The sequence below is a fragment of the Sturnira hondurensis genome, unplaced genomic scaffold (assembly GCF_014824575.4).
Source record: "Sturnira hondurensis isolate 20B ecotype Veracruz unplaced genomic scaffold, ASM1482457v3 Scaffold0006413, whole genome shotgun sequence".
NCBI classification, from domain to species: Eukaryota; Metazoa; Chordata; class Mammalia; order Chiroptera; family Phyllostomidae; genus Sturnira; species Sturnira hondurensis.
In genome coordinates, this window is record NW_028079044.1 from 6,097,958 (window position 1) to 6,386,315 (window position 288,358).

Consider the following 288,358-nt stretch of genomic DNA (forward strand, 5'->3'; position numbering starts at 1 on the left):
GGAAAAAAATGTTCCAAGTAAGCCTTTCCCCCTTGTCTATGTTTTCTAAACACTCTGTAATGTAGTATGTTTGCTTTTTTAAAACAAGATTTTATTTATTTATTTTTAGAGAGGGAAAGGGAAGGAGAGGGAGAGAAATATCAGTGCACGGCCACCTCTCCTGCACCTCCTACTGGAGCCTAGTTCACAATCCAGGCATGCGCTCTGACTGGGAATTTAACCAATGATCCTTTGGTTTACAGTCCAGCGCTCAACCCACTGAGCCATACCAGCTAGGACAGTAATGTAGTATGTTTGCTTTGGGGTTTTTTAAAAAATATTTTATTTATTTATTTTTAGAGAGAGGGGAAGGGAAGAAGAGTGGGAGAGAAACATCAATGTGTGGTTGCCTCTCATGTGTCTCCTACCGGGTCCTGGCCTGCAACCCAGGCATGTGCCTGACTGGGATTGGAACCAGTGACTCTTTGCTTCACAGGCCCGCGCTCAATCCACTGAGCCACACCAGCCAGGGCTTGCTTTTGATTTTGACTTCAATTTAGGTGACTGTTGGTATTAAGTAGCCTGTTGTTGGTTCTATAATCAGACATCAAAGAATTAGATGGGAAACATAGTTTAATAGTTTTAAGAGGCGGGTTAAGCTGAGAAGTTTTATAATTGAGCCATCCAAGGCCAATTCTGAGTGAAATTGTAAAGTCCGTTCTAATTTAGTTCTCTTTTGCAGTTTCCTCCTAGGCCATTATGCTGGTGTTTTCTGAAGAGGCTTCCTTCTCCAAGCCTTCAATTTGCAGCCCAGAAATGACCTAAATTTATTCACAATAGATTTGAATGTCTCAAAGAATATCTACGTTTATGTGGGATTCGAGGCTTAATCTAAATTCATAAATGAAACCCTAATATGAAAATTCAGGCCTCATTTAAAGCAAAGTTTTGAAGGATAGTGGAAAACACCCCACCAAGAGGTAGGCAAATCACTGCTGAAAAAGTTGAGTCCCGGTTGCCACAGCTAATTATTCATAGATGAAGGGCAACAAAAGTTAACTTTCAGAAAAGGTAAAATGTAAAATTATAATTTAAAAATTGTAGTTGATAAGTCTTAAAAGGATGGGGATTTTGGCACCATCCCTTCTCCCGTGCTGGTTATCCAGCTAAGGGGTTGTCCCGTGTCCTGCCCCCCCCCCCCCCCCCCCGCCCCCCGTGAAACCCGAAACCGGTCCTACACCGAGGACAAGCAAAAACCCGAAGAGGCAGGCCACTGCATATCGGCAGGTAACAGGTTTAGTAGGCAAGGGAACTTAGGCGGCTTGTCGTGGGTGGTTGCAAGACGAAATCTCCATTCTTATTCTTGGGTTTATACTGAGGCCTTAACATGGTTCAGTCACCTATACTGTCCAGGGGGTCTTATTACTTTCTCAAGGTCGCCCCCTTCAGGTGGCTTCCAGTACTGAAGCAGTGGATGGGCTGGAGTTCGGAGGGCGGGGAAATGGATGAGGAGCCTCTGATTGCTCCCATTCAGCTCTGGCTCTGTGGGAGGTCGGGTCCTCTCCGTGACCAACTTCAACACTCCTTAAACTGAACGTCGTTACTAGGTCACATTCGACTTAAATGGCAGCTATGTTGGGTATAGGAACCAGAAGCGGGGTTAGGGAAGGCTACGAGAATGAAGGCCCCTCCCTCCTGTGGGACACCAGGTAAGCAACCCTGCAGGTACTACAAGGTGTTTTCGGGGACCTGCAGGGAGAGGAGCACCAAGACGGAGCCGCCCACCTCGGGACCAGGACCGCCCGGCCTCGGGGTTCCGGCGGCGGCCTTAGTCCCTCCCGGCACTTCCGTCTCAACCTCTAGGGATGCCAGGCACTTCCTCCCACAGTCCCTTCCCACGGCCACGGTAGCCGTATGGCCGGCGTGGGGTTGCGTGCGGCTCTCGAGCAGCGGCTGGACGCCCTGGGCATCCGCACGGAGGTCCTAGAGCACCCAGAGGTGAAGGCGCTCGAGCGGGGACGGCGGGGCAGGGGCGGGAGGCGGTCGGTGGTGGTGGGCGCCGCCGCAAAAAACGTCGGTTCTAGGGCGTTTCCAGGGCTGCTGTTCGGAACAATTTGACAGGAACATCAAAAGCCTCTCGATTTGGGATTACGATATTATTCGGAGAAAACTTGTGCGCCTTAAACGGGTGTGGGTTGTTGGTCAGTGTGTCCACTTTACGTGTAGCTAAAATAAATTACCAAGCAGTAGACCGTCTCTGCAAGGGCTACGGAGTATCAGGCTGCATACACACAGCAGGGCACCAAGTTTAGGGAGTTTATTTTTTTTACTGAGAGGAAAAGGAAGAAAATCAGCGAAGTGAGAGAGGGACGTAGATTGGCAGCCTTTCACACGCCCTCAACCAGGGACCTGGCCTATAACCCAGAAATGTGCGGTGGCAGGGACCCANCTCGATTTGGGATTACGATGTTATTCGGAGAAAACTTGTGCGCCTTAAACGGGTGTGGGTTGTTGGTCAGTGTGTCCACTTTACGTGTAGCTAAAATAAATTACCAAGCAGTAGACCGTCTCTGCAAGGGCTACGGAGTATCAGGCTGCATGCACACAGCAGGGCACCAAGTTTAGGGAGTTTATTTTTTTTACTGAGAGGAAAAGGAAGAAAATCAGCGAAGTGAGAGAGGGACGTAGATTGGCTGCGTTTCACACGCCCTCAACCAGGGACCTGGCCTATAACCCAGAAATGTGCGGTGGCAGGGACCCAACAGCGGCCTTTTGGTTTGGGAGACGGTCCCCAAACCAGTTAGGGTGGAATCGGTATTTTAAACCTGATTTAGTGTATACTAAGATGTGCAAATGTTTCATGAGACCAATAGTAACTTGAGAGTTGCAGGGACATAGTTTTTACCTAAGACTTAAAATAACTAATGGTAATAGCTAAATATAGTAATCGTCAAAGGGTAGAGAAGTCCATTAGAAGTCTTACTTACCTTTACAAATTTAACGTCAAAATTATAGTTTTCTGTGATCTTCCCTCTACATATCCCCCTTCTTTACCTGTCTATATTGCCAGCTTTCTGATGTTTAGTGTAGGGTCTCCTAGAGCTCTCATTAGTTATATATTTGTAGATTGGAGGTTGTCACCTGACCTGGATGTAATTATAACACTAAGGAGTCTGAGCTTTTTAATAAACTTTCAGTACCAAAAGTTTGAAGAAAAAACAAAAAGCATTTTAACAGGAGGGCCTGGCCAGCACACTGGAATAGAGAACTGACCTAAGAGAAACTACTCGAGGTCTTGGTGTTGAGTGTTTCCTAACCGTGCTGTTTCCACCCAACCAGCAAAATACATACAACTGTATAAGTTTGCAGTGTGTGTACAAACAATATTATTTTAAATTTCTCGTGTGATATTTTACAGGTGTTTACTGTTGAAGAAATGATGCCTCATATCCAGCATCTGAAAGGAGCACACAGTAAGAACTTATTTCTTAAAGACAAAAAGAAAAAAGGCTATTGGCTGGTGACAGTTCTTCATGACAGACAAATTAATTTAAATGATCTTGCCAAGCAGTTAGGTGTTGGGAGTGGAAATCTGCGGTTTGCTGATGAAACGGCCATGCTAGAAAAACTGAAAGTTGGCCAAGGCTGTGCCACACCCTTGGCACTATTTTGTGATCACGGAGATGTGAAATTTGTTCTGGATTCTGCCTTTTTGGAAGGCGGACATGAAAAGGTGTACTTTCATCCAATGACCAATGCTGCAACCATGGGATTGAGCCCTGAAGACTTTCTTACATTTGTGAAGAAGACAGGGCATGATCCCATAATACTAACTTTTGATAAAAACAACTGATTGGGCTAATGTTTAGAATACATTTCTGAAAGCTATGTTTCTTATTTGTAATTTGTGAAAATTATTAAAAGTAAGAATATTTAGCACCTTGGTTTGGTGGCTACTGAAGTCATTTTAGGAGGGATATTTTATCTTAAAGCTGTTTTTTTTAAAAGATTTTATTTTTAGAGAAAGGGGAAGGGAAGGAGAAAGACAGGGAGAGAAACATCAATGTATGGTTGCCTCTCACAGGCCCCCTCCTGGGGACCAGGCCTGGAACCCAGGCATGTGCCCTAGACTGAGCACCAAACCAGCAACTCCTTGGTTCGCAGGCCCATGCTCAATCCACTGAGCCACACCAGCCAGGGCTTAAAGCTGTTTTTAAAAAGATCTATTGAGGTAGTGTTAGCTCAGATAACCCTGGCCCCATCCTCCACTCCCTATAACTCATTTCAGAAATGCCTTCAAAAATTAAGAGCAACATCAAAACTAAGATTCGTTAACTAAGATTACTTATTCTACATCTTCATTAGAGTGTTTATTGTACTTGAAAAAAGCAAGGGGCAGAAAAGCATATATAAAATTATGCATATGATAGTGTACATAGAGGGAAAATTGAAAGGAATATAAGAATATATTAAATTATTGAAAATGGTTATATATGGGGAATGAGGATTAAGAAATTTAAAACTCCGCTGCAAGATAATTAAAATAAACATGGGCAAGGGCTAAGAATTTTCATCACTGGATGTTTTTAGTCACTCAGTGATTAAGAATTTCACCCAGTGATTAAATTCTTTTTTAAAAAAGATTTTATTTATCTTTAGAGGGGAAGGTAAGGAGAGAGGGAGAGAAATATCAATGTATGGTTGCCTCTCGTGTGTCCTCTGCTGGGAACTGGCCTGCAACCCAGGCATGTGCCCTGACTGGGAATTGAACCGTGATTGTGTGGTTCGCAGGTCTGCGCTCAATCCACTGAGCTACACCAGCCAGGGCCCCAGTGATTAAATTCTTAATCACTGGGTGATTTTTGGTGAAAAAATAAAAGTATATCTTTAGAAAATTTTAACCTAAAATAACAACAAAGGGATGGGAAATATTGCAATAATTATACTGCTAAAATTATTTTAAAACTCAATAGCAGAATATACACAAGCCATCAGACGGATTTGTTTAGTCTTTGTTCAAAGTTTGGAAATGTGAACATTAAGTTTCTTCTCTCAGATACATTGAATTTTACTTATCCCCTTTTCATTATGGCATATGAAAAGTGTAAGATCCCAGGATTATGTATTGTCAGTTGTCACATAAAGGTGGTTCAGAAATGGAGTGAGTAAAATTGACGGTTTTTTCACCTCACTTAAATTCAAACAAAACCCTTTCTTAGTTGAGGGTATGATGTAGGCAGACTACAAAACTAGTCTATAGGTCCTGTCATGAAAAGGTTGCTTTAAGGTTGCTTTACATATAAAATGAAGGTTTAATGAATAGAATCAAAGACACTGAGGACCTCAGATAAGTGGTGTACCTTCCTTTCCCCACCTTATGATAGAAAAAAGAAAAGACTGATCTGCAAGGACACAGGTCTGGTTGTCAACTGCAACATTTTGCCTCCAAGGGCTAAGTGAAAATGAGATGGTGATTTGTACAATCTATTAATGCACTGGGCTGGCCAAAAAAGTCTGTTTAGTTTTTTCCAGTAAAATAAAAGACACATTTTTCATTTTCACCAGTAACTTTATTGATTTGGGTATTTTGAGTATGTTGGCTATCTCCCGCATGGTAGAAGGATGAAGTTCTCAAAGTCTTGATTTGATCATTAGCTACCCGTGGAACATCATCAGTGAGAAGTCTTCAACACAAAACTTTGCAAATCACTTTTGACATGTTCTATCAGTTGTGCACCCTTTTGCATTTCAGTTGCTGTTTTACCTTTCTTGAAATAATAAAGTACAATATACTGAAAATGCTGCATATTTTTTCCATCCTCAATATTAAAATGGCTATACAAAAAACCAATTTTGGTAAGTTTTTTTTAAATGCACACTGATATGACAGCTGTCACAATACAACATAACAAAACTGTTCTGAATAAAGATAAAAGACAACAAAGCACTACTAGAACCATCTTACGGGAAAAAACCAAACAGACTTTTTGGCCAACTGATAGATACTCTTCTCATTTTCCCAAAACCTCTAATAACTATGCTAAAATGATTAGGATAGAATCATCTAAACAAGGTTATGGGTTATGTCTGAAAATAGGTTTTCCAAGACAAAGACAAAAGAAAGAACAATACCTGCCTAAATTATATTTTACAATTTTTAAATTATTACTAACTACTTATAAAAATCACCTGTTTTATTTCTTTATATCAGTTTGATAAGCGAATGTCAAACCAACCTAATTTTAAAAAGTAAACTTAAACACTAAAATGATAAATGATGAATGCTTTTAGAAAGATAAACAATGGTGTATCTTTTGTTATAAACTGGATTTCTGTGGCTGATATTAGGTATTGCCAAGTAATAAACATTTTGCTATTCAAATCCCTCAGTAGCAATACTTTTAAAGGAAATGTTACAACTTTTATATTATTTGATTTGGTATTTAATAACAGTTATAAGTACAATGGCAAACATTGAAAGAGAACCCTTAGGAGAAAAGAAAAAGACAATTTATAATCAGGTTTTGTTAAGAGTATTATAAGTGCAACTTTATCCATAAGCATTCCTTTTAAGGCATTTTCATTGTCCAAATATTTCAACAAGTACATCACGGTTTATATTATAAAATGGGCTCCTTCTGTATTATTAATTCAAGGCTTAAAGAAAAAAACACATCTTAGGACTAAGGGTAGCAGAAAAGAAAAACAAAAAATTCACCACTTTTCTCTTAAGTAACTTAAAATACAAGCCATTTAGCATACATTATTACTCACTGAAATTCCAGATTTGGTACAATATCTTTCACTTCCTGACATAAACTGTTAAGACAGTGCAGGCTGCAATATTTCATTTGTGAGGTGGCTGCAATTCTGTAACATGCACAGTGACTTTTCAATAAGCTCTTACCATGCCTTGCATGAAAGGTGCTACAATACAAACCTGTTTCGTGAACTCTTTGGTAACCACCAGCTCAGAAACTTGGACCAAACATTTCCACTGAAGCTCTTACCCTGTATTTTCAATTCTTCAGTTTTTTTTTGGGGGGGTGGGGGGGAGGGAGTGGATAGGTGGGGCAGGGATTAGGTATAGATTTAGAATAGATAATTAAAGCATGTCAGGCCCCAGTCAGAAAGACCCTGGTTTGTTTCTAGTTGTCCATACCATTTTGCTTGGCAGTAGTTTAAGGAAAAAGAGTGACTTCCTCTAAGTTTGCTTCCAGTGGTATCTTTCGGAGGAAGTGAAATACTCATGTGGTTATTTTCTAGTACTTTCTTGAAATGTTATGAAAAGGGGGATGAATATAATGGAGAATATTCCTACTTTTGCAGTCTCAAGTGTTCCCTTGGTTGCTGCTTTAACTGGCTCTCAGGGGCAGCCTACTCACACTGGGTACTTTATAGGCTGTTAGCATTTTCTCCTTGAAGAAACAATAGGCTGCTTATGTCAGAGGTTCTGGACAGGTCAACCTGTGATATCATTCACCCTCACTGGGCCACCTCCTACTCATTAATTTCAACTTTCAGTAATTGTCCTGGGATGTGTACTAGTTGTGCAAATTAGAAGCTAGTTAGTATGAATCTAAGTTACCCACTTACTGTATTTCAGCTAAAACATAATTTCTATATTTCCATTTATCCACCTAAAAATGAATTTACATTTTTTCCATGCAAGTGTCTCCAGACTGCCATGATGCCCATTATTGATTTGATACTTGAATCTAGGGAGTCATGATGGAGAGAGATTTTTCAAAGTCTAGAGAATAGGTTTTAAATATGTCTGTCATGTAACATTTGTATTTTAGTAAGAATCCTTTGTATTTACATTACATAGCACCTTTCATTCAAGAGTTTAAAAGTGATTTAACTTTATAGCATTATTTGGCGGCAAAACCTAAGGTAATGGTGGTATTTAAGTTAGCAAGTCCAAGTTTGCTAATTTCCTTTTAATCTAGTCAACAATACATCTGTCTTTTCATTAATGGTCTTTCCGAAAGTAGACTTTGAACACAATATTGATACTGACCTACCAAAATAAAAAGATAAATAAATGATAAAGAGAGGAGGAGGGGGTGGGGAAGAGAGAGGAAAGGAGAGGGAGAATACATTTCTCATGGCAGCTGGGTTGGTGATGAAACACACAGTTCATAAGCCCACACCGGAATATGGAATTACTCCAAAAAGTTTTTAGAGCTGGTAATGAACCTAAGAAGCACACTGTTAAAATAAAAAACACAGCGTCTTTCTCATTTTACACCTTTAAGATCCTGGTATTTATGTTAAATAATGAATTTGCCTTAACCAGTATCAATGAATATTTTTGATTTCATAAGAAAATAAAACTGATATAAAATTGAAACTACAAAAAGTGATGTTTCCCTGGGTTAAATTAACTAAATCTACTTTTTTTGTGCTTCTTTCAAATGTTCAAGGTAACAAATGTATACAAATATTTCAAAAGTACCAATAATAGTTAACAACTTTAATGTAATATTATAAAGAAAACAAAAATCTTATTAATAAGTGATAGCCTTAATAATAAATGAGTTCCTGGCAGATCATAGTGTTATTTACATTACTTTTGCCATAAGAAAACTTCTTAAGCAACAGTCAGCTCTCAAGTTAAAAAAACACACATACATAACCCAATACTAAAGAAGGGAAATGAATTAAAATACGACGGCTTTATCTTAGGAATGCCATTTGCTGGAAAATCACCTTACTAAAAAAAGTTTCAGAAAAACACTCAACTTGGATCCACATGTGAATGTTTAGTGTTGCTTATTAGGGAATATGGATAGATTAATATTACTGTAATTTTAATAACTCCTATCATTATGGATTTTTCAGATTTAACTTATAAACCAAATTTCTTTTTCAGTGAATCAAAATAATTGGCTTAAAAAAAAAGAATACCAACACATGCAGTCTGCTAACCAAATAAGGCTCTGGCATGCCAAAACAATGTTCTCAATCTTAATATATAGTACATTCCACAACATACTACAGCATTTAATTTAGATTTACACAACTAAATATAAATGACTAGATTTCAGCTAATATTAGAAGCATTAAGCAAACATGGATAAATTCATAAACAAATGATGAAAGAAGTAGGTTGTTCTTGGAGTACTTCTCGAAACCTCAAACACTTGATCCTTAGCGAGAGAACATCCTTACTCAGCAGACCTTACAAGTACCATGTACAGTACGTCCTAAACCTTCTACAAGTTTTGGCAGTTGACTCCCGTGGTGCTCCTTGATTCAAGGAAGGAATGAAGGTTTGTACTTCTTCCCTGCTCTAGTCACGCAGGACTGTATAAAGTCTCCTTAAAGATTTTAAAAAATGATTTCTAGAGTTGGGTGGCTTGTTACTTCAGAAATAAAGGCTTCATACTGAGAAAATGAAGGACACTTTTCTCTCTGTATTTAGTTGAAAGGTAGAAAGAAGAAAGAAAATATAAGAAAAGCTTGAAGATGAGAGATATAAAATACAGAGCAGCCACGACAAGAACAGCATGCACCAGATATTTCTAAAGAATGAGAATGACAGAAAGTCAGAGACATGTTTTCTTCACGTGGCACTTAGTGTATCCTCAATTACCAAGAACACTATGACAAAGCTGTAGTCCTACCACAAAAAAGAAAAGCCTTCAAACTAAAAAAAGAAATTCCTAGAAGATTACTCACTACTAAAATTAGATTTAAATTGAGGGGAAAATTAATTCTGAAAATTTGCTTCCTGACAAAAAAAATTACAGCAATCAAATAATCTTGCTTTACAAGTAGGACAGAAGTCATGAATGAAGCAAGCAATATTTACATCTGTTAATGCAATATGCACTTGTTCTTATACTTAATGCGGTTAGTTTGTATAAATGAGACTAATCTCATTTACATTTGGAGTAAGAAACTCACCACTTGGCCCACATGTCATGTAGTGGGTAATAGAATTAGGAGCTTTGTTGCTCCCTAGACCTGCTTTTTGAATTTCTGTTTTCTTGTACTTTGTCCACATCTGCAGGAAAAAAGCATTTCATGTTATTTAATCAAAGGTTAAACATGATACAATTTACGAAGATAAGAAACTAAGTAGGGCAAAGCGAAGGAATCTAACTCTGGGGAAAATGTGTTAATCTGATAGACATCTCATTACTCAAAGACTGATTTTTGTATTTTTAAAAGCTATAAATAATATGCTGTTTTATATCAGATAGGTTTACTTATGTTTATTTATTAAATGGTCACATAGTTATAAAGTAAAAAGTAATCTTGCATGCAGTGGCAGAAACATCTACAATGAAAATAACTATTATTTACTAAGAAATCCTAGGCTTGAGGCTTATTTTGCAGGCAAATAATATACCTACTTACATTGTTACAGCTAAAATTGCTTTGGTCGAAAGGGACCCAGTGCTTAATATTGTCTGTTTACAATGTCACACAAATAATATGGGTATAATTTCTAGAATTCTAGGCCAGTAATATAAACTGTAGAGTTTTATCTAAAATTAGGGTATTGAATGTCATATAGTTTTTCAAATAATCCTTTGTGAAGCCAATGGCTATTTAGGGAAATGTCTTAGGACAAAAACATGCAACTACTCAATTGAGTCAGAGTTGCTTTATTTTTGTTAAAAATTTTCTTTATTGGGGGCATTTTATAAGATTTCACTTATAGAAATTATGGCTATATAGTTTTTTTGAGAGATTTTCATGACTCCATAGCTTGTGACAGTTTCTGGATGAAGTTATTCTTAGATAATCATTAAGACACATGGACACGTTATGTATCTGTCACACATGCACAGTGGGTATGTTCTTTTCGAAAATATGCTGTACATATGTAACTCTAGCCATTTGGGTTGGAATACTCCTTTACTGTAAGCATAATTTTGTAAAAAATCAGTTTTTCATATAGCACATGATTTTTCAATGCTTTATATTGAAAAATTTAGCATTTTAAATTTAAGGTATATGTCCAGATTTAATATTTAAAGATTTGAAATGGTTGAGAACTAAAACTTGACTCTGTGTCAAAAAGAAATAATTATTACATTTGCATTATACATGGTCTCCATCTAATCTATTATACCTATATTTACCATTACGTTTTATTACTAGGTTATGAAAAAAAAGGGAACACCAAAAACATTTGAAATGTTAGGACTATGAATCAAATGACAATAAAATAGATTTATATATTCATGCAGAAATATATTAGGTGGTACTAAAAAATATAAAAATTTTCTGGTTACCTGCTCTAGCACTACTTTTAGTAAGAGCTGCCTATGAGAAAAGTATGATCAAAGATATAAAGGGGCCTACTTCCTGAAATGATCTCATGTAAGTACAAGAGGCTTAATTTATAAAGGATACAAATTTCATTCAGCAAAGATTCTCTACAGACTGTTTTCTTTGGTCCAATTAACAACAATTAATATAAAACACATAGTAAATAATAATTTCCTTCCTCTTTAGAAAGTTACATTTCAAAGCATTCCTTTCAAATGCCAGGCTATCATCAAAATATTTAGGCTGAATCAAAACAGCAAAATATTCCAGAGACAGAGCAAAGATATACTCATCCAGAGATAAGTGAATCAGAATTATAAATTTTTATTTTTTATTTTTATTTTACTCTTGGAGATTCAAGTTTAGCTGATTCTGCTTTAACAGGGCAAGATAATTTTAAAGTTTATGACACCGGAGTCAAAGTTAGCAAATATTTCCTCTATCTTAGATGGTTATTTTTTAGCTAAGAGTCATATTTATTCTTAGTTCTAAAATTTGTTCTACTAAAAAAAAAATATCTATTTGTTTAAATGGTTACAAATCCTAATATTTTAACACAATATGCTCATTTTAGAAAATTCTATATTAAGGACAAACATATAATTTAATAATCACTTATAGAATTATAGAAGTAACAATCTTCACCACTTTGTAAACTTCCTACCCTTTTTGATCAGAAGTAAAAATGCAAATTTCCAACACATTGTGTATGACTGGTTTATTTCTCTTTGACCATATATAAAAAAAGAACTGGAAAAACTATGTTAACTGATTCCAATTTAAAAAAGTAATCTTGAAAGAAGATGAAGAAAAGTGCAGAAAAGAAGAATATATACAAATGCTCCTGGTCACTGTATAAGTCACATTTAAACTTGATGGGGTTTTTAAGAATGACACTAACATTGTGAGTATTAATAATGTTTTAAATCTGAACAATTCTAAAAATATAGGCAGTAGTTAATATTTGCTATGTAAAATACTGGGTTATTAACTGTTTCTTTGAAAATAAAACAGGATAGAAGGCAATAATTAAGTGGCAAAAGAAAATGACATCTTTTACATATTTTCCTATACATGTGCAATATGTACTGCACATTCTAGAAATAAAATGAATGAGAGAAAGGGAGGGAAAGGAAGAAAAAGGGGTGAAGGGAAAAAATGAGCATTCTTTTCTGGAAGCAACAAAAGTAAATATGAGTCAGAAACGCTTTCTTGGTAATTAGAGCATGCAACTAACGTGCTTCTAAAAGTAACAGTCTTTTATCAGGCGACAAGAAATGTGAAAGAGGAGCATGTATTGTTAAGGTTTTTAAAGTCATGCAGAAACTGTACAATGCAATTAATATTTCATGCAGACTTTGGTGTGGTTACACATTCACATTCATATACAAGCCATCATATACAGCCAAATACTATGCCACAATGGGAAAATAAAAATATGAATCTAGCCAAACACTTTTCAACAGCAGCTCTTCAAGACAGATTAGAGAGGCAGAGTGCCTATCAAATGACACCAGTATTATACTGTACAGTTCTGATCATACACAACCATATTCATACCAAACAGTTTGATTATCCTCAGAAACCAACAATGCAGCTTCTGTGTCATCAGGACAGAGGCATGCAGGAGTGATAAGAATATTGCTATCTACAGAAGACTGCGTGTTACTGTTACTAGGGTTCTGATGATCAGAAAACTGTTTGTTATCTTTCTGTGTAACTTTATCCAAAGAGGCAGAAGCCTGGTCATTTACTCTGGTGACTGGCCTGGGAGGTAACCCACTTATGTTACTAACTAACTCTGTGTTCAGGGATAAAAATGGCTGAACTGGATGAGCCACAGTAAATGATTCTAGGCTATCTTTAGCTGATATTCTAAATGTATCATTAGATATATTAATAGTGGTAAAAGATTGGTTTAGAAAATGTGACTTTTCTGACGAGTTTCTAGCCTGGACTAGAGGCTCAGGCACTTCTGTAACTAAACCAATTTGTGAATGAGAACCTACAGAATGTGTTGGGCTGTGAAGTGTATGGGAGGACCACTGGTGTAAAGGGTACTCACTAGATGCGGCAGTGATGTTGCTATCAGCAGTAGCTGGTGATGAATCAACTGACATAGGTAGTCTACTGTCCTTGGTCAAAAAATCATGGATGCTTGTCCTTCGGGTAGTTCCTTCGGCAGTAGAGATCACACTGCTTGCACGAGGTAAAGTGGCATAAGGATTACTATCTTTTGATTGTCGTGACAAAGAAGATTCTTTTACTAATTTTATCTTTCCTTGAGTACTCGGTGTAGGTTTTCCTGAAGAGCTAATAAAGTAGGTATCTTCACTCCTTTGAGGAACAGGTCTCACACATTGTTCGGGCTTAGCTGTCCGTCTATCACAGAAATCTCCTGGGGTTTTTCCACTTACTGACCTGGCCAGACCACAGCTAATTGGTTTGCTTTTTCCCAAAAAGTCAGAAGAGACAGACAAACTTTTCATTACTTCATCTAAAAGATTCTCCTGACTTGAGGACTTTATCTGTTAAAAAACAAAGCAGAATAATAAATAGCAGCCATGCTTTTACTTTCCTGGTATATTAGATTGTATAATATAAAGTCGCTAGTATTTCTAAACACTCCTTTACTAAAATAAAAGTTCTAAAGTTCAGTCATAGATATTTAACTTGTAATGCCCATGTAAGTTAAGGTCACCTTTAAAACTAACCTGTATTGAGGTAAGCTTGTTGCTTTCTTCCAAAAACTGTTGTAGAGTAACCACTTCACTTCCAGGGGAACCAGTTTTGACCTTGCGATGTGCTCGACCGTCTAACATTTCAGGCCTTTTGTGCTGGAGCACTGGGCTTGATCTGGTTTGTCTTTTCAAGTACTGGATTGGACTGCTACCACTGCTGGACCAAGCCTCATGATCATGAAGTAGGCTGAATTCTCCACTGCTGTGGCTTTGTGGCCTGCTTTGGATATGAACTGCACCTGCTTTTGGAGTAGATGGTGTGTTAAGAGTTCAATTATAGAAATTAGATGAAAACTTTGTAAGTAGTAAGATTTGTTGACTGGGTTCTTATGAAGCTTTACTTAGAAACCCTTAGTATACTATGCTTATGTTGATCAGTCTAACAATTCCCTGATTATTTTGTCTACCACAGACTTCCTTATTAGTCTACCATTACCTGCTTCCTTATTTAGTCAATTTGGCAAATATAAGCACCATGAAAGCAAAAACTTGCTTTTACCACCATACCCAGAGCCTAAATACATAAAGCAAGCACTTAATGCATTTGATCAGTAAATGAATGAATAAATAAATGAATATTACATTCTTACAAATTCAGGTTAACCATTGAATAACAAGAGATTAGGGATGCTGACCCCTCAGCCCCCCACATATGTTCAAGAATTAACTGTAATTGTAAAACACCTCACAATTTAGAACAAAACATGATTATATGAATATTAAATTATTTCAAAATGCTAAAATCAAAAACTATTCTAAATCCTAAAACTCTAATGCTTTGCCTTTCTATGAACTACTCCTCACTTACAGGTTTCTCTGTTTATCCTTTAATGAATAACCTTAAATTTAAAAAATTTAAATAACAGGCATATAAGGAGAGTGAAATGGAGACATGATGTAATTACTCAGAAATTTCCAAGAATCACAGGGGAAAAGGGGAAGGACTCACATGAACAAGTATAAAGGACACATGGACAATAACTAAGGTGGGGGGCGGAGATGGGAGGGAGGTGGGGAGTACTGGGGGGGCAGGGCTGGGAATACAAGAAAGAAAACTGTACTTGAACAAGAGTTAAAAATTAAAAAAAAAATTTCCAGTAAAATGTAAAATCAAATATATAGTATTTTATTCTTTATTTAATGCCTGACTCATCTGATTGTTCCTGCTTTCCACTGTTGGTATGGTAGCTACTCAGTTGATGTTGAACAACTACAAAGAATGCAAATTAACTAGTTCTGTAAAAATGCTACCTAAAGGTTATGCTATTTGTTAAGGGTACTAATTCGTTTTGATCAAAAGCAAACTGTGCGTAGGCAGAGTGATAAGATAGAAAATGCAACTTTCCATGGTTTCCCAATCACAGACAGTAAAGTAGGTCTTGAAAGAATCTGGCTCAAGTTATGTAACCATTTTATAATAAAATTTTCTTAATTTTTCAAATACTTCCTCACATTTTCAGACTCTTATTTTCCTCCTGGATATACAAATGTAATTATAAAAATTTAAAAAAAACCTCCCTCCTTGAAATCATATTTTTGAGATCGTAGTAACAAAGTCATAGTATTAATGATAAAACTAAATGTAAACAAAAAGATTTTACAATACAAAAAGCAAAAGAACAAATCCACTCACTATCATTTGACAATTCTGGACTGTAGAGAATAGTATTTTAATAAACTTTTATAATCTACTAAATAATTACAGAATCTGAGTAGGCAGTATTCCTTTAAGGAAAAAGGTATTAGTCCAGGCTTCCAAACATTACATAAAAACCTTACCCTGGAATGCACATTTAAATTCAGGGGAAAATTTTGAAATAATTCTTAGATGAGTTATATGCATCCACTTGGGTCTTGCAACATATGTATAAACACACAACTGCCTTATCAAATTAGAAAATATTTCCCCTTATTTCATGGATAAATTAAGTATTTCTAAAACACTTTGTGTAATGACTTCAATGCACATGTATCATAAAAAAAATTAAGCACACCATTTTAACGACAAAGACAAAACAATAAAATAGACCTACAGATATTTTAAAGTATAAAGATTATAATAAAAGTATTTTATGTGAAAGATGAAAAATGGAAACCAAAATAACTGCTCCTGTTTTTACATTTATATACATTGAAATACATATGTATTACAATGTTAAAAGTATAAGATATTCCAAGGAACTATATTCCAAACATAGATGATTTGGATTTCATACTCTACCCCAGGAACTTAACCAATCTCCCTTTTAAATATGGAAATGGATGGAGCACATTAATAAATTTACCTACAGCATACCTTTGACTTCATGAAGTGAAGCATTATTATTGCTATTGCTAGTGGATGTTCTGCCACTATCAAGGCTGGCTGGTCTTGAGGCTAAATGAAAAAATCAGGAGACAGTGTGATAAAACTTCCAGCTGCTGACACTGAACTTTTACATTCTGACCACAGAATGCTTTGAGGAAGTAATTGTGCACACTTTTACATGCTGAGCATGCCCACAGACAGCTGAATCATATAGATTAGAGAGTAAAGACATTTACACACAGTTCAGTAAGACACTTTAGAAGAGGATGCTTCTGAAACAACAGTTGAAATTCAAAGAAAAAAAGATAAAGTACATATTTAGATTTGAATATGATTTCTAGATAGATACCAGGACTGTTTCAGAGAGTGGGTGACATGACAAAAAAAGTGCTAGTGATTAGGTCACTTACAACAGATCGGACAAGGAACCCCGCACATTGCAGAGATGCCACAAACTGGAGAAATATGGGCGTCTGCAGTTAATGTCTTATAGCTCTATCCTTAACAAGGGAAACAACTGCACAGTTAACATGGCCCTCTCCTAGTTCTTAAAATCCTACTACAAATGGCATTCCTTTAACATGTTATCCATTTATTGTTATTAAGTTATTTTGGTAAGGTATGATTTTCCAGATTGCAATTTAAAAACCTGAAATGCTTAACACTAGAGAAAATGTGGTTTCTTAGAGTTTATCCTTTACCAAAGTAAATATGTTTTAAACCAATGGTAAAAATAACTCATAACTTTAAACTTATACCAAAATGGCATCAAATTACCATTAAGTGTTGTATTGGCATATTTTATAAGTAACCTTGACTAAAATACATACTATTTACCTGAAGCAGTAATTTAGAAGAGAGTATCATCAGGTTTTAAGAAATGGCAGAGGTCTGACATGCAGGCTAAATAAAACATGCTTGCGGGCAACGGACACTCATAGATTTAATGCGACATTCTACATGTATTACATACTCTCTAAATAAAGTTCATATCTTACCATGAACTCTTGATCCCGTACTAGAATCATCACTAATACCTTGTGGACTTATATCTTCAAAGGATGTAGTATCTACATGAAATAGCAAAATGGATATAAAAATATTTTTTAACAAAAGAAACCCATAAAATTTTATTTACACAGAATATGGAAATTCTTTTTCAATCATATAATAATACATCTTGATTTAACATATTTCATAGACTCAGTCAAAAACTGGAACTAGGATAAAGAAACAGAATAGCTCTGATGAGAATTTACTTGCTTAGGGAAATACCAGAAGCAATGAAACAGTCTTCGTGACCCTGCAAAGCAAAGCAAGAGCCTGGGTTGTTCCACATGGTTTTCTCTGTTTGAAGTTGTAGTGTTTTCAGGTTTTTTGTTTTTTATGTTAAAAAGCTTTCCTCTTCCTTTTCTTGTTATTTCTTTAGCTGTTTATTATGAAAGGCCTAAGAAAGATTTTAATTATTTGTATGTTTTAAATTTTTGAAATGATTTGAAAACTTCCTCAAATCAAAACCAGATTGTTTTAATAATTATTTCAGGTTGCTGCTGTCAAAAAAAGTACACATGGGAAAGTGAAATTAAAATTCCTGTTGCCAATAGTTACACAACAGTGCAAATAGCAGACAGCCTATACCTTTATTATTAACCAACTGCTTGGATCTGAAGCCTGTAGAAGAGTTGACAGTTGAAAAGTTGATAGCCGTAGTAGAGAAGGCCATAGCTCCCAATTCTTTTCTCCTTTTACCCGTTGAAATATCATCAGGAACCTCCAAATTCTCAGTACTACCTGTCCACTGTCCTCCTGCTAGGACCATGGACTGCACCAGGTCATTCATGGCTGGGATGCAAATGAAAGCAAATGAATCAGCATGGTTAATGTTTTTGCTCTTATTTCTCTTTTGTATCATAAATGTTTCCCCCCCTATGGATTAATGCAAGTGAAAATAAAAAACTATAAACACGTCATTTGAATTATGACATGCATTCAGCTGAGTGAAATGATGAGGCCAAAGGCTGATAAATTTCAGTAAATATTTTTATCCCATCTCCACCCCCTTTAAAGATAGGAAAAGGAATTTTACACTGTACAACTGCCATGCTTTTGTGCAGTGATGTGTACTATAATTAGAAGCCTTCATAATATGGTTTCATGGTGACAAAAAATGGAATGAATAAACGTTAAGATGGAGAGCAGATCTTATAGAGCATCATTATTGAAAATGATAGAGTCCTTGGTCAGAGCAGGTTACTGAAGAAATTATTCATTTTATGAATCAAGTAAGTGTACCATTCAATAAAAACCTGAAAGAGATGACAGTCAAGTGACCAACATTTAATGTGATTATATAATTACCCATTCCACTTAAAAAAGGGAAAACCAGAGCATTATTATATAAAGAATGACAAACATGTTTAAGGGTTACAGGCCATTTTATTTATTTGTTTGTTTGTTTATTTATTCATTCATTCTAGTTCATTAAGAAAATAAATTCCTAATGCTAAATGTTTTGTTATATTTTCTTCAAGTAAATTTCTTTGGGAAAAAGTCTCTATGGCATGAAAAATAACTTTTTTCCTGCCAACTTTTAGAAAGCACTGGAAAATTACAAGTGTATTATTACATGTATGACTAAACATGCATGTATATGTATGGATCAGTGAACATACATATAATGCAAATTCAGTGCCAGTTTTGAAAAAAAGAATTCTTCCAGCTCCTTGTATTAGAGGAAGACTGTACTTTGTAAAATAAGAAAATTGGCACAGTCCAGAGAAAGGTTAGTGACAAATTAGTAATGGAAGCCAATACAGTCAATTGAAAGAAGCTGTACTGTCATAAAGTCTTACACATGGAACGGCGGTAGCAGGCCTTCATTTTGTCTTTATCCTTCGGTCTGTTCCTCAAAAAGGGCAGTCTTTTCAGTGCAACCACTTTAATGTCAGAGCATGAGGAAAAACAGAAACAGAAAAATGAAAGAAAAAAGGGAGAAGAACAGATGGGAGTTAAATGTTGAAATTAAGGACAGAAATGAATGTTTGAGTTTCAGCTTATGTATGCTATCCTAAAACTAATATTCTTGGGCTGCTGAGTGACAATGAAATATGAAATAAGCACTCTGATACTTTAAAATACTTGGGAAAGCACCAGACAATGATGAGGAACATATACTTTGAAAGCCTAGATTAGCTAAAGTCCTATAAATACAAGAACTGGTTAGAATTATTTAGGGAACAATTTTCCTGGTTAAGTTATAAATGAAACCTTTATATCAGGGCTATTGGTGGGCCACAGAGTATATGTGATGAAAATGTAAAAGGCTTTTCAGTCCTTTATGTTCTTTATATTATTAGGTTTTATGGAAAGAATAATTTACGCAAGTACACATTCTATTAAGAGTACTTTTAGTATACATAAACAAAAACTAGAATGCCCAAGGGATGTTTAAAATAATCTAAAAACTTCCATTAATAAAGAAATAGGCAATTACTTCTTGCTTTAAACTAAATTCTGGTGCATTATTTAGTAGCACCATGAAAAATTATATTCTTTTTGAACAAAATCTTTCAAAAGATGAAATGAACAATAACATTAAATTTCATAATACAAACAATTGTTTGGAGAAAGAGAAAATAAAGTCCTTTGACAGTAGTAATAAGTGCTAGCTGTAAGTCCTAGTAAGGCTAAAATATAAGAAGGCACCCGAAAACAAGCAAAAATGTCAAAAATTATGTATATATTACATTTTTAGATATTTTGAAGGTGAGGTTATTCAAAAGTCAAAGAGCACTATGCAAAAAATTTTGGGGAATAAAAATGAGGGCAATAACTCCAGTAGGAGTCATTAGCACAAAAACAAGTAAGTTCACTAGAATCACTAACTTTCTTAAACTCTACTTTAGTAAGATTTGAATTTAAAAAAATGTTATACCTTTTTGGAAGTGCAATTTAGAAGCTAGGGAAACAACTTGCAAACATAAAAACATGACTTAAAAACATATTGTAACAGCCTAAATAACTATGCTCTTTCTCAGGGTTTGCTGTTATCTTGTAAATAATCAAAGCTCTTTGATGAACTGACAAGAATCATTAATTAAGAGAATGCAATGTGCATATAGCTATTTAATGTATTCATTTGATTGCTATCAGGAATAGTCATGATTAAGCTTTTAATTTGACCTATTTCTTTTCTAGCTTTATAAAACAGCTATTTTAAATGGTTAAAAAGAAATGAACTGAAAGTGATGTAAAAATGGACACTTCGCTAAAACAAAGCCGAGTGGTTGCAGCATGCACATACTATCTTATGTACTTTCTTTGTGTTCCAAAGACGGCTTTACTGACAGCCAGGCGCTCTTCCAAAAGGGACAGGATAAAAGGAGTTTCAATTTGCCAGTGGTAGAATGTGACCCTTCTTATGGCAATTAGTTTTTAGGTACGCAATGTTCTTTTCCCAAACCATACTGAAATTAAGGGAACACTGCCACTGCTGGGTTTTGTATTTCAAACTTTCAAAAACTGAGTATTTGTAGGAAAGGAGAATATTATTTCCTTCTGATTCTTATTTTGGAGGTTTCAGTAGATGGGTGGGGTGAAAGTAGGTTTACAGTTGTTAGAATAGAAAATAATACAATAATTGATAAATAACAATATAAGAATAAACTTTCACGTACTCACAACTTACACTTACTTTTACCCCACTCTGTATTTAAAACAAACAAGATAGCCTCAGAAACAACTGTTATGCCCTTCTTTGTGATGTTCTCATATCTAAATTGAAATTTCTTCCTTTAATTAAAAAATTTAAGTATACCTATTACCATCTTTTATTTAATAAAATTTGAGGTATTCTCAAACTTACGAAAAACTTGATGAGCTTCCTACAACAATACTCAGAGGTTTCCTGTAGATTTATTTGGCTGACAAGACTGGTAACAAAAGACCCAGGTGAACAATAATCTTATGTGGGGATACAGAATTAAACAACTTTCTTGAGCCTACTACATATTAATACTACATATAATTTTTTTGAGTGCTTTGACAGTTGCCCATATAAAGAGTCTACTCCTAGGGGAAGTAGAGTAGCTGTTTTTGCCTGCTTTTTACTTCAAAAGAATAGTAGTGAAATTTTTATATATACAAATGTATTTTTAAAATTTAGTGACTGTGGTGATAGAGTGAGTGCACTCAAAGTATACCATTTACCTATTTTATAAGAACAGTAGTAGTCAACTTCCTGGACTTATGCAAAGGGTCTAACATTGGATTCTTTTCTTTCTCTTAAAATACACTTCTTTAGGCTTTTAGTTTGCTCTTGCTGTTTAGCTAAATACACTAGTAATGAAATTAAGAAATTGTGAATTATGTTGGATACATTATATGTGATACTTCTATATTTGTAAAATATTGAAACATTTTAATTGGCATAGCTTAATATTAAAATATTAAAAGTAAAATACTAAATCAAAGTTTATACACAAATTTATCTCATCTATTTTAATCAATCCTTTATCAAACACTCCTTTACTCAATAATTTTCATAACCTTCAATTATTTCTAAATCTTTTAACAGCATTCTCTTCAAATTCATACCTGTTTCTTTGCTTTCCCCAATGTAACTTTGTTCCACTTTGATACCAAAGTATGAATAAAATCTCTTTATAAGATGACTTATTATTCTAATTATAAAAATGAGCTCTTGTAAATACTTTTCACTTGGTTCTCATAATCACCCTGTTAAGTACGACACAAAGGTAAAACACTTACCCACAATTAACAGAACTAGCACGTGGCAGAGGTATTCTGGCTCTTATTTCAATGTTCTTTCTACACTATTTTACCTCTAATCAAATGACGGTATCTCTGTTTATGAGATATATTTAAATACACAATATAGAAAATCATGTGGTTATGCATTATTATAGTGTGCAATACATTTTAGAACTGTATGGAGTTAAAAAGAAATGCATTACTTAGACTGTTCTCTCAATGGACTGTTGAAGTTATATTAAAAAAGCCTTTGGCAAGAATTCTAAATCAATATTAGACATCACAAATATTTAAAGAGTTTAAGCACTCACTGCTGCTTTTCTTGGTCCCCAAAGTTTGGCCATCTTCTAGAGAATTTGAACCTACTGAAGAACTATCTTGACTGTCTTGATGGGGGAGTTGAAGAAACCCTTCACTGGAGTCCGAGCGGGTAGGTGTTAATGTTAGAGATTTCTGACGTTCCCGATTAATATCCTTCTTAGACTTTATCAATTTTCTCATTTTTAGAGTAATCCAGTTGCCTCTCCTGATAGAATAATTTAAAAAGTTCTTCTCAGTCTAACATTCAACTTATAAATCCTTCACAAAATTAGAAGTTTAAAATATAACTTTCTTTTTCCAGAATAAAAATGAGTTAACATTTGGTTAATGATACCTTCTGGGAGGAGATGGCTCATAAAATTTGTATTGATCCATAATTTTCTCTTCTAATTTCTCCTTTTGCCGTCTTAATTCATTTAATTTATCACTATAAAATAAAAATTAAAATTTAGGACATGCATCATATTTTGTACAGTTATAAATGTCATTCTGCAACTATGCTCTAACTTCCCCCCCAAACATGAACAAATACAGAAACCACAGTTGACAACTAAGAATTTATTAGGCAGTAACAATAGATTTTTTTCCAAGTTTCTCCTTTTCTTTAAAGTTACAACCTAATTAAATTAAAAAAAGTAGGATTTAAAGTTTCCATTCTTTAATAGGATGTTTGAAAAAATTTTCTGTGTTACAATCTCACTGTGACAAAGGAATTCTCTTAACATCTTTTTATAGCTATTAAACAATATTACATCAATACCGACTTTCCCCCTATTTTCAGAATGAAGGTTAGTTTATTATGTTATATAGGCAAAAAATTCAAATAGATAGTTTGCTTATAATTACAAATATAATAAATAATCTTACAACTGCATCTTCATGCAAACTAATTTTTTTCCTTTGTGGCAGAATTATTTAGGCTTAATTTACTTGCAGAGAATTATTTCTTGCCTTCAGAATGTATGAATATACTACTTTCACCACATCTCATTTTTATGTTTTTGGTTGTATATATAATATAGAGAAAAAGCACAGATCACAGACTACAATAAAAGTAAAATGAACTATATAAAATCTGTGATGCCAAAGAATACTACAAACATTTAGTAATCATTTACAATGAGGAAGGCGTGAGGTGATATAAAGATGAATAATAAGTAGTTCAGCTCTGCTTGTAATAGAGAGAAATGTTATGTACATAAATGACTATTATAATCCAAGGCAGCAGTGGTGCAGAATAAAAGTACTGTGGAAATAAAATAGGAATTTATAAAAGGAAAAATATTTCTATCTTAAATGATCAAAGAAAAGTCTCATGAAAAAGAACAAGGCGATATTAGATAGACTGAAAAGGAATGACAAGAATGCTAAATTTAGCAGTTTATAGCTGAGGGGAAGTAGTGAGGGAGTTTGGGGTTACAATTTTGCTCAGTAGCAAACCAGAATTATTGAAGGTTTCATTAAAAAACAACATTATAAAATCTTTGTTTTAGGTACTTTAATTCAATGATAGAGTATGATGTATCAAAAAGGATGAAGGTAAAGGAAGCATTCATGGACAGTCTAGTGGCTAATGGATAGTCTAGTTGGAGATATGGTTGAATTAGGGTAGTGGGAACTGGAAGAAACTGATTTGAGAGAGTACATGGAAGATGCTTTGTGAACAGAAGTTGCCAACAAGTTAAACCACAGCACAAATAGCCTAAACCTCCCAATTCTTTTCTCCTTTTCCCTGTTGAAATATCATCAGGAACCTCCAAATTCTCAGTACTACCTGTTCTTTGTCACCCCTGCTAGGACCATAGGGCACAGGCATTCATGCAAAAATGTCTCACATGCAAGATGGATATTTTAATTTAAATTTAATAAGTTAGGATAGACACTAATATTTTTAAGTCAATATATAGATACAATTACTGAAACCCTGGAAATGGATTAGTCACCAAGGCTCAGAATATTAAGAGGATAAAGCTTTGGATAATACCCCTGCTTAAGAGATAGGAAATTCAAACACCAAGAGTTTTATATATACTCACTGCTTAAGCTAAAATACATCCTATGGCATAGAGTAAAGGTGTATACATACTCCTGAAAGAATTGAAGGTGTAATGCAAAGTGACCAGCGAAAAATGCGAAATTTCTTGGAAGTTTTGTATTTACCTTAAAAGTTCATGCAAGCTCTACTTTTGCTTCATGATATATCTGTGTATTAATACACACATAATTTTCCCTGCCCTAAATTTTATAATAAAACTAATACTTCAAAAAATGTATCATGTATCCTGGGGTTTCATATATGTCCTGGCTCACCATCATGTACATCATGATATTACTTCACTTAGTGCTTAGGATAACTCTAGAAGTAGGCATTGTACCTCTGTTCTAAAACCAGTGATCAAAGAAATGAAGTAAATATAGTCACATAACTAGTGACAGGAAGAATTCAGATTTGAATTTTAGAGCTGTCTGATTTGAATATCTGTGCTTTCTATTTTACTATGGTGCTTCCCATTTAGTGACAAGGGGAAGAGAAGAATTTAGCAAAAGTGGGTCATGGTGTAATACAAAGACTATACACTTGAGCTGCCCAGGCCCAAATCCACATTTTATCAGATTCTTCCACTCAGTGGAGGCACAACTTACCAATATTAAGCCCTGTCAATTCTATTTCTCACATTTCTCTTGTATCAGATCCCAAATACCACCACTTGTGAATTATTTTTCATTAGATTATTGTACAGCTTTCATAAAACTTACTTCTTGTCTCTATTCTCAGAATCTCCAATCCATAGTCAAAAATGCCACCCATTTTTTAAATGCACATATGATCATATTATTTCCTTTTTCAAATTTTTCAGCTATTCCTTTGTATGGCATAAAAAAACCTTTGTGAAGTGACTCCTGAGTGTTTACCCACTTCTCTGCTGCTGCTCCTTCCTCAATTTTTCTCCAGCAAGAAAAACTATTTTTTAGATCCCATACCACACCATTGTATACTTTCATCACACTGCTGTATTTTGTATTTGCTGCTGTATTGGCCTTGTATGCCTCCTCAGGTGAACTCCTATTGAACCCTAAAGTCTCAGCTCTGGCAACCGACTTTGCAAAGTCTCCACCTTGCCTCTCTCAGACTAAGTATGCTATATTTCTATGGCCTCCTACACATACCTCCATAATGACAACTATTTGTATTTCTCACTTTATATTACTAGTTCCTTAAGAGCAGCACTCATGTTTTCCTGTTAGTATTTCTGATTATTAGCACAGAGCCTGGAACATAAGAATTCAAAAACTGTATGTTAAAATAATAATAATGTTAAAAATGAGCATTGAGCTTTCTCTGCCACCAGAAATTGCACTTACAAAACCATGAATAATATTTCAGAGCGCAAAATTATTTGGTACCTACATATACTGTCTTTGTTCAACATGAAAAAGATCCTTGCTTTCCATGTTCTGTTCCAACAGTGTTCTGTTCTGTAGCATTAATGTCTGAATTTGATCTAGTAGATGTCGATTTTCTTCTTCTAAATTTCCTTTAAGTTGGCTTAGCAGCTGTTTAAACATAAACATTTATTTTTTTAAATATCAGCATTTGCATTTAACATAAATCACCCAAAACATCTGAAAAATAAAGTATTTCACAGACCTATGTCTCCCACTAACTGAAAAATTAGATGGCCACATTTTGTTTGAATGTGATTAGTAACAATGACAGTTTAAGAACTGGGTTATGTGCTGTACATATATATTTTCATAATTCTCACAAATACTTGGTTTAACATAAATAAGTTACTAGTTCCAAAAGCTTTCTTTGAAGTTGTTTAACTTATAGTCTGAAAGCTAGATTCAAACCTCTGGCCTTCTGTTTAAGTAATTATGAAACATTGGACAAATCAGTTAATTTTCTGAGCTTCAATGACCTCATGTACAAAATGAGGATAATAATTTACACCCTGCAAGATTTTTTAAAAGGTTAAATAATATATGTAAAACATCTGGTGTCATGCCTATGGCATACAACAGATATTTAGTAAATTCATTCTTCCTCCAAGCACTGTTTTCCAGGGACCTTAAAGGTCTGTATATACTTTCTGTGGCATGAACAAAGGAGTCAGGTGATCTTGTCAATGATTGGTATTGCCAGCTCATATCCCTGGTTGCTGGGCTGTTGGCAGCACTGGGCTGCTGCTTCTCGGTAGTAAAGAGGAAGTAGAAGGAAATATGCTTTAGTTAGGCCAGAGGATCCAACAGAAGTCACCAAGTCCAAAATGGTGATTTTCAAAATTTAGCATCATTTGTAAAGTATATTTTTAAAAATGTAGATTTCTGGGTGCTAGCATTCAAATTCAGCAGATCTGGAATATAGAATAGAGATCTGTATTTTTTTAAAATGCCAACACTAATCCTTCCTCCTAAAAAATAAGATAAAAATCCCAAGTATTTAAAAAATTATCAAAAGATATAGAAAACCTATTTATGAGTATCCATAAACAGCCATCTAGATCTAACAACTATCAATATTGTGGTTTATTTATATATTATTACACTGAAATATAATGTGCAGATTCATTGCAAAGTTGAATCTAGTTATCCTCCTCCCTATACTTATATCCTCTTGCAATGTGACTTCTCACTCTTCCCATCAAGAAGTGCAATCTATTTTCTCTCTTCTAGAATTTGGATGCCTTTGGCCAAGAGGAGATGGAAGTGATGGTGTGAGAGCTCCAAGCCCAGGACTCAAGAGGTTTTATGTGCCTCCATCTAGTCTCTGGAAACCCTATTGGAGGTTGAGAGACCATGTAAATAGTGAAGAGTTATAGTAGTTGTGGCCATCCTAGACCAGCCAGCCCTCAAAGTACATGTCAGCTCCCTGTAGATGCAGGAGCAAGCCCCACTAAGATCAAGTGATGTGGCTTTCATAGCAATACATGATCAGTGCATCTGTGCAACTGACTCACGGAATGAGGAGCAAAAATAAATGTTTACTGTCCATTATGGCTGTTATACAGAATTATCATGTCAACAGACATTGATAAGACATTTATACAAAAAAAGAACACATTTTAGCTGTATACACAGCTCAATGAATTATTGTGAGGTGAACATGTGTGTGAAAACAGCACCCAGATCAAAAAGCAGCACATTAATTGTATTCCAGAAACACTCATTGTGTTCTCCTCCAGTCACTATCGTTTCTCACAAAGATATTTATTTTCTTACTCCCTCCAAATTATCTGACTCAGCCCATAGCCAAAAGTCTACATTTGACTCAAGTTGGGACAATCAGCCAGGGTCAAGTAGGTAGGTTAGGAACCCATCCTTGTCTCTCTTAAGCAGCCTTCCAGACTAGTAGTGACATTTGGGGCATTATCAAGACCCACTATGACTGACTATTTCAACTAAGACCGACTATCTCACTCCTTAGATCTCATAGTTAATTTCTGGTGAGTTTGCTGATCTCTTACTTTGTCCCAACCAATGTTTTAACCTCAGACTACCTGAGAGTTGGCCTTTGACAACTCATCTGGGCATAGGGCTTTTCTGTGCTCCACTCAAACCATGCCAGGCCCCTCTAAGTAGCAAAGGTACTACTTTTCATGGCTTGCCTTGCACTCTGGCAGAAGTACAGGTATTGAAACTCGAGAATAGGGAGGGGAATGAGAATAGGAGAAGTCACAATGCCTCAGACAACCACAGTTCCTATCTAAAGTTCAGTTTTTAAGAAAGGTTCTCAATTTGTTGTATGCTTTTGCTTGAGTTCCAGAGTCCTAAAATGATTATGTTTGACAGTTTTATTGGATTTTACTATTTCTTGGGGAGTTGATTTGTCATGTTCCTCACTGTACCATTTTATAAATTTATTATCCCAATTATATTTTACTTATGACTTTTAATCATAGGCAGAATGAATGTTCTATAATTTCTAAGTTTTGTTGAGTATTTAAATGTACAGTGTGTGGCAAAAGTTGGTTTACAGTCCTGAGTATGCAAAACAGTGTTATTAATTGTATTATTTTCCGTATGAACTGTAAACCTACTTTTCTCTACCCTGTACATGCTTTCAAAGATAATTTTTCTTTCTATTGGTTTATAATTTCAGCCAAAGAGCTTTCAGGTATTACTTTTCTTAATACTCTATCACTAATTTTTGTAAAGGTTTGCCTAAGTGCTGGTTCCCTAAAAGTTCCATTAAGTTCAGTGGTTAAGCTACATTCAAACTCCATAAAATAGCAAGCATAAAATTTAATCGTTATCTAAGACGTTCAGTATCCCTTTTATAATTAAAAACATTTAGCACTTTATCAAATCACTGTAGGAAGAAGCATGAAATTATGTTAAGAATAGAACTGTATATGTAGACATATGTCATTTCCATTCAAAACCCTCCAAATAACTCCCAATTTTACTACTCAGAATAAAAGTCAAAGTTTTTTTACAAGGCAACATATCTGGCTCATGCACATCTCTGATCTCACTCCCACCACTCTCCCCTTTGCTCAAGCCATTCCAGCCAGATGAGCCTCCTTGAGTGTTCCTCAAATACACCAGGATTCCCCTGGTCTTAGAGTCACTGTCTTGACTGTTCGTTCCCCTGATATCCACATACTAATAACTGAATCTCCTTCTTGAAAATTCAATGATGCCTAGTTAAAGTTTCAATCTATACTCCCTCTTGCACCCTGGCAGTCTTTGTCCCCCTCTACCTTATTCCATTTTCACTTGTACATAACATCACTTTGTAAAATACAATATGTTGCAGGCTAATTTTCAAAATGGTTATAGCAGTATTTCCAGCCAATGTGCTTTTCCAGAATCTTGCCATTCTTCATCAAGAGGCTGAGTCTATTTCTCTTCCCCCTTCAACCTGGACAGGACTTTCACTGCCTCAATAAATAGAATGCAGGGAAAATGACACTACATGACTTCTGAGGCTGATCATTAAAACAGAGATAGATGGCTTTTGTCTGGTTCTCATCATGCTGTGAGAAAGCCCAAACCAGCCCATGGGAAGAGACCACATGGAGAGGAAACTGATACCTCTAGCTGATAACCAGCATCAACCACCAACATGTACTCAGTCTTTCAACCTTCCAGTTGAGGGCCCAGCTGCAAGTATAGCAGAGTAAAACTGGCTCTCCAAAACTGTCCAAATTCCGACCCACAGAATGTGTGAGCATAATAAATGGTAGTTTTATACCACTAAGTTTTGGGGTAGTTTACTACACAGCCATATGTAACAAAACATGAAACACTATATATTGATATTTCACTTACTTACTATGTTTATTGACTGTTTTCTTCCAACCAGAATATAAACTCCACAAGGGGAGAAAGTTTTACCTATTTGGTTTACTAATACATGCCAGGTGGCCAGTAACATTTTTTTCATTAAACAAGGACATGAATTTACAATTTTCAAAGTATCTGAACATATAAATTTGAATAGTAAAAAAATTTTGTAATTAATAATAAAGAAAGTTTTTCTGTGTGTTTTCAATTATCCCTGACCAATTCTTTTAGAAATACCCCACTAACTATATATACTGCTAATGTTATTGTAATGTCACTGTTTAGTTTTTAGGTGTGTCTGGATGCCTAAAGGAAGGAAGACAGTGATTAAACTTGTGAAAGCTCACCTCACACTGGTTATTTAGCTTGGTGGATGTAATGTCCAACTGTTGGTATTGTTCCTTTAGCTTTGAAAATTCAGCTTCTAATCTTGTTTGCTCTAGTTTGGAATTATTTAGAAGACTTTTCAAGTTTTTATGGTCAGTTTGTAAAACTTCGGTCTCTTTTAAAAGCTGATTATACGTATGATTCAACCTATAATTTGAAATCATGATAAAAATAGAATTAGATTCTCTTAATAGCTTTCATTTATACAATGTGAAAATGCTGTATATTACATTCAGACATACTTAGAGAATATAAAGAATTCTTTTTTAAGATATTTTATTGATTATACCATTACACTTATTCATTCCCCACCACCTGCACACTCCCCCCCACCATTCTCCCCCGCTTAGTTTATAACCACGTGTCTCAAGTTCTTTAGATTCTATATTTCCCCCACTATTCTCGCCCTCCCCCTATCTATTTTCTACCTACCATCTATGCTATTTTCTGTGCCTTCTCCCCTCTTCTCCCCCTCCCACCCCCCTGTTGCTAACCCTCCATGTGTTCTTCATTTCTATGGTTCCACTCCTGATCTAGCTGTCCTCTTGGTTTGCTTTTGTTTTAGGTGTGGTTGTTCATAACTGTGAGTTTGCTGTCCTTTCACTGTTCATATTTTTCATCTTCTTTTTCTTATACAAGTCCCTTTAACATTTCATATAATAAGGGCTTGGTGATGATGAACTCCTTGAACTTGACCTTATCTGAGAAGCACTTTATCTGTCCTTCCATTCTAAATGAAAGCTTTGCTGGATAGAGCAATCTTGGCTGTAGGTCTTTGGAGTTCATGACCTGAAATACTTCTTTCCAGCCCCTTCTTGCCTGTAAGGTCTCTTTTGAGAAATCAGCTGACAGTCTAATGGGTACTCCTTTGTAGGTGACTATCCCCTTATCTCTTGCTGCTTCTAGGATTCTCTCCTTCATTTTAGTCTTGGCTAATGTAATTATGATGTGCCTTGGTGTGTTCCTTCTTGGGTCCAACTTCTTTGGGACTCTCTGAGCTTCCTGGATTTCCTGGAAGTCTATTTCCTTTGCCAGACTGGGGAAGTTCTCCTTTATTATTTGTTCAAATAAGTTTTCCACTCGTGGCTGTTTCTTTTCCCCTTCTGGGACCCCTATAATCCAGATGTTGGAATGTTTAAAGATGTCCTGGAGGTTCCTAAGCCTCTCCTCATTTTTTTGAATTTTCATTTCTTCATTCCTTTCTGGTTGGATGTTTCGTTCTCCCTTCTGGTCCACCCCATTGATTTGAGTCCCAGTTTCCTTTCTATCACTATTGGTTTCCTGTGCATCTCCCTTCATTTCAATTAATTTAGCCTTCATATGTTCCTGTAATTTGTGACTATAATCAACTAGTTCTGTGAGCATCCTGATAAACAGTGTCTTGAACTGCGCATCTGAGAGGCTGGCAATCTCTTGGTCGCGTAGAGTTATCGGCTCTGGGACTTTGAGTTCTTCTTGAGCCATCTTTTGGGCTGTTCGTGCCTATTACATACCAGGATCAGAGCCTTAGGTGTTCACCAGAGCAGGGCAACTCAGTCGCTGGGTTGTGATGCTGTATGTGGGGGCAGGGTCCAAGAGGAGCAATGGTGTCCTGTCTGTAGCCTCCCATCGCTGCCGCCACAGGTGCCACAGCTGCCACCGTCACTGGGGCCCTCGTGTTTTGTCCCACTGCACACGAATGTGCCACCGCCGTCAGCCCTCCACCACTGGGTTCGCCGCTGGGGCCTGCGCGGTCCATCTCACTGTGCACGAATGTGCGACTGCGGTCAGTCTGCCCCACACCCTGACTGTGTCCAGGGTATCTGCCCGCCTAGGTCGAGGGATCCTTCTTGCTCGAGCCTGCTCTGCTGCAGGCTCTGCCCCTCTTACCATCCTGGTTGAACGGTTTGTTGTTGTCGGACTTCCGTATAATTGAATTTTCTGTTCTTTGGCTGTGTCTTTGTTCTCCAGACCTTTGTTGTATTCAAACTTGGCTGTGGGAGAAGGCACAGTGTTTCCACCTATGCCTCCATCTTGGCGGAAGTCTCGAATATAAAGAATTCTTTTGCCAGTTACTACACTGATCAAGAATCAAGTTTCTATTCTGTAAAAACTATTTTTTTAAACAAATAAATGTTTTTTTCCCTTGAAATGAAATCTTCCAGCATTTAAATACCTTGAAAATACAAAGACATGCAAAATTTTGTCATATAAAATTTGAAGTATTAAGAAAATTTTAGATTAAATTACAAAAGAGAAAATGACCAATCTACTTTTAATTTCATAGCAAATTCAAAGATTCTAAAATTTAATGTGAAAATTCAAGAAAGATCAATCAGATAAAAAGAATTAACCAATTCAGGATGGGACATGATAGTCCATCAGTCTATTGCCACATAACTGAGATGTTCAGGCTTAAGCCAAAATTTTAGTTATTGAGATTTCTGCAGTTGTAGCAAATTACTCATGTTTAGATAGTCCCCAATTATTAATGATACATTTTTGATTTTTTTGTAAAAGTCAAACTAGAACCATTTCTTTTTCTTTTCACTATTTTACCTATAAAACAACATCCACTGATCTCTAGAAGCAGTGATCAGCAAACTTTTTCTGTAAAGGATCACAGAGTAAACAAAATATCTTAGACCTGTGAGCCACATGACGTCTATAATAAGCCTGTCTTTTTGTTTTTCCCACAACCGTTTAAAACAACAATTTTCAACTGATGTGCAGCAAAAAAATTTTAAAGCATGCAATACTTGACTATTTTGTCAGGAGCACTGACCTCTTTTCTCTCAGACTGTCAAATAAAAAAATGACAACAGTGAATAAAACAACAGCTGTCTGGTAGGAATCAATCAAAATTATACCTATTTTTTTGGTCAGATCAGCAAAAATATATATATTTTTAGTGTACTGCAGAATTTCAGTAATTAGTTTATGTGTGCCATGAGATGAAGAATGTTGAAAATCACTGGTTTAAAATGTAAAAATTGTTCTTAGTTTGAGGACTACACTGAAACAGTGTGCATGCTGGATTTGGACTGCTGAACTGGCTACAGTTACAACTTTTATTGCATGTCATTAAGATCAGGAATCCACAAAAGAAGGAGGTAACCAAACAAAACAAATTTTTTCTCAGGATGGTACTTTTTCAGAACATCTAATAATTTAATTCAACTCATTCTCCAAAGAAACTGACTCAGCTTGTAAGAATAACAAATAATAAAATAATACACTTAAAAAAATCAAGACTTGGTAAAAAATAAATAAAATGGCAAGACCAGAAACATAAAACAAGTACATGCTCCATAAACAAGTTGAATTAATGAATGAATGCATGCCAGGAGTACTAACACCTAGTCAAATCTCATTGTGACATATGATAGCTACATATCATATCAACACCTACGGAAAATAAGGACTTTCCTACTGAGGCTTTATGGAGGGCTGGATATAAAGAGATATAATATACAATGTTCTTAATCTCATCTCTATGGGAAATGCTGAAGTGAGCTCTTTAAGAGAGATTTTTACACTGTCCTTCAAAGCTAAGAACATCAACACCAAAATGCAATTCAGTGGACACAATTCTAAAGAGGCCAAGACAAACTAGTCCATGGAAGAAACTTTCTTGGTTTGGCATTAAATAAGATTACAATTTAGGTTATTCAGAGGAATGGATAACTAGTATTCTACACACAAGTCTCAATAAGTATCTTTTTCTGGTGAAACACCACTTCCAGGTTCTATTTAAAACCTTCTCTTTCTTTAGAACACAGACATAAGTGAGTAAAACTGGGCAAGAACAGATTTGAGAGACAAATGGACAGGACCCACTCGTCTCTTCCAAGCCTGTAGAATCTACTGGTTCAGGCTTATCATGCTCAATATGTTCCTATCATTTTGGATGAACTCCTTCTCTGGTGGTTCCACAGTAATGTGTAAAATTAGACTCCTGGAAGGCCTACTTAAATTCACAAACTGTCCCAGTTTGGTATGAATTCCAACAAAGGAAAAAGATTAGGTTCAACATAGGACTTTCACAGTACCTGGGTTCCCCATTGTTACATATGTAATAAAAATGACCTTGTCTTTGTATTCCATAACTTGCCACAATTTGGTCTTCTACTGTATATATGGTACAAAGACATCCTCCTTGATTCTAGCTTGTTTAAATTCAAATACCACAGTAGAGAATCTCTAATTGTAACAGCTACTAAATTAAAAACTACTGAGCATGAAAACAAAACTGTCTCTAAAAGTTTAGGAATATTCTCTTGTTGTTGTTTTGTTAAGGAAAAGGAAGAGCTGTTTAATTCTAAAAATGCATGGTATTAAATTCATTAAAGGACAAATTACACACGACCCCATTTGAATTTTGTGTGCTGCCTTTCAGTGCTTCAGCTATGGTAGTTTAAGTGCAATGTACATGTTTAGGCTATTTAAATTTTTCATAGGTTTCTAAAATAACTTTTGAAATGTACCCTTATGAAGCAAGCTGGTTACCAGTGGTAAGTTTTGATTTTCCCAAGGCTTTAAAGTTAAAAAATAATTGCCCCATGGCAATATGAGATCATTAATACCAAAGCCAGTTAAAATAAAAGTATGAATAAATCAGCTAGAAAATTATAGTAGTAGCAACTTCAAAAGAAAGGAATTGGGATCCCAAACTAGCAAAAAGAAAGATATAAAGAATCAGGTTTTATTACATTCTGTTTCAATAAAGTATGCAAATAATGTCAAGGTACAGAAATTTAACTACATAATGTGGCTTAAAAACTTAATTAGTTGAATAAATCAAGAGAGAAACAATGAGAGAGAAGAGGAGATCCAGGTTTTTGCCTGAGTCATTCTATAATTAGCTGCATGATTTTGTTGGGTAATTTACTTATTACTGGGGTTTTCTTTTAAAATTCTAAGTTGTGGATGGTATTACAAAGGGGTAGCATACACTTTGGATGTAATTAATAATACTACAAAACTAAAATATTTAAATATTTATTACCTATCATTTTCACCACAAAGTTTCTTGTATTCTGCAGCTACAGTCTCATGGTTTTTGTTTTCAAGCAGCATTTTTTCCTGTTCTACTTTCAGTGTTTTTTCCAAATCTTCCAATTGTCCTTTCTGCTTTAGTAACTGATTATAACTGGAAAAAAAAGGTATTTGGTTTACAATATTTCCTTAGAGAGAAAAAATATTTTAGAATTAAAAAGAGTTTTTATTATGTATATCACAAAACATATAAATTTATACAAATTTCCTATATAATTGCTTAGACCTGTTTAACACAATGTTTATTAAACTACCCACAGAAAACTGAAAATATAATTACCGGTCTTCAAGGTCTTTATGTTCCACCTCAAGATTTTTGTGGGCAGACTTTAGACTTCCATGTTTAGCAATCAGAGATTCATACTCTGAAGCCTGCCGCTCATGAAGAAGTTCCAGTTTCTCATGATCTTTAATCAGAGAATCATAGAGACATTTCAGGTCTTCTCGTTCTTTGATTACAGATTCATTTTCATTTTCTAAGGAAGACTGCTGGATTAGGAGCTGTGCATTCTGATTCATAAGAGATGTACTTTGGGAATTAAGTGTGGAGTTTTCAACCTATAAGAAGGCATATTTTTATCAGACAAAAATAGCTTATGTTGTCTTTTATTTTTTTAAATAAAGATTACATTAATTCCAGGAAGCTCTAAATAAAACAAAAAAGATCTAAAGGTCTGTCCAGAAAAAGTCCAACCACTGTCAATATATTGAGAATGATTTGCACAACATTGATGTAACCTGGAAGCCAAGGAAAGTGGACTGGAACATGCATGAACAATGGCAACTTCACTGCACTAGTCAGTGGGGCACATAGATGCGTGCTATTGAGTATGTGTATTGTGTGGCCATCACATCCAAAATGACTGAGTGAGCAGAGAAACAAATCTGCATTAGATTTTGCATTAAGTTTGAACATTCCTCTGTGGAAACTATTCAAATGGTTCAGAATGATGCCACAGCTATGGGCAACTGTGAATGGCACCTTCATTGTGACAACAAACCCACTTATGCATCACATCTTGTGCAGAGTTTTTTGGTCAAATATCAAATCTCCCAAATGACTCAGCTCCTCTACAGCCCAAATTTGGGGCCTGGTGACTTCTGGCTTTACCCAAAACTAAAATCACTTTTAAAAGGGAAGAGATTTCAGACTATTGGTGAGATTCAGAAAAACATGATGGGGTAGTTGACAGTGACTGGGAGAACTGTTTGAGGTCCCAAGGTGCCTATTTTGAGGAGGACCCAAGGTGTCATTGTCCCACATCTAATGTTTCTTGTATCTTCTTAATAAATGTCTCTATTTGGCATAATACATGGTTGTATACTTTCTGGACAGAACCTGTATGCACAATTATACTGAGAAAATTTGGACTTTAGTATCCTAAACAACAAACCTATAGTTTAATTTTGATTTTTGGTAGGTGTTACTACACACACACACACACACGATATATGAGATCTACATTACACATATGTTTTAAATAAATTATTTTGAATGAAAGTGGTTAGCAATAATTTGTATTTTATTAATAAAAAGCATAGAATTTAAAATGCTAATTTACTGTTTTCTAGAAGTGAGAGTTGACAGAACTAAAAAATTATTACTTGTGGAAAAAGAACTGGATATTTTCTTGAATTTAAATTAAATTAGCATTTTCTTTACCATTTATAAAGGAGTTACAGAAAAAATGACTTTTACACTCAGAGACAGAACTCGTTTTCTTCTGTTAAGAGGTTTCAGAGTTGCACGTCTCCCACCTGATCACTCTATTTGAAAAACACTGGCAGTCTACGACCATATCACCCTGAACGCACCCGATCTCGTCTGAAAAAACAGTGGCAGTGTTAAGTGCAAGATGGATCCTTTGAACTAAGGACAGTTCTGAAGATAAAAATTCTCCTATTGTATTCTTTTCCAGTAACTTACTGATAACAAAGCATTAAAAATGAAACGCGGAATGGTATGCTGCAACCATATTCTAAGGGTTTGTACCTGACTAATTACAATCAACTTGTTTATGGTGAGAGGCCATAAAATACACATAGATAAAATTATGCTTATTGTATTTATATTTGTTAACTAAATTTATTAATTAACATTTAGGGGCTCTGATATTTTGAAAATGATGATGTCTGAAAGTTTGGTGTAGCACTAGATAGAAATTTATCTTCAATTAATTGTTATATTAACTTACTATGAAGAAAATGTTACCACATCTAGTCATCGTTATTTTAATAGTGTAATTTAGGACTGGCTGCATATTACCCCCCATAATTACATTACAACCTGAAGCTTGGCGTTCTGTGTTTGAAGAGTAGTGTTCTGCTCCTGTAATGACACTGTCTGCCTCTGAAGCGCAAGAATCTGAGCCTGCAAGTTATTGTTCTGTGTCTCAAGTTGCTTCAGTTGAGTTTTCAGTGCTTGCTTCTCTGCTTGCAGTGTAGCATTCTTAATAAACAAAACATACATATTAAAAATAAAATAATATCAAACTATTTAACAGATACATGTATTTTATACATGTAATTTTATACATGTATTTATTACCATTTTAATAGGAAAACAATCCAAACAATATTAAAAGAAAAAACATTTCCCCCTCCCACATTGTAAACATATTTCAGAAAAAGAAAGCAATAATCATTAAACCTTAATAGACTACTGTGTCTACCTGCTTAAAGAATGTCTAAAAAATGAAATCTCCATTATAAATATATTGAGTAACACAAGAAACTAGAATGTGATTGTCAGTTGTATGATTTTTATGCTGCTTGAGAGTGACTAGCATGTCCAGAATGTGTGGTGGGGCTGTTTCTAGTCAATGGAGTGCTCCTTTTCTAATTGCCCAAAGGTGTGTGTATGTGTGTGGTCACAAGGATAGCAGCAAGACTAAGTATTTTGTAAACACAAATATTTGGAAGAGAAGTAGAAACAATCTTAACTACCTGTTTAAAAATTTTAGTGCATAATAGACCTAATAGATGTTACATATTTTCTTCAGAAATTTTATTCATGGTATAAAACAGTCACTAGAACTCTACTTCATCTATAGGACTTCTAGCACAAATCCAAACAAAACATACCATTTTCAATTTTTCCAGTATGTATGGCCATATTTCAGTTTTATAGTTAAACAGATGAATTACTGCATAAATCAAAGATCTTCACACTTAATGTTCTAGATATTACAAATGTTTGTCATGAATTTTCAGGATTATTTCTAAATAATATTTCATTAAAAAATTAGTGTCAAAAATATAAACAAAGAACCCTCTAGAAAACCAAAATATAATACTTTAGTATAAAAAATCGTCAGAATTTATATATAATTGCAATATGCATAAAAATTTACAAATGAATCCCAACAAATCACTTTTATCCTATCTACATTAAGGAGCAAAAATAACATTCACTTTATAGGGTCTCATGTTATATATACTACTCGTCACTGTATAAAAGACAAGTCATGATTTAACCCACATATTATAAAATAAAAATCAAAACCAAGGAAGTAAAATGCTTCAAGATCGCTTTTTGTACTGGATTTCTTCTTTTGTTCGTTTGTTGAAATAAAGAGGATAAAATATGTATACGGAAAACTTAATATAGAATACACCAAAGAGGTAAGTCATTTTTCAGTTACATATGTTAAATACTATTGTAGTTCAGCTCTTTAGAAATCAAAATATACATTCTCCAATGATCCTAGGAATAAGAAAAATTCCTACAGTGTGTAACAAATGGAAGAGATAGCTGAGAGTAGAAAGGATATCTCAAAGCAGGAAAAATTTACAATGAGAAAGTATGTGGTTAGCAAACACACTGGCAAAAACACAAAAACTTACCTAATATAGGGTTAGCTATCTTTATAATCCCCTTACATAAAATGACTAAAATATGACAACTGAGTAACTTTTACCCCAATGGAAATTTTTAAAGGAAGTCAGTGGGAAAGAGATTTTGCTTATAGGACTTAATATGCCAGCCAAATTGTCTGACATGTAATTATTAATCTAAATGATAGAAGTATATGTATATATATGTATATATTATTGAATAATTAAAAATATGTATTCATACATGGCCTATAAATATATGAAAAATATAAAATAGACTGCTATAATTAAGCATGCAAATTAAAATATTTTCTCCTATCATTTTAACAACAAATTAAAAGGCTGGTAAAATCCAAAGTTATTCTCGAAAAATAGGTACTCTATTAGTAGGACTGAAAATTATTGATTTTGAAAGACTAATACAGTATCAATTAAAATTATGCAAATACGCACTCTAATATGTATATATCCCCCTTTGCACTAGCAATTTCACTGTCAGGAATTTACCATTCTATGAATATGTTTATACATAAATTTTCATTGCAGCAAAATCTAGGGGACAAGCCCCTAAATGTCCGTTGATGTGGAATTTATTTAAATTAACCATGCTAATATATCCACACTATGGAATATGTAGTCATTAAAATGAGACAGATCTACATATGCTAAAATAGATCTCTAAGACAACATAACTGAAAAATTCAAGTAAAAATAGTGTATATGATTCCACAGGTGTGTATTTGTAAAAGACATATACTTTTGCCCTGGCTGCGTGGCTCAGTTGGTTGGAGCATCATTCTGTGCACCAAAAGGTTGTGGGTTCAATCCCTGGTGAGCACACATACCTAGATTGTGGGTTTGATGCCCAGTCAGGGTGCATAAGGGAAGCAAATGATCAATGTTTCTCTCTCACATTGATGTTTCTCTGTCTCTCTCTCTGTCCCTTCCTCTCTCTCTAAAAATCAATAAGCATATCTTCAGGTATGGATTTTTTTTAAAAAGAAAGAAAATATACTTCTTTTTAAAACTTTTTTAGAAATTAATTTGAGAGAGAGAGAGGAAGGGAGAAACAGACAAAGAGCGAGAAACATCAATTTGTTGTTCCACCTATCCACACACTCACTGCTTGCTCCCTGCATGTGCCCAGACTGGCAATTGAACCTGCAACCCTCACGCAAGGGGATGACGCTCCAATTAACAGAACCATCTGGCCTGGGCAAGAAATATACTTCTATACATAGATAAACCACAAACATTTTTATGGGTAAGATGGTCATAGTAATTATTATTGGATAAGAAACTAGAAATCAATGGTATAAGAGATTAATTTTGGGGGGGTGGGCTGGGATGGGAATAAAGGACAGAAAACTGTACTTGAACAACAATTAAAATAAATTTAAAAAATAATAAAAAAAGGAAAAAGGGATTAATTTTTGGCCTAAAGTTTTAAATTAATGTTATATTGAAAAAAAATAACCACAACTATTTTACTTGTTGGGATGCGACTTTCTAAAGCTTATTCATCTTTCAGGATGTTTGTTGAATTCATTTAATTATTGTTTACTGGACTCATTCAGCAAATATTTAAGTGCTTGCTATTTACCAGGCATTATTCTACATACTGAAGGCACAGAGGTGAAAAACAAAGACAAACTACCTGCTTTCAAGGAGCTTTTTTAAAGTAGATAAACAACAAATACATAAATAAATAATGTAATTTCATAAGTAAAAAGTGCTATGAAGAAACTAACTAAGGCAGTGGTGTGACAGTGATCAATTTAGGCTTGGAGATAGCTTCTTTCCTGAGGAAAAGTGGTCAGGGAAGACATCTTGCAGGAGATATGTGACATGAGACCTGAATTCTGAGAGAAGCCAGCCAATATTTCCAGCAGGGGAAGCAAACAGAAAGGCCTGAGGTAGGAACAAAAAGAAAAATGCCAATATGACTAGCACTAATTTACTTTAGTTATGTGCCAGGCATTGTTTTTTGTGTTTTCCAGATATTAACAGATAATATTGTCCCCAGATTAATAAACAGAGTGAGCAGATGGGTGGTATGGTACTAGGCCAGGTATGGCAATGTCAGGAAGGATCTTACAGTACACAGCAAAGAATTTGGATTTTATTTTATTCAAATGGGAAGCTATTGAAGATCTTAAGTATGAAATGACATGGTTTGTGTTATGTTTTAAAAAATAACTTTGACTACTGCATTGAGAAAGCATTAGATTGGGCCAGGAGTGGACGAGGGAAGGCCAATTAGGAGGATTATTTTAATAGTCCAGGTGAGAGATGATGGCACCTTGCACTAGAAAGGTAACAGCAAAGATGGAGAGAAGTCAATGGATTTGGGTTATATTTTGAAGATGGAGGTAACAAAGCTTGCTGAAGGACTTATATGAGGAGGATGGAGAAAAATAAATTAGAATTCTTATCTTTACATTACAAAATGAATCAATCAAGAAAGTATTAAATGAACAAAGCTACAAACACAGATTAGATACATTTTCTGAGTTATATATTATTTCTAAAAATCCTTATTCCTATTAAACATTTAAAAATACTTACATTTCTTTCTACTTCAATTAATCGGTCTTTTACTTTTAGAAGCTCTCTGGTTGTTTCTTGACTTTCTCGCTCCCATTTGCTATCTTCACCAGAAGTTGAAGGAGGGCTCTGTAGCATCCTTTCCTCATCTTGTCTCTGTTTAAGGGCTTCATAATTCTTTTTCACCTAAAATTTTATTTAAGATATTTTAATGAGAGAAAAATGACCCCAAGTTCTATTTTTCACAATTAATTTGACTCTGCATTAGTCTGGTGAGTGTGAGACACATTTTATTTAAAAATATGATGTACAGATAATGTATTATAAAATTGTACACCTTAAGCCTATGTAATTTTATTTATAACCAATGTAACCCCAATAAATTCAATATTAATTTTAAAGAGGGAAAAATACAAATAACATATACAATTATCACTGTTAGCATAACCACAACTTATGCTTTGTAAAATACAATTCTTTTCCTCTTAGAAAATGTTCAATATACTCTGCTCATGCAGCACACTCCTACAATATATTCTGTAATTTCTTCTATTGTTTATGATAAAAATGTTGCTGAAGACTAAGACACTTGCTAAATACTAACAACTGTTCTACAGCTATATCTATAGCTGATTTAAAGATTTCAGAGATGCCCATGTAAAGAACAAATACAGATTTGACATGTAATAATTCCTCTTAAAAAGAGATCTAAATTATGCCCTGGTTGGTGTGGCTCAGTGGATTGGGTGCTGGCCTAGGAACTGAGGGGTCACCAGTTCGAGACCCAGTCAGTGCACATCCTAGGTTGCAGGCCAGGTCCCTAGTTGGGGGTGTGCAATCGATCAATGTATCTCTCACACATTGATGTTTCTCTCTCTCTTGCTCCCTTGCTTCTCCACTCTCTAAAAGTGAATAAATAAAATCTTTTTAAAAAATCTAAATTAAAATTGAGGAAGGATCTATGTATGTCTGCCCTTTTATGAAGGATATGTTGCCCAGAATGAGCTGTGTTAAATAAATTAATGACTTGTTTATTCAAATCTTGATCTATCACTTATAATTAATGTAATTTATTTGATAAAGAATCAACAATCCTAGGATATATCTTATCCAAGATCTTCTGGTGTGACTACAACCAAATCCTACTTTAAGAGAGCTAACTCAAAATGAACAATTTGGTCAACTTACATTACCAAAATTGCTTCTTAATTTAATAGCTCTCTTCAATTTGATAGAATTATTCTTTTTTTTAAAAAATATTTTATTTATTTATCTTTCAAAGGGGAGGGGAAGGAGAGAGGGAGAGAAACATCAGTGTATGGTTGCCGTTCGTGCGTCCCCTGCTGGGAGTTGGCCTGCAGGGAACTGGCCTGCAACCCAGGCATGTGCCCTGACTGGGAATCGAACCGCGATCATCTAGTTCGCAGGTCCGCGCTCAATCCACTGAGCTGCACCAGCCAGGGCCGATAGAATTATTCTTATACTTATCCTGAATCACTTGTTTATCCTAGGAGACATTTTCATAAATTTCTAAATTAACCCAAACTTTATATCAAGGCAAGGATAAACACTTCAAATAATTCAACTTTTAATGAACACTTTAAGAAAGGTTATGACTCAACAATAAAATCTGTTACTATTGAGTTAGAAAATAATGATGTGAGACTAAAGGAAAAAGAGCCAAGAGAGAATGTAATTTAAAGCTTGGCAAGTGATCTAATAGATGTTTTGGGATCCTAATTTTTCCAGCCCCCCTCTGTTATTTTTAATACCTTAATAACAGAGATGAGTGGCATGATTTCCAGTCTCCTATTTTACATTAATTTCCCACAGGGTAATTTTTTCCTCCTAGACTTAGAAAGGTTATAGACATATGCCATTATTAAGAAGAACTGAGAATCTCAAAGCTTTTCATTGTTAGACCATGGTTCTTACAACTAAATTTCAAACAAGGTTCCTTTATGTGCATTAGTAAGAATCTCTAATTTATGTTCACACAGAAAACAAAACATCAATTTCCATCAAGGTTTCTTAGAGGCAGCATATAGGTAGATAGGTCTTGCATTTTTATCTAATCCATTAATCTCTTTTATGCAAGGTTTTACATCTTTTATATTTAATATGATTATTGATATGATTTGATTTAAAGCTGCCATCTTGCTATTTGTTTTGCATTTGTCTAATCTGTACTTTGTTCTACCTTTTTAATTTTTCTGCCTTCTTTTGGATTTTTTTATAATACTATTTTATCTCTTTTGCTGCCATGTTAGCCATACCTCTTTGTCATGCTAGTTTAGTAAAGTTACTTTAGGCCTTATATACTATTCACATTTAACTTTCATAGTCTATCTTCAAGTGGTATACGTCTTCATATACTGCACTTAGTTAGAATAGTGTAATTCCAACTGAATGTATGTTTATGGCAGGAAGCCAGTCCTGCCACAGAACTTATGCCAAAATGGCTGGAAATAAAAGATAATGATGGAATTTTAAATCTCCACCCTTTAGGCTAGGAATAAATGTATACCAACTCATATGCAAACCCACTTATTTTCTATCTGAATGGCTTCACTAGTTGACTTTACTTGTAACCTAGTTATACTGCTTAATATGGTAAAAGAAATTCAAGAAATAAAACAGATTAATCAAATCTGGCACCAAATTTTCCTTAGTTTTTGGATAACCCTTTATGGATTTTTTATCCTTTGGATAATCTCTAACAATACTTGTTCCATGGTAATGTCTGAGACAAATACCAGCAATGATGATAAGGGCAAATGAGGAACAAAATCTTTTTTCCTTTCTGTATCAGAAATTGATCTGGTAAACTTTCTCTATAAACCTGTTAAAATTGGAACGTTCTATGTTACCAGGCAGGTTTGCTTATGGGAAATATGACCTCTCATTGGTAAACTGTATTTGGACTGGGAGAACTAGAAATATCTAATAGAAAACCGTATCTTTGAACTTCTCTTGAGTGCAGTAACTCTTAAAATTGGTAATAACTATTGTGGAGATCTTAAATCTAACCCTTTGAAGATGCTGCAAAAGATGATGACTGCTGTGGAGCATAAGGTCTTAAAGCCATGGAAGCTCCCACACACATCCAACATGAATCTCACTTGCACCTGAATTGTCATCTGGTGGGAAGAAGATTCTCAGACAACCATGTGAAGAAGGACACCTGATAGTGCCTTGCTATCTACTTGTAATCTCCTACAGTGTTCTGAATCAAATGGTTCTCAATGTGGCCTACAGAAATCTTGTAAGGATGAATATTTAGTTGACTATAAAACCAGTCCTGGAAGCACTACAGAGATGTTAAAGGGAGAATAAACCAGAATATAATTCCCCCAATCTAGTATATTAACCCAATGAAATCGGCAAGTTCCTTCATTTTCAATTTATTCATGTAGGAAAAATGGACAGTTGCCCCTGCCTTGTTTAATTCACTGAATAATTCTAAACATCACAAGAAAACAGATCCTGGAAAAACCCTAAAAATGTATGAGATCGGGTGCTTTCTTGTAATACATATGATTTCCCTCGACTTGGTACTCTCATATCTGTATCTTTGTCTATCAAACTTTTACCTGGATTCTCAATAGGAAAAAAGTATCAGAGTGAAGTGTTAGTACTGAAGAGAAAGCTTTTACCCATGAAATACCCGTGCCTTTTCCCTACCCTACTCTCACCATTCTGGTGTGTCTGTAACTGTATGGGGGCATACACACATAAAATAGGACTGAATAGCTTACAGTGCATAGAAAAAAATACAGTATGTCATAAACTACATGATAAATATCTATTTAAGAACACATTCAAATTTAATGAAAAACAAAATACTAATAGAATAATGTTAGTTTTATTTTCTACTTTACAATTTTCTCTACAAATATTTAACAGTTAAAATTCTTTCTAAGGAAATCACTTACTGTCTTAAGTTCTTGGCGCAATTGCTGGTTATAATTTGTGGATTCTTCTAATCGAGCTTCTAAAGCAGCAATTTTTTCCTCTTTTATTTCAAGAGACTTCTTTAGAGTGGATTCTAATTTTGATTCCAAAAGCTTGTATCTACTATGCAAGTACAAAAATAATAAAAGTTTATTATTGGTGGTCAGAAAACTATTTTTAAAGATAATTTATGACCACAGACACTTGTGCCATAAGTAGATCTTACAATATAGTTTCTTTTTGAAGTGGCAAATTAAATTAATCTCCTCTTAATGCCCCACTGTCCCCCCTTTAAACTATTCCTGGTAATAAAAAACAAAAATCACTGAGTACACAGAGCTCCAGATTATAGTTTACATATTCAAAAGCAAAAATTAATATTTGAAAGAGGCATTTTATACTGTTTAGTTTTATAAGTCTCAAAATATTCCTTTTAGATTTATAAGACTAAGCTCTATAAAAGGTAAAGTATTTATTACATTATCAAACATTTCTCAATTTACATAAGAATATATTAATACTTAAGACTCGAAATTCACTGAAGATTTTGTATTCAGGGTATAAAGTACACGCAGAATATTATAAAAAGTGAATGATACACTAAAGACACAGGACACTGGTGACAGAGTGAGAAGAGGCAGACAGATGTGAATGTCAATATTTCAGTTATCTTTCTGAATGGCGTGTTCACAAATAATTACATTATTCTTAAGTTCTTTTTACAGTATGGGAGTACATCATAAACTACGAATTATGATTAATATATGTCTTACACCCAAGAACCTTGATAACTAAACCAAATTAAAACCTAAAGTATATAATAAAAATTTTATCATATTCTGTTGTGCACTGTAATTAATTTATATATTTTCTGCTCAACCAGGTTTTAAGTTCATTGAGAACAGAAAACAGATTTCACTCACTCAGTGTCAACTTGAGTTAACAAACATTTTCAAAGCATTTAATGAGCCTGTCTTTGAATGTTGAATTTGTGATGCCTGAGTTGCTTCTGGACTGTCCAGTAAGCAGAGAATAATAGTGGATATCAGGTGAAATAATGTGAATGTTCAGCAATAGAATGAACTGATAAAAGGTCTGAGAACCTAACCCTAGGAAACCATATTGAAAGAAAAGACACAAGAGTTGTTAAAACAGAAAGACAAAAGTGATTGCATAGCACTGTTCACAACTCTATCACTGAATTTGCTCTGCTACATTTTTATTTATCTATTTATACATTCATTCCACAACTAAACTATTCCTTTATGGCAAGAATATCTTAATAACTGTGTCTTCAAAGGAGGGTAGAGGAAATGACATCAACTGGAATGATGAAAAGATTAGACTAACAAAAGAATTAATGACAACATCAGAGATAAAAAGTAAAGACAAGTGCAGATATACACAAATTCTGAGATGGAGGAGAGGAATGTTAAAGTAATTTATGTCTGTGAGCTTCTATTTTCTCTCTTGCTTAGAATATTACAATACCTTCCTAATTGGTCTCTGTGCCTCCAAATTGCCTCTATTCTAATCTATCTTTCATGTCACTCTTAAGAATTGCCCAACACACTTCTGTGCTTTATTCTCCAGTTTCCACTTTGCAAATTTCTGTCATTCTTCAAGGTTTAGACTAAGCATTATCATTTCTTTGATGCCTGATAACCACCAGAAAATAAAGAGCTCAATTAACATTAACTGTATGAATCAAGGTTTGACAAGAGGTACCAAACAGTATGAAGGGTCTGTCTAAAGCTGGGTTCATAAGTTTGTAACACAAGGTCAGTTAGGGCAACTACACAGTTCACCCTACTTTCTGGGGGAGGGGAGTCAACTTCTTAATGTCTTACAAATGGCAGGTAATAAATCTATCTGAATATAGAAGTGATGCATATTCAGTATGTATATTAAGAGACAGTCAACTAAGTTGATCCTTGACTGTTTAATTCAAATTTTTTCTCATGAAATATCTGTAAAATTAATTTAATTATGGTTGCTTGACTTGATTACTACAATAAATGCCTTGAATAGCTTCTATTATCATAGAACCTTTAAAAATATCAATCTGTTCTATTAACTTTAAATTTCTCAAGACTACATAAACAAATCCCATATAGTCAGCATTAATTTTTTCCTATATAATTTGATTAGAATAAAAATATTTACTTTAAGTAATTATAGATGATAAATATAAATTACTAATTACAAAAAATCAAATGAATTAAAAGCTAGCTTACATAAAACAATATTCATAACAATACACACTTCTAGCTGGAATCATGCAGCTGATTAGATGCTAAATAGTAGACTACTGGAAAATCTGACCAACTGTTTGATAGACTGTAATTACATGGAACAGAAATTTTCTTTCAAACTTCATTGATCATTCTCAAAATTAAATGGTATATGTTAATCTTTCATGTTGTTTGTCAAGCCTTAGTTTTCTACCTTATTTTTTACACCTGAATTGCTTCTCAATACATTTTTCTTTGTTTCATAGTTTTCTTCCATTTCTCTTTAAGTCCACATTTTGGCACACAAAATAAATGAAAGAACTGAGGAATTTAAGCACATGATTCAAATAAAATAATAACTTGCTTAAACTGAATGCATATTTCACCTGAGAGGGGCTTGTTTTTTGTTAATGTCTCATTGTACTTTCACAGGCAATTAGAACCTTGGATATTCTGCTACCTAGGTGGCATCCTGTTTTCCTATTATGAAACTGTATTTATATAACATTTTAGCATTTTTTTCTTAGATCAATATTAGGTTGTCTTATCCTATTTTTTATCCTATAAAACTTTCTCTAAGGGAAGAAAGGAACCAGAAATAGTGAAATAAAATACATAAATGCACTCTGTAGCTAGTACAGGAAAGAAACGAATGTTTGAACACACAAATAATAATTTAAACTGCTTGCCAAATAGACTTAATACTCACCTGTCATCAGTACTTTGCTCATCGTGTAAGAGTCGCTCTTTATTTAACCCTATCTTCTCAAGCTCATGGGTTAATTTTTCGAGATCATTATTCATTTGTTGAGTCTTTAGTTTTTCACTCACCAAATCCTTATTTTAAAAGAAATGCAAAATTCACATAAGTGTCAAGAACATAAACATCAAAGAAATTCAACCAAGATTCTAACTACCACCATGCAGGAATGTATATGATTCAAAGCAGTAAAGACCTAAATGTGGTTGAACTTTTCCTTCATCATTAATTAGTTAAGCAATAATAATATAATGTAGTTCAAACAGAATAGTTTTGTCTTTTTTTTTTTTTGGCTAATACTTCTTTTTAACTTTTTAGTGTTTAAAACTAAAAAGAGAAAAAAAAACTAAAAAGAGAAATCATGTACTCTCTACTTGTAAATCCGTATTTTACATTTCAGATTGTGGGGAAAAAAATACAAATCCTTTAAGTTCTGAATAATGAGTTAAAAATCTAGTGTATGTTTCTTCCTAAACACCACCACCCTTCTCTCACAAGCATCCTTCTTCCCAAGGAAGAGGATATGGAGCTTTAGAACTAGGGGGCATTCTGGGAAGTGCACACACAGGAAACTTGTGGTTCATGACTGTGAGACTGTAGAACAACAGAAAGAAAAAACAAAATGAATTGCTTATAATGATCCATCCCAATGCCTCTTTAGCAGAAATGCAGACTTCCCAACGTAACTTCCTACCAGAATGCTAACTAAAATACTTTAAAACTGAACTTAAAAGGGTTATCATATAAAGTATACCACAGGGACAGCAAAAAAGAACCAAGCATGGTATCTTCTGATCTGGATCAACCATGTTTTAAAGACCTCTTGCCAATCTATTCCTATAAATTTCAGAATTTTTCTTAACACACAGACCCAAGCAACTACCAATTGTTCAGTGTTGACCTATAAGTTCAACCTGATTTGAATTCTTCTCTAGCTTAGAGATCAAAATTCATGGAGCTTTGGCATCTGAAAAATCTGGATTTGAATCTAGCAATCCAACTTTGCGATTTGTTAACTGTGTCATCCTGAGTAAATTACTTAATATCTCTGAACCTCAGTTTTTTAATCTAATAGAAATAATATCTATAAAAATTGGTCATAAAAGTTATATGAATATATACAACTACACCTTATGAGGTCCTTAGCCCAGTATCTGACACACAGTCAGAAGTCAATAAATAGTGGCTATCATGCTTCCCTTTATACTTAACATTCAGTTGGGTCTTGATCAAATATTTCAATATAATGTCAAAGTAAAATTATGCTGTATTAAGTCAGATACTCCATGGAATCTTTATTACTACAATTTCTTTAAAAACACAATTTATATGTACTTATTAGTTTAACAAAATCAGGAAATTTGAAAATTGTCTCTACTTCTAATTCTAAATTTCTATTTTATAGCCATTAGCAGAAGATACAAATTACTGATAGGTTCCAATAAAACTTAAGAGAAGTCTTGAATTAAAAATATAAATATCTGCCTTAAATTTAGATAAACATACTTACCTCACGTAATGTAACCAAAGTTTTTATATCAATAGTTGCTCTTTTTACAAGCTCCTTATTTTCTTTCTCTAATTCTTTCAGACGAATGCAGGATTCTTTATAAATACCAATCTCTTTGCATAGAGTTTTGTTTTCTTTTTCCAAATTTCCAATTTTCACATTATTCTCTTCTAATGTAGTATCTTTTATTTCTGCTTGTTGTCGGAGTCTCTTATTTTCCTTTTCCAGTTGTTTCTTATCCTTTTCCAGTTGAGAAGTCTCTTGCTCTAATGATTTATTTTCTTTTTCTAGCTGTTCTAGTCTTTTGCTAGATATTTTTAACTCTTCTAGGTTTTTTTGCAATGTTTGATTTTCCATCTCTAAGTCTTGTAGTTCACTTTCTAATTGCTGAATTTTTTTATTGCTGTTCTCCAGAGCCTTCTGTAGCCTTTGATTTTCTGTATCTAAACCCTGGTAGCTAACTTCTAAGCGTTCTGTTTTCTTGAAAGAAGCTTTCATAAGCTCTAAACCCTTCTTAAGCTGCTCTTTTTCACTTTCTAGTTCTTTATTTTCTAGCTGTAGCTGAGCCATTTTCATGCTTGCACACTTTAAAGATTCCACATTCCTTCGGAGTTCTAAGTTTTCCTCATCAAGTTGGGAATTCTCTTTCTCTAGGGATTCTAATTGAAAAGTAAGGTTTTTAAAGCTATCCAATCTCTTTTTAAATTTTCTATTTTCTCTTTCTAGCTCTGAATTTTCTTGTTCTAAGGCCTCAATTTTTTCACAGGTAATTTTTAAATTGGTTATTTTTTTCTGTAACAATTCATTTTCTTTTTCAAGATGATGCAACTCATTTTCAAGTTCTTCTGCTCGATCTCCTTTTTCTTTATAATGTTCCAACTCTTTTCTAATTTGTCTTTTTTCAAATTCAATCTTGCTTAGCTTGCTACTTGTTTCTTTGATAGATTCATGGAGAATTTTATTTTCTTTTTCAATGTCTTTCACCCTTGCTTCAGCACTTATCTGGGAGCGCTGCCTTAAGGAAGACACAGTTTGATTCAGATGTTCATTTTCCTGTTCCAATATTTTAATCTAATTTTTAAAAAGACAGGAAAGAATAAAAACTTAATTAAGCAAGAATTAAATATTTTAAATTATATAGTTATTCCTTTCCAAAAGCTAGTAGGGAAATCAGAACATAAAAGGGTGCTAAGTATGTCTATCTGACTTTTAATTCTGACAAACATTTACTGAGAACACTCTGTACATGCACTGCCAGCCAGGTCTTTAAGTTCTTGTCTTTAGGGAGTTCATAATATAAAGGAATGGTTAAGAGAAATGTGTTTAATATCATTAAAAACAATCTTCATATTATTTAATTGCACATTTGAAATTCAAACATGAATATAGGTGAAACATATGTACACACACATGTCCTTGAGGATATAAGTTTTTACTTTCAAAAATAAATTTTGCAATGCCTATCCATAGAAGGTCTTCAGTAAATATTTGCTGTATTGTACATGTGTATATCTATGGGTGTGTATGTGTGTATATTGAGTCTCCAAAAGAATTCTATTTGGAAACATCAAAATAAAACCCCCGTGGTATTTTGAAAATGAATCCATCCGATTCATGGCATAGCCTAATATAATAGTTCTAAAATTTAGCATGTTAAATAACCCCCTAAGAACCTGGTAAAAGTACATATTCATGCTCAGCTCTAGAATTTTTCTCCTATAATTCTACAGAAATCTCTATTTTTGTAAGTGGCCTGAGGACTAGACCTAGATAATATAAAACAAATCCTTTTATATTTAAAAAATAAATAGAAATTAAAAAATAGCAAGTCAACCTATCCAGTTTTTTCCGCAAGCATAAAATGAGAATGACAACTACTTGAAAATAAATTTGAATGGCTCAAGATGGCTGCTGCCACCACTTCTCCCTCTCTTAGTAGAGTGAGAGTACAGCTGCATTCTCCCCAACCCCACTCCCATTCCCTCCAACTCCACTCCCATTCCCTCCAACTCCACTCCCATTCTCTCTAACCCCATTCCCATTCTCTCTAACCCCACTCCCATTCTCTCCAACTCCACTCCCGTTCTCTCTAACCCCACTCCCATTCTCTCCAACCCCACTCCCATTCTCTCCAACCCCACTCCCATTCTCCCCAACTCCACTCCCATTCTCCCCAACCCCACTCCCATTCTCTCCAACCCACTCCCATTCTCTCCAACTCCACTCCCATTCTCTAACCCCACCCCCATTCTCTCCAACCCCACTCCCATTCTAACCCCACTCCCATTCTCTAACCCCACTCCCATTCTCTCCAACTCCACTCCCATTCTCTCCAACTCCACTCCCATTTCTCTCCAACTCCACTCTGCAGCCATTTTCTACAGGCACTTGAAAGCACATGTACTCAAAATTTTATATGAGATAATTATTAATCATACTGGCAACTTAAAAAACTCTAATCTTTCCCTTTAACTTTCCTAAAATACACAGCATAGAAAGGAGGTAAAATCTCACTTTTAAACCTAAAATAATTCTAAAATATGTCCTTTTAATACTACATGAGTATTTCATTTGCATAAACTAAATTTTGTTAATAAAAATTTAAATACAATACTTAGTAAGAAATTTATGAACCTGTCTCTCTGAATTTTCTCTAAGTGTTTCAATTGTTTTTTCAAGCTGAGACTTCTCCTTCATTAGATCCTTGCTTAAATTTTGACAATTCTGAAGACTTTGCTTTTCTTGAATAATTTCATTTTCAAGAATTTCAACCTGTACAAAATTAAATCACAAAACAATATATCATTCAGTATTTTAAAGCAGTTGGAAACATGTCAGAACAAAAGATAATCACTGAATTAAAGATAAAATACACTTTTAATACCTAAATAATGAATTTAAGAATTTGGTAGAGAAATTCAAGTAATATTCCACGATCATTTTATCAATTATATGAAATAAGCAAACATTTTTCTTATCCTCAACATCCTTGAAGGCAAATTTCTACTTATAAAGACAAGGACAAATCCAAGTGAATATATGATAATTATGTGCTATATGAAGACTGTACTAGTTTTATTGAAAGGCTCTCCTGAGTTGAGTGAATCTGTAAAGTAAAATCTTACAGTCAAGGAATCATGGTGTGTAAGAAGGGAGAAGAGAATATAAAAAGCAGGGAAGATGAAAAGAAGGTGGTATAAATTTAAGGAGGAAACAAAGAGACTTGATTTAAAATTTTAAAGAAGAGAATAATACCGGAGAAAAACAGTCTGAACGAAACTCCAACAAATATTTATATTCTGAGTTTAAATTTATTTTCACTTATTTCATTATATCTTAAAGATATAATAGACTTCCGGCCAAGATGGAGGCGTAGGTGGGAACACTGTGCCTCCTCGCACAACCAAGTTTAAAGACAACAAAGTTTTAATAACAAAAACGCAGGAAATTAAACTATATGGAAGTCCAACAACAACGACCCATTCAGCCAGACTGGTAAGAGGGGCGGAGTAAGTGGCTGGTGGAGCAGGGTGGAGCAGGGTGGCACAAGAAAAGTGGCCAGACCGACCCAGGCTCGCAGGTGGCAGTTGGCAGATCCCCAGTGTGGGGTGGCAATGGGCGGACCCAGTGAGGGTGCAAGGCAGCTGGCTGACCATGGTCACATATTTGCATGCAGATAAACCAGGCAAAGGAGTGAGCAGTGAGACAAACTGCACAGGCTATGACCCCAGGGATGGGAATTAAAGCCTAAAAGCACCAACTGAAAAGACTTTTGGGGTGGAGGTGCCGGGAGAAGGTCCCAGGCTCACAGAGAGTTTGTTGGAGAGACCCACAGGGTCCTGGAAGATGCACAGGCCCACACACCTAGGAGCCGGCACCAAGGGGGCCCAGTCTACTTGCAGGAAGCCGAAGAGGGGACCAAAACCCAAGAGAGAGAGTGGAACAAATGTCATTACCCCTCTCTGACCCTACCCCCATATACAGCATGACAACCTAGCGACTGGGTCACCCTACCCTGGTGAACACCTAGGCTCCTCCTCTCATATATAACAGGCGCAAAAAGACCAAAACATTATGGCTCAAGAAGAACAGCCTAAAGCCCCAGAGCCAATACTTCTAAGCGTCCAAGAGATAGCCAACCTATCAGATGCACGGTTCAAAACACTGGTGATCAGGATGCTCACAGAACTGGTTGATTTTAGTCACAAATTAGAGGAACATATGAAGGCTAAACTAATTGAAATGATGGGAAATACACAGGAAACCAATAGTGATGGAAAGGGGATGGATCAAATCAAGGGAGTAGACCAGAAGGAAGACAAAAATGACCAAACAGGAAAGAATGAAGAAACAAGAATTCAAATAAATGAGGAGAGGCTTGGGAACCTCCAGGACATCTTTTTTTTTAAAGATTTTATTTATTTATTTATCTTTAGAGGGGAAGGAGAGGGAGAGAAACATCAATGTATGGTTGCCTTTTGTGTGTCCCCTGCTGGGAGTTGGCCTGCAGGGAACTGGCCTGCAACCCAGGCACGTGCCCTGACTGGGAATCGAACTGCGACCTCCAGGATATCTTTAAACGTTCCAATATCTGAAATACAGGGATACCAGAAGGGGAAGAGGAACAGCCACATGTGGAAAACTTATTTGAACAAATAATAAAGGAGAACTTCCTCAATCTGGCAAAGGCAATAGACTTCCAGGAAACCCAAGAAGGTCAGAGAGTCCCAAAGAAGTTGGACCCAAGAAGGAACACACCAAGGCACATCATAATTACATTAGCCAAGATTAAAATGAAGGAGAGAATTCTAGAAGCAGCAAGGGATAAGGAGACAGTCACCTACAAAGGAGTTCCCATCAGACTGTCAGCGGATTTCTCAAAAGAGACCTTACAGGCAAGAAGGGGCTGGAAAGAAGTATTCCAAATCGTGAAATCCAAAGACCTACATCCAAGATTGCTCCATCTAGCAAAGCTTTCATTTATAATGGAAGGGCAGATGAAGTGCTTCTCAGATAAGGTCAAATTCAAGGAGTTCATCATCACTAAGCCCTTACTATATGAAATGTTAAAGGGACTTATCTAAGAAAAAGAAGATTAAAAATATGAACAGTGAAAGGACAGCAAACTCACAGTTATGAACAACCACACCTAAAACAAAAGCAAACTAAGAGGACAGCTAGATCAGGAGCGAAACCACAGAAATAGAGATCACATGGAGGGTTAGCAACAGGGGAGTAGGAGGAGAAGAGGGGGGAGAAAGTACAGAGAATTAGTAGCACAGATGGTAGGTAGAAAATAGACAGGGGGAGGGCAAGAATAGTATGGGAAATACAGAATCTAAAGAACTTATGACACATGGACATAAACTAAAAGGGGAGAATGTGGGGGAGGGGGTGTACAAGGTGGCGGGGAATGAAGGGGGAAAATGGGACAACTGTAATGGCATAATCAATAATATGTTATACCATTTGATTTCCCCATTATAGAACATATTCAAACCAAGTAGTTAACAAAATAAAGGCAAAATTTAGCTATATAAAATATTCCACTTCAAGTTTAAATATTACATAAATCTTTATATCAGTAGTAAAGAACTCTATATTTTAACATCAGTGGAAGATAACCACACATAGAAAATAATCTTCCAATAATATCTTAAAAGCACCAAGTCACAAGCCCTGGTTGGTGTAGCTCAGTGGATTGAGCATGGGCCTGTGAACCAAAGGATTGCGGTTCGACTCCCAGTCAGGGCACATGCCTGGGTTGCAGGCCAGTTCCCAGAAGGGACCAGTTCCCAGTGGGAGATGCATGAGAAGCAACCATACATTGATATTTCTCTCCCTCTCTCCTTCCTTTCTAAAGATAAATAAATAAAATCTAAATAAATTAATAAAATCTTAAAAAAAAAAGCACCAAGTCACAAATCTTATCCAGTAACTCAATTCAACATTAATTTACATGTTTGGGAACCTTTTGGTTATTAATAATTAATTAATTTGGTTCTCCCATTATATAAATTAAATGTATATCCATATATAAATTAAATTTATATCCATATAAATTAAAATATATGGATAACATTTAATTAAATTCATTTGTTGTTTTACATTGGTGGAATTTAAGTGAAATATTATAAAAGACATCTTTTAGTCAATGAATTTATCAAAAATTGCTAGAATCACTAAGAATTTACTAACTTAGACTTCAAAAATAAACTTCAAAATTTAATTATACTTTACAGATTTAATTATAATGACAAACAAAAAAAGCTGTTCCAAGTTCTAAATTGGTGAGTCTTAACTTTAACACTATACTGTCGAATCCTTCAAAATTATTTGGTTAATGGACTAAATAAATGTTCTAAAAGAGTAAAAATCTTGCCAGAATATCATGGAGTCTATTCACATTACTTAAGGCAGTTCTCAAAGCATGGTTCCAAAACAGCAGAATGAGCATCACCAAGAAACGTCTTAGAAATGAGAATTCTTACCCTTCACTCCAAACCTACCAAGATTCATATATCTCAGTGATCTGTCATAAGTGACTCTGATGTATACTATAGTTCAAAAATCACTGGTCTAAAGGTTAGGGAGATAAGTCTAGAAATCCCGAATCTACCAAAGGAAAATCACATGGCTAGGAGCCCAGAACATTTTTTCATCACAAAAAACAAGGAAGCTCCCAAGGAGTGCTAAGATTGTGTCTTAAGGATTCAGGAGGCAGCTTCACTGGGACACTAGAAAAATGTGGTAGATAGACACTTTAAATATTCTTAACGACACTAAAATGAACAACAAACTCACTCAATTATCTCAGGGGGATATGAGAAAACCAGTTTCTTATTAGGAAACTGGTAAATAATGGGATAGGATCAAACATTCATCATGCGTTTCCTGTAACAGCTGTTCCTAGACTAACCAATGGTGTTTTCTTTAAACCAGTTCTGTTTAAAGTTTTAAAAATTTAAGTTTTTCTTTACAAAAATACCATAGCTACCAATTAAGAAGGGATGATATAATTTAAAAAATCAGGAATTTTACAATCTGATTAATTAAAGCACCAAGAAAATGATTTTCCATTACAACTAACATCACAAAGAGGTACAACCAAACATGTGCCTCTTGATTGCAATATATACATACTTATGAATGTGCTTACTGTTGGGTTGGCCAAAAAGTCTGTTTAATTTTTTTCATAATATAAAAGACACATTTTTCATTTTCACCTATAACTTTATTGATTTGGATAGTTTGAGTGTGTTGGCTATGTCCCATGTAGTTAGCTTCTAGTGGGTAGAGGCCAGGGGTGCTGCTAATCACCTTCCAAGGCATAAGATAGCCCCACAGCAAAGAATTATTTGGTCAAAATGTCAATGGTACCAAGAAGCCTAGCAAACCACTTTTGACATGTCCGATCAGTCACAGCAACTTCTCCATAAACTGCACAAATGTTTTTATGTGTTTCAGTTGGAATTTGAAATAATAGCATACTATGCTGTAAATGTGTATATTCTTCCATCTTTAATATTAAAATGGCTGCACAAAAATTCAACAATTTTGATTTTTTAATGCATGTTGATATGACAGCTGTCACAATACATTATAACAAAACTGTTTGAAATGAAGTAAAAGAAACTAAGCACTACTAGAAAAAACTAAACCAACTCTTTGGCCAATCCCATAAAAACTATGGTTAAATCTACAGTAAACAGGTAATATAAAGAACAAGAAGAATGCAGTCAGAAAAACCTATGTTGTGCGGAAACTCAGACAAATAACCTGGTTTCTTCAATAGAAAAATTGCTAGGAAAAAAAAGTAAATGTATAGACTAAAAAAGACTTAAGCTCCCGTCAACTGACTCATGTATTGATCTCATTTGGATTCAGATTAGAACAAAATGTAAATAAAAAACATAACAGAATTGAAGAAATTAAAATGCTGATAAAAATTATTAATTTTTAAAGTGTGATATCATTGTTCTTGCCTTTAAAAAATTCTTTAAGTTTTAGAGATGTATACTGAGATATTTGTTGGTGAAATGATACCATATCTAGAAATTACTTCAAAATCATCTGGTGGTTGTAGACAGAGTAGCAGACTGGATTTAAGTTAATAATTGTTGAAGCTGAATAATGAGTATAGGTATTCCTTTACTTTACATTTATGTATGTTAAAATTTCCATACTAAGTTAAAGTAATAACTGAGGGCACATTAAAAATTGGGAAATAAGTGTTTTAGTATAGTACTACTTACCTATATGTTTACAAACATTTTAACACTAAATATTAATTTTTATTTACCTTTTTACTTAGTCTTTGATTTTCTTTTTCAATTTTCAGTATTTTGGAAGTGTTACCTTCTGCAGAATCCATAGTACTCCGAAGCTCTTCTATGGTTTTTGTCAAACTCTGGTTTTCCATCTCCAACTTCAATAACCTACTTGATGTCAACTCACTCACCTCATGGCCCAATGATTTTTGTGGTGCTATAATAATTGAAAAATATGTCATCAGTGAAACTATGTTTACTCTTTATTTTATAATACCGAGTGCACATGCAGTATATCACCTGGTCCTTAAACATATAAAAAAATTTATAAAGTCATACAAGACAGACACAATGGAAAAAACACACAGATAAGACATAGGTAAATCTTGAATTTTTAATGCATCCATAAGCATTCCAGTGAGGGAAAAAGTCACAAAATTTAGACTGAAGAGGCTGGAGTTCCACGAGAAATTAACTACTTGACAATACGAAGCCACTTTAACATCAAAAAGTCTTAGGTTACCTATACAAAATATAATTATGGTCCTGTGGATCTCACAGTAATGTGTGGCTCAAATAACAAGTATAAAGCATATCCTATGACACAGTTTTAAAAATTAACGGAAGATAGCTTGAGGGGAAAAATTCTAATCTGATCCTGAGAAAGACAAGACAATATACACAGGGCACCTTGAAAGAGTCTTTCTTTAAAGAGTCCCTGCTAAACTCTGGGTAAAGAGTAGCATCTACTCCATTTTGTCAAGGAAAAGCATCTAAGTAAATGGCAACATCACGTTTTAAAATAAGAAAACTCAGTTTCTAGTTCTATGAATGATGCTCTCTAGAAAGCTAAAAATACTTATTTTTAATAACCTTATAGCAGACTCACTGAATATTTTGATGATATAAAAATATTAGGATTTGGCCTGGCTGGTATAGCTAAGTGGACTGAGCATGGGCCTGTGAAGCAAAGGGTCACAGGTTTGATTCCCAGTCAGGGCACATGCCTAGGTTGTAGATCAGGTCCCCAGTGGGGGGCGCACAGGAGGCAACCACACGTTGATGTTTCTCACTCTCTTTCTCCTTCCCTTCCCCTCTCTCTAAAAATAAAATAAACAAAATCTTTAAAAATTTTTATGATTTACAAATGAACTATAATGCTTAAAATTTATTTTAAAATCCTAGATTTTAGGATGGGAAATGAATAGAACTATGGGAGGGTATTTCTAAGTCTGCCTATTTTAAAAAAATTTTTTTCATCTTCACCTGAAAATGTTTTCATTGAATTTTAGAGAGGAAGGGAGAGAGAGGAAAGGCAGGGAAAGGGACAGGGAGAGTGGAGAGAGACAGACATATCAACTGGTTTTCTCTTGTACGTATCCCGATCTACAACCTAAGTATGCGTCCTGACCAGGATTGGAACCTGCAACCTTTTGGTGCACAGAGGACACTCCAACTAACTGAACAACCCAGCCAGGGCTAGGTCTGTCTCCTTTTGTGTATGTTTGAAATTATCCACCATAAAAAAAGCAAAGAAATACACATACACAAACGGAAAACTCCATACAGCCTCATAAGCATACATTGTTTACAAAATTAGGTATGGTAAAATATTAACCAGATTTTATGTAAAGAAAGCCTCAATTCTTATTTCCAGCTTTTAAATAACTGCAATAAAATACCCAGAAATATAAGCATAAATACAATTTCATTTATTCATCAATTCATTTAAATAAACCAAAGTTGGGAATACCTTCAGAAAGTTCACTAGTTCGGGATATTTGTTCCAATTCCCAGCCAAGATGTAATGATTCATCCATACTTTGCTTTTGTGCCAATTCTAAAGTCATATTTTCTTCCATTAATTCTTCAATTTTTTTTCTATCCATATCTCGTTCCTTTTTTGTTGGAAGTAGGGAGAGAAAAGAAAGCTAAGAAACGGTATAATTTAGAGCTAATATTTTATTACTTATAATTTTTATTTATCAGAAGCTGAGTAATATGAGGATAAATTTTGAGTTGCTTAACATTTTCCTAGTTTTAAGGAAATAATCAGGTATTATAACTACTGCTGGTCATCATAATGACCAGGTGTCTGATCTTCTTTTAAAGTGAGGTTTGAGAATACTGAAAACTGTTCTTCATAGTCAATATACAGGTTTAGCAATGTAACAAAAGATTCTGATCCAATGCTAAATAGTTTTACTTCAGTCTTTTAAAGGTATGTTTACATAATACTTCTAGAGTTTTTTAAAAAATAGAAGACAAAAATTAATAACACCCTTCTGTAACAAAAGCAGAAATTTCTACTATTCCCATGTTCATACAAAATTAGAAGCACTCACTTTAGCTAATCCCTTCTTTTGTTAAAGCATCTAGGACACTAACCATGCTTTGTCATTACAGGGAAGTTACATGTAATTCATCTACTCTACAATACTTACCATTTCCATATCATGCAGTTTAGCCTTCAGTTGTAAATTCTCTTTTTCTAATTCATGTAGTTTATCAGAACGAGCTCGAGTTCCTTCTAATTGGTCTTCTAACATGGTTTTTGTTTCTAATAAAACTTGATTGTCTTCTTTTAATTCCTATAAATATTTCAAATAGGCTTTCTAATCACAAACAGGTTATTATCTATTAATTTTTAAAGCTCTGAAACATACAATTCTTGATTGTAAAATAAGACATTAATGTCTTTATCAACAGTTCTATGCAAGAGTAAAGCTACTAAGTAATAAAAATACAATTGGTGTTTTCTTGGCTTTACTCTCCTCCCTCCAAATTTAAGCTAGTAAGCAAACAAAATACTCAATAATTATATTAGAATGAGTGATACCATTACAATTTCACATGAATTGCCAGGGTACATTTAAATCCCTTAATCACAAGGATAAAAAACTAAGTACAGAGTAGACCTGCAGACAGTTAAGACACAAATCTCCACAGAATCCGGGCTTAATTTATTTGCTGAAATAGATTTGAAGTTTCTTTACACTTAAACTATAACTTGAATGAGAAGGGCTTGGGATTTTTGAGGAAAATTCCAAGACTTGAACTAATACTCACATAAATCATAATCATCTTGAGAACATGGTTAAAATCCCTACATCCGTTTAGAAGACAAATTTATCTTGTTAAGTTATATGCCTGTTTATGAACTAATGTCAACAGAAAGTATATTGAAACAATGGCATCTTATAAGAATCCCTTAACAGTGCCATGCATACGCTCATTTAAAAATTGGCAAAGAACTAACATGCATCTTATATTTGTGGTATATTTGGTCTATTTTGATAACTTTCAGGCTCAAATGTTTTCTTTTCTCTTATAATGTTCTCACTTCTTAATTTTTGGATACTCCTTTCTTCTTATCGCCATAAACATGACCAAAATCTCTACTGTTTGCAGACAATGAAGAAATTAACTAGGAAAACGGAAAAAGGATGAACTTGCAAGCGTTATCAAAAGTCTGCTGTCAAACTCAACTTCATGCAACATTGTATGGTAATGATTAAGTAGTGAAAACTGTTCCTTCTCTTTTGCTTATATAAGATGTTTATATGATTTGTTGAGAGACAGAGAGAGGAGAAAAAGCACACACACAGCAGTTGTGGTTACACAAGCACCTTCACTGATCCTAATTTGGCATTCTGAGTTGAGAATCAATCAGCAATATGTTTGCTTTTACTTCTAGGATCAAGTTTGAAATTAAGAGCAAGAAATACTTTATTTTGACTATGAGGGAAGGACTTCAGAGGTTGGCTCTACCTATAATGCTAAATAAATAAATGAAAGAAAAGCTCTGAAGGGTTAAATAAAATTAATACTATCCAAATATCCCTTTTAAAAATTCTAGGCAATATGCTGATCTATCATAAAATAAACAGGTTAAGTACTTATAGCTTGCTAAACATTTCAAGAGCTCCATTCATTTATTATATACATTTTCACTGCATTTTAAAAATCATAACACTTTTAAAGAAATATTGTGAATGGTTTATATTATGGAACATACCTCAACTCTTGCCTTATAAAATTCAATGTCATGTAGCCTCTCTTTATATCTACAGACTTCACTTTCAAGCTTATCAACTCTGATTGCCTTCTCTCGAAGTGCATCTAATTCATCTCGGTACATTCTTGCAGAACGAGCATCGGATAGCAAATTCATGTTCTAAAAATAAAGAAATATTAATATTTTAAGTATTATTTTCAATTCTCAGATCAATAATCCTTGGTTGCACAACTTGATGAATCTACTTTAAACTTTAAAATACAGGACAGTAAAAACATAAAATAGGCAAAATTGATCATTAGTTCCTTTAGAGAAATAATGGTTCTATTCAAATATGCTATAACTTACTAAAATCCTGATTTTTAAAAGACTTCCAAGTAAAATGATTAGTGCATATAATTATTGCATATCTTAATGTCATTTGAGGCAAACATTAAAATTCAACCTTTTAAAGCTTTCTCATAATCCTCAATTCTTTAGAACCAGTAGTTATCAAAGTGTGATCCAGGGACATCTGTGCTTTCTTGAAACCCTTTCAGGGGGGTTCATGTGGCCAAACCTATTTTCATAACAATTCTAAGGCAGTATTGACCTTTTCCACTCGCATTCTTTCATAAGGGCACAGGAGAATTTTCCAAGGGCTACATGGCATGTGGTATCTTAATGGAATGAATACAGAAATAGGTACAAGAATGTAGTAAACTTTAACTAAGCCAGGTATTAGAGATTTGAGGACTCCTGGTCAAGACGGTAGTATAGGCAGACACAGGTCACCTCTTTGTACAACCACATCAAAATTACAACTAAAATGTAGAACAATCACTCAGAACTGCCAGAAATCATGTTGAATGGAAGCCCAAAAACTATGGAATTAAAGAAATCACACAAAGGGCACACCTCAAGTACCTAGCTTGGGAGAAAGGGAGAAAGGGTCCCATGCCACTGGACCCTACAGGACACCTACTACATTAGGCCATGCTACCTATAGTCATAGCAGCTCTACCTAATACACAGAAACAAACACAAGGAGGGTGCCAAAATAAGCAGGCAAACAAACATGGCCCAAATGAAGGAACAGGTCAAAACTCCAGAAAAAGAGCCAAACACAATGAAAACAAGCAATTTATCAGAGTTCAAAACACTGGTTATAAGGATGCTCAAGTAGCTTAGTGAGGACCTTCAACAGCATAAAAAAGATCTAGTCAGAAACAAAGGATATGCTAATTGAAATGAAGAACAATTCACATACAGGGAAACAACAGTAGAGTGGATGAAGCCAAGAATGAAATTACTGATTTGGAGTATAAGGAAGCAAAAACAACCAATCACAACAAGAAGAAGAAAAAAAATCAGGAAAAAAATAAAGAGGATAGTGTAAGCAGCCTCTGGGACAACTTCAAACACACCAACATTGGCATCATAGGGGTAGAGAAGAAGAGAAAGAGCCATTAATGCAAAATCTATTTGAAAAAAATAGTGAAAGAAAACTTTCCTAAGTTGGTGAAGGAAATAGACATGTAGTCCAGGAAGCACAGATAGTTCTAAAGAAGATGGATGCAAAGAGGCCCACTTTAAGACACATCATAATTAAAATGCCAAAGGTTAAAGATAAAGAGAGAATTTTAAAAGCAGCAAGAGAAAAGCAGATAATGACCTACAAAGGAGTTTCCTTAGGACTGTCAGCTGATTTTCTCAAAGGAAACTTTCCAGGCTAGAAGGGACTGGCAAGAAATGTTCAAAGTCATGATAAGCAAAGACCTATAGCCAAGATTGCTCTACCCAGCAAAACTATCATTTAGAATCAAACGGAAGATAAAAGACTTCCCAGACAAGAGAACAGTAAAAGAGTTCATCATCAGCAAACCATTACTAAATGAAATGTTAAAGGAACTTATCTAAGAAAAGATCAAAACTATGAACAATAAAATGGCAGAAATACATATCTATCAACAACTGAATCTAAGAACAAACTAAGCAAACAAGAAGAACAGAGATAGAATCATGGGTATAGAGTGTACTTTGATGGCTGCCAGATGGGAAGGGGGTGCATGGGGAATGGGTGAAGGGCTGAGGGGACTAAGAAATACAAATAGATAGTTATAGAATAGCCACTGGGATGTAAAGTATAGTATAGGAAATGGAGTAGCCAAAGAACTTATACAAAAGACCCATGGACATGAACAATGGTGTGGGGATTACCTGAGGTAGTGGGGGTTGCTGGGTAGAGAAGAAAAGGGGGAAAAATCAGGACAACTATAATAACATAATCTTTAAAAATATATATATTTTAAAAAGAGATATGTAAAAATTTAAAAGAGTTCCACTTGAATATTTGTTTTGTTTTGTAAAATAATGGTTATTTAGTTAAAATATGAATATTGTGTTAATATAAAATGGGTTGAGTATTATTTTCAAATGAATTAATAAATATTTTTAAATTCTTAGTTTTAATTCCTAATGTAGTAAATAACAGTTTATTGAATCCTTATTAAATTTTAAGAGTGGAAGAGAGTCTTGAGACCAAACAGACTGAGAACCACCGTTTCAGAGAAAACACAGATACAAAAAACACTGTTACCAAGGACTGGGAGGGCAGCCACCGCTTATCTAGAAATAAAGATTATAAGGTCCAGTTTCCTACAACTAGAAAGGCCCATGTTTATCACACCACAAGTACAGTATTCCCTGAAGTTAAAATGCAGGGTAAGGGAAATGCGGGAAGAAAATTGTCCAGCTTTACCCCAATTCATACCATTCACTATCTCCAAATGAAAACAAACCATTATGGAGTGACTTCAAAAAGGAAATTCTTAAATATATCTTGGTTCAAGATGGAAAAAAACACACAAAACTTCAGCAAAAAATGATAATTTTTTTAAATAAGTTTTTATCTTATTTAATAGGAAAAAATAAAAAATTAAAGAGCATTCTGTAACATACAGGCTTTAAAAAGCACCACTGGAGAGTGGAGACCTAGGGAAATACACATAAAACAGCCACAATTTTACAGTAGAGCTGTGTAGCTTCCAAGCCCAAAGAAGCCAAATACGTAAAAAAGAGAAACTTAGAACTACCCTAGTCTTACAAGTCTCCTTTGAATTTTAGCAAAGTTTCAACCGCACTGACACAGGGGGAAAGAAGGTCCAAAGACAGTGGTTTCAAGGTTTGGCTCTGATATTTTTGGAGAAACATTGAAGAAGTAATCATATTACTTGAAGCCTTAGTAACTTCATAAAGCATTAAGGTAAAGGTTACATATGTTAAGGGGTAAAACTAATTTCTTATTACTTAGTGGTCCTATTTAATAAAAGTTCCAAGAACAAACCTCTTGCTGCAGCCTTTTTAGTTCTGTTTCCATTTGCTCGAGTTCTTGTTTACAGTCCAGCAACTGTTCAGTCTTTTCCTCCCTTAAATGCAAAAAACATTTATTAAATAAGCTTACTGCTTAAAACACTATGGTCATATCTCCATTAATACAAATGTACTATCATTACTAAATATCTAGTTGAACACAGTATCAGCCATGCCTCAAATCCAGGGGAAAGAAATAAGACATGGATTTTAGGAATTTATATGATTAGGTATCACCAAATTACCTCTGAAGTTTTCCAAAGCTAAACCTTAATGTCCTCATAGTTCATAAAGCAATTTCTCTACATCTTTCTTGACACCCCCCTTTTCTACTCTCCTCTCTCTGTATATCAAAGACAAATAAACTGGATGAGTTTTATGCAAGGCAATGCCATCTGGGTCTGAGACTTATAATAAAGGACTCCAAACTATTTTCAGCATTTTAAATGACCCAAATACATGGCCACACAAATACTTAAAATCTTTACAATTGAACTGCTTTCTTTCCTGAAGCCTATAAACATCCTCAAATTTCTCCTAATTTTTTTCTTTATACTGCTTTCTTCTAACCCCCATTTTCTACCTCCCCATCAGAGCCAAGCTCCTTAATGCTAAGTCTCCACTCACTACTACTACTTTTCAATCTTGTTATTTAGTAATAAAAGATAAAATGCTCATTGTAGAAAACAGCATGCTGTTGACATCTCTCACACCCATACATTTTTTGAAAACCATAATTTTTAATGGAATAATATTTCCTTTGACAGAAGAACCATAATTAGCTTAAATGAATTCTATTTTTATAGTAATACATTATGCTCTAGTAAATTAACTCATTATACATAAAACTGTGTATTTCAAGACAGATTTCTAAAAGTATATTTATTATAGGCTTAAAGGCACTTGCTACAACACTATTATTAAACTCCCCTCCAGAACAGTCATTATCAACTTATAAGGCAACAAGAAAAAATAGAAGTGCTCATATACAAATCAATTTAACTAGTGAAAAATGCTTACACTGTTCTAAATTATAAACAAATTCTATTCTTTTATTGTGGTATCATATGTATAGTATAAAACATAGATTTTAATCATTTTAAGTGTATAATTTAGTGCATTAACCACATTTAAAATGTTGTTAAATTATCACCACTATTCCCAAACTCTTTCAGCATCCAAACAGAAACTCCATGCCCACTTAAACAATAACTCTCCAATTTTCCCATACCCCACAACCTCTACCCTGTAATCTACTTTGTTTTTCTGAATTTGTCTATTAAAGATGCTTCATGTGAGTGTCATCATATAATATTTTGTAAAGTCCTTCTGTAAATGTTTTCTCACTTAGCAAATCATTTTCAGGGCTCATCTATATTGTAGCAGCTATCAAAATTTCATTCCTGTTTTTTATTTAAAAAAAATTTTAACGTATTTGATTAGGCTTTTATACTTTTTCCGTTTTCCCTCTTTATTCCCCTCCACACTGCACACCCATTCCCACCCACATTCCCTGCCTTCAGTTCATGTCCATGGGTCATACATGTAAGTTCTTTGGCTTCTACATTTCCTATACTATTCTGAACCCCCCCCCCACGTCTATTTCTATCTACCATTTATGCTACTTATTTTCTGTACCTTTCCCCCTTCTCTCCCCCTGCCATTCCCCTGTTGATAACCCTCCATGTGATCTCCATTTCTGTGGTTCTGTTCCTGTTCTAGTTGTTTGCTTTTGCTTGTTATAGGTATGGTTGTTAATAACTGTGAGTTTGCTGTCATTTTACTGTTCATATTTTTTGTCTTCTTTTTCTTATGAACTCATTGAACTTGACCTTATCTAAGAAGCAGTTTATCTGCCCTTCCATTCTAAATAAAAGTTTTGCTGGACAGAGCAATCTTGGATGGAGGTCCTTGCTTTTCATGACTTGGAATACTTCTTTCCAGCCCCTTCTTGCCTGCAAGGTCTCTTGAGAAATCAGCTGACAGTCTTATGGGAACTCCTTTGTAGGTAACTCTCTCCTTTTCTCTTGCTGCTTTTAAGACTCTCTCCTTCATTTTTCTCTTGGCTAATGTAATTATGATGTGCCTTGGTGTGTTCCTTCTTGGTTCCAGCTTCTTTAGGACTCTCTGAGCTTCCTGGACTTCCCAGAAGTCTATTTCCTTTGCCAGATTGGGGAAGTCCTCCTTTATTATTTGTTCAAATGTTTTCAATTTGTTGCTTTTCGTCTTCCCCTTCTAGTACCCCTATAATTAGGATGCTGGAATGTTTAAAGATGTCCTAAGCCTCTCCTCATTTTTTTGAATTCTTGTTTCTTCATTCTTTTCTAGTTGAATGTTTCTTCCTTCTGGTCCACACTGTTGATTAGAGTCCCAGTTTCCTTCCCATCACTATTGGTTCCCTGTACATTTTCCTTTATTTCACTTAGCATAGAGTTCCTTTTTTCATCTAATTTGCGACCAAATTCAACTGTTTCTGTGAGCATCCAGATTACCAGTGTTTTGAACTGTGCATCTGATTGATAGGTTGGCTATCTCTTCATTGCTTAGTTGTGTTTTTTCTGGAGCTTTGATCTGTTCTTTCATTTCGGCCATTTTTTTTTTTTTGTCTCCATGTGCCTGCTATGTATAAGGGGTGGACTGTTAGGTGCTCACCAGGGCGGGGTAACCCATGTGGCTGGGTTGTAATGCTATATGTGGGGAAGGGGCCCAAAGGAGAACAATGGCGCTTGCTTTGCTCTCTGGTGGCTTTCAGTCACTTCCACCACTACCTACAAGCAAATTGGGCCCTTCTGGTGCTGATTTCTGGGTGGGTGGGTTTGTATATGTTCTAGGACCCCGTGGGTCTCTCCAATGAACTCTCCTTTGAGGCTGGGAATTTCTCCTGCCGCCTCAACCCCCCTACCAGTGTTTTCAGTCAGTGGTTTGAGGCTTCATTTCCCCAAGTTGGGACCCTGGGTTGGGAGGTCTGTCTTGCTCCCCAGTTGTTCCTCCCAGTTTATCCTCATGCAAATGTGGGATTGCCTGCTCTACCAGCCACCACCTCGCCAGGTCTGCCAGCTGCTGCTTTGCTCGCCCTGGTCCTCCACCACTGCTTTGCTGCAAGTCCTCTCTGCCTGGCTGCCTGTCTCTGCCCCTCCTACTGGTCTGGATTATCTGTCTATCTGTCCCACCAAAAAAGACTTAAAACAAATGTTATAGAAGAAATCTGGAACACATTTTCAAGGTCAATAAGGATATCATTATTTTTACAAATTTAATATGTATTATATTTTTTTCCATTACCATCAGTCCCCTTATAAGGACAACAAAGATACTAGATGAGGAGTTCCAGCCAAGGTGAAGACATACACAGACAGAAACACTTTGCTTCCTTGTGTAACCAAAAGAATAACAAAAATTTAAAAACAAACAAAAAACAGAACTACCAGAAAAACATTCGCATGGAAGTCCAACAATCAAGGAGTTAATGAAACATTCATCCAGACAGCAGGAGGGGCAGAGATAGGCAGCCATGGTGGAGAGCACACACAGCAAGGTGGTAGCTTGTGGACCTGGTGGTCCCACATTTATGTGCTGATAAACTGGGAGGAACAACTGTGGAGCAAGACAGACTGTGCAACCCAAGGATCCCGCATGGGGAAATAAAGCCTCAAAAACCTCTGGCTGTAAAACTGGGGATCACAGGGGCAAGTAAAACTCCTAGCCTCACAGGAGAGTTCATTGGAGAGACCCATAGGGTCCTAAAAGGTACAGGAACCACCCACCTGCAAATAAGCACCTAAAGGGCACAATCCACTTGGGGGAAGTGAAGAAGTGACAGAAAGTGGGACGACAGCACAGTAAGTCGCAATGTCCCCTCACTGACACCTCCCCTATAGACAGCACAACAACACAGCAATGAGGGTTTCCCCGCTCTAGTTAATACCTAAGGCTCTACCCTTTGTCACATAAGAGGTGAGCCAAGAAAAAGAAATATGGCCCAAAGAAAAGAACAGTTCAAAACTTCAGAAAAAGAACTAAGAGGCAAGGAGATAGACAACCTGTCTTATGCAGAGTTCAAAGCACTGGTAAGCATGGCGCTCAGAATTGATTAAGCTTGGTCGCAAAATGAAGGAAGAAATGAAGTCTACACAAGGTAAAATAAAGAAAAATAAACAGGGGACCAACAGCGAAGGGAAGGAAACTGGGACCCAAATCAACGATTTGGAACAAAAGAAAGAAATAAGCAACCAGAACAAAATGAAGCAACAAGAATTCAAAAAAATGAGAAGAGGCTTAGGAACCTCTGGGACAACTTTAAGTGGTCCTGAATCACAGGGAAGCCAGAAGAGGAAGAGCAAGCAATTGGCCTTATTTGAACAAATAATGAAGGAAAACTTGCCCAGCCCTGCAAAGGAAATAGACTTTCAGGAAGTCCAGGAAGCTCAGAGAGTGCCAAAGAAGTTAGACCCAAGGAGAAGCACACCAAGACACCATAATCAATTCACCCAAGATTAAAGATGAGGAGGGAATATTAAAAGCAGGAAAAGGAAAGGAGACAGTTACCTACAAAGAAGTCCCCATAAGATTATCAGCTGACTTCTCAAAAGAAACCTTGCAGGCAAGAAGGGGCTGGAAAGAAGTACTCAAAGTCATGAAAAGCAAGGACCTGTATCCAAGATTACTCTATCCAGCAAAGCTGTCATTTACAATTAAAGGGCAGAAAAAGTCCTTCCCAGATAAGGTCAAGTTAAAGGAGTTCACCATCACCAAGCTCTTATTATATGAAATGCTGAAAGGACTGATCTAAGAAACAGAAGATCGAAAACTAAAAAACAGTAAAAAGAACAAACCCACAACTATCAACAACTGAACCTAAAAAACAAAAACAAAAAATAAGCAAACTAGAACAGGAACAGAATCAGAGAAATGGAGATGACCTGGACGATTATCAGTGGAGAGGGGGAGAATGGGGGGAAAAGGTACAGGGAATAAGAAGCATAATATGTAGGCACCACATAGACAGGGGGAGGTTAAGAAAAGTATAGGAAATGGAGAAGCCAAATAACTTATATGTATAAACCATGGACATGAACTGGGGGTGGGGAATGGGTGGGGAGGGGCACAGTGCAGGGAGGAGGGGGATAAAGGAGAGAAAAAAAAATGGAGACAACTGTAATGGTATAATCCATAAAATATACTTTAAAAATAAATAAAATTTTGTTTTTAAAAATAATTTTAAGTTTTATAAATTTTCCATAAAGGTCTCAAACAATTTTTAAAGATTGTTCCCACATACAGTGTTTTATTGTGCTAGCTAGACATGTAGCGCAGCAAGAAGTATAATTAGTCACAAAAAAAGATATTATATGATATCTCATATAATGCTAATTATTGGGGAATACCTGCTATAGCTAACATATTTATTTACTAGTTAAAAATATTGTTACATTTTCCGATCAGTATATAAAAGACCAAATTTATTAATCTCTTTCAGGTTGTTTGGAATTTTAATACACTCCATGGCCAAGTAAATTTTATTTAAAAATCATATTCTAATATAGTGCAAAATGTTAAATAAATTCACAGCCAGTAATACACTTCTAATTGCATGCTTTATCTAAAGACTGGAGAAGACTGTGCTAAATTATATGGAACAAACTAGTGTTCACTGTTTAAGCTATCCATTAACTGCCAGTCAAACTAATAATAGCAATCGCTTCCCTAATTTTCCTGGTGCAGCTGCTTATAGAATATCCTGGGCGTGTTCACTTCAATAGACACATAATAATGTAGACATCCACAATGAAAGCTATTATTTTTTTCTCAAAATTTCCCCATAGACTGTATATTTTTTTCTATCTCGCATATTCAACCACTTTTTTAAACCAACTGCTTTAATCAGTAAATAAACTTAATTGCTATATTGTGCCTTTAAATTTAATATATATACTCTAAAGCCAAAATTCCAGGAAAACCAAAAAGAGAAAAATGTCCAAAAATTTAAAAAATCCTTTGTTCTTTTTAAAGTCCAAAATTAAACACCTCCAGCAGAAATTGGTCACATCTTTACACATGATTTACCAAGGAATGCCTGTGCGACATTTATATTGACTTTTCTGTAATGTTCTTTGAAAGTTAAATAAAATTTGCCACACTAACAAATCTAAATATTTACCAATGCTTCATGACTCAGGCATTTCAATTAGTCAATGAGGGATACACACAAAAAAGTAATTTTTGTAAATCTGTATGTCAACAACGCAGTATTTTATAACATTAATTTTAAGAGTAAACTTACTGATCTGTATCAGTGGTTGCCAATATTCTGTGTTTCAATAATATAAAAATAAAAAAAAATAAATCCTTATTTGCCAAGGAAGAACATTATTTAAAAAAAAAAGGACATTTCAATGCTAAACAAATAGGAAGAACATAAATCTAGAATAAAGGTCATTCTTTAAATTGGTGGGATTTAATTAGCATTAGGAAAACCTAATGCTGGTCTCCTTATTTTTATCCTTTTGATAAAAACTTTGACATAGACCAGCAACTGAGAACTACTAGCTATATGCCATAAGCCTAAAAATAATGTTTATATCATCTTTGCGACCATGTAAGTTCAAAGAACCTTGAAAATCAGCAACTTACAATTCCTGCCTAAGCCTTCTTATTTTGGCCTTAGCATCTGCCAGTTCCACTGACAGATGTTGTCGACTTTCTGTTCGCTTCATGCCTGGAGAACCACAGGGTGACTGGGCAGATGAAGAGGAATGGGGAAGAAAATGAAGACCATCCCGTTCTTCAGAGAGTTCTATGATAGTCTGAGGAAATGTGGAAATAAACACACAATCACTTTCAGTATTTTACATATCAAAGAACTAAATACATCAACACTAGGTCTAAGTACTATACTGTAATACCAAAAACAATTCATTGGTCAGAAAAACCTTAACTTTGTCATATTTAGCTGTCATTTTTTTAAAAAGATTTTATTTGCTCTGGCAGGTGTGGCTCAGTAGATTGAGCACTGGACTGCAAAGCAAAGGGTTGCCAGTTCGATTCCCAGTCAGGGCACATGACTGGATTTTGGGCCAGGTCCCCAGTAGCGGGTGAGCGAGAGGAAACCACACATTAATGTTTCACTCCCCCCTCCCTTCCCTTCTCTCTAAAAATAAATAAATAAATATTTTAAAAAATATAAGTTTTTTAAAAAATATTTTATTTATACATTTCTAGAGAGAGGAGAAGGGAGGGAGGAAGAGAGGGAGAAAAGCATCAACATGTGGTTGCCTCTCATGCGCCAACAACTGGAGACAACAACAGGGTCACTAGTGATCCTGTGGCACTCAATTCACTGAGCCACACCAGCCAGGGCTAGCTGTCACTTTTTTAAAAATTTCATTCAACAGGTTGTGGATAAGCTATTTACTAGGTAAGAGTGGAAGACAATAGTTTTTTCTGTTCTTAGTTTAACAGAAGAAATCAATTGTAGTAAGACAACTAGACCACATGGCAACTGTTGGAAAGCCATGAAAGACTTGTTGACATAGGAAAGAAATTAACCCAAGAATGGTATCTTCAACTGTGCTGTCCAATATGGTAGCCAGCAGCACACATGGCTATTTAGGTACAAATTTTAAAAGTTGAAAGTACAGTTCCTTAGTCACACTAGCAACATTTCAAGTGCATAACAGCTATATGTAGCTAGTGGTTACTATACTGGACAGAGCAGAAATATTACTTGTCATCACTGCAGAATTGGACAATGCTCTAGATTTGTAAACTGAGACCACCAAGGGACCTAACGAACCTCAGATGTTCAGTTCGATCTCTCAATTCTGCAGGCAGGGTGACTGAGGCACAACAGTCGATTAGTCCATGATCACACAATTAGGTAGCAGCAAAGCTAAGACTCCAGGCCAGTCTACAGATCCCATATCCTACACTCCCTTACAACAGCAGTTCCAATTTGCTTCCCATCTCAACACTTCTATCACTTTCTCTAGAAGCTCTCTAGGAGATACAAATCTCTTCCTATTTACCCTAAGTCTGAACTTTAAGGACCTTCTAACCTACATGCATCTCATTTAATCATATTCCTCCACTCCCCATTTTCTTTTTATTGAAAAATTCTCTTATTTTACCAATTGCTTAGCCTTTTTTCAAACTTCTTAGGCAAACAGAAATTGCCTTCTATAGTAATTTCCATGGTACTCCCATCCCAGACAGAATAGGTAGGATTACCGCCTCGGGACCACAAAATCACCATCCTCATTTTGTTTCTCATTACCAAGTCTTACACCACCCTCACTAAATCATTTTCTTATTCTTTTATTTTTTTAAGTCATCCACTGGAATTCATTTCCTTACCCTTGGGATATATATATCTCAGCTCCTGAATGAAAGTCTACCCAACTATTGCTCTCACAGATTCTAGTGTATCTATTGATAAACCACAGAATGTGACTTCCCAACTCCTTTTATCTCTACTCTCCACATACACTCCCCAGTTGATACATAAGTTTCTCCAGTGAAGGAACCATTCTTTTGTGCCATGCCTCCTTAACCAACATTACTCCCATGTCACCATACCTGTGCCTGAACCTTTAATCACCCACTCCCCCTTTCTGCCCAGTCAACAGATTTTTCCCTGCTACTATAGAGTTCCTAATCAGCATGGAACTACAATTAGGCTCTTAAATGCCACCCTTACTTTTCTATTTAACACTACCATGCTATTTTTTGCTATGGCTCACTCTTTGGGGGAACAAAGGGGTAACTAATATTTACAGAACTTCTAGGTATAGGATTTTCCAATAAGATCTCATCCAATACTATAATCTGCAATAGAAGTATTATGTGTCTATTTTAGTAAATAACCAAAGTCACATATCTAATGATGGGTATAAAAGGGATTCAAATTCAAATTTGACTCTAACACTATGTTATTTTCTTTACCTACCATCAGTGTTTTCCATTCCTACTCCAAGGTAATAAGGAACTCAAGAGAAAAACAAACAAAAAATACAGAACCCAATTACAGATTGATTTCAATTAAGCTCTTTCCAATGACCACTGGGGGAAAGAAGGGGAAGGGTCATCGAGGAATGTGTATAAAGACCCACTGACAAAACCAAAGGAGGGAAGGATTGAGGGTGGGAGGTGGGGGAGATTGGGGCAGGAGAAAGTGGTGGTGGGAAAATTTAAACAACTGTACTTGAACAACAATAAAAAATAATGGATTGTATTAAAAAATCTTGCTGATTTCCTGACAAATTTCCCCATAAGGGCTATTATAAATATATTCCCTCTTCTTTATTTAAGGCTCCAACTGCAAACAGCTATCATCACTTCCAACGAATGATCTCTTCTCCAACTTGTCAAAAAAAACAAAGCCATGTGAGATTAACTCCTCCATTTTTATGTATCTCTTGCACCCAACACACATTCCTATTTCTGTAACATTTTCAATTGGCTTTTTCCCCTTTGTTCCTTAATGACATACATACACATTTCTTCTACATAGGCAAAAAAAAAAATCACATTTCTCTCTTGCTACCCTTCTATTTCTTTTGCAGTGCTACTTTTTGAAAGGTGGTTTATATGTTCATAGACACTACCTTCATCCTATCCACTCGCCTAGTACATCCAGCCCAACTTCCCTGTCACTGTGCAGTGTCACTGATCTCCACAGTAGCCCAGGCTGAATCTTTATGTGGTCAGCTTTTACTGGTTACTCTTTTTTCTGTCTCTATTATCTGTAATTCTGCCATCCAACATCTCCTGACTCTAACAACAGTACCTGTACATACTATTTAATAAATATTTGTTTCATGCACAAATAAATTACATTTAATTACATTTTATCTTTCATTTGCAATGTAGTTTTTTTTCAGTAAACCAAATACAATCTTTCTTATACCTCCTTGGTAACTCTGATGTTATTCAGCATAGTATTGAACACAAAAAGAGCTACTCAAAAATATTATAACTGAGTGACTGACAAAATGGAGAACTCAACAGAAGTACTGAAGACACATACTACACTTGAACTACTATATGGTGAAATGGAGATACTGAGAGACGCCAGATGCCAATGAACATTGCACAAAAAAACTATAGGCTGAAAGCTATTTTTTAAAAAAGGAAAGAAAGAAAGCTGTTACTAAGAATTAAGGGCATCCAGAGGTATTTTCTATTAAAGACTATGTAAAATACTTTGACTTTTCTTTGATGGTGGTAGTTTCTTGACTGAAGGCTTTTGGACATTTTCCCAAGAATCTAACAAGAAAAGTCGTTAAAATATAGCTTTAATTAAATAAGCCCCTCTGATCCTTTCAATCCTAGACATTCCATTAGCAGTTGCAAGCAATATCTTCCTTCTTTAAATTTAAATTCCTTTTATACTAGCAGGGGCATCCAACCTGCGGCTCACAGGCTGCATGAAGCTCAGAGTGGCTATGAATGTGGCCCAACACAAAATCGCAAATTTACTTAAAACATTATGAGATTTTTTTTTTGTGATTACATATTACAATGTATTTAATGTGTGGCCCAAGACAACTCTTCTTCTTCCAGTGTGGCCCAGAGATGCCAAAAGGTTGGATACCACTGTTACAGTATTTAATATACGTCTTTTTGGTTACTTACTTATGACTCTCAACATTTTATTACAGGTAATTATTCTATTAAAATAACTTCCCTATTAAAATGTAACAACTTTTGATTCTTTTTCGAAAGTTTGTCAGTTTATTGTTCCCAAGACTAGCACAAAAAAACAGGTATTTATAATATATACTGAAAACATAAAAATATACATCAATGCTAAGAAAAAAAATTCAGGTGATTTAATAATTTTACCTCTAGAACTTATTACTAAGGAAAAGAATCAGAGATGTACTTGTCATGATCAGAGATTTAGGCAAAGCTATAATAACAGGAACACAATCACTGGACTTCTCTGATCCTGAGTATGTTCCACTATAAAATGGGATTATTGTATAGACTTAATAATGAGTACATGATAAATCTGTAACACAGAATAAAGAGGTCTTAAATTCATTAAAATGTCCTAATTTGGTTTTTAGTAAAAGGACAGGACTGAAGAGATCATTGTTCAAGAGCATTAAAAATAAAGAGGTGAAGAGTAATTAAAGACAGGGCGACCAGATTATACCTTCTAGATTGAAATGAAACAACTATGATGAAAGCTCAATCAAAACAGAGAAAATATGCCTGGACTAGTGTGGCTTGGTGGGTTGGGTATCATCCTGTAGGGAAAAAGGTCGCCAGTTCGATTCCTGGTCAGGGCACAATGCCTGAGTTGCAGGCCAGGTTCCCGGACACATGAGAGGCAACTGATCAGTGTTTTTCTCACACATCTATGTTTCTCTTCCTCTTTTTCTCTTTCCCTTCCCCCCCTTTCTGAAAATAAAAAAAATCTTAAAAAAAAAACCCAGAAAAATGCTATAGGGAAAATCTAAATTAAGAACTTGTCACAATCCAATTAAATAATACAGATTTTTATATTTTCTTACTATATTTACATTTGTTTAATATTTTTTCAATTTTTTAAAATTATCTTTTCTAATTAGTCCACTGGCAACCCAAATTGAAATTTTTCTCCCAAAAGAACTGGGATTAAACCAGTTAGCAACTTGTTTCCTGAATACCACAGAAAGGAAAATAAGGCCATTTGTTTTTCCTTGTTAGAAAAACAAATTTGACTAAAATTTTGTTTTTAATCAGGCAGGGTTTAAAGAGGTTTTTCAAGTAATCACTCTATATAATGCTTATTATTCCATTTAATTTTAACACAGAGAATGTACTGACAAGTATTCTGGTTATATTACTCCAAAATAATGTACTCCTTCACCCCATAATAATCAGTTCATGTGAGATTAATTTATCAGTCACATGAAACCAAAGTATAGATTTTTATAAGTAATTCCTTAGAGGTTGGAGGACACCTTATCAAAATACCTTTAGTAAGTTGAAACACAAAAGGAATGTTCTAGAAATGAATAAAAGAGTGAAAAGACACTAATATAAAAAGATACAGCATATGGTTCAAAAATCAGATTGAAAATAAAATAAAATTCAGGATAACTTCCCTATATACTAGGAATTTTTTCCTAGTATATCTCACTGTTAGCTTTTAAAAATTTGAATTGCTGCTCTAAAATATTTTTCTTTCTTATATTTTCTTCTCTTTTAATGAGTGACAAAAACCTGCAAACTTGCATCTGAATTGAATATACACAAAGAGACATGAATGTTTTGTTCAGAAAAATACATCCTTAGTAATCTCTTCTATGTAGTCCTTTATTTGTCCCAAGAGTAATCAAATTCTCTATAAAACAGCTCAAAACTATCTCCATGTAAATGGAACAAATTATCAAAGCTATACATACATTCTCCTGAATGGCAGAGTACTTTGGTCTGCTATTAAGAAAATATTACTCACTACCACATGCACTGATGTCTAGACTCCTCTAAAAATTACAAGCTGCTTTCAGAGAGTGCAGGGGAAAAATCTGGAGCGATTGTACTGTTCTTAAAAAGCAAAGTACTCTCTTAAAAGAGCTTATAATAATTCCGCTTTTTAAAGTCACACCTCATTATTAATAATGACTACAAAAACTTGAGCACTTTTGTTGGACATTTTATTCAGAACACCTGTTATTCTCCTTTTATTGACACTTATTTTTCCAACCTCATGTGGCAATAAAACTAAAAAATTATATTTAAGCAAATTCTTATGCTTTAAGTCAATGATTTTTCCACTTACATCAATATTTTCAGTTTCACACTTTTGTACTGTTGCCAAGCTATGGGAATGACTTAAAAAAACACAGGAACAAAATCAGAATAGTAATTTAAAAGGACAGGAGAAAAAAACTGCACTCTGTTTACTAGTTTACTATTTAAATTGGTCTAATCTGGGGCTCTTATATGTCCTGTTTGGTTCTTAACTTTGTACAAAAAAAAGACATTCAGTACCTTACTAAACAAAGTATCAGTTCTGAAGTATCTATGAATGCTACTTTTCTTTATTGAAAAACACACTTTCATAAGTATTGAAAGAAACTTACAAACCTCTGAATGTTCATCTCTCTCATCTATAAGTCTTTTTAGATGCAACGCCATATTTTTTAATAGTGGTTCTATTTCCTCCTGAGACATATCAGTCACTTCCATCCATTGAAGATCAAACACATTTTCCTGATTATGGGTTACCTTTTGAAAAACAACAAAAATAAATCATTTAAAAAATGGCTAATACTTAGAAATCTATTTCACTTTAGAATGATACTAGCATAAATACTATGTTCCATAGAACAGAATATAAAAAGCAAATATGATGTCTAAAAACACTTAAAATTAATGATGAAAAGGCTACTACAAAATTATTTTTTAAACACAGTCTTGAAATAAATTTATATTTATTTTCTAGTCAACTAAAAAATAAGATATTTAACTCAAGGCATTCCTAAAGAAAGGTAATATTGATATGTCTGACAACTGCTTTAACAAAATCAATTTAAATTTTCATTAGATAATACTAAATGTACTATACTTGAATTCAAAAGTAAAAGTTTTTAATTGTGTAGGATATATGTTATTGTACTTTCATACTTAAAAATCTAATTCATTATAGATTCTGAAGACGATATCATCACAGAACCTTAGAAGGACTCCCAATATAAAGAGTTTTTAAAGAATGAAAGTTATATAACTGGCACACTTAGTTCCTACCACCTTCCATTTCTCATTATAATTCTGTTATTTTGCTTTAACTTTCACAGTAAATAACAAAAATAACATTTTCAAGAATGGTGGCAAATTTAGTAACTAGCAACACTTAGGATTTATTAAAAATAAAATAAAAACCATAAAGCTAGTATAAATAAATATATATAAGGGCAAACCATCAATAAAACTGTATCTTATATAGTACTAATATGCACACTGTTGACAATAATATTACTGACAAGGAAGCTGGGCTGTATGAATGTTAACTAAGAGAAAACATGATATATGGAACAAAAAGTCATTTATATACATAATATTTTAAACACTATCAATTTTCACTATTCGAAACTCTCTACCTTAGTTCTCTTTTTAACCAACATATAAAATTTAACATGCTCTAGTTCTAAAAAGTCTTGTAAAGTACACAAAACTAAAAGAACATGTCTAGATAGATGCAGAGACAGCAGCTTTTAAAAGCAATCTTAACAAATACATTATGTAACTTCAATTATTTGACACTGCACAATATCTACTAGATTTAAGTTTTTATATAGATGTTACAAATCACTAATGTTTTAATAATTCAAGTAATATATTCAATAAAAATTATTCTGTGTTCATTCATTCAAAGGGAAATCAATGAATAACAAAATACTAGTTAACATCTTACCTCATTTTAGTTTTGAATTACATGCAATGACCCACTTTCTGCTGCTTCCTACTATGTCACTCATTCTATGCTGTCCAACAAAGACATACACTATACTTCATCCCTCAAATAACACCTTTTGCCTATGTCCCTCTGCATAAAGGCAACAACAGTACATTTGTGGTTAGCACTATGCCACATATAAAATGAATCATTTAAGAAACTATCTCTAAAAAGAAGACAAAAATTTGTATAAAAGCAGGGTTCATCTTATTTGACCTTGATTTGTTCTTGTTTATCCTATGTCTTTGAGAAATATATAAATTACCACAAGCTTCATAAAAATTATATACAGGTATTACCTCTTGAATATGTGCGGCAACTGCAGCTTTTGTATCAAAATCTAAACCTTGAATTCTTTCAATAAATTCTTCTTTTTTCTGACACTAAAAGAAATAAACAAAATGCTCATTTATACTTTATAGGGGATAGTACTTGATATGTTGTAAACAACTAAGAACTCATCAGGGTTAAAAGCTGGGCTATGTTTTGAACACTACAATGAGGGTTTTGTTTTGTTTTGCATTTAAATGGTCTTTCTAGTATACTTACTTAATAAAAAGATAACAATCTAGAAATATTTATTTAAAAACCAAGGCATTAAAAATCCACACTATTTTTATGCTTCTAAGTTCTAAAGTGGGAAACCATTACACCACCCGTCTGAGGTCAGTACAATATTATTAGGCTAACTTTACAAACACAGAAGTAAAGAATCAAGAACTTGTTTCAGGGAGGATAAGTGACTTGCCAAAAAACACAGTGAGTCAGTGGCAGAATTCGGAATACAGCCAAAATGCTCAGTCTTTGGCTATCATCAAACAACACAGCCTTTCTTCTCAGGAAAAAAAATTTTAAGCAATTTTTACTTCAAACTTAAATTCATTCTCACATCTTCATCCTATCAATCTAATAAAAGAAACCTACTTTTGTGTCCCAGTTCAACATTTATAAGGTAATACAATAAATATTTGTTTTGCTTATAACAAAGTTACCGGGGGTAAAATTTAAGGATATATAATACACATGTATCACGTGGACGAAAGGCAGCGTTTGTGCAACTTTTTAAAGGCTTTATATAAATTAAAAATATTAAAATGCAAACTCAATCTTTTTCTTCCCAGACAGTACTGAGTAACAGTTTGACAAGCACCTTAATCTCTGCCTCCCTCTATATCTCTTACACTGCAATCCAACTGCTAGCATAACTATTCTTGCAGCTACCAAATGAGAAGTGCATACAAAATAACCAGCACTGCCCGGTCTAGTTCAGTGGTATCTTCTGGGCCAGCTCCTGAACACTAGTGAAGATAATACACTCACAAAGAGAAAAACTGGCCCTTTGATCATTAAGAAATTTAGCAAGGTTCTGACTTATACTCTACATATTTATTACATTCAGTCATAGCATCGTGTTTCTATTGCCATACAATTTAACTTAAGCACATTCCCATCAATGTTGAAAGTTCTATATTGTGTAAAAACAAAATTATTAGGATGATATAATAATACTTAAAATTAAATTACCAGGAATTTATGATTCCCAGCTGAACTAGGAAAGGAAATCAAAATTTAGGAGATAAAACAAAAATTTATTTAAAAACAAGAATTTTTCTCTATAAGTGATATTTGACAAGCCTAGTAAGTATAATTAAGAAAGGCTTTGTGACAGTACATTTGGAGGATATATAAAATAACTTTTTAGGTATGGCAGCCTCAATTTTTAAATTTAATTCTTCCAAAAATGTTAAGTTATGTGTGGTTTCTGAGTTAATGAGCATATAAAATGGTGGATTATAATGACTATTACCCAGTGAAGGGACAGTCCCCCAATTCAACTGCCATGATCTGCCTGCCTTCGTTTAAAACAGAAACTCCTTTTCTAAGCCCTAGAGCCTCTGTTTATTTGCCTCGCCTTTAACACAGTCTCAGCACAAATCAATGAGAATTCTTCCTTTAACCTTAAGTTACTCACAATTCCTGGTAAATGTCATCTTTATTCAAACTCTAAAAGTTTAAGAAAGGAGAAGGGAAAGTGTCATCAAGGAACATGTATAAAGGATCCGTGGACAAAGCCAAAGTGGAGAAGGATTGAGGGTGGGGGCTGGGGAATGGGGAAAGTGGTGGCAGGAAAAGTGATGGGTGCAGATCCGTGGTGAATACTGGGGAGAGGGTGGTGCAAGGGGATTAAATGGCAATGGAAAAAATTTTAAAAAGAAAAAGAAAGAATTCTGAAAATGTTTTAGAAATAGGTTAGGCTTTCTTAAAGAACATAAAATGAATGTCACAGGATTCTAAAGGATAGAAAAGAGAAAGACTCTCAAGATGGAAAAAGAATAAATAAAAGAAGATTCAAACTTTGAAGTTAAATAATCAGATCAAATGTTTTATATTAGTGTTGTCTAACACAGTAAACACTAGTTATATACAGCTAAGTACTGAAATGTAGCTAGTCCAAATGGCTACTAAGTACTGAAGTGTAGAAGTTCAATTTTAATTTTATTTAATTGTAAATTAATTTAAATTTTAATAGACACACATGGCCAGGGGCTACTGTAGACAGCCCAGCTTTAGAGCATTAGAAAGTCTGGTGTTAAAAAACAGATATAGATAGTTTTAATTCCAGTTAACGAAGACTCTTGTGAAGACTAAAAATATCAACAAATTGTTTTTTCACTTAAAAATTAAGCTGTCTTTGAACTTTATATAAAGTTATGAAAGTATGGGCACTAAAGTTCCTTCTAACTCTTACTATAATAATTGATTTCAGCAGATTACCATGATATCCAAAAATATGATATGGAAGCTGGGATACAAGAAGAGAATTTTTTTTAAAAGCTATTTGGGTGGGAAGTTAGAGGGAGGAGTATTGCATTAACCCTAAAGTTGTGTATCTTCCACCACAGAGTTTACACTTAATCATTATTCCTAAAATTCTTCATATTTTCACTTGGTACTCTTGGTGCTTTCTCTTCTTAAAGAAAGAAGACAAACTTATGTGGAAAAATTATACTAAATTAGAGGAAAGGGCTTCCTGAACAATCAATAAATGATAAAATAACAAAACAATCAACACATTATAGTATTTTCAATAAGAATAAAAACACTAATGACTGAACAGATCACAGTGTAGATCATAGTTCTACCAAAGATCAAAATGAGCCATATGAAAGAAATAAAAATAGGAAAATTAGAAAATGACTACTAACAAAACAAAAAAGAAAATAATAAATGTTGGAGAATGTGAGGAAATTGGAATCCTTGTGTACTATTGTTGTTTGGAATATAAAATGGTACAGACACTATGAAGAAAACTATATGATATTTTCTAATAATAATAATAATAAATTAAATATTGGGTTGGCCAAAAAGTCCACTTAGTTTTTTCCATAAAATAAAACACATTTTTATTTTCTAAAACTATGATTTAGAAATTTTGAGTATGTCAGCTATCTCCCATATGGTATAAAGCTGACTGTTCTCAATTAATGTCTTGATTTGATCACTGTCAACTTCAACTGGTCTATCTGATTTGCAGAGCATTGTCCAGCAAGAAATCTCCAGCATAAAACTTCACAAACCATTTTTGACGTATCTGATCACTCATAGCACCTTTCCACACACTGCACAAATCTTTTTATGCGTTTCAGTTGTGTTTTTACCTTTCTTGAAATAATACAGCAAAATATGCCAATAAACATTGTGTATTTTCTTCCATCTTCAGTATTAAAATGGCTACACAAAAATTCACCAATTTTGATGTTTTATTTTTAACTTAAAAAAATCTTGCCCTGGCTGGTGTAGCTCAGTGGATTGAGCACAGGCCTGCGAACCACACGACTGCGGTTCGATTCCCAGTCAGGGCACATGCCTGGGTTGCAGGCTGGTTCCCTGCAGGCCAATTCCCAGCAGGGGATGCAGAAAAGGCAACCATACATTGATGTTTCTCTCCCTCTCTCCTTCCCCTCTAAAGATAAATAAAAAAAAAAAATCTTTAAATGCATGCTGATATTACAGCTATCACAATACAATAAAAAAATGTTTTGAATAAAGATGAAGAAAACTAAGCACGACTAGAGCCAATTTACAGAAAACAACAAACTTTTTGGCCTACTCAAAAGAATTACTATTTGACTCAGCAGTTCCACTTCTGAATATATACCAAAAGAAGTGAAAGGAGAAACTCAAACAGCTCTTTCTACATCCATATTCATAGCAGCACTTTTCACAATAGCCAAAAAGTGGAACAGCCCAAGTGTTCATCAATGGATAAGTAGATAAACAAAATGTGTTATATATATACAATGAAATATTATTCATTCTTAAAAGTAAGAAAATTCTGACATGCTACAGCATGGATGAACCTTAAAAACATTATTCTATGTGATACAAGTCAGTTATAAAAGGACAGATACTAAATGATTCCACTACCTGAGGTCCTAAAGTAATAAAATTTATAAACACAGGGAGTGGAATGGTGGTTACCAGAAGCTGGAAGAAACAGAAGCTATTGTTTAAAAAATACAGTTCAAAACACTGGTGATCAGGATGCTCACAGAACTGGTTGATTATAGTCACAAATTAGAGGAACATATGAAGGCTGAACTAATTGAAATGAAGGGAACTGCACAGGGAACCAATAGTGATGGAAAGGAAACTGGGACTTAAATCAATGGGGTGGACCAGAAGGAAGAACGAAACATCCAACCAGAAAAGAATGAAGAAACAAGAATTTAAAAAAATGAGGAGAGGCTTAGGAACCTCCAGGACATCTTGAAACGTTCCAACATCTGAATTATAGGGGTACCAAAAGGGGAAGAGGAACAGCCACGAGTGGAAAGCTTACTTGAACAAATAATAAAGGAGAACTTCCCCAGTCTGGAAAAGGAAATAGACTTCTGGGAAATCCAGGATGCTCAGAGAGTCCCAAAGAAGTTGGACCCAAGAAGGAACACACCAAGGCACATCATAATTACATTAGCCAAGATTAAAATGAAGGAGAGAATCCTAGAAGCAGCAAGAGATAGGGGGACAGTCACCTACAAAGGAGTGCCCATCAGACTGTCTGCGGATTTCTCAAAAGAGACCTTACAGGCAAGAAGGAGCTGGAAAAAAGTATTCCAAGCCATGAAATCCAAAGACCTACATCCAAGACTGCTTTATCCAGCAAAGCTTTCATTTAGAATGGAAGGACAGATAAAGTGCTTCTCAGATAAGATCAAATTCAAGGAGTTCATCATCACCAAGCCCTTATTATATGAAATGTTAAAGGGACTTGTATAAGAAAAAGAAGATGAAAAATATGAACAGTGAAAGGACAGCAAACTCACAGTTATGAACAACCACACCTAAAACAAAAGTAAACCAAGAGGATAGCTAGATCAGGAGTGGAGCCACAGAAATGGGGATCATATGGAGGATTAGCAACGGGAGTGGGCGGAGGAGAGGGGGGAGAAGGTACAAAGAATAAGTAGTGTAGACGGTGGGGAGAAAATAGATAAGGGGGAGGGCAAGAATAGCAGGGGAAATATAGAATCTAAAGAACTTGAAACATGTGGTCATAAACTAAAGGGAGGGGGAATGGTGGGGGAAGGGGGGTGTGAAGGGTGGAGGGGAATGAAGAGGGGGAACAGAACAAGTGTAACAGTAAAATCAATAAAATATATTAAACAAATAAAAAAAGATAAAAAATACAGTTTTAGTTTTAGAAGATGAAAAAAGTTCTGGGGATAGACATTGGTGATGTGCAAAACAATATTAATGTACTTAATGCTAGTGAACTATATACTTACAAATGACTTAAATGGTAATTTTGTGTTATGCATATTTTTTTACAACTAAAAGAATAAAACTTAAAAAACCATATCAGAAAAAAATCTCCATCTTTATGTAATTTGTTATTTTCATTACTCATTGAAAAAAAAAAGCACTGGGCCCCACCTGGCATGGTTCAGTTGTTTGGGTGTAATTCCACAAAACATAAGGTTGCCAATTCAATGCCCGGTCAGGGCACATGCCTGGATTGCAGGCTCCCTGCTCCATCATTAGTCAGTTGCAGAAGGCAACCATCAATGTTTGTCTTGCAAATCAATATTCCTCTCCCTTTCTTTCTCCCTCCCTTCCCCTCTCTCTAAGATAAAAATAAAATAAATGCACCAGCTAGAAGTTATATATTGTTTATTTCTCCAAGAAAATAATAGATCATAGCTCTCAGACTGACCAAGTTCAAAAATGGTTTTCTGAATCAAAGACTAATGTTAGAATTGCCTGTGGGGGTACACATTAAAGTCAAAATTTTAATTTCAATTACTTTTGGAACTCAGTTGCTTTCAGCAGTATTCAACCTAACCAAAGTACACAATAACTAGTATTATTGGATATTGAATAGCCAGTACTGATATAAAACCTAGATTCTGCTGAATAAAGGTGAATTTTACATGATCTTTATAACTTCCAAACATACAAACATTTTTCTTCTGAGTAGGATGATTTTGCTTGGGAATCTCAACTATCTCAAGGGTTAGGATGCAGAGCCATACATCTGTGAAAATTGTAGCTGATATTCAGAAGTGATTTAGGAGACATGTTATGCCTTAAAAAAGATTCTGGAGAGACTACACTGGTTTAGTTAGTCAGTCAGCTCAGTTGGTTACAGTATTATCCCAACCCGCCAAGGGTGCTGGTTGAATCCCTGGTCAGGGCACATAAAAGAATCAACCAATGAATGCATAAATAAGTGGAACAACAAAATTGATGTTTCTCTCTCCCCTGCCTTCCTCTCTCCTTAAAAATAAATAAATAATAAGTAATGAAAATACCCGAGCCCTGCCCTTGAATAATTTAATATTCAAAGCTGTTCCTGTGGCTTATACTGATATATAATAAAGAATAAAATCTGAATTATAATTTATTCTGTAAGGTGAGATCATGGAAAAGTAGCTAATTTTACTGTTTTTGACTGCTATTTCCCCTTGAAGAATTTCATAGTTTTTCTTCTGAGGAAGAAAAAAATGTCTACTTCCTAATGAACATTTTTATGTTTTCTTTTCTATTTCTTTTTATCAATATAACATCTTTTAAAAGGTATGACCCACTGAATTCTTGGAGTCTAGTATCCTACTGGCAAAGTTTAATTTGCTATGTCTACCTACAAATCTCACATATATTAAAAGATAAAACTGACCCTGATGTGAAAAAACACGTATGTCACATATTATACTAAACGTTATAATTTTAACCTGTTCAACTACTAGCTAAGCAGGTTTTATGTAATACAGATTACATTCAAAAAGTGTTCAAACAATACTTGTTACCTGATTGATTTCATCAATAGTTTCTTGTCCTGAAGTACACTGTTTGGCTCTTCCATATGACACAACAAAAATTCCTAAATTCCTCATACAGTCACAACTGAAGACTGACGGGAAATTTTGAATGTTACACATTTGACATGGTTAGTATTAGTGGCTTCCAAATATCTACAGAACAAAATCTAAACTCAATCTTAATAAGAATACAGTCCTTTGTGACCCAATTCCTGGCAATTCTCCAAATTAATCTCTTGCCATCTGCCCCATGCATGTTACCTTCCAGCCATACTTGATGTTCCCTGACAAGCTGTTATCTCAGTATCTTTGCTCTCATTTCATCACCTCTTCAGAGAGAAATTACCTGATATTGCAAGCAGACTTAGAAAAAATATTTCTTCTGTGCACCAATGCATGTTGTATTATGATAATTATCACCTCAAACTGTTAGTCTGGCTCTATTTACCTCTAAAATTTATACGCCTTAAGGTTTGTATTTTTTTAAATCCTTGTTCCTGTCCTTTACTATAGCACCTGGTACATAGTGTGCATTTTTAAGAATCAGGTCATTAACACTTTATAATTTAAACATTTACATTTAATTTCACTGCTGTAAAGCATGTATAACATAAATTAATAGTAAAAATACATTCTTTTTTCAATTAGTTTATACTCAATATTATTTTGAATTAATTTCAGGTATGCAGCACAGTGGCTAGACAGTCATATGCTTTACAAAGCATTCTCACTGATATTTCCAATACCCACATGGCACCATACATAGCATTATAGTATTACTGACTATATTCTCTACCTGTACTTTACATCTCTGTGACTATTTTATGACTACCAATTTGTACTTCTTAATCCCTTCATCTTTTTCACCCACTCCCTCAACCTTCCTCCCCTCTAGATACCATCAGTCTGTTGTCTGTGTCTATTTTATTTAATTTTTGTGTGTTTCAATTTGGCTTATTCATTTATTTTATTCTTTAGATTCCACATATAAGTGAAATCAATGGTATTTGTCTTTTTCCAACTGACATTTCACTCAGCTTAATACCATCTAGATCCATCCATGCTGTAAAAAATAGTAAGCTTTCATTCTTTTTTATGAGTACTATTCCATCTTTCATATGTACCACAATTTAGATCATTAACATTTTAAAAGTACATTAAAAAAAAACTGGATCCTTCCTCCTGTCTTGATAGACTTGCCACTCTGGTATTACAACAGATGCAAGTCTCAAGAGCTTTAAGGTTAAAAAAAATTCTTCTGTGACTACAAAAATATAAAATATATACAAAAACCAGGTTACAATTTTATGATAAATTCATCTTACATAAAAGACCTAGGTCTGACAAACGTGCCAACTCCTTATTTCCATAAAAACTCTGAATGATGTTGACTCAAGTTAAGGTTTAGGATGACGATGTTCTTGAGTCTTTGCTTTGTTTTCTACCACTGATAAAACCTTTCCTCTCTTACTATGAAAAAAAATTAACTTGCCTGTATTTATTTTTATTTTTTTCACTTTTAAAAAATATTTTACTGATTATGCCATTACAGTTGTCCCATTTCTCCCCTCATTCCTCTCCACCCTGCACATCCCCTACTCCCACATTCCCTGCCTTTAGTTCACATCCATGTGTCGTGTTCCTTAGCTTCTGCATTTCCCACACTACTCTTGCCCTCCCCCTATTTTCTCTCCACCGTCTACACTACTTATTCTTTGTACCTTCTCCCCCCTCTCCTCCGCCCACTCCCGTTGCTAATCCTCCATATGATCCCCATTTCTGTGGCTCCACTCCTGTTTTAGGTGTCTGCTTAGTTTGCTTTTGTTTTAGGTGTGGTTGTTCATAACTGTGAGTTTGCTGTCCTTTCACTGTTCATATTTTTCATCTTCTTTTTCTTATACAAGTCCCTTTAACATTTCATATAATAAGGGCTTGGTGATGATGAACTCCTTGAATTTGATCTTATCTGAGAAGCACTTTATCTGTCCTTCCATTCTAAATGAAAGCTTTGCTGGATAAAGCAGTCTTGGATGTAGGTCTTTGGATTTCATGGCTTGGAATACTTTTTTCCAGCTCCTTCTTGCCTGGAAAGGTCTCTTTTGAGAAATCCGCAGACAGTCTGATGGGCACTCCTTTGTAGGTGACTGTCCCCCTATCTCTTGCTGCTTCTAGGATTCTCTCCTTCATTTTAATCTTGGCTAATGTAATTATGATGTGCCTTGGTGTGTTCCTTCTTGGGTCCAACTTCTTTGGGACTCTCTGGGCTTCCTGGATTTCCCGGAAGCCTATTTCCTTTTCCAGACTGGGGAAGTTCTCCTTTATTATTTGTTCAAGTAAGCTTTCCACTCGTGGCTGTTCCTCTTCCCCTTTTGGTACCCCTATAATTCAGATGTTGGAACGTTTCAAGATGTCCTGGAGGTTCCTAAAAATGAGGTCTCCTCATTTTTTAAAATTCTTGTTTCTTCCCTTTTTTCTGTTTGGTTGTTTGTTTCTGCCTTCTGGTCCACTCCATTGATTTGAGTTTCAGTTTTCTTTCCATCACTATTAGTTCCCTGTGCATTTTCCTTCATTTCACTTAGTGTAGCCTTCATTTTTTCATCTAGTTTGCGACCAAAAGCAACTAGTTCTGTGAGCATCCTGATTAAGTGTTTTGAACTGTGCATCTGATAGGATGGCTATCTCTTGGTTGCTTAAAAGTATCGGCTCTGGGGCTTTGATTTGTTCTTCGGATTTGGTCTGTTTGGGCTGTTATGTATGAGGGGCGGAGCCTCAGGTGTTCACCAGGGCAGGGCAACCCAGTTGCTGGGTTGTGATGCTGTATGTGGGGGCAGGGTCAGAGAGGGAGCAATGGCGCTTGTTCTGCACTCTCTCAGATTTTAGTCCTCTAAGCCGATTCCCACAAGCCGGCACCTTTTCAATCAGTGGTTTTAGGCTTTATTTCCCCATAGCTGGGGCCCTGGGTTGTGACACTGTATGTCTGGGGGTGGGATCAGAGAGGGAGAAATGTCATTTGTTCCAAGCTCTCTTGGATTTTGGTCCCCTCTGCCACTTCCCACAAGCAAATCGGGCCCTTCTGGTGCTGGTTCCTGAGTGGGTGGGCTTGTGTAAATTCCAGGACCCTCTAGGTCTCTCCAACGAACTCTCCTCTGAGGCTGGGAGCCTCTCCCGGAACCTGAACCCCCGCAAGTTTTTCCAATCAGTGCTTTTGGGCTTTATTTCGTCGCTGGGGCCCTGGATTGTGCAGTTTGTCTCACTGTCCATTTTTTTGCCTGGTTTATCTGCGCTTAAATGTGTGCCCATGGTCAGACAACCGCCTTGTGCACCTTACTGGGTTTGCTGGTTTCCTCCCCGCACCTGGGTTGCCAACCACTGCCTTTTCCTGCCAGGACCCCTCGCCGCCACCACCACCACCGCTGCCGACTCCTCCCCTCTTAGAAGTCTGGACGTATGGTTCATTGTTGTTGGACCTTGGTACAGTTCAATTTTCTGTCTGTTCTGGTTGTGTTTTTGTTTCTAAATCTTTGTTGTCCTTAAATTTGGTTGTGCGACGAGGTACAGTATTTCCACCTAGGCCTCTGTCTTGGCTGGAAGTTATTCTTCTTTTATTCTCAGATAGATTTGCTACTTTGGGTCCTAGACATCTTCCAAACATACTGCTAGACATAATCTTTGTTGACTCAATCTAGTCACTCTTTCATAATGCTAGTACATTTCATTTACTGACTCTTTAAACTATTCCTCTTAAGTTCAAAAAAGTATAGTTAATAAGTTTCTCCCCTCAACTTTAAAACTTACTTCTATATTCCCTGTTTCTCTCTTCTCTCTAAATATCTCAAAACCATCTCTATTTTCATCTCAGACATTTCTCTTAGTAATATTTTTTCTGATATTATCTTCTCCAGCATGAGAAACAAAAGAAAAATCAAACAGGACTACTTCTGCATAAACTTTTTACAAAAACTCAATCCAAAAACTTTTTACACCTCAAAGATAACTATCAACAAAATGAAAAGACATATTCGTGAATGAGAGAACATATTCATCAATGATACATGTGATAAGTTAATAACCAAAATTCATAAAAGAACTTATAAATCTCGACACCAAAAAACAATCCAATTAAAAATGGGCAAAGTACTTCAACACTTCTCCAGAGAGACCCACAGATGGCCAACAGACATATGAACAGATGTTACTTAATGTCACTCATAATCAGAGAAACCAAAATTAAAACCATAATGAGATACCATCTCATACCTGTCAGGATGGCTACCATCAATAAATCCACAAACAATTATTGGTGAGAATTTGAAGAAAAAGGAATCCTTATGCACTGTTGGTGGGAATGCTGACTGGTACAGCCACTATGGAAAACAGTATGGAGGTTCCTCAAAAGATTAAAAATGGAACTTATGTGACCCAGTGATTCCACTTCTAGATATATATCTGAAGAAACTCAAACACTAATTTAAGTGAATATATCCATCCAAATGTTCATTGCAGAATTACTTATAAAAGCCAAACTATGAAAGCAACCCAAGTGCCCATCAATAGACAAGTGGATAAAAAAGCTGTGGTACACATAGGTACAATGAAATACTACTTACTAGGCAATAAAAAAGAATGAAATCTTACCATCTGGAACAGCATGGATGGACCTAGAGGTTATTATGCTAAGTAAAATAAGTCAGTCAGGGGAAAACAAATTATCACATGATTTCACTTATATGTGGAATCTAAAGAACAACATAAACAAACAAACAAAACAGAAACAGACTCATAGATTCAGACAACAGACTGATGGCTGTCAGAGGGGTGAGGGGTTAGGGGACTGAGTAAAAAAGACGAAGGGATTGAGAACTACCAATTGGTAGTTACAAAATAGTTATGGTGGTGTAAAGTAAAGCATAAGGAATATAGTCAATAATATTGCGGTAACTATGGTGCCAGGTGGGTATAGGAAATATCAGGGGGAACACTTTGTAAAATATAATTGTCTAACTATTATGCTGCCCAGCTGAAATTAATAAAAAATAATATTGAATGTAAACTGTAATTTTAAAAGTTTTTAATTAAAAATAATAAAAAGTTTTTTAAAAGAAAAAATCACCTCTATTTTCTAGTTTACAATATCATACCAATCCATTTTAATATAACTATTCTTTTACACAATTTTCCCATTCTGCACCTTCTGTTTTGCTTAATCCACCCAAATATTCTTCTTCCCTTTTCTAATGACCATTTAAAATAATATTTACCTCATAAACCTTTCCCACATTATGTGAATCTAAAGTACAGGGGATCATAACCAGCTGACATGTTCATAGAAAAACAAAGATTACTTAAATTGCTATAAAATTTTCCTGTTTTAACACATCCTAATAATAATGTAAACTACTTTACAAATGTAGGTCTCTGTATACATTATTTTGCTTTATGCAGATGTAGTTCTGGTCGTCAATAAGAAGAAACATACACATCTAACATCATGATAATTGGTAATTTCCAGCATGGCTTCCTTAAGCAGTTTTTTAAAAAACAGGCCTACTGCATAGTTCTGCTTTACTTCAGTAATAAAGTAAAAGACATGAACATCAACAGCCATTCAAATGTAAACAATCCTTGGTAAATTTCTTTAGGAAACATTCACTGAGCTGGTTAACCTATTAAATGCTTTATTTAGCTTATTAGAAAAAGGAACATTATTTCCATGCCACCTTTTTCATTTTCCAGCATCTGGGACTCTGTCATGTGAGTTATAGAAAACAGTAAGGTGGGGAGAAACAACTTAGATTTTATAATCTTCTCTTGTTGTTTTTATACATGGTAATAATGATGGTTTCTTTAATATTTTAGTCTTTCCCTAACTGTTCATTTAAAAAGTTCATGATTCTGCTCCATTCCCACTGTCAGTTTTAGTAACCAGCAGTAACAACCAAATAGTAAACAGAAGTAATAACCAAATGTGTGATGTCACTATGTTGTCTAAATTTACATGACATTGACCAATAGAGGGTATTTTTTAAAGCAAATACAGTACACAAAGACTGTATGTAAAAAATTTAGGGCTGTTTCTAACTCAGTCTGATGACCAAATTAGAACAGCAATGACTACAAACACTGTATTTAATTTAATATGTAATCAATTATGAAATAAACACCTATACATAACACAGCATGAAACTTTAATTTTTTAAAGATTTTATTTATTTATTTTTTTAGAGAGGGAGGAAGGGAGGGAAAAAGAAAGGGAAAGAAAGATTAATTTGAAAGAGAAACATCAATGGGCTGCCTCTCACATGCACCTGCACCAGGAACCAGCTCACCACACAGGCATATGTCTTCACCAAAAACCAAATTGGCGAACTTAGTATGAAACTTTAATAACGTATATTGTATATATAGCTCCCAAACAGTTAGCTCTAAAAGCCAACACTCCTTCAGATATATAATTTTTGGCATCTATGTGTAAAACATTACTAGTGGCTACGTTATCGGTTTACATACTTCATTCAACAAAGAATTGAGACAGTTTAAAGTAACACTATCAAGACTCATCCAAACAATGGCTGATGAAAGGAAATGCCAGACCGAAGCTGAATCTCAACTCTTTGGCCTACTAACAATATGACCTAAATGTAGAGCAACCACCTTTGTTTGTCTGGGACAATCCCAGTTTATAAATGATGTTCCACTGTAATTGTTAATAGTACTCTTTTTGACTCTCACAAGTGTTTTAATTGGGTAACTTACATATCATCTTGCCTAAACACCAAATTCCTCATCTAAAAATAAATATGAAAAAACTTATATAAGGTATCATATCAATAAATCATAGCTGCTATTATTATTATTAGTCATTAAGTGGGCAATATAACAATAACCCAGAGTCCTGAAACACTTTTCATAATTTCTGCCTCCTTTATATTGTTATTCCCACTTTCCTTCAGTAACACGCGCATGCGCGCACGTGCGCACACACACACACACACACACGCATCATAAGGATGTTTTGAGAGAGGTTTTTACTGGTATCTCTAAGGAAACTTAAAAAACTGGAGGCATGAGAAGCCCAAGAATAAAGAAAAGAATGAAAGATTTTAAATGATATGACTATCTGATGATATAATTAAAGTGCAAAATAAAATAACAGAGTAAGTCTTTTTTTAAAAAATCTCTTTAGGAGGTTCTATAGTTATTTAAAATTTCTAACATAAACTTTGAATGGCCCATTCTTAAGTCTTTCAGAAACTAGAGCCTGAAAAAAAAGAAGTTACCAATATGAAATGTGAAAAAATTTTTAACTTACCTGAACTGCACAACCCAGTAAAAGTAAAAGCAACTTTTTAACTTCTTCTGTGCCTTGTTCTGAAATAAAAATAATAACTAAGTACAACATTTTACTTTAGTTTAACTCTCTTATGTTGACAGAAACACTTCTAGAGGTAATGTTCACAATAACTTGACTAAAGGATTAAGAATATAAATATAGTAGAAAAATCAAAATAACAGCTGTAGTGCACACAATGTAGTATTAGCAGAAGAAATGGGCAACAATCTCAATTTTGAATGGCTACACTATATATAAAATAGGCTTCAAAGCTCTGTGCAATGAAGGGTGCTAAGTATAAATCCACTACTTTTCCATGAATGATTATAGTGTACCAGTGTACTAAATTAAGTACTACTGATAGAGGGACATGCCACAAAGGCAGCCAAAATGGTCCCTAATAGATCTAGCTTCTTTTAGGCCCATTATTGTTTTCTTTTTAAAACACATCTTACATGTTTCATCTAACAGTAAAATTTAAATGGCTTTCCACTGTGTAGTAGATTCATGAAAATCAAAACCTTGTGAGTCATAGTAAAACTAGTAAAATAAATGCATACAATAACTGGATAAAAAGTAATGGTCTGTAACAAAACTGAAGAGCACATTTGCTGTCCAATTTAATTCAGATTTGCTTAAAACATTGAGCAAAAAAAAAAAAGCCAATTCTCTGGACCAGAATTTTACCAACAGGCCAATTGGATGGTAAAATCCAAATCATCTTTTTCAATATTTCCTCCTCCTCTCCATGAAACAACCTACTTTCTTAGCCACACTAATCACCTTTCCCCAAATATAAAAATACTTACTAACTGCCTTAACTTCTGTTACTCATTTTGTCTGTCTTTTTTTTCTTTCCCCTCCTGCCTCTAATTCACTAATCACAATCTGGGGCACAGCTATAACACCTCTGTTGTAGTCTTTTCTGACCTAACCATCAATGGTGCCCAACCCTCACTAATCTGCCAACTTTAAGCATAAGTAATAGCTTTGTATTTACATGCCTTAACATGTTTAAATCTCTATTTCATACCAATTCTTACCTGATTTCCCAGTAATTTATATCTCTCAACAAAACACAAGGTCCTCCAGAACATAAAGCATTTTCTTTATATTCTTGGTAGGTAATTACTAAATGCATGTGATAATAAAAATAATTCCATTCTACATATAAAATTTTTCATTTTTTATTTGTATAATAAAATATTCCAGAATATATCTATAAAGACTGTCTAAACTTCTGAGTCATCCCATCTAATTGGGAATTTCCTTAATAAAAAGAACTACTTTATTTCAGTTTTTATTTTGGTTTATTTTTTGTTGTTGTTTTGAGTGAGGGTGGGAGTGGGGTTTAGAAAAGATACAGTTTATCTGGGTTACGTGTAGCCTGTTAGAATAAGTCCACTGTTGAAATGGGTAGTTGCTAATTTCCCCTATTATTCAAAAATTAAAACTTTAAACGTGGCATATTTAAAATCTACTAAAGTGCAGAAACTTTTGAAAATATAATTTAAAGCATCTAAGAACTGCTTCTCAACTTTCCATTCAGAAGTAATTTATGTTGATAAATTACAATATGTCAATATATAAGTAAAACCTTAGATTCAAAACTTTGACAATGGTAGACAGAAACCTACAAATTATTTCAATATCACTTATTTTCTAAGGTTACGTTCCTTGAAGCCTATAGCTGCATTATCTTCTACCCTTGTTTACAAGGAGACAATAAACTCATCACAGAGCCCTGACTGGTGTGGCTCAGTGGGTTGGGTACCCTCCCACAAACAGAAAGGTTGCCCACCAGTTGGAATTCCTAGTCAGAGACCACGTCTGGGATGTGGGGCAGATCCCCAGTTGGGCGTGTGTGAGAAACAAAACAAATGGTTTTCTCCCTCTTTTTCCCTCCCTTCATCTCTCCAAAAAATAAATAATTTAAAAATTTAAAAAAGTAAAGCTCCAGAGAAAGCATCAATTTGGGATAGTCCAAACAACACCAGACTTCTGATCCCATCTATAACCTATTCTGAGTTTATTTTCTCTCTATAAAATGGACTATCAACTCCAACTTTTCCTATAATGAAAAACCTAGTCCGTTGATGTAAATAAGCAAGATCTGGGGAAGCATTCTAGTATTACACAAGGAAAAGACTTTAGTAGCACATTCTGCTAATGTTAATACTTACCAGAAAAGGGGTTTTTGCCAATGATTAAGACATTTGGCAATGACATCATGATCAATTGCTGCAAAGTCTCCTGTAAAAAAGATGCCCAGAGGTTGTTATACGGGTAATGCCGACTAGGTAATTATTCCTCAACAAGTATAACTTATGATTTGTGTACTTCTCTGCAGGTTTGTTATACTACAATTAAAAGCTTTAAAAATATAAATGCGAACAGGTATTTACAGTTTTAAACCTTTTGTAACTTTAAGTTAATGAATTAAATTATAACATCTGACTTCACAATATTAAGACATGTCAAATGCCCACAAAATTAAAGTGTCAAGTTGAACTGATCTAATATTTATTTGGAAATTGAGTTTTAGGTGTTAAATAATCAAAAAGTATTTCTCAATAAATGATTAAGTATGTGTACTCATTTGTCTTGTTTTGTTTTACTTCCCTGATGGAACAAAAAATATCAACTGATATTAAAATTGAGAAATCTAGTTACTTTATTCAGAATCCTGTTTTATGGCCATTTCATGCAAGTGAGCTTTTCCAGTAAATCATTATTTTTCTCCTCTATGTACAATAGATGTTTTACCTCCTTTGAATTGCATCAAAATTTTAGTGACAGGCATATATATATAAGTACAGCATAGGGAATATAATCACTAATATTGCAATAACCATGTCTTGTACCAGGTGGGTGCTAGAAATATCAGACAGATCACTTTGTAAAGTATATGAGTGTCTAACCACTGTGATGTACACCTGAAACCAATATAAAATAATAGTGAAAGTAAATTGTAATTGAAAAACAAAAAACATTTTTAAAGTATACATATTCTGAATGTATAGGATGATTCAGAAAGAGAGGGATGCTTTCAACTTACTCATTTTAGGTAATACATGGAGTATGTACCTTTGGTTTATACTACCTCTTCTTTGAAGAAATAAAGCAACTCACTGTGTCTGTCATTTCAACCACTAACAATGAAATGCTACAAAAGGTCCCGGATGAATTAGACTATGGGATTGACGGGTATCATGCTATGTTACTGAATCTTTGCAAGATTTTAGAAATAACTGAGTGAGTGTCTTCACAATTTGGCTTTCACTACCTATTCAGACATAACTAGTTTCTGAGGAATAAATTTTTTCTGAATCATTCTTAACTTATAATAGTATGATGGGGAAGAAAATAACTATAAAAAGTTAACTTACATTGGTTTTTTAAAAGATTTTTATTTACTTATTTTTAGACAGAGGGCAAAGGAGGGAGAGAGAAAGAGAAAATCAATGTGCAGTTGCCTTTTATGCAGCACCCTACTGGGGACCTGGCCTGTAACCCAGGCATGTGTCCTGACTGGGAATTGAACCAGTGACCCTTCAGTTTGCAGGCTGGTGCTCAATCCACTGAGCCATGCCAGCCAGGGCTTTAACTTACACTGCTTTTTAAAAAAATATATTTTACTTATTTATCTTTAGAGGGTAAGGGAAGGAGAGAGGGAGAGAAATATCAATGTATGGTTGCCTCTCATGAGTCCCCTACTGGAAACTGGCCTGCAACCCAGGCATGTGCCCTGACTGGGAATTGAACTGCGACCCTTTGGTTTGCAGGCCTGTGCTCAATTCACTGAGCTACACCAGCCAGGGCTGGTTTTTGTTTTTAATATTAGTGCAAAAACTTCCTAATAATTTTAAATTTCCTAATTGTAAAATGTTCTTTATTGGGCCTCAAAAAATTCAGACCATTACTTTAACATTGGTTAAACAACCACCTTGCTTCCTTTAGTATTTATTTAAACATAGTCAGACTGAGCAGTTATACCAAACACTAGCTGCTGACAGTTCCCAAAACTGAACTAAGGGTGTTACTTGTAAACTGTGTCTCTGATAATCAAATTCACTCTTTCTCCCTCACTCACAGAACTAAAAGTAACTTTTTAACAAAGAAATCAAAAAGCCTGGGTAATTTTACAGCTATAAATTACTTATTTTCTGACTTGAAAAATTTTAAATATTTTTGCAAGACAAGAAGAGGTGCTTGCTGTGGATCTAATGATTATCTGAAAAGATATGAATTCCCACTTCAACATAACAAAATATACGTTTCATAAACTTTGTGATAACCTTATGTTACCAGTTACTTCTTTCAAGATCTCTCACATTAATACTTCATTTGCCCTTATTCATCACAATCAAAATTACTTTACTCATTTACTTTTCTATTATCCCTCTACTAGAACTATAAATTTCATGAGAATAGGGAGATGGTCTGTTCCGTTCACCAGTGCCTTGGCATCAATAAAAGCAAGTGGAACTTAGAAGAAATCTGAATGACATTACAATTTTTATTGAACTTTTGATTTTCTAAGTCATTAAAATGAAAACAAAGGAAGTATACTGACACTTAAATTTAACTACCATTACTGAAAATATACACTAACAACCACCTCAGGATACTGTGTCAGTTTTCCTTTCTCCCTGGGAATCACTTTTCCAAGATGACCTTGATGATTACTCACCCATAAGAAAAACAAACAAAACAAAACAAAAACTAGAGACGTATACTTCTAAATTTTAACTTACCCAAATTCACTTTCTTTTTGTGAATCAGAATACTCAAACTGTACTCAAATACTTTTTCATAGGAGTGAATAAGACACCATATTTTTCATGTATAATGCATACCAACTTCTTTTGTGCACATTATACATGGAATTATTATACCCATTATAATACCCACAGTGTGTAGTCATTATGCCCATATATAATGTGCATCCTTATTTTCCTCCATAAATTTGGACACTAAAGTGAACCTTATACATGGCAAAATATGGTATAAAAATACAGCATGGGGCAAAAGTAGGTTTACAGTGGTAAGTACATGAAACAGAGTTTATTCTTGTATTATTATTTATTATTGTATTATTTTCCATCTGAACAACTGTAAACCTACTTTTGCCCCACCCTGTATATTTTTAATAGCTTTAGAAAGACTTTTGGGGAAATTTCTGATTTTTTCAAAGACAGGTAATTTAACAGGTGACAAGAACTGCATTGATTTGGACTTTGTTAACTTAAAATCTGTCATATTAAAGTAGGTCATGTCTATCTTAGTTATATACATGAGAATAAAACATAATTTTAGTAAGTCAATTAATCGTGTAAATAATATGGTTGACCTATTTCTAAAGATACTTTATGAATACCTTAGAAACATTTTATCTAAGAATATGAAATATGGGGGAAGGGTACAGACGGTATGGTAAACTGGTTCTAAAGGAAGGGCACAGGAGAGTAGTAGAAGGGGAATTTCAATCCTCAGTAATATTTTGTATTTTAAATATCTAAAACAGTATTGACAAAATGTTACTATATTCAATCACTTCATCCAGAAAATGTTAATGAAATATTTACAGATGTAAACAGTGACACTCAAAAAGCAAATCAGTTCTGAGCTGAAAAAAGTGAACCAGCTCAATTGGTTAGAGCATCGTTCTGATATGCCAAGGTTATAGGTTCAGTCCGGAGTCAAGACACCTACAAGAATCAACCAATAAAGTCATAATAAGGAGACCAACAAATCGATGTTTTGCTCTCTAACTCAATAAATAAAGAAAAAGAAAATCATTAATAATAGCATCATCTTGGCACTATTAACATTTGGACTCAAAAATGTTTGTAAAAAATCTAGTACAGACTTATTTCTGGCAAGGAAAGATACTAGATACTAGAAAAGAGTATCAGAAAAGATACTAGATACTAGAAAAGAGAAGACAGATCCAAAAATGCTGAATGATTTTTAAAAAATCTTTGAAAATACATAACTAAACTCTAAAAAGGTTTCTCAGTTAAAGCAGTTCAGAGATAAAACAACTCTGGCCAGTGTGGCTCAGTTGTTTGAGCTTTGTTCGCAAACTGAAATGTCATGGGTTCAATTCCCAGTCTGGATACAGGCCTGGGTCGTGGGTTTGGTTCTCAGAGAGGCTCACGTGAGAGGCAACTGAGAACTCTCTCCCTCACTTTCTCCCCAATAAAAAAAAAAGAGAACAAGAAAACAGAAAAAAAAAACCCATAAAGGAAGGCAAGGAAAAAGGTATTTTTCTTAGCCTTTGTTAGATTTTGAGGAGGGTTGCTTCCCTAAGGAATCGTAATAATGTAGTCTCAGTTAAACTATATACACAAACACATAAATACACCATTTACACACACACGCATGCAGCCATAGAGAGCCAGAGGTATATATATTTAGTCGCTAACAGTGGTAATCTCTATTAAGCACTGGAGGTGTCCATATTTTACCTTTTTTTCCTACTTTTCTACTTTTTATCAAACAAGTATTGCTTCTAAAATAATACAAAGCTCCTTAAAATAAATTAAAAAGTGGTTCTGGACTGGAGCACAAAAGAAAGCAAATCTTCTCTGAAGCAACACATACTTGGCTCAGACACAAAAGTATTCCCACGGATAAATTCCCTCCCAAAACGAACTCACAGCACACATATACATATCATTGCCACCACCAAACACCATGAAAAATGGCAAATAGAAAACACAGGGCAGCCCTAGCTGCTGTGGCTCAGTGGATTGAGAGCTGGCCTGCAAACGAAAGGGTTGCTGGTTTGATTCCCAATCTAGGGCATGTATCTGGATTGTGGGCGACGTCCCCAGTGGGGAGCATGTGACAGGCAACCACACTTAATGTTTTTCTCCCTCTTTTTCTCCCTCCCTTCCTCTCTCTAAAAACAAATACAATCTTTAAAAAAAAAAAAGAAAACACAGAGCAGATTCAGATCCCCACAGATCTGTTTTCAGATTTGGGAATTATCAAATGTAAAATCTAAAGTAGAAATTTATTTAATTTCTAAGAAATTAAACAAAGGAATTAAAAGAATGATAGACAAAATGTAACAAAAATTAAACAGAACTTCTAGAAATAAAAAATATAATTATGGAGGGTCAAAAATTAATCAGTGGGTTAAACAGAGATTTGCTAATATTTGGGCAAATTAGCAAACTGAAAAGACAGTTCTGCAAAAATTATCAGAGGATAGAATAAGAAAACCTAGTGTACATGTAATAGAAATACTGGAAGTATATCAGATAAGAGAACAGGAAAAAGCCAATATTAAAAGAGAAAAAATTATCATCCAGGAGAGAAAAATGACAACTTAACCTAAGTACAAAAATTAGACTGACAGCTGACTTCTCCAGAACAATAAAGAACACAGAGATGGAATAATAAAATCTATAAAACACTGAGGGAAAATTAACTGTTAACCCAATAAATCTATCTTTCAAGAACAAGGGTGAAATAAAGGCATTTTTCAGACAAATAAACATTGAGAAAGTTTATTAACCAGCCCTCTCCAAACAAACATTTAAAAGCTATACTTAAGAAAATGATCCCAAAGGCTGGTCAGAGAAAGAAAAGAAATCCATGGTGGGGAGGTGGAGATAAAAGGAAAACATGTAGCATGACCTAAAGGAACACTGATTTTATTTATTGGACTGTAATTTCAATATCTAATTTATGAGGTATAAAAAAAACTACATTTATTTAAAACTTTGTATTTTAAAAAAAGATAGTAACAGCTTAAAAGTCAAAGGGGGAATGACTGGAGTTATAAAAGAGTACAGATACTGATTAATTTTGGCCTTTGCTATGGTAAATATGAAAGGTATAATTTCAAGAGTGGCTTTCTAAAAAAAAAAGACATGAAGTATAAAACTTTTAAACCAGGAAAGAAAAATATGTAGAAACAGTTATTGAAAATACTATAATTCTAATAATTAAACAATTTTAAACTAATTTGCACCAGTAACATAGCTTTAACGTATACAAAGGAAAACTTGACAAATCCATCATCATAATGAGAGATTTCAAGTCATCTTTCTCAAAAACTGATACAGCAAGAGACAAAATTAATCAGGCACAAAAGGTTTCAACAATATAATTAACAAACAAGCTTACTCTGACTCTGCACTCAAACAATTAAAGAATGCACATCTCTTTCAATCACACGTGGAACTTTAATAAAAGTGACAACATACTAGGCCAAGTCAAGTAATTTTTAACAAATCTCAAAAAATAATTATCATACAAACCACATTCTTTGACCAAAAATCAACAGATTGCTTGAAAAATACCATATGTTTGGAAATCTAAAAGCATACTTCCAGTAACTCATGAGTGAAATAAGAAATGACAACAAAAATTATAAATTCACAGATATACACATTTAAAAAATACAGCATACCAATATTTGTATGTTGCAGCTATAGCAATTCTTAGAGGTATATTAATATCCTCATATTTAAATTATGAAATATGCATCCAGTTTAAGTTGAAAAAAAGAACAAGCATAATTCTTTTAAAAGAGAAAAAACTAAAGCATTACTCTTCAAAGGCATAATTCAAGCAGGCTAACAAAGTATTAGACAATGTGAATTTCCAGGAAACAAAAAATTAGTTTCAAAAATCATAAAACACAATAATTATTTGTAAAATTAGATAATAATGAAGTGCCTGCTTGTATCTTAATATTGTGTAAAAATAGACTATGTTATTATAAGCATAGCCAGATACTAGTCTGTTCAATATACGTTAGGTGATTGATACTAAATAACACAAAAATGTGAATATATGAGCAGTTATCAAAATACAAGATGAAAAAAAAAACCCACTTACCTGATAATAAAATTTTATTTGTCTCACCAAAATGGATAGATTATGAATTCTAAGTGAGGCATCATTGTTGACTTTTTTATTTACTCTCTGGCTCTCCGATTTAGGATTACTGAAAGAAATAAAAAAAAATACTTTGAAATTATGCTGAAATATACCTACTAACCTATAGATGACTAAAAAAAATCATACAATACATTTTTCTATAAACAAACTACACATTCATCTGTATTGAGAGATTATCTAAAAGGACAGATGATTAGTTTGGAAAGTATTCAGTGCTTCTAACTGATAAAAATGAGTCTGACATTCTAAGACAGTAGCAAAATAAATATGAAACATAAGTCAGATATTGCCTTTCATTATCATTTTGTCTCTTCAACTTTCTGGAATGAATAACCTCTTATTTCCTCAAATATGTGTATTTCCATAACCCAAATAAATCAGTTTAAATCAAGAAGATAAACTATGGGCTAATAACCAATAAATGTCATAATTTCACTGGATAATGAAGAGTGTATATCACAGGAAATATCCCAGGGAAATTAAAGAATGAAGTGATAGCACAGGTTAATATGTGGATACTCTGTAGATATAATGAAAGCAAAGGGTTCAGTGATTCTAACGTAGCAGAAACTAGGGAAGAAAAACAGGCTATGATTAGGAATGAGAAATTCAATGACACCAAAAACAAAGGCAACAAAGGAAAAAATAAAGAGGTGCGCTTACCTCAAACTTAAAAGCTTCTTACAGCAAAGAAAACCATCAACAATACGAAAAGGCAATTTATGGAATGAAAACAAGTACTGCAAATCATGTTCCAAGGGGCTAATATCCAAAGTATTATAAAGAACTCATACAACTCAATACCAGAAAACCACAACTGGATTTTTAAATGGGCAAAGAAATTAAATAGACATTTTCCCAAAGACATACAAATGGCAACACGAAAAGGTGCTCAACATCATTAATCATCAGGGAAATGTAAATCAAAACTACATGAGCCCTGGCTGGTGTAGTTCAGTGGATTGAGCACAGGCCTGCGAACTACACGATCGCAGTTCAATTCCCAGTCAGGGCACATGCCTGGGTTGCAGGCCAGTTCCCAGCAGGGGACTCACAAGAGGCAACCATACATTGATATTTCTCTCTTTCTCTCCTTCCCTTCCCCGCTAAAGATAAATAAATAAAATCTTTTGAAAAAAATTTTTAAAAATAATTTAAAAAACTACATGAGACATCACCTCATACCCATTAAAATGGCTATCATCGAAAGATGAGATAAGCATTGGCGAGGATGTGGAGAAGAGGGAACTTTTGTGCACTATTAGTTGGAATTAAATTGGTGCAATAGCTATGGAGGTTCCTCAAAAAATTAAAAATAGAACTACTATATAACCCAGCAAACCCACTTTTGTGTATATATGACAAAGGAAAAGTAAATAGGATGTCAAAAAGATATCTGCACTCCCATGTTCAGCACAGTATTATTTACAAAAGCCAAGATAGGGAAACAACTTAAGTGTACAGATAAATGAATAAAGATCTGATATTCACACACACACACTCAAATATTATTCAGCCATGAGAAGGAAGGAAAGCTACCACTTGCAATAACATGGATGGACCTTGACAAGCATTATGCTAAATGAATTAACCCAGAGCCGCCCCCCCCCACCGCAAAAAAACTACTCTGTTCTCACTTATATGTGGAATCTAAAAAAAAGTCAAATAAATAAAAACAGAAAATAGAAAAGTAGTTGCCAGGAGCAGAGGGGTGAGGAGAATAGAAAGAGGTTGGTAAAGGGTACGAACTTTTACCTTGGCCAGGTAGGTCAGCTGGTTACAGTGTCATCCCAATAAACCAAGTTTGCGGGTTCAATCCCTGAACACATAAATAAGTGGAACAACAAAACCTATGCCTCTCTTTCACCCCCTTCCCCTCTTTAAAGTAATTTTTTAAAGATTTTAATTATTGATCTTTAGAGGGGAAGGGAAGGAGAGAAGGAGAGAAACATCAATGTATGGATGCCTCTCGTGAGTTCCATGTTGGGAACTGGCCTGCAACCCAGGCATGTGCCCTGACTGGGAATCGAATCGTGATTGTGTGTTAAGTCAATTTTTAAAAATAATTTTTAGAGACTTTTGGCCAAGATGTAGGCGTACGCAGACACACTATGCCTCCTTGCACAACCAAAATAAGGACAGCAAAAATTTAGAAAGAAAAAAACAACCAATACTGACAGAAAACTGAACTGTATGGAAGTCCAACAACCAAGGAGATAAAGAGGAAATATTCAACAAGACTGACAGGAGGGGCGGAGTTGGGCAGCCAGGCAGAGAGGACTCATGGCAAAGTGGCGGATTGAGGACTCAGGTGAGCAAGGCGGCAGTGGGCAGACCCAGCAAGGAGGCAGATTGTGGATGGGCATGGCCCAAAAGGTGGTTGGCGGACCATGTGGTCCCACACATTCTCGCACGGATAAAACTGGGGAGTGAGACAGCTCGCACAACCCAGGGTTCCAGCAGGGAAAGAAAACCTCAAAACACCAACTGAAAACACCTGTGGGGGTTGAGGCCCAGGGAAAGACTCCCAGCCTCACAGGAAAGTTTGTTGGAGAGACCCAAAGGGTTCAAGAAGGCATACAAACCCACCCAGCTGGGAATCAGCACCAGAATGGCCCAGTCTGCTTGGGGGAAGGGCGGGAAGTGACTGAAATCTAACAGAGAGTCAAGAAAGCGCCAATGTTCCCTCTCGGAACCCCCCTCCCCTTTTACTAGGTCACAACCTGGTGACTGGGTTGCCCTGCCCAGGAGAACACCTAAAACTCTGCCCTTCACTACATAACAGGTGCATCAAGACAAAAAAAAAGGCCCCAATGAAAGAACAGATCAAAGCTCCAAAAAAATTACAACTAGGCAACAGAGAGATAGCCAACCTATCAGATGCACAGTTCAAAACACTGTTATTCAGGATGCTCACAGAATTGGTTGAATGTGGTCGCAAATTAGATGAAAAAATGAACTTTATGCGAAGTGAAATAAAGGAAAATGTATAGGGGACCAATAATGACGTGAAGGAAACTGGGACTCAAATCAAGGCAGTGGACCAGAAGGAAGAAAGAAACAACCAAGCAGAAAAGAATGAAGAAACAAGAATTCAAAAAATGAGGAGAGGCTTAGGAGCCTCCAGGACATCTTTAAACGTTCCAACATCCGAATTATAGGGGTACCAGAAGGGGAAGAAGAACAGCAACAAGTGGAAAACTTATTTGAACAAATAATAAAGGAGAACTTCCCCAGTCTGGAAAAGGAAATAGACCCAGAAGTCCAGGAAGCTCAGAGAGTCAGTCCCAAAGAAGGTGGACCCAAGGAGGAACACACCAAGGCACATCATAATTACATTAGCCAAGATTAAAATGAAGGAGAGAATTCTAGAAGCAGCAAGAGATAAGGGGACAGTCATCTACAAAGGAGCTCCCATCAGATTGCCAGCTGATTTCTCAAAAGAGACCTTACAGGCAAGAAGGGGCTGGAAAGAAGTATTCCAAGTCATGAAACCCAAAGACCTACATCCAAGATTGCTATATCCAGCAAAGCTTCCATTTAGAATGGAAGGGCAGATAAAGTGCTTCTCGGATAGGGTCAAGTTCAAGGAGTTCATCATCACCAAGCCCTTATTATATGAAATGTTCAAGGGACTTATCTAAGAAAAAGAAGATATAAAATATGAACAGTGAAAGGACAGCAAACTCACAGTTATTTAACCACACCTAAAACAAAAGCCAGCTAAAAGGACAGGAGCAGAGCCACAGAAATGGAGGTCACATGGAGGACTAGCAACAGGGGAGTGGGAGGAGGAGTGTGGGGGGGCAGGTACAGAGAATAAGTATTGTAGACTAGATGGTGGGGAAAAAATAGGAGGAGGGCAAGGGTAGTGTGGGAAATGTAGAAGCTAAAGAACTTATGACACATGGACATGGACTAAAGGGTGGGAATGTGGGTGGGAGTGAAGGGGGGAAATGGGACAACTGTAATAGCATAATCATAAACTATATTAAAAAATAATTTTAATAGGTACAGATTTTTTGTTACAATATGAATAAGATCTAAAGATCTAATGTGAAATATAATAGTTGATAACACTGTATTATATCAGTGAGATTTGATAAGAGTTGAACTTAAATGTTCATATGCACAGTAAAGATAAAAATGCAAGGTAACAGATGTGTTGGTTAACTAGAGGTTGGGAATTCTTTCACAATGTATATCAAATTATCACTAGGTACATTTTAAATATTTTTAAAAATTAAAATTTACAATAAAAAAGTGAGGAGAGTGATATTGTTTCCCTGTTTTTAAAAATCCTTAATATCTGGCCCTGGCTGGCGTAGCTCAGTGGATTGAGCGTGGGCCTGCGAACCACATGATCGGGGTTCGATTCCTAGTCAGGGCACACGCCTGGGTTGCAGGCCAGTTCCCAGCAAGGGACTCACGAGAGGCAACCATACATTGATATTTCTCTCCTTCTCTTCTCTCCTTCTCTTCCCCTCTAAAGATAAATAAAAATTAAAAAAAAAATCCTTAATATCTGGTTTAATTTTAAAAAACAGGTTGATTCTCATCTTTGCTTCTGCATTCAACCTATTGTTTGTGCTATTTTGGTTCACATATATGCAGCGTCACCCAGGTAGTTGAAAAAAGAAGACCTTCTGGACTCTCTGAAAGGAGACTCAAACCATATGCTGAGAACCATGGCTCTACTTCAACTATTCCCTTGCCAGCACTAACGTATACATTATCACCATCTAATATTTAGAATCCAATCAAGTTTATTGTTCAAAATAATAAATGAATGTCCTTTATTGAAAACAATCTTGTTCAAAATCACACTTCACATTCACTAGTCTAAATTGCAATCTTTAGTCTCTTTCAGCCTGAAAAATAAGTTTCAATCTTTCCTTGAATTTCATGACCTACACATTTAAAAAGGTTACAGGGTCAGTTATATCGTAGAACATCCTTTAATTGGGTTCGTCTGATTAAACTGTGTCTGACTCATAATTAAGTTTGGGTTATGTATCTTTGACAGGAAAACCACAAAAGACATGCTGTGTTCTTCTCAATGCATCCTAAGAAGTGGCACATAATTTTGAGTTGTCCCATTACTGATGACATCCACTTTCATCAGTTAATTAAAGTGGTAGCTGACAGTTTTCTCCATCACAGTTAACTATTTTCCTTTTGTAATTAAGTATTTGGAGAGAACACACTTTTAACATGTTTTTAATTCTCACCTAAGGATATGTTTCATGATCTGAGAGAAAGAGGGAGAAACATTGATGTGAGAAACATCAATTGGTTGCCTTCTGTACATGCCCTGAATGGGGATCAAACCCTCAACCTACGTATGTGCCCTGATTAGGGATAGAACTGGCAATCTTTTGGTCTAAGGGATGCCACTGAAACCAAATGAGCCACCTGGACAGGGTTCACACTTGGAAATTTCATCAATAATCGGATCATCATCAATCTTCAATTTATTTATTTATATCAATATTCAATGGATCACAATCAATTACTATAATAACTTTGATACTACTATAGGTTGTCTTTTCATTTTGTTATTTCCTTTGTTGTATGGAAGTTTTTACAATCCCACTGGTCTGTTTTCCCTTTAGTTTCTTGTGCTTTTGGGGTCATATCCAAAATTCAGCCCTTAAAAAAAAAAGAATGAAATGCAAAACAAGGAAACCAGTTTATAACTTTCTCTGGGAAGGTCTTTTGGTAGATGTATTCTTAAATGCCTTCTAGTTTTCAGTGTTTGAGTGAATGTAGTATTTTAAAAATATAGATGGTAATAAGTTATTACTGATATACAAATGCTCTAAATATTTGTGTATTACTCTCATCTTTAAAAGCCTTGCTAAATTTTCTTATTTTAACAGTTTGTTGGTGTTCTTAGACATTTTCTTGAATACAATTTGTAGTTTTTCCATGTTGATAATTATTCTAACACCAATTACTAAAGAGCTTATCATTTCCCACTGATCTCTATGATGTACTAGATTCCCATATAAAGTGTGATTTTTACTTTTAGAATCTATTCTATTTATCCATTTGTCTATTTCTATGTCATAAAACTTTTTAATATTACTATAGCTTTATCATCATGTTTCCATTAATAGAAGCCCCTTTCTAATTTTTGTTTTCTTTTCTTTAAAATATATTTTATTGATTATACCATTAGTGTTGTCCTATTTCCCCCTTCATTCTGCGCCACCCTGCATCCTCTACCCCCACATTCCCACCCTTTAGTCCATGTCCATGTGTCATAAGTTCTTTAGCTTCTACATTTCCCACACTACCCTTGCCCTCCTCCTATTTTTTCCCCACCATCTAGTCTACAATACTTATTCTCTGTACCTGCCCCCCCACACTCCTCCTCCCACTCCCCTGTTGCTAGTCCTCCATGTGACCTCCATTTCTGTGGCTCTGCTCCTGTCCTTTTAGCTGGCTTTTGTTTTAGGTGTGGATAAATAACTGTGAGTTTGCTGTCCTTTCACTGTTCATATTTTATATCTTCTTTTTCTTAGATAAGTCCCTTGAACATTTCATATAATAAGGGCTTGGTGATGATGAACTCCTTGAACTTGACCCTATCCGAGAAGCACTTTATCTGCCCTTCCATTCTAAATGGAAGCTTTGCTGGATATAGCAATCTTGGATGTAGGTCTTTGGGTTTCATGACTTGGAATACTTCTTTCCAGCCCCTTCTTGCCTGTAAGGTCTCTTTTGAGAAATCAGCTGGCAATCTGATGGGAGCTCCTTTGTAGATGACTGTCCCCTTATCTCTTGCAGCTTCTAGAATTCTCTCCTTCATTTTAATCTTGGCTAATGTAATTATGATGTGCCTTGGTGTGTTCCTCCTTGGGTCCACCTTCTTTGGGACTGACTCTCTGAGCTTCCTGGACTTCTGGGTCTATTTCCTTTTCCAGACTGGGGAAGTTCTCCTTTATTATTTGTTCAAATAAGTTTTCCACTTGTTGCTGTTCTTCTTCCCCTTCTGGTACCCCTATAATTCGGATGTTGGAACGTTTAAAGATGTCCTGGAGGCTCCTAAGCCTCTCCTCATTTTTTGAATTCTTGTTTCTTCATTCTTTTCTGCTTGGTTGTTTCTTTCTTCCTTCTGGTCCACTGCCTTGATTTGAGTCCCAGTTTCCTTCACGTCATTATTGGTCCCCTATACATTTTCCTTTATTTCACTTCGCATAAAGTTCATTTTTTCATCTAATTTGCGACCACATTCAACCAATTCTGTGAGCATCCTGAATAACAGTGTTTTGAACTGTGCATCTGATAGGTTGGCTATCTCTCTGTTGCCTAGTTGTAATTTTTTTGGAGCTCTGATCGGTTCTTTCATTGGGGCCTTTTTTTTTGTCTTGATGCACCTGTTATGTAGTGAAGGGCAGAGTTTTAGGTGTTCTCCTGGGCAGGGCAACCCAGTCACCAGGTTGTGACCTAGTAAAAGGGGAGGGGGGTTCCGAGAGGGAACATTGGCGCTTTCTTGACTCTCTGTTAGATTTCAGTCACTTCCCGCCCTTCCCCCAAGCAGACTGGGCCATTCTGGTGCTGATTCCCAGCTGGGTGGGTTTGTATGCCTTCTTGAACCCTTTGGGTCTCTCCAACAAACTTTCCTGTGAGGCTGGGAGTCTTTCCCTGGGCCTCAACCCCCACAAGTTTTTCCAATCGGTGCTTTTATACTTTATTTTCCGTGGCTGCGACCCAGGGTTGCATGGTCTGTCACACTGCCCATTTTTTTTGTGGTTTATCTGCGTGAGAATGTGTGTCCGCGATCAGCCTACCACCTTGCACACCTCACTGGGTTTGCATGTTTCTTCCCCACGCCTGGGTCTGCAAACCACTGCTTTCTCCTGCTATGACCCCTCTCCAGTGGCCACCGACTCTGCCCCTCTTACCAGTCTGGATGAATGGTTCGTTGTTGTTGGATTTAAGTACAGTTCAATTTTCTGTCTGTTCTGGTTGTATTTTTGTTTCTAATTCTTTGTTTTCCTTAAATTTGGTTGTGCAAGGAGGTACAGTGTTTCCACCTATGCCTCCATCTTGGCTGGAAGTCCTATTTTTGTTTTCTAAACCATCCTTAATACACACTGCTGGTTAGTAATACATACTGCTCTTTTCTATGAACTTTAGGATATTTATAAGGTTCTGAGATAAACCTCCTAGAGATTTATTAGGATTTTGTTAATAATATTAATTTGACAAAAAACTGGTATTTGCACCGTGGCCTGGTGGTTTGGTTAAAGCACCATAACATGCACCAAAAAGCTGCAGGTTCCATTTCTGGTTAGGGCATATACCTAGGTTGCAAATCTGATCCCCAGTTTGGGTTTGGATGGGAGGCAACCAATAGATGTTTGTCTTTCACATCCATGTCTCTGTCTCTCTGTTTCTCTCTCAAATCAAGAAATGTATCTTCAGGTGAGGAATAAAAAAAACCCCTGACATTTGCATGAATACATTTTAAAATTTCCACAAGGGTCTTACACACTTACAATTAAATTTTTTTCTTGTGCTGACCCATGTGGCTCAGTTCATTGGGCATCATACTGCAAAGCAAAAGGTTGCCAGTTCAGTTCCAGGTCAGGGCACTGTCTGAATTCAGTCTGTTCCCAGCTGGGTGTATGCAAGAGGACACTAGTCAATGTTGCTCTCACACAGTAATATTCCTGTCCCTTTCTCCCTTCCTCTCCTAAGAATAAATAAATAAAATCTTTAAAATATTTTTTCCTCTTACTTGAGGTTTTATTTTTGTGAAATGGATTTCTTTCCATTACACTGTCTACCTATTATAGCTAGTATATAATAGGATATCTATAGCTTTTTTATATTGCACTTCTGATTAACTGCTTTTCGAAATTTAGTTTTCCCAGTTCATTTTCTTGGGTTTCCTGGGTTAAAAAAGCTGTATTATCAGCAAATGATAGTTTATCTCCTCCTTTCTAATCTTATATTTAATTTCTATTTCTTTACATACTGCATTAACAAATAATAATGGAGATAAGAACTATCCTTACCTTGTTCTCAAATTTATTGGGGTTGCTTTTAACATTTTTACCGTTAATGCATAATGTCTGCCATAATTTTCTAATGGAGACCCTCCTTCCAGTTAATTTCCCTCCTATCCCTACTGAATATCTGAACAGGTGTTGCATTTTATCCAATTTTTCCTATATTTATTCCCATTTGATTCTTCTCCTTTAGTATGTCAATGTAGTGAATTATATGTTACAACTTCTAATACTGAGTCATCCTCCCAATCCCAGACTATTCATTCCATCAGCTCCACCACACTGTATAACATTATTCCCTTTTTTGGGGCAGGGATACATAATTCTATCACAGGTCTTCCACTATTTAATTGTATTTATGCTCTCACTTCTCACTGGACTCTAAGGTTCTGACAGGGGTCATATCATATTCCCATAAAAATTAGCATATGTCCTAACATAAATATTGTTTGAATAAATAAAAATAAGAATAAACAGTCTGAGACTAAGCAGCACAATGTTTTAAAAATTCTCGCTTTCCAATGATAGTAATGAGATGACAACTCACTTGGAAGTGAGTTGGAATAGATACTCTTTACTAAGGTTTGTGTTTCAAAAATCAATTGAATAACAAAGTCTTAAACTACAATTTGAGATCCACAGAACAGGGAGAATAGTAATAAGGCAGGCTATATCTGACCGGTGACTGATTTACACTTAGTTCCAGGGAAATAACAAACAGCCCAGGGCAAATGAGAAAGAATATAACTGAAAAGTGGGTCTCTGAGTTTTATAAAAGCATCAACCACAGCTAGTTACTTACGAAAACAAGGAGAATGTATCACAAAAGTCAGATCATGTGTCATGGCAGACAAACAGCCACATGGTCAGGAAGTAATGATTAAAAACCCAGAGAGCGGAAGGAAAATCTTGCCTCATAAAATGAACTTGGGTACACTTTTCATCAGTTTAAGTTAAACAAAAACTCAGAGTACCTAATATAGCCATACTATTTAATATATAAAAGCTAAGTTTAAGTCAAGCCACCATTATGGAGGAAAATATACTTGTAATGGACAGAAGAGAGTAGGAGCAACCCTAGTAACAAAAATGTTAGGTATGCTACCCAGAGTTATGGAAATTCCATTTGCAAGCATCGATATTTTGTAAATACTTCCCCTTCTAGCCTTCTTCCATCGTTTTATTTATATTTTCTTAACTCCATAGTTGAATCCCCTTTTGTACTTTCACCCCTGAATGTCTCCTAGCCATACAGTGGTAATATTCAGACCAAAAAAATACTTCAGAGAGTATCTAGTTTCACTGTAAGTCAGAAAATCAAAGTCTAAAGTAGTCATTTGCCTAAGATCTTAGTAGTTTTTCCTTTACTCTCTTTTCAGCCTTTCCTCACATAGGATACTTAAGACAAAGACTGAAAGAAAAAGGTTTGAGCAATGTTATCTATGAAACCCATGTGTATAACAACTAATTGTTTTTATTGTTTGAGCATATTCCTAAATGTTTTCATGGTAACTAAACTAAAAAAGATTCCTTTCTCCACTCAGTTCATTACAGCAATATTTTTTACAAACCTAGATGTTTAATTCTGACAACAAATATTTAAGAAAAATTTTAGTATTATAAATGAAAAGGTATAGGAACTTTAAAAACTGCACAAATTTAGAGTACAAACCCATTATTACATGGTACTATGTAATCTGGATTATATTTTGGGATGGATGTCTAATATTCTAATAAATGTGTGATTTCATTCCTACTTTCAAAAGTTTTATAAAGTAAATACTATCTTTGTCCCTGAGAGAGTTGTTACCAAGTCTGTGTTCTTTCAAGTGATCTTTTAAAAACAAAGCTTTATTTATTTTTCATTATTCATTTATTTATATTTTTTGTTAAATACTTTTAAATGTTATTATTGTTTGAGTACAGTTTTCTGCCTCCCCTCCCCACCACCCTAGCCATCCCCACCTCCCTCCCGTTTCCATCTCCCCTTGTTTTTATCCATGTGTCCTTTACAATTGTTGTAAACCCTCCACCACCACCCCCAATATCCCCTCCCCTCTCCTTTGGTTACTATCAGTTTGTTCTTAATTTCAATGTCTTTGGTTATATTTTGCTTATTTGTTTTGTTGATTAGGTTCCAGTTAAAGGTGAGATCATATGGTATTTGTCTTTTACCATCTGGCTTATTTCACTATGAAAAACAGTATGGAATTTCCTCAGAAAACTAAAAATGGAACTGCCTTTTGACCTGGAAATTCTGAAAATTCTTGCTGGGATTATATCCTAAGAACCCTGAAACACGAATCCAAAAGAACCTATGCACCCCAGTGTTTATTGTAGCACAATTTACAACAGCCAAGTGCTGGAAGCAACCTAAGTGCCCATCAGTAAATGAATGGATCAAAAAACTATGGTGCACTAGGTGGGGGGAGGCAGGACTGGGAATACAAGACAGAAAAATGTACTTGAACAAGAATTAAACAAACAAACAAACAAACAAACAAATACTATGGTGCATTTACACAATGGAATTCTATGCAGCATAAAGAAGGAGCTCCTACCCTTTGCAACAACATGGATAGAACTGGACAGCATTATGCTAAGGGAAATAAAAACAAAGTTTTAAAGTTTCTCTTTAAATTTTATGTCCAATATTCCTCATATGATATTCTGAAATGTATTCAGTTGCTCAAAAGCTTTGTAGTCTCCTCCTTTGCCTAAAGCTCTTCTAAGAAAGAGCAAAATTTAAGAATTTAGAATTCTGGTTTGCTTAAAATCTTAAACAAATTTTAAAAAAATTTTATTTCCAAGTTTTATATTTAGTTTTTTCAAACTTTAAGATGGCTTAAAAAATTAAGGTAATTCTGAATATAAAAAGAGCAAATTCTTTAGTTTGTATATATTACAGATATCAAATGAAACTATTTTAGAAATTTGGGAAAAGTGAAAAATACAGTTTACATAAGCTAGAGAAAGTATGTTGAAAATTAAGAAAGTATGTTGAAAGTATGTTGAAAAGTATGTTGAAAAAATACTCCAATATCTAAAATTAATCCCATATTCAACAGGGATTTCAAAGATAAGAAAATGAAAGCTTTCTGCATCTTTTTATAAAACTATGGTGTTTTTGTGTTTATAAGTCTTTGCTACAATTACATGGAATTTAAGGGGATTTCTATGATCTAATAGACTCACAAGGAAATTTAATAGAAGCATGGAGTTCTTTGGTAGAATAGGCTGATACCCTAGGTACTCAGGGCCTCAGTTTCAGTTTCCAATCTACACTGCACAACCAGAAGTTATTTTATATGCCAACAAAACTGGAAAGTTCCTTCTTTAGAATCACTGGATATTACATCACAGTCTATCTATAAACTTTTTGGACTTGGATACCAGCGTAACTGCTAAGTACTCTAGGCATGGATCTAAAGAACAATAAACTTTCAATTACAAAGGTTAGGTTTCCCATTTGATGCATGCCTAATGTGAGTTAGGGTCAAACTGACATATGTTAGGATCACAGAAAACAAGCCCTTTCACCCCAAGAATGTGATCTTCTTTATGTGAGAGAAATTAACCTCAGGTGAAACTGCTTGAGAAATCCTCATCTCCTCTCCTATGAAAAACAGTTGCATACTTAAGGTTAGATTTACTGAAAACTATGCAAATCAAGAAAATTTGAAACTTCAGGAAAAATAGTTTTTAAAAAGAAAAATGTAATAATGATACACTACCTGGCTCTGCATGAAACACATAGGGTGCGGCGAAAATAGGTTACAGTTGTATGTACGTGAAACAGTTTATTCTTGTATTATTATTTATTATTATAATAATTTACATACAAATAACTGTAAACCTACTTTTGCCCCACCCTGTATTAGTTATACTAATGTAAATACTGATGACTGATTTAATTAAAGTTATAATAAATACATTAGAAAAACAAGGCAAGAAAAAAGAGAGGTAGGGATTTAAAAAGCTAAAATCTCATCTACCATTATCAGGAAGTCAACAGATAATGGCTAAGAGGAATAAATCAAGATACCCTTAAAATACTAGGGTAGGCATATTATTATCATAGTATAAAAGGCTAAATGAAAGAAGAAATTACTTTGAAAAAGGTGGGGCAGGGAGGATTGCTGTTCTTCACTATGAAAGTTTGGGTATTAGGCCCTGGCTGGTGTAGCTCAGTGGATTGAGCACAGGCCTGCGAACCAGAGGATCGCAGTTCGATTCCTAGTCAGGGCACATGCCTGGGTTGCAGGCCAGTTCCCTGCAGGGCAACGCCCAACAGGGGACGCACGAAAGGCAACCATACATTGATATTTCTCTCCCTCTCTCCTTCCCCTCTAAAGATAAATAAATAAATACAATCTTTTTTAAAAGTTTGGGTATTAAATAATCCTTTTATCCATGTAAAATAATTTTTAAAGAAGGAAAGCAATAGTTTTTATGAAACCTGGTCATATTATTTACTTCTAGAGGAAAAATATTATTTTATCTGTTACTTAGCTGAAGCACACATAATAAAACTATATAAGCAGAATTCATTGCTAGAGATTCAGTAGCAGGACATGTGTGACTACATATAAACAGAAGAAAATAGTGCAGTATAAAATTTTCTTCTGTAAAAAGCATTCTTTTGTGTAATTTAAGGTTTATTTCTTTATACAATAAAAGTCACAGTACATACAGTAATTTAAACAAACAGTATGTAGTACAGCATGATTCCAAAATTCCCTAAAAAGAAACTGTAGTCTATTACATATTCTAAATATTCTTTCCCTCCATGTTTAATACTTAAAATGCTAAACAAAGATAGAGTCATTAAGTAAAGAAGTGTTGATTACTCCCTTTGAAAGCATACCTTTAAAAAGCCAAGATTTATTTTTTGAAAGGACTTTCTCTAATATAAAGGATAAGCAACTGAATGATACATATTTGATATATGAGCAAGTACCATTTTAATCACACACAGCTCTTTCAAAACCAACATAACCTCAAATCAACCATTTTTATAAGATAAAAATTAAAAAATGCTTTACAGGCAAATAGCCTAGGCAATATTGTTCAAATTTGTTCAGCCAGAAGTTAAATGGAACATGGCAGCAAAAGAGAGCCTCAAGCAGTTTCACATTTATAAACGACCTACTTACGACAAGATACATTGATTTCAATAAACAGGCAATAGTATTACCTACCACAGTATACAGTAATTTTTAAATTAGGATAACAGATAAAAGAGAAGTCTGCAGTACCACAAAACTAAAATTCTAAGATTTGGTCTTTGTATATCCAAGGATTATTATGTCTTTACTTATTCATTGACTAGTATCTATGAGAAACAGAAATGTGATAGTTTTAATGGCTTTATGCTTTTCTAACCAGACTGCAAACCTGTTATGTATCCTCTTGAACCATCTGTTTTGTGTTGGTGCTTAACAACTACATGTGCTTGTGTTTTTTATCATGCCACTCTAATTTAAAACTAGTTGTATGCAGGGCTTTAAAATTTTTTGAGATATGTTACATGGCAACACAATTATATAACATTTGCATGTCACTATGAAACACGTGAAATAACTAAGTTATTTGCATATTTAATTTTAAATGTGCATATACCAGAATGATTGTTTTATGAAAAATAATTAACTGGATAAATATCATTACAATGTAGATAAGTAGTAAGGTATGTAAATCTTAGCCTTGTGAATGATAAGGAAAAAGAGTTATTTTTTTAAAAAGAGGATCCCTTTCCCTTAATTTCTCTTCTTTCTCACAAATTATATCACTGTGTATGATGGCCAACAATAAAACCTAATACTAATATTTTATACACCTACAGAATACTTTCATATATCTTAACTAATTCAATCTTTACAATGACTGAACAGTTATTCTTGGAAAGGTAGGTTATATACAATTAATTACCACAGAGAGATTACCCACACAGTACCCTTCATGTACTTTATCATAATTTAAGATACATTAAGTTACCTCTTCAAGGGTTGAAGAAATATCTATGGCATATTCTAATTAGCTCAAGACTGAGCTAACCATACAGAGTGATTTTCACTGATTTAACAAACAAAACAAATTATTTTGATTTAAAAGTTTCATATGGACACAAAAACAATAGAAGTCCAATACTATACATACAATGAATCTTGATTTTATCTGAACTGGATAAAATTATTGAAAATCTACCCTTTATTTTTTAGAATGGGCCAACATGAGTCTTTAAAATATCAGGCTAGCAGTTTTCTCACTTTTTGATCTAAGGACTCCTTTTCACTCTTAAAATTTACTAAGGCTTCTAGGAGCTTTAGTTTATCATTATATATCTACAGAAGGTATATAGTTTATATAAGTTATATGTTATACATTTCCTATATCAAAAATTAAAGTTAAGAGACCTGGCTGATGTGGCTCAGTGGATTGAGTGTCAGTCCGCAATCTGAAAGGTCGCCAGTTCACTTACCTGTCAGGGCACATGCCTGGGTTGTGAGTCAGATCCCCAGTTGTGGGCAAATGAGAGGCAACAGATTGATGATGTATTCAATCATACTGATGTTTGTCTACCTCTCTTCCTCCCTCCCCTCCCCACCTCACTCTAAAAATAAATTTTAAAAATATTTTTAAAAAATTAAGAACTGAAAAAGAATTTACTCATCCATTAAAAATAACAAACACATTGCATGTTAACATAAAGAACATTTTATTATAAATAACTATCTTTTCCAAAAACAAAGAATGTTAGAGACGAGTGACATTCTTTTACAACTCAGTAAATCTCTTTAATGTTTGGTTTAATAAAATACAACTAGATTCTTAAATCTGCTTCGGTAGTCAATGCTTAGTAAACACACTATTTTGTTCTAAGTACACAAAGAAAATTGACAAAGATAAACTTGGAAAGAATATTTTAATAGCCTTTCAGAAAATTATTGATACTCTTAAAATTCAGTAAAGTGGAACCTGAAATCATATCAATGACCTTTTCTTCCATTGGTCTATCTGGTATGTTGGGAACCACTCTGCCTGGTTTCAGAAATTGTAACTGCCTCCCATGGCTAAGGATGAGTGAGCGACCTCCAGAATTCGAGCCATAAGAAGACAAAGCTTGTCTCTGGTAGCAAATGCTACCTCTGCTTACTCCCCTGCCCCTAATGCATGGTTGGTTAGTCCATGATGGGTAAGATCCCTCAGAGAAGGGGCAACCTAAGCTAAACACAATCACTTGGGAGGCCATCACAGAAAGACTTGGAGGGCTGCAACAAATAGGGAGTGATAGACCCTCGTCCCCCAGCTATTTGGACATAGCCTGAGTCCCCTTGTCCTCTGGAAGCGCTTTCTGGCTCTAATCCACTTAAGCCTGAAAACCTGTGTTGGGGGAGGCGGTGCAGCCTCTCGCCCAGCTAGAGCGGGAACTGAGGTGATAGAGCACAAGAAAAGAATTTCTAAAAGTCCTGTGAAGCCTGCTTTGCTAAGAGTGTTTTCATTCATATGATAAGGGTCTGAGCCCCTTACCTGACAGACACTGACTCAAACTAAGCCCTAAGATTTCTTTGAAATGTTATCTACTATTTGATCCTTCCTGCCTGTATTTCTGTGTATTACAACCCAATAAAAGCTGTTGAGGAAGGGGCTCTTGGCCTTTCTCCTCTGAGAGATTGGCCACCTCTCCTCCCCAAGCAGATCATATCTTGGTAGTGTTACTTTCATCCATAGCGGACAGGGGGACTTGCTGGCAAAGTTGCCCCCACACTGGTACACTGAATGAATCTTTTAAATACCCATGATTTCTTATTATACATTGGTCATTTGATAATAGTGGTTCATTGAATTATAGAGATCTTCCAAATGTGGCATTTTATTATTCAATATAAAAAAATCAGTTTGATTAATATCACCTCTAATCTCATCAGAAAAGTTTAAATATTGAGAAACCCCCTAAGCTCATGTTTTCTATAATTCAAATTCTATTACTGATAACACACACGATCAGTTGTTTTTCTTGAGGTAACAGGCTCACTTTGTTCATTTTTGAGAAGACATCTGTCCAATATTTAAGTCTGAATGACTATGGTTTTTCAGTAGTTCTTTCAAGTAAACATAGTGTTCCACAAAATAGAGACTTGTTCAGTTTATAGCTCAAAAAAAAATCACTATTTTTCCTTGAGATAATCACTACACTCCATTATGCAATACAAATGTTTAATGCATACTTCTCATTTTGTTCTACAGAATGTTAAAGATATGTAATGAGTGATCAAGATTCAATAAATTAACTTCTACTGCTTCATCAAGGAAATTTTTAAGTGCAAATGGATTTCTTTTAAACTATAAGTATAATACATTGTGTGAAGAATACAATAACTACTGATACAATTTGGTACCACTCCTTGATTGATGCTAATGTGTTGGCAGTTTTACCCACATTTACTTTGCACCATCAATGCTTTTGCAACACAGGCCAAAAAGGCAAATGACATCTTAATATTATTATGAAAATAATTTTGACCTGACAGACAAATAGACCCCCAACAATCTGTTGATCTCACTTTGAGAACCACTGTATTTGGAAAATCAATTCCTGTTCGTGGTATGGAGACCTGAGTACTTAATATAACGCTAACTGGTGCCTTTATAAAGTAAAAGAACCTTCATTCATATGGTGGTCAACCACACGGCCAGTAACTGAAACAAAGATTGTTTAGCACCAATAGGTATCACTAATTTGTGATGGAACTTTTACCTCTGGTCCTTAATCCTTACAGTAGGGTCACAAAGATTTGTTTTTATCAGTACTCTAGGGTGACCCAGTCAGTCCTAGAGACTCAATAAATCTCAAAATGAGCAGATGTATAATTAGGCATTTCCCATGATTTGTAACAGACTTGTGGCTTATACCCGCATACTATCAATTCAATAGAGAAAGGATTCTTAACCTGAAGTCCATAAACCCTCCTAGGGGAATTTAAACAGTTCACTTGATTAATTATCAGTGATAAGTATTACTGTCAATTTTGAGAAGCAATGAAGCCCTTTAAAATGAAGAAAAACTTTAAAAAATATTTTCCAAAGTATAATCTAATTAATAATATATACAATCATAGAAACTTCTCTCAAAGTTTTTTAATTGATAAGAAAATCCTTTTTCATCACCAGTTTCTCTAATATTAAAAAAATAGTCCTCATACAGGATAACTCCAAGAATATGAATTCAATTAAGAGAAAAATAAGATTACCACAATATTGGTTTAATTTGCCCTTTTCAGTGTACCACAAAGGTGCTTCAAAAGGATGACAAGCTAACTTCATTTTAAGCCCCCCAATTAAAGGCAAAATAACAGATACCTATTTATAAAGCACTACCAAGGACAGACGAAAATGAAGTAAGAAATGCATACAACAAAAAGAAGTAAATAGAAGAGGAAAAACAGGCATGGATATAAACAAGCATAGTATTTAAAAAGATGCAATGAACTGAAAACCAAGTTAGAGTAAAGGCATACAAATAGGGAGGTAAGGATTATTAATAATAGATAAGTTAAAGAAATTTGCAGCATGGTCTACAAATGGCCCAAGAGAAGTATATGGTTTGGGGAACCCCCAATTTAACAAAGTAGACCACTAGTTTTTAAAGACAGAGAAATAACTGACCTATGATTTAGAATATTTTGAAAGCAGCTGTAAACAGCAAAGTTGATGGATAATGGGATGTTCAGAAGAAATGTACAATATTCAATGAATACTGAATTTCATATCTCCATGTAGAATTTAACAAAAAACAAAAACAAATGTCTAGAGAAGTATGCAAAGAAGACTGGGAGTAAATAACTTAAGTTTCTTCCAGAGTAAATAACTTAAGTAATGATATGAATATTCTCAGAAAACAGAAAAATTTATTGAGAACAACACTGACCACACTCTGAAATATTGCTTTGAGCTCTTTCTACACTTGATCTTAGCCAAAAGGCTGAGAAGTGATTTTGAGCTCTTTCTGTTACCACAGATGAAACTTTGAATCTTAATCATAGAAGTACAGCAGTACCTCAGTACTTGTTAATTTGTTCTGGAACTCCAGATGAATGCCAAAACCCACTAATACTGAACAATTAAGCATTTTCTCTTGCAGGGCAGCACTGTGACTCATACAAGTTCTAGCAAGTGCTACATACTCTAAGCAGGTACTGAGTGCTGAAACAATTTTTTCTCATCAAAATGCAATGAGATTATGGTTTGATGAATTCTGAAGCCAACGGGTACTGAGGTATGAAAGTGTAATACAAAGATGGCTAAATTCTAAGAACTGACTAGTTATAATGCAACTTAGTTTTCAGGGAACTGTTAAATCTCCTAGATAAGTTATACTGTATAAATGCAGACTTTAAAGCATCCCAATAGCCCAAAAGAATTGTAATAACACACCCTCAAAACTATTTTACTAAATAAATCTGATAATGAAATATACATTAACAGTAATGAGAATTTTTTTTTTAAAGAAAGGGGGAGAAACATCAATGTGTGGTTGCCCTCTGTGCACACCTCACTTCACTGGGGGCCTGGCCCACAACCCAGGCATGTGCCCTGACTGGGAATCAATCTGGCAGCCTTATGGTTGGCGGCTGGCACTCAATCCACTGAGCCACACCAGCTGGGGCAGCAGTAATGAGAATTTAAACAAGACCACAAATACATAACTAACAAAATGTTTCTCACACAAAATTTGGCATCACTGTTAAAACACACAGCTATACTATATACATTTAAAAGTTTTTAGTTGCAAGTTAGAAAAAATAAAAAGAAACTAAATTTCCTATTTTTTCATGCAAAATTAAATATCCAAACTCCACATCATTTTTTTTCCTATAAATGCATAATTTTAAGTATAGTTTGTCTGCTCAATTTTAACCTTGACATTTTCTTTCATTCTTTCCTTTCACACACTGTATCTAGAATTCCACCAATTCTTTTTGCAGTAGTAACTGAATTTGCTCCTTCTCCAAACAGCCCACCTTGTTCTAAAACCTCATCACTATAAACAGATTACCATCCATCGCTACCTACCTATCTTCCTTACTTATTCCTGCCTAGTCTTGACCTTTGTTCCAATCACAAAAACAATGTGTTTTCATTGATTCACTGATGTATTCTTAGTACTTCTGATAGTGTACATAGTAGATGCTCAATAAATGTTAAATGAACAAATGAATTCCATACTATTTATTGGACAGACTAATGCCAAAATGCATTTTCTTACAGTCATACTTTTAACTCCCTAATAAGGTTTTTAAATGGCTCTCCAATGCCTGCTATATGCAGCTTAAATTATACTAGTTAATTTTCAAGTTTCCCATAATCTAGTCTACTCTGCCTATGCAACTTGATATTCTATGTACTATTTCCCAATTTAGATACTCTACTAAGGTTAGTCTCACTATCGTTTCCCAAATGATAAATATAACAGGCTTTTTCTTCAAGCTGCTTCCCTAGTTTAAAACACCCTCCTCTCTTCATCTATGGCTATCCAAGTCCAATCATTCTTTGAGGTTTAAAACAAATCTAACTTCCTCCCTAGTTGGGTGTCCTTGAGTATCCACACCTACAAAAGGCCAAATCTAACTTCAAACAATAGGGGTCCCTAATCTACATACAAACACACACACACACATACTCTCTTGCTCTCTCTCACACATATTCCCTCCCTCCCTCCCTCTTCCTCATCCTTCCTCATTCAAAAGAAACATAAAATTCATACAAATTAAAGAAAGAAAGGTAAAAAACAAGCTAACAACTAGAGATGTGTTTTCAAATATATGCTTGGGACCATTCACCATTCATTATAGATTCATCATAGTCAGTTATCCACAATACAAATACTTAACTTTAAAATAATGAGATACAAGATCCTAAAATATCATGTGTATATTCCATTTACAAAGTAGAAATATACTTCATTCACAGAGATTTTAATGAGTTGGAAAAAATTAAGTTAGCCTTAAATTATAAGAAAACTCAACACTCTTTTCCCTGAATTTTCAAATTAACTGAGATTTTACTGTGATTTACTTTTTTAAACAAGTTTTTGTAAAAACGGATTGGAATATTGCTTTTACAGGTCTTTCTTCTCAACTTTTCATTCTCTACAGCTTTGGACTAGAACTCAACAGCTAAAACTAAACCATCTTTCTTGGACCTTTACCATCTATGCCAAAAAATCCAGTCAGGCTGTTGTCAATAATAACATGAAGTTCAAGATTTTTTGTAGCCACGACTAGGAAAGTAGTCACGTTAAGAATATACCATTTAAAAAACTTCCTAAAAAACTACTGAGGCCCCAGTGAGGTAGCTCAGTTGGTTGGGAGTGTTGTCTTCATACACCAAGATTGAGGTTCAATCCCCAGTCAGGACACATACAAGAATCAACCTATGAATGCATAAATAAGGGACAACGAATTCATGTTTCTCTTGCTCTAAAATCAATCAATAAGTAACACTTTTTAAAAAATACTACTGAGATATTCCCAATTTGATTTTTAATATAAAGATTATGCTAAAATAAAGTTATGTTAACAATCTTTTTACAATTTTGTTTCATTGTAGCTGTTAAAAATTAGCTATTATTTTCCAGCTTTCCATTTTAATTCAAAATACTAATTTCTATCTCTAGTGGTAATCAAGGGATCATAGCTGCATAAAGAATAAGGAAGTACATTCCTTTTCCACTTTAGTTATTTTCACTTTATTCCATTTTACCCAACCATTACCATTATCCCACAAAGGCCCTAAATCACCACTCAGAATCACCACCTCAAAAAACTCAAAATCCAAAAGTTCTCTCTGGCCTCAACCTATTCCTTTCACTCTCTCCTACTCCTTTACAACTTCTAAGCCTCTTCTCCTTCATCCTATTGCAACCTCCAACCTAATCAGCTTCCTCCTCATGACGTCTTTCCACCTCGCTTTAATGCTCACACTGTATTCAACTATTCACCTGAGTAACCCACCTCACAGCTACACAAGCCCCAATTCTGAATAAACTTTACAGATATTTTGGTCAGTTTCTGAGCATCTAAGCATTAGTAAGTTATTCAATCATGCCAACTGGCTCCACCACAAATGTGAGGTTTCCAAGTCTCAAGTCACCAACCCTGCATGACAATACTTGTATTCATCTTTAACTGGCTCCTTTTGTGACTTCTTCTCAGCAGCTTCATGTAATTTTCCCCCTTTCCTTATATCTCCAACCTTTTAATGTTGCTGTTTCTTAGGAACTGTCATTGGCCTTCCGCTACATTTTTTCCCAACACCCATGTCCTTAGTTTCTATTATAAACTTAAAATCTAATTCCCAAATCTCTACTCTAGACTTTTCCCTGAGTTCCAGACCTATGTATCTATCCACTTGCCCACAATGTATTTGTCACTGTTCACCAAACAATCCAAAATAATCTCAGAACTTATTTTCTACACTTCCCACCCCCCTCAACTTTTCATTCTCCTGTAATGCCATACTTACAAAAGGCAATATTCATCCACTCTCCACTCAAGTAAAAAACCTGACAATTATCCTGGGCTCAATCTTTTTTTTTTTAAATAACATGGTATCTAAGGACATGTTAAGATACCACATGTTGAGTGGTATCTTCCACTCAACACCTCTTCAAATTCATTTCCCATGTGCAAGAAGCAACGATCCCTGCTTTGGCCATACAAAATACGCTACAGTTCCCTGACTCCACCATTTTTATTCATATCTTCATGATATTTTCTTAGCTTAAAATGTCCTTCCTCCTAGTTTCATTGTTTATGACTCCTACTCAACTTTCTTGTCTCAGTTCAAAGGTTCCCTCTTCCAAGAAGCCTTTCCTCCATGTAATTAATCACTTCTCGTTATGCCACTGTGGATCAAGAATATAAGTCTGCTATGTAGCACATACGAGTATATCACACTCCAATTTGTTTACATGTTCATCTCTCTTACCAAACCTTATTCAGCATCATACCGTACCCAGTACTTAGCAGAGAGTAAGTCCTCAGAAACAATTCCATAAATGAATGGATATTTCAATAAACCATCACTTCATGTCTCTAACTGAATATTGTATTTAGATCCTGGCAAAAGAGGTCTCTGCCCTGAGTATTACTCTGGCTCTCCTCAGACCATGCCCCTCACTACCAGGCAAGGAGTCTAGGGAAACAAGAGGATGCACCTATATATGCCCCTTCAGAATGACATTCCAATTATCAGGAACTATGGAATTTCTTGCCCAAATACCCCTAACCCAATTTCAGGGCATGCACAGGCCTCTTTCCCAGGTCTGTCCTGAGAATAGACTATGCTACAGATACACGTACACCCTTGGCCAAGAAGCAGCTATTTGGAGGAGGGAGTACTAGAGCTTGGACTGCAGTCATGCATGTAGCACGTTCACAGCATACACATGAAACCTCTCTGTGGTGCCTGCCAGACAGAGCCAGAGATGACAGAAGGATATAAAACTGTGAGCTTATGAATTCTAAATTCCACCAACTCTAAATTTGACCATTTCCTGAGTCAAATCATTATAAAGGTATATTTATCAAAATAAAAGATCAGGACATATTTAACAACATGTTAATCTGGTTTAGAACCTTTAAATATTTAGGCCTTTTGTGGTAAACACATGCCTGTCCTGGCTCTCACCAATGTTAGAGGCAGGCCTCCTCTCACTCAGAATAAAGTTTTTTTTCAACCTAGCTTTATTAATTATTTAACTACCAAGCTTGGCTGTGTAGTTCAGTTGGTTAGAGTGTCACCCAACACCAATGTTGCAGGTTCAATACCAGGCCAGGACACATACAAGAAGCAACCAATGAATGCGTAAATAAGTGAAACAACAAATCAATGTTTCTTTTACTCTCTGTAAAATCAATCAATTAAAAAAAACCTTTAAAATTAACTAGCAAAACGGAGCTAAAATACTACAGGACTAAAGAGAATATTAAGAGTATTTTCTTATTTCAATGACTGACTAAATAATATATTAAATGACTAATGCAGGATTTCAACTTACAACTCTCAAGTCCATCTTTTTTCCTCTATATCACACTGACTCTAAAAGCAGCTAGTTTACCAATGACTAATTTGAAATATTAGAAAATTTCTCAATACCAATTAAATCTTCAAATATTTATTTTAAAAAACTGAAACTTTCTGCTTAAAACCGGTATAAATCTGTTTCATAAGTCTTAAAAGAAGATCAACTCGTGTTCTTCTGAAAGAGTATAGTTACATATTGGTTTTCCTTTCCACCTATCCTGTGAGGACTAGTTTCCCATAATTAATACATATCACAAAGAGAAATTTCAGTTAAAAATTTAGAATTACTCCCATATGTAACAACTAGTTAACTTCTTCTTCCCTAGGTTCTCAACATTTTCTACAGCTTAACTAGATATGTGTAATACTAAGAATCAGACATTCACTATGGGGTTGCTCTTTTTTTTTAAGATTTTATTTATTTATCTTTAGAGGGGAAGGGAAGGAGAGAGGGAGAGAAATATCAATGTATGGTTGCCTCTCGTGAGTCCCCTGCTGGGAATGGGCCTGCAACCCAGGCATGTGCCCTGACTGGGAATCGAACCACCATCCTTTGGTTCGCAGGCCCGTGCTCAGTCCACTAAACTACACCAGCCAGGGCTGGGGTTGCTCTTGAAGACACTGGTCCAATATAAAGCTGTGGACAAAAATCTCAATTTGTTGAACATCATCAGGAAAGTTAATGGAAATCAAACTGAAGGCCCTGTGTATTCTACTACCAGAGAAAATCATGGACTATGACTTGCTCTTACCACCTCACCTCAAGCAAGACATAAAGTAGGTGAAGAAAATATCCAATAAAGGTAATTAAAACAAGTAAGAGGACAGAGAGAGAAGAAAAAGAGAAATAGAAGACAAACTAAAAAGTAAAACAAACTAAATCCTACAATACTAGAGAGGATCCTCAAATTTTTGAAAATGTGTAAAATGACAAAATGTCTTCACTCATTCCTTTGACATCTCCTGAAAACTTATGACATACCAAATTTATGCTAGGTGATGGTAATACATGCCAAGTTCTATGCTGGGTGTTGGTCATGATGTAACACAAAATCTGTAGCCTCTAAATGCTGTCTAGTAGTCATATCACTTTAACAATTTAGTAAAGGTAGATATGGGATCATAGGGGAGACAGCAATAAACTCTGTCAAGGGACTTCACAGGGTGTGAAAGGATGAATAGTAATTTGCTAGGCAAAAAAAAAGAGAAAAAGAGACAGAAGGAAAGGGCAGTCTAGAAAACAATGATTATTATAATAATAAAATAAAGCAATAAAGATATCAACAGCTAACATTTATTGAACACTTGCTACATGATAAGCACTATTATCCTACTAAATTCTCATAGTAGCCCTATAATTCTTTTTATCCTGTTTATAAAGGAGGAAATCGCTAAAGTAACTTGCTAAAGATCATACAGTTATAAAGAGGTGATACCAACAGACATTATACAAAACTAGGTTGTGAATGATCATGACTTGTTTGAGGAAATATAAGTAGGTAGGTACAATACAGCACAGGATAATAATGATAGCAACCAGCCCTGGGGATACCATGGCCAACAAAACAGAAAATAAGATACTATGCTCCCTTTAGTACAGATTATGTCTACTTCAGGAAGAAAACATTTTCTCCCATTTTATAGATGTAGGAACTTAGATTTAGAGATAATAAGTAAATTGTTTAAGATCATACACTAATAAGTAGCACTGTGAGAACTGAACCCAAATCTGATGCACACCCAAATTCATTCCACTTTATCACATACCCTCTCTATTATTCATTCATACAAGAGTATATGAAGAATTGACTGTATCTCAAGCACTGTGCTAGGAATAGAAAGATGAAAGATATAATACCTAGCTTCCAGAAACTCACAAGTAGTCAACAGAGTCAAGCATACCAAGAAGTGCAAGATAATGAAATAAATGCTGTCACCAAAGCATATACAGTCACACCCAGGTATTCCTCAGCTTCAGAACTCATCAAACCCTGTACTTGTGGTATTCTGACAAGAAAAAAACGTTTCAGCACTCATACTTGCTCGCCACTCAACCCTCCTCTCTAGTGATGAAACAGAGGTTAGTGGGTCACTCTCATGATAGCTCAGGAAAGCTCAATACTTGTAGGTTTTAGCAGTCATCAGGACTTTCAGAACAAATTAATGATGAGTACCGAGGTACCACTGTAGAGGGTCCAATAGAAGCACAAGTTGGAGCACTAAGTCTAAGATGAGCCAGGGTATGGCAGAGAAGTGGTGAGGGTAAATAATAAGCAGTAGTCAGTTAAGAAAGCAATAGTGAGGAGGTGGAAGAGTGTTCTGGAGAAGGGAAGAATATATAGAAAGGAACAGAGACCTATGAGAGTACAGCGTATTTGGGGGTACTATAAGTGTGCTTAATCTTAGCTTATAAATTGAGGTAGTACGTTGCAAAGATAAAAATAGAGAAGTAGGCAGCAGCCAGGTCTCAAAGGAGTCTGCATGCTTAAACAATGTGTTTACTCTCAAGGCAGAAGCTACTGAATCATTTTAAAGATAGGATTGTTTCAGAAAATCTCATATGATCACAGATGAGAAGACAAGTTAAAGGAAGCAAGCCTCAAAGTAAGAAGGCCATTTAGGGGTTACTGCATTAATCTAAGAGTCAGGGCCACAGCTGAGAAATACCTGGGAGGTAAATCACAAAACTTTGTTATAAGACAGCAACTCTGGCTACCCTGTGAGTGTATTTTTAAAGAACCAACAACAGGCCTTCCAGCCAAGTTGGAGACGTAGGTGGAAACACTGTACCTCCTCGCACAACCAAATTTAAGAACAACAAAGATTTAAAAACAAAAACACAACCAAAACAGACAAAAATTTAACTGTACTTAAGTCCAACAACAATGAACCATTCATCCAGACTGGTAAGGGGCAGAGACAGTGGCCTGCAGAGAGGGGTGGTGGCAGGAAAAGGCAGTGGCTGCTGGACTGACCCAGGTGGTGCTCAGGTGGCAGTTGGCAGATCCCAGGCATGGGATGGCAACGGGAAGACCCAGTGAGGGTGAAAGGCGGACCGTGGACACACATTCACACACAGATAAACCAGGTGAAAAAACGGACAGTGAGACACACCATGCAATGCAGGGCCCCAGTGCCAGGAAATAAAACCTAAAAGCACCAATTGAAAAAACTTGCGGGGATTGAGGTGCCGGGAAAAACTCCTAGCCTCACAGGAGTTAGTTGGAGAGACCCACAGGGTCCTAGAATGTACACAAGCCCACCCACCTGGGAACCAGCACCAGAAGGGTCCAATTGGCTTGTGGGAAGTAGCAGAGGGGACCAAAATCCGAGAGAGAGCAGACCAAGAGACATTATTCCCTGTCTGACCCTGCCCCGACATACAGCATCACAGCCCAGCAACTGGGTTGCCCCACCCTGGTGAACACTTAAGGCTCTGCCCCTCACTACGTAATAGGCACAACCTGACCAAAAAATTATGGCTCAAAAAGAACAAATCAAAGCCCCAGAGCCAATATTTTTAAGCGAACAAGAGATAGCCAACCTATCAGGCGCCCAGTTCAAAATACTGGTGATCAGGATGCTCACAGAACTGGTTGATTTTAGTGACAAATTAGAAGAACAAATGAAGGCTACACTAAGTGAAATGAAGGAAAATGCACAGGAAACCAACAGTGATGGAAAGGAAACTGGGACTCAAATCAAGGGAGTGGACCAGAAGGGAGAAAGAAACAACCAAGCAGAAAGAAGGAAGAAAGAAGAATTCAAAAAAAATGAGGAGGCTTAGGAACCTCCAGGACATCTTGAAATGTTCCAACATCCGCATTATAGGGGTACCAGAAGGGAAGAGGAACAGCAGCAAGTGAAAAACCTATTTTAACAAATAATAATGGAGAACTCCCCCAATCTGGCACAGGAAATAGACTTCCAGGAAGTCCAAGAAGCTCAAAGAGACCCCAAGAAGGTGGACCCAAAGAGGAACATACCCAGGCACATCATAATTACATTAGCCAAGATAAAATGAAGGAGAGAATTCTAGAAGCAGCAAGAGATAAGGAGACAGTCATCTACAAAGGAGTTCCCATCAGACTGTCAGCGGATTTCTCAAAAGAGACCTTACAGGCAAGAAGGGGCTGGAAAGAAGTATTCCAAGTCATGAAATCCAAAGACCTACATCCAAGACGGCTCTATCCAGCAAAACTTTCATTTAGAATGGAAGGGCAGATAAAGTGCTTCTCAGATAAGGTCAAATTCAAGGAGTTCATCATCACCAAGCCCTTATTATATGAAATGTTCAAGGGTCTTATCTAAGAAAAAAGAAGATAAAAAATATGAACAGTGAAAGGATAGCAAACTCACAGTTATTAACAACCACACCTAAAACAAAAGCAAACCAAGAGGACAGCTAGATCAGGTTTGGAACCACAGAAATGGAGATCACATGGAGGGTTAGCAACATGGGAGTGGGAGGAGGAGAAGAGGGGAGAAGGTACAGAGAATAAATAGCATAGACAGTAGGTAGAAAACAGATGGGAGGGGCAAGAATAGTATGGGAAAAATGGAATCTAAGAACTTGTGACACATGGACATAAACTAAAGGGGAGAGAATGGTGGGGGAGGGGTGTGCAGAGTAGAGGGGCATGAAGGGGGGAATGGGACAACTGTAATGGCATAATCAATAAAATATATTTTTTAAAAAATGTAAAAAAAATTTTTAAAAGAGTCAACAAACAAAAACTACAAGGTCCAATGAGAAACCTGAGAGTGAGCATATCACAATTTATTAAAGTTGGACATGGACGACAGGGTGGGGATTGACTGTGGGAGTGCGGATGGGGAAGAAGACTGGGCAGGTGAGAGCAACAGGGGAAAAACTGGGACAACTGTAAATGAACAAAGATATATATATATAAATTCAGAGTTGGTGCCATACTTGGTAAGATAACTTATATATGTACATTTTTTAAATCCTCATCCAAGGATATGTTTATTGATTTTAGAGAGAAAGGGGAAGGGAGAGAAGGTGGGAGAGAAGGATAAAAGGGGGGAGGGAGGGAGGGAAGGATAAAAGGACGAAGGGAGAGGAGGGGAGCAACAGAGATAGGCAGATAGAGAAACACCAATCAGTTGCCTCCCATATGTACTCTGACCAGGATAGAACCCATAACCTAGGTATGTGCCCTGATAGGGAATAGAACCTGCAACATTTTGGAGTACGAGATGATGCTCCAACCAACTGAGCCACACAGCCAAAGGAACAACCAATATATTTTATAAGTCATTTTGGGATTATTGTAGTCGTAAAACTAGTACAATCTACTCTTTAAACTTAAGCACTGATAACTTAAGGAACATTTCTCAGTCAACTTCCTCTATTAGATAAGTGGTTACTTTAAATACACTTTATAAAACAGATTCTCATGGAATACTTAAACAGAAATTGGATGACCATGTATCAGGGGTTTAATTAAAAATGTATTTCACAGCCCTGTCCAGTGTGGCTCAGCTGGTTGGGCATCACCCAAGATGAAAGGTTGCTGGTTTGATTCCTAGTCAGGGCACATGCCTAGGTTGCAGTTTGGTCCCTAGTAGGAATGTGTACAGGAGGCAGTTGATCAATGTTCCTCTAACACATTGATGTTTCTCTCCCACTCATTCTCCCTCCCTTTCCCTCTCTCTTACAAAGAAAAAAAGAAAAGAAAATGATTTTCACAGTAGGTGACTCCTAAAGTCCCTTCAAGCTCAAGATTCTAAAAGAAAAACCATAATAAGTATATTACATTTACTAAGTATTTCAAGTATAGATCTCTACAGCTAAATAATGGGGCTGAATCAGAGTAATTCCAAATATTGTTCTGATACCATTCATAATTTTCTCAGTACTTAAACCCTAATATATCCATATTTTCAATTGCTTAGGTAATATAAATAGCATACTTTTTAAACTTTAAAATGATGAAATTAACTACTGTCATAAATTAAAAATTCACAGCAAGTAATATTCAAAATTGGTTACAGAACTGAATGACATTTCAAACATAAAAACAATTACTTCTACTTCACTGTCACAAAGCCATATATATAGCTAGCTCTGGGGAAAAATTACTTCATTCAGCTGAAGTAGGAAAATGCCCTGCAGCATGCAGAAGAGCTGGGCCATCATTCCAGATCTCTAAATAACTTCCTCTTCCCATTAGTTAAAGAGGACTGACACTATGTCACAAGCTCTTACAGAGATTCTTTGATTAAGGAGTTACTCAATGAAATCCAGGATTCATCTCTGAACACAGTGAATCCCAAGTCAGTGAACAGACTCCAAAATTATAAAGCAGAGTCAGTAAACTGGCATGAAGAAATCAACTCTTTAGTTTCAGATTCTAAGTCCAAAATGGCAATCTAGTCACTAATCAATACCTACTCTGAATTAACACTTTAGGTGAAAATAAAATTCTACCATAAGGCTCCTATAACACAATTCTATGCCACATCTGAAAGCAGGAATGTAAGACTGGAGGAGCAAAAGTGTATTTAATGTACAAGTATATAAACAGATATTCACTTCTGGCCAAGCAGGAATAACAGAAAACAAATTTACCCTCCTGCCTGAAACAACTGGGAAAAAAAAAAGACAAAATATTGGAAGGATTTTTTCAAGACAATGGACTCAGGCAACAAAGAACAGTAAATTTCTGAAAAATGGGAAACACACGAGATAGGGCTCACAATTGCCCTAGTTTACTGCCTTGAAGGAATTTCTAGGCCAAGGAACAAGGATGGGGAATCCAGGCAGAGCACAATGGTCTTCCTGAGTTGAGGAGACATAACTTAGTCTGGAGATAGGAAAGTGATTACCATATACAAGACAGAGTATTGAAAAAGGAGAGAGCTACACAGATAGATCCAGAGATCTACAGAGGTATTCTGGAAGTGCTGAACTGAGTACTTATCAGGTACATATGTGTGAGAAACTACCCAAGGCAGTGAAAGAACCAATGAAAAGAATTGGGGTGAACATCACCTAGAATTCACAGAAGTGCAGAAATAGCCCCTGCTACCACCAGCTAGAGTATTAAGAAGGGTTTTGCCTCTATAGTGCAACATTGGTAGTGCCTAACACAGCTTAAAAGCAAAATCTGAAAAGATCAAACTGTTCCCAAGTTAACTGCATCCCAGAACGAAGCTCAAGAATTTTTAATGGAATACAAAAATATCTAGCACGCAACAAGGTAAAAAATTTCAAATGCCTGGCATCCAACCAAAAATTACCAGGCATGCAAAAGCAAGTAAACACAACCCATGAGATAAAACATCAATCAATACCAACCCAGAAATGTCACAGATTTAATTGTAGACCTAGACAGCCAGTTACAACTGAATCCTACATGTTCAAGAAGCTAGAGAAAAGACAGCATGAGAGCTATACAAGTGGAAGATATAAAAAAGACTGTATTTCTAGAGATAAAACCATGTCTGAAAATTTTTTTAAAATGCTGGATAAGATTAATGAAACATTACATATTACAGAAAAAAATTAATGAACTTGGAGACACAGCAATATTATCCAAATGAAATAGAGGACACTAAAAAACCTGAACAGAACACCAGTGAACATAACATCAAGCACCTAATACACAAGTACTAAATGTAACTGGATTTCCAGAACAGGGAAAGGGGGGCAAAAAAATAGATAAAATTGTGTGTGAGAGTAGATAATGGCCAAATTTTGATAAAACTACAAACCCACTGATCCAATAAAGTCAATGAACTGGAAGCACAAGAAACATAAAGACAAATTAAGTTTCATTTACAAAAGATTTTTACAAATTCTACAACCGAATGTAATCTAGATATTACTTAGACAAAGGCTAACTTTTAGGTTCACTTACTGGGTACAATTTCAACTGACAATTTAATAGAGTACATTAAGTCAAACAATTTATATTAAGTAAGGTGCTTAACAGAAGTCTTAATGATTTCAAAATCAGCAAAATATTGCTTTAAAACAATGTATATGTTGTTACTCTATTGGGTAACAAATTTGTGTTGATGTTATTTTAGCAAATTATTTTTAAAAAGCTAAAACATATTTCTTTTTTCCTTAATTTTCTTTTTCTTTACTTACTAAAGATAATTCAGAACAGAATTAGGACACTGAAAAAACTTAAAGAAACTGAGAGGTGGAACTGAAAACAGAAGCAGATTGAGGTTCTCTCCCCAAAAAAAACCTGGCAACCACTATTTTGGAACACCATAACATTCAAAATACACATATATGTTTTTAAGTATAAACTGTACTCAAAGTGGAAACAAGCTGAAGTGTTTTCAGCACCTTGTCTAACTGTTCAGGACTCAAAAAAAAACTAAATATTTTTTTAGAAAAAGAATCACTCAGATAAAAAACATTAAAGTGGAAAACTAAAGTAATGTATTTTCCTATTTTTGTAAACACACCTATTTTTTTAGAGGTCAGTATATAAATCCAAAACTCTTGCTTGTCTAAAAACAAGCAAGAAAAAATTCAGGGAAACAAGTTCTGAGTATCTACTGCAATGGCTACCCTTCCTGTCATGTGTGTTTCCTAAAATAGAACTGAATTTAATTATTCTACCATTTTGCTTAAGAAATAGTGGGGTATTTCAAAGATAAAAAATAGTTCAATGGGAGGACTGCCAAAATATATTTACTATCCCTGGAAATAATTAATGTCTATATTCTTTTTACCTTTCTTAAGAAAATATATATATAACACACGCATTTAGATAAAATACATATTTCTTTGGGTGACTATACAAATAAAACACTTTTGGAAAACATACAGTAGTATAATACATCCCTGTAGGATCAACACATACATTAAAAATACAATACAAACTCTTTGAGCAAACAGACTGCGAAGTTACAACTGGAACAATTATTTATAGATTTGACTTCTACCCTCTTTTTAATATAAAAGTCTTAAAAATTCTAATAGAATACAAAATTGATATTTTATGTTAGGCTATTAGTCTATGAACAGTAGACTAATTCTCTAGTAACATTAATAATGCATGAAATTTCTACAGATATAAAAGATGACACTGTTTTGAAATTAAAAGTTCCAAACTACTCTTTGTAATCAGATTCTGTTCAAGAGAAATAAGGCTAAATATACATTATTTTGAGCACAACTGTAATATTCCATTTGATAACCTATACTTATGTACTTACAATAGATGTACGCTATTAATACAATACCTACAATGATAAAAATGGAGTTTTTATTCACTGATCCAGCTACCAATATGATTTCAATACTGAATTCCCATCTCAAAAACTTTCCTACTTAATACAAACCCAATACCATAAACATAAAGATTTGCCTACTAAATCTTTACCTAGTTGTCATCAAGATTTCAGTCATCTGCATTTCAAAGCTAACTCTAATACCTTTAATGAACCACCAAATATTAACCTAAAAATTCACACAATAAAGCATCTATTCACTTAGTAGCATTTAAATTACTTGATATAGCAACAGTTCCTCACAGGTAAAAACTATTGTTTGAAATTCTGTCTTCTGAAATCTGTTATTACTGCACCAGTTTCTAATTCTGAGCCATACATTTTTAGACACAAAGGTTAGTAAGAAACATTTCTGCATCAAATGTGCATAACTTCACAGAAAAGACCCCCCCCATAGGAAACTATTCGTATTCATTCTCATTGTCATATTTAGTCTCTCTCTCTCCCCTCTCTCTCATTCTCCCTCTCCCTCTCTTTTACCTAATTATCAGAGGACACAATGTGGTTTGAATTTCAGCACTGAAGACAGTAGGGACAATACATGGTATACTGAATGAAAAATTAAAGTTTCATAATTTTAATCAGTGGGTGGTGATAAATAAGTTGGACATGTAAGCTTACCACTCCTTTCAAGGTCCAATTGTTAAACCACCTGATTTTTCTGGCAAAGAACCAAATTAGGAGCTTAAAACATAAAATCTCTAAGTTCACAGTATGCATTTTTAAAAAAACACACAAAAAGTTAACACTTACATTTGGAGCATGACCTGGTTCAAGAACACCCCATCCACCAAAGCCACATATTCATCCAGGTTGGTCCCATTTCCTGCAGCCAGAGGTCCAAACGTTTTAACCTGGAACAGAATGATCATCAAACACGAATGCCCACCTCCATCTCTGCAGCCACAAATAATGCAGCAAAACATATAACAAATAACACTCACCCAAGTGACCAAAGGGCTGGTCATGAACTGCTCCAGAAGGGGAGTAAAAATTTCGTTCTCCATTTTACAGCTCATGTATTTGAAAAAAGGAACTACCACAAAAAAATACGCCTAGGGAACTGTTCACTAAACGTTGAAGTAGAAATCAATGAAAGTCTAATTTGGCACGGGAAGAAAATCCCATCGTGGAGGGGAGAATAGAACTCTCCCTCCTCAAAAAATACCCCAGAGGGAAACAAGCCCAAATCCCAAGAAGTGGCTTCGACAGCAGCCCCGAGCCGCAGTCTGCGCTGGAAATGTCTGTACCGGGCAAGGAGGGGTAGAGAAAAGGCATCTGGAGGAGGAGGAAGGGAAAAGGGGCTGGAGCAGCAAGACAAAAAAGCCCGTCAAGGTTGCCCAGCTCCTGGAGGAGCCAGACTAGCGAAGCTGCCTATAATGAATTAATCCCAACGTGGGCTAAATGAAATACCACGTTCGATTTCTCCTTAAGGGTTCCGGACGGCCGCCAGGCTCGACCTCCGTGTGCCGCTCAACACCTTCCAACCCCCGGTGGGCATAGAGCTGCTTCGAAACGCGGAGCCTCCCCTGCCCCTCACCAACGACAGACAGGGCTCGCCCCTTCCCCCGGAGCAGACACCATGCCTCGGCCGCCCTCAAGCCTCGCCTCCAGCCCCCTTCCCCTCCTAGGGGGTGGGGGCTTGAATATGTCCCTAAGCCTCCAGTTTTCTGAGCCCCGCCAGCCTTTCCGGTGAGCCTCCGGGAGCCCTGGCACAAAAATCACCGCCGCACTCCAACCTAGTCTTCTGCCCTCTGTGGAGGAGCCGGAGTAACGGCTTCAAAACCGCAGTGCCGCATCACACCCCGCTCCTCACCGCCCAGCAGATGCCGCGATCCCGCCGTCAAAAGGAGCGCGCTGCTGCCTCCGCGCCCATATCCTTCCGCCGACTCCCCGCCCCTCCCGCGCCGCAGCCTCTGGATTGTGGGAGTGGGTGAAGAAAACCGCTGCATGAGCGCGCTCCCGAGCGCGCGCGCCCCCGGGCCAGCCCCGCCGCCGCCCAGATTCTGGCAACGGGCGCGGGCACGGACGCGCTCTCGTCGCAGCTGCTGCGGTGGCCGGCGCCTCGATTACTCCCAGGACGTTTGCCAGGGTCTGGGGGCGGGGATGAGGAAGACAGAGGAAGGGGTCTGTCTGCTCACTCATGCCTAATTATGGTTTATTTCCTCCCCGAGTGCCTTCTTTGATGTGTGAAGGAAAAAGAACAAAATCCTTCTCTTCTAACCATGAGGGATGCAGACAGCCTTTCGGACAGTTTGACTTGATCTGTTTAGCATGCTTTCGCCTGCAAAACGGAATGGGAAAACTCGCTTCAGCAAATAGCAAAGGAGGGACTTGAGCCTCAAACTTGTTTTTTTTTTTTTTTTTGCTTTTTTTCTTCTCCTTTTAAAAATCCAGTGCACTAAAAGCATGAATGCTCTTCAAAGTTGCAAGTGAATGTAGTATGATTTTAAATAACCATAGCTGTCTTTCAACTTGTTGGTATTCCCGGGCTGGAGCAAACGTGATTCAGACGTTGTTTTACTATTTGGCCATTGGAAAAAAAAATCCAAACAAAATCAAGAGCTACTGAGAAGAAACATTTGGAAGTCATTCAAGTTGGATGACAAATAAATAGATTACATATTTGTCATGAATCTCTATGCTGTGCACGACTGGAGCCATCAAAGTAATTTTAGCAGTTCTCCAACTAAATTAAATGTTACTTCTTCACTTCAATCAGGAAAATAAAGACTTTTTCCCTGGGACAAAATGAGCATGTTAAACAAATTTTTGAGAGGAAATAAATATAGTATAGTTTTGCAATGTATGCTGTTGACATTTACAGAAACATCTACTCTGATTACTTACATGGTATTTTAAATGAGTGGCAAAAATTGTTTTGTCATACCACTGAATTAAGAAACAGCACCATGTTTTAAGTAGGTAGTTGAGAGCCTGAGCTCTAGTCTTCCAGCCTCATTCAAATCCAGGCTCCAGTACTTGGCTGTGTGAGCCTAGGCAATTTACTGAACCTGTCTGTGTTTCACTCTCTTCATATGTAAAGCAGGGATAATAATTGGGTTAAATTAAATAGCAATGTATAGTAAGTGCTCTATAAATGTTATTGGTGTTGTTTTTAATCATTATTCCCCTAAAATGAAGAATCTTTAGGAAAAAACTTGAAATGTAACTTTTCGTAGTTCATTTGCAGGATGGCTCTTGCTTTGGAGAGCACAGACATGACCTTCCAAAATCATCTTAATTAATATTAGGATGCATTCATGTCACACTTTGCTAACTGGTGCACAGAGGAAAACCTCGCATTGTCCTAGTCAGCACACAGCCTTGGGTCATTTTGGTTGCTAGGAATCCTTTCCTTCTGCTCTTGATGACTCTTTCTTAATCACAATTCTTTACTTGGAAATGCAGACCAAGGGAGAGTGGGAGCCAAGGAGGAAACATCGAGTTCAGGAGTAGCCTGATGGCTGACAGGTTCACTTTTGTTTGTAATCCCTCAGAAACTTGACTCAGTAACATGGAAGTGTTCCTGCTTGTACTGGGCTTTATCTTAAGATGGACCAACCTACTTCATTCACAGGTGAAAAACCCATAAAGTATTAATACCAAAATACAAGAAATTTGGGGCACTTTGAACAGTGATGACTGAAAGGTTAGTAGAGGGGTGGTACGTTACAATAGCATTGTTTATCCAGTTTACATTTAGTAGCTGGTCCTAACAGAAATCTGGATTCCCCTCTAAAGCCAGATGGCCCTACATGTTTCCTAGTCTATCTTTAGGTTTTACACACACACACACACATGCAGGCACACACACACTCAACAAAGAAACATGAGGAGTTAATTGTAAAAACAGGAAGCTTTAGACCAGACTGAGGTCTGGAGTAACTTATTTGAAAACCTACCAATTCACAATTCTCTAGTTTAACAGCAGCCTTAGAAATGCTTCATAATATCTCAGGAGTACAATCAGGAAACTTCTCTGTCTGTCAAAAGAAGGATTTTACATTTACACTATTTAATGGCCTTCAAATTGCAACATCCTATAAGATTAAATCCAAAAGTTTACTCCAATCCTCCTTTCACTTAAGAAGAGATTTCTCACGGTACTTTTGTTTTGTACTTTGTAGTCATTTGTTTGTCCTGAATTCATCCTTTCCTAGAATGTTAAATCCAGCAGAACAAGATTTTAGAAAAATTATACCCATTTGGTTAGGGTCTAAGTTATTTGCTCTGCTCTCTTTTAATCAGAAGTTAAATGGTTAGAATGGACCATGATTCCATTTAGGGGTCACAAGAGAAAGATTCTTCCCCTCTCCTTCCCTCCCCACAATTCCCTGCCCCCGCCCCACTTCACTGTGTATTAAAATTGAAGCTCCTCCTCCAAGTTTCATATACATAACACTACCTGTGTAACAAGAGCACGAAAAGGTACCTCCATCTTGATCTACACTATAGAAAGTGATAGACTGAATCCAAACCAGGATTCTCAGTGATAAATATTTATAAAACTAAACCCATTCATAAATTAGTACCCTAAACATAACAAAGGTAGCTGCAGAGTGGTACCATTCTTCATAATATCCAAAAACTGAAGTAACCTGAGTGTCCATCAATCAATAGATTAATAAATAAAATGTGGTGTAGTTATACAATGGAATATTTGGAAACAAAAAAGTGAAGTACTGCCCTGACTAGTGTGGCTCAGCTGGTCCCTGCAAAGTGAAAGGCTGCCAGTTGGATTCTGGTCAGTCACATGCCTAGGTTGCAGGTCTTTCCCCCATTGGGGCACATGCAAGGGGCAACCAGTCAATATTTCTCTATCACATCAGTGTTTCTTTCCGTCTCTCTCTCCTTCTCTTCCCCTCTCTCTAAAAAATACATAGAAATGAATTATATTTAAAAATGTAGTAATGATACATGCTACACCTTGAATGAACCTTGAAAACATTATGCTAAGTTAAAGAAGCCAGTCACAAAGGATCACTTATTACATGATTTCATTTATCTAAAATGTCCAGAAGAGATGAATCTATAGAGACAGAAAGCAGATTAGTGGTTGCCTACACCTGGAAAGGTTGGGAGGCTATGGGGGTTTCATGTCTTTGGGTGTGGGGTTTTTTTTTGAGAAAACCAAAATATTCTAAAACTGATTGCAGTGATAAATGTATAATTCCATTAATACATAAAATTCATTGATTTGGACACCTTAAACAGCTGAATTGTCCATTATTTCTCAAGAAAACTGTTATTTAGTTTTATTTAGATTTTATTTATTTATTTTTAGACAGAGGGGAAGGGAAAGAGAAAGAGAGGGAGAGAAACATCAATGTGTGGTTGCCTCTCATGAGCACCCCCACTGGGGACCTGGCCCACAACCCAGGTATGTGCCCTGACTAGGAATTGAACTGGCAACACTTTGATTTGCAGGCTGGAACTCAATCTACTGAGCCATACCAGCCAGGGCAAGAAAACTTTTTTTTTTTAAAGAAAGAATGGCACCATTGCCTCATAAATATTTTAAAAGAAATGCTATAAAAAAAAACAATCTCTCATAGACTTTTCAAAGGGGTCTCTAAGTCCTCATGATTTGATGAATAAGATTTTTAAATTATTTATTTATTTATTTATCTTTGGAGGGGATGGGAAGGAGAGAGAGAGAAAAATATCAATGTATGATTGCCTCTCATGCATCCCCTGCTGGGAAGTGGCCTGCAATCCAGGCATGTGCCCTGATTGGGAATTGAACCAGGTTCCTTTGGTTCACAGGCCCACGCTTAATCCACTGAGCTACACCAGCCAGGGCCTGATGAATAAGATTCTTAATTCACCCAAAACATAGAACACATATGTTTAATTTTCTAACATGGTTTTAAAAGGGAATGTAACACAATGAGAGTGAGAGAAAGAGATGAAGTGTGTTGTTTAACTTCTTTGAGCCTCAGCTGTGAAACGGGTATACTAATTTCATTCTCTACTGGACAACTGCTTAGACCATGGGCATGTTGCTCTGTCCTGCATCTCAACTGGGCAGAAGAAAAGAAAGTTGGAAAGAGATGACAGGATAGAGAGAGGGATTCTCCTATCAGTTCGATCTTCATTTATTCCTTTCAAATGCTTTAGTGCTCTGCTCCAAAGTGAACCATCACAAATTCACCATTGTATTCCATGCCACTATCCCCAATAGAAATGCCCTTTCCTGCTTTCTATCCTGATCAACTCCTACACCTTCAGGATTCGAGTGTTGCTGTCTGTGAAGCATTCCTTTTCCTGGGTTGAGCTGACCACTCTCTCTTTTGTGCCTGAATAGTATCTGATCTCCCTTTATTTCTTAACTTGCTCTGAATGGCATGTATTCGCTCAAATGTTCTTTTTCTGAGTAGATGGAGAACTCCTGGAAAGTGACTTGGTTTGCTCATCTTTGTATCCCTGACATTCAAGACAGCATCTCAGTCAATATGTCAAAGAGTCTTCCTTGAACCAGTTTAAATTCCTGAGTTGACGAAAGCTCACAGCAGAGAAATTTCTGAGAAGAACTATTCTAATTAACGAGTTACCTAGAGGAGAGGCATTAGCTGGTGATTGCTGCTTGCCAGTAAATTTGAAGAATTAAAAAGACACTGAGACAAAAAATAAATGGTGCAAGACACATTTTTGCCAACTCTCTATTTTTTTTCTCAGAGAAAAGCTGAGACATGAAATACTCTTATAAATTATTGGTCACCTACCAGCTATTACCAGGATAAGAAAAAAAAGGAAAAAGAAGGACAAATATTATGAAGTAGACTTTATTTTTTAAAAGATTTTATTTATTTATTTTCAGAGAGAGAGGAAGAGTGGGAGAGAAATATCAGTTGGCTGCCTCTCACACAACCAGGGACCTGGCCTGCAACCCAGGCATATGCCCTGATCGAGAACCGAACCAGTGATCTTTAGGTTCACACGGATGCCCAATCCACTGAGCCATATGAGCCAGGGCTGAAATGAAGTTTTAAATGATGAAAAAGAATCACTTTCCTACCTATGGCCATACCTCCCTGAATGCACCTGATCTCGTCTGATCTTGGAAGCTAAGCAGCGTCGGGCCTGATTAGTACTTGGATGGGAGAATCACTTTCCTGTTCTGCCTATAAGTCTGTTCCCAGCCCCTACTATGTACCCATTTCCACCCTAGGGACAGACATTAGCAACACCCAGTTCAAACAGAACCTCACTTATGTGAGAACAAGTGACAGATCCTTTATGAAATACACACAAAATTTCATGTGGCAGGCACTCTTCTCACAGTGAAGACCTCAGAAATAGAATTCATACATAATATACCATAATACAAAATCTTAAAACCTTCTAATAAAAGAAGCACACACTAGCTGTTCCTGGGTAGAATAATACCATTTTTAGGGCATCATTTGAATTTGCCCCACAGCTTTCCCTGTCAGTTTCCACACAAAGCACCACTTGCGCTTTTAGGCTACTAAAAATAAATGTGGATTAAAATAATTAAATACTTCTAATCAAAGGAAAAATGTAGATCTGCTTTTGTATCAAAAAATACAAGTTACAAATGAGGAAATACAAAGACATTTTATTTCCTTCTGCTGAACAGTAGTAGTGGGAAGATATACTTAAATATGTATACACTGATATGAGACTATGTATTTGATTTTCTGCAGTTGAAAGTTAAACTTTTCATGAAACTTTAAAATGTTTAAATGTAAATGCCTCTATTTTCCTTTTAATCACTGTGTACCAGTTGACTCTTTTCTTAACATATTAGCTTGAGAGAATTTTCAGTCTCAATTTTATTCCATGAATTTTTTAACCTAAAGATCTGTCTTGGATCTCTTAACTAAAATAGCAATAAAAATATTCAGTTACATGGAACTAAACACATTTTGTATTGTAGGAATTATTTATTTTCGCATAAAAATAATGTTTCATTGTCATATTTGGAAGAATCAACAACACATAAAGAAGAAACAAAAAATTAAACCTACAATATACCACTCAGAGTTTAATACATTTCTGCATTTATTTCACATTATTTAAAACACTGTACCACTGTCAAACACCAGTGGAAAATACAACAATGATTAAAGTTTTCACAGGGCTCTCAGTTTAAATTAATCAATGAATGGAATTCAAATGCATTTTTAAAAAGATTCTACTCAGTTTTAGAGAGAGGGGAAAAGAGGGAGAAATAGAAGGAGAGAAACCTCAACCGGTTGCCTCTCACATGCCCCCAACTGGGGACCTGGTCCACAACCCAGGCAGGTGCCCTGATCGGGAATCAAACCGACAAACTTTCGTTTCTCAGGCTGGCACTCAATCCACTGAGCCACACCATCCAGGGCTCAAATGCATTCTAATATCAACATTCGTCATATGTGAAGTGTGTAGAACTACCAGATTACCAATTTTTAAAACATCAAATTCCAAATCCCGTAACATGTATAAAACTTGACCAACAAATCTTGCAAAAGAATGAAAGTGTACTTTCTGCCTTTAAAATGAAGCTGTGATTATGGGTTCTATATTTCTCAGTGCATTCTTACTTTCTCCATTAATCAATATTTATTGTGCTACTATATATGTGAGGTAGCACAGTGACCATACAAGACACGTGGAAGACTGTATCTAAACGAAATCAAAATAATAAAATGGCAAATATGTCATTCAATCAATTTGTTCAGAGGTTGGCACATTTTTTCTGTAAAAGGCCAGATAGTAAATATTTTAGGCTTTGTATGCTTTAAGGTATCTGTTGCAACTGCTGTGATAGCACAAAGCAGCCCCTGACTATATGTAAAGAAATAGGCATTACTGTGTTGTATAGTAAACCCTTATCTGCCAAAAGGGACAGCAGTTTGGGTTTGCCCCCAGGCCATTGAATACGAACCTCTAAACTAGTATTCAATATATTTACATTGGATACATAGAGCAAAACAGAAAATGAATTGAAGTTTTTTCCAGTCAATTAACTTTATAAGTAATTAAGTTAACCATCCAACTGTATTGTATAAGTATACAATATGCAGAAGAGTTGGTCCGCCAGTTGTTTGGAAATTGTATAGTGTATCAGATATAGTTTGAATTGTTTTCCATTTCTCATGATATTATCTTTCCCCTGGATATAAAACCATTTTGGGGGGGGGGTGATTTTCTTGAGTCTCAGCAAGAAACAGCAGGCAACTTTAAAGTATTTAACAAGAGAATTTAATGAAAGGATGACTTGGAGAGGTGTAAAGAGTTAAGTGAACCAACATGGGGTGCTAAATTAGCCAGGGAGAAGCAAAAGCCGGGAGTGCTTCCAACTATGGTTGGGGTGGAAGGGACAAAAGGAGGAAACTGTTACCAGAATCCTGAAAGCTCAGTCTTGGAAAAGGAGCCACTGAATAGGAGCTGTGTCCATAAAGAATGGGTCCACTCTGGGATCATGATGCAAAAGAAAACACTGGAAAAGAATATCCCAATCTCTCTCTCCTTCCCGCTTGTATTGCCGGCCAGCGCTCTGCACTGCCGCACCCCATGAAAAGCAGACGGCAAGAGAACACAGAAGATGCAGTCCATGAAGTTCAGCCCCCAGGCACAGAGAGAGGCAGAGAGACCAGAGCTAAAGACCTCGAAAGAAAACTGCCCAGCACAGAGCTGCATGTGAAAATTGTAAATAATACCTAGAACCATTCCTATAGGTTGATAGTCATTAAACATGAAAATTCTTTCCAAATTAACACAAGCTTAAATCTTGGGTGGAATGCCATGACAAAACAGAGGGAACTGGTTTATATTAACAATAAAGTGCTGAAAAATTTGTGGGATATAGTTTGATAGATATGCTCTCTTAATGTAAGGGATAAGCCAAATCTTATTTTTGACTGATGAATATAAAATATCAGTGCACTGGTATCTTGTAACACAGTATTTGCTTTAAGATATTAAATGACTACATTTGTTAAAATAATTTTTATAACTTATTTAAAAACTTGATTTTTAAGTAGTGGAAATTATAATTAAAATACATTATTTTCAAAGACTTTATTTATTTATTTTTAGAGAGAGGGGAAAGGAGGGAGAAAGAGAGGGAGAGAAACATTACTATGTGGTTGTCTCTATTGCATCCTGAAGTGGGGACCTGGCCTACAACCCAGGCATGTGCTCTGACTGGGAATTGAACCAACGACCCTTTGGTTCACAGGCTGGCATCCAGTGCATTGAGCCACACCAGCCACAGCTAGAAGACATTATTTTCTAAAAATATCAAAATTAGGTTACCATGACTATGGGACACTTGGGATTCTCTCATCTGTGTCTCCCACTCACAGCAATAACTGGAAGCTCTACACACAAGCCAGCTTTCACTAAAACCCATTCATTCAGCATTTATTCAGAATGTCTCCCAGCTGAAAATAGTCATCACTTGTTTGATAAAAGTAAAATTGATAGCAAATCAATTGCTATGCCCTTTCTTTATATTTGAGGAAGTTCTAATAGCCTCTTCCAAAGTCATTGTGAAATCAATATGGTAGAATACCATGGCACTGATTGAAATGGCGTTGGTACGTAACGCCAGCTAGAACACTTCTATTTCACAACACATTAATCATGTGAAGACTTGGACTCTAAATGAGGAAGAAATCCTTTATGTGTAAATGTAAACTTTCAGAAAGTCAAACGCACTCTCTGTAGAAATTTACTAGCATAAATCTAAAAAGACAAGTTTTCAAGTCCTGTATTGAGCATATTTTTATCCCAGAAGGCTTTAGATCTCATACCCCTTCATTTTAGTTTAAGACATGGCAATAGCATATCATTACACTGCAGCTACAAACGATGTTCAAGTTTGGCCATTCTGAATTACTTACCCAGATGGCTCCGTCTCCTTTATTTTCTTTTATTTACTGAGGCTCTATCTAACTCATACTTGAATGTTTTTGAACAAGGGTCATCAGAACAATGACCATATTTTTCCTGTAGCTCAACGTGAAAGTACTTTTCTCTTACTCCTTTTGCAGGGGCATATCACATTACGTGGAATTGGCAAAAATCAGCATGATTTTGTGAAGAGCAAGTCCTGCCAAACTAATTTCTCTTTCTTTTTTTTAACCAACTGCAGACCCTGGCAGATGGTATAGCAATGATCACCTCTACAAAACATCATCTGTGTCTACTTACTGGTATATATATCACGTGTTTTTAAACAAACTGTGGTGCTCAACTAGGAGGTAGAATACTGAAAAGAACGTTTCTTCTCTCCTCGTTGCACTATTGAATGCTGATCTCAGCATAAAAGTGTAAATGAGACTGGAATTGGTTATTAAGTGTGCCAAGTACACGCAGATTGTACATTATTCCTGTCTCCAGAGAAACAGGGAAGTGGAATTCCACCTGGCCTAGAAATCAAGTGACCTGGTGCTACCATGGTTTCTCCCAATTGTACTTCTGCAATGCTATCCCTGCAATGCTATCCTTCCGCACTAAAGGATTCCCATCTTGACAGCCACTGCTACTACCACTAAAACAACAACAGCAGCAACAGCAACAAGAACTGGCCCCTATGAAGCAAAGAAGAAATTAAAATTCACGAAAAATTCCTTTATATTTCAAAAAAAACCCTCTTTTGGTAATATCTGATGTTTCCTGAACTTAGGAGACACACTGTCCACATGCCTTAGCTGCAAATGTCAGTCCAAAATTCTATTCAATGTGTTTTGTCCATTATGAGAACTTCCTGTTTAGTCCTTTCCTTTTGTCCATTCAGTGAATATACATTTTGAGTATGTATGACAAGCCAGGCTCTGGGGATCCAAAGATGAATAAGATGTTTCCTTTTGACACAAAACCCTCAGGACCCTTATGGTCAGCTAGGAAATATAGACAAACTGATTGTTCTAAAAACAGTGCAATGCATGACATGTGATATTTAAGGGAGTACAATGAAATTTTTAATGGAAAGTCAGGTAAGTCTTCACAGACAGGTGACTTTTGACCCAGGCCTTGAATGAAAAGTAGCTATTCAATGGGGAGGGGCAGTACAGGGAATTTCAGGTGGAAGAGCAACAAAAGCAACACATCAAAGCACAGAAGAGTGTGATGTGTTTGGAAAGCCACGGGAGCCACAAAGAGCTTTGTGAGGCCAAAGAACAGTTTCTGAGGGTGTGGACAATGGCACAAAATGAAAGTTAGTCATACTGTGAAGAGACTCAAATATCTTATTTTATTCTATAGTCAATAAGGTTTAATTGAAGCTTTCAAATAATCAAGAATGTCAGGTTTCTCTTCTATTTTTTAATTAAAAAAGCTTTTAAAAAGATTTTATTTATTTATTTTTAGAGAGGGGAAAGGAGAAAGAAAGAGGGAAACATCAATGTGTGGTTGCCTCTTGCATGCCCCCTACTGAGGACCTGGCTTTCAATCCAGGCACAATCCCTGATTGGGAATCGAACCAGCGCCCATTTGATTCACAGGCCAGCATTCAAACATTGAGTCACACAAGCCAGAGCAAATTTCTCATTTAAAAAGAAAATTCTAGCAGCACTGTAGTGGGGACATTGGGAAGAGGTGAGACCACAGGCAGAGAAATCACGCAGGAGTTCCTCCTACTCAAGTTTGATAGATTCAACTTCTGTTGCCTTTGTTGCAGGTTGAACACTGAGTTCCTCAAATTTTGTTGGTAGACAGGGGTGTGTAAATACTACTACCAACCCAGCAACTTGGTCATTTTGCCTTCTGTTGGCAGAGAGGAAAAGAAATGACTGTTTAGGGCATACTTTCACATTTTATTTGCAAACAGCATTTCAGTTTCCTTGGAAAAAATGTTTGGTATGTTTGGTGATATAAAAAGACATGCCAGCATTATGTTACAGATATAAATGGATACCACCACTGAAGTTTTCAGTCATTCCCTCCACATAATTAAACACGACTAATTCAAGTTTTCTCCTTCTTTGGAATTCAAGTCGATTATAAATTCTATTGCAACTCTCTGCCAATAACTGTGCAAGAGCAGAGGATGCGGTAAAGAATCCTAAGGAGTTCGTGATATAAGAATGAAAAGAAAAGAAAAATAACACTAGTGTGGTAGTCTCAATACATAAATAACACTAACGTGTATTAACATATTAACAAAACATGATACATAGAGCTAATTCACATTTGTGTCTTGAACATTTATTATACACCCTAATATATTCAGTAACAAGCACATTAGCAAAAACTACAATATCTTTATATAAATTGACTTATAAGAATATGTCATCACTATGGGAAAATCAGAATGTTTTCTTTATCCATTTATCTATTGTCAATGGACACTTTAGGTATTGCCATCTCTTGGCTATTGTGAATATTGCTACAATAAACATGGGAGTACAAATATCTCTTCAAGACACTGATTTCATTTCCTTTGGATATATAACCAGAAGTGGGATTGCTAGATCATGAGGTAGTTCTATTTTTAATTTTTTGAGGAAACTCCATACTGTTTTCCATAACGGCTGCACCAATTTACATTCCCATCAACAATGAACAAGGGTTCCCTTTTCTCTACATCCCCACCAACACTTATCTCTGGTCTTTTTAATGACAGCCACCCCAAACTATATGAGGTTATATATCATTGTGGTGTTGATTTGCATTTCCCTGATAATATGTGATGCTGAGCACATTTTAATGCACCTCTTGGCCATTTGTATGACTTTTTGGAAAAATTTCTATTGAGATACTCTGTGAATCTTTTCATCAGATTATTTGTCTCCTCCTTTTTCGTCCTTTTGTGCTATTGAGTTCTGTGAGCTTTTTGTATATTTTAGATATTAACTCATCAGATATATGGTTTGTAAATATGTTCTCCCATTTCATAGACTGGCCTTCCATTTTGCTGACAGCTTCTTTTGCTATGCAGATACTTGTTAGTTTGATGCAGCCTGACTCGTTTATTTTTGCTTTCATTGCTTGTACTTTTAGTATCATATCCAAAAAATCATTGCCAAGACCAATATCAAGGAACTTTTCTCTATGTTTTCTTCCTGCAGTTTTACAGTTTTAGTTCTTACATTTAAATCTTTCACTCATTTCAAGTTAATTTTTGTGAGTAGTGTCAGATAGGAATCCCATATCATTTTTAATGTGAATATCCAGTTTTCTCAACATCATTTATTGGAGAGATTGTCCTTTCCCCACGGAGCATTCTTGGCTCCTTTGTTGAATATTAGTCAACTGTAATTTGTTGGTTTATTTCAGAGTTCTTCATTCTGTTCCATTGATCTATGTGTCTGTTTTTATGCGAGTATTATACGGTTCTGATTACTATAGCTTTGCAATAGAGTTTGAAATTAGGTGTTGTGATGCCTCTAACTTTGTCCTTTTTCTCAGGATTGCTTTGGCTATTTGGGGTCCTTTATGGTACCATGCACATTTTAGTATTATTTTTTCTATTTCTGTGAAAAATTCCAGTGGAATTTTTACAGGGATTGCATTGAATTTATGGGTCACTTTGGGCTGTACAGACATGCTAACAATATTAATTTTCTAATCTGTGAACACAGGATGTCTTCCCATTTATTTGTGTCTTTTTCAATTTCTCCCATGAATGTCATAGAATTTTCAGTGTACAGATATTTTACCTCCTTGGTTAAATTTACTTCTAAAAATTTTATTATTTTCAATGCTATTATAAATTGAATTTTATTAATTTCTGTTTCAGGTTGTCATTTTTAGTGTATAAAGACATAACTACTATTTGCAGATGACATAATACTGTACATAGAGAATCCCAAAGATTCCATCAGAACTGATAAATGAATTCGGCAATGTAGCAGAATATAAAATTAATATTCAGAAATCAGTTGCATTTTTACATGCCAATAGTGAACTAATTGAAAGGGAAATTTAAAAACAATCCCATTTATAATTACTATAAAAAGAATAAATACCTAGGAATACCCTAACCAAGGATATAAAAAACCTGTACTCAGAAACTTATAAGACACTGAAGAAAGAACTTGAAGAAGATACAAATAAATGGAAACACATTTCGTGTTCATGAATAGGAAGAATCAATATCATTAAAATGCCCATACTATCCAAAGCAGTCTATAGATTCAATACAATTCCTATCAGGGTTCCAATGACATATTATACAGAACTAGAACAAACACTTCAAAAATGTATATGGAATCACAAAAAGCCCCACATAGCCACAGTGATCCTGAGAGAAAAGAATAAAGTGGGAAGAATCACACTACCTAATATGAAACTATACTATAAGTCCATAGTAACCAAAACAGCATGGTATTGTCATAAAAACAGACACCTAGATCAATGGAACAGAATGGAGAGCCCAGAAATAAACCCACACCTTTATAGTCAATTAATATTCAACAGAGGAGGCAAGCACATACAATGTGTTAAAGTAGTTTATTCAATAAATGGTTTTGGAAAAATTTGACAGAAGTGGGCAGAAAAATGAAACTATATTACCTTCTTATGACACACACAAGAGTAAGTTCAAAATGGATCAAAGACTTAAACGTTAGACCTTAAAACCATTAAAATCCTAGAAGAAAATATAGGTAACAAAATCTTGGACATTGCTCGTAGCAATATTTTATCAGATATATCTCCCCAGGCAAGGGAAACAAAAGAAAAAGTCAACAAATGGTACTATATCAAACTAAAAAAGTTTTGAACAAAAGAAATCATCAACAAAATAAAATGACAAACTACATAATGGGAGTACATGCATTCCAATACATCTGATAAGGCTTAATATCCAAAATTCATAAAGTATTTACAAATCTCAACACCCAAAACACAACCCAATTAAAAAGTGGGCAAAGGACCTTAATAGACACTTCTTCAAAGAGGACATACAGATGGCCAATAGACTTATGAAAAGATGCTCCATGTCACTAATTGCCCAACCATCACTGCTACCCATCTCCACAAATTTTAATCATCTCAGACTAAACTTTGTATTCATTACACCATAACTCTCCATTCCATCCTTCCCCCAGCCACAGATAACCACTATTCTACCTTTTGTTTCTATAAAGTTGACTATTCCAAGTACCTCAAAAGTGAAATCATATAATATTGTCCTTTTGTGTCTGGCTTATTTCATTTTGCATAAAATCTTCAGAGTTCATTCATGTTGTTGTATGTATCAGAATCACATATTTGAAGTATATGAAAACCCAATGAACTTGTCTTAATTTGGGACAAACTCTGAGGCATAACTGACATCTCAGAGCTCCTCCATGGGGTCAGTGGTATTTTGCCTGACGTCACACATTTTCTTGGCTTCTTCCCTTTCTTTACCCTGCCTTTCACTTTCAACATTATTTTCTCCAGGGAGTAGTTCTTTAATAAATCATTTGCACTAGAATCCTTACTTCATGGTCTACTTTCAGATAATTAAAATTAAGACATCAAGAAACAACTTGTAGCCATAATATTTATAATATTTTTAAAGATGGTAAAATGCAAACTATCTAATAGGATAAAGGAGCTAAAGGTTGAACAGATACTTTATAAAAGGGATATCCAAGTGATCAATAAACATAGGAAAAGGTACTCTACTTCATTAGTCACTTGGGAAACGCAAATTGACATCACAGAGGTATACCACTACACACCCACCTGAAAGACTAAAGTGAAATTACCAAGTGTTGGTGAGGATGTGAAGCAAACAGAGTTCTCATATTGCTAGTGGGAATGTAAATTGATCTTTTGGAAAATTTGGCAGCATGTACTAAAATCAAATGTGCATATCCCATAATACAGTTATTTCACTTCCAACTTAATATGCAACAGAAATGTATGTCTGTGTATACCAAAGATAGGTGGTGGAAAATTCATGATGGCTCTGTTTGTAGTGACCCCAAACTGGGAACTAGCCAAATGCCCATCAACTGTATAATGGATACGTAAATAGAATACTATACAGCAAAAGAATGATAGATTACATAAGCAACATTAACGATTCTCACAATACAATATTCAGTGAAGAAGCTAGACACAAATAAGTGTTTATTATATAATTTTATTGATATTAAGAATGAAATCAGCCCTGGCTGGTGTAGCTCAATGGACTGAGCAAGGGTCTGCGGACCAAAGGATCGCGGTTTGATTCCCACTCAGGGCACATGCCTGGGTTGCAGGCCAGTTCCCAGCAGGGGAGGCACGAGAGGCAACCATACATCGATATTTCTCTCCTTCTTCCCTTCCCCTCTAAAGATAAATAAATAAAATCTTTAAAAAAAATGAAATCAGTGAGACTATCTTCATTCTTAGAAGTAGGGTAGTGGGGGGTAAGGGTGGACAGCAGTAGTAAGGAAGCACAAGGGGGGCTCTGGGGGCTATGTATAATGTTGTGTTTCTTGACCCACTTACCGGTTACCTTTGTGTGTTTAGTTTGTGAAAATTCGCTGAGCTATAGCCTCTGATATGTGCATATAATTTGATATATATGAATGTATATATTTCTATTAAAAGCTTTTTAAAAGCAGTATATATAATTCAAAAATAACTCCTGTTATGATAATTGAATAAACTATTGCATAGCCACACAAGGTTGTATCATACAGTTGTAAAAGAAAATGAGGAGGATCACTATAAGCACATTTTAAGATAAATGTTCAAGTGTAAACAACAAAGTAAAAAAGAGTATTATCTTCATGTAAGAAAAAAGGAGAAGCAAAAAAATATCTGTATCTGCTTATTTGTGGAAGAAGAATGAGAAGGAGGAGGAGGGGACAGAAAGGGGGGGAGAAAGGAAGGGGAGGGGGAAGCCCCAGAAAGGGGGAAGGGAAGGGAGTACTGGGGCTGTGGGGGGCGGGGAAGAAAGGAAGAGGAGGGGGGAAGAGAAAAGGAGAGGAGGAGAGGGGATAATAAAGCAGTTAGCAACTGGGAACCCAGGAAATGCCTTCTCATGTCCTGTACCTGCTTCTCTATTCAATTCTCATTCTCTGCCCAGCAACTGTCTCAGTTCACACATCACGTCACAGCTGTAATCCAGTTTTGAAGTTTTCAATTTCCTTCACTCAAGACAGCAGCTCAGTCTGAATTAGAATATTACAAACCTGGTTTCAAATTTCTGATAGCAGAATCTGACGGACCCAGTGAGTGTCAGATCTCTACCTATATTCTGATCATCTGTTACCACGGATTGAAGTTATATGAATAGACATATGGTTGTCTAGGCCCATCTCTAAGGAGAAGGAAGTTGAGCTAGACTGTTGTGAGATGAGCCAACACCCAAAAAATAGTTGAAAACATTGTTAAGTGGAAACAAAAAAGACTCATGTATAATAAATCCTATTTCTGTAAAATCAGAACAAAACAATTTATATGCAATTATATATCTTTTGCTCATGCATATATTAGAATAGTCTGGAAAGACTTCAGTAAACAGGAAAAATATTTTCATATTTTAACTTTTTATTATGAAATAATTTCAGATTTACAAAACAGTTGCAAAAATAGTACAAAAAATTCCTGTATACCCTTACCTCAACTTCCCCAAATGTTAAATGTTGCATAACCACATTAAAATTATCAAAACCAAAGAAATAACACCAATAAATGACACTGACTAATCTACAGACCATACACAAATTTTGCAAACTGTCCTTTTTTTCATCCTTTTTCTCGACAATCCAGGATCACATAGTACATTTAGTTTTCATGACTTTTTATACTCTTTAATTGGGGATAGTTTTTCAATCTTCCTCTGTCTTTTATGATCTTGACGCTTTTTCTCTTTGACACTAATTAATAGCATCTTCTGGGGAGGTATTTTCATGTTATGTAAAAATCCCATTTCTCTAACTTTAGCCAAACAATTTTAGCAACCCTTAATGATTCTTGCCGAAACAATCTTTACTACAGTGTTTGACAAATCGTTATTTTCTACTCTCATCACTTTTTCAACATTTACTCCTTAGAATTCTATTATAATTCTACTGTAATTTTTTCTCTTTACACCACCAATTATTTGTATAATTGCATCAGTTATTTATTCAGTTTCTTATCATGTGGTCTTAGGGACATTGGTTCTATTTCATGGGGTATGACATATTGCTATTATTATTGATTTTGTTGCTTAAATTGTCCTCAGATTTGGCCTTTTGGATCCGCTCCATATTGCTTTTTTCTGTTCTTTCAACACTTACCCATCACTTTTTGACCATTTGGCTTTATAAAATGTTCCAGGCTCCTCTTGTCTTCTTGTTCCAGCCCTGAAATCAGCCACTTCTCTAAGGAAGTATGGGTTTTGTTTTGTTTTTGTTTTTTAAATCTTATATTTACAGAATAAAATCTGGGCACCAGGTATGTTTGTTGATACTGGGTTATCATTACTTCTAGGCCCTTTCAGCAGACAGAGCTAAAATACACACACACACACACACACACACTTATTTATATTTAGGTCTGTTTGGAGAAAGTCCAGCCATTGTTAATCTAACGAGAACGTTTTGCGTGACATGATGTAACCTGGCAGCCAAGGAGAGTGGACTAGAATGTGCATGTGTGAAGAATGACAACTTCACTGTACTAGTCAGTGGGGGTGGTAGACACAGTTGAGTGAGCATGTGTACTGTGTGGCCATCACACTCAAAATGTCTGAGTGAGTAGAGCAATGAATATACATCAAATTTTGCAATAAGTTTGAGCATTTCTACCTCTGCAGAAACTATTCAGATGATTCAGAAGGCTTTCAGGGATTATACAATGAGTGCAGTGCAAATAAAAGTGTGACATAGCCCTGGCTGGTGTGGCTCAGTGAATTGAGCACTGGCCTGTAAACCAAAAGGTTGCAAGTTCGATTCCCAGTCAGGGCACATGCCTAGGTTGCAGGCCAGGTTCTCCAGTTGGGGTCATGAGAAAGGCAGCCAACTGATATTTCTCTTACACATTGATGTTTCTCTCCCTCTCCTTCTCCTTGCCTTCCACTCTCTCTAAGAAGTAAATAAAAACACATATTTTTAAAAAGTATGGCACCAATATACAGTCAAGAATCTGTTGAAAGAGATCCACATCTATGATACCTGCACCAAGAAAAACACCTGAGAATTTTGAATGTGTACAGGCTGCTATCAACAAAGATGGGTGACTGAGGGTGTGTGAACTAGAAGCTGGTCTGGTGATTCCAAAAACTACTGTGTCTGAGATTTTGATGCAGGATCTTGGCATGAAACATGTAATGGCAAAATTCGCTCTGTGGTTTGTACTACCAGAGCAGAAGGGACATTGTGCTGCAACTGGGAGAACATGTGAGGTCCCAAGGTACTTACTTTGCAGGGGGCTGAGGCATCATTGTCCTGTGTAAAATGTTTTTTTGGATCTTGTATCTTCTTCAGTAAATGTCTTTATTTTTCATAGCACATGGTTGGATACTTTCTGGACCTTGTATGTATATACGTGGATACACCTCTATTTCTATATTTATCCAAAACCATTAGCTCACACTGATATTTTTCCAGTTTTACTGACATAAAATTAACAAATAAAATTGGATCCAAGTTCTACAACATATTTGATATGTGTATACATTGTGAAATGAGTACTACAATTAAGTCAGTTAACATATGTATTACCTCACATAATTATATGTTTTGTATATGTGGTGAGACTTTTTAAGATCCATTCACTTGGGAAATTTCAAGTATATAATACAATGTTATTAATTATAGGCACCATGCTGAATATTATTAGTTCCCAGAACTTAGGCAAGTAAAATTGTCCTTCTTACCCTCCTCTCTAGTCTCTGGTTATTTATTTATTTATTTATTTATTTATTTATTTATTTATTTATTTTTCTGCAATGATGTGCTAGAGCTTCTCTTCTGGATTCCCAGAGGAGTTCCTCTGGGAGGAACTCTGCAAAATTCCTCTCATCTGAGGGTGATTGTCAAGACTGATGCTCTGTGGTGGGACGACAAAAGAAAACTCATATTCTGCCACTGTGCTCCTCATACTTTTGACTCCAATCCAACACCATAGGGATCATTCTAGCTTCCCTCCTTTCCTGATTTGTAATTTCTTCTTCTGATGTTGCAAAAACTGATAAAAAAAAATAAAAACTTAGTCTCTATCAGGATTGTGCAAATTGCTTTATGTATATATCTCATTTCATCTTCATAAAAACCCTTTGGTAGATAATATTTTTACCTGCATTTAATAGAAGAGTGAGGTAGGAGATTAAGCAATGTTGCTAATTATTTGTTAGGTGTTAGAGCCAAGATTTGGACCCAAGAGTCTGGCTTCAGAGATCATGTTCTTGACCACTATGCAAATCTTACTAATAAAACCTGAGGAAGCTAGCACAATACTAACTAATCTCACCCATATAGATAGAAATAGTTTAACTAGAGAGATTTAAAATACCACATAATAAAATCAGAAGAAAATATATGTGAATATATATTGAATCTCAGGATGAGAGAACTCTGTGACCTTGTAAATGTCCAATCTCCAGCTGCATCAATTGCTTCAGGATATATTCCCTCTTTCAGTCGTGGCAGGAACCAGGTTAAGAGGGAAATTTTAGTTACATCTACTTTTTTTCCTCAGGGGCCATTCTCAGCTTGTGTCTTCTTCCCTGTTTGAACTGTCTTTGCACTCATTGCCTTCTCTGTCTGACAGATCAGTTGAATCAAAGCTTCCTCTTCACATTGTCCTGTCTGAATTTGGCATCCTGACCCTACACTCTTGGTCTTGGCACCACTGACCCAGGAACTCCACAGGAAACTTCCCTGGTAATTAACCTCTTGGCTCCATTAACCACGGCCTCATGCCTACTTCCAGCCCAGAAACTCAAGGCTCTACCATGCCTCTCAGGCCCCCATATGTCCAAGACAGGAGTTTGTGGTCAAAAGGAAATGGAAAATACACATGCAAACAAAGAAGAAAAGATGGATAGATTTGACTAAAGTATAAAACTTCCATTTTTCAGACAATACACAATTCTGTGCTTCTATACACGCAGGCCCCCATGCGCATATTACTAACCAATTTTTTAATTGCTCACATTCCTTAGTACTTAATTTGTGCCCAATATTATTCATTTTCTACAAATTTATATTTTGAAAAATTGTAAGCTTACAGGAAACTTTAAAGACTAGTATGATGAACACCCACATACCCTTCACTTATTTTTAGCAATCAAGAATTGAAGTTTCCCACCAGCTCTAAATATTTATTGTCTCTACCCCAAAAAATTCATGTGTGATTCAAATCTTGGTGTATGTAATATGTTTCAGGAGTCCCATGATCACCCATATTTGTGATTTGCTAGAAGGATTTATAAGACTCCATAACAGGTTGTACTCATGGCTAACGTTTATTACAGCCAAGGGTAGAGAGCAAATGCAGCAGGAAAGAGACAAGCATTGGGCAGAATCCAAAGATAGCAGATACAGATTTCTAAGTTCTTCCCCACTACGTGCTACTTAGAATGTGCTTTGTCTCTTGTAGAGGACATGTGCAGAATGTCTCCACTCAGGGGAGGCAGTTCAAGTCTTACAGCCCAAGGCTTTATGGAGGGGTAATCACAAAGGCCCATCCTAGTACATGACTGAAGTACGTCCATGGCAATGGAAACTCAGGACTCCAACAATGAAACCAGTGCACGTCATGATGCAATCTTGATGTTTGTGCAAAGCAATTCTGACAAGCTGGTGGATCACAGCCCATTGTTGTAGGTGTGTACAATAAAATCATCAAAATTAACATAAAGAACCTCAAGGACTACATACCCAGGGGATGGCAGTGATTAGTCATGGACCCAGGCTTTCTGGGAATTACACAAGAAGAGGGCTATGAGAATTACTCTATTAACTCCTCACACCACGCCTTTCCTTGTGCTGCTCCTACCATCCAAATTGCCTTTCCCAAAGCCTAGCTCAGGGTCCACCTTTTCTCCAGCACCTGCATGAGGCCTGTCTGGAGCAGTTATTTCCTAAACATGTGCTCAGTAGTGGAAGCTTTAGTGAAGCCTTCCCAGATTTAGTCAATCCAATGATTTCTTTCTTTTCAATGAATTCTTCATTTATTTTACTATTAATCATATAATGGTAATATTATATATTAATAGTAATAGGGATATCTTTTACCTTATTATCTGATATGGTCATTAAAATTTTCAAATTTATATTTTCTCTTTAACCAGATGTTAAATGATGATTGTGCTAAGGCTACTTTATATTCTGCTGCCCCTAAAACATACACATAATAAGTGATTTTTGATGCTGATTAATCACGGGCTCAAGACATACCATCCAACAATTACCCAGCTTAGGCAAGCACACACACTGAAACAATTTTTCCTAGTACTAAGTGACATAAGAAAATTCAAGTCTTCCCATCTTATGAAAAAATAGTTAAAAAGAAGAATAAACTCTTAAATAATATATGTTATAGAAAAGAAACACCTTAGTTGTATTAACTATCAGAAACAACATGGTGTTTATTATATGTGATTGAGTAGTGATAACAGAGTACAGAACTCTGGAAGTGAGAGTAACCTGTAAAGCCCTATCCATGACTTTAAAGAAATTGATGAGGAAAATGAGACTATCTTAACCTACCTGTGTGGGTTTGAGGTCTGGGTGAAAGAAGTTATTGCAGTCCTGGAGGTCTACTAAATTACTTTACTGCTGCAGGTAATGACCCAGATAAGAGAGACCTGAGCATCATGTACATGTACACCATCCGTACAAGCCCTATTGCTTGGGCAGTTGCACAAGGTACCAGAAGAGTGCTCATAACTCTTAAGATGGTGTTTCTCAGACTTTAGGGTGCACCAGAGGCATGTGCAGGGCTCACAAAACACAGACTGCTGGCCCAGCTCCAAGAATTTCTGACTCAGTAGGTCTAGTGTAGGGCCAAATAGCTTACATCTTGAACGAACGTCCAGGTAACGCTGATGCTGCATGTCCACATACAACACTGTGAGTATCAAGGCACTATATCATTCATATACACACAACAGTCTACATTTTCAGTAACCTACCTGCAGCCCACAGCAACCAACTAGGTCTTAGGTAGCAGAACGTAGACTTTATCACTCACCATTACACATTTATTTGGGTCTTATCCACTTATCTGAGGCCACTATTTTCCATATCTTATATGAATAGTAATATATATTTTTTGCTGCAATGATACTCTTCTTCAGAAAATATTCAGTAATAGAATTGCATGCCAGAAATTAATCAACACTGCTATAAATTAGTCATAATAATATAGTGGTCAGTTCTCATACCACAATTTATTGTCTGAGTAGTGTTCTTGCCATTTGTTCTCTTTGTTTCTCTTTGAAGACTTTTAGTGACTGAGGAAAGTGGGAAAATAATGGTGTCTACGTTGCGTGTGGTCACTTTTTGGCCTGGCACTTCATGTCTGACAGACACTATGTGGAGTGAGCTATTACCAGCAATCTGTTCATTCTACCCTCCAGTAGGCACAGCAAATAGGATGTGTTCCAACTAGGCCGTAGGTCTCTTTGAGAGCTAAATACTACATATGGCATTTGTTGAATCATTTTATTGTCCACAAGACAGAGAGATACTTATCAGGAGCATCATTCACCTGGAAAGTCTAGGAGCTTCTTACCTATAGACAGTGATAAAATGGGTTAACAGGCTGCTTTTCCTTAGTCCCAGGTTTAACAAATTTTGATGACTAAGGAAATTTATTTTGGATATGATATTTACTGCAATGGCACATTGGCATTTTTTCCAGATCAATGCTAGTCCACCTCTGTTTATAAAAGCTTCAGATTTCCATTTTAATGTTATCACACGAGGGGGTGAAAAATCCCAGAAAGTTATTCTGCCAGTTGTTCTACCCAGTCTCTTCTACTGAAAAATAGAAGGTTGATCAAAGTTTATATGTTAAAAAATCTTAAGACACAAAAAAGTTTAATTTCTCTTGTTTCCCCCTAACATCCAATTTAACACACACAAGCTGAAGAAAAGCAGGGAAAGGAGAGCAGGAAGGGTTGGGGGGGGCTGTGGCAACTGTAAGGTTGGGTAGTTCAGCTCCACCCTTTCTTTTTTAAATTGAATTTGTTGGAATGACATTGACTAATAAAACTATATAGGTTTCAAGTGTGCAATTCTATAACACATTATCTGTATATTGTATTGTGTGTTTACCACCCAAAGTCATCTCTTTCCATCACCCTTTATCTCCCCTTTACCCTCTTCTACCTCCCCTCACTCTGTCACCCTTTCTTTTGGTAACAGTCTTCACCCCAAAACAAAGAACAGGGCAAGTCACCCAGACTTTGACAGGATACCCTAACCTCCTGCCAGGGGGATTATCATCCAGAGCAGGTAACACAAACTGAGATAATCCAAGTCTTCCCCCATCAGGTGCTGGGGCCATGGAGCTAGAAGTAAGTAAAGCTGAAGTGGCGTGCCTGCCTCGTGAAAAGTCTTATGAGCAATAGAAGAAAATAAAGCCCAAACCCAGAGAAATCGACCTGTGAGAAAGGAACACAAAGCAGAGGGAGAGAGAGAAAGCAAGAATGAGAAGAACTTTCAATACCCTTTTTGAATCCCTGGGTCTACAGTACCTGTGGTCTCATCCTTCCCTATGCTTGCCAGGACCATGATCCACTGAATTCTACTCTTTGCCTAAATTAATATAAGTAGGATTACTGCCCCTCGATTAATAGTAAGGCATATTCCATTTTGTGCAATACCTGATCATGGCAACTATTTTTAAAATTAATCTCACTTTCACCCCTAGGAGAAAAAAAATAATGTGGGAAATAAAATTAGATTTAAACATTCTTAAAAGTGCCAGTACTTTCTCTGGAATTTTCTTGAAAATGCACCAGTCTGACATATCTGTGTGTGTATGTGTGTGTGTAAATGGATCTACATCCTACAGACAATGATATAACATTTTTAACAGCCTGGTCAGAGGTGATTAGTTAGTTATCCGTCCAAGGATTCCAATCTGTAGTTCATCCCTCAAAGGGGACTAGTGTGGCACTGTACATATCACTATCCAAACCTGCACCAGAAGAGGTATTTTTATTAGTAGCAAAATGAGCATTATTCAAAATATGCCGTACAGATATTTCCACTTTGCATAAATTAAGTACAAAATTCTGGTAGTTCAGAAGCCTAACAGCCTTTAAGGTCTAGCTTGTTTAGTTACGTGTTGGTTTCCTTCATTCAGAGGTCTTTCACTTGAACTGGTTGGAAGGTTGTCTCCCCCTCTGTCAGAATACAGTTGTGTTGGCATCCAGATGAATCTTCCATGCTAGGTAGCTTCGTAGACTGCCAAGAACAGTGGCAGTGTGGAAGTGTGGACTTTATGGAGTTTAGAGGAACTGTTTGTATGACTACTTTGTTTGGCCTAGTTCCTAAAACATGTTTGTATCTGTGGAAATTTTAGGTCTGAGAACAGGCTTCATTGTGATAAATCACAGTAAAGTAATTGGAGAAGAAACACTTCTCATTTTGAGAAGCTACTGCTATTTTTAGTAGAAGAAGTTGACAATTACTGAATAACAAATTGGTTTAGGTTAGATCTCAGTAGCAAGAGAAGCTCTTCTATGCCTAACCAGGGCTGCCATACAAAATACCACTGACTGGGTAGCTTAAACAACAGGAATTAATTTTCTCACAGTTCTAGAGGCTAGAAGTTGGAAATCAAGGTGCAAACAGATTCCATTTCTGGTGGCTGTTTTTCCTGGCACCTTCTCACTATGTCCTGACATGGCTTCCTCTCTGCGTGTACATGGAGAGGGAGAGGAAGGGGGAGAGAATGCAAAAGAAGGGGAGAGGGAGGCGGAGATATCTCTGGCATTCCTTCCTCTTCCAATAAGTTCTTTTGGATCAGGGCCATACCCTTGTGACCTCACTTAATCTTAATTACTTCCCTAAAGGCCTTATCTCCAAATATAGTCACCTTGGGGGTCAGAGCTTCAGTGAATGAATTTAAAGGAGACACAGTTCAGTCCACAGCAATCTCTACACTACAGTCAAGTGATCTTTGCGAAACATAAAATAGATCATGAAACTTTGCTTAAAATCCCTCACAGTTCTGCATTACTTAGGGTTCTTTGGTGGAAAAACAATTGACACTGACCATCTTAAGGGGTTTTTGGGAGCTTATGGGATTGAAGGGAGGCTGAAAAACCTGCTTGGAATGAGATAGTTTCTGTGGGTTTTAATAGTAGGGATCCCTATGCGATCTTTTGTTGGATACTCATGCTGCAATGAATAGACACTACCGGTTCTTTCCTTATGTTACACTGCAAAATACGAAGTCCCATACAACATTGTGAAGGTACTTGATGCCATTGAGCTATGCACTTAAATTTTTTTTAATGGCAAATATTATGTTCTATATATTTTACCACATAAACCAAAAATTATAATAACCTTGATGTTATAATATTTTCAGCTAAATGCTGAAAATATTTAGGAAAGCAATTTTAGAGAAATGAAACATAAATGTAGCTTTTAATCTTTTAAGAATTGGATGGCACATGATAATATGAAATTAAATAAATATGATCAGATTAAGTAAAATTGATACAGTTGTGTTTAAGTTCAGAGGTAAGGGAAATAAACAAAGAGGCAGAGAAACAGGTGACCAAACCTGGTCATTTTTTCTTTCCTCTAATGAGGAAAATGCTTTTTTCAGGCATTGTCAGTTTCTATACTAGGCACTGAAAAGACCAGAGAAAGTGTCGCACAAAGCAGTGCTTTGTGTTGCACAAAGCAGTATTTTCATCAAACTAACTTATATTAGTCTAATGGCTTATATTAATAACACTGGGGAGCAGGCCTGCGAACCACATGATCGAGGTTCGATTCCCAGTCAGGGCACATGCCTGGGTTGCAGGCCAGGTTCCCAGCAGGAGACTCATGAGAGGCAACCACAAATTGATATTTCTCTCCCTCTCTCCTTCCCTTCCAGTCTAAAGATAAATAAATAAAATCTAAAAAAAATAGAAAGGGCTTTGCTTTAAAAAATAATAATAATACTGGGGAAATATCCCTTGATATTGTAGCTCTAACATTTGTTTCAAAAAGACCCACGGACTGGAGGAAATGAAGAAGTGTATACACGAGGTAGATTGGCTGTGAATTGATCATTGTTGAGAATGAGTTTAGGTTTGTGAAGATTATTCATCATAGTATTCCTTCTATTTTTGTGAATGTTTGAATTCTCCACAATAAAAAGATAAATAAATCATAAAAAGCAGAAAAGAAAAGAAAAAAGTCCCAAGACGGAGAGCATAGTTGGTTTAGTTTAGGTCACATGTTCTCCCCTTGACTACTCCAGGCAGCTGAGAGGATAGTCCAGGGGTACCTGCCAAGGGTTTCTTTGGTTTCTTACCAAAAGAACACCTGGATTCACCACCTTGTCAATGAGACACAGTAGGGAAGAGGTAATTCCATCAATGGACATTGGAGTGCAATTAGGAGAGGTGGTGACTGAGTGGCTAAATAATGACAAATGTTTACTCCTTCCCATTAACACTGGGCACTTTGTCAGCTTTTCTCCCTCACCTCCTGTCACTCCTGCTGCACCTCACACTCCAGCCAGCAAACCACCTCGCGCTGTCACTCACCCTGCTCTCTGCTGCCTCTGTGCCTTTTCACTTGTTATACCGACCTGACAGTCCCCTATGTCTTTTGTCCCCAGTAGGAGTCTACTTGTCCTGCAGACATCATCTCCTTTGACTTTCCAAGCAGGACATGGTACATCTTGAATGGTTCTCACCTCTTCATCTCACAATAATAGAGCAATGATTCTGCCTCTGAGTGAACTGGGAGCTCGTTACATTACAGATTGCTGGGCCCTACCCTTAGAGTTTCTGATTCAGTAGGTCTGAGTGGGGTCCCTAGCGTTTACATTTTTTACAAGTTCCCAGGTGATGCTGATGCTGTTGGTCTTGGGACCACACTTTAGACACTCCTGCTTTAGAGCACTGGTGTCCAAACCTGACAACATATCAGCCTCACCTATAGAATTGTTAAAAATATGATCTACTGCCCTGGCTGGATGGCTCAATTGTTTGGAGCATCTTTCCATATATCAGCAAGTTGTGGGTTCGATCCCCAGTTGGGGCATGTATGGAAGCATCCTCTCTCTAAAATCAATAACCACATCCTTGAGTGAGAATAAAAAATACACATATATGAATTGCTGCAGGCCTGCAGAGTTAGATACTCTGAGACTGGAATCCAGGAATCAGCATTTTTAACAGATGCCCCAGCTATTATTTCTGAAGTGGTTCAAACATTTTTTTTGAGTAGGCGTTTGAGGACCATTGTAGTCTGTGAGCCTAATTAGTCAGCCCCCATCCTCACTGTAGGCAAAGTGACAGAAAAGTCTGGTGTGATTCTTCCTAATATGACAGAAGCTGCCCTGAAAAATGGGCACCTTCTTGCTGGTTAAAAGATTGTGTTTGGGAAGATTAGTAAAATTTCATACAAATATTCAGAAAATACTCATCTTGGTTAGTGATTTTAAAATTTAAATTAAAAGCAGATCAATTTCTACCTCTTAAATCGGTAAACATTAAAATCATTTAATAGGCTAGAGAAAGCAGGGTGAAAGGCATACTCTCATTTATTGCTGTTGGCATGGTACACTGGTGCACTCGCTTTGAAAAGTAATTTGGCAAGCTCCATCAAGAGCCAGAAAATGTTTGATTTTGTGATCTTGATTCAGTGACCTTTGATTCAGTAATCTCACTTCTGGGAATCAATCCAAAGAAAATAATCCATAATATATTAAGACTCATATAACTGAATATACATAATAGTAAACACTGGAAACAATTTAAATGTCTAAAAATAGAGTAATGGTTAAGTAAATACGTGTACTTAATGGAATATTATGAAGTAATTTAAATGCCTGATTATTTATTCATTTATACAAAAATGAAATAGTTGCCAAGTTGTCCCCAAGGAGTTATATTAATTGGCATTTTCCCAGCGTTGTACCTGGACCTTCAATGACAATGAACATTATCATTTACAAAAATCTGTCAATGGTATATTGTGTTGCTTTATATAATATTTTTATAGTGGAAAATAAAATTATATTTTTAGATTTTATCAATTAGGGAGGAATGTATACCAGGTGCCACGGTTGAATATCAGTGCTTTTATTTCTTTTAGTTCCTGTAGTTGTATGTGGCTTAAATTTTGAATTGAGTTAATCAAGGTAGCTTTTGCCCCTAAAAAGAACTATTTATTGAAGGCCTGATGGTACCTTACTTGTTTTCCTCTTATTTAACTCCACATATTTGAATCACTTAATCCCAATTGCCCATGAAAGATAAATTTGTCATATATGTATACTTATATTCTTCTAAATAAGGAATCATATCTAAAACATATCATGAGACTTTAAAGTGATCCAATATTTAGGTCCAGTAATTATATTTCTAAAAATAAATACTAGGGCTATAACCTAAAATTGTTATAATATTTCAAAATTATCTAATAATTTATTAAAATTATACCCATAAGGTGGTTTAAGAACATGGAAAAATGTTATAATGTATGTTAAACTTGAATATTTATTATGATCATGACTATGTAAAATAAGCATTTAAAATACTGCAAAACTTCTAAAATGCTAATCTATAATTGAAGCATAACAGAATATTTTTATTATTATTTTTAAAGATTTTATTTATTTATCCTTAGAGGGAAAGGGAAGGAAAGAAGGAGAGAAAGATCAATGTATGGTTGCCTCTCGTGCCTCTCATGCTAGGTACTGGCCTGCAACCCAGGCATGTGCCCTGACTGGGAATCGAACCTGTGACCCTTTGCTTCACAGTAGATATTACTTTTATATTTAGAAAAATAAAAATACATACAGACTCTTTCAGTTGAAATTAACAAAAATACAACTCAATCCAAAAAGGGAGAGTAGTTAAAGGGAGAGGGAGAAAGAAGGAGAGAGAAGTTCATAGAAGGGTTTGGCTTCAGGCCCAGGTAGAAATTATATCATCGGGTCTCTCCCTTTCACCCTCCCCCAATATCTCAGCTCGGCCTCCTCTGTGTAGTGACCTCATTTTCTTCCATCTTTAGGCTGCCAGAGAAGTAGGTTGCTCACGCCTCTAGGCTTACATCATCTGCTTTAGGAATCCCAGTGGAAAGAGACCTCTTTCCCCCAATGTTTGTGTATCACTTCCAGAGAAGGACTATTAGAGGTCCTGCTTGGGCCACATGCCAAACCCTAGGTGAGTGAGCCTGTGACATGTGCTCATACCTGTCCCAGGAGAGAGAATCCGGTACTAGAAGAAATAGCAATAAAGGTCAGGCAAATTAAGAAAGATAACGGGCAGCACAGTATACTATCACCGTTCACTGTTATGCATGCTCTGGCCTTTCAGAACATGCAATTCCGAAAACTTCCCATTCTGAATTTAATGCGACACCTCCATGCACAGTTTATCTCCCATAAAGACAACCCAGAGTCTTGTCTAGTGACCACATTGTCTTAAAGTCTATGTGTGGGAGCGACTTTCCTCCTGAGTCCCCCCGTGTGCCATGGATGAGAGTAAACATGACTGAGACATGATGTGATCTGCTTGGGGAAGAGAAGTAGCCAGTTTCCCAGAGGAAAAAGGGCTTGAGCAGTAGCCAGCTTCTCAGGGGAAAAAAGACCTTGAGCCCCTTCCTCCAAGGGCTTTTATTGGGCTGTAATACACAGGAATACAGGGTGACAAGGATCAAACACCAGACAACATTTCAAAAAAATCTCAGGGCTTAGTTTGAGTCAGTCTGTCAGGAACAGAGTTTTAGGCTTTCCTGCTCGAACCCTTACCATATGAATGAAAGCACTCTTAGCAGGGCAGATTTCACAGCTTTATCAGGAAGTCTTTGTGATAGCAGATTTTTCCCCAGGACATGCTCTAGCAAGGCAAGGAGCTGCACCTCTCCTCAACAGGTATTCTGGCTTAAGGGGATTAGAGCCAGGAAGCGCTTCTCCCAGGGGACATGGGGACTCGGGCTATATGAAAGCCGAAGGGGGGCGGGGGTGATGAGAGTCCATTGCTCTATGTTGCAGCCCCCCGAGTCCTTCCATGAAGTCCTCCCAAGTGCTTGTGCCTAGCCTAGGTTGCCCCTCCTCTGAGGGGTCTTACCCATCTGACCAAGCTTTGGAGGCAGGGAGGAAACTGAGGCAGCATTTGCTACCAGAGACAAGCTTTGTCTCCTGCGGCTTGCATTCCAGAGTGCTGCGGTCCGGCTGCAGCAGGGTCCGGGGTCCCTCGAGGTGAGGATAGGCGTCGGCGATGGGTAACAGGCAACTACACAGCTCAAAGGCAGGTGAAGCACTGTTCCGTTTATTGCAAGTACAAGCAGGTTTTTTATATTTTCATTTCTGGTAATGATTAACATTTACAGGTGCATAGTATAATCAGTTAAACAGAAAAAATCAATATAAAGGTAATTAGGAAAAACATGAAAGTTCCCACAGTTTCAATTATATTAAACAAGTTATTTTGACCATGGATATATATCCCTATTCAAGGTAAAGGAGGGGCTGTTATTCTAATAACTTTAGACATTCAGGGGCTATTTCATTAGAGGGGATTTGCCTCGGGACTTACTTAAGGGGGCTGCCTTGGGTATTTACCCCCTACTAGCTGATATCATCATATCCTACAGCTGCTTAATCAGGTCAGGAAAGGAGGTGTTATTTCAGGGAAAGGCCAAGGTGATATTGTTCTCAGCCTGACTTAGTTGCTGTTCAGCTCTGAGAATGGTCAGCATTTCTAGGAGATTCCAAATTATCAGAAAAGTAGAGGTTAGAACACCGAGAGACAGCAAGATTAAGATCAACACCACATATCCATTCAGGCCACGTCTGCCTGGCCGGAACACGCTTCTTTGAAGTCGTCCTCCCCATGCTCGGACTTTGTCAGACAGCATGGTTGGTGCTGGGACTGGACGTGGCACCAGAGGTCCTTAGCCACAGGGGGTAGAGTTACAATTCCTAAAACCAGGCAGAGCGGTCCACAACATTTACAAACTCAGGGCCATATGCTTTCTTTTTGGTCAGGTGAAAACAGGGCTCCTTCTGGTACTGCAATGCAAATTGTCACCTAAGTTGCCTCTATTGCAATGGAGTATTTTCAGTGACTCAATCTTGTTGCCCCTGGGTCCGCACATTTGAGAAACAGGTCTCCCTCACCCATCATGTTTCAAAATGATGCCACCATCCTCTTGTTGGCCTGATTATGGAGCCTCTGTGCTGCCTTAGGCTTTGAGCACTAACAGCCTTGTTTTCACATTAGGTTTTTTCTGGCAATATGACTCCCGTCAGACCTCAGCTGGCTTTTCGCCAAATTTATACCTCGGGATCCCATAAACTAGGCCCCAATACCAGACATTTTACCCCACCCTCACAGTTTCTGTCTCTTAGCAACACATCTCAGCTTTGCTTCATCTATAGGCTCTCAATTTACAGTCTCCGGTAATGGTTAACCTGTCTCCAGGCTGTACTCCTGTGGGCAGTGTATTGCCACAGGCATGATTCCTGATTATATTTGGCAGGGAATAACACAGTTGTTTAAGACAAAGGAGCAAGGGAAACAGGGTTCCCTAATTTTTATCAAATCTCTGCTGTGCTTCCTGCCTCTCTTTTTTATATTTATCTTAGATTGGAGTATAGAATTTGGCTTTTTCAAATCAGCAAGAAGAATTATTATTTGGCCCTTAATGGTCCTGGATTGCTGGCTAGAAGCAGAAGGGGACTTCCAGTATGCTGTTGCCTTTCTGTTTTCAGCTTATTCTTTCCTTGTAGCTTAGCAAGGTTTCTTTCTAGCAACTACATGTTTGTACCATTCCAGTTTGTCAGTACGTCCAAAGAAGTGGGGTACTGTGTTTGATTGGCCTGCATCTTGTGCCCACCTCAGAGGGGGTGGGGTTTATTGGAGAAATAGGGGAGTGGTGGGAATCCATGCCAGGGTAGACTACAAACTACTACCTTTATTTTTCAAAAGAATTTAGTACTGAGGCCCTGGCCGGGTAGCTCAGTTGGTTAGTGTTATCCTGATATACCAGGGTTTTAGATTCTATCCCTGGTCCGGGCACATATAAGAATCTACCAATGAATGTATAAATAAGTATAACAACAAAAATTGATGTTTCTCTCTCTTTTAAATAAATATATTTTTCAAAAAGATTTTATTTATTTTTACAGAGACGGGAAGGGATGGAGAAAGAGAGGGAGAGAAACATCAACTGGTTGCCTTTTGCACCCCCGCAACTGGGGACCTGCCCCATCACCCAGGCACATGCCCTGACCAGGAATTGAACTAGCAACCCTTTGGTTTGCAGGTCAGAGATCAATCAACTGAGCCACACCTGCCAGGTCTCAAATAAATAAGCTTAAAAAAAAGAATTTAATGCTTGATATAAAATTATTGAATTTAAAACTGAAAATGTATGAGTAGAAAAGATTCTTAGGATCACACCCTCATGTTTAAAAATTGCAAGGTGATCTCTAACAGAATGAGAAAGAACCAGAACAAGAGAACAAGGAAAATGACAGAAGACGTTGTCACCTCTTCTTCACACCATCAGAACTGGAAGAGCAAGAGCTGGTCCTGTAAATATTCAGAGGCTTTCTTGGCTTTAGTCAGCCTGCAGTTTTACCCTTTCCTGACAGGTAGAATCTAAATTTCAGAAGTAATTTTAGAAGGTGCTACATCCATTATTCTCATTTATATATGTTTTCTAAACATAGAAAATGTAATGTTTTCATACATTATTTGTTTCTAAAATCTCATTACTAACTTTATATTAGCAATTAGTAAATGCCAAATTCACAACCCAGGGGATTCCCACTCCAGTTCTACAGAGTTTTCTGCTAGATTTGAACCTCCTCAGACAGAAACTTTCTTGGTTTCTAGCCTTTTCAAATGCGTAACATTGTTCCGTCTTGTTTTCCCCACAGTTCCAAATCTAGTGCAGACCCCTGGAATTGTAAGCCTGGCCACCTTATCATGGAAATAGATGAAAAACTTAACGTCAACATTCAGCTAAGTTATATTGAGTTTTAAAAAAATAAATGTTCATTTCACTGTATTTTAGACTTACAGAGAGATTGCAAAGAAAGTCCCTGCATATCTTTCATCCAATGCCCACTAATATTAACATCTTACCTAGCTCTGAAGCATTTGTCAAAACTAGAAAGTTGTATTTGGCATATTACTATTAACTAAACTCTAGGATTTATATGTATTTCTCTAGTTTTCCACTGATGTTCTTGTTCTACTCCAGGATCCAATCCAGTATACCACATTGCATTTAATCTGCTAAATTTTAAAACAAATCACTTTTCAACTTATTTCTAGTTAAGCTATGATAATTATTATGAATGTGGCATTTTAATATTTAAGATCAACTATTCATAACAAAAACACAAGTTGTCACAATGCCGTCTTTTGTGATTATGAATGAGCTCCTCTGGGGGAAGACTATTATTTGACACACTTTATCTATATACAATTTCATACATTCTCTACAGGTTGTAGTTTTCATAACAGTACGAGTTGAGAGTGGTACAAGAAAATTCAAAGCATTCTAACTTTTAGTGGAAAACAACTTCATTCTTCCTAATGTAATTGTCACAGGTGGGCATGGGTAACCAGGTTCTTGGTGATCGGGACAAAGATTTGAACCGAACCCATAGAGTTTATAGCAAGGAACGTGGGAGCAGGCCAACTCCAAGCAGAGATTGACCTCATGGGCTGGAGGGACTCTATTCTTATCGGAGAGATCCTTCCTGGCTAGTTTTGGCGGCTTTTACTGTGACAAGTAGTTGTAAAGCTACTACACATGTGGTCTCCCATGGTTTCCTGGATTGGCCGCCAGGGAAGGGGGTCCCACAATGTTACCTAGTTGACCCCCCCTTCTCCTGGGGTCCCCCTGTACTAGGTTCACCTTTCCCTTTGCCAGAGAATTATAGCTCTCCATGTTAGAGATTGGTGAAAAGGAAAGGCATTATTTATTCGAGTTATTCAGACCTAAGAATAATGACTTAACATCTTCATCAAAATCCCAAAGTCCCTTAAAACACCCACAAACATACACAGTCCTTCTTTCCCCCTTTGCCCAGTCCAAGGTACTGTATCTTGGGAAAAGAAACAGAAAGACACGTGGCGGTTCTCTGCCAAAGCTGCGTGGTGATTCTTTGCTAAAGTTGCATGATGATTCTTCTCATGGCTGCGGGTTGAGGGGGAGGTCCCCACTCTGGCCAAAGCTGCATGACTCTCTCTGGTAAAACTACATGGTGACTCTCTCTCATATGGCTGTGGGAGTCTCCATTCTGGCCAAAAACACATGGTTCTCCCTCAATAGCTGCCGCATCTGCGTTTAAATCCCCATGCCAATCTTCCTCTACAGCCCCTTGTCCAACTCCTCCTACAATCAGCTACACCTGCCAGGACTCCCATATCCTCCCAGCTTTACTGGGCTGCCATAGTGAGTCTGGGCAGGCGTGGCCCCCATGGCAAAGAGTCAATCATCTCCAAGTTCTCACACAGGCACTGTAACTGGGGCTGGGGAGTTACCTCCCAGTTACATCTTGAGTGGAAGTCACTCCCTTCTCCCTGGCTCAAAGCATGGTCACAGCTATTAACATATCTATGAAACCAGTTAAAGGTTATAGATATGTTAAATGACCATTCTAGAGGTTATCTTTGAAACTGTTGCTATGCAAAACAACTCAATGACCCTGCTCCATGTATCCCATCCCCCCAGCTAGACTTGTGAGGGTGAGGACATCCCATATTTTAATATTTCCTGGACACCCTGAGTTCTGGACCCCATTACAAATCCTTTTTGGGGGACCCCCTGTCTGCACCCTCCTACATAATTAGTAGAGTTAGGATTTTATTCCAGTCACATACTATAAAGGTGGTGGAAATATAATTTATGACACAACTACAGCAAAATTACAAATAAACTACAGAAAAACCATCCTTCAGAATGACCTAAAATCTGGCTGAATAGAAATCCTACAGCTGGGGAATTAAAGAGGCTACATTAAGACTGGTAAGAGGGTCAGAGACCCAGAATGGTCTGGTCCCACACCAACATGTGGCAGATAAAAATTGGGAAGGATTTCTTGTCTGTAAAGGTCCACCCTGAGTAGCAAGGGGTCCCAGCCCAACACCAGGCCCTCCAGGCCAGGGTTTCAGTGCCAGGAAGAGAAGTTCCCATAAATTCTGGTTGTAAAAATCAGTGGAGATTGAGGCTGAGAGACAAAAAGGGCTTCTGGAGTCCCAGGCAGTCCCTCTTAAAGGGTCCACATACAGACTTAACTTGGACTCACTCTCTGTGAGCTCCAGTGTGGAGGCAATAGCTTGGAAGGCACCAGAGGCATTAGGGAAGAAACTGTATTTTCTGTCATCAGGGTGAACATAGGGGTTGGGGGGTGGGCAGCTTTCTCCCAGATAGAAGTGTTTTGATGAGCCCTCCCCTAACAGAGCCCACAGGCAGGAGCCATATTTGAGACTACATCAACCTTGCTTACACTGTTTGTCCTGCCTTGGTAATTTCCTGAGGCCCCCTACTTTTAGACCCACCCAAGATGTCTTCAGTGGCTTTTCCACATGAATACCCTGTTGCAACTTATGCTTCGGATTTTCCTAAAATCTCTCACATAAGCAGGATGTGTCCTTAGCATGTACCATACCTCTTGCTAAGTGGCTCCAGGCCCAGCACTAGTAGCAACCAGCCTGGATTTGCAACTTGACCTTGTCTGGACACTTCCAAGACCAGTCCAGGTAGCAGCCATCTGCAGGTTGCTGTGTAGCTCATGTAGGTAGCCACAGGCAGAACACAGGCAAAGGCTGACCTTGGCCTTAACCTCCCAAGAGGCCCCAGAACCAGCACACCTAGTGGACAGCTTCAGACCACACTGATTCATAACCACCCAAACACCTCCACAAGTGACACACTCATGGGGCAGTCTCAGTGGGTACCAGAGCCCCACTGAAGTTAAGTCCTGCTTTTTGAAGTGGGCCCCTGAACAATTGATCCCCCACAGTGATCATCCAGTCCTTGCTGCCAATAAGCCTGGGGATAAATCCTTCCCATTGATATACCAAAAACAATCAAGATTCAACTACAAAGGGAAGGTACAAAGCCCACATGGGGGTACACCTTGAATACCCAGCTTGAGTGAATGAGGAGGATATGTCATTGGACCCTACAGTATACCTACTACATTAGGCCACTTTACCAAGCCTGAGGGACATGGCAGCTCTACCTAAAACACGGAAACAAACACAGGGAGGCTGCCAAAATGAAGAGACAAAAAAAAACAAAAACACACACACACATCCCAAGTGAAAGAATAGAACAAAATTCCAGAAAAAGAAGTAAACAGAATTGAGACAAGTAACCTACTAGATGCAGAGTTCAAGACACTAGTTACATGGAAACTCAATGAGCTTAGTGAGAACATCAACAGAATAAAAAAGGACCAGCCAGAAATATGGAATACACTAACTGAAATGAATAATTTACAGAGAAAAATAATTTTAAAAAGTGAGGCTAGTGTAAGGAATCTTTGGGACAATTTGAAGTGCACCAACATTCACATCATGGGGTTGTTGAAAGGAGAAGAGAAACAACGAGAAATGGGAAACTTGTTTGAAAGAATAATGACAGAAAACTTCTCTAATCTGATGAAGGAAATAGATATACAAGTCCAGGAAGCCCAGAGAGTCCCAAACAAGATGAACTCAAAGAGGCCCACACCAAGGCACATTATAATTAAAATGCAAAAGGTTAAAGACAAAGAGAGAATCCTAAAAGTAGCAAGAGAAAAGCAGTTAGTTACCTGCAACGGAGCTCCCATAAGACTGTTAGCTGATTTACCAATGGAAACTTTGCGGGCTAGAGGGGAGTGGCAAAAAAACATCCAAAGTCACAAAAAGCAAAGACCTACAACCAAAATTACTCTACCCAGCAAAGTTACCATTTAGAATAGAAGGACAGATAAAGAGCTTCCAACACAAGAAAACACTAAAGAAGTTCATCACCACTGAACCAGTATTATATGAAATGTTAAAGAATCTTCTTTAAGAAAAAGATAAAAAATACAAACAATAAAATGGCAGTAAATATATATATCTACCAATAATTGAATCTAAAAAAACAAAATAAATGAACAAGCAGAATAGAAATAGACTCATAGATGTAGAGAACATTTTGATGGATGCCAAAAGGGAGGGAGTCTGGGGGAATGGGGGAAACAGATGAAGAGATTAAGAAGTACAAATTGGTTGTTACAGAATAGGCACGAGAATGTAAAGTACAGCATAGGTAATATAGTCAATAATATTCTAATAACTATGTATGGCATCAGATGGGTATGAGATTTATTAGGATAATCTCTTAGTAAGTTATGTAATGTCTAATAACTGGGGTATACACCTGCAACTAATATAATTTATGTGAACTGTAATTGAAAAAGTTTTAAAATTATTTCTGAAATGATAGTTATTATGTATAATGGCAGTTATTATACAGAGTCCAGCAGAAGTAACACCTGCTTGAGTGTGGTTGGTAGGTTAATAATGTGGATGTGATAATTTATAGTTTTAATTTGAACATTTCACCTAAAATGTCACATGGTGTGCTTGAGTGTGATATTGTTATGTTACAGAATCACATGCTTATAATTTTAAAATAAAAGATTTTGTAATAAAAAGGGGACATTTTTGTGCGAGACCCTGTATATACAGTATATGTCTTATATACACATTATTTATGCATATACTTAGCAAGTTTTAGGAATTTATGTGGCTCTGCATTCATGTCTCTTTTATGGTTGTTTTTAGGTTCTATGGGTATCTGTTTCTTTGTCTGTTTCTCTGAGTGAATTATTTTTTGAAAGTTTTGTATTCAACGCTGCAAAGGCTTCCACTCACATTTACTTTATCTTAAGGGCCCTGAATAATCTGACTCCAGACTACCTGTTCAGATTTACTTTCTACCTAGTTCTGCTTTCCCTCTCTTGTCTAGTCTCAGAAGCTTCCCTATGGATTCTGAAACGTGCTGAGCTAATTCCATTTGCCGGAGGACAGGTTTTCCTAAGTCACAAGACTCTCACGCTTTCCTCTTCATTCCAATGTCTACTTTAATGCCACAATTCAAAGAATCTTCCCTAATCATCCAGTTAAGGAGCATCCCCCATTATCTATCCCCTTAACTTTTTTTTTCAGAATATCTATTAATTATTTGGGTATTGTGTCTTTGAATATTTGCTTATTGTCTCTCTTATCTCTACCAGATTTTCAGCTCCATGAGAATAGGGGCTTTCTTAATAAATGTTGGTTGGGTGAAAATTTATGGCATTAAACATTAAAGTCAGAGATAATAGTTTTCAATATTCCATAGTGATATAAAAAATGTTGCAATGAAGTGGTCAAATAATGCTGAAGAGATGAATTCCACTGTCATGTTAGCGCATTAGGTTGCGCCAGGAATCTCAGTAACTTTTTACTGTGCAATTGACTACTTTCAGGGGTCTGTTCTGCTCAGAACTTTTATCCAGTATCTTGAAACTGTCCCTGGTCCTCACAAATGGATCCCAGGGAGTCCTGTCCCCTTGAAATGTAATGTGCATCACATATATACTCTAACAGCTATATTTTTAAAAGTAAAAAATATATAATAGGTAAACTATTTTAATATTTGGTTTAACTCAAGATACCTAAAACATCATTTGAATATGAAATCAATATAATATAAATGCAATTATTAATAAAATATTTTACATTTATCTTTTTTACTACTGTCTTAGAAATCCGATGAGTATTTTACACTGTCAGCACATCTAACATCACGGGCTAAATTCTAACAATTCTATAGTTAATTCTTTAATTTCGAAATGTAGTTGTACCAAAATAATAAAGTTATATGTAATGAAAAAAATATTTTACATTGCTTCAGCTTTAACATTAAATTAACAACAATTAAATAAAATTAAAATTCAGTCCTTCAATCATACTAGCCACATTTCAAATTTTGCACAGCCACAAGTAGCCAGTGTATGGACAGTTTGTATTTAGAGCACAACACTCTACCTCCTAAACCCTAATTGATTGGAGCCCAGTAAGTCTTCTGACTACAGATCACCCAATCAGATTCTTTCTCCCAGGAATTTGAATTTTGAACTGAGAAACACAGGGAATGAAGAAGTTTGGCTCTGAGTCATGTTAATGGCAGAATTCCAAAGTGAGGGTCATGAGCGGCTGTTGTCAGGGTCCCCAGAGCTTCCTCCCTTGTCTTCTGCCCTTACAGAGGCCTGGTTGGTGGTTTAGTTCTTCTCTGAATTACGTGAGAGAGGCTAATATATTTTCAGTAAGTTTTTATTTTCCCTTAAGCCAGTTCATGCTGGTTTGTTACTTGTAATGATATTAATAAAAAGTAAAATCAACAGAAAACTCAACAAATTTCTTTAAAAGGAGATACATTAGAGAACATAATTATGCAGAAGTATATACTATACATTTAGGCATAAATTGTCAAGGGTGTTATCAATCCTCAACAGAATGGAGCAGGGTGTAGATAATTCAAAAGAGTAAATTGATACAAAAAAGAGCATCTATTTGATTTTGGAATGCATTTATGTGAATTGGGGGATGGGGGCAGAGCAGAAACAAGATACAGCTTCCTAATCGTTTTATAGAGAATTTAATCAGCATGAATGCTCCAAGAATGACGTTGATCACACAGCAGGTGCTTGATAAATGCATGTTGATTAATTGACTTAGAATACACCAGCTGTCGGTGAAAAAATGTGATCCACAATCAAACCATTTGACAGAAGAAAGCCAGGATGGCTTTTAAAATTAGTAGTAATGTCAAATTCTACATGCAAATGATTTGGAGATAGTCTTGCTGTCTTTGGTTTCCTTCTTAGAGACAATGAGATGATCATACTCTGCTTTGGGAAGAAGGTACTTTGTGCTTAAGGCTGTAAACTCAGGTAAACACATTCTCAGTCTCAAATGCACATCTAGAAAGTCTTTCAGTTGCACATACCAATCAGGTCCGTGTGTGTGGGTATGGGGAAGGGAGGCATGGGGGGGTGGTGCAGTCATAAATGATCTCTCCTGCTCCTAGGAGACTTTTATTTTTTCCTCCTCTTACATAATCGATATTTGAATTTTACAGAATAGAAAAAGAAAAGTAAAAAGGGGTTTCAGAATATTAGTTTTTAATGGTTGGAAGTGAATCTATTACTACCAGTTTACAGAAAGTACAATTAGCCAACTCCAGAAAGAGAAGTCTATAGAACAATTGACCTGTCTTTTTCAACAAATAATAAATGTTGTAATTATATTGTAAACGGTGCAATTACATTTGGAGGATAGTGCCACGTCACTGAACATTACTTTGGGCTGGGTTCTCTACATATAAATCTGAAGCGGAATGTTGCAGGCAGAAGTCTGTTGGAGAGATACCTCTGAGGAAGTGAGGAAGGTAGGATTGTGCAGTGGAGAAGCTGACCCCAATGAGGTTTTAGCTGCAGCCTCAGTAATCTAATGGGAAGTTCTGGAGCAGGGATGACCCTTCAGATTTGTCCCAAATTGAGGCAAGGGGATCAAGCTTTGTATTCCTGCCTCAACCAGACATTTGATATGAGCTGCCTCCTATCATTTAGGGGAGGTAGTTCTGTGCTCCCTAGGGGGGTTCCTAGTAAGGAATGCAGCTGTGAGCTAACAGCAGTTAATATGCTCTGGAGCTAGAGGATGAGAATATTGACCCTTGATGGACAATAGTATTCACTAAAATCATGTAAAACAGAATTAAATCCTGAGATGACAGCGTTATTTAGCTTTTATTCGACCCATAATTTGCATAATAATGACTGTTCTATTTAAAAAGTCAAAAGGATGCCCTGGCTGGGTGGCTCAGTTGGTTGGAGCATTGTCCTGTATGCCAAAAGGCCATGGGTTTGATTCCTGGTTAGGGCACATACCTGGGTTGTAGGTTTGCTCCCCATCAAGGTGCACATTGAGGACAACAGACCAATGTTTCTCTCTCATACTGATGTTCCTCTCTCTCTCTCCCCCTTCCTCTCTCTCTAAAATAAAATTTAAAAATAAAGGAATATTAATTTACCATAAATATTCTGGCATTTTATATCCATTGAATATGTTCAACAATATGAATTGTTGTATATTTGGAGGCAAGGAAATAAATTATTGTGTTGTGTTCACTTGCTAAACATTTTCTTTATACCTTCATTTTTGGAACCCTGGGTGGGGAGCGCTTTCTCCACTTGGCTCTCAGGGCACCACTTCCCACCTCACTGGCCACTCCTATTTAGTCCTCTAATGGCTTTTCATCTATAGCCTCGGAATTTTGGATTACTTAGAGCTTAGTCCTCAGACTTCTTCTTTTTCTCTTTCAAATATCTAATTTCCTACATGTTCCCATCCAGACTAATGGCTTTAAAGATCATACACACTTTGATGACTCCCAGATGTTTATCTCCAGCCTGGTTCTCTTCCCTGAATTCCATTCTCACTAAACATCTCTACTTAGGTATCTACACACATCTCGAATTTAATGTGTCTAACCAAGCTCATAATTGTCTCCCACTTCCATCCCTTATGAAACTACTTCCTTTTGGGGTCTTCAAAAAAATCTTAGCAAATAACAGCCTCACTCTCCCAGTTGCTCAAGCCAAAAAATCTTGGACTTATTCCTAAGTATTTAAAAAAAAAAAGGACATTATGTCAATTCACTCATATATACTTTGTTGCGTTATTTCTAACTGACAAGGACTTTTTTTTTCACATAAACACCATGGCTAACAAAATTAACATAATTCCTTCATATTTTTAATAGCCAGTCTATATTCAAATGCCTCCAATTGTCTAAAAAATGTCATATAGTTGCCTTGTTCAGATCAGGATTGAGAGGAGAAAGTCAATTAACAAATAATTATAAAATATATCAAGTGGAAATCAATACTGCAGAGTATGGGGGTAGATGGCACAAAGTGGAAGGGAACAGTTGCTTGGCTATTTAACCCAAAGTGCTCAGAAAAAGCCCTTTTTTCCCCTCAAAGGTTTATTTTATTCTCACCCAAGTGGGGGGGGAGAGAGAGAGAAACAATGCAAGAGAGAAATATCAGTCAGTTGCCTCTTGTACATGCCCCGACTGGAAATCAAACCTGCAACCTAGGCATGTGCCCTGACTGGAACTGAACCAACATCATTTCAGTTTGCGGGAAGATGCCCAACCAACTGAGCCACATCAGCCAGGGCAGAAAAGGCCTCTTTGAGCAGAGATTAGAATAAAGTGTTTTAAGGAGGTCATAACCAAATGTATTGAGGCAGGATAGTAAGAAATTAGGAAAATTCCTTGGCAAGTAGAATGGAGTCACTGAGACAGATGATATATGAACAAAATGGTGAGCAATTTATAGCCAGATACAGAAGGTCACCAGGGCAGAAAGCCCCAGGTGCCTAGAAATGGGCAAAGAGGCACAAGACCTTACCCTCAGGGTGGCTTTTCCTTCCTTGCCATACCATTTGTCATGCTGTTGGACACCTCCTGACCTTTCATATCACTGGTCAAGCATTTCAGACCCTCCCTTCACCTTTCCTCCCTAGAGATAAGATCAAAGCCTCAGGTATATTTCAGCTCCAGGCCTGGAAAAGCAGCAAAACCAGGCAGGAGATGTTAGGACCAACTACAATGGCTAATGAGCCCCTGCCCTGGTGTTTACCAACCAGTAGAGACCACAACTCTGAAAAAACATACCTGGAACAGATGGAGTAGACAGGAAATATCCCCAAGACTACTACTGCCTGCCTTTTGGTACTGGATTGTTGTGGGGAGAAAGGGGTGGTAAGCACACGTGCAATACAAGTCAAATGGTACAGGGGGAGGCTCTTGACCAGAGAGACCTGTCAGGCTAACCTGGTAAAGGAATCAATTGGCTAGGGGGTGGGCCAAAAAAGTTAGGAAAGTTCATTGGTTATTTTGAAAAAGTGCATGGTTCATCTCAAGCCCAAAACAGTATAACCCAGTTTAGCAAAGAAACTCTCTATTTCTTTCTCAGTCTCTCTCACCCAGAAACACACACTCGCTCCGTTTGTTTGTGTGTTCTCTCCATAGTAACGGTGCGGGTCTAGCAGCTACGTGGCTGGCAGCCACGTGGACTTCAAGCGCAGGCTCCAGGAAGGAGCTCGGGTACAGCAGTACCGCCAAGCAGCGAGTGCTAAGCTACCTGGGTGGGGACTGGGACCACTTAGCTGTCGCCTGAGGGCTCCCAAGAATGAAACTTTAATACAGAACAGAAACTCTGGACACCAGCCTTTGTTTTGGCCTTACTGAAGGCACAAGTTTTTTCGCGGTGGGATGAATGAAGTTGGGACACAGGGGTTGCCTTTTATTTCTACCTGAATAAATCTTACTATGCCACAATCCCCTGTGCATGGGTCCATGAGGTGCTTTTCTTGGGATCCGGTTAAAAAGCCCCACTTCCACTGGCAATATAGCTACCAAATGTTAAACATCTTAACCAGTAATTTTTCTTCCTATAATTCTGACAATTATAGTTGCAATTTGCATAAAAGACACCAGGGTGTTCTTTGCACCATTATTTGTAACAGCAAAAGACTTTAAAAACCTGTCCATCAACAGGGGTCTTAATAAGTAAATTATGTAGAACTCTAAACGTTGGTATATTAGCAGCCATTTTGAAAAAATGATTTAGAAAATCACCATTTTGCCCTGACCAGAGTGGCTCAGTTGGTTGGGTGTCATTCCACAAAGCAAAAGGTTGCTGGTTCAGTTCCCAGTCAGGATGTTGGGTTGTGGGTTCTTCCCAGTTTGGGGCCCATACAAGAGACAATAATTACTGTTTCTCTCTCACATTGATGTTTCCCTCCCTCTTTTTCCTCTTTCCTTTCCCTGTCTCTAAAAATAAATAAAAAAAATATTTTTTAAAAAAAGAAAATCACCATTTTTAGGACCTTAAAGTAATTGATTAAACCATGGGTCATTGGTGGGTGCTGAAACCGAAACTGAGGATCCTCATAACTCTGGTTTCATTTAAACTATAGTTTAATGCCAACACTCTTTTTCCTTCTTTCTCTTGGCACACTTCCCTGGCCTGACTTCAGTTTATCACCTTGGTGATTGTTGACCCCTGAAGCGGCAGAAGACAATAACCAGGTTTTGACTAAAGGTCCCAGGGTTTAAGCCCCTGGCAGGCTAAAGATAACATCTTAACCTAAATTAAGTTTCAGATCCTTAGCCCTAAGGCTGGATGACCTTCTTGACTACCTCTCTTTGAAATCTGTTATGGACAGCTGGACTCTTCAAAAAAATGTCAGTGTCATGAAAGAAAAAATAAAGTAGAATAAAATAAAAGGGATAATAAGGAAGACTAAAGAGATGTTTCTATTAAATGCAATAAGTGAGTCTTTTTTTTTTTTAAGTGAGTCTTGATTAAATTCTGGATAGAGAAAAGCTATAAAGTCCTGGCTGGTGTAGCTCAGTGGATTGAGCATGGGCCTGAGAACCAAAGGGTCACCGATTCAATTCCCTGTCAGGGCACATGCCAAGGTTGAAGGCTGGGTCCCCAGTAGGGGGTTCACAAGAGGCAACCACACATTGATGTTTCTCTCCCTCTCTTTCTCCCTCCCTTCCCCCTTTCTAAAAATAAATAAATAAAACATTTTTTTTAAAAAGCTATAAAGGACAGTTTTGGTGATAATTGGGAAAATTTGAATATGGGTTTTGTCAGGTATTATAGAATTGATATCAAATTTCCTGGGGTTGATAATGGGATTATGGTTCTGTAAGAAAATGTCCTTGTTTTAGGAGAAACATAGAAGTGGTGAATAGTTATGTTATCTGTATTGTGCTTCCAAATGAACAACTCAGTAAAAACAAAAGAGAAAAATAAAGTAAATGTGGCAAATTTTAACCATTGTATATCTACATAAAGGGCATACAGATATTTATTCTACCATTCTACTTTTCCTGTAGGCTTGACAATTTTTTATTATTATGTTATTGTCATTGGAACCAAGATTTTCTGCATGAGTGAAAAGAGATAGAAATATAAAATTGAATGAGCCAAGGAAAACTCTGTGATATTAAATGGGAACAGTTTTTAACCTGATCTGTAGAGCCCCTAGGGAGAGGAAAATGAAATCCTGTATCTAATTTTCTTATCAACAATATTTACATAATTATAATATCTCAGTGATTGTTAGTAGTTTTTAACTTTTAGAAGCAGCCTGTGAACAAAACGGGTAAAACTTAAATATAGTTACTAGAGAAATTATAAATGTCAACTTTTATAATGTGTAAGTAAGGATATAAACACAGAAAGCAAGAGGAAGATGAAGAGTTAGAAGAGGAGAACTTACCTTATCACTTAATACAGTGATTTTCCAAGTAAATCAAGAAATAGCATTGTTCAGAATTAGGAAAGTAGCCATCACAGAGCCTTGAAACAGAAATGATTAAAAGTGCTTCTTTCTGGGAAATCAAATTAAGGGTGGGAGAGGGTGGGGCAGGAGACTGCCATTTTCATGATTAGCCCTATTATATTACTGTTTTCTTTCTATGTGTGATTATTATGATAAAATGTTTTAAAATAAGGAATTTTAATAAGGCAAGGGGAATGGCTTGCAACTCATAATGCCTGTACAAACGCAATAGCAACCTGGTGTTTAAATCACCTCAGTTTCACGGAGATTTCAGGGTGGGGTTGGTTATCAGAGGCTCTGTTAGCTGAACAGCAGAGGAGTCTCACATTGAGCAGGAGGGGGAGGGAGGGGAGGGGAGGGGAGGGGTGAAGGAGGGGAACAGAGGGGAGGAAAGACTCTGGAGAGGAGGGGGACGGAAATAAGCTTATTAAAATATAAGGTTTAGCAGTCAGAGTAATTTTGAGAATGATACAGTGTACCATTCTCAGTGTACCAGAGAATAATCATATTATTCTCTGCCCAGTGGTGTCCCAGCACTTGAACCAAAACTCTAGAGAAAGATGGCTATTAATTTAGGAAAGAGTGAAATTCCTGGAGTCTCAGAAAGTGTGTGAGCAGCGCAGCTCTGCGTGTCNAGGGAGGGGAGGGGAGGGGAGGGGTGAAGGAGGGGAACAGAGGGGAGGAAAGACTCTGGAGAGGAGGGGGATGGAAATAAGCTTATTAAAATATAAGGTTTAGCAGTCAGAGTAATTTTGAGAATGATACAGTGTACCATTCTCAGTGTACCAGAGAATAATATTATTCTCTGCCCAGTGGTGTCCCAGCACTTGAACCAAAGCTCTAGAGAAAGATGGCTATTAATTTAGGAAAGAGTGAAATTCCTGGAGTCTCAGAAAGTGTGTGAGCAGCGCAGCTCTGCGTGTCGAGGTGGCAGAGAGCACTGCTCTCCTGTCCGCAGACTAGAAACCCAGGCTGGATGGGCACCAGGCAGGATCTTCCTGGGCACCATGGGACCCCTCGCAGAAGCGCATGCACTACCTGGTGAATTTTGAGAGAGAGAAGACCTTGCATTGCTGTGGGTGTAGGTTAAGCTAGAAAAAATACTGTTTTCTTAATGTTATGATAACCCATAGTGGCTACAGCCTGGTGTGGCCTATAAAAACATGATTAGCACAGTTGATCTTATAGCAAAACACATTAAGGGAGATAAACAGTATCATATTATGAGTAAAGATATATTTAAAATGGAAACATAAATGCTATAATGGTAAGTCCTAAATATAATCCAACAATAAAATGGAGTTTTAAATCTACAGAGACGCAAGGATAAAGCTTTGTGGTTACAGCATTATGGGGGACAACATGGGAGTAGATTACACTATTGCTTCCGACTCTTTGGCGCCCTGCCTGTAAAAGGATTATGTTTACTGTCCCATTGCCATCAAGTTCAGTCTTAAGACTTGCTTGGCCTATGGAATGTATGTGGAAGTGATGTATGCCCGGCATCAGAGCAGAAGCTTTAGGAGACTCCTGTGGTTCAGTCACGAACCAGCATGTCTCATATAAGGGCTGCTCCTTCTGTCTATGTCCTGGAATGAGGATCCAGAAACAGACCTGTAGCCAACATATGCCGTGAGTGAGTAATAAACCTTCGTTGTTGTAAGCCCCTGGGACTTGGGGGCTGTTTGTTCGACAACATAACATAGTGGAAGCTAACTAAGTACACAATAGCTCATAATCTTCAAACCCTTTGCTAGATCCAATACCTAGAAAAGCCAGTTGAATTATAGCAAACAATTTTAAAGATATTTCAACTCCCTCAGGACCTCGAAATTAACGGACACAAAGTGTAAGTGCTTGAAATGATGCTGCAGCTATTACTTGTAATAAGAAAAAAGAGAAAGGTAATAAATTAATCCAAAAAAGAAATGGGTACTACCTTAAAGACAAGCAAGAAAAAGGGAAATATTAAAAATAAAAGCGGAAATGAACAAAGTTAGTAATAGAAATGTAGAACACTAAATACATGCACCTAATGGCTATTTCATTTAAAATGTTTTTCTAAAATGTAGCCTGTTCATTTTGTGATCCCTCTCTTTTACTATTAGGCTTAATTTGCCAAATGTCATGGGTTTAACATTCACTTTGAGAAAATGAATACATTTTTGTATATTAATAAATAACATTTAATCACAAAATAAGGTTATATACAGAAACTATTTAAATTCTAAACAAATGTTTATGCTTCCTTTGGAAATAAAACACAATCTATTCTCTACCAGAAACTCTCCATCTTGACCACCAAGTTGTCATGAGCCAGGTCATTGTTTTTCAGTTGGGGGTTGCCGCCTACCAGTGAACTGTGAAATCAGTTTAGTGGGTTGAAATTTACATGAGAAAGTAGAAGAGAATAGAATTGAAAATATAAGAGCGCAATACATGTGGCGAAGATAAGTAGCATTTCATGAAATGTTAGTGTAGTTATACAATATGTGTGTATGTGTGTATGTGTGGAGTAGCTGAGTGGCAGGTGGAGGGGACAGAATGTGCGTGTGCCCTGGGCTGAAATAAAAATGTATGTCTTACCTTAGGTGGGTTGGAGTCAAAAATATTTGAAAGTCACCAATTTAGGTCCCTGTAACCAAAGGTTATGTTCAAAATACTTCACAAGTGGTAGAGGTTAGGCACCACCCCATCAGAACTAAAGTTGGCTGCGGTTTGGGAACAGCTGCCCGGGAAACTGCTATGCCAGGAGTGGCCCCTTTTGTCCCTGGACTGAGTCCCAGGGAAGCATAAGGATGGTAGAGCCAGCAGTGGGTTTGAGGAAGTGGTTTTAGGGGCATATTAGTTTTCTGTTGTTGCAGTAACAAATTGCCATAAATACAGTGTCTTAAAATAATGCTAATTTATTCTCTTACAGTTCTCTGTGTCAGAAATCAGGCACAGGTCTCTATGACCGGACATCAAGATGCTGACACAGGTGTCTTCCTTGCTGAAAGTTTGAAGGGAGAATGTTTTGCTGCCTTTTCAACTTCTCGATGCTGCCCACATTCCTTGCCTCGTGGGAAGGAATCAACTCAACATGTCCCTCCCGGCCTCCGTGGTTCACAGCCACATCTTTCTCTGATCACAGCTGGGAAAAAGTCTGCCTTTAAAGATCCATGGGATTAGATTGCAGTCACTGGTTATTGTAGGGTAATCTCCCCACCTCAAGATCTTAATGGCATCTGGAGAGCCCTTTTTGTCATGCAAGATTGTGGAGGTGTAGAGAATGGACATCTTTGGGGCCATTATTCTGCCTGCCACAATAGAGATGAACGTGTTTCATTATTTGAACAAACAGCATAGCCAAACTTGTGCTGCCTGAATAGAACTGAATACAGGTCGTCTGTAAAATGGCCCCTTTGAATTCTCCCTGTAGTACTCAGTGAATGTACCTTGAATGTTCACCCTATAACCTCCAAGAGCAAAAAGAGGGAAGGTTAAGCTACACAAACCAATAGAACTTAATTCGCTGCTTTCCCCTTCCTATATTTTCCCAGTAGGGTTAACTACAAAATGGGCAGGCTACTGCAGATTCAGGAGACCTGGCAAAGAATTGTGCACTAACTTAAGAAACTATCTGACAATAATGCTCTCCCTTTTATCATATGTGAAATTTTTAAATGCATATATGGGAAGATATTTTATTACTTTTATATTCATTTTTATTACTAATGTAGTGTGCATTTCATGATAACAGTAAACGGCAGCTTCAGGAAATTAAGCTCCAGAAATTTGTTCTGCCCTCTGGACCTCTAAAGGTTCATTCTGAAAGGAGTCTTGAGAACAGCATTTCAGAGTGGCACCCCACCGAATGCAGTCATGGACGTAAGGCATCTACTCACACACACACTCCCCGACAAGGAGCAAAGTTCATTTCAAAAGCTAATATTTTAAGCTGATGACATTTGAAAAAATTAAATGTATTTTATCCTAGAATAGAAATTTCAAAACAGTCTCTGAAATGATTTCTACATGTTTGCCCACAGAGTAATCATCCTACTCAACATTGCTCATTGAATGCCAACGAACAAAATAGGAATGAACTCATCTTTGAGTCAGATAAGCCACAAAACCCAAATGAACCTGAACAAAGCATTTTGTGAATTAGAGCAAGGGTGGAAGAGATATAAAGAAGTTAAAAAAATGCCACATCAGGTATCAGCTGACGGTAATCTGAGCCTTTCACAGATGCTACGGGATACGTGTGCCTGGATGGAATGCGAAAGGAGGTGCAGTTTGGGACATAATGCTATTATGCTGTTGCACTTACTTGTCTAAAGGCATTGAGGGATGCTAATTTATGTAGCTTTTGTATTTTTGGTGACTCATTTTTCTTCCCTTATAAAGGAGAATTTACATATAATTAGTACACCAGATTTTTTTTTCTATTTTTGAAATTCATTGGCTCTTGCTACCCACACAAAAGGAAAGGATTTTTACTATTGTCCCCCTATCTCCACACTCAATTTTAGAGACAAAATGTCTTCTAGGTGGAAAGATGGAGTGTTTTTTTCAAAATCCTTTCTGGCCCTTCATCCGGTTAATTACTCCTGTGGCTGCTCCTGGACCGTACTGGCCTGTCCGTCATTCCCTCTCCCTGTCTGGTGCTGCCATCTCCAACTTTGACAGCAAGATTTCTTAAGAACTGATTGGAAAGAAAGCAATTAGTGCTGAACGCTTACCCAATCCACTCAAAAGTAATTTTCTATCAAATGTAATTGATTAACAATGACTAACATCTACCTAATTGATCACATTATCATGCCAGTTATTTTTCTGTTGGCACGATGCCACGCTCTCCTTTCTGTCCTCTGTAATTGTAAGGGCTGTGAGCCTGGAACTCCATTCCCCAGAATCCCTTACCACCCAGCCACCAGCCAAGTTTGGACAGTGGGAATCACTGGTGGGAGAAGAGAAGAAGCCATTCTCATCTGGTACCAGTGGTAGGGGTGTCTCAGGGCAGATTGGGCACTGGTGACACGGTGCCCCTTCCCTGGAGGTTCGGTTCCTGCAGTAATCTCCCACAGCAGATGTGGCTGGGGGCTCCAGCCTAAAAGTGGTGGTAGCAGCTTCTCATCTCTGGGTAACATTCCTTCTTTTCTTGCCCTTTCAATACCTTCGTAACCATTTCCAGAATTAAATCCCTTTCTGTTTGAACTATGACCAGTGATTTTTGTTTTCCTGACTGGACTGATCAGACTGATTCCAGACCAAACTATTTCCTAAACTACCAGAGCTTTGGAAAATCAAGATGTTTCTAAGCGAAAATAGTGGAATGTTTCTGTGGAAGCTGCTCCTCCCCACACACTGTTATCAGGTGTTTTATGCAGTTGTTAGCCCCGAGCACCCATGGCTCCACCCAAATGCAGTGGATCGTGGAGTTGAATCCTGTTTCAGGGGTGTAAATGGGATACCCAGGGTGTAGTTTGGATACTCTGAAAAGTGGCTATGGGCATCAGCGAAACTCCTTGTCCTGTGGGAAATACCAATACTGTAGCTTAGTCTCAGGCTCTGGGATTTCTTTGAAAATTCATTGAGAATATCTAGTAATTTGCAAATGGGGAAGGAAGTAGTTCAGGCAATAGAAGGTTTAGGCATCTAACTGAAGGTGGAATGGTGGTTTAGGTATCGTCCTGCCTAGTTCTTCCTGGGACAAACATGTCCGATAGGACTCCCTCAACGTCTGTTTATGGGCTCTGTTTCACAGACCAGAGATTCGGGTTGGGAAAACCCACAGGGAACAGTGTTAGATTAGGGTAGCTTCCTGTGGGAGGTTAAGGTCACAGCAGAGAGGATTTCTGTGGGTGTCACCATCTCTGGGCTCCTTAAAATCTCTCATTTAGTATCACATGTTGTATTCATCTGGGCGAGTCCTTATTTAATGTCTATCCCCTTGAAGTGTATTTTTGCTCATCACTATACCTTCAGGGCAGAAGGAAGTGCTACATATATTCATTCAATACTTCATTCATGCCAATGTTATTGCCAAATATACCAGTGTAACAATAACCTCTTGTAAGCTTTAGAAGTTTATGGCAACAAATTTTCAACACTCTTTTTTGGGGGGTGGGGAAGCATTTCAGTTTTACTTATTCTTTTCAGAAAGATTTAGTGATATTTAATTAACTCTGTATGGGAATTACTTTAATAAATCAAAAGTTTAAATAATACTATGAGGAGAAATAGACATATGTCATATACATAAACCAAAACCATTTACTGTGTACCTACTATTTCTAAAACACTGCTAAACAGAGAACTTAAATCACCCAATCTCTCAGCTTCCTTCCATCTTTAAATTTCTTTGTTTTTAATCTGTCCACTCATTTAAAAAATATCATAGAAAACATATCTTAATAGCTGTCAGTTTCCTGTTACATCCCTGTTTCTCTTTATTTATTTATTTATTTATAATGTCTTTCAATGACAGTTTGCATTCAACATTGTTTTATATTAGCTTCAAATGTACAGTATATAATACTCTCAAGGTGACTTTTCCTCTAACGAAAACTTCCTTGTGCATCTGTGAATGTCTAAGCAGACATTGCTGTTTCCACATCGATTTTCAGATATTTTGGAGTGTGATTTGCCCACGTCACCCTAACTCCGCTGGCACATGTCCCTTCTCCCTACGCGACAGCCCAGTGCTCTCAACACCAGTGGGTCGCAAACTTAAATGGACATAATATGTATGAAATGAGTATGTATTACTTTTGATTACAAAAATAGATAACAAAAACAACTTCTATTTTTGGAAGAGGAATATAGCATACTTTAAAGAGTTCAGTAAGATGCTTGGAAATAAGGTAAATATATAAGATTGAAACAACATTCATATATACCAACAGTACTTAGGTTGAAATACATACTTCAAAAGGAATCTTAATTTACAATAGTATTGATGGGAATATATGTTAATGAAAGTTAGTGGAAACTATACTGCCAATATGAAGAAAACTAGAATATTTTCCTGACTCTTTTTACACTAAAAAAAAGATTAAGAAAAGTGGTACTATATTTTGGAAGATTAATATTTAAATAATGTCATTCTCCCACTAACTAATTAATATACTTAAAGCAGGTGCGCAAAATTCCAATAAAAATATTTCAGAAGGACTTGACAAAATAATTTTGAAATTTATCTAAAAAAAACAAACATAAAAATAGTCAATATCCTTAGCCATAGTAAAAAAGTGGTCTTATATTACATTAACTTTTACAATGAGGTAATCATACAAAAATAAAAGACTGTTTATTATTCCTTGAGTTCACATTATTATTTTGTTAGCAAAATGTTTTCCTAAGAAACAGTGCGAACTTAAACTGTGGGTTGGTGGTGACCAAGACAGTGAGAACGTATTTTATCAAGATTCTAAACTGATCTTCTTAGTTCCTGATCTATGGGAAGTGCAGCGTCTGGTTTCCGCTCCTTCCTGAAGAGCTCGTGAGTCACCTCTGTCACTTCTTAGAAGGGCCTCCACCACCAGACTCAGCTTCTTTATAGAGGCTTGTGTTCTTTTAAGTACCCAGCAAGTCCAATATTTCAATGTTTTCAATATCTGAATTCTAGTCACAGATAATTTCATTTAAAATTAGCTTTATTTCTTCAAAAGTTAAGCAACTACCATTATTTGCAACTACTGAAGATGATGACTTGAATGGTTAATTATTTTATGAAATGATGAAACATTACCTTCAAATGAATGATCATTCCAACCTCTGTAAAAAAAAAAGTATTTTGAAATTGTTAATTAAAAAATGATCACTGAAATTATTCCTTGATCCTATTAGGTTATTTGAAACCATAAATTTTTTCAGGTATACATAGCTTCTACAGAAATACGAGAAGCAATGCGCACCATATTATTATGATAGTGGAACCTCCAAATCTTAAAATTTTAATAAGAATGGAGCTGAATGTGGTGACTACATGTAAAACTGGTGCATACTAAAATGTATATTTTTAGCAAGTTTAAAGCGTAATTACAGTAATGGATTCAGTAGAATGGCTTCATCTTTGAAAAACATTTCAATGATATAGCTGCAATTTCCATACCGAAGTGCCAGTACTATTCTTATAAATTCTCATTACAATTTTTATAAATTCTTCTCAATCATTTTTTACTCATGACTATTTTATTGACATAATTATCCATCATTATACATGGCAACATGTTCGTGTCCAATAATTGAACCAAATTACTTCTTTTTAAGGAAACTAACAAAAATTCAGTAGGTTTGGATGCAAAATTACAAAGACACCCAATGGCAGCTAAGAGCATGTAAATAAAGGGAAACCACAAAAAGAGTAAAACGCAATGACAGGAAAAACAGATCCTTCTCAGAATGGCAAGTGAAGGCAGTTCAGACAGGAGGTAAGTATTACACCAAGTTTTAAAAATGCAAGTGTAAATACTTGGGAGAAGTGAGCAGAGACTAATACTGATTATCAGTGGACAAAGCGTGAGCAAGTACAATTTATTTGTGTGTAATAAGGAAATGCTTAGTGGTGAAAACCCTCTAGCTTTCTAGTGTGTACATACTGTTCAATTTCACACTTTGAAGCTGTGCTGTCCAATATGATAGCCACTAGCCACACGTGGCTACTTAGAATTAAATTAGTTAAAATTAAATAAAAGAAAAATTCAGTCCCTCATTTGCACTAGCCACATTCCAAGTGCCCAGAGCCACAGTGGGCCCAGGGACACATTGGACACACAGAACCAGGGCCTTTCCATCACAGTAGAAAGTGCTCTTGAACAATGCTGTGGTCTATCATGAGAAGAGTCATAATGAAGATTTATGGATATTATTCATCTGGAAGGTTAGCACAGCTATATATTTTTTATTATCCAAATTATGGGTTACTTCTAGAGGCAAGATATATAATGAGATAAAACAGGGGTTAAATTCTTTATTGCTTCCCTCTCGCAGAAAGACTTCCTTGGAATATTATTATCTACCAGCACCTAAGAAATACAATGGTTTATTATAAAAAATATATAGGAAGCAACTTTTGACCTGATATAACATTTCAGATGCTTAATCCCTAGGCATAAGTTTATTCTCTCTATGAGTGAGTAAGACAGTTGAGTAAAATAAGGAATTTTGTTTGCTTTATGTAATATTATAACCCATAGCATACCCAGACAAAGATAATCTGTTATAGTGGGTTTGGCAGGCATTTCTATAACAAGTTGCTGTAAGAAAAATAACCTTTATTATGGTCCTTTAAGGTTTTAATTTATAAAACATCTCTACCATAATATAGTTATTTGTTTATTGTCATTAAAATTTTTAAATAGCATTCTTTTCAGAATCGCCTTTGGAAAATAACATTAAATAGATAAAAATCAGTACGTGTTTATCTTGGAACATAGAACACAGAAAATGATTGGATGCCATCCAATTCTTTTATGAGCTAAATATAGCTCTGACACTATAATCTAACAAAGATGTGACACACCAAAACAATTTATAGACAAACCTTTTGAATATTAGACACAAAGTAAATAAATGCTAGCAAACCTAGTTCAAAATATATTGAAACTGCCCTGGCTGGTGTGGCTCAGTGGACTGAACGCTGGCCTGTGAACCAAATGGTTGCTGGTTTGATTCCCAGTCAAGGCACATGCCTGGGTTGTGGGCCAGGTCCCCAGGTGGGGGTGTGAGAGAGGCAACCACACCTTGATGTTTCTCCCTGCCTCTTTCTCCCTCCCTTTTTCTCTCTCCAAAAATAAATAAAATCTTTAAAAATACATTAAAACTTTAACTCATTGAGGTTAAGAAGAATTTACCTCAGACTGGAAAACTACTAATATAAGGAAACTTATTAATAAAATAATAATATCAATTAATTAAATAAGAAAAATTATATGATCCTCTCAGAAGACACTGAAAGGCCACCAGATACAATTCAACACCCATTTATACTCTTGATAAAAACATATTACTATGTAACATTAGAATAAACACAATGAGTATCTATTTCAAATAAAAAGCCAATTATACATAGTAAGGATATATTATTTATCATTATTTTATATTTGTATGTCATTTTTAGCCATACAACATATTATGTTACTTCAGTGTAATGAAGTATGAAGCAGAAATGAAAAAAAAAACGTGGAAAGGCAAACACAAGACTCTTATGATATTTTTCAGAGATTCTGGCCAAGATGGACGCATAGGTAGAAATGCTTTACTTTCTTGCACAGCCAAAAGAAGGGTAACAACTAGTTTAAAAATAATAAACAACTAGAACTGCCAGAAAAATCAAATGCATGGAACTCTGACAACCAAGGACTTAAAGAAACATTCATCCATACTGGTAGGAGTGGTGGAGATGGGCAGCTGGGTGAAGAGGACTGGCAATGTGGCAAACCATGTGGTCAAGGCAGGGCTGCCTGATCAGGAAACTGAAGACTCAAAACCTCTAGTTGTAAAATACTGTGGGAACTACGAAGGTAGGAGAAACTCCCAGTCTCACAGGTGAGTTCATTGGAAAGTAGGGCTAGAGCAGAACAAGCTAACATTATTGTTCCCTCTCTGACCCCTCTCCCACAGATAGCATCACAATTCAGTGAAGTGGGTTGCCCAGACCTGGTGAATACCTAAGGCTGCACCCTGCTACAACATAACAGGTGCACCGAGACAAAGAAATATGGCCCAAAGGAAAAATAGATCAAACTCTAGAAAAAGAACTAAGCAATGAGGAGATGGACAACCTATTTGATGCAGAGTTCAAACCACTGATAATTAGGAGGCTCACAGAAATAATTGAGCTCAGTTGCAAAATGAAGGAAGAAATGAAGGCTACGAAAAGGAAAATACACAGGGAACCAAGAGTGAAGAGAAGGAAACCAGGACTCAGATCAATGGTTTGGATCAAAAGAAAGAAATAAGCATTCTACCAGAACAGAATGAAGAAACAAGAATTTAAAAAAATGAGGAGAGGCTTAGGAACCTCTGGGACAACTTTAAGTGCTCCAACATCTAAATCATAGGGGTGCTGGAAGAAGAGGAAGAGCAAGAAATTGAAAACTTATTTATAAGAACAAATAATGAAGGAAAACTCCCCCAATCTGGCAAAGGAAATAGTTTTTCAGGAAGTTAAGGAAGCCCAGAGAGTTCCAAGGAAATTGGACCCAAGGAGGAACACACTAAGGCACATCAAAAGAAAACTTGCAGGCAAGAAGGGGCTGGAAAGAAGTATTTGAAGTCATGGAAGGCAAGGACCTACATCCAAGATGACTTTATCCAGCAAAGCTATCATTTTAAAAAAATATATTTTATTGATTATACCATTACAGTTGTTCTATTCCCCCCTTCATTCCCCTCCACCCTGCACATCCCTCCCCCCTTCCCCCCTTTAGTTTACGACCACATGTCTCAAGTTCTTTAGATTCTATATTTCCCTTACCATTCTTGCCCTCCCCCTATCTATTTTCTACCTACCGTCTATGCTACTTATTCTCTGTACCTTCTCCCCCCTTCTCCTCCTCCCACTCCCCTGTTGCTAACCCTCCATGTGTTCTTCATTTCTATAGTTCCGCTCCTGATCTAGCTGTCCTCTTGGTTTGCTTCTGTTTTAGGTGTGGTTGTTAGTAACTGTGAGTTTGCTCTTCTTTCACTGTTCATATTTTTTATCTTCTTTTTCTTAGATAAGTCCCTTTAACATTTCATATAATAAGGGCTTGCTGATGATGAACTCCTTGAATTTGATCTTATCTGAGAAGCACTTTATCTGCCCTTCCATTCTAAATGAAAGCAGCAAAGCTATCATTTAAAATGGAAGGGCAGATGAAGTACTTCCCAGAAAAGGTAAAGTTAAAGGAGTTCATCATCACCAAGCCCTTATTATATGAAGTGTTAAAGGGACTTATATAAGTAGAAGAAGATCAAAAGTATGAACAGTAAAATGACAACAAACTCATAACTATCAAAACTGAACCTAAAAAACAAAAACTAAGCAAACAACTAAAACAGAAATAGAATCACAGAAATGAAGATCACATGGAGAGTTATCAGTGGGTAGGGAGAGGGGGAGAATAGAGAAGGCACAGGAAATAAGAAGTATAATTGGTAGGCATAAAATAGACAGGGGGAAGTTGAGAATAGCATAGGAAATGGAGAAGCCAAAGAACTTACACGTATGACCCATGGATATGAACTGAAGGGGATAATGCTAGAAGGAGGGGGTAGGCATAAAGGGGAGAAAAAATGGGACAACTGTAATAGCATAATCAAAAAAATATGCTTAAAAAGAATCTTATGATATTTTTTAGATTATACAATTGCATTGCAAGAAAATTAAAAATAATTCATACTTATTTCTTAATAAAAGAATACAGGGATTAAACATTAGCTGCAAAGATCAATGTATGCCTGTAAAATCATCAAAAACAAGTTTGAATAATATAAAATAAGGACTTCGGCCAAGATGGAGGCATAGGTGGAAACACTGTGCCTTCTCCCACAACCAAGTTTGAATACAACAAAGGTTTGGAGAACAAAGAGACAGCCACAAAACAGAAAATTGAATTAGACGGAAGTCCGACAACTACTAACCATTCAACCAGGACTGTAAGAGGGGCGGAGCCAGCAGCAGAGCAGGGTCGGGCAGGACAGATCTTCAGACCTAGGCGCGCAGGCAGCCCAGACCCACTCAGGGTGTGGGGCAGACTGACCGCGGTCACACATTCGCGCACAGTGAGACAGACCACGCAGGCCCCAGGGGCTGAGGGCTGACGGCGGTGGCACACTCATGTTCAGTGGGACAAAACACATGGACCCAGTGACAGTGGCAGCTGCAACACATGTGGGGGCTGCGGCCGGGAGGCGGAAGACGGGATGCCATTGCTCCTTGTTGGCCCCGCCCCCACATACAGCGTCGCAACCCAGTGACTGAGTTGCCCTGCTGTAGTGAACACCTAGGGCTCCAATCCTGCTACAGAACAGGAATGAACAGCCCGAAAGATGGCACAAGAAGAACTCAAAGTCCCAGAGCCAATAACTCTCAGCGACCAACGATTGCCCGCCTCTCAGAAGCACAATTCAAAACACTGTTTAGCAGGATGCTCACAGAACTGGTTGATTATAGTCACAAATTAGAGGAACATATGAAGGCTGAACTAATTGAAATGAAGGGAGATGCACAGGAAACCAATAGCGATGGAAAGGAAACTGGGACTCAAATCAATGGAATGGACCAGAAGGAAGAACGAAACATCCAACCAGAAAGGAATGAAGAAATGAGAATTCAAAAAAATGAGGAGAGGCTTAGGAACCTCCAGGACATCTTTAAACGTTCCAACATCCGGATTATAGGGGTACCAGAAGGGGGAAAGAAACAGCCACGAGTGGAACACTTATTTGAACAAATAATAAAGGAGAACTTCCCCAGTCTGGCAAAGGAAATAGACTTCCAGGAAATCCAGGAAGCTCAGAGAGTCCCAAAGAAGTTGGACCCAAGAAGGAACACACCAAGGCACATCATAATTACATTAGCCAAGACTAAAATGAAGGAGAGAATCCTAGAAGCAGCAAGAGATAAGGGGACAGTCACCTACAAAGGAGTACCCATCAGACTGTCAGCGGATTTCTCAAAAGAGACCTTACAGGCAAGAAGGGGCTGGAAAGAAGTATTCCAAGTCATGAAATCCAAAGACCTACAGCCAAGATTGCTTTATCCAGCAAAACTTTCATTTAGAATGGAAGGACAGATAAAGTGCTTCTCAGATAAGGTCAAGTTCAAGGAGTTCATCATCACCAAGCCCTTATTATATGAAATGCTAAAGGGACTTATATAAGAAAAAGAAGATGAAAAATATGAACAGTGAAAGGACAGCAAACTCACAGTTATTAACAACCACACCTAAAACAAAAGCAAAGCAAGAGGACAGCTAGATCAGGAGTGGAACCATAGAAATGAAGAACACATGGAGGGTTAGCAACAGGGGGGTGGGAGGAGGAGAAGGGGGGAGAAGGCACAGAAAATAGCATAGATGGTAGGTAGAAAATAGATAGGGGGAGGGCGAGAATAGTGGGGGAAATATAGAATCTAAAGAACTTGAGACACGTGGTTATAAACTAAGGGGGGGAGAATGGTGGGGGAGGGAGTGTGCGGGTGGAGGGGAATGAAAGGGGCTAATAGAACAACTGTAATGGTATAATCAATAAAATATATTTTAAAACAAGAATATATATAAAATAAACTCATTCCTAAGTAAAATTGTTAATGAGTGATGTCTATGATCACTATAATGAAAATTGCAATTCTTACCGAGAGATCTAAATGGAGAGAAGTAAATAGGGGAAAAATATATTGAGGATCTTTATTTTTTCAAATTAACTTACAGGTTTGATGCAATTCTAATTAAAACATTTTTTGGAGGCCTTAAGAATAATAAATTCATAGGAAAAAAACCTAAAAATATAAAAGATATTTCATCAGATTATAAACTACATTACTATCAGGTAATCAAATATATTACTGTGGTTTAAAACACAGCATCGACTAACCACCCCTTCTCAGTCTCCCTTCCCCCCTCCCCCCCCTACTGATAGGAAATCAAGTTCCTTAAGACATCTATCTGGTCTATCAGGAAGCTGGGACTTTTTCTTTTTTTTTAAACCTGTGGTCTGCCATCTGGTGGCCTAAATCAGCAACTACATTTTCACTACTATAAGACCTGTGGGGTTGGCTGTTGCTCCTTTACACTTCACTGGTTAGCCAAGACATTGGAGGTGAATGTCTGGGTCAAAGGGCACTAAATGGTCAACTTCCTTAAAATCACTCCTATAAAAAATGACATGATGTCTGGGTTTCACAAAAATGTTGATGATTGTTGAAGCATGGTGCTTCTTTTGTGTATATTTGCAAATTTGTATAGTTAAAAAGTTAAACCTAGAAACAAAACAAAAATCATTGTTCTCACAATTATAAGTGGTCAACTATTACAAGAAATAATTCTCAATCTCATTAAAAATTAAACATGGACACATTAAAATGATTTGTCCATATTTGTATGTATTTTTACCTTTCAGATGACAAAAAGCATTAAAACACTTAAGTTTTTAGTGCTGAAAAGGTGTGAAAAATAAACACATAATCTTTTGGTGAGAGTATCAGTTGGTACTGCCTTTAGAGGGCAATTTACTAACACTGATGGATAATTTTATAGTTCCCAAAATGTTTCATATCCTTACATCCAGAATTCTGCTTTTATTTTATAAAACTAGTCCACCAAGAATACAAAAATGCATGTACATTGATGCTTATTGTAGCACTGTTTATAAGAGCAAAATATTAGAAATGATTATAAATAAGATTTTAAATAAAGGTATGTCTGTATAATGAAGTACAACAGATGAATTTAAAAGAACAATTTTTGTGTTAATATGAAAGGATATTCTTGGAAAATGAGGTAAAAACAAATTGTGTAAGTGGGAATGTCCTCATTATCATTAAAGAAGATAATATATGTTAATATATGCATTTACAATAATCTGGAGGCCAATAACCACACAAGTACAGTGATTTTCTTTAGTTCTTAATAAAACTAGATTTTCAGTTTCCTAATTGTATAGTTCTATGATGGTTGAGTTTCTCACAATGTACATATATTACTTTTCCAAAAAAAGTAATAAAGATAAAATTTTAAAGTAAATAAATTCAAGAGTGTTTCCTAGCAGTCCTTAAAAAAATGTCGCAGTATTAAGACCAATTCCCTACTGCCTCCCACATCAGGACGGTTCCCAGTTGGGATGCTTCCATCTCTTCTGAAGATGGAGGAGGCTTTTTTCATCCTTTTTTGTTTGAGAGGCTTGATCTCAGTGTCCTGAACTTCAAATACAAGTCTCAGAATTTTCTGGACTATTTCTCCCAGAATATTCTAATAGGAAGTAGAGAAAATAGACACTCCCTGGCTTCCTTACTATGTATGCCAGAAGCCCACACTATCAGGGTCACCAAGCCCAAACGAGTGGCCTCCGCAGCAGGTGTTCAAGATGATTCATTGGCACTCAGGGAACAAGTGTTAGAATTTCAACCTAAATATTTTTATCTCATTCTTTGTTAATTTACATTTTTGAGTTTTGTTTTCTACTTGTATACTATACAATTTTTATATTTATTTATGGCTATGTACATGTATGTAGTTCATTAGTAAATGTATATTCACCTATTAAGGAAAATATTCAGAACACTTTTATAATGAAGCACTGGGTCAAAAAAATTTTTAGAGGCCATTGATCTAGACTATAGCTGCTGTTAAGAGAACTAAAGGCGGATCCAAGGCACATATAAACATGCTCTACATATCAGTCATCCTCCCCAAAGTCACCAATATAGTAGTTAAAAGNAGCAAGGCCGCCAGATGTGCAGGCAGCGGAGGAGGAGGAAGAGATGGACCCCCCGGACTCGGCCTCGAGGGTCTTCTGCAGCCGCATCCTGAGCATGGTGAATGTGGATGACGTCAATGCCATCATCCTGGCCCAGAAGAACATGCTGGACCGCTTTGAGAAGACCAATGAGATGCTGGCAAACTTCAATAACCTATCAAGTGCCCGCCTGCAGCAAATGAGTGAGCGCTTCCTGCACCACACGAGGACCCTAGTGGAGATGAAGCGGGACCTGGACAGCATCTTCCGCAGGATCAGGACACTGAAAGGGAAGCTGGCCAGGCAGCACCCAGAGGCCTTCAGCCACATCCCAGAAGCATCCCTCCTGGAGGACGACGATGAAGACCCCNGGATTGAGCACGGGCCTGCGAACCACATGATCGTGGTTCGATTCCCAGTCAGGGCACATGCCTAGGCTGCAGGCCAGTTCCCAGCGGGGGACTCATGAGAGGCAACCATACATTAATATTTCTCTCCTTCTCTTCCCCTCTAAAAATAAATAAATAAAAATCATTTTTTAAAAAGGGAGGGAGGTAAAAATAAAAAGAAGCAATAAACCACAAAAAGACACTGAATGTTTAGTGATGACATGAGTAGGCAAACTGCCGCACAGTTGGCATTGAGAATGCACCTTATCTGGAGCTCTTTATTTCAGGGTCTGGCATAGTGCTTGGCACATGGTAAGCACTCAATGAATAAAGAAAGGATTTTAAGCATTGCCGTTTTACACCAGATGAATATATTTAGCCACGACTTGAAACGACACTGTATTTTTTATTATTTCTTTGCTAATAAATCAAGCTGCTGAATATTTTGTAAGTTATGAGGAATAGAAAACAAAAGACATTGAAAAGAGAATAGAAATTCTGTGATGCTATCTCTGCAAATGCAATAGAAATCTAAAAATTCACTGGAGAACTTGAATATATGGCAGGGAGTTAATTATTTGCCAACCCATGGAAACCTCCTCCATCACTTTGCTGTTATGTAAACCAAATAACCAAGAAAGAATATTTGCAAAGAACCTATAATTTAGAACTTCTACATGGTCTTGTTATAGCCAGAATAAAAGCAATTTATAGGATTAAAGCAGTGACCTTTTTTCTCTCTTTATTTGAAAGCTGACTTTGGACTAGCAATTAGGTAGTTCATTGCTAATGTTTTACATGCTCTATAAATTACATATGAAAATGACATTCCTATTGCATTGGTATTTTTAGGCCTATTGCTAATAATAACTGAGCTATCTGATGTACAATGCAAGTGTATTTTGTTAAAATAAAAAAAAAATCTGCTCTTCCAGTAGTCACACCTTTGCTCCCTTCCCCAGGGCTATAAAAGAAAAATGGATTCTATTTAGGCAATTATGAGGCATTATATACCGAGACCATCATTCACATATTCATCAAGCATTCATTGTGCATCTCCTTGTGCCAAGCATTGTGTTGGCCTTTTAAATGCATTTGTGAAATTAAAGACTCTGCTTCCAGAGGAACTCACAGTCATTTCTCTAGCCTTTCTTGGTTAAATTAACAATCTTCAAAATATCAGAGTTATCTGATACTTCAAAGTATCATACTTACATACTTGTGCATGCATATGGATATATTGACTCATGGATATAACACAGTAATACAAAAGAAGTACTTAGCATTTAACCACGATTATTGCAGGATGTAAGATAGTTTCTCTTTAAAAAACTACACAGGTTCAAATGTCTTTGAAAACTGCATACTGTGTGATTTAGCAATGCTACTTTTAGGAAGGATAAAGATTCGGGGCAAAGATTTAGTTACAAGAATGCTTGCTGTAGGACTATTTTTCAAATAGTGCCAGAAATTCTAGATCAATATAGGCCTATTTACATAAATTCTGTTATATTCGCACAATAGAAAAGTAAGTGCTCTATAAACTGAGTAGTTTGTGTGCCCCTAAGATTAATATGTTGAAACCTTAACCCCCAATGTGGAGGTATTAGGAAGTGGGACCTTTGGTGATTAGGTCATGAGAGTTGACCTAATAATGGAATTATTACTACATAAATGGAATTAATTATGACCACCTCATTGGAATTATGACCACGTAAATGGAATTGATGCCCTTATGAAAGAGACTCTGAATAGCTCTCTTAACCTTCCCACTTCTGAGGACACCGAGAGAAGATGGCCATCTATGAACCAGGAAGCCAGTTCTCACTAGACACTAAATCTGCTGACTCCTTAGTCTTAAGTTTCCCAGCCTTCAGAGCAGCGAAAAATAAATTTCTGTTGTTTATAAACCACCTGTTTATGGTGTTCTGCCTTAGCGGCCTGAGCCAAGGTACTAGGTACATTCAAAAATATCATGTAGAGTTCTGGCTGGTGTGGTTCAGTGGACTGAGCGTGAACCAAAGGGTCACTGGTTCTATTCCCAGTCAGGGCACATGCCTGGGTTGCGGGCCAGGTCTCCCATAGGGGGCACGTGAGAGGTAACTACACATTGATGTTTCTTTCCCCTCTTTCCCCCTCCCTTCCTCTCTCTAAAAATAATAAAATCTTTAAAAAAAAAACATCATGTAGATATGTTTTGATCGACATGGAAAAATTTCTGTGATGTGTTATAAAGTGAAAATGGGGAGTTACCTTGTTGCTTAAGTATCAAATACAGGGAGCTGCAAGCTCTGACTTGGCTCTGACATTGGGCAAGAACCTTGACATCGTATAGTCTCAGTTTTTCCATCTATAATGGGCTGAATTGTGTCCCCCAAATTCATATGTCAAAGTCCTAATCCTTAGCACTTAAGAGTTAGACTGTATTTGGAGACAGGACCTCTAAGGGGTAATGAAGTTAAAATGAAGCCTTTAAAGTAGGCCCAAGTTCAATATGGATATGTAGGGGAGGAAAAGGAATCATTTCCTCTGTCCTCTTAGGTTTAGTAGCTAGGGCCTGTGAATTAAACTGACAAAAAAACAAATTAACAGGAGAGAAGGAATATAATTTTACTAATATTTAAAATTTTGTGTGTATGAGGGCTTCATGAAGAAGTGAGAAAGTTGAGAGTAGACAGACAGGGCTTACATACTATTACATACTATTGTAACAAAGGGCGATAAATGGTAAAGAAGTGACTAGCACAGGAAAGGGGATTTGTTTGGCTTTTTAACTGTGCAAGAGTGACTAGGAAGTACATGGGGTGGGTTAAGATACTTTTGAATGGAAGATCGAGATTATTTTCGTAAGGTCTGTTACTGCAGACTCGTCTCAGCACTGTCTCCTCATCTCCAGAGATAGGAGCACAGTCCTCTCCTCTCCTCTTCCTGGTGTAGGCGCTGTACCTTTTTCATGGGAAATGTATGCCCTGCTTTCATGCACGTAGCAGAGAGCTATTTCTGTGTCTGCTGTTTTTCAGTTTCCTTCAGCCCAAAACAATCAATGTGCTGAAGTGGTGTATATGGGGGTATCATATTCTGATCCACTTCAACTGATGTCCTTCTACAAAGAAATTTGAATACGAATGGGTAAAGAGAGAAGACCAAGTGGGCACAAGATGTGGGCAAGAAAGCAGCACCAAGAAGCCAAGGATAGAGGCTGTAGGAAAAATCAACGCTGCTGACGTGTTGATCTTCGATTTCTCCATCTCCAGAACTGTGAGAAAATAAAATTCTGTTGTTTAAGGTACCCACTCTGTGGTGCTTTGTTACAGTGGTCCTAGCAAACTAACACATCATTTATAAGACAAGAAAAACATTTTAAAAAAGATTTTTAAAGTTTATTTTTAGAAAGAGAGGGAGTGAGGGAGAAAGAGAAGGAGAGAAACATCAATGTGTGAGTTGCCCCTTGCATGTCCCCAACTGGGGGCCTGGCCTGCAACCCAGGCACGTGCCCTGGCAGGAGTCAAACCCATGTTCTTCTGGTTTACAGGATAACGCTCCAACCATCTGAGCCACACCAGCCAGAGCAAGACTGCATTTCTTAATCCTTTAGTAAGGCAGAGGCTCAGTTGCCACACAGGAGATGGGGAGAAGCAGGAGATTTCAGTAGAAGTGTGAAAGGAGAGATGCGAAATAAAGCGAATGGTTTCTTATAACCATGCTGCAAGTTGCTAAAAAAAAAAGCATCTAGATTACATAATAGGTACTGAGCATTTACTAACTACCAAGCATGGCCCCAGTACTTTCTATATGTGTTTTCTAATTAAACCTCTTATATGTATGTGTGTGCATGATGGAGTTGTGTGTCATGTATGTGTCTATGTGTTATCTATTTTTGTCTCTTCTGTTACAACAACACACATCTTCAAAATGAAAATTTGTTCATATGTAGTGGATAAAAGGCAATAACATGGCTAAAATGAGAAGTCATGATTTTTCAAGAGATGATTATGTTTGCATTGTGGCAAAACATGAAATAACACTACCTGACTGAACAAAGCGTTCTGTAATAAAATGCCTGAGAGACACCCACCACCCACCTCATCCTGCTCTTACTCCAGTGTATGACATGCACTGCCCTATGAGAGTGTGCACTGTTCTTCTGAGCTTTTGTTTGTTTCATGATGAGCATATTGAATATATTATATTAAGCCTGTACAAGCATCCTGGTTATAAGACTCCAAAGTAGTGAATAAAAAGAAAAGCTTTACGTTTTGAGGGGAACATTGAAATAATACAATGTTTAGAAATAAATGAGAGAACTTACAGGCCTGAGGGAATCTACATTGCTAACAGTCAGGAACAAGGATGAAAAAATAAACAAAAGAAGAGCTTGTGCTTCTCAGTTATCATCTGCTGCTATCGCAATTGTTCCCAATTGAAGGCTTTGAAGAGATCAGGGTGAAGACTGTAATGCCAAGTGATGCCCAGTGCAGTTGAATAGCACTTTGTGGCCTCTAGGCTCATTAGAAATACAAGCAACTCCTTTATGAAAAGAGGGCATTCTCAGAACAAAAGTGGGACTTCTATTTTAGGATGGCTAGAAAACAGAGAAACAGAACAATAAATGAGAGTAATCCAACTCTGGTAACACAGTATTTTGCCCTAAGGATGATGATGTCCTTCTTTCATTTTACCTCTTTATAGTAATTGAAAAACCACTGCACTTTACTGCACCAATTTTCAGCAAATGGTGTCTGGAGCATGGCTATCCACAAAGGAAAATAATTAATGTATTACCTCCCATGTAAAGTAGATATGAAAAATACAAAACTGCTATATGGCAAAAGACATAATGAACTAAAAGGTAAATGACAAAACATATAATTGTAGCTTGTGACAAAGAGTTAGAATTCTTATATAATGTGTAATAAACTTACAAATCAGTGCGAAAAAATAAAGACCATCTCAGTAAGAAATGGTCAAAGGATATGAAAAGATAAACAGGAGGAAACATAAAGGCTAATCAACATAAACCAGTGCTCAGTTTCAAATTTAAAAATACAAATTAAAAATTTGCATCATTTTTAACCTATTAGATTGGCAAAAGCATTTTTCAAAAATTTTTTAAAAAATAAGTTCAGTTTTTCTCTTTGGAATGAATTTATTCAAAGGAAATAAGACGGGTTCAAAAATATATGTGCAAGTGTGTTCATTGCAGAATTTTTTTAAATATTTTATTTATTTATTTTTAAAGAGAGGGGAAGGGAGGGAGAAGGAGAGGGAGAGGAACATCAATGTGTGGTTGCCTCTTGCTCACCCCTGACTAGGGACCCAGCCCTCAACCCAGGCATGTGTCCTGACTGGGAATCCAACCAGCAACCCTCAGGTTGGTTCTCAGGCCAGGACTAAATCCACTGAGCCACACCAGCCAGGGCTACAGAATTGTTTATAAGTTTAAAAAATGGAAGTAATATCATCTAGTAATTGATCATTAGTACAATAAATCAATATATATATATATATATATATATTTTCATTTAGCAATTCTGGAGATTATACCCCTTGGAAAAGTCAATAAAACCAACATTTCTTAAAGCCACAAAGATGTTTATTTCAGCAGTTTGTAGAGGGTCAAAATGGTACAATACACCCACATCAGGGAGGGAGAAAAGAACAAAACTGCACCCTAATGATCACATCTATGCATCCATAAAGATAGTACATATATACACTAATGAAATAAAAATTGATTAAATGGTAGTTTATGGAGTACTATGCAGATGTAAAGAAGGAAGTTTTATATTTTTATATGAAACAGTGGTCATATATTAACCACAAAAAGTTCTGTAACTGTACACACATGTCCCTATTTATGTAAATATATGTTTGTTTGGAGATATTCTGAGACAACAAGCACTTTGACCATGGACACTCATCTAATAGTTCATTTGATGTTATTTGACCTAAATTTGGTTACATAAACACTGAAATGAATAATAACTTTGACTTTGCCTTTGAAAAGCTCTTAATTCTAGTTTGTTTTCTACCTATGCATGGACGGTTCAAGACCAATGGAGGTATAAAAGACAAAGCCCGAAGAGCCAATCAGCAAGTCTTACAGAGCTACTGCGCCCGGCTTTGTATTTTCAAACGACCCTTTAATTACAAACTCTTTTAGACTAGCAGGTTTGCAAGTGGTTGGCTCTTAGTTGGGTTCAAAACCCCTCAAGCCCTTTCAGCCAGAGACCCCGCTGTAAACCCATCGATCCACTTCCGAGCCTTAGCTACCGCGCACTTCTCCGAGAAGGGAACATGTGGGCTCAGTAACTCCGGACCAATGGGCAGAAGACTATTCTTGATTTATTGTTCTTTTCTAGCCAATAGGAAACGTACTTCCAATGCTCCTCTCTAAAATGCGCAGGCTCCGCGGAAGCAAGCTCCACTTCCGGGAGCAGTTGCCGAAGCACAGCAGTTGCCATAGCGACCATTTTACGTTAACTAGTTTGTAGCTTTCATCCACGGAGCCAGAGGGGGCAGCTCTTCACCAATTCGTTCCCGACTCCCTGTGGTGGAAAGACCTTAGCTGGCTGCGGGGGCCTGGCCCAAGGTTCCGAGGCGCTCGCGGAGTCCGGATGGCTGCGGAAGAGGAGGAGGAGGTAGAATGGGTGATGGAGAGCATCGCGGGGTTCCTGCGAGGCCCGGACTGGTCCATCCCCATCTTGGACTTTGTGGAGCAGAAATGTGAAGGTAAAAACCGGAACCCGAACTGACAGTTCTTTCTTGCCTCTTTCACACCAGCCGTCGCCAGGGCGGTGGTCTCCCCAAACCATCTCCATCTCTCCGGTCTCCACTTATGTCCGCCAGGTTTAGAGCTGGGTTTGTAGGAGGTTTTGCTGTCACTACGCCAGCGTTTTCTTTGACAGTACTGGAAACGGGGCACTGAGACTCCCCTCCCTCTGGGCCCAAGCACACATCCGAGTAACGTTAGCCTTGAAGCCCATGTTTGGTCTCTCCCCCGATCCTGCACGTTTCTGCTCTAGGCAGGTGCACTGTTTGAATGGGCTTGCTTCTTCAATAGCTTCCCAGTGGTTTGGGGGGAGTAGGGTCAGTTTGCCTCTGAGTTGTGTCAGATCCCAACCACTGACCGCAGAAAGGGCCATGTGAGTACTGCAGGCCCAGAACCGGCGGCCCGGTGGTCTGTATTCATTTTATTGAGCTTTGACTCTCGGCTATACCAAAAATGGGTGCTGGTGGTGGGGGTATCTTTTAACAAATGAGGCACTTAATATTCCCTGTGAGGGAAGGTCATCACCAGGTTCTGATCAGTTCATTGACACTGGGAGTTCGGCATTCAGTCCTTGAAGACAAATTAGGAGCCAGAAATCATGTCCTAGGAATGAATGCCCAACTGTTACTGTGGTTGTTTAGCCCCGCAACACTTTGATGGTAGTAATAGCCATTAATCGTTTGAACTTCTGCCTTATGCTGGAGGGATTAGACTTGTTTTGTTAGGTTCAGTGGGTAGAACTAGGGTCAGTGGGTACAAGCTCCAGGAAACCAAATTTCTTCAAAGTGCTTCATAACACAGTGCATAGCAGAGAAGTTAGCCTTCCTCAGAAGGTATTGAGCTCTGGGGGCAGTAGCAGTGTTTGAATATACCTGACAGCAACTTATTGGAAATGTTACAAAGGGGGAATTCAGCTATCAAATGGTTGGTTATCTTGGGGGCCCTTTAAGAATCCTTTCAGCCTTAAGATTCCATGAATGTGGTAGAGAGAAGTTTGACCATTGAGTCTTTTCATTACAATAATTGAAATTCAAATAATATTTACCATATATTATTTCTATCGGTAATTTTTAAAGAAATTAAAAATAATGTATATTTGTGCTTTTTAAAGAATTCAAAATGCTATTTTGAAACTGATGAACCATGTGGAATTCTGACCTCCTTTATGAGAAAAAGAAATTCTGTCATCTTTTGATTCCATTTGCCCTACAGCAACTAAATGCTGAACTGAAAAAAAAAATCAAGCATTGTTCTTCCTTTTTTATCCCCAAATATCTAAAGTGGCTCCATCTCAGTAATAATGCACCTGATTGTGTGATTATTTTTTTTGCAGGGAAACAGTAATCCTCACCTTTATAAATATGTAATGTAGTAATTTGTTTTCAGAATTAACCAAAAACAGCTACTGTATTCTATATGTGCCTATTGTTATATAGAGCAGATGACGAGGAAATGAAAGTAACATTCCAGTGACCCTTGAAATAAGTCTTTATACTCCACTGACTTTGGGTTGTCAGTGTGCTCTGCTCCACCTTGTCTCTTTTAAAGAATAGTTTTCTACAACTCTGTGATATCAGCATTTATTTCAACAAACATTGATTCAGTGCCCTTGTGCTAGAAGATGGGGATAGAAAAGATGAATAAAACAAAATCCTTGTGCTTGAGAAATTTATAATTTAGTGGGGAAGCCAGGCAGGTAGATGGAATTTAAATATAAAATGGCAGGTGTTATAATAAAGGTAGGCACATGGTGTGATATTGTAGAGCAAGGTATCTAACCAGCCTAGGAGCTGGGAGCCGGTAGTAGACCATGAAGAATGTGCCACCTACAATATCTTGAAGAATGGCTAGGACAAGGGGGCCAGGTAAAGGCAAAAAGATCTAGGACTGGCTTGAATAAAGGAGTGGGGTTTGAAGTGCTAACTGGGTTGTATTTGGTGTTATTCCAGGCAATAGTATTTGGTGTTATTCCAGGCAAAGATTGGGTGTTGGAGTAGTGGGAGAGAGACTTGGGATCCAATCTTGGAGGGTTTTGTCTGGCCTTCTAAGGATTTTGTACTTATTCTCTAGGCAAAGAGCAGTCATTCAAGAGTCTTTTTTTTTTTTTTTAGATTTTATTTATTTATCTTTAGAGAGGAAAGGAAGGAGAGAAGGAGAGAAACATCAATGTATGGTTGCCTCTCGTGAGTCCCCTGCTGGGAACTGGCCTGCAACCCAGGCATGTGCCCTAACTGGGAATTGAACCACGATCATGTGGTTCACAGGCCCGTGCTCAATCCACTGAGCTACACCAGCCAGGGCTCAAGAGTCTTAAATAAAAAAATAATTTAAAAAAACTACTAAAGTTAGTTTTGCATTTTTTGAAAGATTGGGGTTTTTAAAAAAGTTTATTATTTGTAATTCTTGAATTTGTCTTATTTCTCTAATTAGATTGTTAACTTCTTGAGGAAATATATATCTAATGTATACTGCTTCACACATATGATTCAGTAAACATTTGTTTTGGTTTTATTTAACTTCAGTATTGATTTATATGTAACAAAAATGGCCTACTCACTTGAAGTAAAATTTTCATAAGCAAAGGTCCAGTACTATAAAATAATCTGGAGCCTATTGTAAAAGGAATTAATGTTTAAAAACTATTAATAATCCATATAAAGAAATTGTTGCTTTATATTATTGATTGAAAAATAGCAAATTAGTGTTTGTCTTACATATGAAGTAGATTTTAAGTAGGAAAATAACTTGTTTACAATTAGCACTACATGCACATAGGGGTGGGCAAAAGTAGGTTTACAGCTGTTCATATGGAAAATCATACAAGAATAAACTCTGTTTCGTGTACTCAAGCTGTAAACTCTTGTCCACACTTGCAGAGAATGTATGTATAAGTATTAATATATACTTGTAAGTGTATATACCAGTATGTATATGTAAGATATAAGTAGACTTTTATTTTATTTTTATTTTCTTTAACATTTTCTATATTTATTTTTAGAGAGAGGGGAAGGGAAGGAGAAAGAGGGAGAGAAACATCAATGGTGTGGTTGCCTCTCATGTGCCTCCTACTGGGGACCTGGCCTGCAACCCAGGCATGTGCCCTGACTGGGAATCACACCAGCAACTCTTTGGTTTGCAGGCCTGTGTTCAATCCACTGAGCTCCACCAGCCAGGGCTAGACTTTTATATTAGCATTAATGAAATGATTTTTATGCAATATTTTTATCTTAAATTTAGTTTTTGATGATGAAGAAGAAAGTAAATTGACCTACACAGAGATTCATCAGGAATACAAAGAACTAGTGAGTATTTTTTCACTGATTTTTAAAGGTAATTAGAATAATGGTAATTTTAGCTCTTCTAAATTACAAAATTTATTTGTCCATTAAAATTCTTTAATTTAAAAAAATACAGTCTACCTTCGCAGTACTACCAGGCTCCAAGGGTTATCTCAGCATCTCATCCTTATGACTTCTTATCTCTTATACTCTAGCATCTAAGGAATGGATTTGGGACAACTGTGTTAAAGGATCTTGCATCTAGTCTTTGAATTTTATTCTTCTTCTGCCAATGCATCCAAGGAAGTATTAATTATCAATTTAGTCAGGGTTGTCTTGTGATTTAAAAAAATCACTCTGGGTAGCAAAAGATTTGTACCTTATCAAACTTCATAATCCTGACTTCAGTTATTTCTAGTAAAAGAAATAAAATTTCATTTGATTCTCTGCAAAAATTTTAACTTTTTGTTGGTTGCTTTTTTAATGAAAGACATTACCACTGCCACATAATATAATTTTATGTAGATTAATAATTACAAACAAGTGTTTGATCATACTTTTCTATACTTACACTTAACATGAAAACTGTCATTTTGAATTTTTCTATGTAAAGTATAAAAGTTAAACTTTCTCTTTTTAGGTTGAAAAGCTCTTAGAAAGTTACCTCAATGAAATTGGAATTAATGAAGATCAATTTCAAGAAGCATGCACTTCTTCCCTGGCAAAGACCCACACATCACAGGTTTTTGCTTCTGTGTTATTCCATAACATATATTGATGGTTTTGACAAAAACATCTGTGGTTTCACTTAAATTTGCCATGTTTGATTGTCAAAGTATAATATTCTTGACATTGTACTAATTCATCATATTCAAGTTCTTTTTTATAACTACCTTGAAAAATGATAATTTGAGACATTAATTGATGTCTCAAAGTTAAAAAGAACTTTCTGAACTCAGAACTATAGTAGATGACAGGGTTTAGCCAAACCACCGTTTTATTTGTATAGGTCTCTGAGAGTTTTGTAGGTGTCCCGATTTCAATCTTAGTGAATCCATAGTACGTGGTTCCCAGGGCTTCCTTGGAACTACTTATATTGTTTTACTAGTTCTGCCGTACTGGGCTGAAGTAGATAAGAAATTGGTACTATTTTACTTCCATTTAGAGATGGGAAAACTAATGCACAAATACATTAAGCAACTAATGTAAAGTCCATGGCTAAGTAAGTGGTAGAACCAGGGTACCAGCCCAGGCCCCCCACCTGAGAGCCCCTTGCTTAGGCCAAGGATAGGGCTATGTTGCTACTACCAAACAGCCTTCTTCTCAAAGAGATGTGTTAGCTTTCCAGCATCTACCAAATAAACTATAATTCCTTAGTGAGATGATAATGAGGACTGTCTGTATATGACCAGAAATTGCATTTTTAGCCTTCTTCTCCTGCTATTGTTTTCTAACACGGTATGTACTATAGTCACTCCAGGCTGTTTGCCTTAAAAGCCTTTATGCCCCTAGCTTTGCTTGTGCTATTCCTTTATTATGTAATGTTTGCCCCCCACCTCCCTACCCCTTTCCTAACTCAGAAAAATCCTCCTCTTTTGGTTCACAAGCTGAGCTCAATCTACTGAGCCATACCAGCCAGGGCTGAAAAATCCTCCTCCTCATCAGGTCCTGGATTAAATGTTACTTGTTAAGTCAGCTTTCCTGATCCCTCTAGTCTGACTAGTGCTTACTTGGCCTCAGTGGGTACTTACATTTTTGGTACTAGATTCGGAGTTTCCTTCAAGTCTGTTTGCCTTACTAGATTGTAAATCCTTTGAGCTGTTTTAGTATCTTCACATTCCCAGCATCTAGCACAGAGATGAGAATTTAGATCCTAGTAGGTAGTTCTTAATTATTGTTAGCTTACATTATTTTTTTTATTGTGGCTCTTCTAAGAGCTTGCTTTGACTATTACTTGATCCAGTACTTCCTGCTATAGTTCTTTTTCCACAACTTTTGCTCATTGATCACCTCTAATTATAGAAACAGAAAATCTTTAATATAACATGACATTTAAAGAAACACTAAATGTTACTGGCATGCCCACACTAGTGTAAACAAACATTTTATTAGCTAATAATCCTATAAAATAAAAGTTGTTTTACAATTCACCAATAGTTTTTGTTCAATATGCACCATAGTTTTAGTTTAAGACATTTGCATTTGTTTTTATTTTTCTTGTTTTTCAGGAATATTTTCTGCTTTGGTTAATGTTTGTCAACATCTTAATTAAGCTATTGTGAATGAGTCTGAATTACTTTGTGAATAAAGATCTTCATAATGATATTAGATACATCCATCTTTTGATTTTGTTATCAGAATAACTTTAAATTACTTGTGAATGAAGATGTCCAGAATTTTAAAATTTTCTTTTCAGATCGAGAATAACAGATCTTTCTCTTTTGCTCTATTATATAACACCTTTTGATTTTGATTTATTTGGAATTGATTGGTACAAGGAGATAAGCCTTTTGACACAGACAGAGCTGGATGTGACTCATAGATCTTTCATATATTAGCTGCAAGACCACAGACAAAAGTTGTTTTACAGTTTTCCCTTCTTATCCATTCTGATTCTAAATTTCCACATCCATAAAACAAGGATAGTATCTACTTTGAAAGATTTTTGTGAAATTGAAGAGATAATGTTCATAAAGCATTTAGCATAATACCTGACACATATAAGGTCGTCTATAAATGGAAGTAACTCTCTTAATTATCAGTAGCTATTTTGGTGGTTGATTAGCACTGTGCTAATCAGGCCAGGGTCATGGGTTCAATCTCCATGTGGACTAGTTAGCTTTATTCTTTTTTGGAGCAAACTCTAGCACCAGATACTGAATAGCAACATGATCGAATCAGCCAAGGCCGTCACCGTTACCAGAAAAACAGCTCAAAGAATGTTGGTTATTGCTTTGTAGCAATTGCATCATCTTTATACATAAGATTGGAATGCTAATTCCATTATGCCCTTACTGGGTGCCTAAGAAGGAATTCAAGAAACCAATTCCTTACCCTATGTAATTTAGGAAGTAGTTTTTATTTCGTTTTGGTTTGCCTGATTTGATTTTGGTTTTAAACCAGTTGTCAGCTCCCATTATATTGTATTGCTAATGCCAACTGGAAAGATTATTTTTACCTAGTTGGTCATCATTAGACCTAAAGCACTGGTCCTGGACATTCTTTCTGTATTAAAGTCAGCAGGAGTAATAGGGGGTCTAATGATATTAACGAGCCCCGACCGGATAGTTCAGTTGGTTAGAGCACTGTCCTGATACACCAAGGTTGCAGGTTTGATCCCTATTCAGGGCACGAGTAAATTTGTGCAAGAGTAAACCAATGAATGCGTAAATAAGTGGAACAACAAATTGATGTTTACCTCTCTCCATTCCTTTCTCTAAAATCAATAAATTAAAATTTAAAAACATGACCTTAATGAAATAAAGAACTCTAGTAAAAAAAAGAAAAAAAAGACTTTGGGCCGTGGCTTGTGTGGCTCAGTGGATTGAGTGCCGGACTGCAAATCAAAGGGTCACTGGTTTGATTCCCTGTTTGATTCCCTGTCAGGGCATATGCCTGGGTTGTGGGTTGGGTCCCCAGTAGAGGGTGAATGAGAGGCAACCACGAATTGATGTTTCTCTTCCTCTCTTTTTCCCTCCCTTCACCTCTGTCTAAAAATAAATACTCTTCAAAAAATTTTTAAAAAGACATTGGAAGAACATGTGTGTATTATATAAATCTGTCCAGAAAGTATCCATCCAGAATCAGCTAGTTCTCTCACTGCCAGTTGCTGTTCTTTGTTGATTGCAGCCTGTACACATTCAACAGTCTCAGGTGCTCTGCTTGTTGCAGGCCTTCCAGAGTGTGGGTCCCTTTCAGGAGATTCTTCACCACCTTTGAAGCATCTGTGCCGCGCTTTTACTTGTGCTGCACTCACTGCATCATCCCCGAAAGCCTACTGAGTCATCCGAATAGTTTCTCCAAAGGACTGTTCAAGCTTAACGCAAAATTGTAGGCAGATTCATTGCTCTACTCCCTCAGTCATTCTGAATTCGACAGCCACACAGTACATGTTCTCACTCAATGGCATCCATCACCCCCACTGACTAGTACATTGAAGTCATCATTGTTCACACACATGCATTATAGTCCACTCTCCTTGGCTGCTAGGTTACATTGATGTCACACAAACCATTCTTGCTATATATATTAAACTACAAATATAGTTTAATATAGAAAAAGCTGGACTTTTTCCAGACAGACCTCATTGTATGTGTGGTTTCTTTAAAAGTACTTATGACTTACGATATTTTTCTCAATGATCCATAAAATTATGACAATATAATACTGAGATATTTATTATTTTACTAGTCTTCAGTTGAATTACTAATTCTGTGGTATTTTCCATTTGAAATAGCCAAAAGTGACTCTTCATTGCCAATGACTGCTTTTTGGTGAGAATAGAGCACATCATTGATTTTGATGCCTTGCAAGAGCCGGAGACTTGTATATGGCAAGCTATTTCTTGCTTTTGTTGTGTTTTTACTTGATTTGTTTTGACATTTGTACAATAGACATTAATACCTTCAGAAACATTTGTAATAATAGTAATTTGGGAGAAGTATGCTTTTTTCCCCAATAACTTGGATCATTGAAAGATTACACGTGTAGGCCCTGGCTGGCTTAGCTCAGTGGATTGAGTGCAGGCCTGTGAATCACACGATCGTGGGCGCATGCCTGGGTTGCAGGCCAGCTCCCCGCAGGGGACACACCAGAGGCAACCACACATTGATGTTTCTCTCCCTCTCTCCTTCCCTTCCCCTCTGAATATAAATAAATAAAATTTTTAAAAAAAGAAAGATTACATTGATTTGTAGTGTAACTTTCATTTTCTAAAAATACACACAGGGTAATTAATATTTTGTGTAAGTGTTGGTAAGACTTCAAAAAATTAAGAGTTTTTTTTAGAGCAGTTTTGGGTTTACAAAAAATTGAGCAGATAGTAGATTCTTAATATTAACATCTTTCATTAGTGTACTATACGAGGTCTGTCCTAAAAAAGTCCAGCTATTGTTCATATAATGAGAATGGTTTGCACGACATTCTCATTATATTAACTTTGTAACTTGGGAGTCAAGGAGAGTGGACTGTAATGCACATGTGTGAACAATGATGATTTCACTGTACTAGTCTTTGGGGGTGGTAGATGCTGTTGAGTGAGCATGTGTACTGTGTGGCTGTTACATTCAAAATGACTGAGCGAGTAGAGCAACAAATCTGCATCATACTTTACATTAAGCTTGAACATTCCTCTGCAGAAACTATTCAGATGATTCAGAAGGCCACAGGTAGGGACAACTGGTGATTGGCAGCTTCATCATGACAACACTCCCACACATACATTTATGTCTTGTGTACAGTTTTTGGGTAAAAAATGAAATCACTCAGGTGACTGAGCCTCACTACAGCCCAGATTTGGTGCCCTGTTAGTTCTGGCTTTTCCCAAAACTAAAATCACCTTTGAAAGGGAAGAGATTTCAGACCATCGATGAGAATCAGGAAAATGTGACGGGGCAGCTGATAGTGATTGGGAGAACTGGGTGAGGTCCCAATGTGCCTACTTTGAAGGGGACCGAGGCATCATTGTCCTATATACAGGGTTTCTTATATCTTTGTTTTTCAATAAATGTTTCTATTTTTCATGTTGCATGGCTGGATACTTTCTGAACGGACCTTATATTTGTTAGCAATTAATGAGTCAATATTGATATATTATTATTAACTGAAGCCTGTAGTTTACATTAGGGTTTACTTTTTGTGTTTTATAGTTTTATGGATTTTGACAAATACATAACATCATATATCCACCATTATGGTGTCATACAAAATAGTTTCAGCACCTTACAAATCCCCTTTGCTCCACATATTCATCCCCTCCATCCTTGCCTTGAAATCCTGGCAACCACTGACCTTTTCGCCGTCTTTCCAGTTTTGCCTTTTCCAAAATGTCGTATAATTGGGATCATAGAGAATGTAGCCTTTTCCACACTGGCTTCTTTCATTTAAGCAATATAAATTTAAGGTCCCTTCATGCTGATTTGTAGTTTAATATTTTTTTATTGTGGAATAATATTCCAGTATATGAATGTACCACAGTTTGTTTATCCATTTGCCTTTTGAAGGACATTTTGTGGCTTTTAGTCTTTGGAAATTATGTATAGAGCCACTATAAATATTTATACTCAGGCTCTTGTGTGAACATAAAGTTTTCGACTCATTTGAGTAAATACCTAGGAGTGAGAGCTTGCTGGATTAAATGGTAAGATTAAGTGTAGTTTTGTAAAAAACTGCCAAACTCTCCTCTAAAGTAGCTTACCAGTGATAGGGAATATGGTCAATAATATTGTAATAACTATGCATGGTATCATAGGGGTGCTAGGCTTAATGAGGTGATCTCTTCATAAGGTATATAAATGTCTAATCACTGTGTTGTACACCTGAAACTAATATAATATTGTATGTCAACTGTAATTGAAAAATAATTAGAAAGATTAAAGTAGCTGTACTATTCTGCATTTTCACCAGTAATGAAAGGAGTTCCCATTGCTCCACATCTTCATCAACACTTGATATTGTCAGTTGTTTTGGTTTTAGCCATTTTGATAGATACATAGTGTGGTATCTCATTGTTTTCTTTTGTTCATATTTAAATTGAATTGTTAGTTTTCAAATTGTTGAGTTGTAAGAGTTCTTTGATTTTTTTTAATTGATTGATTTGAGAGAGAGAGAGAGAAACAAAGAGAAACATTGATTTGTTGTTACATTATTGATGCATTCATTGGTTGATTCTTGCATGTGCCCTGACTGGGTTGGAACTTGCATCCTTTATATATGTGGATGACACAGTACTTTTGTTGCACCTCACAGATTTTGATATGAGTGTTCTATTTTCATTTAGTTAGACATATTTTAAATATTTCTCTTGAGACTACTTCTTCTTACATATATGTGTTATTTGGAAGTGTGTTGTCTCCAAGTATTTTAGATTTTTCCATCTGTTGTTCTGTTTCAGGTTTCTAGTTTAATTCCATTATGGTCTGAGAGCAACTTTGTAGCATTCTTATGTATGTATGTATGTGTGTATGTATTTATTCAGAGAGAGATAGAGATAGAGAGACAGACAGACAGACAAACATTGGTTGAGAGAAACATCAATTGGTTGCCTGCCATATGCATCCTGCCCAGGATGGAACCCAGAACCCAGGCATGTGCCCTGACCAGGAATTGAACTTGCAACCTTTCAGTTTTGGGCACGATCCTCCAACCAAATGAGTGACACTGGAAACCTAGGGCTGGTTCCTATTCTTTTAATTTATTAAGATGTGTTTTTTTGGTCCCAATGTTGTCTATTTTAGTGAATGTTTTATGTGAGCTTGAGAAGAATGTGTATTTGCCTGTTGTTGGATAATGTGAGTTGGATCCAGTTGACCGAAAGTGCTGTTCAGTTTGTCCTTCCTGGTTTTCTGCCTGCAGAATCTGTCCATTACTGATGGGGGGGTTGAAGCCTCCAACTCTAATAGTGAGTTCATCTACTTCTCCTTGCAGTTCTAACTCTTAATGGAGTGGTGTGAGTGCATGAAATCACTTGTACCTTTCACAACTATGTTGTAATTTAACTCTGATCAAAGATAATAATAGGGTAACCTTAGGCTAAGTATAAATGTGCTTAAATGTCTTTTAAACTTTTTTGTCATATTCTTAAAGACTCAAGTGTTCATTTTTTTGTTAATGTGTTTTTCTCAAACATAGATAACATCACATTTGTTTTAACTCACACTCTTCTTTGAAAGTATTGTAGTTTGATGTTTCAGTTTACTTAAAGGATACTTAAGACTGTAGCTGCTTTTAAACTACTTGCTAGTTTTTTGGAGTAACTCTTTAGTTTTTTTAACTGCCCTTACCGGACACTCTTAGGAGAGGGGTGATCCATTTTCTTAGAGGCCAATTGCTGTAACATTTTAGGTGTAGCACAACACTGATACTTAACTAGCCTTAAAAGGGCCAGAACAGCTACTTTTATAGGTCCTTTTCAGTTTAAAAAGTACTTTTTGCCCTGGCTGGTTGGCTGAGTTGGTTTGAGCATTGTCCCATACACCAAAAGGTTGTGGGTTTGATCCCCAGTTGGAGTGCGTACAAGAGAAAACTGATCCATGTTTTTCTCTCTCTCTCCCCACTCTTTCCTCCCTTCCTACCTCCCCCCTTCTCCTCTCTCTGAAATTCAATAAACATATCCTTGGGTGAGGATGAGAAAAAGTGCTATCTCATCTAATTTAATTCCAACACCATGCCAGAAAGTTATCATTTCCTTCATTCTAAATTGCAAATTTTTGGTATTATAATATCTCTGAAATGAGAATGCATTTTATAATTGATAACTTGTAATAATTTAATTGACAGGTTTTTCTCCTAATTGGTACATGAAATAATGGCATATTTTACTAATCTATAGAGCCTTCGATTCAATGAAATACTTTGTTACTTTTATTATTATTATACTGATTTGCAGGCGAAGAAACTGGAGTCGGAATACTAAATGATAAGTCTAGAGTCACATGGCTGTTTCATTCTTAAGCTGGAAGAAGGCACTACCAAGAGCCCATTTCCTCCACCAGTGTAACAAACTTTGTTATAAGAATTTTCTAGGGAGGTACAGGGTCACCCATCCTCCAGAAATTTAGATTCATTATGTCTCGGGCAGGGCTTGGGAATCTACATTTAATCATCTCTCCTTCCTGTACTCTTAGAACACACGTGGAGAAGCCCTGTGTTATACCTTTAAGTATCAACTCAAACTCTTTCTTGCTAAAAGAAGATCTAGTTGACAGATTGTCATCAATAGTCCTGTGCTTCAAGTGTTTGTTAGTGATGAGGTTAGAGTACTTGATACTACTTTTGTAAGAAGTCTAGGAAGCCCCAGAACAAAGTTATGTAGTGATATAATCCCGGAAGGAGGCCCTGGCAGGTGTCACTAATGTATCACAGAGACTGCTGTATCATTTTAATACTGAGCTCTGGGCCACAATTTTTAAGTGAAACACTGGTGAAGCCTATTTACTATCACTTCCCTGGGCCTTTTGAACAGTATATATATGACTTTAAGAAAAAAGAAACTTTTTCCCTGCAGTCAACTCCTTGTATATGACAAAGAGAGATGCACTTGCACTTGATTTTGCTGTCCTGCGAGTGTCCAGGATGTGAGCTGGGTGCTGCAGAAGGGCTCCTTCCTCGTCTTTGCTTAGAGCTCGTTGGCGGTGCTTCTGGTGAGGTGTCTCTGACATTATTGCTGCCACCTCCCTTGTGAACAGTAACAGGATACCCTTCATTGCCTCTGTACGATTTTGTGTGATTGGCTTTTCCATTAATACCATGTAGAGCTTGAAATAAGATCTTAGTAAGATGAAGAAGATCTGAGTGTTTTATTTTGGGTTTGCATGCATTTCAAATTTTATTCTACTTCTTATTGGTTACCTTGGGAATTGATTTGCTCTTTGATATACCAATAGTTCTGTGTAGGAAAGGAAATGTTAATTTGGGTATTCTAGGGTTGACACCTTTGTTTATTTTTCTAATTTATCACGTGTCAGTTTAATCCAGAAAATGATTGTACATCATAATTTCTAACTACCTTTTTCATGAAAGTTTCTATATATAGAAAAATTACAATTGCATTCTCACATTACTAACACCTCATTACATTTATTTTCCAGACTCTTTTTTTGTGGCATTTACTTTCATTTAATTTGGTACTTTTATTAATCAAGGGATATTTCTATAGTTATTGATTTATCATTAATCAATAAATTTCAAGTGACAGAATATGAGCCAAATAGACCTATTTAGACCAAAAACAAATTCAGATACTGTGTTTGCATGTAAAATTGTACATACTTTGATTAATAGATATCGTATTGCTAAAAGTGATCATCTGAGCCCTGAGCAAGTTGTAGTTTTGTGCTGGTGGAAGGTCTTGCCTCAGTGTTGGTGAAAACACATTGTCTGTGAAGTGCAATAAAGTGAGGTGTGCATGTAGTTGTATAACTGGAGTCATTTAACTTACAGATTTCTTTCCACAGGCCATTTTGCAACCTGTGTTGGCTGCAGAAGATTTTACTATCTTTAAAGCAATGATGGTCCAGAAAAACATTGAAATGCAACTTCAAGCCATTCGAATAATTCAAGAGAGAAATGGTAAAAAAATGTCCAGTTTAGAAATTTAAGTGCTAAATGCTTTTTGCAGTTTTGCTATTCTGTTTTTAGTATGATCTTAAATGTAGCTGCTTTGTATAAATTTATATCAGGTTTGGAAATCTATGGCTGACTTAAGAGATTCAGCAGTGTAAAATTCCCGATCAGTGCATGTTTGACATTTCGAAAGCAGACCAGAATTTGACTTAAAGATGATTTAGGTTTCAGAGAGCTTGATTATCCTGCCCAGCCATTGTGTTTATGAAATTCAATGCTTTTTGAGTGGTCACAGTTGTAGTTACTGTTGAGAGAATGTGACTACTCTTTTTACTTATCATTGTTGGGACCTTTGTTGTGGGCAATGGGTAACCCTCAAGCTGTGCCTAGCCTGCTTCTCTGGCTCTTCTTTTTTCCAATTCCCTTGAATTGCGTTTGACATCTTGACTCGAAACCTCCGAGTTTCTAAACCGTACTTGTTATTGCACTACCTCCTGTTCAACCCTGATTCTTATCTCTGATTCACATTTCTGGCTCTGATAACCTGTCCTCAGCTTATGTGTTCCTTTGCTCAACAGACTTCCATGATACTCTTTACCATGCCTATGTACTCTAATGGTTTGGCAGCAGGACCTTTTGGTTTTTTCCCGAAGATATGAGAGCTATAGTTCAGTCACACTGTTTGCTTTCAAGGGTCTAGAACGTGCAACAATAGGGCTTCTGTTGTCTCAGGGAAAACATTAGAAGTTGCAAGGCCCTCATTGTGGGTTCTCCTCTCATTTGTCTGATGTGAGTGGAGATTCAGTGTCTTAGAACAAACCACCACCATAAGTATCCCCTAAAATCCTAAGGTGTTTTTCACAGTTAAGAGAGCTGTTGTCTGTGGCCAGGATCTCAATAATCCATCCCTTAATCCTCAATGATGTATGACACTGTGCTGTTACTTTGGTGTAAATATGTTTGGAAAACAGTCTCTTTGTCTTTATACTATAGTCTGCTTTATAAAATCTTTTTCTCTGAATTTTTCTTAAACTATACTTTATTCTCACCTGTGGGATGGAGAATTTGAATAATTATTTTCTATTAGTTAAAATTGTTTTGGGGGGAAATAATTTTTGGTAAGAGAAATAGTGAAATTGATATTGCAGAAAATCTAAATAAAAGTGTCTTAAACAATAAGAAATTAGGACTCATGGACAAGGATAGCAGTGTGCTGATTGCTGGCGGGAGAGGGGTATAAGGGGACTAAATGGTAATGGGAAAAATACAATGAAGATTAAGTTAAAAAACCAACAAATCATAGAACAAAAAATCCAGAGGAAAGGAAGAAAGGTCCAGGGTTGGTTACTTCATTCTCTCCTGTTCTTGGGATCTTCTCTCATGGTTATACTCTGTCTGCATTGCATGCACACTCAACAATATCTCATAACACAAAGGGGTATTTCTTTCTGTACATCTTTTTGTTAGTAAGACAGCACTTTCACGGGAGGTCCCCAGGAGTTTTCCCCTGAGGTCCTGTCCATCAGGATTGGAGTCACAGGCCTTTATTAAACCCTCCAGCAGGGAAATGAGACCATTATGATTGGCTTAAACCAATAATGAGTCACTCTCGAGAGTTAGGGAACAGCAGAGCCCCACCTCTAATACATGCTAATTGCACACACCTGGTTATTAGCAAGGGCGAGGGGAGTGATGTGGAGTAAAGCTGCTACCGACCCGGGTGAGGGCAGTTTGCTTACATTTACACATAGACTAATACTTAGTTTCTGCCACAGCATTTTTAATACCTGTATTTAAGAATGTTGCTTAACTTAGATCCCGCACCGAGGACTTTAGAGCAATGTTGGTTGTACTCAAAACTTCAGACATTTTGAAAATTGTCTTTGTGGTGAGAAAAACTCCAAAGCTCTCTGGATTCACTGTTGTAGCTTATCAAAGAATTTGGGGGAAATGCAAATCAGGGCATTATTTTCATGATTTTGAAGAATTGCATACTGTTACATTATTCTTTTCATTTTCCTTATATAGGCTATTAGGAGAATACTAATTGTATTTAAGATTAAATACAATTTAATCTTAAATGCACTTAAGATTAATGGGTTATATTACCCGTAAGTTTTCTGGTTGTGATTCTGTACTATGATTTTGCTAGATGCTACCAGTGGGAGAAACTGGGTAAAGAGTACATAGTGTCACTCTATTATTTCTTGCAACTATGTGTGAAACTGCTATTACCACAAAATAAAAAACAAAGATACACTTAAACATCAAGGGGATTGGAATAATAAAGCTACTTTAATTTAGAGCAGATCTAAAACCCCAAAGTCATATGTGGATAAAGAAATAGAAGGTAGGCCCTGGCTGGTGTAGCTCAGTGGATTGAGCGCAGGCCTGTGAACCACATGATCGAGGTTCAATTCCCAGTCAGGGCACATGCCTGGGTTGCAGGCCAGTTCCCAGCAGGGGACTCACGAGGGGCAACCATACACTGATATTTCTCTCCCTCTCCCTCTCTCCTTCCCTTCCCCTCTAAAGATAAATAAATACAATTTTAAAAAAAGAAAAAGAAATAGGAGGTAAAAACTGGAGACTTGTATGTTGCTAATGTCATGAGAATATAATTATAAATACTAACAGAATGCTTATTACCAGTCTACCTGCTTATCAGGTGATTTAGGTAATAAATTAAACCAACATTTAAAATACTTGTCATGAAGTATTATTATTTGCCTTGAGCCTTGGTTTAGAATTACTAGCCCAATATCTGCCTAGAAGCCTCGATGGCAGAGGTTATTTTATCCATCTTTATGTTGCCCCTAAGGTCACAGTACCAGGCGTTGTTGCATGGAGTAAGCAGGGCCTCTCAGTAGCATTTGTTGTGATATGAATGAAAAGTATTACTGTGCTATTTCAGTTAACAAAGTATTTTATATTTTATTTGTAAACTCTTCCCGTTCAAGGGATATTTTTGAGAGCATAGTTTCATTAGTAGGAGCTTATCGAATTCCGTGGTATATCCTCTGATAGTTATGATTATGGAAAATAATAGTTTAAATTATTTTTACTACCATATATAATTGTTATTATTTTAATAGGCAATAAAAATAAGAAACATTGCTAGATAAAATTGTGCGGTCTTTTGGGGGGGCTGATTCCCTAGAACAAGAAAAAGTCAAAAAGACCATAGTTAAAAAGATAATAGCTTAGAACATTTTAAAAAATGACAGATTATTAATAAATTATTTTGTACTTCTTGATGAAGTAAGATAGTGAGAAATAAATGTTTTCACTTGATATTCTTCTTTGTGGTCCTTGGTTTTGAACAGGTGTGTTGCCTGACTGCCTAACCGATGGTTCTGATATGGTCAGTGATCTTGAACAGGAAGAGATGAAAATCCTGAGGGAAGTCCTTAGGTACCCTTCTTTAATTATTTTTTGAATTAATCATTAGAATTTTGTAATGTGACCCAGATATATGATTTTTACCCACAGAATACTGTGAACTATTAAAATATCTAATTTTTTTACTGAAGACCATGAAGGTGATTATATTTTATGTTTGTAACTAGATGTATGTTATTTTCAGATGATTCATACTAGATCAGTGCAAATGGGAGGGTCTTTGTCCACTCCCATGTGGGAATAGGGAGCTAAATTGGAACAGGATGCAGTAGATCCATGCCTGGAAGGGGGTGTAGAGACCAGGAAGCTCCGTGGCTTCCGGATCTCAGTATTAGAGGGGGTTCAAGCCACGTGTCTCACAGTAGGAGGCTGGAGACCCAGACTCCACAGACCAAATAGCTGACTGGGTGGCAGGAAACCTGCAAGGGAAAGAGGACAGTGGGAAGTGCCCATCCCAGATGACTGTTCTTTCCATCTCTTCCCTGCCCCAGTTCCATGATTCTGAGCCAAATGCCTGGCATGGAGTGTGCAGCCCGCTAAAGGGGCATTTCTTTTCCCTTGGGCCTGTTGTCCCTGACCTCTATGGGAGTTTTGGAAGGGAGGGGCAGTTGCAGCACCTAATTTTTAAATCTCATGCGAGAATGTATAGGTTTAGGGCAAAGGAGACCTGCAGCCAGGGTGTCACCTGTAGAATAGGGCCTTGGCCTTTGGGGGCCCTTCCTCTCTAGCCACAAACACAGATCTTTTAGCATCCTGTTGTCCCTCCACCTACTCACCATGCCCCAACTCTAAAGCAGAAGCAGGGACAGGCTGATTGGTGGTAAGGAGCTCTGGGACTCACTGCTTAATTTCAGGGGGTTTGAGTGGTTGTGGGGAGGTGGGCAGGTGTGTGGGTAAATTTAGGTTTTTCCCGTCTGATCCTACATCCCATGGCAGGGGCAAGCGGGAGCCTGACCCAACACAGAATGCTTTGAGTTTACAGTTTTGGAGAGTAAGGATATTTGGTGGTAGGTTTAGAAGACTGCTAAAGTTTCGACTTACACTGTTTGCTTCTGTTGGTAGATTGGTGGCCTGAAACCTGATCAGCATTGTACTTTTAGATGTTAAGGGCCTTCGAGGGGTGTGACTGCTGTAGTAGAGCTTAGTTATGAACACATGGGAGAGGCGACCTGGCTATTTTCCTAAATCAGACCGCCTCAGTGAAGCAGTTTTATAAAAGCTGACAGGGCTTTGCATAATGGCATTAGGAAAGCTTTGTGATAACTCAGGTGCCATTGGAAAATCTAGAACAGGGGAGAAATGAGTCTCCTCAGGAGGGCCTTAACTAAAGGGAGAGGTCAAGGTCTATATTAATGGGATTTGCCGTTAGTGAGGGGTCATTCACATTGCCAGAAGAAATGGGTATGCCTATATTTTGTGTTACTACCTATATTATACTGTATATGGCTGTATATGTCCTTCTCCCTTGATTATAAGCTGCTTTAGGCAAACCTTATTATTTTCATCTTCGTTTCCAAAATTTCTTGCACATATTGTAAGCTTAGGTTAGTTAGCACATTGCTTATTGAATATTTTTTCTTTGACCAAAACAGAATCCCTATTTACTTTTCTACCTTATTTTATATTTTTCAGGAAATCAAAAGAGGAATATGACCAGGAAGAAGAAAGGAAGAGAAAAAAGCAGGTGCCTATAGAACATATTACTGTGACCGAAATATTCATTGTTGTTACATCTAATTTTTGTTGTTAAAATTTAAGTTTATGTGAAACTACACAAGTTCCCCAAGTATTCATATCATCTTAGCAATTCTAAGCATTTATATTTAACTTTACAATTTTATTCACTTTATAATTCATCCAGCAATAGATTATACTTTCCAGTAAATTTTAAATTTCCAATAAAGACTGAGATTATTAACTCCAAAAAAACTGTAATATCATTTATACTTTGGGGAATTCATTTTAAAGATTTCCCTTACTTTTATGTAAGAAAGAAAATTAAGAAAATATTTTATTTTCCTACTCTGTTTGAATCCTTTACTGTTTCAAAGCAGCAACCGCAGTTACTGCTGAGGGTGGACTTCAGGTTGTAACTTTATCAGCTTGAAGCAGAGAGATTCAGTATCACACTTCCTGGCACACTGTCCTCCATTAAGAACTATTTCCATAAAGAGCCCAATCTTCCCTAGAGATAAATTACACATGTATCTGGCTGAGGTGAGGGAAGCTAATATTTATTCTTTCCCTTCCTCCAAGCTGCCTGTCTTTCCACATTTCCCCAGTCTCCCCGAAAGGAGAGGAAACCTAATGCAAACTCTCTCAGTCACTTGAAAGTCATTTTCCTTTTTTCCCTCCAATCCCTATGATACCTTCTTGTATCATTTACTGTCTTGGAAAAACCTGTTTTTACTCCAAGGCCCCCAAAAGAAGAGTGGATGAAAGAGATCTTTTAGGATTAAAAAGTGATTCATGTATCTTAGAAGTAAATCTCCTTTTAGTAAATAAAGGCGAGATTCATATATATTAATAAAGACTTTTTTAAATGGAAGGGTTATAGAAGAGAAACCAGTTTAAAACTGCTATCAGAAGACATCAGTATTAACTCTGATTTATAAACAAATTCTGGTAAGTTTCTTGAATAATGGTATGTTTTAGGGGCATATGGCTTTTAAAGACTTTTTGTCATGGAAACATTTTTTTCTTTTTTAAAAAGATTTTATTTATTTATTTATTTTTAGAGAGAGGGGAAGGGAAGGAGAAAGAGAAGGAGAGAAACATCAATGTGTGGTTGCCTATAGTGTGTCCCCCAATTCCCCTGACTGGGAATTGAACCTACAACGCTATGGTTCACAGCCCATGCTCAATCCACTGAGCTACATCAGCCAGGGCTGTTATGGAAAATTTTTAACACACAGAAGTAGAGCTTCTAATAATGACAAATCTTCATGTAGTCATCACCCTGCATTTAGGGGCTTATGATTTAGATATCCATGAATTACCTAAGAAGCTGCATGTGATTAGATTTTCCTCTGTTTTTAAGGAAAAACAAATGATCAGTTTACTTAGTTCTTTCCAAGATTCAAATGATGTCTTTGGTTTAAATATGCTATCCCATTTTAGAAATGGCAATAAAGCAATTTGTGGCTTATTCAGGCATATCATAGTACCAGTATGTAGATTATCTTAAGAGGAAAAGCACTTTATAATTTAGTGGTTATATTTCTCTTAGAGTATTTCTTGGTGTTTTGCTCAAGGTCACATGAATAGCAGAGTGAAGTCTGAGTTTGAACCTACTTCTTGCTAAGTCCAAAGTCCTAATCAAACTACTTTGTTAATCTTAACACTACATGACTTCAAATGGAATGTTTACCTATCTCAAAAAGCAGAAGACATAAAGTACTGGAAACATCTTAAACACTTTGGAAAGAGAGAACAGTAATTTTTTTAAACTAGTGTCTTTGGATTTCTTAAGAAGTGAATTAGTCAAAATTAATCTAAAATGTCTTTTTAAATTGTATTATGGATTGCTGAAGTTATCAGAGGCTAAAACCGAAGAGCCCCCAGTGCAGGCTAATGAAACTGCAGAAATGTGTAATTCCCAAGGGGATGGTGAACAACATTTTGCACAGCCACCCTCAGGTAAGCTTGAAGTCTTGCTAAACTTTTCCTAACGATAGGAATACATAAGGGTTGTGAAAATGTGTTACTTTCTCATACATACTTAACCTTAAAAAACCCCAGGAGGGAGTGTTGAATGGCCATTGGTATTTAAAGTTCTTTGTGAATTTAGCTAAAGAGCTTTCAGGTAGGGAGTACCCCGCTGACAGAAACAGCGCAGTCCTCAAATTTCTCAGTGAAGCCTGGAACCCAGAGCAGTGAGAGAGCCACCCACCTCTGGTACCAGGGATGCAGCACCCAGGAGTGTATGTGCGTAACACTTGGTATTCTCTCCCTTGACCACAATTATTTGGGAAATAAGAAACTGAACTTGGAAAGATGATATTATTTTCCTAGTGAGTTAAAGCACATCTAGAAAATAAGAGGTAGGTTATTTTTCTAGATGTTTAGTCAGAAACTACTGTTGAAAGCAAAATCAATGAGAATCCTTGTGGGAAATGTTAGCAGATGACATTGTTAAATATGTATCAAATCTATTTTCAATATACTCTGATTTTCTTTATATGAAAACAAGTAATTCTGAAATAGAAATTGAATGATCATGAATTTAGCTAATTTTATCATGAATGTCTATGGTTTTAAGGAAATATTATTTTCTCAATTAAAAAAACATAACTGTGCAAGGTAGATATTATGACCCCCCCTTTTTTTAAAAAAAGAAGAAATTCAAGGAAATTGAGTGACTCGTCCAAAATCACTAAACTCTTAGATGGTGAAACTGTGACTTACCTTGGTCTTCTGATTTCTGACTTCAGATCTTGTGTTCTACAGTTTAGTTTAGAAAAATTTGTTCTAATTTTTTTAAATGAGTATTTCTGATTTCCGATCAAGATGGAGGCATAGGTGGACATATTTTGCCTCTTCACACAACCACAGAGAATTATCACTTAACCTTAAAACAACACCCAGAACTGGTGGAAAATCAAACTGTATGGAAGTCTGATAACCAAGGATTTAAAGAAGCCACATTCATGCAGATGGGTATGAGGGGTGGAGATGTAGTGACAGGCAGAGAGGCAGGGGCAGGTGGTGTAGCGTGGAGAGGTGGTAGTGGTGAAATGGGTGTTCCCACACTCATGTGTGGTGGATGAAAATGGGGATGGATACGTTGGGAGTGAGTGATTCCAGTCTTAAGTCAGACCAAAGAGCCCAGGGTTCTAGCACTGGGAAGATAAATCCCCATAACTTCTGGCTGTAAAAACTAGTGGTGTTGAGGCAGTGGAAGAAACTGCCAGATTTTCAGGAGATTCTGCTTAAAGGGCCCGCACAGTCTGAGAATGTTCACAAACCCATCCACTCTGAGATTCAGCGCCAGGGCAGTAGCTGGAAAGGTGCCAATCACATACAGGTAGTGGGTATGTGACTAGAAACAGAGTGAGTGACATGCAAACCTCCGGAAGCCAGGCACACAACCACAGAGCCCTCCCTGCACACACCCACAAAGCAGTGAAGCAGGTTGCCTTGCCCTAGAGATTACCTACGACTCCACCCCACACAATTACAGGTGCCTTTTCTACAATAGGCCATGCTACTAATAGGTAGTCAAAGCAGCTCTACCTATTACACAGAAACAAACACAGTGAGGCTGCCAAAATGAAATATGGCCCAAATGAAAGAACAGAACAAAACCCTAGGAAAAGAACTAAGTGAAGTGGAGATAACCAACTATTAGATGCAGAGTTCAAAACATTTGTGATCAGGATGCTCAGAGAACTCACTGAGTGTGACAACAACATAAAGAAAGAAATGAAGGCCACCCTAAGTGAAATAAAGGAAAATTCACAGGGAACCAACAGTGAAGGGGAGAGAGCCGGGAATCAAATCAACAATTTGGAATATAACAAAGAAATAAGCATGCAGCCAGAACAGCAAGAAAAAAAAAACAATTCAAAAAAATGAGGATCGTATAAGAAGCTTCAGGGACACCTCCAAATGTTCCAACATCTGAATCATAGGGACACTAGAAGGAGAAGAGGAAGAGAAAGAAATTGAAAACTTACTTGAAAAAATAATTAAAGAAAACTTCCCCAATTTGGCAAAGGAAATAGACATGTAAGTCCAGGAAGTGCAGAGAGTCCCAAACAAGTTGGACTCAGAGAGGACAACACCAAGACACATCATAATTAAAGTACCGAAAGTTAAAGATAAAGAAAGAATCTGCCCTGGCTAGTGTAGCTCAGTGGATTGAGTGTGGGCCTGCGAACAACACGATTGTGGTTCGATTCCCAGTCAGGGCACATGCCTGGGTTGCGGACCAGTTCCCAGCAGGGGACTCACGAGAGGCAACCATACATTGATATTTCTCTCCTTCTCTCCTTCCTTTCCCCTCTAGAAAGGAATAAATAAAATCTTTAAAAAATTAAAAAAAAAGAAAGAATCTTAAAAGCAGAGTTACCTACAAAGGAGTTCCCATTAGACTGTCAGCTGATTTCTCAAAAGAAACTTTATAGGGAAGAAGGAATTGGCAAGAAATATTTGAAGTGATGAAAAGCAAGGACCTACAACCTAGATTAGTCTATCTAGCAAAGCTATTTAGAATGGAAGGGCAACTTCCGGCCAAGATGGGGGTGTAGGTAGATATACTTTGCTTCCTTGCACAACCAAAAGAAGGACAATAAATTTAAAAACAAAAAACAACCAGAACTCTAGGAAACTGAACTGTAGGAAGTCTGACAGCCAAGGAGTTTAAGAAGAAATATTCATACAGACCGGTAGGAGGGCCGGAAACAGGCATCTGGGGCAGAGAGGACTCATTACAAGGTGACAGCTGGAGGACTAGGGTAGGTAAGGCCAAGGCTGGTGGAGTGGTCGGACCCACATTTGCATGCAGATGAACTGGGAGGAACAACTGGGGAGCAAGATAGACCACTCGACTCAGAGTTCCAGCACGGGGAAATAAAGCCTCAAAACCCCTGACTGAAAACACCTGTGGGGATTGAGGCAGCAGGAGAAACTCTGAACCTCACAGGAGAGTTCCATTGGAGAGACCCACGGGGTTCTAGAACATACACAAAATCACCCACCTGGGAATCAGCACCAGAAGGGCCCAGTTTGCCTGGGGGAAGTGGTGGAAGGGACTGAAAGCTAGCAGAGAGCGGAGTAAGTGCCATTTTTCCTTCTCGGACCTTGCCCCCACATACAGCGTCACAACGTGGCACCGGGAGTTTCCCTGCTTGGGTGAGCACCTAAGGCTCTGCCCCTCACTACGTAACAGGCAAGCCGAGACAAAAAAAAGGGGGGGGGGAGGTAAAAGAAAGAACAGATCAAAGCTATAGAAAAAATACAACTAAGTGATGAAGAGATAGCCAACCTATGAGATGCACAGTTCAAAACACTGGTAATCAGGATGCTCACAGAAACAGTTGAGTGTGGTTGCAAAATAGAAAAAAAAGTGAAGGCTATGCAAAGTGAAAAAAAGGAAAATTTACAGGGAACCAACAGTGAAGGGAAGGAAACCAGGACTCACATCAATGGTTTAGATCAGAAGGAAGAAATAAGCATTCAATCAGAACAGGATGAAGAAACAAGAATTCAAAAAAACGAGGAGAGGCTTAGGAACATCTGGGACAGCTTTAAACATTCCAATATCCTAATCATAGGGGTGCCAGGAGGAGAAGAGGAAGAGCAACAAATCGAAAACTTATTTGAAAGAATAATGAAGGAGAAATTCCCTAATCTGGCAAAGGAAATAGACTTCCAGGAAGTCCAGGAAGCTTGGAGAGTCCTAAAGAAGGTGGATCTAAGGAAGATAAAGGCACAACATAATTACACCGCCCAAGATTAAAAATAAGGAGAGAATCTTAAAAGCATCAAGAGAAAAGGAGATAGTTACCAACAAAAGAGTTCCCATAAGACTGTCAGCTGATTTCTCAAAAGAAACCCTGCAGGCAAAAAGGGGCTGGAAAGAAGTATTTGAAGTCAAGAAAGGCAAGGACCTACACCCAAGATTACTGTATCCAGCAAAACTGTCATTAGAATGGAAGGGCAGATAAAGTGCTTCCCAGATAAGGTCAAGTTAAAGGAGTTCATCATCCCTCATGTCCTTATTATATGAAATGTTAAAGGGACTTAGAAAAATAAAAATAAAAAATATGAACAGTGAAATGACAACACACAATTATCACCAACCGCCTCCCCGCCCCAAAACCCCACACAAAACAAAAACAAACTAAGCAAACAACTAGAACAGGAACAGAATCACAGAAATAGAGATCACATGGAAGGTTATCAGTGGGGAGGGGAAAGGGGGAGAATGGGGAAAAGGATACAGGAGCCCTGGCTGGTGTAGCTCAGTGGATTGAGCGCGGGCCTGCGAACCAGAGGATCGCGGTTCGATTCCCAGTCAGGGCACATGCCTGGGTTGTAGTCCAGTTCGCTGCAGGCCAACTCCCAGCAGGGGACGCACAAAAGGCAACCATACATTGATGTTTCTCTCCCTCTCTCCTTCCCCTCTAAAAATAAATAAATAAATAAAATCTTAAAAAAAAAGAAAAAAAAAGAAAAAGATACAGGGAATGAGAAGCATAAATGGTAAGCACAAAATAGGGGGAGGTTAAGAATAGTATGGGAAATGGAGAAGCCAAAGAACTTATATGTACAACCCATAGACATGAACTAAGGTGGGGAAATGCTGGTGGGAGGGGGAGTGCAGGGCAGAAGGGAATAAAAGGGAGAAAAAAATGGGACAACCATAATAGTATAATCAAGAAAATATATTTTTAAAAAACAAAAAGAATAGAATGGGAGAGCAGATACAGTGCTTCCCAGACAAGGGAAGGCTCAAGTAGTTCATTATCACCAAGCCATTATTACATGAAATGTTAAAGGGACTTATTTAAGAAAAAGAAGGTCAAAATTATGAACATTAAAATGGCAACAAATTGACAACTATTGACAACTGAATCTAAAAAAAAACTAAGCAAACAACTACAGCAGGAACAGAATCACAGATATGGAGATCACTTGGAGGGTTATCAGCTGGGAGGGGGAAAGGGGAGAATGAGGTAAAGGTGCAGGGTTTAAGAAGGTAAGTGGTAGGTACAAAATAGACAGGGGAGGTTAAGAATAGTATAGGAAATGGAGAAGCCGAAGAACTTACATGCACAACCCATGGACATGAACTAAGTTGGGGGGATTGCTGGAGGAAAAGGGCAGTACCAGGCAGAGGGGGGCAAAGGGGAAAAATTGGGACAATTGTAATAGCATAATTGATAAAATATTTTTTTAAATGAGTATTTCTGATGTTCCAGAAAACATAGAAATTGATAGAAGCCCATTATGAAGACCTAATTTAGGAGGAACAATCCCTTTGCTCCTGTCTTTCCCTGGTTCCTGTTTGAAATGGATAGTATCTGTTCTCAGACTGACACAAAGAGTTGCCAGAGATGAAGTGATCTTTCTTTAAACTTGCTGGCTTTCTGATTCTCCATTCCTAGAAATCAGAGAGGAGGAGTAGCGTGGCCTCAAGTAGTATCCTGTCTAGTCTGAGTTAGAATATACAATATAGTCACGACCAACTAACTCAAGGCAGCAGCAGCCAGAGCTAGTACTTGAGTATAAATGCTTATGTGCCTGGGATCCCCCACCTCAGATGTGAATTGAACTGCCCCTTCTCCAGCTCTGGAGTTCCATACTGGGGGCTACACCTACTTCTGCTTAAAGTCACCATCAGAAGGAATGGCATGTTTAACTCTGTCTGCATATCATGACCAACATATTTAAGCTCGTCTTTATTTCTGTTTAAAGGTAGTTCTGTAGCTCTCTCTCTGGGTGGGTTGGAGGGTTGGCTCCAGGCTCATCTTTCCCACGGAGACTTCCTTTACTGTCCGAGAGTCTTTGAGTCTCCTCTCCCTGGCACTGTGGTCAGTCCACTCATCGCCTGCTAGAGCACTGCTCTGGTAGAATCTTCTTACTTATGTAAAGTTCCATTTTGGTTTTACGGTGCTGGCAAGATTTTTTATTTTATTTATTTATTTTTAGAGAGGGGAAGGAAGGGAGGAAAAAAGGGAGAGAAACATCCATCAGCTGCCTCTTGCAGGCCCCCAACTAGGGACCTGGCCCACAACCCAGGCATGTACCCTGATCAGGAACTGAACCGGTGACCCTTCATTTCACAGGCCAGAGCTCAATCCACTGAGCCACACCAACCAGGGCAAGATTTTTAATCATTTGGAGACATGTATATCATGTTCTCCCATTGTGCTTTTAGTTTTTAGCATCATTTTTATGTGAATCTTTGTCCCACTCTGCTTCTTTTGTAGTCCATGTACTTATGCTGAAAATGTGTTACCTTAAAAAAATCCTTTTAATAGAAAATGGTTCAGGAAAGCAGTTTGCATGTTACTCCTGTCTCTCTCTTTCTCTCTTTTTATCCTCACTTGAGGACATGCTTATTGATTTTAGAGAGAGGGGAAAGAAGGGAGAGAGGGAGAGAAACATCCCTGTGAGAGAAACGTCAATGGGTTGGCTCTTGTGTATACCCCTACTGGGGACTGTACCCTCAGCCTAGGCATGTACCCTGACCAGGAGTCAAACCTGCAAACTTTTGGTGCACGAGACAACGTTCCAATTGAGCTGTACAGGCCAGGGCAATCCCGTCTGTTGGCACAGTCACCAAAAGACTGGGAAGTACTCAGTGCTTGTCGTATGTCTGCTTCCAAGTTCTATTTTAAAATCTTTATATTTTCTTAATGTGTTGGTAGGTTCATGGTTACCATCGATATGTGTTTATTACAACCAAAAATTATTGATATTATTGGTACTTACTCTTCTGCTAGAAAAAATTATAGCCCTACATTAATGGTTCTGAAAATATAGATTCAGTTACAGTTTTTACCTGTAAGCAAAAGCTTGGAAACCAATTATATTAATAGTAAGAGATTTTAGTACTGTTTTTTTTTTCACTTATGTGGCAACCTTGTATTACATTGTTGTGGAGTTCTAATCTTTAGATAAGAATTATAACTTTTTAATTTTTGTATTTGTTGGAATCTCAGTATTTTTTAAGAAACTGTGGTCCTTGGGGTCAGAGGCTATGTTTACTATTCTCACCCAGTGCCTGGCACATGCAGGCAGAAAAATCAAGTATTTTATTTAATCTAGTTTTTAAAAGATTTTATTTACTTATTTTAGAGAGAGGGAGAGAAACAGCAATGTGTGGTTGCTTGTCATGTAACCCCTACTGGGGACCTGGCCTGCAACCCAGGCATGTGCCCTGACTGGGAACTGAACCTGTGACCTTTTGGTTTGTGCAATGATGTCCAACCCAGTGAGCTATGCCAGTCAGGGCAAAAAACTGAAGTATTATTAACATAGCTCATTTTGGTGAATCTAGCCTAATAATTAACACTTATTATAATATTCTGTTTGGTCTCTAATTACTGCCAGAAGTTAAAGTGCGTTTTGCTAACCAGTCAGTACAACCTTTGGCAAGAAAGCTGGAAACATTGCCTGAAACTTCCTCCCTCCCACAAAAAGGCCTGAAGATTCCAGGCTTTGAACATGCAATCACTGAAGGACCAATAGCAGTAAGTAAAGAAACATTACTTTGTAAAAACTATGAGTGAAATGAAAAAATACTAGGAATAAGTAATATAAAAAGTCATGTAATTAGCTTTTGTTATGATCTTGATCAGACTTCAAATTGAATCAGTCAGGTGTCTGTTCGTTATTATCTGAACTTGAATTTAAAACGGCTTCTTTTCTTTTTTGACCCAGAATTTATCAGCACTTGGGACGGAAGAGCTCCGGCAACGAGAATACTATCTCAAGCAGAAGAGAGATAAGTTGATGTCCATGAGGAAGGATGTGAGGACTAAGCAGATGCAGAATTCTGAACAGAAGGAAAAACCTGCTGAGGAGGTAGAGGTGTGGCTAAGGGAGTATGTCAAAATTTGTGACTCTGGAGGTGGAATTCTCAAATTCAGTATTGTGGAAGAAAGCCTTAAGAATGAACCTTGCTCACAGATCCATTCACACTCACCTCTGCTAGTGTAGCGCTTGCCAAGTCTTTTTTAGGGAGTGAGATCATTGGGTAAGGAGGATTCTGTGAGGCAGATGACAGCGGTTTCATTATACATTATTTCTTTACTTGCCCCATTCTGAGTGCTTAAGAGTCAGGAGTTTATTTTACCTGAGCCTATGAAATATTTTATCATAGCGCAGTATCAGTATCCTAGCCACCACCTTCAAGAGGCTTCCCCAAGAAGAGATTTTTTACAAGGAAGACATTTAGGGAATTTAGTCCATGTGTGACTTTTTAAAAAATTTCCACTAAAAATGCTCTTTGTTCAAGGCAGTGGGAATTTTAGACAAATGACCTCACCTTATGTATTCTATAGCCATTTCTTTCTTTCCTTTTTTTTTTTTTTTAAGGAAATGACAGAGAAACCAGAAATGACAGCAGAGGAGAAGCAAACATTACTAAAGAGGAGATTGCTTGCAGAGAAACTTAAAGAAGAAGTTATTAATAAGTAAATTTAAAACCAATTTATCAAAACAAATTCAACTTTTCTTAAAAATAAATTATTTAACCCTTATCCTGAGCCTGTTTGTTTCTGGTATGTGTGCTCATTAAGTGCAAATGTAAGCTCATGACTACTGTTTAAACAAACATGTAAGGTAAAGATTGGCTGGGAAAGGTAGCTACTTATGCTGACCAGTTTAATATAAATATCTGCATTATGTTTTTTGGAGACAAGGTATAGAAAATGAATTGATAGGGTATTTACTCGTTCACACTTGGCTACCTATTGTTTCTGCTAAGCAGTGTGCTGAGTACTAGGGATACAGTAGGCAACCAGATCCACAGGGTCCCTGCTTCTGTGGGGACAGCAAAGAGGCCCCAAAAGCCAAGTGTTACAGGAAAAAGTGCAGTGTTATAAAGCAGGGCTGGCAGTGCCTCTTTGTAAAGCATTGTTTAAGCTGATTGGAAGGCTAATTGCTGGGAGAAGGGGAAAAAACACTCAGGTCCTGCATCAGGAAATAATGGAGCCACACCAAGGGGCTGTCAGTATGGATCAAATGTGCCGCACATACAGAATGAAGGGAGCAGGTTAACATGAAATTGGAAATAGGCAGGGCACTGATTTGCAGGCTCTTGTACGCAATGTGAGGATTTTAAATTTTGTGGTACTGGGAAGTCATTGAAAAGCTTTAAAACAGAGAGTTACACGATCATAAAGTTCATTTTAAAAAAGATGTGTGACTGCTTCTCATGGGTGTACCTGGTATAAGGTAATTCAATGATGAGTAGTTATCTTGGGCAGTGGTAAGATAGATTTTAGCATCTTTTGTTTGAAGCAGAAGCAAACAGGACTTGAGAAATAGATGGGGGGGGTAGTGTTAAAAATACTCAATTACTCTTTCTAGGAAAGATACTATTAAAACAGGTAACAGAAACACTCAGCTGAGCTTGTTGTGAGTCTATCTTTTGTATGTGAAGGGACCCTGGATGGTTTCCTGTAGTCTGTTTGCTTAAAGAGAATCAGAATACAGATGCTCCTTTACTTACGATGGGGGTTGTGTCCCAATGTACCCAAGTTGAAAATATGGTTAAGTTGAAAATGTGTTTAACATACCTAAGCTACTGAACGTCACAGCTTAGCCCTGCCTGCCTTACGTGTGTTCAGCATACTGCTAGCCTTCAGTAGGCAATTATCTTGTTTCATCTTAAGAGTAATTGCCTTCCTCTGATTCTCACTGGAAGCAAGAGACACAAATGGGTGTCTTGTGGACATTATGGGATGTGAAAACATAAAATATCCAGAAACACTGGCAACACAGGTTGTTCATCCCTGTGACCGTGTGGCTGACTGGGAAATGCAGCTTGCTGCGCATCATTACAAAAGTATCCTGCTGCATATCCCTAGCCAGGCAAAGACTGATGTGAGCTTGATCTGGCTGTGACGTATGTGACACCACTGATCGTCAGGATTGATTCAGCTGATCTGGCTGTGACGTATGTGACACCACTGATCGTCAGGATTGATTCAGCTGATCTGGCTGGCTAGGCAGGTGTCTCCTCCCTCCCTCACCGATTCGTATGTGCCCCCTGAAGCTGTGCTCTTGGTTGAAGATGACCTTCCCAATTAGAGGAGAGGACCGGTCTTCGGTCAAGGGTATACAAGTAGCTGCACTCCCCTGCTAGAACCTCCAAACAAGCTCTCCAGGTCCGGCAAAGACTGAAATTTAAAATTTGAAGTCTGGTTTGTACTGAATGCATCACTTCTGTACGATCGTAAAGTCAAAAATCATTAAGTTGAACCATAATAAGCCAGGGATGAGACTTTTCTTTCAGAAACTTCCTATGTCACCCCACAAGCACCCCGTTTTTTCTAGTTATGGGCCATTCCTGTGGCTTAATTTATAATTCCATTTTATGTTCTTAAATCTACAATTATAAACTTTTTAAGAGATAGCAAAATTATTTTAGTTCCAAACTTTCAATCTGTAGAGAAAAACTAGTGATTAAAACACAGAAATGTTTCAGGTAACTTTTTATTAAAAATATCTTTATATTGGATACATGTTTACAGATATAATTTTAGGAGAACGTCAGGCATACAGATGTGGGCTCTGGCTTGCTTCACTGTGTGAAGGTAAAGTTAAAAATCCTAATCTGCCTACGGGTAGTCATTGAAGAGCAGTTAACATATAGAATATTAACAATTATTCTTTAAGGGCTATTTTAAGTCCCATTCTATCATTGTGGATGAGGATATGTAACAAGAAAAGTGTTATCTTGTAATTCAAAAAACCATTCACATTTGTGCTATAAGAAAAGGTTCCTATGACAATGATGACTTAAATGTTTAAGACTCATGGCAGTTCCTCAGAAAGGAACATTAAAGAAATTCTTCCTAAAATATAAATGCATAGGGTTGGCCAAAAAGTTCATTTGTTTTTCCGTAAGATGGCTCTAGTGGGGCTTAGCTGTCTCTAAGTTCACTCAAAACAATTGTTAGATTGTATTGTGACAGCTGTCGTCCGTGTTTAAAAAAAAAACCATCAAAATTGGTTAATTTTTGTGCAGCCATTTTACTACTGAAGATGGAAGAAAATATGCAACACATGCAGCATATTATGCTTTATTATTTCAAGAAAGGTAAAAACATAACTGAAACAGACACACAAAATAGATTTGTGCAGTGTATGGAGAAGATGCTGTGACTGATCGAAACTGTCAGAAGTGGTTTGAAGTTTCATGCTGGAGGTTTCTCGTTGGGATGATGCCCCATGGTTGGGTAGATCAGTTGAAGTTGAGAGGATAATTGGGGACAATCAATGTTATACCACACAGGAGATAGCTGACACACTCCGAATATCTGAATCAAGTTACTGGTGAAAATGAAAAATATGTTGTTTATTTTATGGGGAAAAAATGCGGATTTTCTGGCCAACCCAATAATACTTCTTAATGGAACTTAAATTACTTAACCAGGAGGAGTTGAGTAAATAGGGAAATACTTTAGGCCTGGATTTTTAGATTACAAGAGGAAATTCAGTAAGAGCTAAGACGAGTGAAGGGGCTTGATAAAACTTTTTGAAAGACAATGCATTCATATGGTAATGTCACTGTTCTGGGTTTAAATTATCTTAAGTCATTTGCCTTATGAGGAGAAAGATTTTTTCATTTTATGTTCCTGTAATAAAAGAGGTGGTAACAAGCCCCGTGTTGTGGGCTTTGGTGCTGGAACTTTATTTGCCCAAGGCACACCTTCTGTAAGTAGCATCAGTGATATTTAAAGTGCAGTTAACCCTCATTTGTTCAGAACTGTTTCATGCAGATTGGTGTATGACCTAGTGGTTTATAATAAATATGGATAATTTATTGGCTTTTAAAAGATAATTGTAAAATGGACATATCTCAAATGGAGTTAACTTATATTTACAACAAACCAAACAAAAGCAACAATCATAGAAATTACAGGGTCACATTTTAATTCCTGAATTTTACAGTTCAGCATTAATATCACCACATGTATACAAATGGTGTGAAACAAGTACAGTGGTCTTTTGATACAAAATAAACATCTGTTTTATGGAAAAACTATACTTCATATCTACAGACAGCCCATCTTTTCCAAACAATAGCCAAAATTAAAATTAACTACAAAATCTCCAAAACAGGGAAAATTGCTTTAGTTTAAGCTATTTCAAGAAAAATGGACCCATAGCACATTACAGGGGTGATCTAAAGATTGTAGCTGGAATCACTGTTTTTAATTTTTTCCCCAAAGCACTGAATTATAGTTTGGGGGACATTTTTCTCAGCATTATCTTAGATCACAGATGAACAAACTAACATTAAAATATTTACACTTAACTTGCTTGTTCTAAAAATAAAACCTCTTAACTGTTTGCCTCAAGATATTTTAAATTCATTTACGTACATGGAATGTGCTTTTACTCTTAAAAAAAAAGCAGCTTTAATATTACACCCTTGTTTGTTTATGGAGAAGTTTCATGTGCTGCATACTGACTTTGACAATAAAGTAACTTCTTGGATCAAAATGGCCTCTAGATATTAAATTCCATTTAATTCAGCACTATTCTTTGTATGCTAGTCTTTATAAGTTACACTTTTAAAATTTCCTGCAGCTTTGGAGAGAGAGACAATTTACTAACAAAACAGAAAGTAACTTCGAAGTACCTTCCACAAAAGATTGTACTGGTAGGCAGTTGAACATTCTGTTCAATCTCCCATTTCTTAAGATCATCTTGGAGTACTACTGAACTGATTCTTGGCATCTGTTATCTCTAAAAGTGCTGATTTTAAAGTTACGTGAACAAAACTGTCCATTTTGAATCCAGCTTGTTTGTTTTCATCAAAATACATATGAAAATCCCTGGTGTAGAAAACTCAACCTGTGCTGTATTATGGGGCATACTTCCCTCCGACCACACAGAAAGGCTGAATTTCTGTTCTATCTTCAAAGAAGTGGTCTCAATAGCTTCACTTCATTTTTTATGATTATTGAATTTATTTTCCACAAAAATTTCTTTTAAAAAGAGGCATTTGATTAAAAGAACAACACGGCCAGCACCATTATACATGTTATTGGGTTTATGTCTGAAGTTTTATAATTGTTTCTAGATCGATACCCCTGGAGCAACCCTGCATTAATATTATTTATCAACCTCGTCCCTCCCTTAAAACCATCCCCAGACCTGAGAGTTTCCTTGCTGAGAAGCATTCTCCCAGGTTCTGGTTACTGGACTTTTTGTTGACAGCCTGTAAGGCAAACCCCTTAATTACTAGCAAGCAATCAAGTTCCTGGGAAGCCTGACTTTTTAATAGAAGTCTCCTAGCTGATACACCGAGTGTCTTTTGCTACTCCACGTTATATTTATAAGTTCAAGTGAGAAAGCTTTCTGAATCAGAGTTGCAGCTCATTGAACGGTTGCAGCATTTTAGTAAGACCACATGTTGAGGGTCCCCGGTAAATATTTTATGAGCCAAGGCGAGGTCTTTTCCTAGGAGATGTTTCTTCTTCTTCATCTTCTTCTTCGTCATCTGGATAATCCACTAAACCAACCAAACTTCCCTATTATTGAAGAATAAAAAAATTAATAAAAACATATGTAACTTAAATTGATATATCTGAATTTGATAAACTGCCTGAAATTATTCACAGTTAATAGGTACAATATAACTGGTGGCTCTCTTAGTTACCTTCAACTTTTCTATTTATTTTGGATTTTTAATGATGCCTCACAACTCAATTTATCCACCAAAATTTCGCTGTGGAAAAATAACTACATCCAAACAGCAGGGCTGACAAAGAATCATGCATTTGGAGCTGAAGGACCCTGGAGATGAAAGAATTCATTTCTCTAATTTCCAATGAAAGAGAACAGCCAGTCGGGGACAATGAGTGTATTCTTAGTCTCCATTCCTTATGCATGCATTTCGTAACTAAATCCACATCACTGTTTTCAAATGGCTGGTGACAGGAAACATATGGTTCCTAAAACTAATGAGTAAGAATTGTTGGGCCACCTCTCCCTAACCACAAGAAAAGTAAGAATAAGGTAATTCAGGTGTTTGGCCTTTTATGAGTAATAAACCCCTCTGAAGACCCTATTAAAGGCCTGGAAACTACGCAGAAATTGGTATGTCCTGAGGTTTGCATGCATTTTGAACCAATCCCATGAAACTTATACACGTCCCACAAGTTAAAGGGGCTTCTGAAAACACTACATTTATTTCAAACCCTTCAGACCTCTAGGGGTTAAACAAATACAACTGAAATAACTCATTTCAAACCCAGTAGCTTCATTCCTAAAGAACCTAGGCAGCTGGCATTAACATTTTACCAGAATATAACAAAAACATTGCAATATCAATCAACAAAGGCCTTGGAGAAATTAGAAACAGTTATCTGAAAGTCTGCGATCTGAAAGTCTGCGAACTCAAATAAAACATATATACTTATGTTAGCATCCTTCTGCTTCAGCCTAACACACAGTCTTATGTTTGATAAGCAAGAGGCAGTATTGCTAAATTGTTAAGAATACACTGATTGTAGCCTGACTGCTTGACTTCAAATTCCAATGCTGCCACTTTTTAGGTACATAACCTTGGGCAAGTGATTGAATCTTTCTATGCCTCGGTTTCTTTAACTGTAAAGTTAGTATAATAGTAGTACTTAGACCTTCTTGAACTACTTTTTAAAAATACTTCATTTATTTATTTTTAGAGAGAGAAGGGAGGGAGAAAAAGGGAGAGAGACAACGATGTGAGAGAAATAACAGTTGGCTCTCACATGTGTCCTGACCAAAGATGGACTCCACAACCCAAGCAAGTGCCCTGACCAGGAACTGAAGCAGCAGCCTTTTGCTTTGTGAGATGATGCCCAAGCAACTGAGCCACACTGGTCAGGGCTCGCTGAAGTATTTTGCAAGCAAAGCATGTAAAACCCTTGATGCAGTGCTTGGTATGTAGTTAGTGTTCAATAATTGCTATTAGATGCTATTACTACTATGATTATTATTTATTTGGTTTCTAAGTCAAGAAACTTGGATGAGAGAAGGTAGAAGATACAATTACAGTAGAAAAGGGCAACACTCTGATATTCACAAAAATGACAGCAAGTTATCAAGAAAGTTTTAATTATGCTTAAGATTATATATCATAACTTACAAACTTTTCAGTTCCAAATGCTTATTTTGCTTAAGATTAATATTCTGTCTAAAACATCCAGCTACAACATTTAATTTTCAATTGTATTTCTATTATCAACATATATACACACACCATAAACAAATTAATATATATTAGAAAAATCTCATTTACTATAAAAAGAATAAAAATTAAAAATGTGAAATACTGGAAGTAAAAAGCCTGTAACCAGAAGATGCACTCTGTGAAGTTTGATAAATTCCAGATTTTCAATATACAGCTATAAATGTACTGTTTTTAAACAAACATTGCAATTATGCCTACTCTTGTACAATTGAGTTCATTTAAAAATACGGTATAGAAAACTTATGATGTTAGGATACAAAGCTCTTATTTCGTTCTTTTAAACTCTAGTATTCCATGGTATGAATATACTGTCACATAGTTAAATTCCTTGTTAGACATTTACATTGCTTTCCCAGGGTATGATCTTCTCTTTAAACAATTGTGTTTCTGACAATAGCTTTTCTTATCTATTAATAAAAATGATTGAGAACCACCTTTGTATGTGGAATATCATATGGATGTTAAATTGTTAAGGATTTTTACATCTGTATTCATAACTAAAGTTAATCTACATTTTTTCTTTCTTAGTGCTAACATCTAAGAAGTATTTCATTTGTATGATTAGAGAAGAAGTCAAGCTAAGCCATTGGATTTACTTCCATTCTGTCCCGAAACCTCACTAAAATCAAAGTAAACAAATTAAAAAGGAAAAAAGTAACCAATAAAATATCACCTGACATACACACACAAGAAATTTAATAAGTTTATTTTAACAGAAAAAACAGGAAGGGAGAAAACAGGAGATGAAAGATGTCAAGGCATTTTTGGAAAAGAGAAATTGGAAGAGAATGTCAAGAACAAACCCAAGAAAAAAGTAGGAGGCAAAGGCACCAAAATGCCGGCAAAGGCAGGGAAGACAGTTCAGTCACACCATAAAACAGACAATGGAATCCAGTTCTACAACCCACTGTCCCACCTGTATCCCCATGTCTGCCAGGAGATTCCCGCTCCTCCACCAGCACCGATTGTAAAGAAAATAAACCAGAAAGGCCCTGCACTTCAGGCACAGTAAAGGGCAAGGGTAAAGTGCCTGACTGAAAATGGGGGAATAGCGTAGGCTGGGTAGCTCATTTGGTTCAAGTGATGTCTGGTATACCAAAAACAGTTGAGGGTTTGATCCCTGGTGGGGTGTGTACCTGCAGGCAATCACTTCCTTCCACCCTCAACCCCTTCTTCTCTGTAGAAATCAATAAACATCCCCAGGGGAAGATTTTTTTAAAAAAGAAGAAATTTAAATTCTGTACACTGAGCAGAGACCCTCCCCACCCCTCTCTAAGCTCTGTGGCCTATCTAGGCTCTCAGAACACCCACCTGTAAGTTGACACTTGCCAGGTGTAGTGGGCTGGTCAAGCCTGTAAAAGCTCGGTGGTGCCACAGTGAAAAACTAATCAAAACCACATTTAACACTTCCTGAAAAAAGCAAGGCACTCACTATAGTTCTTTATATGAAGTCAATGTCAACAGCTCTTCTCATTGTGTTTTAAACCGCCCCATTTAAGAAATTGAGACATAACTCACATACTGTGAAATTCACCCTGGTGAAGTGTACCATTCAGTGGTTTTTCGTATATTCACAAAGGTGTGCAATCATCACTACTAATTCCAGAACATTTTCATCAATACCTATACCTTCCACTCCCCAACCAAAAACCATACCCATTAACAGTCACTCCCCACTCCTCTCAGTTCCTGGCAACCACTAATCTGTTTCTGCGGATTTGCTCTCTCTGGATGTGCTTTCTCTGGACAGCTCGTATATATGGAATACAGTAGGTGGCCCTTGTGTGTGGCTTATTTCACTTTGAATAGTATTTTGAGGTTCATCTATATAGCATGTACCAGTACTTCATTCCTCTTTTTGGCCAAATACATCCATTGTCGTGCATATATCACATTATGTTTTGTTTATTCATTTATCAACTGATGGACACTTGAATTGTTTCCACTTTTTGGCTATTATGGATAATGCTATTAATATTGAGTGTGGACCTATGTTTTTGTTCTCATAGGAGTACACTTAGGAGTGAAATCTAACCTTTTTGTGAACCACCAGCCTGTACGTCAAAGCCGCCGCACCCATTCACATCCCTATCGACAACACAGGAAGGACCTGGGAGTTTCCCACATCCTCCCCAACACTGACTTTTGGCCGTGCTTTTTATTATAGCCATCCTAGTAGGTATGAAGTAGACCTCACTGTGTGTTTTTTAAAGATTTTATTCATTTTTTAGAGAGGCAGGGAAGGAGAAAGAGAGAGGAACATCCATGTGTGAGAGAAACATTGACTGGTTGCCTCTCATTTGTTGCCCTTCACATGCCCCCCAACCAGGGACCTGGCCCGCAAACCGAGGCATGTGCCCTGACTGGGAATCACACTGGAAACCTTTCACTTCACACGCAGGTGGTTCAACCCATTGAGCCATTTTTTGAAAAGACTATTCTTTTCTTCATTAAATTGTCCTGGCACTCTAGTTGATAATCTGCCTTACTTTTTAATATGAAAGAAAAATCTAAGCACCACTAAACACTTGAGGAAACTTTCTAATACAAAAGAGGGGATCAGAACAAATGATAACAGTAACAGAAACATATGAACAATTTTTTTGAGCCAAACAAACCATTAAAAAAACTGTAAGTTAGGGAACGATTAATATAATTAATCATAGTAACAGATCATAGAATTAAAGAATTATCCTCTACTCAACAAAATAAAGAATAGAAAGACCTTCCTGAGTAAGAGCTTCCTAAATTTCTTGAATTCATCAGCTTTTTGCAGAAAAGTGATTTTTAGGAGTATATTAGAGCTCTAGGATGCCTTGCAAAAGAAAATAGACAGGAAAATAGGTCGCACCTGATGTATTTAACGCTGAGAACCAATGAACTTGATTGCTGCAAAGCAACACTGACTGACGGTGAAACTGGCTGAGGGGTCGTGGTGGTAACAAACCTGCCACCACATACAAATGAGGTCACAGTTTGTGGAAGGAGGTTGAGAGCTAATTACTGCTTTACTTCTGTGAACTCCTATCTTGCTTAGTTGCAAATTTCTGTGATAGTCTAGAGTGACTAAACAATTTGTTTTCTAAGAACAATCACTGTTTTTCTCCCTGTCCCTCAAAAGGTGTAGATACTTGCTTGTTCATAAGTAAAAAATTATCTGGAAGAATAACAGATTAAAAACTCAAGGAAAATGCAGAAAAATAGAAGATTTAAAAATGAGTACTGGGAGAGATAAATTATGAAAATTAAAATAAGATCAAGCCCTAGAACAGTGGTCCCCAAACTCTTCTGGCATCAGGGGCCGGTTTCATGGAAGACAATTTTCCATGGCCCAGGGTGGGGTTGGGGGAGCTTAGGCAGTAATGCTCACAACCACAGATGGGGAGGAGGGACGTTGGGGACCCCTGCCACAGAAGACCCACCATCCAAATATAAGTTATAATAAAAGAACATAAAATGCCTGAAACTGAAGGACAGGATTATTCAGCTGAGAATGCCTGAAGCATATTATCATAAAATTTTAGAGTACATGGATAAAGCCTGAAATGCTTCCAAGAAGAAAATAAAATCACAAAGGATCAGAAATAAGATATCTTTGGATTTCTTGGCAGCAAGAACTTCAAATAGTTGAAAGAAAATTCCAATACGGTTCTACATTCAGTTAAATTGTCAATCAAGTATGAGGGTAGAATAAAGGCATCTTTATACATGCAGGGTCTCAGCTTTTATCTCTTGTGGGATTCTTTATTCAGGAGGCTAGGAGAGGATATGCTCCACCAAAATGAGAGGGGAATTCAAGAAAGAGAACAGAGAGATGAAATCCAGAAACAAACAAACAAACAAGAAAACGAGAGAGACATGAGGACGTATTAGCACGATGGCAGAGGCAGCTGCAGCGAGTCTAGAGAACAACCGATCTAGGCTGCAACAGGGTGGGGGACTCCCAGAGAGATGTCTCCAAGGGGGAGACCGTGTGGGAACTAACCTGAGAAGTACTAAAAAAACTAGCGAGAGGCTTGTCACTCTGGCAACAAAACAAAGTGGCTACTACTTACTGTAGAAAAGAGAAAAACAGTATAGAAAAGTAGAAAAATCGTGATATAGAATATTTATATTGCATTACAGCTATAAAATTATCAAGTTATGTTTTAACCAAAACTTTGTGATACAGGGAGGAACAGGGTGAGGATGTGGCAAGGAGTATTCGTGTGCACTAAATTCTCATTACTATAGTATGAACTTAATAAATTACGTCTAAACTTGGTAAAACAATATGACCTATTAACATATTGTTTAGAAAAAAAAGATACAGCTAGAAGAGTTCAAAGCTATCTCTGTGGACCAGAAAAGGAGACTGATTTTTTTTTTCAGTATTTTCAATACTATGTGACTTTTGAAAGTAAGTGCCGATATTAGTTTAAGAAAAGCTAGAATATATTAAGAAGGTGCCCAATAATGTTCTAAGCTCTTTTCATTTATTAAATAATCTGATCTTCACAAAAAGCCTATAAAGTAGGTGTTATTTTATCCCTGTTTAAAATGAGAAAACTAAGGCTCAAAAAGATTAAATAACTTAAAGTCAAACATCTAGTAAAAGGCAAAGCTGAGATTTGAACCCTAACAATATTAACTCCATAGCAAATATTCTCAGTGTAATGTCACATTACTAAATTGTCCTTTCAGAAAGTAAAAATTAATTTTAAAAATTCTACTTAAAAAACATAAAATGTGTTCCAAAACCAGCAGAATCCCAATGAAAATGCCCCTTCTCTGTATTTTAGTCAAGAGCACACCATATCTAATATTGAATAAGGCTTCTACATTTCCTTTTTTTCTCCAAAAGATTTTATTTATTTTTAGAAAGAGAGGAAGGGAGGGGAAAAGAGGGAGAGAAACATCAATGTGTGGTTGCCTCTTGTGCACCCACTACTGGGAACCTGGCCTGCAACGCAGGCATGTGCCCCGACTGGGAATTGAACTGGTGAACCTTTGGTTCACAGGCTGGTGCTTGGTCCACTGAGCCACACCACACCACACCACTCCATCTAGAGAAAGGAGTCTACATTTCTGTAAAACAATAAACTGAGACTTGTATTTTGTGTTCAAGACAGGTCTTCTACTATGGCATTTGCCACCTCTTGTCCTTTTACCCCATACTCACAGTTCAACTATGTTTACGCCTTTTTATGGGGTAGCTTAATAATTGTAAGCTACCCCATTTTGGGAAAAAGAATGGTTACATATAATAAAAATATAAGTGAAAGAGTTTCTTTTTTTTTCTTCAAGTTTTAGCATTTTATTTATTTTTTTAATATATTTTATTGATTATAGAATTACAGCTGTTCTATCCCTCCCTTCATTCCCCTCCACCCGCACACTCCCTCCCCCACTATTCTCCCCCTCTTAGTTTATAACCACGTGTCTCAATTTCTTTAGATTCTATATTTCCCCCACTATTCTCGCCCTCCCCCCTATCTATTTTCTACCTACCATCTATGCTATTTTCTGTGCCTTCTCCCCCCTTCTCCTGCTCCACTCCCCTGTTGCTAATCCTCCATGTGATCTCCATTTCTATGGTTCCACTCCTGATCTAGCTGTCCTCTTGGTTTGCTTTTGTTTTAGGTGTGGTTGTTAATAACTGTGAGTTTGCTGTCCTTTCACTGTTAATATTTTTCATCTTCTTTTTCTTATATAAGTCCCTTTAGCATTTCATATAATAAGGGCTTGGTGATGATGAACTCCTTGAACTTGACCTTATCTGAGAAGCACTTTATCTGTCCTTCCATTCTAAATGAAAGTTTTGCTGGATAAAGCAATCTTGGCTGTAGGTCTTTGGATTTCATGACTTGGAATACTTCTTTCCAGCCCCTTCTTGCCTGTAAGGTCTCTTTTGAGAAATCCGCTGACAGTCTGATGGGTACTCCTTTGTAGGTGACTGTCCCCTTATCTCTTGCTGCTTCTAGGATTCTCTCCTTCATTTTAGTCTTGGCTAATGTAATTATGATGTGCCTTGGTGTGTTCCTTCTTGGGTCCAACTTCTTTGGGACTCTCTGAGCTTCCTGGATTTCCTGGAAGTCTATGTCCTTTGCCAGAATGGGGAAGTTCTCCTTTATTATTTGTTCAAATAAGTTTTCCACTCGTGGCTGTTTCTTTCCCCCTTCTGGTACCCCTATAATTCAGATGTTGGAACGTTTAAAGATGTCCTGGAGGTTCCTAAGCCTCTCCTCATTTTGTTGAATTCTCATTTCTTCATTACTTTTTGGTTGGATGTTTCGTTCTTCCTTGTGGTCCATTCCATTGATTTGAGTCCCAGTTTCCTTTCCATCGCTATTGGTTTCCTGGATATCTCCCTTCATTTCAATTAGTTTAGCCTTCATATGTTCCTATAATTTGTGACTATAATCTACCAATTCTGTGAGCATCCTGATAAATACTGTCTTAAATTGGGCTTCTGAGAGGCTGGCAATCTGTTGGTCGCTTAGAGTTATTGGCTCTGGGACTTTTGAGTTCTTGCGCCATCTTTTGGGCTGTCCGTGCCTGTTCTGTAGCAGGATCGGAGCCCTAAAGTGTTCACTAGAGCAGGGCAACTAAGTCGCTGGGTTGTGACCCTGTATGTGGGGGCGGGGTCAAAGAGGGACAATGGCTTCCCGTCTGCAGCCTGCCGCCACGACCCCCACCGGCACGGCAGCCACCACCGTCACCAGGCCCACGTGTTTCGTTCCACTGCATGCGAGTGTGTCACCGCTGTCAGCCCTCCACCACTGGGTTCACCCCCTGGGGCCTGCGTGGTCCGTCTCACTGTGCACGAATGTGTGACCGCGGTCAGTCTGCCCCACACCCCGACTGGTTCCGGGCTGCCTGCACGCCTAGGTCGGGGGATCTGTCCTGCCCGACCCAGCTCCGCTGCTGGCTCCGCCTCTCTCACCGTCCCCGTTGAACCGTTTGTATAATTCCGTTTTCTTGTCTTTGGGTGTGTCCTAGTTCTCCAAAACTTTTATTGTATTCAAACTTGGTTGTGGGAGAAGGCACAGTGTTTCCACCTATGCCTCCATCTTGGCGGAAGTCGCCAAGAAAGTTTCAAATAAAATTTCAACTTGTAGCCCTGGCTGGTGTAGCTCAGTGCATTGAGTGTTGGCCTGTGAACCAAAGGGTCACTGGTTCAATTCCCAGTTGGGGCATATGCCTGGGTTGGGGGCCAGGTCCCCAGTGGAGGGGTGCACGAGAGGCACCCACTCATTGATGTTTCTCTTCCCCTCTCCCTTCCTTCCCCTCTCTCTAGAAATAAATAAAATCTTTAAAAATTTTAAATTTGTTTATAAAAAAACTAACCAATAGGAAATATACCTGCTATGCTAATGACAACAAGGGTAATATCATCAACTAAGAATTCATCAGATACATACAGTCTCTGCTACCTGACTGGCAAAGGTTAAAAATAATAACAATGCTGGCAAAGCTGCAGTGGGCCAAGCACACTCAAACAATGCTTATGGTAAGTAAACCAGCACAGACTTTCTGGAGAGAGATTTGACACTATGTATGAAAACTTTCTACTCATTTATCCAAGAAAACAATTTAAAATGCAACAACACTGGTAACACTATCAGTAAAATATCAGAATTAACTTAGGTGTTTCAAAATATTAAGGGGGTAGGGGGAAGGGGTATGCAGGGAAGAGAAACTCTTAAAGTATTATGATACAGCTAAATAAAATGAAATTCAGGAGTCATCAACGATGTTTTAGTAACATAAATATCCTTATAATAAATAAAAAAAATAAAATCAGGGTACGAATCTGTTTATAGAAAGACCTTAGTTACATGTTGGATAAAGAAACCCACGTACCTAAAGGAAAATCAATCAAATGGTAGCAGTCATTCTCTGAAGATGTGGGCAACATTTTTCTTCTTTGGAAGTATTTTTATTTAGTAAACATAAAATAATTTTAGAAATGGAAAAAAGCCAAGTTTATTTATGTGTCGAGCAGTTTCACATACCTTGGTGGCTGTTACTGATGTAGCCAGGTTTGTAGTTTTGGAAGAGGATCCATTAGAAGTCGCTGGTGGTGTCTGAGCCACTACAGATTTATTGTTTGTACTGTTTGCTCCATTAGCAGCACTGGTGGAGTGGGAGAAAGTAAATTTGAAACCACCAGAAGATGTCCTTTTGGGAAGATTTTCCTTGTCTTCACTTTCTTTTGCTAAACCAAAAGCAAAATTTTAAACTTATTATCGGTAAATATCATTAAGTCAACATATCTGAAAAGAATGGTAATTTAAAAACTTTTATAAAACACTGTCTTTGCTTTATCAGAGTTAAAACAGTGGAGAGGAATGATTAAGTCTTTATTACCTGGAATCTCAAGATTAGAAAGGACCTTCAGAAGCATATAGCAAATCAGCCCCCCTAGGCTAGAAATCTACACTGCTGTATTTAGGACACTTCCAAGGACTCACTAGTTGCTTAACTCCTTGTCTCCCCTACAGCTTCCACTCACTGACTCTATACATTTATGTTCCTCTGAAACCCCTAATAATCTTTCCCATAAGTTAATATTTCAAATACCTAAAGACAATGATATCATCGCATCTATCAGTCTTTTATTTCCTAAATATTCCATGTTCCTGTGTGGGTGTCGTTTCGAACAAGAGCCTATTATCCTTTAACATCTGGTTGCTACAGTTTTCTTGAGGGATATAGGATTTTTAACTGGGTATACTAATTCACCTTTGGCCTCAGTGACTCTTTTGCCAGAATGCACAGTGTCTGTAATGAGTAAAGGTAGAAGAATCTGGCTACTAAAAGGTGCCTATTGCTTAGAAACTATTTGCTCCTTAGGCTAAAATAAATGGAACTTATGGCATTAATGAGTGGAAAATGAGTAAGGCTGAGAACACTTTCAGAGAAAATGTAATAAGTCAATGAAGCACTAACTAGTAAAAAATACCTTTAGATACTTTCATTAAAAAATCACAAACTTATACAAAGTCTAGGAAATGCTTTTTCCTTTCAAGATATAAATTTTTATTAAACATTTAGATGATATATGCAGGTCAGTACTACAATGATGGTAATTTTTCAGGCAACAGAATTAAAGTTAGTTCTTTGGAAAGATGGGTAATTTTACTTTTATTTCTCTTGATACTATATATCTTTATGAGACTTTTGGGTGGGAGGAGGTAGAGGACGGTCCAGGGGGATAAATAGTGATAGGAGACTTGACTTTGGGTAGTGAACACACATTACAATATACAGATGATGTATTATAGAAGTGTACACCTGAAACCTATTTAATTTTATTTACCAAGACACCCCAATAAATTCAATTAAAAACCTTCTATAATGATTTTAACATTTCAAAGAGCATAGTTATTTCTTGGAGCTTAGTTCTCTCAGCAGGAATAGGCAGAGCACTCTGAAAAGTTTCTATGGATCTGTATGGTGTCTATTATTATTGAAGAGTTTAGAATAGAAAAAAAAGCCAAGACTGTTCATAGAAAGCAAAGTATAAGGAGTCAATGAAATGTCTAAATAGCAAATACAGACTCTCAAGAAACAGAAAGCTTTAAGAACATTGTAAACATGAAAAGAAATCCTAAACAAATTTAGAAAAAGTACATAATTTAAAAATTATGATTCAGCATAAAATTCATCTTTCATGTTTTATAAACAACGACCAGAATTTTACAAGCAAATGAATAATTTGTATAATAATTATAAGAGGATGCACTACTCAAAAATTCAAAATTTTAATACCTTTCTTAGTCTCCATAAATTTTTCATAACTATCTGGAAAATCATCTTCTGGCTTAGATTTTTCCAGTGGTGCCACAACTGCTTTTCCTTCCTCCTCTTCATCTTCATTAAACCACAATTCTTCATCTTCTTCCAAGGCTTTTGCATCTCTGCGAAATCTGTTACTACGTAATATAGATGGTACACTGTAAGAAACATACCATAAATTTTGAGTAATGACTTAAAATTCATGGTAAGGTTGAATTTGAGGATACTAATGTATAACCAGGAGGAGCTGAAGTAATTTAACTGGGTAATACTTATAAGGTAAAGAATTATCTTAATTACAATATGGGGCAGTATTTTTTCATATGAAAATTTGGGGGTAGGGAGATACCCTACCCTCCTACATATAACCCTGTCCTATCTAATTGTGGAAAGAAAATTCCTGGGTAAATTTCACAGGAAAGATCCAACATAAATTTATAGGCTATAAATGTAATATACTTAAACAATACCTGTTCAGTTTCTGATTTTGTCTGTCTTTTTCTTGCTCATATTTAGTCTTCAATCCTTTGAATGTCTGAACATATTCAATCGACTCAAGTGCTTTATAAAAGTTTTCAACTATATGTGCAGTAAGAGACTTGATATCTTCCTGTATAAGCACAAAATTTAGATTTCAAATATAATACAATGCTTGTTAGGAGGAAAACTTAAAAAAAATTGTGTTTTATAATTCCAAAACTGATCAAGAAAGTTTTTTCAAAATCACCTTCTAAAAATAAATGTCCTAGTTTCTTTACACATGAGCCAGGACTCCACAGAAAACTTGGAAAAAAGGAGAAGCAATTCACTGGATGGAGCCCTTTTGGAGGATTATAAAGAACATTTCAAAAGCAAATGGATTTAGTTTAGGTCTTCTGTTCATTTTTCACACTTACATAGCACTTTACAATTTCAAAAGCACCTGCACATACAATTTCACTTGATCCTCATAACAATTCTATGAAATAGGTTTTATTATACCCATTTTATAGAAAAAGAACACTGATGCTCTGAGAGAAGCTGGCTGGACCGGTAAACAGCACAAAGCTAATTAGAAAGCAGATTTTGACAGTATATTTTCAATGAACATTAGGTATTACTTAATGACTTCTCATTTAATATGATATCCTATCTATCAAAACGAGATACACCTTACCTAAAATATAAACAGATTCCTCAGACTATTTTGCATATACAGATCAGATAAACTATTAATTTGAATACTACTTGTTTATTCCCACAGTTTTCTAATGGTATAATCTTTGTGAAATAAACTGGTAGTAATAACTTCTAGCTTCTAAGTGAAGCATTCTAAGTGATCACTGCAATACATGGATACAAAGCAGGCTCATTACTGAATATTATTAAAGTTGTCATTCAGGATTTTAATACCAGTCCTGAAATATACAGGCTACTTCTTAAAGATCCACCATAATCTGACTGCATTAAAGGATTTTAAATCTTTAAATGAGTTTCCTTGGATATCTCAGTGAAAATAAATGCAAAGAAGGAAAATTAGAAATCTAGGAAAAACAGTCTATGTTGTACACTCAACAAAAAGGTAAGTTTTGGGATTCAATGTACATTTATCAACCATTTGTATTTTCTGAAAAAGCAAATTCAATCACAGGAATAGGGAAGGGTTTCGGAACCTTACAATTTATTTTATCGGTACCTCATCAAAAATTTTAAAGGAAAAAAATGTAATATTTAATCTGATTCATTAGAACAGTGCACTGTGAATCTGGGTTCAGAATGGTTGGGGAACTTGAGCTCCTTAAGTATATTTCCTCTTTTCGAAGGCTAAAGACAGTACTTCAGACCTCTTCACCCTTTTGAGTATCATATTCTTGGCAAATGAGTAATATCAGAAAAACAATCCAGTCACTCAAATAATCTCCATGTGACAACAGCATGTCATCAGCAGAAATCTGATTTGTATAAGAAACAAAACTAGAAAGTGAATTTCTAGCTTTGCCTTTATTTTTTCAAGTTCTTTCTTACCATGTGGCCACTGTCCCTGGTGGAATGATTCTAGTGTTGAGAAAGGGCAAATTTATTGTTATCAGTTTCACAGTTATCTGTCTTACCTTTGTTATTCATACAGAACTTTCTCCAGGTCTTTTTATGACAAATCTTCTGTTGCCCAAAACTGAGCTGTAACATAACTTCAAACTCTGACTGTGCTCCTAACCAAATGGATGCTCTTGAATAGTTCACTTAATCACTTTGGGTATCTCAAGTCCCTCACCTGTAAAATAGGCAGTTGGAGTAGTCCATCTAACTCCCTGATCTCTTCAACTAAAATTCCATGATAAATCCTATTTTTATGCATCTCATATCAATGTCTATCAAAGGAATTATTTTTCAACCTATTAATTTTCATCACTAGCCCTACAATTATCAAAGAGATCACATGAATGACATGCCTGTCTGTAATGTCCACATATGACACATTTGATCCTAAAATACTTGGCCAATAAATGGAACTAAGACTATAGATACATATGGGTTAAAAAAGACTATGCTAAATTCCACAATTTAAAACATTAACTTTACTGAACATGTATTTTACTTTACTAAGAATACTTTAAAATTAACTTACCACTCTTATGAATTCAAATAACTCAATAACAGCTGAATTTAATAGATTGTACCGAGTTCCATTATCCAGAAGAGCATTTATAACTGGCTCAAAAAGATTTCCCTTGGTGATGTAACGATTATAAAATTCATCTTTAAGGCCAATTATCCGCCTCATAAAACGAAGAGCACCTAATTAAAAATAATACAAGGAATACGTCAATGATCTTACTAATGTTAATCATTATACAGGTATTTTTTACATAAAACAATGTATATGTTCTTCTAGAATAAAAAGCAAAACTGTGCACTACACATAATTGGGCTTTGGGAAAAATACAGTTAGGGAAAGACCACTAGGAGTACAACTTGAGTAGCCAGAGCTAACAAAACCCCCCAATAATTGGCAATTGGGAGATAAACTACCTAGGCAGGTAGCTCCACAGCAAAGAGATTTTAAAAATAACACAAAAACCCAAAAATGCAAACGATGGCAGTACTCAGAGCAGTGTGGTGGATGAGGAGTCAGAGTGAAGTCAGCTCAGAATCAGCAGGAGGCTGTCCGTAAGGTGAGCACCGGAGTGGCACAAAGTGCCAGGAGAGCCCACCTCTTCAGGGGAGGGAGCCGTGGAGGGAGAACTGCTTTAATGTCCTCAACACACAGCTAAAGGGGCCCTGCTGCCAGTTTAACAGAGAGCTGTTTTCACTATTTCTGCCCTCTTTGCTTTGGGAAAATCATCTGTGACCGAAGGTTACTTCCACATTACAATAACTTCATTCTCTTGTTTACCAACTGCTTGTAAACTGTTTTGCCTCAGGTAAAACAAACGTACTGTGGCTGATCAGACATACTTGTAAAAGAACAACAGAGTAACAAATAAATAGTATAATTTGGCTTTTCACATTTTAGAATACTGAGAAAACGTTTCCTTGTAACTAGTTTTTTTCCCCTAAGTTAAACAAACTTACCAATGTTACTGCTAAAATTACTAAAGATTATAATTTTAATCCCTTATTTTTATGTTTGTTGATCCTTTAACTTATAACCCTTCCTATAGTAGTTTATTCTATTGATACCACCACCCAAATCTTGCAAAATACAAGGTTTCAAATTTTATAAGTTCTCATTTCAACCCTCTGTTGATGGATGGAAGTCATTTAAAAGAAGATGTGACTGTGGAAAGAGGTTATAAATATTATCTGAGAATAAAACAGAAACAGGCCATAGACCATAAAAATGTATGATAACTGTAGCACTGAACAAGTGTGGAGAGAAGTTAGTTAAACATCACTTCTTCTTGTGGTGAGGTAAGAAATCGTTTACTTAAGATCAAAAAGACCGAAGTACTGGCAAAGGGGTGAGCAACTGGGCATGCTCATCCACTGCTGGTGAATGACAGACACGAACAAAGGCAGAGGTAAAACAGCACTGTATATAGTAAGGGAACTCTTGAGGCAGTACAAGCATTTAAATACTAGAGACTTGCTCAATTATGATATACCCGTATAAATGGAACTACTCTGCAGTCATCACAAAGGACTAAAGAAAAGCAGACAGAAAAACCTATTATGAGAATCCTGCCTAAATTAATATATAAATTTAATGTAAATGCAATCATAATGAACTGGATAAAATTATTTTAAAGTTTTTGTGATAGAAAAAATGTCCAGGAGCCAAGAAAATGACAAACAAAAAAAGTGAAGTGGCACTTCACAGACATTAAACTTTATAGCAGAGAGACTATAATGGCATAAGAAAATACATTCCTTTTATTTCACTTAGTGAATTAGAAGAATAGATAGCCCAGAAATAAGACAGAAGTCTATATGGTTAACTCACTGCATAATAAAGAGAAACTTTAAATTAGTAAATAAAAGTTTACTTAGTAAAAATGTTTGCACAGCTGGCCATCCATCTAGAAGAGAACAAAGCTTTTTGTGAAAAAAATTTCAGATGTATTATATACATAAGTATAAAAAGTGAAATATTCATTATTATAAGAAAATTGAGAATAGTTGTATAATCTGAGGAGATGGGAGACTTTCCTAAGCAAGACTAAGAATCCACAAGCTATAAAAAGGAAAGAGACACATAAGAATTTTCAAAAGTCATACGGAAAATAAAGTAAAGACAAATGATATTGAAACATTTTCCCCCCAAAACAGGATAAACTGATAGTATCTCTAACATGAAGGGAGATCTAAGAAAAAGATAATAAGCAATTCATAACAGATAAAACACAAAAGCACTAAAATATAAAAAATTGTCAAGGAAAGTGTAAATTAAAACAAATGGAATACCACATTTTCCACCATCAACTTGGTAACAAAACAGTAGCACTGAGTGCTAAAAAAGAGTCAAGTGCTTCTATCCTTTGGGAAAGAAATCCAGAGGCTATATGTTGAATTAAAACTTAAAAGGATATATTAAAAACATATCAACATTTTGCCCTGATAATCCCATTATTTGGAATCTAATCTATGGAAAAAAATCAACCAATACATAAGAGATTTATATACTACACTATTTACTACAGTGTTGTTTTTGGAGTGGCAAAGTACCAAAACAATCTTGTAACCCATGTATTAGAGAATGTTTAAAATCAGCTGTGAAAAAGCCCTTCTAGGAAATATTACTCAACTATGTATAGTAAACAAAAATTGGTTCACATCATATCCAATGACCTAGAGTAATATTAAGGGACTGAGAAATGTGTTAATACACTGTTTTTGTAAAAATAAAACAAGACAGCCCCTTGTGCATGTTTATGTAAATTTCTACAAATATGAATAAAGGAATGGAAAAGAAATAGTGCATAAGTTAACAGTGGCTACTTTATTATATTAAATATTATATTAAATATTAAAATAAATTATATTATATTATATTAAATATTAAAATAAATATTATATTTATTTTTTAGAGGGGGGGAGGGAGGAAGAGAAAAACATGAATGCCCCGATGGGGGACCAAACCTGCAACCCAGGCATGTGCCCCAACGAGAACTGTGCCCCAATTGAACCAGTGACCTTTCATTGTGGGAGGATGCCCAGCCAACTGAGCCATGCAAGCCAGGGAAACAGTGGCTACTTTAAGGCCTTAAAAGTAAAGGATGTAGTGGGTAGATTAATCTTTTCTCTATATAATAAGTAAAAGCTTAAATTTTAACTATAATTTTTATGCTCAGAAAAGAACAAAATGACAGAAGCAAGTGTATTTATCTCTATTTGTAGGTGAAATTATGAAGAGAAAAGGAAAATTTATAGTTTGCCAAAAATAAACATTGGTGCAAATATTTGACAAGTTCAATAAAGGACCTGAGTTATTACACAAAAACAAAGCAAAGCCTGTATTTAAAAAATATAAAAAGAAGCACCGGCCTGCGAACCAGATGATCGCGGTTCGATTCCCAGTCAGGGCACATTCCTGGGTTGCAGGCCAGTTCCCAGCACGGGATGCACAAGAAGCAACCAAACATTGATGTTTCTCTTCCTCTCTCTTTCCCTTCCCCTCTAAAGATAAATAAATAAAATATTTAAAAAATAAAAAATAAAAAATAAAAAGAGTCACTACTAAATGACAGTTTGAAGAAGCAGATATGTAAGATAGCAGGACTGGCTCTATTAGTGAAATGTTATTGTACAGAATATTATCTCAGTTAAGATAATCAAATCTAATGTGAGCAACTGAGTATGCATGAGGAAACACTATGACCTATTCCTCTTATCCTTTAAATAAAAGAAAGATGAGTATTTCTCATAATCCTCTCTTTAATAGCATATATACTACCAAAAATACATAAATTCACATAGGTAACTTTGGCTTTTAATTCTATTAGAAATATTGTTCCTTAAAACATTTTACTAGACTATTCATTTAAATATTTACTTACACAATGCCAGGAAAGTGTGCTTTGAATTCATCAAGACCAAGACTCTTCTTAGCAAGTCCTTGTTCATAATATAGTTTTTTATGTGATATGTGTGATGTTCCACACAAAATGTGAGTAGCTCTAAAATTAAGGCAAGCAGCTGTGCTGTTTGATAATTATCTACAAAGAAATGATGACATGAAAATCAAATAATGCAATACACCTAAATAAAAAAGAATAAAATTTACACCCTACATTTTAGAGCAAAAGTAAAATTGTATTTCCTTCCATTTTTAGATCAACTAAAGAAGTCACAGGTTTTTACTTTTCCATTACACAGACTCTCTAGAAGCAATGTCAGTTACCTACCAAACAGGTATTTTTCTACAGCTGTTGCATAAAATATTTAATAATATTAAGAGGAAAATAAAACCCTCAGTAAAAATCTACAAACATGACAGTAAAACCATAAATGCACTGGGATTTTCTTGATGTTTCTTTAATACATGTCTTAATTATTAATATTAATAAACATATAATAGGGTCCACAGTACAGAAGTACCTCAAACTTTTTGCCTAAAGTGGCGCAATGCAAATCCCCCCCCCAAAATTAATATGCTTTCTTTAAAGACATCTTTAAGTAAGGGATATTCTTGGCTATTTAAATACCACGTGAAAAATGTTACACTAAGATGTTAATCGAACCGTAACGTACATGCACAAGAGGCCTACAGAAATAAATGAGATTTCTTTTCAAGAGGCTTTGGTTTATATATTCATGGAATGATTTCAAACTGTCTCCTGGGCATCAAAGGTCAATATAATGCAAGGGTTTATGTAGGTAATTAGCAAAACATATTAAAAATGTTTCAGACAAGGAAATATTAAACTGTGGGCAGATTATGGAATCACAGTCTTACAGTATACAAAAAAGTAATCTACATCACCTAATATAATTACTTTAGTTTGCAAGATTACATACATAAATATTTTGTGGAATTATGTTGCCCTTAGGAATAAATTAACATTCTTTTAAGTAACAGAATGACCGCTAAATATAGAAAATACAATCCTGGCATTCCAAAGATATTTTCTACTTTAAATCAAGTAAAGGGTTTTACTTACTCCAAACCAGTTTGTCTAATAGCAAACACCACCTAGTCCCTCACAATTAAGAAGAAACCCTTTAATTTCTCAATTCCCAAATTTTATTTACAAAAGATTTTGTAACAATGATCTACAGTGTTAAATTAAATGTCTTGTTTTCATTTTCCCAAAATAGGACTCACATATCATCTGAACTGTCTCTATATAGGACGCTAGGTACACTACTATATATAGGCATGTTTTCTATGCTAACAGGCCATACCTGGTATGCATGTTACAAGTAAAAGCAACAGTGTTTCCTTCCACTCATAAACAAAACTTAAACATATGGCTGTTACGAAGACTACTAATTAATTAGTCTTAGTTTTATTGGGCTGGCCAAAAAGTTCATTTGGTTTTTACTAAGATGGCTCTAGTAGTGCTTAGTTGTCTTTAACCTCATTCAAAACAATTCTGTTACACTGTATTGTGACAGAGATTTGTGCAGTGTATGGAGAAGGTGCCATGACTGATCGAATGTGTCAAAAGCGGTTTGCGAAGTTTCGGAAGTTTCGTGTTGGCAGATTCCTTGTTGGACGATGCTCTGTCAGGTAGACCAGTTGAAACTGACAGCAATCAAATTAAGACACTGATCGAGAACAATCAACATTATACTGTGTGAGAGCTAGCCGACATATTGAAAATATCCAAATCAATAAAGTTATTGGTGGAAATGAAAAATGTGTCTTTTATTTTACGGGGAAAAAAAAACCCATGGGAACTTCTTTGGCCAACCCAATAGATTTCAAAAGTAAGCACAAACTAAATCTTCAATGTTCAGCTGTCTTCTTAAAAAATATTAGAAAAGAAGTTCTATATTTACAGAGGAAAACAAAAACAAAATTGCAAATGATTTTCCATCTTTTATATTAAGGAAAGTGAGATATTTTCTTTGCAATAAAGAAAAAAAGTAAATGTATTTCTGGATTTTGTTTATGTTGAAAATACGCCTTTCTTAGCCTTGTATGAATGTACTGTACTCTGAGTAGGAAGAGGTTTATTATTTGTATTAGTTCATAAAATAAAAATTTATACTTACCAGGACAAATCGTGCTGTTTTTGTTAGGTCCAACTACATTATCTAATAAAAAAATCAAAATCAGTTACTTCAGTAATATCACTTCATATTTCCCTGGTACTGTAATATATCAAGTATGTCTTTGATCATAATCTCATTTTACCCACATAATAACCATTAAGATACATCCATAAAGACAGCTGCTTTAGTCAAATATACCTCTGTAGACCTCTGTCTACAATCTTTTACAAAACAGGGTGCTGATGAGAAGTTATTAAAAGACGCTATCATAAATATTCTGATAAGAATGATATACTGTCTTTCACCTTCTCTCAGCCATCCTCCAGCACATTGGGTATGTCTCTCTATATAGGTATTTCTTAAATTCCATGATAACACAAATATTAACAATAGATGCCTTATGCTTTGAATTTTTTAAAAAAACAAAGTAAGGTGAACACTGTAAGTTCCAACTTCTCAGCACACACCTTAGAGCATGTTTGCACAGGGAAATACAAAGATGTGTACTACAGCACTGCTTGTAATAGCAAGAAGTTGGAAACAACTTAAATGTACATTAGAAGCAGAATGGCTTATAGCATACTCACATAAAAGAATACTATATGAGACTTAAAAATTAATGAGAACTCTGGACATCACTATAGATAGAGCTCAAAAAAAAGGAGTGGGTAAAAAGAAAAAACTGCAGAATAACATGTACAATAGAAGTCAATGCATATCAAGGTTGAAAGCATGAAAAGTATACATGTCATAATAATATAAACAAAAAGAGGTGACTGACTCTAAATTCAGCATTCCTTGAGAGATGGAGGCAGGTGGGATGGAATGAGAATGGAAGAGCCAAGAGGAAGTGTATGTATATAAGTTAAACTATTATCTAAATATTTCTGATTGCTGCAAGTATTCTATTTTATTTTAAAATAAATGTTAAAAATGCATTTATTTTAATTTACATAAGTGGAACCATTCCACAATAAAACGTTTTGTGATGTTTTACCCATTCACAGTTTTACATTTTTGGCAACTAGTCAGATGATCAATATTCAAATATTTTAACTGCTACATAGTATTCCATCATACGCATACACCGCAGTCTAACTTTCCTACCGCTATCAATGCAACAAGATTCTTGTACCTGTTGGGCATAGGCACCGATGTTCCCTAGGATATACACTCAGGGATGTATGTCCCTTGTCATATAAAGAACCAAGTAAACATCCTGTTAGTTATAACACTTATTTCACTCTTTAAAAACAGAAATTGTAAGCAGACAAGCCAGAGAACCTACCCTTTTCACATTTGTCTTCTGAAGTGTTTGTCAAAAGTGGCGCCGTGAGGACATGCATACAATGGTTGTAGAAGAAATTCAGAAATTCACTTTTTTCAGTTTTCTGAAACATACCAAATTTAAAAAATACTTTATGACTTTGATAACTAATAAAACATCTTCAGGATTAGCAGTGTGGGTCACAAACAGATACTTGAAGAACAAAAAAACTAGTTAAATATACCTTAATCTTACCTTAGGACTTGAAAAAATAAAATCTATTTTATATTACAAATAAAAATGAAAGAAAAAGATCAGAGTATTATAAACAGTTGTTCTGAGAAAATTATGCAGAACAATGTTTTTCAAGTATGCTATGATCTGAAATGCAATGAAGACTCTATCAAGTAATGTGACAACTGTCTAAAATCTGATACACTAGACTTCATGATGTATCCAAATTTGAAAACCCACCAAATCAATTTATCCAGCCACTAAACAGGACAGAATTTAGATCTATTTTTTAAAATTTTATTTATTTATATTCAAAGGGGAAAGGAAGGAGAGGAGAGAAGGAGAGAAATAGCAACGTATAGTTGCTTCTCGTGAGTCCCCTGCTGGGAACTGGCCTGCAACACAGGCATGTGCACTGACTGGGAATCGAACCGTGATCGTGTGATTCACAGGCCTGCGCTCAATCCACTGAGCTACGCCAGCCAGGGCCTAGATCTATTTTTAAAATTAAAAAAAAAAATCTTATCATTTGGAAACTTGGAAAATAATGCCTTTTGATTTTTGGGGCTACTACTTTTTTACATGACTGGTGCTGTAAACATTCAATAATTTAAAAATAATATACATGTTCTCTAAATATTAGGAAATTTTATGGAAGAAAAAAGATCCCACTATTTTGAGACAATTGCTACTAACACTTTGGGGTAGTTGCTTAAGTATTTTTTTTTCTTTTTAATGACTTCTTTTTCTGTGCAGTTGAGACCATTCAGTGCATATTAATTTTTCCTTTATTATAATAAAAACAACAAAATTTACCGTTTAACAATTTTCCGTTTACTGTTTTTTAGTGGTGCTAAGTATATTCACATTGTGTAAGTTTCAAGAAGTTAACACAGAGGCCAAGGGTCATTAAACAGACGTGCTAACATTTCACTAAGATTTTAACAGACTACAAGATTGTATTTTGCCCCAAGTGAACTGCTATAGGAATACCATTGCTACTTGAATACTGAATAACCAAATACTTAAGTACTTATTGCTTTTCAAAACTGTACACATTTTCACAATTTTATACTTACATATAATTTACATGTAATTATATATTTAAAAATCACTGACAACTGATGAAAAGCAAAACGTTTTTTTGCCCTGGCTGGTGTGGCTCAGTGAATGGAGTGCTGGCCTGCGGACCAAAAGGTTCAATTCCTGGCCAGGGCACGGTCCCTGGTTGGTGGCATGTGAGAGGCAACCAACTGATGTTTCTCTCACACACTGAAGTCTTTCCCCCCCTCTTAAAAAAAAAAAAAACACTTAAAAAAATCTGAGTAATTTCTTACATTATTTGTAGCCAGCATGTTTTCTGGATCAATTAGAGTACGAAGAAGTCCCATTAACTGAACAGCACCTCCCAGTTCAGGATCACTATCACAGATCATTTGTTCAATTACTACATTAATGAGAAGGATGTCCTGAAAGAAAATATTTCCATTAGTCCTGGCTTGGAAATATGAGAAACATACCAACTAGAAGAACAAAACCAGAACCACAGAGACAAAAATTCCAAAGAGTATATGAACTTATTTAAGCTCTTTTTCCCACTTAAAAAAAGATTTATAAACATACTAGAATAAAAAATACTCACTTAAACGAAAAGCAGAGCATGTTATAGCTTAATACCATTAATATAGGGAAGAAAAATAATTTACCAACTAATTCTTGCTCAGTGGAGGTTCTAACAGATTCTCATTCCAGGTTTCACTGTTAGGTATGAATTTAGAGTTGAATAAACAAGCAATATCATACATTATGTGATGCCTTTACCCCCCAAGACAGCTATCTCAGCTCTCACCAGAAAATCCTTTTTATCAAAAAATGACGGAAAAACCTAACCCAGTACACAATTTTCCACTCCCTCACAGGGAGTGAGTAGACACACATGTTATATGACTGACTGCCAAACAGATTTATTATTATATTAGTAACATGCTCTTGGGTCTTAATACACAGACCTACAAAGCAGCTTGCAGGTACAAAATTTGCCTTCTGCTTCTATTTTTTAAAGTAGAAATCTTGAGTATTAAATTAGGATACAGAGTGTTCATTATTAGAAACAGTTTTGACATCAACTCAGTGGTTCTGAAAACATGAAAGGTAGTAACTGAAAGAGATGAAATAAGGGAACTACATGGAATGAAGATAAATGTCTAAAATTGGGAGAATTCTGGAAAGTAATAAATAGAAAGTTTCGGTATAACGCACTTTGTATTATTTTGTTTTGGTAGCCTTTCCCAACTTAATACACTGTTATACGAAAATAATATATCCCTGTGAAGTTGTTTGTGAACTTAACAGAACAAAGAATCAACAAAACCATGTGATAGCAACTTAAATACTTGAAATCAGAATGCTATCCTCTACTATGTTTCTAAATTTGAACACCAGTAAATCAGTTCTATCATGGTAACAGAGACAGAATGAAATTTCTTCAAAGAGGAGTTATGAAATCAAATTTACAGCTACATTAATAAATCCAGACCCTAGCCTTATTTCAATTAGAAGAAAAAGAGCATATTCTACATTAATCTGTTCTTTCTTATTGTGGTATGTTCAGCAAGGTATATCTAATATAAAATGTTAAGATACTACAAAAAGGTGTCAGCCAATATTTCTTCAGAACAATGCTGTGCATAGCATTTACTTTAATACATGTCAATATGCATAGTTTGGTATTCTACCAGTTAATTAAAGCCTCATATTATCTACTTATATATATAATCCTCTTAAGTTAATTCACTTAAAATTAGGCAGAAAAATAATGTAAGACAAATTTAGGCTATATCTACATAAAAACACAGTCTTAAGAACTTCTTAAGTAAGGTATAATATATACACTGAAATGTCATTTCAATATAGGGGCTGACAAAAGTAGGTTTAGAGTTGCATGTGAAACACAGTTTATTCTTGTATTATTATTCATTAATTGTTGTACTATATTATTATTTATTTGTATTACAACTATGAACCTACTTTTGTCAACCCCCATACTGTTTTATTTTACAGTACCCTAGAATTCACGTAGGCTTTCATTTTCTCATTCTCAAGTTCTCTGATTTTTTCTTTTGCTTGATCCAGTCTACTGTTGAAGCTATTTATTAATCTTTTTCAGTTCAGTCATTATATTCTTCAGCTCCAGAATTTCCTTTGGTTCTTTTTTATGGTTTCTCTTTGTTAAACTTGTTTTGTTTATTTATTGTTTTCTTGATTTTGTTTAGTTATCTAATTGTATTTTTTGTAGTTCACTGAGCTTCTTTAAGACAATTATTTAGAATTAGGCAGTTCAAAGTGCTCCATTTTTCATATATATATGTGTGTGTTTGTGTGTGTATACATGTATACATATTATTAGTTTCAGGTGCACAGTATAGTGGTTAGACAATTTTATAATTTACAAAGTGATACCCCCCAATAATTCTAGTACAAGTTATTATAGTGTTGTTGACTATACTCCCTATGCTGTAGTTCTCCATTTTTTTAGCATCAGTTACTGGAGCTTTATCTTGTTTCTTTGGTGGTGTCAAGTTTCCCTGATTCTTCCTGATCTTTGTAGCTTCGCATCATTGCCTGCATATCTTAAGAAGCAGTTAGCTCTTCCAGTCTTTACATACCACCTTTGGCAAAGAAAGCACCTCACCAGTCAACCCTGCCAGAAGATGCTGGCTGGGGCAGCAGGTGGGGTGCGTTACTGGGGTACATGGACCAGCTACTGAGACTTGTAAAGTCGTATTTGTTCTTAGCTATTGTGAGATGATTCCTTCAATGTTCTGGGAGAGGCAGAAAAAAGTGATTCTCTTGGTTAGCATCCTGAAAGGATGGGGATGTCAGACCCTCGCTTTGTTCTCTCTCTTTCCCCCAAGGGAGAATTCATGGGTCCAGGGAATCTCTTCAGGGCACTATGTTGTGCTGACTTGGGAGAGGGCTAACATGGGTAAATTGAAATTATTAACCCTTCAATGCACCTTTTCTCATTTCTGTGTTGCACCAAGTTGCTGTAACCACTCCGCTGGATTCTGAAAGGTTCATTGAGATATTTTTGTCTGTTTATGGTTATCAAATTGAAGTTTCTGTTGGGAAAATAAGGGATGAAACTTCCTATTCAGCCATCTTGCTGATGTCACTCCTAGTCTTACTGATATATGAAGCTAACCCCCTACCTCAGTGATACATTAATTCCTTATTCTCCTGTCCCTTTCTCTTGTCACAGGTCAGGCCTTCTTTCTCCAGCCATCTGACCTCCACAACGCCATCAGAACTATTCTAAAATAGAGAGCCAAGCAAGACATTCTTTCGCTTAGAATGGCTATGAGATAAAAGATCCACTCAGACTGTGTACAGGCAGTAAATATTCTGATCCTGTGCTGTCCATTACAATATCAGTTTTCCACATGAGGCTATTTTAAGTTAAAATTAGTAATTCATTCCTCAGTCACATATCCTACATTTCAAGTGTTCCATGGCCACAGTCGGGAGTGACTACCTTGTCGAATGGGTACAGAATTTCTGCCATCATAGAAACTAAACAGCACTCTTCAAAAGTCTATTATTACAGCTTCATTCTTAAAGAAGGGAAAAGAAAAAAACAGGATAATAAATTTTCGACAGAGGAAAACAGAAGAGGCAGAAAAAAGCAAAAAGTGGAAAATTTCTTATAGTCAATGAGTCTTAAAACAAGCTGGTTTCTAAATCCTTGTGTGAGATGGCTTTAATTTTTAATGTTCTGAAGTTTCATTTTAATGAATTATGAATAACTTTGAAAGAACACAAAACAGGCATGAATCCACAAATTGGCTAATTCTTAATAAGGTCCAGTTATTTAAATTAAAATCTGCTCTGAGCCCTGGCTGCTATAGCTCAGTGGACTGAGCGTGGGCTGCAAACCAAAGTCGCAATTTCGTTTCCCCGTCAGGGCACATGCCTGGGTGGCAGGCCAGGTCCCCAGTGGGGGCCATATGAGAGGCAACCACACATTGATGTTTCTCTCCCTCTCTGTCTCTCTCCCTTCACCTTTCTCTAAAAGTAAATAAAATATTAAAAAAAATAAAATCTGCTCTGAAAATAAAAATTGAATCAGATTTCTGCTTTTGGCCAAGATGAAGTGACAAACTAGATTTACTCTTTTACCCAAAACAACAACAAAAACCAAAACAAAACAAGGACAACATATGAAGTCTGTCCGGAAAAAGTCCAGCCAATGTTAATATAATTGACATAATATATTTTTAATATGATATATTGTTAATATAATTGTCAATGTGTACTGTGTGGCCTTTGCATTCAAAATGACTGAGCAAGTAGAGCAACAAACCTGCATCTAATTTTGTGTTAGGCTTGAACATTCCTCCACAGAAACTATTCGGATGATTCAGAGGGCTGCAGCTATGGGAAACTGGTGACTGACAACTTAATCAGGACAACGCCCTTGCTCATGCATTATGTCTTACACAGTTTTTTGGTGAAACATTAAATCACCCAGGTGGCTCAGCCCCCTGCCCCCACATTTGACACCGCGACACTTCTGGCTTTTCCCCAAACTATAATCACCTTTGAAAGGGAAGAGATTTCAGACCATCAATGAGATTCAGGAAAATATGACAGAGCAGCTGATAGAGACTGGGAGAACTGTGTGAGGTCCCAAGGTGCCTACTCTGAAGGGGGTTGAGGTGTCACTGTCCTATGTACAATGTTTCTTGTATCCTGTATCTTCTTCAAATGTCTCTTTTTCATATTACATGGCTGTTTACCTTCACAGACAGATCTTGTCTACGAAACTATATACTTAGCAATACAGTAGACATTAGCCAGTAAGACAGAGAAATGGGGAAAAACAAGACGAGCCTTATTGTACATACTAAGTTCTATTATTATTACTATTATTATTAGTTTAAATTAGATTCTGCCAAACTAAGTAAAAATCAAGTTCTAAAATACCAGAGTTAACCACAGATCTAGAGATTATGCGTCATAGAGCAGTATAGAGCAAGATGATCTTATCCCAGAGGCAGCTCAGTAAACAATTAAAATTAGTCTACTATATAATGCATGACTAAATCCACACAAAATAATATGCTTTTAGCGATTAGAAACAAATGCTAAGCAAAATAATGAATAGTTGAACATTCATCAATGAACTGCAAGTATTTCAGCATTATGAACAGTCTGTACGGCATGTTTCATTTTTTAATTAACATCACAGAGCAAGCCTGGTGAACAGAAGGAATAGGTAAATAAAAAGACCCAGACTCGCCCTAGCTGGTGTAGCTCAGTGGATTGAGCGCGGGCTGCGAACCACACAATCGTGGTTCGATTCCCAGTCAGGGCACATGCCTGGGTTGCAGGACAGTTCCCAGCAGGGGACTCACATGAGGCAACCATACATTGATATTTCTCTCCTTTCCTTCCCTTCCCCTCTAAAGACAAATAAATAAAATCTTAAAAAAAAAAGAACCCTAAGAAGTTAAGAATGATTAAAAAAAAAAAGACCCAGACTCTACTGCCAATAACTAGGTAAGTGACCTCATTAACTCTTCCATGCCTATTTGTCTAATGGCACAAGGGGACTGGAACAGATGATTGCCCAAGACTGACCACTCTGTCAAAATTCAAGCTAGCATTTCTAATTGCCTGCTAGAGTTCTTTACTGGCATTAAAGCACTGCACGTACAAACCCATTTTTCCTTAATCTGCTTATCTAACAATGGCACTAGAAAACCCATGCTCAAGCAACTGCAGTAAAATAATGAAGATTTAGGATGAACTACTAGAACATTCCTTCAGATGTCAAATGGTAACTTGATCTAAAAATAAACCATTACAGAGTACTTCCAGTGAATTTATTCCAATGCTAGGGCACCACAATCTGTTCTGGAGAACACTCTTTCACATTTAATCTTAAAATAACCCCCAAATTTCCTTCTCCCATTAATGCCTGCTTATCCCTATGGGTCTCTTTGTTTTAATTCTTTCTACACTACCATAGTAGCTTCTGCAATGATAACCTTCAAATGAGTATGAGCCTAGCCTCTAAATGCCCATATCATTTACCTGAAACAGGGGTCTAAGTCAGGAGTCAGCAAACCACAAAACTACCCAGCCAGTCACCGATTTTGTACATTTACTGGAAAATAGCCAAGCTTATTCTTTTCCAAACTGTCTGTGGACAGTTCTTACTATGGTAACGGGGTTAAGTAGCTTTGACAAAGACCACGGGGTCCACGAAATCTTATTTCCCTTCAGCTTGTTTAGGAAAAACTTTGTGCATCTCTCACCTAAATAGCAACATTTAAGTGAGTGTGACTTTGGTTTCTAGGAGATATCTCAATGTTTTAGTTATTTGTAAATTAAAGGTTTGTAGAGAAATGATATTCCGATTGGTTTCATCACACTCCAACCTCATACTATTCTCAGAAGCAAATACTTCTATTTAAACTTATATTTAAAGGGGTTTAAGAATTTTGCTATATTGTGAAAAGTAGCAACAAAGGGGAAGTTCTGGGTACCTACACACAGAATTCAGAGATCATCCAGTGTAAGAGCTGGCATCTCTATTTTCTGATTGAGAAAGACAGAGGACATATTTTATTTCACTGCTTTTAAGGCATATTTTCTTTACAATATTAAAGAAATATTTTCTTTACAATATTTTTCTCTTAATATTGAGAAAAATTTTATAATGGAATTAGACAGTTACTATTAGCCGAGTGGAAACCATGACACAGTTATATGAAAATTTTCCACTGATATTTTCTGGTAAAATTAAGAAAATATCAGAATTCTGTGTATCTTCAATTCTATAAATATATACTAAATAAGAGGAGAAAGAAATCATGGCAAAGGCACAAAGAATATTCTGCAATAGAATAAAAATAACTGATGGATGTTGTGGAAACATTTCCAGTCTTAAAAATTATATAAATGTAGTAATTAAAAAAAAAATCCTGTGGCCCTGGCTGGCATAGCTCAGTGGACTGAGCACGGGCTGCAAACCAAAGGGTTGCAGGTTCGATTCCCAGTCAGGGCACATGCCTGGGTTGCGGACCAGGTCCCCAGTGGGGGCCATGTGCGAGGCAACCACACATTGATGTTTCTCTTTCTCCCTCCCCTCCCCTCTCTAAAAATAAATAAAATCTTTTAAAAAATCCTGTGTAAGGAATTTGTTCTGTAGCAACTTGAAGACAATACTGAATCAATACTTCTTTCAACCCATTTTCACATGTTAGAAGCAAAAATAGCTCCTCAAATTTGACAGAATGGTCCAAAACCTCGTATCTGTGAAATGGCAAAATAGCCTAGACAAAGAAAACTGAAAGTTTTTTTTTTAATCCTCACCTAATGACACTTTTTGCATTGCTTTTAGAGAGAGGAAGTGAGACAGGAACAGAGAGAGAGAAACATTAGTTGCCTCCTGCATGTTCCAGGACTGAAGACTAGATGGGCTGGGATAGGAAGTGCTAGGAACCTGCAACAGAGGTATGTGTCCTGTGACTGGGAATTGAACCTAGAAATTTGTGGTTATGGGAGGATACTCAAAAAAAAACTGAGCCACCTAGGCAAGGGCTAAAACTTCTTTTAAAGTTGGAGGCATTTCTTTTTTGAAAACTGTTGTTCAATTACCATTGTCCCCAGTTTTCCTCCATTACTCTCCCCTGCCCAGCTCAGCCCCCACTTCCATATTCAATCCTACCCCCCACTGTTTTTGACCATGGGTCCTTTATACATGTTCCCTGACTTGACCCTCTCCCCACCCCCAATGTTATCCTCCTCCCTCCTCCCCTCTAGTCACTGTCAGTTTGTTCCTTGCTTCTATGTCTCTGGTTCTGTTTGGCTTGCTTGTTTGTTTTGTTATGTTCCACTTATAGGTGAGATCATATGGTGTTTGTCTTTCACTGCCTGGCTAACTTCACTTAGCATAATGCTCTCCAGATTCACCCATGCTGCTGCAAAGGGTAGGAGCTCCTTCTTTCTTTCTGCTGTGTAGAATTCCACTGTGTAAAAGTACCATAGCTTTTTGATCCACTCATTTACTGATGGACACTTAGGTTGCTTTCAGCACTTGGTTATTGTATATTGTGCTGCTATGAACATTGGAGTGCATAGGTTCTTCTGAATTGGGTGTTTCAGGGTTCTTGGGGCATAATTCCAGCAGTGGAATTGCTGGGTCAAAAGGCACTTTCATTTTTAGTTTTTTGAGGAAATTCTATACTGTTTTCCACAGTGGTTGCGCCAGTCTGCATTCCCACCAACAGTGCACTAGGGTTCCCTTTTCTCCACAACCTTGCTTGCACTTGTTGTTTATCGACTTGTTTATGATGGCAGCTGGGGGAATTTCTTGATATCATACACTGAAGGAAATGTTGAGAGAAATCCAAACTGCTGGAAACTAGACCAGAAATTTTTCATTTTTGTCTAGGCTAAAGGGCCTTACTGGCACAACTGAAAAAATTTGAAATTAAGGCTGTAGTTAAATAAAGTAAAAACGTCAATTTCCTGAATTTGATAATTATAGTGTGGTTAGGTATATAGAGTTTTTGGTAACTAGACACTGAAGTAACTAGGGATAAAGGGGTATTGTATCATCATTTCTGTATCATACTCTTCAATGGTTCAGAATGAAATAAATTTATATACATAAATGTGTACATACAAATACAAGCAAAGAAAGAATGATAAAGCAAATGAGACAAAATGTTAATAATTGGGGAATCTGGGTGAAGTGCATATGAGAGTTCTTTGTACTATTATAACTTTTCTGTGAATTTAAAATTACTTCAAAATAAAGTTAAAAAAACTGATGCAATTTTAAGAAATAAAATGTGATATATTCAATACAAAATACTGAATAGTCAATCAACTCCTAGAGATTAGCTTATGTATTTTTTTAAACTTCTTATTGTGGCAAATTTCATCCTCTAGAATTATTCTGAAACAAATTCCACATATATAATTCTATAAATATATCAGTATTAAATACTTTAGTTTTTAGAGTCCTTTAAAAATAAAAAACAAAATATCCTAAAAAGTAAACCCAACAAATATACTTAAATTTTTAAAAAATCACCTCAAATGCTATTATCATATCTAGAAAAATTAACATATGTATTTCAAGGTGAGAAATACACTGAAAATACTTGCCAAAACAAGCAGTTCGTTAATAGCTGTATTACTTATCCAGGCAGATTCTAAAGTAAGTTTTACTGGATGTTTCAAAGGCTACTAGCATAAAAACATGTGTATCTGTGGCATAACAAAAAAGACAGCAATTACTGCTAAATCTACCCTTACAGCTTAGATAGAAATCATGGCTACAGTAAAAAATGTTAGTAATTCATAGTGTCTCAACACTTGTTAATATTGTAATCCATGCTCCTAAAACCAAATCTGTTCCATAGTATTAGAAAGAATTTGAATGCTGTGCATTTATTTAAAAGAACATCAAAACATCAACTCCCCACTAAATATACATGTAAGTTATTTCTTTTTTCTTTTTAAAGGTCGCTGCCAAACCTAATATAAACTTCACCATGTAGGATCCTTTATTTTGAAAATTAAAAAAATATATAATTTATCCTCTTTTGTGGACTAAGAACTGTTTTAAAGCAACAAAATTTTTAAATAATAAAAATTCTAGATATCAGAAAATTCAGGGAAATGAAAGGCACTGAGGACAGTGATTGTAAAAAAAAATTTGAGAAGGGACTTTAAAAAAAATTGAATTTATTGGGGTGAAGAGGAAGGGACTTTTTATAATCAAAAATCAGTAACTGCTTCTCTAAGTCACATGCATTAATTAAATGTAAACAAAAAAAGAGTTCTACAAAATAAATGAACAAACAAAATCAAAACAGACTCATAGAGAAAATGGACTGATGGTTGCCAGAGAAGGTTTGGGGGAATGGGTGAAAAAGGTGAGAGGATTCAGAAGCACAAATTGGTAGCTACCAAATAGTCACAGGGATAAAAGTACAGCATAGGGAGTATAGTTAATAATATTGCAATAACTAGTATGGTGCCAGGTGGGTACTAAAAATGGGAGGGAACACTTTGTAAAATATACGATTATCTAACCACTATACTGTATACCTGCAATGAGCAGAAAATAATACTGAATGTAAATTGTAACTGAAAAATTTAAAAAAACCACACACATAATAGTTCTAATAAAACAGAAAGTTAAAAATTCTTGAAGTCAGTAGCTTCTCTTTTCACAGTCTGAGAGATGCTACAATGACTGCCTTTAACTATGCACACCACTAAGGATGGAACACTGAGTATTAATTTCAAAATCATCTTTTATGAAAGATGACACTAAGAAAATATCACAACAGTGAGATAAACCAAGTATCTATTCTTTAAAGTCAGATTAGCATTAGTTGGGTTAAAAAAATTCTTAAAAGATACAACACAAAATATGTCTTCTATTTCTTTTCTACTGGCTAAACCATACCATTAGCCCAAACTGATTCTAAATAAAATTGCTTAAAAAAAAAACCCCACTGGAAATAGCTAGATGTAAAAGTCTAGTTAAGAGATCAAGCATAAAACATATAAAATAACTGTAGTTTAATTCATAACAACTCATATAAGGATCAAATTAACACTGGAATTCAAAACCTTTAAGGAGACAGAATTATATTTTAGTTATTTTTTGCTTAACACTAAAATATATTTAATATAAGAAAGGAAGATTACTTAAAATTATAGCTGTATATTTGTTTTGTCTTAAAAATAGTATAAAGGGAAAGTGTAAATATTTCTGTAGTGGGGAAACACAACATTGGTTTCATTTTTAAACGCTTATCCTCACTGAACACCCCCACACATTTGAACACAGGGAAAGTAATTTCTTAGTTATTCTAGGTAAGTGCCTGATTTATGGCTTGAAATTATACTTCATTAGTACTTGAAATGTTTTTTAAGACCACCATGTAAGAATTTAATTCTATGGTAACCTAGCTCAACACTAGTTTGAATATGCTTTTCTTTAAAACAATCAATCCAACTGCCAATTTGCATTAGCAAATCAATTGGCACATATTCTGGGCTTGCCAAAGTCACAAATGATAAAAAAAAATCTATTATTTTGCTTCATAAAAGATTATTACAACAATGGCCATGCCTTTACTCTCAATAGTTTGAAAACACTACAGGTAATTCATGTAGAACTGGAGTATTATTACTCACATCATCACTCTGCTGGGCTTCTTGCATTACAAATTCTCGGACCATGGATGGACTAAATTCTACTAAATAAGAAAATATGTCTGTAGCAGCCGATCTGACTTGCAAATCATCCATGCCCTGATAAAAAGAAAGGTTACAGACTGTTAATAAACATTATATTAGTGTTTTGCTTTTTCCCAAATCTATGTATACCACCAAATTTCTGGATTTAATTGTGCTAGAATCAAAATATATAAACTCTCTATCCTTATCTTCTTTTCCTTTTACAAATACTGAAAAGTTTTAGGCAGCTCAATGATTAGTATCTGACAGTTTTTACCACCACAAAAATAAATACGAAAGAGAATTTAAATATAAGAAATCAGCACAGGATTATAAAGCAGTGCTTTCAAATGCTGTAACAAAATGTTTTTGATTTTTTGGTGGGGGTGGGGGTGGGAGAGAATTCTTGATTTAAATACATGCAAAAATGTGCATGATATGTAGTTAAGGCTTCAAAACCTTCCAGAATTTCTTTGGTTCTGGATTTGGCAGGTACTTTATGCCTTAGTAACTGATTCTCTCTTATAATTTCCGTATTTAATAGAAGAAGCTTTTGAAAACACTTTGGGTATTTCTACTCTTTTCCACAACTTCCCTTCCTAACTAGTGATTCAGAACACTTTGCCGCTTTCAACATGTGATGAATACATGTGATGATTCGTAAGTTACAAAATCTTCAGGTAATTCTGATAGACTTTGCATAATGTCTCAAAGTGCAGTCTAGGGAATCCTGGCAAGGAGTCTAAGACTCTTTTCAGGAACTGCAAAGTACAACTGAGAGTACAACTGTTTTCATAATAATAAATAATACTAGGGCATTACTGGCCCTTTTCACTCTCAGTCTATCACAAGTATTTTCAAGAGGCTATACAACATGTGATATCACAACAAATGAAATGCACAACCTGCTATGAGACTCCAGCTATTTTCTACTAAGTCAGACATTAAAGACATAGGCAAAAAAACTGAAACAATGCCATTCTTCTCATAAATTTTTTTGTATTGGAAAAATCATTTTTCATAAAAGTTGTATTAGTTATATTAACATAATGGGTTATTTTAATACTTTAAAAATTTGTTTTAATTTTTTATACAATAAATACCAGTGGATAAAACTCATCAACAGCACTATGAGATCCATATAGCAGTGCTTTCAAAGCACCCACATTGCAGCAGGAGCCCCTTTGTTTCAGTCTGACCTCATTCTACTCACTGGTCTTAAAAGATATTTTATTAGTTTCTGTGAAACATACTTAGTTTCCTACAGAAGAGAAAGTCTTGTAAAGACATGCGGGATTTTTATTCACCCCAAACCATATTATATGCAAGTATTACACATTAATGTTATAAATTTAAGTTATTAAAAACCTGAAGATTGAAAACACATATCATGAGAATCATAAACTATAAAAATTCATCATGCATTACTGTAATAAATACTCTCTATCTATAATATAAATCTACTATAAATTCACAATTTGAAAAACATAAAGAAAAGCTGTATAATTACCATTACAATTTCAAGAGCAGGAAGAATCCCCAACTTTGCCAAAGTTTTGAAAAATGCATCCCTGTTTTGAGGTTGTAATGTCTGAGAAAATGCACAAAATTCCTTGAAAAAATTAACCTGTAATGTTAGAAAGTACAGTGAGACCTGACACACAAGAGTAAACTTAAGGCACACTGTAATATGAGCAACAACAGTGTGGAAATCACCCTTCTAATAAGGACCTTGACTTTTCAGGGTACCCTGGCTCCTCAAAACCTATATCGAAGAACACAGAAACTAGTATTCCATTAAAAATAAACCTTACATTGAAGAGTTAACACTGGGAAGACATTATGGCACACATGTTATATATGTGGAGTCTAAGGTGGCATGCACATATGTATATGTACATATACATACACACACAAACATATACACAAATACATACTTATACCTATTATTCTCTATTTATAATTAAGGTGTAAAAATGCCATGTAAGGCAGATATTTTCAATCAGAGCAAACATTTTCATAGAAACCATGCTATAATAAATAGTGGCTGGGTTTCCAGGGAGTCCTCAAAAGTACGATTCGAGTTTTAAGAACTGAAAAGGACATTATAGATGCCTTAGTCTAAAGGATTAATTTTATAAGAAAACTGAATAGGTTGTTAGTAAATACATGAAAAGTGACTTGGCTGATTTTAAGTCAGCAATCTTTCATGACTTCTTAAAACCCAAGTATTTGATTATAATGTAAGAAAAATCGACAAACTGCTGGTAAACAGTAACACTACTTTCTTTCCCCAGGCAATATCTCAACAAAGTGATTATAAACACATTGATAAGAAAGACACATTTTCAAGAAACAATTATTTATCATTCATTTATTTAAGAAGTAGTCTCCTTATCACCTGTTTAAAAAGAAAGGCATATCTATAATGTGAGTATCTACAACCATGAAAATGCATGAATCTGTGTTTCTGCTCTAAAGTAAACCACATGTCTGATTTGGGGATTTGTAAGGTACGTAATTTCTCTCACAGAGCAGGGAACCTGCATTAAATATCTTAAAAAATTTCTAAAATATATGAAACAGTAAGTTTAAGAGACTTTAAGAGTAATCGTTTATAGTATAATTTAAGTATGTATCTTTCATCTCATACTAATTATAAAAATTCTCTCTTAAGTTAATAAATTCAATATTAAAAGCCTGTAGGTCAAAAAGTAAGTGCTCTTTAAGGGTTTGAATTTCAAGAAGTAACTTACCAATTCACGCCGTTTATCATCATCTGTGGCCTCATCTGTTAACTGTGCAAAAACTTCAGATAAAAATTTCTCATCTTCCTACATGAGAAAAAAATGTTAATTTTAAATTACCATTCATTACTATGAAGTATTAGAAGTATAAAAATATACTTATTTATATGATACAATTATAATTCCAAGGTATACTTATGTAATAATTTTCAAAGTTTGACTATACTATTCACTATTTGTCATACGTACATTAACACATTTAACCAGAAACCTATTTACTCTTAATTTAAATAATTCAAAGAAGTTTGAAGATCTCATTGTCAGTCCACAGCAGATTAAAAACCTAAATTATAGATATGAGTAAAGGAGACTAAATTATGGCAGTAATAATTCATAAAACATAACAATGTAGGAATTTTGGTATAGAGCCATGATTTTTTTTCAGTTGTCCCCATTTTGTTATTCCCCTTTATCACCCTCCTCCCCGTACCCTCCTACCCTCCAGCATGCCCCCGCCACCACTTAGTTCATGTCCATTGGTTATATATATAAGTTCTTTGGCTTCTACATTTCCTATTCTTAACCTTTCCCTGTCTATTTTGTGTCCACCTATTATGCTTCTTATTCCCTGTACCTTTACCCCCCATTCTCCCCTTCTCCACTGATAATCCTCCATATGATCTCCATTTCTGTGATTCTACTCCTGTTCTAGTTGTTTGCTTAGTTTTTGATTTTTTAGATTCAGTTGTTGATAGTTATGAGTTTGTTGTCATTTTACTACGCATATTTTTGATCTTCTATTTCTAAGTCCCTTTAACATTTCATATAATAAGGGCTTAATGATGATGAACTCCTTTAACTTGACCTTACCTGGGAAGCACTTCATCTGCCCTTTCATTCTAAATGATAGCTTTGTTGGATAGAGTAATCTTGGATTACTCTTGGATTATCTTGGATTCAGTCCTTGCCTTTCATGACTTAAGACTATTTCTTTCTAGTCCCTTCTTGCCTGCAAGGCTTCTTTTGAGAAATCAGCTAATAGCCTTATGGGAACTCCTTGTAGGTAAGTGTCTCCTTTTCTCTTGCTGCTTTTAAGATTCTCACCTTATCTTTAATCCTGGGTAACTTAATTATGATGTGTCTTGTTGTGTTCCTGCTTTGGTCCAATTTCTTTGGGACTCTTTGGGCTTCCTGGAAGTCTATTTCCTTCACTAGATTGAGGGAGTTTTCCTTCACTATTTGTTCTTATAAATAAGTTTTCAATTTCTTGTTCTTCTTCTTGTTCCACCACCCCTATTATTTGGATATTGAAGCACGTAAAGTTGTCCCAGAGGTTCCTAAGTCTCTCTTCATTTTTTAAAATTCTTGTTTCTTTATTTTATTCTGGTTGGGAGTTTATCTCTTCCATTTGTTCCAATTTGTTGATTTGAGTCCAGTTTTCCTCCCTTCACTGTGGGTTGCCTATATATTTTCCTTCATTTCACTTTGTGTAGCCTTCATTTTGTAACTGAGCTCAATCATTTCTGTGAGCATCCTGATTACCAGTATTTTGAACTGTTTCTTCCTTTGAGCCATATTTCTTTGTCTTCGCACACCTATTCGGTTGTACAGGGCAGAGCCTTAGGTATTCACCAGGGTGGGCAACCCTCTTTGCTGCGTTGTGGCGCTGTCTGTGGGGTAGGGGTCAGAGAGGGAACAATGTCACTTGCTGGCTCTGCTATAGTCCTACTTTCTGTCACTTCCCTCATTTCCCACAGTGGACCGTGGCCTTTCAGATGCTGATTCCCAGGTGGATGAGCTTGTGTACGTTCTAGGATCCTGTAGGCCTCTCCCACAGACTCGCTTGTGATCCCGAGAGCTTCTTCCACTGCCACAACTCCTGCAGATTTTTACCCCCAGAGGTTTTGAGTCTAGTTTCCCATGCTGAAACCCTGGATTCTGCGGTCTGTCTTGCTTCCCAATGGTTCTTCCCAGTTTATCAGCCCACAAATGAGGGACCAACTGGTCCACCAGTCACCTCCTTGGCTGCCCGTCTCCTCCTCTCCTACCCGTGTGGATGAATGATTCTTTAACTCCTTAGCTGTCAAACTTCCATGAAGTTTGAAAAGCTGGCAGTTCTGGTTGTTTTTCATTTTTAAATTTGTTGTCCTTCTTTTGGTTGTGCGAGGAAGTGAAGTGTTTCCACCTATGTTTCCATCCTGACTGGAACTGCCGGGCTACCTTCTCCAAAGCCTTGGTGTATCAGTACATGAGTGGATCCCCAGCGTCGTGATTTTCAACCAGTGTGGCAAGGCAAGGCATACTGGTGTGCCAAAATAATTTTTAAAACATGTAGTACCTGACTATGCAGTCAGGGGCACTGACCTCTTTTCCCTAGGATTGTCAAATGAAAAAATAATGACAATAGCCAACTCAATGATAGCTGTCTGGTATGAATAAATCAAAATTGTAACTAATTTTGTCAAACCATACAAAAAGTATATATTTTGGCATGCTACAGAATTTTAGTAATTACTTTACGTGTGTCACGAGATGAAAAAGGTTGAAAATCACTGGTGTAGACTTACATATTCTGTGGTCTTCAAGGATACAACTAAAATACAAAACACTGCAACAACTGCTTTTCATACTGATGACTCTAAGGCTTTAGGAAATGAGCCTTTAGAAGCCAATGGCCATAAGCTTAACTACTTTCTTTTCACACAGTTAAAAATATAATTTTGCATCACGCTGGCACATAAAAAAATTACTGAATGGTAAGCCCTAAACAGGTATCTGGCTATTTCATCAAATGTATCTCATGGACCAGAAATGAGTAAAACTTATCTTTTTAAAGCTACATTTATATATTACAGCCTTTACAAATAAATGATGACAAAATATATAAAATGACATACAAAGTATTACAAATATTTATAAATTAGCTTGCATAATTTATTTTTTAAGACATAAAAGAGCACTAATTTACTATTATGGTTTTGGCAACCCTTCTGAAGTCAAAAGTGTTCATTTGAAAGCTACATTTCAGCCTGTCACTGGCTCCTTACATCAACTACATTGATTATGGCGCTATTTCCCATCTCCTGAGACTGAAACTTTTTTCCTGTATGGAAGTGAAATGGTATCCTGAATTGTACAGTATGTTTTTTAAAAAGCAGGTTCTAGCCCTGGCTGGTGTAGCTCAGTGGATTGAGCGCGGGCCTGCGAACCACACAATCGCGGTTCGATTCCCAGTCAGGGCACATGCCTGGGTTGCAGGCCGGTTCCCTGCAGGCCAGTTCCCAGCAGGGGACTCACGAAAGGCAACCATACATTGATATTTCTCTCCCTCCCTCCCCCTCTAAAGATAAATAAATAAAATAAAATAAAAAGCAGGTTCTATATGTTGTAAATGAAACATAACATGTAAATCTAACTTCCCTCACACTTAATACTGTGGAGTGTCGAAAAACTGGTAGGTCAAAGAATGATCTGGAAAAATATATGCTATATACAACGTAAGACAACAATAGTAGAATGGTGAATAATGGTTGGAAGTATCATAATATGGAATTTCATAACCAAATACTAAGTCAGAGATTCTCAACTTTTTGGTCTCAGGACCCCTCTAAACTCTTAAAAATTACTAAGGGGCCCAAAGAGCTTTCACTGTGTGGGATCTATTTATCAATATTTACTATACTTAAAACTGAGACATTTTAAAACATTTATTAATTAGTTTTAAAAGTTAGCTATTATGTTTATGTAAATATATTTATAAGAATTATATGAACCCAAATTTTAAAAATTAAGAAAGAAAACTGGCATTGCTTTATATTTTTGAAATTTTCTTTAATGTATGGCTTAACAGAGGACTGCAGATCCTTACATCTTCAGCATTCAGTCTGGTGTGACGTGTTGTTTTGGTTGAAATATAATGAAGAAAGTGTAGTCTTACACTGACATGAAGTTGGAAGAGGGACCTGAAAGGGATCCAGGAACCCCCAGTGGTCCACTGGTCATACTTGAGAACCACTACACTAAGTATACAGTAGCTGCCCGATAAACTTAGTGCCTCATATGAAAATAACAAAGACAGAAAGAGAAAACTATGTAGATAGTAGTACACTATCACCATAAGAAAACTCTTCAAAGTCATGTTTACTACACTGTTAGGGTATAAAAGATTAACACAATAAACAAGATATAAAACTTCTATTTTAAAACTCAAGGAGACAGAATAAAATCGACATCACATAGCAAATAATCTAATTATCATCTCCTGAAAATTAATGAATATTTCTCAATCCTGGCTGCACATTTTAATTATTTAGGAAGTTTTAGGAACTCATACTTATACATAGCCCAACCATAGCTAAGCCTCAGAAAATGGAATAAAAAATAATTTAAAAATAGCTGCTCCTAATGGGATGATGAAAAAGTTCTGAAAATGCCCTGGCTGGTGTAGTTCAGAGTTCTGAGCTTGGGCTGTGAACCAAGGGGTTGCTGGTTCGATTCTTGATCAGGTCATATGCCTGGGTTGCCAGGCCCTCAGTGAGGGGCATGTGAAAGGCAACCGCACACTGATGTTTTTCTCCCTCTCTTTCTGTCTCCCTTCCCCTCTCTTTAAAAACAAATAAATAAAATCTTTTTTAAAAAAAGTTCTGAAAATGGACAAAGATAATGGGCGCATAACACTGAATGTTACAAATTATACACTTAATGGTTAAAATGATACATTTTATGTCATGTATATTCTACTACAATTTTTAAAAAGAAAAAAAGTAAAATAAAAACCCAGTTACATCACAGGACACTTAAAAATATAAATATAAAAGGTCACATTCAGAAATGCTTCTCCTTCAGAAAGCCATGTGTGAAAGAAGGAAGGAACAAGTTGAACTATTAAGGAAACCAAACATCTGAAAACAGAATTGTGAAGCACACCTTAGTTTACTTACCTGCAACATGCTGACTATCTCAACTTTGTTGAAGAAAATAAAAGATGTCAGAGTAGAAAGAAAATTCTCTTCAAAAACAGATGGCGTAGGCAAAATGATGTCCTGAATGTACTGTACCCTGTAAGTTTGGTGTATTTTTTGCCTTAGTTCAGAGTCTGTAATTGGTATAACTTCCTTAAACTTCGCAGTTTTGGTCAGGAATTCTCTATGCCTTTTTGGCTGAGCCGAAGCAGGGTCATACTCAAGGCATCCCACAACATCCATGATACACTCATCAGAAAACATTACTTCAAACAGAGTTGCCTTATTTAGAAACAGAATTCCTCTAATAATTTCATACAAATGGTGTAAGCCTTCAGTGTTTTCTAGGTTCTCACAAGCTTGGAACAGCTGCAGTAGTTTTTTAATATAGCCTTCATTTTCCAAGGCCAGAGCCAGCTTTTCCCTACGAATAGGTGAGGAGAGCACTGAGGTAACTAAGTCAGCAATCTCTTCAAGTTTATTGAGTTCACATGTGGGCAGATCAATCAGATGACTGGTTTCAGGCATTTCTTCAAATCGTTCTTCTTCTGATTCATCAATGAGGTCTTGTGTGACTTCCACTGACGGATCCTTACCTTGAACCTAAAAATATCCAAGTACAGCTGGTTACCTTAAAATATAAAAGAATTCAAAATTTTGGAAATCAAATTACTGACCACTGAGTTGAAGTAAAAATACCTTACAAAAAATTAGTACTAGTAATACAGCCACTTAATTAAAAGTGAAGTCTAGAGGGAGAAAATACACCCAGTTTATAGTTAATTATTTGAGTCTAAGTTACCAACTACAGATCATTTCACCTCTAAATTACACCTCACTTTACAGAAAACTTTGCAAGCATAAAATTCAATGTTAGTCCTTGGAGAGCACATGGAGAAAAAAACAGGATAAAAATTAGGGCCGTCTTGCCATCACCACCAATTTCCTGGTTAAAAATAGGCAAAATCAAAGGTGAAATAATAAAACAATTTGTATTATATTCTATGTGTATTGTACAAATTAAAGCAACATTACATTTATTACTGTTTTCAACTGTTCACAAACTGGAATTCTTCTATTTAATAATATATGCTAATATTGCTCCAGCAATACGTAATACATATATGCTATGAGAAAAAAGAAACCATCTACTCCCAATTAATAAGTTTAGTCATTTAGAGCCATATGTCAAACAAACTTTATACAGAACCTGAAAGTTCATACTACACTTTCTTAGGCCATTTTATTATAGCGTGTGGCACTATTACTGGGAAGACCAAGGGGAAAAAAAATGACTGCAGTCTGATGCACAAAACTACTCAAGAATTTCCAGTGATAAGAATCACTAGATGCAGGGATGTCCAACCAACGGCCCACAGACTGCATGTGGCCCAGGTTGGCTATGAATGCGGCCTTACACAAAATTGTAAATTACTTAAAACTTTTTTTTGCTCATCATGTTTCATTAGTGTTTGTATATTTAATGTGTGGCTTAAGACAACTCTTCTTCCAGTGTGGCCCAGAGTTGCCAAAAGGTTGGACACCCCTGCAATGGAAGGCCCTAGCCATATTGCTCAGCTGCTTAGAGCACTGTCCAGATATGCCAAGTTTGTAGGTTCAATTCTTGGTCAGGGGACATACAAGAAGAAACCAGTGAATGAATAAACAAGTGGAACAACAAACTGATGTCTCCCCCTTCTCTTTCTCTCTCTAAAATCAGTCAATAATAAACAATCACTAGAGGGGAAAGCTGATGTAAATGAAAATGACAGTATTCAAAAAACACTATAATAGAATATCACAGGGGAGGATTGAGTGGGGGGCTAGGGGGCTGGTGGGCAGCACAGGGGAGAGCAATGGGGGGAAATGGGGATAACTGTAATTGAACAATAATTAAAAATATTTTTTAAAAGAGTAGGCAACCACTGAAACAGTCAGTGATCTCCATTTATAGAAAATGATAGTTAAAATGAATGTTATAATTTATAATTATAGTTATTACTGTTACAGCAAGCACTTGCCTAAGGAGACATAACTACTAAATCTAATACAGAATTCTGAATGGGATCCTGGAGCAGAAAAAAAGCACTGGGTTTTTCAACAAAGGAAATCTGAATAAAGAATGAGCTGTAGCTACCAATAATGTATGAATAAACAATGAATAATAAATGTTTATTTAATTAATTGTGACAAGTATATTATACTAATGTAAGATACTAATAATAGGAGAAATGGAGGGGTGGTGTCAGGAAGGGAAGTATATAAAAACTTTTCTGCTCATATTTTCTGTAAATCTGAAACTTTTAAAAGAAAAACTATTTATAAAAAATTCCAGTTATCTGGGAGTTTCTACTTATCCTATATCTTGTAAGTTCTTCACAAGTTGAAATCATGGGCACTTTAAATAATTAGTGTCTGGCCCACAGTATTCATGAACATTAGGCAAACAAGTTGACCAAATGTAAAAAAAATCTAAAAGCTTTAGAACCTAGTTTTTTTTTTTTAAGATCTTGACATTTTATAGGGCATTAAAATCTCAAGTGATAAATAAAATTATACCAATTCAAAAATTTTTTAAATAAAAAAATGTGCTATAAAATATAAAAGAAATTTCCAGATTAGGTTGCCACAATCTCACACAAAGACATTATCTCTCTGAATTATAATATATATCTTTTAAAGAAAAAAAATCAAGAATGCATACGAATTTAAGTAGAATGCATACAAGTGTAAGTTAAATATTCTTCAAAGACACTTACCTGACAAATTTTTTCCCAGATCTCATCACAGCCAGCTTTTTCCTGAAAACTTAGAGCCAGATCATAATTTTCAGCTTCTGACCAAACAATTAATGTATCCTGTTTAAAAACAAAGATTTCTAGATCATCACACTTGTAAAGAAGTAATTACAAAGTATAAATAAAAATCAAAAGGAGAGAAAACTGCATAGCAATCACAAATGCCCTCTTGTAAGTGCAATTAATATACACTCAATTGACATCATATTACTCTATTTTGTTACCCACTGAAACTTTAGTAATATAATGGCAAAGAAATAGTAGCTTTGGCACTAAAAATGACATTGAGCAATTTTCTAAAACAAAAAAGACTAAAACAGGTTAGCAGTTTCTGGTTCATGTTACTAAGATAATGTTTAATTGAAAGTCTAGTCATTCTTGGCCAAACTGTAAGTAGACATTCTAGTCATCTATTTCCTCTCATTTCTAGAAAGTCTGCTGTTCCACTCACTAAACCACCTACAAGTTTATTTTTCCCTTTAAGCCAGTTGTCAAACAGGCCAGTTGTTAAGCCTGTTTGCAACAAGGCTAACGACTGAAAATATCTTAAGGTTTAACTCTGTTTTTGCCTTTTTTGAAACCAGGAAAAGCCTTAAAAATATTAAGAAATGTGAAACAATGATGAAATGGAGATACTCGCTTTATCTCTGTTACCAATAGCATCTAGTTCATCACCTTAGATTGTAGAAAAATTAAGAACCCTAGATTTAGGTAAGTACTTTCCCAGAGTTTCTTTAATTATAACCCCAGTCTTACAGAAAAAAGCTGTCAACCTCTTTTATTAAAAACTAAGGTTTGGGTTTAAACGGAAACATCCATACACTTTTAAACACTAAAATCAATGAAATACTCAAATGAAATAAATTTTTAAAATCTACAAAACACCTCGTTTAATAATTGTTTATCTGACCTATTAAAAATACAAAATTGAAAGTGAGCCCTAGATTAATAAAGACAAAGTCTTCAAAATAAAGACGTATCATTGTTTTGGTAATTCTAACCAGTAAAGAAAAATATCCTTTCATTAATCTAGGCCTCAGAATAATACCTTTTTTTTCTGTGTAATCAGGTAAAAAGAATAGCTGGAAATCAGTTTTCTAGCTTCTGCCTAGCCATTCTTCTTGAAAGGGAAGTTTACTGCCAGGTATTCTGAAACACTATCATGTTATACTTTTATTAAAAAACCTTCAGTGGCTCCCACCATCTACAAAAGAGATTCTGAAATTTTTTTAAAAGCCAGCAAACCTTTTTATGAACAAAAATCTCCACGTTAAAAAAAGGAAAACAGCAGTATTTAATAGATTAAAGCACTAACATACCCACCCACTCAGATTTGTTCTTTCCTCAGTCCCTGACTTGTCCAAGATCCCTCCTCAAAACTGCTTCACGAACAGTGATCTCCAAAACATTTTTAACTGTGCCTCAAATTACTTACATTTTATATACAGGAATGTAATATTAGTACAGCAATACATTTAAAAACATGTGTAAAATACAAATTAAAAAGTTTACATAAAAATACTTTAAAATATTTGAATCATAATGTCTCCATACTGTTATTAGCATTTTAAAACACAATACACACTTATGGCACAGTATATTCATAAAGGCAGTAGACACAAATCCATATTTAACATCGCTTTAATAA

General features: G+C 36.3%; 5 protein-coding genes across 18 annotated transcripts in view; 3 read left to right on the forward strand and 2 right to left on the reverse strand.

The window, feature by feature from the left end:
- Positions 1 to 1,805: 1,805 nt before the first annotated feature.
- LOC118988390 (prolyl-tRNA synthetase associated domain-containing protein 1) lies at positions 1,806 to 3,922 on the forward strand. The gene is made up of 2 exons (XM_037047944.1): positions 1,806 to 1,977; positions 3,398 to 3,922. The coding sequence occupies exons 1-2, from the start codon at positions 1,894 to 1,896 to the stop codon at positions 3,830 to 3,832; spliced, it is 519 nt and encodes a 172-aa protein (XP_036903839.1). The 5' UTR covers positions 1,806 to 1,893; the 3' UTR covers positions 3,833 to 3,922.
- A 2,634-nt stretch (positions 3,923 to 6,556) lies between these two features.
- Positions 6,557 to 138,887, reverse strand: CCDC88A (coiled-coil and HOOK domain protein 88A). Of its 10 annotated transcripts, none has more exons than XM_037047941.1 (33): positions 137,977 to 138,885; positions 137,786 to 137,886; positions 103,575 to 103,683; positions 96,896 to 96,965; positions 94,692 to 94,750; positions 80,360 to 80,443; positions 78,692 to 78,832; positions 72,242 to 72,414; positions 65,586 to 65,667; positions 62,261 to 62,419; positions 60,687 to 60,833; positions 59,996 to 60,140; positions 58,275 to 58,459; positions 52,607 to 52,744; positions 49,973 to 51,043; positions 48,412 to 48,539; positions 45,450 to 45,588; positions 41,536 to 41,700; positions 37,418 to 37,579; positions 35,411 to 35,688; positions 35,081 to 35,224; positions 30,054 to 30,240; positions 25,823 to 25,968; positions 22,748 to 22,840; positions 22,404 to 22,618; positions 19,173 to 19,256; positions 17,959 to 18,162; positions 17,319 to 17,390; positions 16,309 to 16,389; positions 13,986 to 14,254; positions 13,337 to 13,799; positions 9,895 to 9,994; positions 6,557 to 9,399 (listed from the first exon to the last, which is right to left on the reverse strand). In XM_037047941.1, exons 1-32 carry the CDS (start codon positions 138,049 to 138,051, stop codon positions 9,930 to 9,932), a joined length of 5,634 nt encoding a protein of 1,877 aa, XP_036903836.1. In that variant the 5' UTR covers positions 138,052 to 138,885; the 3' UTR covers positions 6,557 to 9,399; positions 9,895 to 9,929. The 10 variants fall into 10 exon arrangements, with proteins under 10 accessions (XP_036903836.1, XP_036903835.1, XP_036903837.1 ...); XM_037047940.1 differs by having other exon boundaries at positions 45,450 to 45,591; XM_037047942.1 differs by lacking the exon at positions 19,173 to 19,256 and having other exon boundaries at positions 45,450 to 45,591.
- A 62,055-nt stretch (positions 138,888 to 200,942) lies between these two features.
- LOC118988973 (kxDL motif-containing protein 1-like) lies at positions 200,943 to 207,837 on the forward strand. Its single transcript, XM_037049035.1, has 2 exons — positions 200,943 to 201,332; positions 207,750 to 207,837. Exons 1-2 carry the CDS (start codon positions 200,980 to 200,982, stop codon positions 207,835 to 207,837), a joined length of 441 nt encoding a protein of 146 aa, XP_036904930.1. The 5' UTR covers positions 200,943 to 200,979.
- On the forward strand, positions 207,773 to 237,291 carry CFAP36 (cilia and flagella associated protein 36). Of its 3 annotated transcripts, none has more exons than XM_037047947.1 (10): positions 207,773 to 208,075; positions 211,353 to 211,417; positions 212,034 to 212,135; positions 221,566 to 221,680; positions 225,001 to 225,088; positions 226,709 to 226,760; positions 228,610 to 228,715; positions 236,147 to 236,280; positions 236,471 to 236,620; positions 237,128 to 237,291. In XM_037047947.1, exons 1-10 carry the CDS (start codon positions 207,961 to 207,963, stop codon positions 237,227 to 237,229), a joined length of 1,029 nt encoding a protein of 342 aa, XP_036903842.1. In that variant the 5' UTR covers positions 207,773 to 207,960; the 3' UTR covers positions 237,230 to 237,291. The 3 variants fall into 3 exon arrangements, with proteins under 3 accessions (XP_036903842.1, XP_036903840.1, XP_036903841.1); XM_037047945.1 differs by having other exon boundaries at positions 207,774 to 208,075; positions 236,141 to 236,280; XM_037047946.1 differs by having other exon boundaries at positions 207,776 to 208,075; positions 236,141 to 236,280; positions 236,471 to 236,614.
- A 4,683-nt stretch (positions 237,292 to 241,974) lies between these two features.
- Positions 241,975 to 288,358, reverse strand: part of PPP4R3B (protein phosphatase 4 regulatory subunit 3B) — a 55,792-nt gene continuing 9,408 nt past the window's right edge. The window contains exons 3-16 of one of the 3 annotated variants that reach the window (XM_037047948.1): positions 286,672 to 286,770; positions 283,892 to 284,515; positions 278,961 to 279,038; positions 277,715 to 277,831; positions 276,163 to 276,279; positions 265,266 to 265,397; positions 263,716 to 263,818; positions 262,428 to 262,469; positions 260,264 to 260,422; positions 256,393 to 256,562; positions 254,258 to 254,397; positions 253,761 to 253,945; positions 252,002 to 252,204; positions 241,975 to 242,301 (exon numbers count right to left, since the gene is read on the reverse strand). In XM_037047948.1, coding sequence (XP_036903843.1) covers positions 242,206 to 242,301; positions 252,002 to 252,204; positions 253,761 to 253,945; positions 254,258 to 254,397; positions 256,393 to 256,562; positions 260,264 to 260,422; positions 262,428 to 262,469; positions 263,716 to 263,818; positions 265,266 to 265,397; positions 276,163 to 276,279; positions 277,715 to 277,831; positions 278,961 to 279,038; positions 283,892 to 284,515; positions 286,672 to 286,770 — 2,265 coding nt within the window. In that variant the 3' untranslated portion in view covers positions 241,975 to 242,205. Of the gene's footprint in view, positions 242,302 to 252,001; positions 252,205 to 253,760; positions 253,946 to 254,257; positions 254,398 to 256,392; positions 256,563 to 260,263; positions 260,423 to 262,427; positions 262,470 to 263,715; positions 263,819 to 265,265; positions 265,398 to 276,162; positions 276,280 to 277,714; positions 277,832 to 278,960; positions 279,039 to 283,891; positions 284,544 to 286,671; positions 286,771 to 288,358 lie in introns of those variants that run through there. The other 2 variants (XM_037047949.1, XM_037047950.1) reach the window with 2 other exon arrangements.

Excerpts from the sequence above, each read along its gene's own strand:
- LOC118988390 (XM_037047944.1), top strand. The coding sequence starts at position 1,894 with ATGGCCGGCGTGGGGTTGCGTGCGGCTCTCGAGCAGCGGCTGGACGCC. Across the intron at positions 1,978-3,397 it reads AGGTCCTAGAGCACCCAGAG|GTGTTTACTGTTGAAGAAAT; the intron begins GTGAAGGCGCTC and ends GATATTTTACAG.
- CCDC88A (XM_037047933.1), bottom strand. The coding sequence starts at position 138,051 with ATGAGCTGTAAAATGGAGAACGAAATTTTTACTCCCCTTCTGGAGCAG. Across the intron at positions 41,701-45,449 it reads TGCGCCAAGAACTTAAGACA|GTGAAAAAGAATTATGAAGC; the intron begins GTAAGTGATTTC and ends ATAAAATTTTAG. Across the intron at positions 22,841-25,822 it reads GTTGAACAAAGACAGTATAT|TGATAAATTAAATGAATTAA; the intron begins GTAGGTACCAAA and ends TTTATTTTATAG.
- CFAP36 (XM_037047945.1), top strand. The coding sequence starts at position 207,961 with ATGGCTGCGGAAGAGGAGGAGGAGGTAGAATGGGTGATGGAGAGCATC. Across the intron at positions 211,418-212,033 it reads ATCAGGAATACAAAGAACTA|GTTGAAAAGCTCTTAGAAAG; the intron begins GTGAGTATTTTT and ends TTCTCTTTTTAG. Across the intron at positions 212,136-221,565 it reads CAAAGACCCACACATCACAG|GCCATTTTGCAACCTGTGTT; the intron begins GTTTTTGCTTCT and ends TTCTTTCCACAG.